Source organism: Aquarana catesbeiana, linkage group LG09 (assembly GCF_042186555.1).
Source record: "Aquarana catesbeiana isolate 2022-GZ linkage group LG09, ASM4218655v1, whole genome shotgun sequence".
Lineage (NCBI taxonomy): Eukaryota > Metazoa > Chordata > Amphibia > Anura > Ranidae > Aquarana > Aquarana catesbeiana.
The window spans coordinates 92,029,370-92,300,682 of record NC_133332.1 but is presented as its reverse complement, the minus strand read 5'-3'; the positions used below and the strand labels follow the sequence as shown (position 1 = coordinate 92,300,682).

At 44.4% G+C, this 271,313-nt stretch overlaps 3 protein-coding genes and 1 long non-coding RNA gene across 11 annotated transcripts; 1 reads left to right on the top strand and 3 right to left on the bottom strand.

Annotated features, from left to right (window-relative positions):
• Positions 1-36,099: 36,099 nt before the first annotated feature.
• LOC141108961 (G patch domain and ankyrin repeat-containing protein 1-like) lies at positions 36,100-68,098 on the bottom strand. Its single transcript, XM_073600920.1, has 3 exons — positions 67,503-68,098; positions 62,522-62,732; positions 36,100-36,156 (listed from the first exon to the last, which is right to left on the bottom strand). The coding sequence occupies exons 1-3, from the start codon at positions 68,096-68,098 to the stop codon at positions 36,100-36,102; spliced, it is 864 nt and encodes a 287-aa protein (XP_073457021.1).
• A 40,180-nt stretch (positions 68,099-108,278) lies between these two features.
• Positions 108,279-183,325, bottom strand: LOC141107921 (uncharacterized). The gene is made up of 4 exons (XR_012235986.1): positions 181,290-183,325; positions 156,760-157,134; positions 154,865-154,984; positions 108,279-109,418 (listed from the first exon to the last, which is right to left on the bottom strand). It is a non-coding gene; the product is annotated as an uncharacterized lncRNA (long non-coding RNA).
• A 5,190-nt stretch (positions 183,326-188,515) lies between these two features.
• Positions 188,516-211,475, bottom strand: GPANK1 (G-patch domain and ankyrin repeats 1). Of its 7 annotated transcripts, XM_073598976.1 has the most exons (4): positions 210,988-211,108; positions 203,619-203,779; positions 195,234-195,832; positions 188,516-189,063 (listed from the first exon to the last, which is right to left on the bottom strand). In XM_073598976.1, the coding sequence occupies exons 3-4, from the start codon at positions 195,827-195,829 to the stop codon at positions 188,604-188,606; spliced, it is 1,056 nt and encodes a 351-aa protein (XP_073455077.1). In that variant the 5' UTR covers positions 195,830-195,832; positions 203,619-203,779; positions 210,988-211,108; the 3' UTR covers positions 188,516-188,603. The 7 variants fall into 7 exon arrangements, with proteins under 7 accessions (XP_073455077.1, XP_073455076.1, XP_073455081.1 ...); XM_073598975.1 differs by lacking the exon at positions 203,619-203,779; XM_073598980.1 differs by lacking the exons at positions 203,619-203,779; positions 210,988-211,108 and adding an exon at positions 210,584-210,607.
• Positions 211,025-239,892, top strand: CSNK2B (casein kinase 2 beta). 2 transcript variants are annotated; one of them, XM_073598983.1, is made up of 7 exons: positions 211,025-211,177; positions 214,714-214,793; positions 221,137-221,239; positions 223,287-223,402; positions 236,266-236,341; positions 237,645-237,834; positions 239,617-239,892. In XM_073598983.1, exons 2-7 carry the CDS (start codon positions 214,722-214,724, stop codon positions 239,705-239,707), a joined length of 648 nt encoding a protein of 215 aa, XP_073455084.1. In that variant the 5' UTR covers positions 211,025-211,177; positions 214,714-214,721; the 3' UTR covers positions 239,708-239,892. The 2 variants fall into 2 exon arrangements, with proteins under 2 accessions (XP_073455084.1, XP_073455083.1); XM_073598982.1 differs by lacking the exon at positions 211,025-211,177 and adding an exon at positions 211,224-211,360.
• Positions 239,893-271,313: the final 31,421 nt, after the last annotated feature.

The following is a 271,313-nucleotide window of genomic DNA, read 5'->3' as shown; positions in this document are numbered from 1 at the left end:
AAGATTCCAATCAATAATACTACACTAAGAAAAGGTATTTGAACTTCCCTGCAACTCTTCTTCTACCTCTTTCCTGCTACATCTTTCAATTACGTTTATTAAAGCATTGGAAAAGATACTCAAGTGTCTGGTGCCTACATTGTCCGGTATTAAAATCAAGGGGACCCTAGACCCGGTTCTGGTGAAATTGAGGTAACGAAGGTGACGGTAACAGCCCGCTTTAAACCAGCAGCTCCACCGAGAGTTATTGCTACATGTGGGGGTGTCGTCCGGGATTGTTAGCCATCAACCTCCCGCAACCCTGAGAAGTATTTCACCGGGAATTTACGTTGGAATAAGTTTCTGGACTTTGTCATTTTTTTTAGGAGAAGAAGGGGTTAAAGTGCAGGACTTTATTTCTGACTGCGTAGGCTGCGGGTGAGAAGTAAAAACCCGGGAGCTACGTAGTGAAATTGAGGTAACGAAGGTGACGTAACAGCCCGCTTTAAACCAGCAGCTCCACCGAGAGTTATTGCTACATATATATCCACTGTATCCAGTTTAGCTAGATCTCACTGCAGACCATTCCTGCTGTACTGTTTCTAATATACTTCAGGCAGTCAGTTGATTCAGTTAGCTGCAGTGTATTTCATATATATATATATATATATATATATATATATATATATACAGTCAGACTGATATATATATATATATATATATATATATATATATATATATATATCCACTGTCCACTGTATCCAGTTTAGCTAGATCTCACTGCAGACCGTTCCTGCTGTACTGTTTCTATTTCTAATATACTTCAGGCAGCCAGTTGAATCAGTTAGCTGCAGTGTATTTCATATATATATATATACAGACTTGTATACATAGTCTAACCAAGCCTATACCTTACTGTAGGCCATTCCTGGAGTATGTGTTCAAACACAGTTTCAGGCAGGTGACTCAGTGACGTGCAGTTCATAAAATATGTATCCACTGCATTGTGGTTCAGCCAAGCCTATACCTGACAGTAGGCCATTCCTGGAGTACGTGTTCAAAGACACTTTCAGGCAGGTGACTCAGTTACGTGCAGTTCATAAAATATATATCCACTGCATTGTAGTCCAGCCAAGCCTCTACCTGACAGTAGGCCATTCCTGGAGTACGTGTTCAAAGACACTTTCAGGCAGGTGACTCAGTGAGCTGCAGTTCATTTAATATATATATATATATATATATATATATATATATATATATATACTGTATATATATATATATACAAGCTTGTATAGTCTAGCCAAGCCTATACCTGACTGTAGGCCATTCCTGGTGTACTGTTTTTAGTAAACTTCAGGCGTTGTTTTGCTAATCTAATTGTACAGTATGTCTGGAAGGCCAGCAAGGAGAAGCAGACGCTCACAGGCCTCTAAAAGTGGGCAAGCAGGCTCTGTGTCTACAGCCAACGGTGCTGGTCGTGGACACGGTGCATCCTCAGCACATGGCCGTGGGGCAGGCTTGTCCTTTTTTTTGGCAGCTGGCCGTGTTGAGCCACAACATGCAGAAGAGTTGGTAGAGTGGATGACCAAGCCGTCCTCATCCTCCTCATCCTCTGTCACCCAGGCTCAGGGTACTTTGTCTGCCAATGCAGCTGCCAAAGCGGTCTCTTCCATCGGCTCAATGTCATCGGTCTTTCCTTCCCTAGGTCCACCATCATGCCCTGAGGAGTCCCCCCAAACTGTTCGACCACAGTGTAGAGTACATGCTGCTGGAGAATGCGCAGCGTTTTGAAGGCTCTGATGATGGTACCCATGTTGAGGATGAAGGCAGTAACGTGAGCCCAGAGAGAGGGGGTGCCCAAGAAGGACAAGAAACTGGCAGTCATGTTCCCCCAGCTGCAGCATACTGCCAGGTTTGCTCCAGTGGCGAGGAGGGAGGGGATGATGAGGTCACTGACTCTACGTGGGTGCCAGATAGAAGAGAAGAGAAGGAGGCACATCTCCAACGAGGCAGGATACCCTCCAGGGGCCAGCTTAAGGGCAGGCAACCGAATGCATCACACCGCAGAGCTCCGCATGCGCAGGGCGCTTCTGAATCTGCGCGTTTTTCCAAAAGTTCTTTGGTGTGGGCCTTTTTTGAGACGTGTGCAGCAGTTGCTGTTTGCAACATATTTCTGAAGCGTATCAAGCATGACCAAAACAGCAGCCGCTTGGGTACCACATGCTTGACCAGACATATGTCGAGCTCCCATGCAGTCCGTTGGCAACAGTACTTAAAAGACCCACACCAAAGAACAAGGCGGGATCTCCAACCCCACTATAACTTCAGTCTTCTCAGAGACCTGTAATGAGAGGAATGAAGGTGTAGAATTAGGTGTCCCAAGCACTTGCGGCAATCTGCTAGCGGTACACCAACATCCGATTGTAGCAGGCAAATTTCCCTAACCCAGTTGCTAAACCGGCGAAAGAAATTTGGTCCCAGCCATTCACATGCTCAGCGGCTGAATGCTAGTTTGGCTAAATTCCTAGCACTCCAACTGCTGCCTTTTCAGCTGGTAGACTTTGCCCCCTTTCAAGAATTTGTGTAATGTGCAGTACCTCAGTGGCAGGTTCCCAAATGCCAATTTTTTTCTCGGAAGGCCATTCCGGCTCTCTACCAGCATGTGGAAGGCAATGTCTTGGCCTCGTTTGACAGGGCAGTCAGCGGTAAGGTGCATATTACCGCTGACTCATGGTCCAGCAGGCATGGACAGGGACGTTACCTTTCTTTCACGGTGCACTGGGTAACCCTGCTGGCAGCTGGGAAGAATGCAGGACAGGGTGCAGTATTGTTGGAGCTTGTTCTGCCACCACGCCTCCAAAATGCTGGTAGTGGTGATTCTGCCACACCTCTCTCCTCCACCCCTCCTCTTCTTCTTCCTCTATGGCCTTTCCTGTGCAGATTTGTCCTGGAACCAGCGGTGCTCTGTAGGTGTTCTAGGGGCTACGCAAGCACACAGGCAAAAAGATGCCATGCGGTGCTTGAGTTGGTCTGCTTAGGGGACAGGAGCTACACTGGGGCAGAGATTCTGGCAGCTCTGCAGGGGCAGGTTCAGAGGTGGTTGACACCACGCCAGCTTCAGCCAGGAATAGTGGTTTGCGACAATGGCACCAACCTCCTCTCCGCCCTCCGACAGGGACACTTCACCCATGTTCCCTGTTTGGCTCACGTCCTTAATTTGGTGGTGCAGCGGTTCTTGGGCAGGGACCCGGGCTTACAGGATCTCCTGAGGCAGGCCAGGAAAGTCTGTGGGCATTTCCGCCGGTCATATAATGCCAGTGCTCGGCTGGCTGACCTCCAAAAGGAATGCAACCTGCCCAAGAACCGCCTCATCTGTGACATGCCCACCAGGTGGAACTCAACGTTGGCAATGATGCAGCAGCTGCACACGCAGCAGAGGGCCATCAATGACTACTTGTGCGAGTATGGCACCAGGACAGGGTCAGGGGAGATTGGCTTTTTTTCACCACGCCATTGGTTAATGATCAAGGATGCATGCACTGTCCTGTCACCATTTGAGGAGGCCACGAGGATGATGAGCAGTGACAGTGCATGCATCCCTCTTGTCTACGTGTTGGAGCACACGCTGCTTGGAATAATGGACAGGGCACTTGAGACAGAACAGAGGGAGGAAGAGGAGGACTTCCTTACCTCTCAAGGCCCCCTTTATCCAGACAGTATTCCTGCAGGCCCGCCTATCACACAGGAAGAGGAGGAGGAGGAGGATTGTGTCAGCATGGAGGTGGAGCCTGGCACTCAGCATCAGCAGCAGTCTGCAAGGGATCATTTTCAGGTCCCAGAAACCCATGGACTTGTACGTGGCTAGCAGGAGGTGGCTCCAGATCAGGTCATCCTTAGTAACCCAGAGGACTCTGGACTGAATGCCTCAGCAAACCTATGCTGCATGGCCTCCCTGATCCTGCAAAGCCTGCGAAAGGTTTCATGGTAACAAGTCCTGGCTGGCAACCCTTTTTGATCCACGTTACAAGGGTAAAGTGGCGGAATTTATCCAGCCGTCACAGAGGGAGCAGAAGATGAAACATCTTCAGGAGGCCTTGCAGAAAGGTTTGTGTAATGCGTTTCCAGAGCCTGGGAGGTTACAATTTCCTGGTCCTCCTGGACAACGTGTTGCTGAGGCTTCGGTCAGTCACAGAAGGAGCGGTGGAGATGGTGGCCATCTGACCGATGCGTTCAGACAATTTTTTAGTCCACAGCCCCAAGGTCTGATCGGTTCCAACAACCATCGCCAGCGTCTGTTGTACATGGTGCAGGAATACCTAGGAGCAAGATCAGACTTGGAGACCTTTCCAACCGAAAATCCACTGGGTAACTGGGTCTTGAGGATGGATTACTGGCCAGAGCTTGCATAGTATGCAATTGAGCTACTGGCCTGTCCTGCATCCAGCGTTCTTTCGGAACGCACATTCAGTGCTGCTGGAGGCTTTGTAACCGATTACAGAGTGTGCCTGTCCACCGACTCGGTTGATTGGCTCACCTTCATAAAAATGAATCAGTCTTGGATCACCAAATACCAAGCACCTGATGCTGATGTAACCGACTAATTTTTTTATGAATGTGAGATCCCTTGAAGACTGCCTATGCTGATGCTGAGTGACTATCCTGTTATGCTGAGTTACTATCCTATTCCTCCTCAATGTTCATGTTGATAGCTTCTAAGAAAATTTTTGGTTGTGGGCACCACCACCAGTGGCTAAGGCCCAATTTTTCTGCCCCTGTATAACAGGGGCATGTAATTACAATTTTTGCTGTAATATTTTGCAGCAGGGCTCGTTCCTGCGCTCAAAAAGAGTATCTGTGAGGTGTTGCAGTGTTGTGGCACCACCACCACTGCCTAAGGTCCAATTTTTCTGCCCCTGTTTAACAGGGGTGTGTAATTACAATTTTTGATCCACTATCTCATAGCAGTGCCTGTTCCTGCGCTCAACAAAAGTATCTGTGAGGATTTACAGTGTTGTGCCACCACCACCACCGCCTAAGGCCCAATTTTTCTGCCCCTGTTTAACAGGGGCATGTAATTACAATTCCTGATATAATATTTCACAGCAGAGCCCATTCCAGCACCCAGCAAGAGTAACTGTGAGGGCTTACAGTGTTCTGTTACCACCAACTAGGGATGAGCTTCAAGTTCGAGTCAAACCCAGGTTCGACTCGAACATCACATCTTCGACCGCTCGTGGAATTTCGAACGTTATGTGCCGTTCGCGCCGAATTTGGCGCGTCACGGCTCATAATTCACTGCGGCATCGCAGTGCATTGCTGGCTGATGATTGGCCAAGCATGCACTATGACCCGCATGCTTGGCCAATCACAGCGCCGTCTGTACAGATGTCAGGGTGGCTTTGGCCAATTATGGCTCAGGGGGTTTAGTACACGCCCCACACTATATAAGGCCGCCTGCATGGCGGCCTTGTGTAGTGTGTTGCGGTGGCGGCGGAGAGATAGACAGGGAGACAGTGTCATTTGATTTAAGTTAGATAGAGTAGGCAGGCAAGTCAGTTAGCTGCACTTACAATGTATTGTGTATATATATCTATATATATATAGATATATATAGATATATATCTATATATATATATATATTTATACACTGTATTCAGTTTAGCTAGATCTGTTCCTGTTATTCTCTTCCTACTGACAGGCAGGCAGGTGTTTTTACAGTATTTACAGCTACCTGAAGAAAATTGCTGGTGTTCTTCTGTTCCTATTAGTACCACAGGCAGGCAGCTACAGTATTTACAGTTAGTGTAATGCGTTCTCTGCACAGTGTGCACCTAAAGCTACCTGAAGAAAATTGGTGGTGTTCTTCTGATCCTATTAGTACCGCAGGCAGCTGCAGTATTTACAGTTAGTGTAGTGCGTCCTCTGCACAGTGTGCACCCAAAGCTACCTGAAGACAATTTCTGTTGTTCTGGTCCTATTAATACCACAGGCAGGCAGCTGCAGTATTTACAGTTAGTGTAGTGCGTCCTCTGCACAGTGTGCACCTAAAGCTACCTGAAGACAATTGCTGTTGTTCTGATCCTATTAATACCATAGGCAGGTGCAGTATTTACAGTTAGTGTACTGCATCCTCTGCACAGTGTGCACCTAAAGCTACCTGAAGAAAATTGGTGGTGTTCTTCTGATCCTATTAGTACCGCAGGCAGCTGCAGTATTTACAGTTAGTGTACTGCGTCCTCTGCACAGTGTGCACCTAAAGCTACCTGAAGACAATTGCTATTGTTCTGATCCTATTAACCACCTCAATACTGGGCACTTTCACCCCCTTCCTTCCCAGACCAATTTTCAGCTTTCAGTGCTCTCTCACTTTGAACGACAATTACTCAGTCATGCTACACTGTACCCAAATGAAATTTTTATCATTTTGTTCACACAAATAGAGCTTTCTTTTGGTGGTATTTATTCACCACTTCATTTTTTATTTTTTGTGATATAAGCGAAAAAAGAGCGAATATTTTGAAAAAAAACCCCCAAATTTTCTACTTTCTCTTTTAAAAGAAACCAAAAAAATTAAATTTTGTCGAAAATTTAGACAAAAATGCATTCTACCACATGTCTTTGGTAAAAAAAATCCTGATAATTGTATGATCATTGGTTTGTGTGAAAGTTATAGAGTCTACAAGCCATGCTACGCATTATTGAAAATGTATCAATCCTAATGCACTGATGGCCTAATGCACTGATCTCATTTCTTGAGGCCCTAAAATGTCAGGACAGTACAATAACCCCCCAAAAGACCCCTTTTTGGAAAGAAGACAGTCTGAGGTATTTAGTAAGAGGCATAGTGAATTTTTTGAAGTTGAAATTTTTTCCCCACAATGCTTTGGAATATTAAGAAATATAGATTTTTTTTTTCTAAACTAAATTGTTATATTTACAAGTTATTTCTCACACACAGTGCAGGCATAATTGCAATTACACCCCAAAATACATTCTGCTATTCGTCCTGAGTATGGTGATACCCCATGTGTGAGACTTTTCCACAGCCTGGCCACATACAGAGGCCCAACATCCATATAGCACCATCAGGCGTTCTAAAGGCATAAATTACACATTTCCTTTTCTGAGTACCTATCACATTTTTGAAGGCCCTGGAGCACCAGGACAATGGAATTACCCACAAAATGACCCCATTTTGGAAAGAAAACAACCCAATGTATATTCTATGAGGCATACTGACTCTTTTGAACATGTCATTTCTTTCCACAAGTTTTTGGAAAATGTGGAAAGAAAATGAAAACCTATTTTTTTCTCACAAAGTTGTCAATTTAGAAGATCTTTCTAACACATAGCATGTACATAGCCAAAATGACACCCCAAAATACATTCTGCTATTCGTCCTGAGGATGGCGATACCCCATGTGTGAGACTTTTCCACAGCCTGGCCACATACAGAGGCCCAACATCCATATAGCACCATCAGGCGTTCTAAAGGCATAATTTACACATTTCATTTCCTGAGTACCTATCACATTTTTGAAGGCCCTGGAGCACCAGGACAATGGAATTACCCACAAAATGACCCCATTTTGGAAAGAAAACAACCCAATGTATATTCTATGAGGCATACTGACTCTTTTGAACATGTCATTTCTTTCCACAAGTTTTTGGAAAATGTGGAAAGAAAATGAAAACCTATTTTTTTCTCACAAAGTTGTCAATTTAGAAGATCTTTCTAACACATAGCATGTACATAGCCAAAATGACACCCCAAAATACATTCTGCTATTCGTCCTGAGGATGGTGATACCCCATGTGTGAGACTTTTCCACAGCCTGGCCACATACAGAGGCCCAACATCCATATAGCACCATCAGGCGTTCTAAAGGCATAAATTACACATTTCATTTCCTGAGTACCTATAACATTTTTGAAGGCCCTGGAGCACCAGGACAATGGAATTACCCACAAAATGACCCCATTTTGGAAAGAAAACAACCCAATGTATATTCTATGAGGCATAATGAGTCTTTTGAACATGTCATTTCTTTCCACAAGTTTTTGAAAAATGTGGAAAGAAAATGAAAACCAATTTTTTTTCTCACAAAGTTGTCAATTTAGAAGATCTTTCTTACACATAGCATGTACATAGCCAAAATGACACCCTAAAATACATTCTGCTACTCGTCCTGAGTATGGCGATACCCCATGTGTGAGACTTTTCCACTACCTGGCCACATACAGAGGCCCAACATGCAAGTAGCACCTCCAGGCTTCTAACACATAGCATGTACACACCAAGAATTACACCCCAAAATACATTCTGCTGAGCAAAAGGTAAAAAAAAAAGCTCACCTGTGGTTTTAGCAGGCAGGAATACAGTTCCAGAGCAGCCAAAGCATTTGTCCAGACAGCCAAAGGAAATGTCCAGGAATTGTCCAGGCAGCAGACAGATATAGAAAAGTATGAACATGGTTCAGTACAGTCCAAGGTTTAGCAGGCAGTTCAGGTAACAGGCATAGGCATGGCCAGTCCAGGTGGCAGGCAAAGGCATGGCAAGGTCATGTGGCAGGCAAATGCATGGCAAGGTCATGTGGTAGGCAAAGGCATGGCCAGTTCAGGTGGCAGCAGGCAGCACTTTGTACATTGGGCCTTGGTCAGGTAAGACCTGAGGACAGGGGTAGAGGCTTCTTCCCACCCAAATCTCTACGAAGCCTCCGAGTCTCCAGACCCTAATCCGAGAAAACTGAAAACCCGGAGAAAAATGTTTTCTCCACTCGGAAAACCTTTTCTGGAGCCCCTCACATATGTGAGACCCCTGTGCTGTACAGTGGCAGGGCAAATGATCAGTTCAGGAGGCAGGCAAAAATCATGGTCATTTAACAGTCCGGGTCAATTCACGTTGAAGGCAGAAAGATGTTTGGCAGAGGCATAGTCGTTAACAGTCCGGATCAATTTACGTTGAAGGCAGAAACATGTTTGGCAGAGGCATAGTCGTTAACAGTCCGGGTCATTCACAGAAATGGCAGATAGTGTACTAATAGTGTAGTGAAGTATGATAGCTCCGATAGCACGTTCCAATACAGAGCCCTGGCTGGGAGGGACATTGGGGACAGTAGTATCGGGTGTCACGGCGAATTCCTCTACTTGCACATACACGACATTTTTTGGGGGGTTTGCGACCTGTTTGGGTAAGAGGTAGGATTTCGGGAAAGTGCCTTTCATGGAGTCTGGCTAACGCATCGGAGCAAATTAGTTGAGGGGCTTGGCCTTGGGGATAGAGAAGGGCTGTGAAAACTTCTTCTTGGAATTTTAGATAGGGTAGGGAACTTTGGGTGCACTTAGAAAAAATGATATAGGAATTAAATAGGGCAAGTTGCATCAAACAAATGGCGACTTTCTTGTACCAAAATAGTGATCTCCTGGTGGCCAAGTAGGGCTGCATCATCTGGTCGTTCATATCCACCCCCCCCATGTATAGGTTGTACTCATGCACACATTTTGGCTTCTGTATGGGGCCTCCTCTTCTCTGAAGTTCCACCAAGGTGTCGTCATGTATTGTTGAAAGGATGTAGACATCTCTTTTTTTATCTCTCCACTTCACCGCTAGTACTTCTTCAGTTCGCATACTGGCCATTTCACCCTGCTTCAATTTCTTGGCGACCAATCTTTGTGGGAAGCCTTTGCGGTTGGTCCGTGCTGTCCCACAGGCCACAGTGTTCTTTAGGTACAAATGGCGGAAAAGTGGGAGACTAGTGTAGAAATTGTCTACGTAAAGATGGTAACCTTTCCCAAGTAATGGTTGGATCAGCTGCCAGACAATTTTGCCACTTGTTCCCATGTAGGTAGGGCATCCAGGGGGGTTTAGCTGTCTGTCTTTTCCCTCATAAATGATAAAATCATATGTGTAACCCATGGCCCTGTCACACACCTTATAAAATGTTCCCCCACGTCTGGCTCTTTTACTGGGGAGGTATTGTTTTATTCCCTGTCTTCCGGTGAAGTGCACCAGGGATTCATCCACACATATGTTTCTATCAGGGGTAAACATCTCCTTGAAGCTGGCGCAAAAAAAATTGATTAGGGGCCGAATTTTGAATAACTTGTCGTAACTGGGATGATTTCGAGGGAGGCATTGGGCATTGTTATTGAAGTGTAAAAATCTCATGATCATCTCATAATGGGTTCTAGGCATAAATGACGAATAGATCGGCATGTGGTGGATAGGTTGGGTAGACCAGTAGGAATGGAGTTCATTTTTTTTTTTGTCAGCCCCATGTTGAGGGTTAGGCCAAGGAAAATTTTAAATTCTTCTACGGTGAGGGGTTTCCAAACAAAAGGACGGGCATATGAGGAACTGGGATTGTTGGCTATATGTTGGCTGGCGTATAGATTACATTGCTCCACAATGTAGGTTAGGAGATCATTGGTAAAAAATAAATGAAAATAATAAAGTGGGGTTACATTTTCCGTCTGCATCTGAGGGCCTGGCTGGGCTGTGAAAAGGGGTATTACAGGTTCTACTGATGTATCGGGCAGCCATGTTGGATACAGTAGAACATCTGGGAGGCTAGTATGGGCACTGCCTCGTTGATGGGATCCGTTACTAGCATCTGGCCTATCTTCTAGGAAGGTTGCAGAACTGCTGGTGGATGCCCGCCTATCCCGGAGTGCCGCGCTGCTGGTGGATGCCTGCTGTTGGATGCCCTGGAGTGCTGCGCTACTGGTGGATGCCTGCATATCATCCTGGAGTGCTGGGCTGCTGGTGGATGCCTGCATATCATCCTGGAGTGCTGCGCTGCTGGTGGATGCCTGCTGGTGGATGCCCTGGAGTGCTGCGCTGCTGGTGAATGCCTCCTCCTGCTCATTTCTCCTGATTCTCCTTGTTAGGATTGTATCTTCCTCTGTTTCCAACTCGGAGCCACTGCTTTCCACTGGCTCATAGTCACTATCCGAGTCTGACGGAGAGAATTCCCCGCTACTCTCGTCCGACATACTCTGGAGTATTTGGAGAGCCTCCTCTGCGCTGTAAGACCTTTTTGTCATGTTGGGGGGCAGATGTGTCAGATGGCAGGTGGCAGATGTGCCAGATGGTGGGCGGCTGTGCCAGATGGTGGGTGGCTAGATGTGCCTGATGTTGGCGGGCAGATGTGCCTGATGGCAGGCAGGCAGATGTGCCTGATGGCAGGCGGGCAGATGTGCCTGATGATGGTGGGCGGCTGATGTGTCAGCTGTTGACGGGCTGATGTGTCAGCTGATGACGGGCTGATGTGTCAGCTGATGACGGGCTGATGTGTCAGCTGATGACAGGCTGAAGTGTTAGCTGTTGACGGTGTCAGATGGCGGGCGACAGATGTGCCTGATGGCGGGCGGCAGATGTGCCTGATGACTGGCGGGCAGATGTGCTTGATGACTGGCGGGCAGATGTGCCTGATGACTGGCGGGCAGATGTGCCTGATGACTGGTGGGCAGATGTGCCTGATGGCAGGCGGGCAGATGTGCCTGATGGCAGGCAGATATGCCTGATGGCAGGCGGGCAGATGTGCCTGATGGCGGGCAGATGTGCCTGATGGCAGGCGGGCAGATGTGCCTGATGATGACGGGCTGATGTGCCGGCTGTTGGCAGACAGATGTGCCCGCTGTTGGCGGACAGATGTGCCAGTTGTTGACGGGCAGATGTTCACTGACAGGTGTTTTCACTGTTTGGGGACACCGTGTTTTGGGGACACTGTGTTTTGGGGACACTAGCTGGGTGATCAGTGGGTAAACAGCAGACAAACAGCTTTATTACTCACTGATCTCCTGGCTGCAGCACAGATCTCTCTTCCTCTCCTCACTGACAGGCTCTGTGTGAGGAGAGGAAGAGATGAGAGCAGTTACTACGCTCTCTATTTACATTACATGACGACTGTGATTGGACACAGTCGTCATGTGATCAGGAGGGCCAATCACAGGGCCCTCCTGTGTTGTGCTGTCTCTGGGGGACACAGGCAGATCGGGATCGCGCCGCTGCGCGGGCACGTGGCGGCGCGATCTCCTGTCATCTGCCACCCCCTCCCTCTTGTTTACTATACGATGGCTGTGATTACACACAGCCATCGTGCGGATCAGGAGGGCAAATCACATTGCCCTCCTGCCGCTCTGAGATGCGGCGTGTCCGAGTGACGCGCGCGCATCGGGATCGCGCGGCTGCGCGGGAGTGCGCCCGCGTGATCCCGCTCCTTCTGAAGGAAGTTCGGGAACGTCCAGTCAGAAGGAGGGAGCTCCAACCCGGCCGTATATGTGCAGTGGCCGGGTGGGAAGTGGTTAATACTACAGGCAGTCAGCTGCAGTATTTACAGTTAGTGTAGTGCATCCTCTGCACAATGTGCACCTAAAGCTACCTGAAGAAAATTGGTGGTGTTCTTCTGATCCTATTAGTATCAAAGGCAGGCAGCTGCAGTATTTACAGTTAGTGTAGTGCCTCCTCTGCACAGTGTGCACCTAAAGCTACCTGAAGACAATTGCTGTTGTTCTGATCCTATTAATACCACAGGCAGGCAGCTGCAGTATTTACAGTTAGTGTAGTGCGTCCTCTGCACAGTGTGCACCTAAAGCTATCTGAAGACAATTGCTGTTGTTCTGATGCTATTAGTACCACAGGCAAGCAGCTGCAGTATTTACAGTTAGTGTAGTGCGTCCTCTGCACAATGTACACCTAAAGCTACCTGAAGAAAATTGGTGGTGTTCTTCTGATCCTATTAATACCACAGGCAGGCAGCTGCAGTATTTACAGTTAGTGTAGTGCGTCCTCTGCACAGTGTGCACCTAAAGCTACCTGAAGACAATTGCTGTTGTTCTGATCCTATTAATACCACAGGCAGGCAGCTGCAGTATTTACAGTTAGTGTACTGTGTCCTCTGCACAGTGTGCATCTAAAGCTACCTGAAGAAAATTGATGGTGTTCTTCTGATCCTATTAGTACCACAGGCAGGCAGCTGCAGTATTGACAGTTAGTGTATTGCGTCTTCTGCACAGTGTGCACTTAAAGCTACCTGAAGACAATTGCTGTTGTTCTGATCCTATTAATACCACAGGCAGGCAGCTACAGTATTTACAGTTAGTGTACTGTGTCCTCTGCACAGTGTGCACCTAAAGCTACCTGAAGAAAATTGGTGGTGTTCTTCTGATCCTATTAGTACCACAGGCAGGCAGCTGCAGTATTTACAGTTAGTGTACTGCGTCCTCTGCACAGTGTGCACCTAAAGCTACCTGAAGACAATTGCTGTTGTTCTGATCCTATTAATACCACAGGCAGGCAGCTACAGTATTTACAGTTAGTGTACTGTGTGCTCTGCACAGTATGCACCTAAAGCTACCTGAAGAAAAGTGGTGGTGTTCTTCTGATCCTATTAGTACCACAGGCAGGCAGCTGCAGTATTTGCAGTTAGTGTACTGCGTCCTCTGCAAAGTGTGCACCTAAAGCTACACCACGTACGACAAAACTATAAAAAGGCAGTTCAAAACCAAGCGCGCCACCCTTTGGGCTCCTTTTGCTAATCTCGTGTTAGTAAAAGTTTGATGAGAGACGATTTGCGCTTTTTCAGACTCGTGGTTTTCAGATCGTTTTTCTGCTGTTCAGTTTGTGCTTGTGGGTTTGTATCTGGTCTTCAGTGCGTGCAGTGAGTTCCCATTGGTTTATTCAGTGTGTTCTTGTCCATTCGTTACTGATTTTCAGGTCGCTCTTCGCAGGCCTTGCTGTTCTTCAGTGCGTTCTATTACTTCGTTCTGACCAGCCGACCGTTTTGAAGCCATGTTGCATGTACATACTCATCGTAAAGTTTGTGCTGTGTGGGGGGCTTGGTTTTGGGGTTCTTACTTTGACATAAGCCCAGTCCATGAACAGGGTGGGGAGGAGTATATGGACCAAGAATTAGTTGCTCCAGCGTGACCAATTCTGTCACATGCCTTTGCTCCGTGAGAATAATCCTGACGATTTCAGGAACGTTCTCCGGATGACGGACCCCGTATTTCACCGTTTGTTGGCTTTGCTGACCCCTTATATCAGCAGGCAGGATACCTGCATGCGGCAAGCCATCACTCCGGAGCAGAGGCTAGTCGCCACGTTGTGGTACTTGGCGACGGGGAGAAGCCTGCAGGACCTCAAGCTCTCGACAGGCATCTCCCCCCAGGCTCTATGATTATCCCGGAGACCTGTTCTGCCATCATCCAGGTCCTGCAAAAGGACTATATTAAGGTAAGATTTATCCTTTAACATCTCATTATATGTATTTAATGTTTGCTAATATATTGTATTTCTTTCATCATCCCCTAATTACCATGATTGTAATATGCTGTGAATATCCCCTTTATCCTCATGCATGCTGGAATTTTTTAATGGTTTTTTTTGTCCTTCATGCATATTTGCCTTCACTTACCTCCCTATTCACTTAACAATGTATTTTGTCAGCTCCATTGTAGTGATTTACATTACATGAGAGACATTTGGAACCCTCACTCCCCCCAACCGCTAAGTCAACCCATAACAATCCTCTATCTGCTGACTTTGCCAAACCCATACACACTATACCTACCTCTTTTGTGGTCAGATTTCTGTATGAATTCCCCAAAGCATGTAGTGCAAGGGCCTGCCTGAATACTTTCAAATGGTACTGTTTAAAGTTTTTGTATCCTATTATTATCTTGATAGGTAATTGCAGAATGTTAAAATTGTGCTCCATTTTGGACAGTGTGTATTTATATTTTTGTATTATGACACTTCTTACCTGTCCAGTGGGCTGCCAATAGTGTAAGTAAGGAGGGGCTGGCCAAAGTAGCACACATTATGTATGCATTCATCTCTCGATGAAGTATAGAGGGCTACCTGTCCAAAACATCTCCCCCCCTAAAATTTTTACAATGGGCCATCAGAGGGGGTGATGAATCTGATAAGTGGACCTTATATTTTTGTCTTTAAATACTCCCTAAAATAAATGTTATACTGATGCTGGCCAAGAATGTTTGTGTCTAATCTGCTTTCAATGTATATGTGCAAAATGACTAATTTTTATTTTCTGGTTTGACTCCACAGTTTCCTTCCACACCACAGGAATGGCAGACTGTGGCCTCCCACTTTGCCCAGCGGTGGGACTTTCCCAACTGCGGAGGGGCAATTGATGGTAAACACGTCCACATAGTCCCACCCCCAACTCGGGGTCATACTATTACAACTACAAGGGGTTCAATAGTATTGTGATGTTGGCGGTGGTGTCGGCTACTTACGAGTTCTTGTATGTGGACGTGGGGAAGAATGGCTGGATGTTGGATGGTGGAGTCATCGCCCAGACCGAGTTCTACAGGCATCTCCAGAATGGCAGCTTGGGCTTGCCACCTCCAGAAGACAATGCGGAAGGACTCCCATTTGTCTTCGTTGCGGATTTAGCTTTTGCGCTGGGGGACCATCTTATGCGGCCATTTCCTATGAGGACCCTCACCCCGGACCAGAGGGTTTTTAATTAGCGGCTGGCCAGAGCCAGAAGAGTGGTGGAGAATACGTTTGGAATAATGGCCAGCCGGTTCCGCCTATTTCTTACACCGATACACATGGCGGAATATAAACTCAATCCCATCATCCTGTGTTGCTGTGTTCTCCACAACTTTTTAAGGAGAAATACTGTCAACTATGCTGCCTCAGTTGGGCCTGAGGCCGGAATTCATATTAATGAACCAACCCTGACGGCGCTTGAAAATGGTCATCCTGGCTCCCCCCCCCAAAGTGCTCGCGAGGTCCGTATAAGATACATGGAATACTTTGCGGGTAGGGGGGCCATCAATATGCCAGACAATGTCTGAGACATTTTTGAAATAAAAATATATTTGAAACTGAAAAAATATTTGCTTTGATTTACTGCTTGGCTTTCTTTTAGCTGTCTCCTTGGTTATCTTTTATTAATGTTATTTTTTTTGGCCTTTTTCTTCAACAGTGCAAATGAAATTTTGTTGACACATGAGGTGACAATCTCTTCTTTGGCTAACTATTATTATTATGTTGTGGGTCTGCTACACGCACACCTTGTTTTTGTTGTTAATGTATGTAATACATTACTGACAAAAATATTAATAATTTTCAGCACCATGACCGAAATTTTGGGAGTCATGAAAATGGCATGATTGTGTAAAATTAGAAAGCACTGTTGGGTGTTATCTACTAAAGGAAACTACAATTTGCACTACAAGTGCACTTAAGACTGCACTGAAACTGCACTTGTAGTGCAAAGTGGAGTTGCCTTTAGTAAATAACCCCCATTGTCACTGACTCTAAAAAATGCTTTTGAGTATTGAAAGAAGAAGCCACACATTGTTGATTATCAATCTTTTTAATCAAAGCACAATCACATGTGCGTTTATAAAAGGGTTTTTGAACAAACCAACATGTTTGTTGTATAACATTTTTTTAGGTCACATTAAGTAGAAATTGCCTTTTATGGTAAAACAGGCATGTTTAAAACCATAGAAAAAAACACAACTCTGGAACTTATAAAAGTTCAACTTTTATAAAGTGAAGGCAATATCAGACATTAGTATGTACAAACTGTGTTTGATATTGCGTTCAGCAGATGGGGTGATGTCACCCCTGTAAAAGCAAAATTTAGAAGATGCACACAAACTGCCTAATGTCAACATGTGCTAGCTGCCATCATGGGGGATCAATGGACGTGTTTTGTGGGTGCAACCCCTTCCTCTCAGCTACTTTATTATCGAGGAAGGGGTTGCACCCACAAAACACGTACATTGATCTCCCGTGATGGCAGATAGCACATGTTGACACACTGTGTATATCTTCTAAATTTGGCTTTTAACATACGTAAAAAATTTTAGTCATAAAAAAACAAAAAACAGAAGACATTTAGGGATTTCTGGGTGTTTTAGATTCTCCCTAAAACATCAATGATGTTCTTCATTTTGTTTTGAACATCAATGATGTTTTGCTTTATGTTTTCTAAATCTCTATTGCACCCCATTATCTCCCCAATGAGGATCTGGGCACTTTCACTGGTGAAATTACATTCCTCTTCCACAACATCCCGATTACCTACAAAAAAAAAAACAAAAAAAAAACCCCATGTATTACAAATATGCAGGCATACAGCTCTTACATGAGCTGTGGTCGCAGACACTCACCTGTTGTGTGTTGTGGAAAATTTTATGATTAATGTATTGTCATAAGAGTCTCCCAGTGTCTGTTCTTTCGCAGCCCACTCTAAAGAGCTGACTGGGGCAGATTGATGCTGCTTGAGACCTGTTAGGTAGTGGAACACTCCCTGGTGTTTGGAGAGAGGTGTTTGCGGAGAGAAGACATGTCCGCCAGCAAAGGGCTCCTGTGCAATGCACAGAACGATCGTCTGGTGGGGGTGTGTTTGCTCTGCAAAGACATTATCGGTTTAGCGGTTGTTTGCTTGTGTCACCCGGTATGCCTGATCAACGTATTTGGGGTGCCATGACGTACACCTGCAGATAATCTCCCATCCATGAGGAACTCTAGTCATCGTCATTTGGTTGTATTTTATTGTGTTGTTAAATCCTTATATGGTCATTCACATCCTGTGTTCATTTCCTGTGAGATCACAAGCTTTGTAAGAGGTGTTTGGCTGTTAGAAGCCCAACCCTCGAGTTTTGGGACTTCCTGTTATGTCAATAAAGAGCCAGGACTCTGCTCGGGGGGGGGGCTTGCTGGCAGAGTGATGCTGGAGCTGAGAAGGTAAGGATGTGTTGTGTCTGTTTGTGTGGAAGGGGCACACACCAGAGGAGGGCTACACCAGAGGATGGCATACGATCAGAAGGTGAGATGCATTTATATCATTAGACAAAAAAGTTATTATTATTAGAAATAGGAGATTTGGCTATGTGCTCTGTGTGCAAATTTCGATAACAGAATGGCGACCCAGGTACTTTATGGAGCAGACAGAGCCCCTCCACATCAGCAAGAAAAGGGGGGAGAATGGATCCCAGTCCAGGACATCTCTTTCCGATGTGTTGGGGAGCCTCTGCTCTGCAAAAGAGCTAATTTTTCGTCTTTTGAGATAATGCTGGAAGTTTGATCGTATGTCTGGTGATTATTTTCAGTCTGCAATGTGTGTGTGACTGATGCTGTGTAACAAGTTTGTAATGCATGTGAGAAATGGATGAATTGTAATTATTACTTGTGTATGGGACAAGTAGATTGCATGAGTTTTCTAGAGTGTTTAATTGTCTCAAGACACAGATGGTTAGTGGACTTTGTTGAAGATGGCTGCTGAATTTTCAAGTGGGCATGCGGCCTGGGGGAGGGGCGGGCAAGCATTTTATAATGGTGAAAGTTGGCTGCTCCCTGTGGATAATAGAAAGGTTTTGTTTTGAGATGAAAAGAACAGGCAAGCATCGCTGTCTGTATTTCTCAATGTCTTGTTCCTGTGAAAGCTGATGTGAACTAAGTTTGAGAAGAGAGGGTATGTTTCAGCCGTGTGATTGTGGGTTATGTGGCTTGGTTGTTTCATTGGATAGCATGTGTTCCTAAGTTGTGCTTTTTCGTAACTCTAATGCCCCGTACACACGGTCGGATTTTCCGACTAAAAATGTGTGATAGGACCTTGTTGTCGAAAATTCCGACCGTGTGTAGGCTCCATCACACATTTTCCATCGGATTTTCCGACACACAAAGTTTGAGAGCAGGCGATAAAATTTTCCGACAACAAAATCCGTTGTCGGAATTTCCGATCGTGTGTACACAAATCCGACGCACAAAGTGCCACGCATGCTCAGAATAAATAAAGAGATTAAAGCTATTGGATACTGCCCCGTTTATAGTCCCGAGGTACATGTTTTACGTCACCGCGTTCAGAATGATCGGATTTTCCGACAACTTTGTGTGACCGTGTGTATGCAAGACAAGTTTGAGCCAACATCCGCCGGAAAAAATCCTAGGATTTTGTTGTCAGAATGTCCGATCAATGTCCGACCGTGTGTACGGGGCATAACACTTTTTTAAATGTTTGTCTAAGTGTTCATTTAGTATCTCAAATGTGTAATTTTGTGGGGAGAAATTTTTTGTTTTGGCAGGAAAATGGTTTTTGTCTGCTATTTCCTTTTGTTGTTGTCTACCATGTGACTACGGTCGGCCATTTTCTATTCCTTTGGGTGTGAACTTTGAAATGTTTATCCATCTTTGTATTGGATTTCAGTTTTGGCGGGAAAATGCGCTATTTTGTTGGGGTCTGGCTTTTGTTGTAGTCACCATGTGGAGCGGCGGACATTTTGAAGACCTGTGGGCCTTCCTACAAGGGAAGCTGCTCCAATTTCCTTTGTGTGTGTGTGTAGCCATGCAGTCTGGGCGGCCACCTTCCCTCTCTTTTTAAGTGAATTATATTTTTGTACTGTTTACATACTTTTCAAGGAAACTATGCCTATATTTCAGTATAGGCCCTAATTGACATAGCCTAAAGTACTTGTCTAGGGACAAGTGTTAATATTGTCTTGTCATTTGTTAATGTCGGCCATTTTTCTATAGTCCGAGTTTTACTCACCATTTTGCCGTGGACCGATTTTCGATTGCTGCAACTTCCTTTTTGTTTCTGCTGATTTTAGTCTCGAGCGAAATATCTCTGGTTTTGTACTGAATTCCATTTCCAGTAGAATCATTTAGGTGTTTATTTAGAAATCTCGATTTTGGCGGGATCAACAACTAAGTTTCAAGTGTTAATGGCGCCATTTTGTTTGTGGCCTGCAGTGGAAGGGAAAAGTCTTTGGTTGAACTCCTTCAGCCGTCTTTTTGCAGGAGTTTCAGTTTTGGCTTTTGTTACACTGTTGTGTTGTATTTCGGTCTCAAAACTTGTGGTTTGACTTCCCAGGGGATATGTGAGTCAAGGTGAATTCCCTCCCATTTGCAATATGGGGGTTTATTCTATCCCTTCCGTGACAAAAGTTTTTTTTAAATTGTTGAAATAAATATGATGTTAGCCATGGATTTTTTTTTTTGGTGTCCTGATAGACAAGGTGATGGGACTATGCCTCCTCTCCCTTTTCCTGTACATTGATATGTAAATAAACCAGTTTGAGGTTTTTTTTTGAGCTGGGCATGCAACAGGAAGTCCTTCTCAGCATTTTATGTATCCACAGGAAGTTGGGGGGGGGGGGGAGCTTGGGGTATCACACAAGCAAATAACATTTGTGCTTGGAAGGACAATGGGAAAATACTGGCGTTTAAAAAGTGTTTTAAATATCTCCCAGCTGTCTTTTTAGTTTTATACTGTAATACAGTTTTGGTAAGAGAGCAAACAGGAGGCATCCAAGTTATTGTTGTAATATCAAGGCACAGAGAGAAGCTGCAGTGTTTTGTAAAAGAAGCAGGCAAAAGTGCTCTGTGTAGATTCGTCTGGCGACACAGTGTACGGTCGTACAGTGCAATGCGCTTGTGTATGCATACACTGTGAGGGGTAGAGACTTAATTCAGGGGTTAATCTGTGGTTGTTGGCGAATCATTTGGCATAGTTAATAGTTTGGTTGTTTAAATAGGGGTACTCTGTAGTTCCGTGCCAAAAAGTGTTGGGACAACAAGCCATAGAGTTGATGCCTCGTTTTAGTGTTTCTAGTTGAGTGACTAATAGTGGTTGTAGTCCATCAATCCACCATGTAAGAAGGCACCGGGCGGTGGTCTCCGAAATGGGTGCAAGGGTTTCCCTGGACGCAGGGGTAAGACGATAAGCCGATTTGAATCGCCATGGGCAATGGCAGTCCGCGCAAGGGAAGGAATGCGAGGCTTCCCACAGTCAAACGGATGCACAAGAGCATGGCGTCTAGTTCTGAGGAAAAGGCCATTAAACCCCAGAAAGATTGACATAGGTGGTCCAAGGATACTATTTTGGGTATCCCTCTGAAGTTGATGTAGCGTGACTGCGGCTTCAGAAAACTGTAATGTTGAGTGAGTTGATGGATGCGTAGCATTAAAAATACACAGGCCTATTTTTGAACTTTGTGTGGCTGGTCCATGCAAAGATTTCGAAATGCTCTCATGCCTTTCAATTTGTATTCTTTTTCCATCGCTAAACGAGTGAAGGCAGCATTCCATGTGGTCATTTTAATTTTTTTTCATTTTCGTTTTTGGGAACTATGAAATATCTCCCCCACATTTGTATCTAAATGTTTGTCTCTTTTCAATGTTTGTATGTAGTAACATGTTTGAACCTACCGCGACAGCCCTCTTGTGTGTCGCGGCTGTTGTATTTTAAGTAAAAACGTGAAAGTAAGACTTACAGAGGGTTTAGTTATTGTCGGTTTTGAGGAATGTCAGTGACAATTTACCAATGTACATGAATGTTGTATTGTTTACCATTCTTTAAAGGATAGAGTAATAACTTTTCTTTATAAGTATCTTTTCAGGTCCAAAGAGTTTCTGGAAGAGTGTGTACAGGTGTATAAGAAGGTAAAAGTATCATAGGCTATTTCACTGTTTTATTCTGCACCATTCTAAACCCTGCATGTCTTCCTCCAGTTTCTAATGAGGAGGGAAGAAAAGGGGGGATGATAGTGGTGAGAATGACACATTTTCAAGCCAACAATACTAACCGCTCTAATTCTAACCAAGTTTGTGCCAAGACTGTCTTTCTTTGATGGAATTTGAATCAGCAAGCAGCAGTCTGGTGAAGTAGGCTACCATCCCAGCAGGGCCGGTCCTAAACGGGGTGCACGGGGTGCAGTGCACCCAGGCGCCAGAGAGGTGGGGGCGCTGAAGCGCCAAAGTGCTCCACTGCTCCCTTCCCTCCTCCTCCTCCCCTTGATTGTGTCCGGCGGCGGAAGAAGAAGAAAGGCGCCGCTGTTTGCTGCTCAAGCCCCTCCTCAGAGAAAGAGAGCAGCTGCCAGCCGGAGATGACATCGGAGGCAGAGCGGCTGGTCTCTGCGTGGAGAGAGACCAGCCAAACAGTGATGTCGCGCGGGGGGGGGGGGAGCGGAGGAGCGGTCCGTGCCTGACACATTCTCCTCTCTGTGTCTCCCGCTCCTGCCTGCTTTGATCTGCTCTGCTCTCCACCTGGGCGGCGCGGCTGGCTGCAGTGCACACTGTCCTCTCCTCTCTGCCGCCCGGGTGTATTTATGTACCCTAATGGAGGGGGGGGGGGCTGTACTGTACTAATGGAGGGGGGCTGTACTAATGGGGGGGGCTGTACTAATGGAGGGGGGCTGTACTAATGGGGGGTCTGTGCTAATAATGGGGGGGCTGTACTAAAAATGGGGGGGTCTGTACTAATAATGGGGGGCTGTACTAATGGGGGGGTCTGTACTAATCCAGAGGGGGTCTGTACTAATGGAGGGGGTCTGTATTAATGGGGGGGTTCTGTACTAATGGAGGGGGGTCTGTACTAATGGGGAGGTTCTGTACTAATGGAGGGGGGTCTGTCCTGGGGGTCTGTACTAATGGAGGGGGGGTCTGTACTAATGGAGAGGGGGTCTGTACTAATGGAGGGGGGTCTGTACTAATGGAGGGGGGTCTGTCCTTGGGGTCTGTACTAATGGAGAGGGGATCTGTATTAATGGGGTCTGTACTAATGGAGAGGGGGTCTGTACTAATGGAGGGGGGGTCTGTACTGGGGGGTCTGTACTAATGGAGAGGGGGTCTGTCCTGGGGGTCTGTACTAATGGAGGGGGGTCTGTACTAATGGAGGGGGGGTCTGTACTAATGGGGGGGGGTCTGTACTAATGGAGGGGGGTCTGTCCTGGGGGGTCTGTACTAATGGGGTCTGTACTAATGGGGGGGTCTGTACTGGGGGGTCTGTATTAATGGAGGGGGGTCTGTCCTGGGGGGTCTGTACTAATGGAGGGGGCTCTGTACTAATGGAGGGGGGTCTGTACTAATGGAGCGGGGGTCTGTCCTGGGGGGTCTGTACTAATGGAGGGGGGTCTGTCCTGGGGGGTCTGTACTAATGGAGGGGGGGGTCTGTACTAATGGGGGGATCTGTACTAATGGAGGGGGGTCTGTCCTGGGGGGTCTGTACTAATGGAGAGGGGGTCTGTACTAATGGGGTCTGTACTAATGGAGGGGGGGTCTGTACTGGGGGGTCTGTACTAATGGAGGGGGGGTCTGTACTAATGGAGGGGGGTCTGTACTAATGGAGAGGGGGTCTGTCCTGGGGGGTCTGTACTAATGGAGGGGGGTCTGTCCTGGGGGGGTCTGTACTAATGGAGAGGGGGTCTGTACTAATGGGGGGGTCTGTACTAATGGGGTCTGTACTAATGGAGGGGGGTCTGTACTACTGGGGGTCTGTACTAATGGAGGGGGGGTCTGTACTAATGGAGAGGGGGTCTGTCCTGGGGGGTCTATACTAATGGAGGGGGGGTCTTTACTAATGGAGGGGGGGTCTGTACTAATGGAGGGGGGGTCTGTACTAATGGGGGGTCTGTCCTGGGAGGTCTGTACTAATGGAGGGGTGGTTTGTCCTGTGGGGTCTGTACTAATGGAGAGGGAGATCTGTCCTGGGGGGGTCTGTACTAATAGAGGGGGGTTACCTGGGGGGGATCACTGGGTAATTTATACTTAGTGTGGGTTCTGCACTGACGGAGGGGGGTCTATATGTAGTGGAGGGGGGTCTGTACTGAGGGACGACTATAGTTGGTGGAAGGGGGGTGACCCTAACCCTAGTGAAGCCAATGCAGCTGCGGGCTCTCCTTTTCCCCCCTCCCTCTCCTTTCCCCCCTCCCTCTCCTTTCCCCCCTCCCTCTCCTTTCCCCCCTCCCTCTCCTCCTGCGTGCTGCTGTACTAGTGAGCGGTGCTTGCCAGCACAGCTGCCCACAATGTTTCTTCCCCCGCCTTCATATCAACCAGGGAGGAAACAGTATAGAAAAAGGAGCAGAGAAGAGGATTGTGGGACATATAGTCCACGAGGACTGGCAGCCCCACTGTAACACAGAAACTGCAGCCCACACAGCAGGCTCAGCTGAATGGGAAAGAGAGAGAGAGACAGGAGCCTGGGAAAGCTTTCAGGGAAGTACACCCAGGACTCCAGAGGGAGAAGACAGTGCTGAGAGAACACCATCAGAGAGAGAACCCTGCTGCCCTGCGCCACCAGAGGGAAAGCCACACAGCCTAGCGCCATCCCTGGCAGAGAAAGGAATGGAGTCATTGCAGGAATACAGATCTGGGTGCTACTCAGCGGAGTCACCATGGGCAATTCAGAGTGAGCTGACTCCTGATCAGAGGAACCGTTGCTGTATCGCTGGGTCAGGTGAGAGGGCCGATCGGCCATTATGTACTAGTGTCCATAGGAACTGCAGTCTCTGACCATCTCCTGTAGTATGTCTGCAGTCTCTGACCATCTCTTGTAGTATGTCTGCAGTCTCTGACCATCTCTTGTAGTATGTCTGCAGTCTCTGACCATCTCTTGTAGTATGTCTGCAGTCTCTGACCATCTCTTGTATTATGTCTGCAGTCTCTGAGCATCTCCTGTACTATGTCTGCAGTCTCTGAGCATCTCCTGTAGTATGTCTGCAGTCTCTGACCATCTCCTGTCCTATGATTGCAGTCTCTGACCGTCTCTTGTATCATAACTACAGTCTCTGACCATCTCCTGTACTAAGTCTGCAGTCTCTGACCATCTCCTGTTCTATGATTGCTTTCTCTGACCATCACCTGTACTATGATTGCAGTCTCTGATCGTCTCCTGTATCATAACTACAGTCTCTGACCATCTCCTGTACTATGTCTGCAGTCTCTGACCATCTCCTGTTCTATGATTGCTTTCTCTGACCATCACCTGTACTATGATTGCAGTCTCTGATCGTCTCTTGTATCATAACTACAGTCTCTGACCATCTCCTGTACTATGTCTGCAGTCTCTGGGCATCTCCTGTACTATGTCTGCAGTCTCTGATCATCTCCTGTACTATGTCTGCAGTCTCTGATCATCTCCTGTTCTATGATTGCTTTCTCTGACCATCACCTGTACTATGATTGCAGTCTCTGATCGTCTCTTGTATCATAACTACAGTCTCTGACCATCTCCTGTACTATGTCTGCAGTCTCTGGGCATCTCCTGTACTATGTCTGCAGTCTCTGATCATCTCCTGTACTATGTCTGCAGTCTCTGATCATCTCCTGTACTATGTCTGCAGTCCCTGATCATCTCCTGTACTATGTCTGCAGTCTCTGGGCATCTCCTGTACTATGTCTGCAGTCTCTGGGCATCTCCTGTACTATGTCTGCAGTCTCTGATCATCTCCTGTACTATGTCTACAGTCTCTGACCATCTCTTGTACTATGCCTGCAGTCTCTGGGCATCTCCTGTACTATGTCTGCAGTCTCTGACCATCTCTTATATCCTGTCTGCAGTCTCTGATCATCTCCTGTATCATGTCTGCAGTCTCTGACCATCTCCTGTATCATGTCTGCAGTCTCTGACCATCTCCTGTATCATGTCTGCAGTCTCTGACCATCTCCTGTATCATGTCTGCAGTCTCTGACCATCTCCTGTATCATGTCTGCAGTCTCTGACCATCTCCTGATCTCCTGTATCATGTCTGCAGTCCCTGACCATCTCCTGTATCATGTCTGCAGTCTCTGACCATCTCCTGTATCATGTCTGCAGTCTCTGACCATCTCCTGTATCATGTCTGCAGTCTCTGACCATCTCCTGTATCATGTCTGCAGTCTCTGATCATCTCCTGTATCATGTCTGGGGGCTTTTTCTAACAGACTCTCTAACAGAAGCCCTCTTTGTGTGCATCAGAGAGACTCCCCTCCAGGTCTCATTAGTGTACGCTCTTCCTTTTTTTTATTGTTAAAAGATCATGGGAGGATCTATTCCTAGGGTAACAAAGACTTCTTAGGGGAGCATCTCTGTGTTTGAGTCGTTGCCATAGAAACATTTATAAAGGGGAGGAGTTCGTAAGATGACCACGCCCATGTGGGGGCGCCAGAAATATTTCTGCACCCAGGCGCCGGTGACCCTAGGATCGGCCCTGCATCCCAGATGCTAAGAACCTTTTTGTCACTGGTTCCAGGTATTACACCCCAGATGGTAAGCCACGCACAGGTTATGCAGTGACCACAGTCCCGATGTCTGGGTTATTGTCATATGAGGTTTGTTTGAAGGTCAACCAAAAACAGAGTTGTACTTTCCTCATTAGCTGTCACCTTCATTCACAGCTGATGGGGTGGGTGCAATCACTGTAACATGAACTTCAAAAGGTCCACCACAGGGTTCATGAGTCCATCCTGGACCCTGACACAATAACCAGTTTACATTCTTTCCAACCAGGTGACTGGGTCATTGTAAAGAAGCTTGAGGGATGAAACCACGCCAGCCACTGCAAGAAGCGGATCAACCACAAAGAGTAGAGGGGTATCTTTGTTTATTTATATTTTTTTGTTTAATAAATTTTAGCAAGGGTAACGATAAAAAGCATCCCAACTAGCTAAGAAAGAGAACAGGACACATGGTCGGGTATTAGTGCCCCAGCGATGACCGGGGTACATGCTATATGTGACGTTCATATTGGTGTGAGGAGTTTTGACAGACTAGTAAAATCCAAACAGACACCTGTCAAAGGAACTTAACAAAACATTTCTAGAGGGTAAAATTAGTTATAATTTTAACAATAGCTCTGGTTCTTGAAAGCTTTGGTATCGGGATAACTAGGTAGCCCACAAGTGTGCTTCAACTGTAGTTTGGTATTAATGCGGATCTACAGCTTATAAGGTAATTCCCCTAAGGCAAGAGGTTCATGTGTGCTGGTGAAACTTGTCCCAGCATCTTATGTCGCGGCCGATCGTGAGGATCTGATGGTGCGAGAGAAGGTAAGAATGGCAGGGACAGCTGGAAGGGAATTGCTTGTACACAGTGGGGGCTTGAGCTTATGAAACGCTTGAACAATTTCTCATCCATTGAGGATGGGATGTCTTCATGTAACTGTTGAGGCTACAAGGAAGTTCCCACAGTCCAAGGGGGTTTCTGGGAATTCATAAGTAAAGATTGTTATATCTGGATCTGGGATAGTAGTGACAAAGTTCAGGCCCATATGGATAAGTTTTAGGTCCCTACAAGGCAAAGCCAGAGCTATAGCTAGTGAAGGTTGGAATCCTTTTAAGGGTTTGGGAATCGTTGGGGTTTTAATTTTTATTTTGCAGCGGATCATAGTGAAGGAAGTAGGGGTATATATACTTATGTTGTTTTTGATTCTATTCCTTCTATATGCCGTGATGAGGTGCTCCTGTTGCCTGATTGGACGCGTGACCAGAGCCTGAGCAGATGACCACATCATCCCTGATGAGATGCCCCGAAGCCCGACCCACGTACAAGACACAGAGGATCCCAGACCGACCGGCGACTACTACAGCTCACCACGTCATCTCCAACAGAGTCTACATGTCAAGCCGTGTTTTACTTTTTATGGACTAAGAAGAAGATCAGGATTAATCGAGGGACACATGGGATCATATGACAAGAGGAGGGACTGTTGTGGAAAATTTTATGATTAATGTATTGTCATAAGAGTCTCCCAGTGTCTGTTCTCTCGCAGCCCGCTCTAAAGAGCTGACTGGGGCAGACTGACACTGGTTGAGACCTGTTAGGTAGTGGAAAACTTCCTGGTGTTTGGAGAGAGGTGTTTGCGGAGAGAAGACATGTCCGCCAGCAAAGGGCCCCTGTGCAATGCACAGAACGATCTTCTGGTGGGGGGTGTATCAGTTTAGCGGCTGTTTGCTCGTGTCACCCTGGTATGCCTGATCAACATAATTTGGGGTGCCATGACGTACACCTGCAGATAATCCCCCATCCATGAGGAACTCTAGTCATCGTCATTTGGTTGTATTTTGTTGTGTTGTTAAATCTTTACATGGTCATTCACATCCTGTGTTCATTTCCTGTGAGGTCACAAGCTTTGTAAGAGGTGTTTGGCTGTTGGAAGCCCAACTCTCGAGTTTTGGGACTTCCTGTTATGTTAATAAAGAGCCAGAACTCTGCTCGGGGGGAGGGGGGTCTTGCTGGCAGAGTGATGCTGGAGCTGTGAACTTAAGGATGTGTTGTGTCTGTTTGTGGGGAAGGGGCACACACCAGAGGAGGGCTACACCAGAGGATGGCCTACGATCAGAAGGTGAGATGCATTTATATTATTAGACGAAATTGTTATTATTAGTAGAAACAGGAGATTTGGCTGTGTGCCTGTGTGCAGCCAAATTTTGATAACATGTGGTGACAATTTCTACAGCATCTCCCTCCTCCTCCTTTGGTTGGGTTTGGGGGATTTCCCCTTCTTCCTGAGGTGGGGGGTCCCTGGTGTCCTCTGATGAGTGGTGTCCTCCGAGTCTTTTCTCCCCTATGTGAACAAAAATAGGTATACTTAGCACACAGATATTTGATGGCAGAAATAGGAATATGAAACATTGCTTGGAAGTGGTGTACAATTGTCTGTTTTGGCAGAGTTCCAAGCTGAAGAATTTTTTTTGTCCTTTGTAAAGCTGGAATACTTACCTGTTTTGTGCAAGCTTCACAGATGGGGACACCCCTATAGTATACATTAGAGCACCTGTGTGGGGCCCCTAAAAAAAGGGTGTTCCGGTGTCCCACACTAGTGCTTCAGCATCCAGATGTGTAAACAGCTGCTGAGTGTCCTCTCCTTACACAGAATCTAGTTACAAACCCATCTAGACAACAAACTTTTTTTAATAGAAGTAGGCCAGAAAAACCGTATTGAACTGCATCTGGCCAAAATATGGTATTTTAGTGGCCGAACGAACAATGTTTCCTACGAATGATTAATGTGCCCATGAACATGAAAGTTGCCATTTTAAACTGTACAACAGTAAAAAAAAGTACATGGAGCAGCACAAACGTAATAAAAAGAAAGGATAGGAACACAGGACAACTACTTAATTTTTTGCAGCACTCTCCTGATCCTTCTATACTGATTGTGCTCCCTTAATTTGAGGTCTGACCACCGTTTCCTGAGTTGATCCTTGGATCGTCGTACCCCAAAATTCCTGTTCAGACTCTTCACAACTTTACCCATGATCTTGGCCTTTCTCACATTTGGGTTTGGGTAAGGTCCATACTTCCCGTCATAGTCGGCCCTCTTCAAGATGTCCACCATCTCCACCATCTCTACAAAGGCCATATTTGAGGCCTTAAATCTCCTCCGGGATCGTGACGTTTCTGGCTCCGGGCTTTCCTCCTCTTCCTCGTTGCTGTTATTATCATGCACCTGCTCTGTCTCTGCCATGTGCTCTTCCCCACTGCGCCGAAAGAGAAGGGGCGGGGAATAGACTAGAAAGAATGTCAGGGGCGGGCGGAGTTTCACACATGCGCAGTGTATATAAAGCGTAACACGCGTGCGTCGTACGTACGATCTGTGAGCGGAGGAAGGAATATCGGAAGCGCCGATCGTGATAACGAAGGTACAAGTTTAACTTGGGCCTATACTGCTTATAGATTGAGGCCTATGTTGGGACAAGATTAGGAAAGTTTAGCCTAAAAGTAGGGTTTGTCTTGTGTTGTGTCTTGCAGAGAAAATTGATAGCTTCAATGATCACAACTTCCTCCCCTTGTTCATAGACAAATACAAATACAGGGAGCTGCCCTGTCTGTGGCAGGTCAAACACCCGCATTATAATCATAAACAAAAGAGGCAGGCAGCGCTGGAGAAACTGCTGGAGTTGGTGAAGCCGGTGGTCCCCACGGCAACCATCCCCTATTTAAAAGCCAAAATTGGTGGCCTGAGGAGCACTTATCTTAGGGAGTGCAAGAAGGTCCAGGATTCCCAGAGATCAGGAGCTGCAGCAGATGACGTTTATGTCCCCAGGCTGTGGTACTATGAGAGACTTTGTTTTCTGTCAGACCAGACTGAAGTCAAGGAATCCCTCTCAACCCTTCCTTCCACTCTTACTTCCACCTATTTTCCACCCTGAGGCTTCCGATGTCCAACCTGGGACTTCCAGCCAGGAAGAAGTGGAGGAGCCCAGCTTGAGCCAGGTATAGCATTGTTCTACATATTTCTTGGCAAAACATAAATAATGTTTTCTAGATGTTGTTATTGATCACTAATTGCTGATTTAATAAAGGCGTTTACATATCAATAGACAGTAGTGGGCAAAAATAATTGGGACAAGAATGAAAAATGCTGGTCTCAGAATGATAGTCTATTCTATTTAATAACATTCAATTTCCAACAGTCATGAGATGAAAATTGTGTGTGATTGATGAAGAAAAAACTAAAACTATGTCCCTTTTTCATACACAGGAAGACCTCAGCCAGGAGGAGGCTGTGGAATGTGGCACACAGGAGGAGGCTGTGGAATGTGGCAGCCAGGAAGAGGCGGGGGTAAGTGGCAGCCAGTAGGAGCCTCACAGAATCGCAGGTTCCTCCCCTCCGCCTTCAAAACAAAAGACCCAGGAAGAGGAGTCAGCACTCAGGCTGATTAAGGAGGCTTCTGCATCCCTCAGAGCCACCCCTACTCGTGAAGAGGCCTTTGCCTCCATGGCTGCCACCAAACTGCAGGACATGCAGGAGGGCCAACGTCTCATGTGTGAGGAAATCATTTATAAAACATTAAATAAGGGGTTGAGGACCCAAATCACACCCAATACCCACCTGTGTGAGTTGCATTATCCTCCTCCTGCCACAACTCCAACACCACAGACACAGCCTGGAAGGAAGAGTGGAAGGAAGACAAGAAAGTGATGGCGTGGGTTCAGTCTGGTCTGACAAATGATGCAGGCTCTTGTATGACCACAGCCTGGGGACATACATGTCATTTGCTGCTGTTCATGATCTCTTGGACTTCTGGACCAGATTGTACTCCCTTAGATAAGGACTCCTCAGGCCACCAGTTTTGCCTGAAAATAGTTGATGTGTGCCCTGGGGGGCAAAGGCTTCGATAATTTCTGCTGTTTATCCAGCGTTGCCTCCCTCTTTATTTGGTTAGGGCCCCTTAATAAAGGTATTTTTTGGAACAAATACTTGCCTATGTGTGTTTTCCTTCAAAAAGGACAGTTTGTTTGTGAGGAGGCAGGTACATTTCAAAAATACAATGTGAAATTAACAAGGGACACCAACACCAACCAATCACCTTGAGATTAAAAAAGACACAATAATGGTGTTGTGGTAACTTGACACACAAAACACACCCAAAACTATTCTGGAGATCACCAAAAAAAAAAAAAAAAAACAGGAGATCTGGATTTAAAAAAATACAACAAATAAAACAAAAAAATATATAAAAAAAAAAAATTTTTTTGGTAGATGTGAAAAAATAAAAATATTATATTCATGAAATCACAAGAAATAATAAAGAAATAAGTTTGTGAGAAGTCTGTGTGAATAGAAGCAGCAAAACAACTTAATTCTTCTAGCATTATAAAGAAGAAGAGAGTGCGCTGCATTCAACAATTTAAAACATTGCAGTGTGACAAAAGTGCTAGATCCATTACGAACGCTAATTTTACCAGACCGAGCAATTCCGTCTCGGAATTTATTCTGAGCATGCGTGGCACTTTGTGCGTCGGAATTGTCCACACACGATCGGAATTTAAGAGAACGGATTTTGTTGTCGGAAAATTTTATAGCCTGCTCTCGAACTTTGTGTGTCGGAAATTCTGATGGAAAAAGTCTGATGGAACCCACACATGGTCAGAATTTCCGACAACAAGCTCCGATCGCACATATTCTGTCGGAAAGTCAGACCGTGTGTACAGGGCATTAGTGTACTGCGTCCTCTGCACAGTGTGCACCTAAAGCTACCTGAAGACAATTGATGTTGTTCTGAACCTATTAATACCACAGGCAGGCAGCTACAGTATTTACAGTTAGTGTACTGTGTCCTCTGCACAGTGTGCACCTAAAGCTACTTGAAGACAATTGCTGGTGTTTTCATACTAATAATACTACAGGCAGGCAGTTGATTCTGCTAGCTGCAGTATCAGTATATATATACATCCCAGCTTTGTGCAGCTACATCTCACTGCAGGCCATTAGTGTAATGTCCTTATCCCTCCACTGGAGGCTCCGACATCTCTCCTGTAATGTCTTTATCCCTCCACTGGAGGCTCCGACATTTCTCCTGTAATGTCTTTATCCCTCCACTGGAGGCTCCGACATTTCTCCTGCAATATTCTTATCTTTCCACTGGGAGCTCTGATATCTCCACAAACTCCGTCGCAAGTTGGAGGCGTCACAACAACATCACCCAAGTATCCCTTTATTCCCATAAACACATTAGAAGCCCAGCACATTCCCAGGGAGGGAGGAGCCAGGTAATGGCCCTGTGCTCAGCGTGAGGATCCTGAGAACCCTCTCCCTGCAGCTGAGATGGATAGGAACTTGATGAGAGGAGGCAGATAGCCTCCCCACCCCGCCCACACTCACCACTCGGTTTTCTGAGCAGAGCTGGAGGTTTGTGCTTGGTTCTGGGATTGCATGCAAGTTTCCCCCCCTCCTGCTGTCTGCTGTCTCCAGACGGGTCGAACGGTCTATTGGAAAGACGGGAGCGCAGCGGCGGTTGTTGTTCGAACATCCCCCCTCCGCTGGTTCAGGAACAGGGGGGAACAGGGGGGACTGGCAGTAGCAAGGGAAGCGGAGGATTCGTCCGAGGTACTTCGGGAGCGGCCGGAGGAGAGCCGGAGAGGTGAGGAGAGCGAGTGGTAGGCTGTGGAAGGCACACAAGCACTCACTCACGGCAGATAAAGAGCAGATAAAGAGCAAGACAGGAGAGTGGATTCTTGGTAGCATACCAGAGATAATAGAAGATGCAGCAGCAGCGCCAGCATCTGTAAACATCAAGAAAACGGCAGCCTGGAGAAAACTTCAGTGGACACACAAGGAAGATAAGTAGATTTCTGTTTGTGAGCTCTCCGTCATTTGTTTGCTGTGAATAGGCAAATAAGAATAACAATAGAATAAAGCAAGGAGGAGGAGAAATAAAAGAAAAAAAGAGTTAGAGTACATAATACACGGAGAGAGGGAGAAGGGACTGGAATCAATGGAAAACAGGCGGCTGGGTTTTCAATTATTTTCACATGCATTTTGTTTTTTTTTGTTTTTTTCTTTTCCCCTTTATCTCTCCCTCCTTGCTTTCTGCTCTCTGTCCACCAGCACAGGGAGATAAGGGGAGAGAGGAGCAATGCTATAGAGCGCTTATGAAAATACTTATGAAATATCTGATGGTCCCGCTGAAATATCTGAGTCACATTGCTGAAATTCATAAACTGTATCACTGAACCTCACTGTAGAAATACCTGAATGTTATCGTTGAACATCTAACATCTAAACGGTACTGCTGAATAGTTGAATTATATTACTGGACACCTGAAATAATTTTCTGAACCTAGCTGAACACCGCTGTACACCTGTACCAGGCTGATGTACATCTGAATTGTTCTATGGAATATAGGAAGTACACTGTTAAAACCTCTGATATCACCGCTAAATACCTGAAGTTCATTGCTGATCACTTGAATTATACCGCGGAGGGCTGGGATAGGAGTGCAGGGTGGAGACACACCTATCAAAGCTGGAATTACCCTTATCTGTGCACTTAGTAATAAATTGAGATTCTGGAGGAGGGAAGGAAAAGGGAGGTGAAGAGTAAAGTGGGTCAAACTCTCGAGTTAATTGTAAAAGTGGGGACCTCTGAATATATACGTATTTCTCCTTCTTTTTGTTTTTGTTTTTGTTTTGTTTTTTTTGTTGTAGTGTGGGGTTGCTGGGGCTTGTTGCCTTCTTGTTGTCTTCTTTCCCGCAATAGAGTGACTCTAGTGGATGAACGGAGAGGGTGAGATTGGAGCACAAAATAAAGGTTAATTAGGTAGGCTGGGAGATCCGGCCACCATTAAGAGACCACATTTAAAAGGCTCACAGGAAAGTGACCTTGAAGAAAATACAAACCTAATTACCGATATGAAGGGGAAAACAACAAGAAGTGCGGGAGTAACACCTAAATCACCCAGAACCAGTCTAGGCCCAAGCCCCGGCCCTATGAACAGGTATATACAGCAAGGTACCGGAGAAGGAGAGAGGCAAGTGGGGTCAAAGGGCAAACAAGCAGATACAAAAGAGAAGGACACTAAGGATAAAAATAGCCAAAATAAAGTATCACCAGAAACCAGCCACCTTTCAGAATCTAGAACGGAGCCAGAAATGGAGGAAGAAAATAGAGGAAAGGAAGAAGGACCACAAGGGCCACAGCTGCCAACAAAACAGGACATGGAAAAAATGTTTGCAGCTCTAGAAAAAACCCTAAAAGCAGAGATGTCAACATTACATAAAGACATGGGACATATGCTAAAGAGAGTAGAAGAAGTAGAGACCAAAGTAGATATGCACCGAAAAATGATAGGGGAACTGGAAGGGGAAATAAAGAAAATAAAAAGGGAACAACAGGAGCAAGCCTATAAAATTGAAGATCAAGAAAATAGAGATAAAAGGAAAAACCTGAGAATACGTGGCCTACCGGAAACAGAACAAACAGAAAATCTAATAGAAAAAATGAACAACTTCTTCAATCAAATCTTAGGAAAAGATGTAACCAACATAATAGGAATAGAAAGCATATACCGTGTAAAAAGATCCCAAAGGTTCTCAACAGAAACACCCAGAGACATAATAGTACGTTTTGAAAGATGGGAAGAAAAGAAACAGATCTGGATAAATTTAAAGAAGAAATCACAAATTGAGTACGCGGGAACGAAATTACAAATATTCCAGGATGTGTCCCAGGAAACGCTGAAAAGACGATGGACACTAAAACCCCTATTAGGAATTCTGCGGGAACAAGAAATTCAATATAATTGGGGATTTCCAGCATGCCTAATAGCGAAGAAAAATGGAAGAAGCGCAAAGCTAAGATTCGTTGAGGAAATACCGGAATTCTGCAATAAACTAGAAATCCCACTTCCATTTCCAGAAACGGAGAAAACTGCAAACAGACAAGAGACAACAACAGTACGAGTAGATCAGCAATGGCAATTAAATCAAAGGAATAGATAACAGGAGTAAAACCTAGTGGAAATAAACAGTAAAATAGCAGAGAAAATAGCACACAACGGTACGAGGGGCTTTAGGGTGGAGGGGGGGGATCGGGGGGGTGGACGGGGGAATAGGGGAAAGGTTTAGAAAAACTCAATAAAGAGAGGAAGGCAGGGAGAGGGAGCTAGGGACTCATGTAGTGGACAGGGGGTCGCCCTATCAGAGCATAGGAGAAGGGGGACTAGGGCGCCCAACTGAGTTCCGCCTCGGATTTAGTAGAGCAGAGGGGGCAGAGGGTGCCCCATAAAACAAATAAAACGCTCTCAGCTCTAGAGAATATGGGATGGGAAAAAAACCCATATCAGAAAAGAGGGTTGGGGTGGGGTGGGGTGGGGTGGGAGTGGGGGGATGTGGGGATAGGTTTGGTTCACATGAATGGTCGTATAGGCGTAATCACCTCGAGAGAGGGAAAAGGAAACCCCACGTGTCGGCTGGGGGCCTCCCCCCTAGGTCCCTTATTTGGACCGGGAGGAGAGGTCATCTGGGGGACGGGTGGGGAAGAAAAAAGGTAAAACAATGGAAAATGTAAATAGTATAAAAATAGCTTCCTATAATGTCTGAGGATTGAATTTCCCAGGGAAAAGAAATATAATACTCCGAGAATTAGAAAAAAACAAAGCGGAAATAATTTTCCTACAGGAAACTCATATAACTCAAAACTCAAATATTAAAATTTATTCAAGAAATATACCAACATGGTATCAAGGAGACTCACCAATAAGAAGGGCCAAAGGTGTAGCCATCGGAATAGGGAAAAATGTAAATTTTTTAATAGATCAAAGAAAAACGGATCCGGAGGGTCGTTATCTTTTCATTGTAGGCTCTATACAGGGGATAAAATACACATTTGCTAATGTTTATTGTCCTAACAAAAACCTTAAAAAATACTTGATAGATATAATAAAAATTTTAATGGAATTTAAACAAGGCAAATTAATATTGGCGGGAGATTTTAACTTTAGCATGGACAATGAAATGGACAGCACCTCCATAGTAAGGGACAGAGAAATAAAACAACAAAAGAAACTAAAAAGAATACTATATGAACAACAACTAACTGATCCCTGGAGAATCCAGCACCCCAGCACAAAGGATTACACATATTACTCAGCAGTACATAACAGCTACTCCAGACTGGACTATATCATGGTCGAACACAGGAACCTGGAGGACATAGAAGAAACAAAAATAGGCATAATAACGGCCTCAGACCATAGCCCAGTAATGCTGAGAATGAAAACGCAGGGAGAAGCCTTTGAAAGGGGCCCATGGAGAATCAACGAAAACTTGCTAGAAGACAGTGAGATCGAAAAAAGCATAACAGAAGAAATTGAAAGATATTTTAAAGAAAATGAAACACCAGAAGTATCGAAAGCAACAATATGGGAGGCCCACAAATCGGTCATAAGGGGCAAATTAATAGCCATAGGTACAAGAAAAAAACAAGAAAGGAAAAAAAACATGCAACAAACAATAGAGGAAATATATGAGCTGGAGCAAAAACACAAAAATCATTTAAACATAAAAACTTTTCGGTTACTATCCCAAAAGAGAGAACAATTAAAAGATTGGATGGAACAAGAAGAAAGGAAGGAATATAACAGAATAGTACAAGAAAAATTCAAATGGGGAAATAAACCAGGAAAATACCTTGCGAAGCTCGTAAAAAAAAAGAAGTCTCTAAATTATATTGAGAAGATTAAAAATGAAAAAGGAGAAGTGGTAAATAAAACAACAGACATTGCGAAATCATTCCAAAAATATTTTAGTTCCCTATATGCAATAAAAGGTCAGGAAAGTCGAAAAGAAGCAAATATAAGAACAAAGAAGAATATCTAAAATAGTGCAAAATTACCGAAAATAAAAAGAGAACAACTAGAAGAACTGGAAAAGAACATAACGCAAGAAGAGATAACACTGGCATTAAAGGAAACACCTGTGGGGAAAAGCCCAGGACCAGATGGGTTCACGGTTAAATATTATAAAATATTTCAAGAACAGCTGATCCCAAAACTATTAGAATATATGAATGCTATAGGGGAAAAAGAAGAAATAAGAAGCGAATCGCTACTAGCCCACATCACAATACTACCAAAAGAAGGAAAAGATAAAACTAACTGTTCAAGCTACAGGCCAATAGCACTATTGAATGTCGATACAAAGCTTTATTCCAAAATCTTAGCCACCAGAGTAAAAAAGTTAATCCCACTATGGATAAATCCGGACCAGACTGGTTTTGTCCCGGGAAGAGAGGGGCGGGACAACAGTCTTAAATCAATATTGTTGTTACATAAGAAGGTGCAGAAAGAGACCCCAGTTCTATTCCTGTCATTGGATGCAGAAAAAGCATTTGACAGGGTAGACTGGGGTTTCATGATGGATACGTTGCGGCACCTGGGACTCGGGATAAAAATGATGAAGTGGATAACAAATCTATATAATGGTCCGACAGCAGTTGTAAAAGTAAATGGTAGACTCTCCGCACGAATAAAGATGCAGAATGGAACACGGCAAGGCTGTCCACTTTCTCCATTACTATACGTACTAGCATTGGAACCACTATTAGCAAGGCTCCGTAACAACCAACAGGTGGAAGGGGCGAGATTAGGAGGGAAAGAACACAAGATCGCAGCATACGCGGACGACATCCTGATGTATGTATCCAACCCAAGAGTTTCACTCCCAAATATACTGAAAGAAATAAAAAAATATGGAGAATTGTCAAACTTCAAAATCAATCCAATAAAAACGGAAATATTAAACATAGGATTAGAGAAAAAGGAAGTCCAGTTTTTACAAAAAGAATTCCCATTTACCTGGGTAAAAGAATTAAACTATCTTGGAATTAAAATAACCCCCAGAGTCGAAAAGATCTACCAGGCAAATTTTATCCCATTGATCAACGAGATCAAAGAAGAAATGAAAAAATTAAGAATACAATCACTTTCATGGATTGGAAGAATAAATATGTGGAAGATGATGATTCTCCCAAAAATAATCTACAGAATCCAGATGTTACCAGTAAAGATTCCCCAGAGTTTTTTTAAAATAACTAAAACAATATTGTTAAAATACATATGGCTAAATAAAAAAACAAGAATCAAATATACGCTGATTACAAGGAAAAAGGAGCAAGGAGGTCTGGCCACTCCGGATATCAGCAGGTACTACAAAGCCATTGTTCTAACACGAATGCTAGAGTGGACGAACGAGAAAAATGAGAAAAAATGGGTCGAAATGGAAAACATAATAAGCGGAACTACACTATGTAAGAATATTTGGATTCCACAAAAATATAGAACACTGGACACAGACACACATGAAATAACAAAAAACGTATTCAAAATTTGGGACACTATACACTTAAAGAACGAATGGAAATACAATTCACCGTTAATTGCACTTACAGGATCAAATTATTTTATCCCCGGGAAGGAAATTTTTGAAGCCCAAGGAATAAGGAACCCACAATTGAAAGATATCACTAGTAATGGTAAAATAAGAACACGATTAGAGCTGGAGGAAAGTAATGGATGGAAGATGAATGAATGGAACTACTGTCAATTAAAGCACTTAGTAAGCACAATACCACATCCGCTTAGAGACGAAACAAAATTAACCACTTTCGAAAAACTATGTAGTAACAAAACATCGTTGAAAAATGGAACATCAAAAATATATGGAATACTGACAGATTTGGATGCACAAGATAGACCAGACCACATAAAACAATGGGAAAAAGAAATGAATATAAAAATAGATAACCAAAAAGTAGAAAAAATAATAGAAATAGGATATAACAATGCCTGGGATATGAGGACTATTGAAATGAATTACAAACTAGTAACAAGATGGTATTTGACTCCTGTAAGATTACACAAATTCCAACAAGAAAAAACACCTCTGTGCTGGAGAAAATGTGGCCAAAAAGCAACGATTACACACCTGTGGTGGGAATGTCCAATAATAACGGAGTACTGGAAGGAAATATTAAACAACATAAAAGAAATAACTAATGAAGAAATAGAACAAAATATATGGACTTGTCTTTTTCATGTCCACAATAAACCCAAGAAACAATATATGAATTCAATAGTCCCTAATCTCCTGAATGCGGCCAAGGCCTTGATACCTAAAAACTGGCTAAAAAGTGGAAAACCAGAGATCAGAAAATGGCTAGAGGAAATAGATTACTACTATAAAATGGACCAGCGGAGGAGTGGAGAGGGAGGGGAGAAAAAGGAGAATAGTAGATGGCAAAGCTGGCAAAAATACAAATCCTCGGATATATATCTGGACAAGATGAGAGAAATAATAGAAGTAACGCCAAGACGATAAATATAACAAAAGAGTGAACCAAACATAGGGGAGGGGAGGGGGAGGGGATAGGAGGGATTGAGGGAAAATAAGGCAATAGTGTGTTTTGTTTTTCTTTTCCTTTTGTTTTTTGTTTTTTTTTTTGTTTTTTTTTGGCTTTGTTTTTTTTTTTCTTTTTTTCTCCTTCTATAAAAAGGAGTTCGGCACGGTTTTTAATGTTATTAAATAAGACCCTCAAAGGGAAAATAAAGACAAAATGGAAATAATCCACAATGATGTGAAAAACAAGAGATAAAAATTTGACACATAAAGTTGATATAAAATTTCTTAAAAAACTTTTCGCTGAAGTGGAAAAAAGGAAAAAGAAAAAAAAAAACAACAACATCACCCAGCTCCTCCTCTTGTCCCTACTTAAACAGCCGACGCCATTTGCTTGACGTTCGTGCTAAGAACCTGATGCTAGGTAAAGATCTCCAACAGAAGACTGCCGTCATCTCTCTCTATTGGGCCGGTCAGAGCCCCCACCATCATTTTGGGCCGGTCAGAGCCCCGACTGTCATCTCTCTTTTGGGCCGGACAGAGCCCCAACTACCATCTCTCTTTTGGGCCGGTCAGAGCCCCGACTATCATCTCACTTTTGGGCCGGATAGAGCCCCGTCTTCCACCTCACTTTTGGGCCGGACAGAACCCCTCCAACTTCCACTTGTTGGGCCGGACAGAGCCCCTTCCTCTCTAGTAGTCAGAGACTCTCCTCTGCCCTACCCACAGTCTACTTACTTTGCCCGAAGAAAACCTTACCTGTTCCTTTCCACATAGGAGACCAGTACATCTCTCAAGAAGCCACTGGGTGACCGCATCTCCAGGAATCCACTCACTGCAAGTATCTTTACGTTTCCTATAAACTTTATCCCTGTGTAGTGCTACTAGGCTTAAGTTGCCTCTGAAGCTCCCCGTCGTGGTTGTGTATTACCACTCTAAATAAAACCGATTGTATTTCCAAACTTATCTGAGTCTTCCTACCTGATAGCTGTTAAGGTTAAAGTTAACTGTTAAGAATATAGTATTCATAGACTTCCGAAGCTGTGATCCACACAATCCAACATAGTTCACTGCCTGAAGCATTACAATTAGTATGTCTGGAAGGCCAACAAGGAGAGGCAGACAGTCACAAGCCAATAAAAGAGGGCAAGCAGGCTCTGTGTCTAGAGGCAACAGTGCTGGTCGTGGAGACGGTGCATCCTCATCAGCACGTGGCCGCGGGACACGCTTGTCTTTTTTTTTGGCAGCTGGCCGTGTTGAGCTGCAACATGCGGAAGACTTGGTAGAGTGGATGACCAAACCATCCTCATCCTCCTTATCCTCTCTCACCCAGGCTCAGGGTACTTTGTCTGGCAGTCTGCCTCTTCCCTCGGCTCAATGGCATCAGTCACTCCTTCCCTAGCCCCGCCATGTCTCCTGAGGAGTCCCCCGAACTGTTTGACCACAGTGCTGGGTACATGCTCCAGGAGGATGCCCAGCGTTTTAAAGGCTCCGATGATGGTACCCAGCTAGAGGAAGGCAGTAACGTGAGCCCAGAGAGGGGGTGCCCAAGAAGGACAGCAATCTGGCAGTCATGTTCCCCCAGCTGCAGCATACTGCCAGCTTTGCTCCAGTGATGAGGAGGGAGGGGATGATGAGGTCACTGACTCCACGTGGGTGCCTGACAGGGAGGAGGAGGCACATCACCAACGAGGCAGGATACCCTCCAGGGGTCAGCTTAAGGGCAGCACACCGACTGCATCACACCGCTGAGCTCCGCATGTGCAGGGCACTGCTGTCTCTGCACGTTATTCCAAAAGTTTTTTGGTGTGGGCCTTTTTTGAGACGAGTGCATCAGATCCCACCGCTGCTATTTGTAACATATGTCTCAAGCTTATCTCGCGTGGCCAAAACATCACCCGCTTGGGCACCACATGCTAGACCAGACATATGTTCGACCTGCCATGCAGTTCATTGGCAAGCGTACCTAAAAGACCCACACCAAAGAACAAAGCGGACCTCTCCTTGCTCCTCATCAGCTGGGATCTCCAACCCCATTATACCTTCAGTCCTCTCTGAAATTCTACTAGTGGTGATTCTGCCACACCTCTCTCCTCCACCCCCTCCTCTTCTTTTTCCTCCATGGCTTCTTCCTGTGCTGATTTGTCCTCTGAACCAGCGGTGCTTCATAGGCATTCAAGGGGCTACGCAAGCACGCAGGCAAAAAGATGCCATGCGGTGCTTGAGCTGGTGTGCTTGTGGGACAGGAGCCACACTGGGGCAGAGATTCTGTCAGCTCTGCAGGGGCAGGTTCAGAGGTGGTTGACACCACGCCAGCTTAAGCTAGGTATGGTGGTTTGTGACAATGGCACCAACCTCCTCTCCGTCCTCCGACAGGGACAACTGACCCATGTGACCTGTTTGGCTCACATTCTTAACTTGGTGCAGCGGTTCTTGGGCAGGTACCCAGGCTTACAGGATGTCCTGAGGCAGAGCCAGGAAAGTCTGTGGGCATTTCCGCCGGTCATATAATGCCAGTGCTCGGCTGGCTGACCTCCAAAAGGAATTTAACCTGCCCAAGAACCGCCTAATCTGTGACATGCCCACCAGGTGGAACTCAACGTTGGCCGTGCTGCAGAAGCTGCACACGCAGCAGAGGGCCATCAATGAGTACCTATGCCACTATGGCACCAGGACAAGGTCAGGGGACCTTGGTTTTTTTCCCCACGCCAGTGGGCTATGATCAGGGATGCATGCACTGTCCTGTCACCATTTGAGGAGGCCATGAGGATGGTGAGCAGTGACAGTGCATGCATCAGTGACACTGTCCCTCTTGTCCACCTGTTGGAGCACACGCTGCATGGAATAATGGACAGGGCATTTGAGGCAGAACAGAGGGAGGAAGAGGAGGACTTCCTTACCTCTCAAGGCCCCCTTTATCCAGACAGTGTTCCTGTGTGCCCGCCGATCACACAGGAAGAGGATGAGGAGGAGGAGGAGGATTGTGTCAGCATGAAGGTGGAGCCTGGCACTCAGCATCAGAAGCAGTCTTCAAGGGATCATTTACAGTCCGAAGAAATCCATGGACTTGTACATGGCTGGGAGGAGGTGGCTGCAGATCATGTCGTCCTTAGTGACCCAGAGGACTCTGGACCGAATGCCTCTGCAAACCTACGCTGCATGGCCTCCCTGATCCTGCAAAGCCTGCAAAAGGACCCTCGGATTCGTGGTGTCAAGGAGAGGGATCAGTACTGGCTGGCAACCCTTCTTGATCCACGTTACAAGGGTAAGGTGGCGGAATTTATCCAGCCATCGCAGAGGGAGCAGAAGATGAAACATCTTCGGGAGGCCTTGCAGAAAGGTTTGTGCAATGCGTTTCCAGAGCCTGGGAGGTTACAATTTCCTGGTCCTCCTGGACAATGTGTTGCTGAGGCTTCGGTCAGTCATAGAAGGAGCGGTGGAGAAGGTGGCCATCTGACTGATGCGTTCAGACAATTTTTTAGTCCGCAGCCCCGAGGTCTGATCGGTTCCAGCAACCATCGCCAGCGTCTGATTCACATGGTGCAGGATTACCTAGGGGCAAGCTCAGACTTGGACACCTTTCCCACCGAAAATCCTCTGGGTTACTGGGTCTTGAGGATGGATCGCTGGAGGCTTTGTAACCGATCATAGGGTGCGCCTGTCCACCGAATCAGTCGATCGGCTGACCTTCATAAAAACAAATTAGTCTTGGATCACCAGCTACCAAGCACCTGATGCTGATGTAACCGATTGATTTTTTTTTTTAATGTGAGATCCCTTCAAGACTGCCTATGCTGATGCTGAGTGACTATCCTGTTATGCTGAGTGACAATCTTCTTCCTCCTCAATTTTTATGCTGATAGCTTGTAACAACATTTTTGGTTCTGGGCACCGCCACCAATGGCCAAGGCCCAATTGTTCTGCCCCTGTTCAACAGGGGTGTGTAATTACAATTTTTGATGCAATACTTTGCAGCAGGGCTCTTTCCTGTACTCCAACTATAGTATCTGTGAGGGATTGCAGTGTTGTGGCACCAGCACCAGTGCCCAAGGCCCAATTTTTCAGCCTCTGTTTAACAGAGGCGTATAATTACAATTTTTGATGCAATACTTTGCAGCAGGGCTCATTCCTGCACTCCAACTATAGCATCTGTGAGGGGTTGCAGTGTTGTGGCAATTTTTCTGCCCCTGTTTAACAGGGGCGTGTAATTGAAATTTTTGATGCAATACTTTGCAGCAGGGCTCATTCCTGCGCTCCAACTATAGCAATTGTGAGGGGTTGCACTGTTGTGGTACCAGTGCCTAAGGCCCAATTTTTCTGCCCCTGTTTAACAGGGACATGTTATTACAATTCTTGATCTAATATTTCACAGCAGGGCCCATTCCTGCGCCCACCAAGAGTAACTGTGAGGACTTACAGTGTTGTGGCAACACCACCACCACCAAAGGCCCAATTTTTTTGCCCCTGTTCAACAGGGACATGTTATTACAATTCTTGATATAATATTTCACTGCAGGGCCCGTTCCAGCGCACACCAAGAGTAACTGTGAGGACTTACAGTGCTGTGGCAAAACCAACACCTAAGGCCCCAATTTCTGCAGAGTATATATATATATATATATATATATATATATATATATATATTCTCTCCTATAGGAGTTCATATGGGAAAAATGCTCTTCACTGATGCTTTATCACCAATTCTTGTTTCACTAAAAACCCCAAATTTTCAAAAACATTTGTCATTGGGACAGAAAGTGAGGTGAAATCTTCTGAAGAGTTGCACAGACAGCAAAACAAATGTTACAGGGGTGATAACCCATCTCTGTTTTCCAAAAAGCTTAAAAATAGATTTTTTGGCTGGTGCTACACTTTAAAAATGTACCAGTTCAAAATTACAAACAGATTCTACTTAACAACCCTACAGTCCCTGTCTTGTTTGCACCGCCTGTATACTGCTGTTCAGAGTATATAGGGCCTAGGGGCCCCACGCCTTTCCTTTTTTTAATTTGGGTGCAGGGTTCCCCTTAATATCCATACAAGACCCAAAGGGCCTGGTAATGGACTGGGGGGGGGGGGGGTAGCCATGCCGTTTGTCTCACTGATTTTCATCCATATTGCCAGGACCCGACATTACATTAAAGCCGCAAGCAGTTTTAAATGACTTTTATTCCTTTAAAAATGTCATTTTGTGCAGGGACTGTTCTAAGCACGGGAAACACGCGCCACTTTACAGGCATACTATAGACACCCCCCAGGTATGATATTTAAAGGAATATTTCACTTTTATTTTTTCACTTTAAGCTTTATTAAAATCACTGCTCCCGAAAAAATGGACGTTTTTGCATTGATACATGTCCCCTGGGGCAGGACCCGGGTCCCCAAACCCTTTTTAGGACAATACCATGCAAATTAGCCTTTAAAATGAGCACTTTTGATTTTGAGCGTTCGAGTCCCATAGACTTTAATAGGGTTCTAAAGTTCACGCAAATTTTCGGTCCGTTCGCAGGTTCTGGTGTGAACCGAACTGGGGGGTGTTCGGCTCATCCCTACCACCAACACCTAAGGCCCATTTTTCCGCAGAGTGTATAGGGCAGGCCGTATAGTATATACAGGCGATCCCCTATTTTCAAAAATCTGACTTACAAACGACTCAGACAACAGGAAGTGAGAGGAAATCTACCCCTAGGAAGGGAAATTGTCTCCTGTAAGAGTTAATATGGGAAAAAGGTGTCTCCTCCACTGATTTATCACCAATCCTTGTTTCCCTTAAAAACCCAAAATTTTCAAAATCCAATTGTCATTGGGACAGAAAGTGAGGTGAAATCTTCTGAACAGGGGCACAGACAGCAAAACAAATGTTACAGGGGTGATAACCCTTCCCTATGTTTTCCAAAAAGCTTTAAAATGGATTTTTTGGCTGGAGCTACACTTACAAAATGTACCTGTTCCAAATTACAAACAGATTCTACATAAGAACAAACATACAGTCCCTGTCTTGTTTTTACCGCCTGTATACTGCTGTTCAGATTATATAGGGCCTGGAGGCTCAACGCCTTTTCTTTTTTTAATTTGGGTGCGGGGTTCCCCTTAATATCCATACAAGACCCAAAGGGCCTGGTAATGGGCTGGGGGGGGGGTACCCATGCCGTATCTCTCAATGATTTTCATCCATATTGCCGGGACCCGAAATTACATTAAAGCCGCAAGCAGTTTTAAATGACTTTTATTCCTTTAGAAATGTCATTTTGTGCAGGGACTGTTCTAAGCACGGGAAACACACGCCACTTTACAGGCATACTATAGACACCCCCCAGGTACGATATTTAAAGGAATATTTCACTTATTTTTTCATTTTAAGCATTATTTAAATCACTGCTCTCGAAAAACGTCCGTTTTTAAAACTTTTTTTTCCATTGATACATATCCCCTGGGGCGGGACCTGGGTCCCCAAACCCTTTTTAGGACAATAACTTACATATTAGCCTTTAAAATTCTTACTTTTGATTTCTCACGCTCGAATCCCATAGCCTTTAATCGTGTTCGAATGTTCGCGCAAACTTTCGGTCCGTTCGCATGTTCTGGATGCGAACCGAACCAGGGGGTGTTCGGTCCATCCCTACTCTGCGCAAACAACTAAATATGCTGGAATACATATTGATCTGTACATGGGTATTGTTTTTCTGCGTTTAACCATTTTGCTGCCATCTATGTAAGGCTTAAGTCGGCAGCAGTGGGGAGATTTACACACACTCCCTGCTACTACAGAGCCAGTAGTGCATGTAATTCTAACAATCTGACCAATTGCTTCACAGGTGACAGCAATTGGGTGGCTGTAAAGTCGTCCGATTGCTTGTATGGGCAGAAACAAGTGAGTGACCCTCCTGCCATGTTTCTTGGCTCCATTGTCATACTTGCGGGCCCAGGACCCCCATGGTGGGTGCACCGGTTAGATGGGAGGAAGACCAGCGAACATCTGTTCACTGATCCCCCCCAATAGCTAGAATAAAAATGGAGGAGACATGTATTACATCACAACTGTGACTTTCCCTGGCCCCTGTGCCTGGGTAAGAAGCTAATGGAGCACTATCTGCACTCCATTAGCATCAGTGGAAGGTAAGTTAGATATCAGGAGCCTGATGTCTCATTAAAGAGAACCAAACCTCTTTGTGTCTACGGAACGCATATATGCGGCCTCTTGTCGGGTGGCACTTAATGCAGAGAACCCAGGACCCACATGTTGGGTGCACTGGATAGAAGGGGGGGAGAGCAGAAAACATCTGTTCACTGATCCCCACCCCCCATTAGCTAGAATGAACATGGAAGAGACATGTATTACATCACTTCCAGGTTCAACTGTCACTTTCCTTGGCTGCTGTGGCTGGGTAAGAAGCTAATGGAGCATTATCTGCGCTCCATTAGCTTCAGTGGAAGGCAAATTAGATATCAGGGGTCTGATAGACCCCTGATTTCTCATTAAAGAGAACCTATCATAGCAAAAAGCTAGAACATAGGGGACTTTTGGCCCCTGCGTGATAAAAAAAAAGTGAAAAAAAATTTGTTACGCCTAAGCACTTAAAGTGTTTGTAACCCTAAAAAAATAAATAAATAAGATCCTGTTCCTTTAAGGCATATATAACAGCACAGTGCTTGTGCTGTGCAATTCTTTTCTTCTTAACTTGTAATAAACCTGGTTGATGCTGCCAGTTCCTGTGTCCCCCTGCCTCTGCTGACCACGATAATCATGGCTGCTGAGCCCTGATTACCGTGGTCAGTTTATGTGCCTCCGGCAACTCTTGTCTCTCTTCTGATAGTCTCTCCCCCCTCCCTCCCTGTCAGCAAGAGATCGCTTTCCTCCCCGCTTCTCCCGCCTCTTATACAGCTGCATAATGCAGCACATATCAATGTATGCCATGCAAATATGTCTTTACATTCTGGCCTTAACACCCACCAGCAGAGAGGCCGCATATATGCGTACCGTTGGTGCGAAGAGTTTAAAATGTTTGTAAAGTCACTATGTGACTTTACATGAATGTCATGCAGATATGCTGCCATTAACAAAAGTGTGTTTGTTAGAAATGAAAAGGCTAAATACCGTTCCCTTTTTTTTTTTTTTTTCTTTTTATAAATTCTTTTCACAATAATAGTAATACAGTAGTACATATAAGTACATCAACACCTACATCTTCTATTTTACAACTAATATCTTCTTGAATATCGCCAATTAATATCACATATATCGAGAGATTATATTGCCTTTAGGCAAAAACTCATCATTTATTCGTGCCTCCTTATTGTTCTAGTACAAACCCGTAATAATTTCTACTCTTATTACATTTTCCTTAACCAGGGATAGCCCTGGTTATCCTCCGTAGCAGAGACAGACCAAGATACTAAAAAAGAGAAAAAAAAGAAGAAAGGAAAGAAGAAGAGAGAAAAAAAAAAATATTATGCCCCTTCATACCTCCCCCCCTCCCGTTAGAAACTTTATTTAGGGATTATGCTCCCTGTACATAATATAGCTAGTCCAGACTTCCCGATACTTGTCTTCTTGATCTCTCAACATCATGGTAAGATTTTCCATTTGTTGGATCTCTGTTATTCTACCAAACCATTGTAATTTAGTTGGAGCTACCATACTTTTCCAGAGTGCCGGGATACACGCGTTTGCATCTGTAAGCAGATGCCTTAAAAGGGAGTTTTTATATTTTTCAATAGATAACGGGATATCGTGCAGCAAAATAGCTTCTGGATTTTCTCCAAGAGACACATCTGTAATTTCTTTAACTATTTCAGAGACCACCGCCAGCATAGATTGGATATTTGTTGAAATATCCGATTCAATACTTCCGGGGTTCTATACCACCTAAGCAAAATTTTATACCCCTCCTTCTTGGTATCTGGTTGCCATTGTGCGAAAACATAAGGATCTTATTTTTCTGTGTCTCAGAGAAAGTAACCCCCAGGTCCCTCTCCCATGCTTGTATGAAGACCAGTTCTTGTGGGGCTTTTAGCTCAGTCAACAATGCGTACATAGATGAGAGTGAATGTCTCATTAGTTCACCCTTTAGGCATATCTGTTCAAACCTAGATGGTGTACGTACCACCGGCACTCATTGTATAATTGATCGAGGGAAGGCAATAAGCTGTATTCGCCTAAATGGGTCAAGGTCATCCGAGAACCCTCGTTCAATCTCCCCATTAGTCATAACATGGTTGTCAATTGAGAAATGTATGATCCTACTAATTCCTCGTTGCCTTAATTCCTTGAAACCCTGGTCTATAAGGCCTGGCTCAAAAATACCCAGGATTGGTATCATGGGACTTGGATGTGTAGACATCTTAGTTTTCTTAAATATCTTTTTGATGGATTGGAGCGTGGCATCCACAGTGGGGTGTCTCCTCACCACCTGTGGTATCTCTACATCCAAGAGCCATACTATTCCTTCTAAGGGTATATTGATCGTTGCTTGTTCCATGTGTATCCATGGCTTTTCCCTTCGCAGTAAACACCAATCCACTACTAGATGTGATGCTTCATAATAGCCCACCGGCAGGGCTGCTGATAGAAATCATGGGGCCCCGTACAGCCTACCTGACGGGGCCCCCTTCAGCTCCACCCCTGGTCCCGCCCCTGGTCCCTCCTTCAGCCCCCACCCCTGGCCCCTCCCCAGACCCCGCCTTGAAACAAAGTGCAGGTTTGTCTACAAGTGATAGGCATGTGTGGCACTGTCTGCAGCACATTACGGCATTGTCGGCATGGGTGACACTGTCTGCAGCACATTAGGGCATTGGCAGGACTGTCTGCAGCACATTAGGGCATTGGTAGCACTGTCTGCAGCACATTACGGCATTGGCGGCACGGGTGGCACTGTCTGCAGCACATTAGGGCATTAGCAGCACTGTCTGCAGCACATTACGGCATTGGCGGCATGGGTGGCACTGTCTGTAGCACATTCTGGCTTGGGTGGCACTGTCTCTGCAGGCAGCACATGCGTTATGGGCCCTAATGCATGTGCTACCTGCAGACAGTGCCACCCATGCTGCCAATGTCGTAATGTGCTGCAGACAGTGCCACCCATGACGCTAATGCCATAATGCATGTGCTACCTGCTGAGAGCGCCACCTATGCCGCCAATGCCATATTGTGCTGCAGACAGTGCCACCCATGCTGCCAATGGCATAATGCCATTGGCAGCATGGGTGGCACTGTCTCTGCAGGCAGCACATACGTTATGGCATTAGCGTCATGGGTGGCACTGTCTGCAGCAGAATATGGCATTGGGGGCATGGGTGACATTGTCTGCAGCAGAATCTGACATTGGCGGCATGGGTGACACTGTCTGCAGCAGAATATGGCATTGGCGGCATGGGTGACACTGTCTGCAGCAGAATATGGCATTGGCGGCATGGGTGACACTCTCTGCAGCAGAATATGGCATTGGCGGCATGGGTGGCACTGTCTGCAGGCAGCACATGTGTTATGGGCTGCATGGTGGTTCTGTTGGACGGACTCTGATCGGCCATGGCTGGAGGATTTTTTTTTTTTTTTTGCATTAATTATTACTTTGTTCAGCTTGCCCAGGCCCCCCTGCTGGTCGGGTCCGGTACAACAGGGCCAGTTGTACTGGCATATCAGCGGCCCTGCCCCCCGGATCTGGAAATCCCACTCCTCCTCTCTCCTTTGGTAAGTTCAGAATATCTCTACGTATTCTCTCTGTTTTGCCCGCCCATATAAAACTCGCAAATCTTGATCTCAAGTCCCTCAGAAACCCCGAGGGGAGCTTTATAGGTGGTGTCTGGAACAGGTATAGCAATCTCGGCATTACATTCATTTTAATGATATTAATTCTACTAAACCACGTGAAGACCTCTTTATCCCACCTCTTAAAATCTAGTTTAAGCTGTCATACCAGTGGGGCAAAATTAAGTTTGAACACTCTATTAAGCTTGTTCGGTATTTTTTTTAGTCCCTAAATAGCATATGTGGGAGTCTGTCCATCTAAAAGCAAAATGATCAGAAAGCTAATGTTGCAGCGCAGTATTCATTTCTACACCCATCGCTTTCAACTTACTATAGTTTACCTTGAAATTGGATATCCCCCCATATATGCGTAACTCTGATAACAAGGATGGTAAAGATACAACTGGAGAGGTTATAAAGAATAGCAGATCATCCGCATACGCGGCCAGTTTATGTTTTTCTCCTTTTATTAAGATGCCCCTAATGTCTGGGATGGCCCATATTGTTCTTGAAAAGGGTTCTAGTGTGAGAATAAATATGATAGGCGAGAGTGGACATCGCTGCCGCGTTCCGTTACTTATAGAGAATGGTTCAGACATTATATCATTTATTTTCACCCTTGCTTTTGGGCAAGAATACAAACTTGTAATCCAGTTCTGCATCCCACTTCTCAATCCTATATGCTGTAACATGGCTCTCAGGAATGTCCAGTCTACCCTATCAAATGCTTTTTCTGCATCCGCGGACACAGGGCTTTTTTTCTCAGACAATAGGTAAAGGAACTCCCCCTTTCCGAGTTATCCCTTTTCTCCACCCCTACCCACCTCCCAGTACCGTCCCTTTTAGACAATATAGAACCAAGTATCATTTTGAGGTGCTAAGTAATTTGCATGGAATTTGGTTATGATATAAAGAAAAGCAGTAAAATAGATCCACTGCAGCCAGCAACAATAGATCCCCCTAACAACAATGGACCAACCACAATAAAATTTCCCCGCCAGCAACAATAGACTCCTGACAGCATCAACAGATCTCCGCACAGCCAGCATTAATAGTCTGTCTGGGTGCCATCAACAATAGACCGCTCCCCTAACAGTAGATCTCTTTCAGCAACAACTGATCCCCCCAGCAACAATAGGTCCCCCACCAGCAACAATAGACCGCCCCAGCAACAATAGACCCCCCTTGCAAAAATAGATCCCCAGCAGTGATCATTAATACGCTGCAGCATACCCCAGCACCCCTTGCCATTACATACAGTCAGTCCAAGAGGTGCCGGAACTGCGTTCCCTCACGTTCCCGCTGAAAAAAAGCCCTGCGTGGACATAATACCGTTTCTGACACCGCAGCTGTGCGGTCACGTGATCCCCCTGTGCTGGCCGGCCTCGATCTATTGAGAGAAGCAGGAGGGACCGAGATTCCCATGTGAAGTCAGCTAGCAGAGGGGAATCTCGGTCCCTCCTGATTCTCTCCATCGATCGAGGATTTTCACGGCCAATCATGGCAGTCACATGATCAGAAACCTGGTCAGCCTCCTGGGATCAGAAACCTCTTAAAGGGCCAAGAGGCACCGGCGTTAATTGGCTAAACACCCCCCTAACAAAAACAGGAACTTAATCCCTTCCTGCCACCGCCTCCTAGCCCTTTAAGAGCTTCTAAACGCTGGGAAGTGGGCATTCTGATCATGTGAACACTGGATTGTGATCAGAAAGCTCCCGATCGCAAGTATGCATCGGGAGCTTTCCAGTCCCCACCAGTGACTGTGCTTGGAGTGCCTGCTCTACATAGGGCCACATATAGATGTAGCCTCTCAGCTTTAAAGCCCACCCTCCGAGAGGTGGGAAGAGGTTAAACACACATCAGGAGAGCCTACATACATAAATGTTCATTACACTACACATTATATTTTGCTGAGTGAGAGTAATAATCATAGGACCATGATTTATGGCTAATTCTAAATTAATGACCTGTAAAGGCTTTTTTAGTGTCACCTATGGAAAATTTTGGGTACCAAAATTTGTCATCCTTTTAGAGGTGCGTGCAATTTTAAGGCTTTGGGTATTTACTTGACACACCTCATCTTTTATATTTTACCAAAAAATTGGGTGTTATATTATTCTGTTTGGCTGCCCTAAAATTAAATTGTGTATTTTTTACAGAAAATTTGCACTTCATAAACTGAAATTAAAATTTGAAACTACCAATTTTATTCAAAAAAATCCAGGAAATATATGTTTGTGGGTTTTAACTAATCTTCAGGCCTAAAATGATTTTTTGAACATGTGTGCAAAAGCGGCTCCGGCAGCAAAAATGTTAAATTCCCATTGCATTAAAGCAGTAGTGTAGATGATAGTTCAGAGGTTGCTGGGTGTGGCTTTTTTTTGGACAAAACACATCCTATTGGGGGGTGAACTGCAGGCAAAGCAGGTCGATCGTAGCTGTGTCTTGTCAAGCAATACATTTTGCCAACATATGAATTTGAGCAGTGCTGCATTTAATTGGAAAAGACTGCATTTGACAAGAACGGCCTTCTACATGAGACTTACTTTGGTCTTGTAATTTATTATTATATTAAGGTGCATTCTAGATGGCGGTAAACCAAACAAGGTGGGTGTCGAAGTGAAAGGGGTCATTATATCATAATCAATAGTAACAAATTCATGGGCATTTTAATTTCTGAAATAGAAGCTGAGTATGTGTAATAAATAAAATTGCTCATAAAGAGCATTGTGGTGTGCTGGAAATCCTGCTTCATTACCAGCCTTTACACACATTTTCTGCACTGCATGACCAGACAGGTGACACTCATAGGGGGTTATTTTCGAAAGGCAAATCCACTTTGCACTACAAGTGCACTTGGAAGTGCAGTCACTGTAGATCTGAGGGGAAGATCTGAAATGAGGGGAAGCTCTGCTGATTTTATCATCCAATCATGTGCAAGCTACAATGCTGTTTTTTATTTTCCTTGCATGTCCTCTCAGATCTACAGTGACTTGCAGTGCACTTGTAGTGCAAAGTGGATTTGCCTTTCGCAAATAACCCCCATAGTGTGTCAAATCAAGTCATCTATCTGATTCAAAAAATCAGCTTCCTATGTCATCTTGCTGCTTACAACCTCCTCATTGGCCAAAGAATCTGCATCAGTTCCTCTGTCCTGTAAGCCAGGAGCTGACCCAGGAAGTAATAATAAACTGGGGAGTAGTAGAGTGATCACCTTGATTAGCAGATGTATGTATCACAAGAATGGATGGCCAAAAATCACGTCAGAAAAAACACTAATAGTGTATTTAGCCGTTTGACCAGAATTCTATTATTAGAAATGTGTTTTTGTGATGGTTTGTTAAAGCCAAACTGAACTTTTAGGTTAAACCGGAAGTAAACCCATCCATAAAACAGTTTAATTTACGGCACGTGCCGGAAATGTTGTTTTGGATTCAGAACAAAAGTTCTGATATTATTATATCTACCCCCGATCAGATTGTTGAATATAAAAGCATGCATGCTTCAAGTAAGCTTACACTGAGACAGACACGAGTTTAGTGGAAAAGTTACTTCTGTTTAATATCTCCGCTTAAGATTTTTATACATATTCGCTAAAGTTCTGAGATCGATAGACTGGTGCATACAAACCACAAATGTATAAAAATACATATAGTGCAAATATGTGACCAAGTTTTGGCTTTTAGCTGATGCACATTTGAAGAAGTAAATTTTATTCTTGCAATTCTTCTGCAGCATCGCTTGCAGCATCTCTTGCTTTTAATCCATCAGTGTTATGTTATATTCTGAATGTATTTTCGGAAGCAGGCGCAAACTTTTTTGGTAACTCTTGCAGTCAGTCCAGTTCCTAAGCAAACTTTGAGCTTTGCAGAATATCTGAAAATGTCTTAAGGCTTATTAAGCGTAGAAGCTGAGTACATATATGTTAGGTATATAAAGCAGGTATTGGAATAGACAGTTCACCATGATCACATCACAATGTAACACTCCCATTGGCTGTGCTCTCAACCAAACTGTCAAACCATCCAATGGCTGGTGTCATAACTGATCACACGTGCAGCATCATGGCAGTTGTAGATTAAACAGAGACAAAGACGGCAGCTTCCGTCCATGTGTGTAAAGTTTAAAGCCTCATACGCACAATTGGATTTTCCGCAGACAAAACTGCAGACTTTTGTTTGAAAGGCATTGGCCCCAAACTTGTCTTGCATACAAACGGCAAGGAATTGTCGGCCAACAAACACTAACGTAGTGACGTACTACGTGGTTTTTCAGCTCTTTAGCGCCACCTAATTTCGTGTTAGTAGAAGTTTGGTGAGTTTTGATTTGTGCTTTTCATTTTGCGCTTTTCATTTTGTTTCTGAACGGCCGTTCGTCAACCAGCCATGTTGCGGAATTGGAGGAGATAACATGTTATTTATTATTGGCCGTGGAGTTATTGCTTTGACCCAAGTCCAGTCCAGAAACAGGAGGAGGTGGATTTCTTGGACCAAAAATTGGTTGCTTTATTAATCGTGACCAATTATGTCATACGCCTTTGCTGCGGGAGCTCCAGGAGAATAATCCAGATTTTTGGAATTATCTCCGGATGATGGACCCCTGCTTTCACTAACTCTTGACATTGTTGACCCCCTATATTAAGAAGCAGGACACATGCATGAGGCTTTTATTTTATTTTTTGGTTGAATGACTTGATTTGGTATATTGTTTTGGATGCATAGAATGCACTTTTTGGTTAAGTTCTATTGGCAGATAGCATGTCTAATTTTATTTGTTTTCTTTTTTTAATGCACAATAAAAAAATTGTGGAGAATAATACTTGGCTATGTGTTTTACTTCAAATGACATTTTCGGAGTAGGCAGTTACATTTTAAAAATACAATGTCAAATTAACAAGGAACACCAACATAGTTGTAACTTTGATCTAAAGAACTATGGGATAATGATGTTGTGGTAACTTGCACCAAAAAAATAAAAAAATAAATAACAAGCATAATAATATTATTCTTGATATCACTAGAAAAAAAAAGCCTTTCAAAATTCGTTTGCCATAGCTCCATCAGTATCACCAGCAAAGCAGCTTCATTATTATCTCATTAAATAAAGAAGAAGAGAATATGCGCTACATTTCGAGATTTCATAATTTGCCACGTCATGAATGTTAATTATCCATTACGAACGCTAGTTTACAAGACCGACCACTTCCAGCTCATCCTTGCTTCCCAGCATGTGTGTTTGTACTTTGGACTTTTGTCTGATGCACTTGTGTACACACGCTCGGAAAATCTGACAAATCTGCAGACATTTGTCCGTGGAAAATCCGACAACAGTTGTCCGATGGAGCGTACAGAAGGCCAGATTTTCCGCCAACAGCCTGACATCACACAATTCCCGTCTGAAAATCCGATCGTGTGTACTAGGCTTTAGGCCTCATGCACAGAGGATGTTTAAAAAAGGCCAGCGCTGCTGCCAGGAAAAAGCAGCATTAAAAACACGTTATAAAAGAATAAATCCGCGCTTAGGACAGTATAAGAGCTGCTGCCTATCTCTAATTAGTACCCCTAAGGGTCTAATTGCATAGTAGATAAGTAAGATGAGAACAAAAACGGCGCTGCCCTCTATATTATTATTAAGTAACAGGTAAAAATGTCACAAAATCCACACTGAATCCAGATGACTCCGATGCATAAAAGCTCCACCAATATCAAAACATAATACGGTCTAAACCAGAATGGACCATATATTTGGAGATAACCAAAATTTCAAAAACACCAGTACTTTAGAAACTGCTGAATAAAATGTGCCCCCCCAGCGGGATAAAAGTGTCATCCAGAGTGGAATATATAATAACTGAGTGAAAGAATATATAATACCTGAGTGAAAAAATTAAGGTGGACAGTGCAAAAAAAGGACAGTGTAAAAAAAGAAACAAATTAAGAATTTTAACCCCAAAGTTCAAAAGTATTGGGACAAAATGGCGCCAAAGAAAAACTATTAGATATTGAAAGAATATGTGTGCTTATTATTATCAATGTGATGTCTGTGTTGCCCCTTCCATATTTATATGCAAAAAATAGAGTAGGGTTGTGTTTGACCCCAATGTTAAAAAATATTGGGACAATATGGCGCTTATGAAACGTAAGGTGTGAGATGTCCTTCTGTGTGAATCGTGAGATGTCCTTCTGGGTGATAAACTAAATAATAATTCAATTAAACCACTCCCTATGCTTAAATTACAGTGAATAAAAGAATATATACAATTGATTCCAATTTCTTTTGTTTGAGATAAGTGATATAGTTAATTTCTAAAAAGTTTATATATATAATCCATGCAGAAAATAGTGTTGTTAACCAGGTGGGGAGAACAGAGTTCAACTGAAAATGCTGTTTATTTCACCCAAGAGGGTACACCGCAGTGACTTCTGTGCGATTTTTCATAAGGTGACTTGAAGTGCTCGCCCCCCAGTGCTGCCCCACTCACCAGAGATAATCACCCCTGCAGGGGTACCAAGCGATAAAGTGGGTGCCTCAGGGCGGATGATGTTCACTTCAAAAATGCTTCCATTCCTCTGCTCTGTGTGATCCTTACGGCTATTCCAGGTAAAATGTGTTAGCGAAGGACGTCCTGTGTTTTCCACTCTTCTCAGAGTGACGGGAAGTTTCTTGTGAGGAGCAGAGGAGCCGCGGAGCCAGCGTGTGTGAGCAGGCAGCCCCTTGTGTTTCTCTTTTCTCTGGATCTCTGGAGTGTTTAACAGATTAAGGTGGTACATTGCTGGAGTAGCATGGTCATGTCAGAGCACACATTTTACCTGGAATAGCCGTAAGGATCGCACAGAGCAGAGGAATGGAAGCATTTTTGAAGTGAACATCATCCGCCCTGAGGCACCCACTTTGTCGCTTGGTACCCCTGCAGGGGTGATTATCTCTGGTGAGTGGGGCAGCACTGGGGGGTGAGCACTTCAAGTCACCCTATGAAAAATCGCACAGAAGTCACTGCGGTGTACCCTCTTGGGTGAAATAAACAGCATTTTCAGTTGAACTCTGTTCTCCCCACCTGGTTAACAACACTATTTTCTGCATGGATTATATATATAAACTTTTTAGAAATTAACTATATCACTTGTCTCAAACAAAAGAAATTGGAATCAATTGTATATATTCTTTTATTCACTGTAATTTAAGCATAGGGAGTGGTTTAATTGAATTATTATTTAGTTTATCACCCAGAAGGACATCTCACGATTCACACAGAAGGACATCTCACACCTTACGTTTCATAAGCGCCATATTGTCCCAATATTTTTGAACATTGGGGTCAAACACAACCCTACTCTATTTTTTGCATATAAATATGGAAGGGGCAACACAGACATCACATTGATAATAATAAGCACACATATTCTTTCAATATCTAATAGTTTTTCTTTGGCGCCATTTTGTCCCAATACTTTTGAACTTTGGGGTTAAAATTCTTAATTTGTTTCTTTTTTTACACTGTCCTTTTTTCGCACTGTCCACCTTAATTTTTTCACTCAGGTATTATATATTCTTTCACTCAGTTATTATATATTCCACTCTGGATGACACTTTTATCCCGCTGGGGGGGCACATTTTATTCAGCAGTTTCTAAAGTACTGGTGTTTTTGAAATTTTGGTTATCTCCAAATATATGGTCCATTCTGGTTTAGACCGTATTATTTTTTGATATTGGTGGAGCTTTTATGCATCGGAGTCATCTGGATTCAGTGTGGATTTTGTGACATTTTTACCTGTTACTTAATAATAATATAGAGGGCAGCGCCGTTTTTGTTCTCATCTTACTTATCTATTAAAAACACGTTGTTAGCTGTGTTTTTAAAAAGCATTTATGGGTTTTTTTGGCTTTTTTTCAATAAAAACACTCCCTATAATGTAAAGCGTTTAGCAGCATTTTTTGTCGTTTTTCATTTTTACAGCTCAACAGCCTCTGCTCCTGGTATCACAGCACAGGCTGTTGTTTTTTTTCTACTGCCCCTAAACTCTTATGCCTCCACAGGCCTCTGAAAATTTATGTGTACATGGACACATTGGCTAACATGGAGGGGCATTTAGAGGCAGTTAAAAAAACATCAGATGCCCCTAACAGCAGCTGTAAAAACGTCTTGTGTGCATGAGCCCTTGCAGTGCATTTTCTTTAGAAAGCAGCCACAGCCTGAGCATAAAATCCTGTTCCCTGCCAGTATGCTGTAAAGAAGGACCCTTACTCGCTATGTGAAAGCAGTGGTCTCTCTGCAGAGTTTTGCTCTGTATGAGCCAAAGCTAGAACTCTCCAAAAACAGGCAGAAAAAGCTTTGCTATAGCAGAACTATAGGACCCCTGCAGAGAGATCACTATTTCCACAGGACGAACAAGAACCCTTCTCTACAGCAGTGTTAATTATCCTTTCTTTAACCAAGGCTGAAAAGTCTGCAAAATCTTAAGGCACCCTATTCTCAAATGTAAAAACTAAACTAATTGTTTTACAATGTTTAGTGCAGCAAGATCCACACATGTAGGACACCCAAACGTCGGAGAAGATTTATTCTTCTAAAGCTAATACACCTTTGCACACTGGTACTGGCCGGTATTCCAGCATTTACCTTTTCCCCCAATTTCTCTCCCTCACTTAGCTGTGAACCCAGTGCTGACGGAGAGTGACAGGGGTGCGACAAACAAGGATGCTATGCAGGTGCCCGACGCCCTCTTTATCAACCAATGACTTCAATGGTTGTTAGGACGCTGGCGACTAGAAGGTTGTTATGGTGCACAATGAAAACCTGTGGCTATGTGTAATTAAAAGGCAGGCTTCATCCACCTACTAGCTTGTACACAATTTTTAGGCATATTACCAAAGCAACCCTGAAAAAACCTGGGCACCCTGGCTTGAAAAAGGCTGCACTACAGTATGCTGACAGGTTACAGGCTTTATTTCATAAGCTGTGGCTGCTTTCTAAAGCAAACCAACTGTAATGCCGCATACACACGGGCGGACTTTTTGACGGACTAGGTCTGGCGGACTTTTCGACGTACTTTCCGACGGACTTTCCAAATGAACGGACTTGCCTACACACGATCAACCAAAGTCCAATGGATTGTACATGCTGACATACGACCGGACTAAAACAAGGAAGTTCATAGCCAGTAGCCAATAGCTGCCCTAGCGTCGGTTTTTGTCTGTCGAACTAGCATACAGTCGAGCTGACTTTTCGACCGGACTCGAGTCCATCGGAAAGATTTGAAACATGTTTCATTTCTAGGTCCGTCGAACTTTTGGGAAAAAAAAGTCCACTGGAGCCCACACACGATCGAATTGTCCGACGGACTCTGGTCCACCGGACCAAGTCTGCCGTAAAGTCTGCTTGTGTGTACGCGGCATAGGACTTTGATCTTTTGAAGCACCTGGAATTTATTTAGCTGATTGAAACTGAAAGGTTAATTGGGCTTTCAGTATCTTCTTTAGAAAGGCACAATTCAGAGCATTTGTATAAACATCAAAACCCAATGTTTTCTAACAGTCTTACATTTTTCTTAAGTTTTTTCCTAGAAAACTTTTGGCAGAGGGTCTTGTGCCTCTCCATCAGTGACAAATATCTGTTCTTCTAACAGAACCAGACAGTTATTTTTTATTAGTTGACCTGTGATTGCTGGTCCTGCCCTCGGTAGTTGCCTCTTGAAGTGACACATTCCTCTAAAAGGGCGTACACACGGTCGGACTTTGTTCGGACATTCCGACAACAAAATCCTAGGATTTTTTCCGACGGATGTTGGCTCAAACTTGTCTTGCATACACACGGTCACACAAAGTTGTCAGAAAATCCGATCGTTCTGAACGCGGTGACATAAAACAACGTCGGGACTATAAACGGGGCAGTGGCCAATAGCTTTGATCTCTTTATTTATTCTGAGCATGCGTGGCACTTTGTCTGTCGGATTTGTGTACACACGATCGGAATTTCCGACAACGGATTTTGTTGTCGGAAAATTTTATCTCCTGCTCTCCAACTTTGTGTGTCGGAAAATCCGATGGAAAATGTGTGATGGAGCCCACACACGGTAGGAATTTCCGACAACACGCTCCGATCGGACATTGTCCATCGGAAAATCCGACCGTGTGTGCGGGGCATAAAAGTCTAAACCCTTTTATTCTGCTTTTTTTGTGGTAACTTTTTGCCTTATTTGTATTATACATTTTCTTCATACATGACCACTTTTGTTGCCTGAAAGAAGGTTCTTTTATTGTGCTAAATGATCCTATTGTCACCAAAAATAAAGAATATGTTAAAAACAACCACAATATTATAATTCGATGTTCATATATGTCCTCAAATTCCTTTCCGAGGCTTTAGATTTGGCTTCCTTCCTTCTTTTTTTCTTTTTTGCTGACCGTAGCCACCCTTTCTGTCCTCACATGTTTAGTCTGTGACCCAGCAACAGCTAGCATGTCGTTAGCAGCAAAATGGGTGACCTTGGGCTTCTGGTCACTGTGAAAGCCAAGACCTTTTTGGTCTCTCTTGAGAACTGTCTGAACAGGAAATTTCCTGCCTGACCCTTCAGGTCCCAGCAGTGGCGGAACTACCGGGGTCGCAACAGTCGCACTTGTGAGGGGGCCCGACATTCCGCCACTGTGGGGGGCCCCAGCAGGGTTGCTCTTCACAGGGCCTTGAGCGGAGAGCGTGTCTCTCATCTAACAGCAGTGCAGAGACACCGGCATTGACAGTTTGTTGTATTTTCCTCTCCGTGCGTCCTCTCTTGCACAGGATGACAGAGGACACACAGCTGATCTGCTCCCCCTTCTCCCCCCTCCCCTCTCCTCTGTACTCCGCGGGAAATGTGAGCTCCTTAGCTTCACACTTGACTGCCCGCGGAGCACACAGGAGAGGGGAGGGGGGAGAAGGGGGAGCAGATCAGCTGTGTGTCCTCTGTCATCCTGTGCGAGAGAGGATGCACGGAGAGGGAAATAAAACAAACTATCGATGCCGGTGTCTCTGTGCTGCTGTTAGATGAGAGACACGCTCTCCGCTCAGAGCCGTGCTGTCCTGAGAAGACAGAGTCCTCTGATGGGCACTGATAGACACCGATGGACACTGATAGAGGACTCTGATGGGCACTGATAGACACTGATGGACACTGATAGAGGACACTGATGGGCACTGATAGGGGACTATGATGGGCACTGATAGAGGGCACTGATGGGCACTGATGGACACTGATAGAGGACTCTGATGGACACTGATAGAGGACTCTGATGGACACTGATGGACACGGATAGAGGACTCTGATGGGCACTGATAAGATTTACTGATGAGCACTGAAGGGGAGGCACTGATAGGGGACACCGATGGGAGGCACTGATAGGGGACACCGATGGGAGGCACTGATAGGATTTACTGATGGGCACTGAAGGGAGGCACTGATAGGGGTTACTGAGAAGGCACTAGGGGGCACTTATAGGGGGCACTGATGGGAGGCACTGGTGGGCACTGATAGGAGGCACTGATGGGGGGCACTGAGAAGGCACTAGGGGGCACTGATAGGGGGCACCAATGGGAGGGACTGATAGGATTTACTGATGAGCACTGATAGGGGGCACCGATGGGAGGCACCAATGGGATTTACTGATGAGCACTGAAGGGAGGCACTGATAGGGGGCACTGAGAAGGCACTAGGGGGCACTGATAGGGGACACTGATAGGGGGCACTAAGAAGGCACTGATAGGGGCACTGATAGGGGCACTGATAGGAGGCACTGATGAGCACTGAAGGGGGGCACTGGTAGGGGGCACTGATAGGCTACACTGATAGGAGGCATTGATGAGCACTGATAGGCAGAACTCATAGGCTGCACGGATGGGCACTGAGGAACACTGATAGGCAGAACTAAGGCAGTATTGATGGGCACTGATGGGCAGTATTGAAGAGTACCGATAGGTGGCATGGATAGACGCTGCAATAATGAGCACTGATAGGTGGTGCTGATAGGCAGATGTGATGGGCACTAATATGCAGCATTAATGAGCACTGATAGGTAACACTTGTAGGCGGCATTGATGGACACTGATAGGCAGCATTGATGGGCACTGATACATGGCACTGATGATTGGGGCACTGATTATCAGTGTAAACAATTTACTGACATTCTTGACAGTTAATGGCAGTCCTTTCCTAACACAGACACAGCATGGGAGGAAAGGGCTGCGGATAACTGGCAAGTCTGTTTACATGTGATCAGCTGACATCACATGGTAAAGGGCCACTGTGATTGCGCTGGATGCACGTCCCAGGGGGCATGCGGGAAGCACGGTTTTGGGAGGATGTCCACGGACACCCTCCAAAAATTGGAAGCCTGGAGCTTGGATAGAAGGGGGGGCCCATCATTGTTTCTTGCACCGGGGCCCTGAAGGTTCTAGTTACGCCTCTGGGTCCCAGGCCTGACTCCCGGTCCCAGCCTTCCTTAAGCATCATCTTAAAGCCCATATTGTGCTCTGGGATAGCATAATATGTAGATGGAATTTTCTTTTTCTTGTTGAAGAGATGTACGGTAGATCGTTCATGTGTGTCTATGCTGTCTTCCTGATAATACGTCTTGCAAACATCGCAGTATTTTCTTTCTAGCAGCTGGGTTCTGCAAAATAAAAATTGGCATGTCAACAGTACAGTTACTGCTAAAAAAGTTGTGCTTTCCATTTATCAATGCTTACATTTTCATAGTGGTTAAACAAAGTAGAATTTGATTACATTTTATTCAAACTTTTTTGAAGTAAGTCTGTAGAGTATGCACCACTTGCATCACCTGCAGTGTTGCTATAACCTCTCCCCCCTTTAAACACAGCCAGGATCCCAGGAAGATACAGTGCATGGAGCGACTTTCTGAAAGTCTGTGGTTGCATAGGCCACAACCCTGCTACCCCCCCCACCCCCCCCCCCCCTGCCCAGTTTAGGCATTAATTCCCTCAGGCATTGCACACTACATAATGAGTTGGTAGAGCCTATCCTCCCATATCTCAGAAGTCAGGGTTGCTTAGTGGAAGGAGCTTGGGAAATGCTAAGGTATATATTGCACCTGGTCACAAACCTTAATGAAGAACCCCAGGACAAAAATAGTTGTTTAAATATTTGCTTTGTTACAAGTAGTTAAAGCGTTTGTTACCCCAACATTTCATATTCCTGATATGTGTCTGCTGTACCATGCACTTGTATAAGAAATTCTCCTGTTCTCTTTGTATTGATTCCTTTGTGTGAAATCCCTGGTGTTCCTGCCAGTCCCTCTGCTTTTCTATTAAAAACTGACCACACTAAGCAGGAAAGCACATTGTGGTTAGTTCTCTAGCTATGCTGGGAACTCAGATTACTCTCCTCTAATGATCAGACTTGTCCTGACACGACTCTCCTGCACAGTCATTTACTGGGAAGCTCAGTGTGCTGCTGCTTCCCCTCCCACCAGCTGAAAACGGAGGGAAGGTGACTAGTTTTAAAAAATGAAAAAGGGGTATTTAATTTTTTTTAAATCTATACACAAATGTTGTGCCTTCCATTTCTATTTCAAACTGAGTGGGTTGTTTTACAAGGTGATGCTTTACAACCACTTTAAATCTCAGGAGGTGTATGGCACTCCTCTTCCCTTGTCCATTCAAAGAGCACCTTGAATTCTGTGAATAGGTTCACACAAAGTATACAATACAAAGTGTTCTGTGAATGAACGAGGGAAATAAGCTATACTATACGGCATCAGTGAAATTGTACATTGTAAAGAACAGGCAGCAATCTAGAAGGAGGCATATACCTCCTGCGTTTTACCTATTTGCAACCTAGCAAATAAAAAAATCTGGAGTTCTTCTTTAATTTACTTTTAACGTGACCCAGTCAGTGGGAGGAAAAAAGGTTCTAACAGCAATACACTGTATAAGGTGGTGGGTTATACTTACCTCTCCAGCACATGGTGAGGGAACTCTTTGCTCTGTCGAAGGGCTCCGTGCACTGCTACTATTGGACACTTCCACATTCGTAGGATAGCATGTCCCTTGCTGTGTTCTTTGGTTTCTCCCTAAAACCTCTACAGCAAACATTATCACACTGATTATGTTACCTCCACCATCTCAAGGTGCCCACTGCCTAGGTGTATTCTCTGTAACTTAGGCCTCATGCACACGAGACGCCGGTGCAAACTCTGCTGAACACATGTTTTTAAAAGCTGAAACCGGCATTAAGAAACGCCCGTTTTGCCGCGTTTGCATGCCGTGTTTAGCCGTGTTTTACCGCGTTTGCATCTAGAAGCGTCTGCAGAGCAGAGAATGACATTTTGTGACCCAACTTTGGGGCCCCATATCTCGGGGCTAATTGGTGCTAGGAACCCCAAATTTGGATATGTTATAGTGTTAGTTCCACTGTGTTAGCACACAAATTTGGGGTTCCTGGCACCAGGTGGCCCAAAGATATGGAGCCCCAAAGTCGGGTTGTAAAATGTTTCTTTAAAAACACTTATAAACGCAAACGCGTTTAGCCGTGTTTAGCGTCTGAAACATGGAAAACTTTTTCATCGGAACCCATTTTTTTGCTTCTGGAAAAACGAGGTTAAACGCAACTGCCTAAAAACGCCAAAAAACGAGACTGTGTACATGGACACATAGGATAACATTGAATGGGTTCGGGGGCAGTTGAAAAAAAGTGTCCAACTGCCTCTGAACGTGCGTTTAACAGCATCTCGTGTGCATGAGGCCTTAGAATAGCAAAAACTTGGGCTTCCCAAGTGACACAGTTGTAATGGCCTTGCCGTACTACAGCTTCTATTAATAAAAAAGTGATCTATGGATGGATGGGAAGGAGCTATCAATAATCCACCCATCCCCCATTCTTAAAACCTGTTTCATTTATAGAAGCTGTAGCATGGCTTTCAACTTAAAGAAACGGAATTAGCACAAAGGACACATCTTACTGGCTGTAAGTTTTGTCCCTTGTGCTGATTTTTTCGTTTTTCGTTTTAGCTACCCTTAGGCATTAACACTGCAGGTGAACAGAATGGTAGCATTGGTAGGGGAACAAATGGTAGGTATGTAAGGATTAATGTGGAGCAGGGTTGGGGCGTGCATGTAACCTGATTTGCCCATGGTAAAAAGTGGGCACAAACACTGCTCTCCACACCACTGTCCTTTGAAGTTTGCTGAGAAACAGTCACTACAGGGAGAGTTATCTTCTGGTCCCCCACTGCTCATCAATGTCACTGCAGGGGGAGCTTTGTAGCCAAATTACCTGCCAAGGTCACTTTAACTCAGTTCATTAAGACCCCTAAAATATAATTGTCTATGATAATCTGCCTCCAAAAATATAAAATATGTATATATTAGTTGCGGTTTGCACATGGTTTACCGGGCTTATGGCTGGAGATATCAGCCATAACCCCAGTACCGTTTCTTTCTGCAGGCGGCTGGCTTTCTCATAAAACTGGTCCGAGCGGTCTACAAGCCCCTGGAACAGTATGCAAAGGGGCAGGAGGACGCCCCCCCCCCCCCCTCCTGCCACTCGCTGGTGTTTCTCGGGCTTACTGTTCCCGTCGGTTTGCCCAAACAATGATCCGACGGTGCGGCCGGCTGCTCCCATAAGCGACCAAAGAGTTAACACTCCTTTTTTCGACTCTATGGCCTTGGAGGACCGGAGCAACATCATGACGTCACTTTCGGTCCAGGTTGGAAGAATTTTTTTTTTACCTTTTTTTAAAGCGAAAGATCAAAAATATATTTTTTTGATATTTTGCTTTTAGAGGTAAAGAAGAGATTTGGGGTCTTTTTGACCCCAGATCTCTTCATAAAGAAGACCAGTCATCCTTACTTCTATTACAAGGGATGTTTACATTCCTTGTAAAAGAAATAAAAGCGATCAAAAAAAAAAAAAAGTAAACGGACAATATAAAAATAATCAACTATAAATTTTGTAAATAAACAATGAAATAACCAAAGTGCGTACCGTACATTAAAGTGCAATCAAATGAAATGAAATAAGCTGTCTGCAGCAGGATCTTCCAGTGTTCACAATCCACTCATAAGTACATACATTCATAAAGTGATTCCGCGCTACAGCAATAATGTGCAAAAAGTGCCCCCCCCCCCCCCCCCACCCCCCGGCTGCGGGAACGAGATTATATGAGGACGCGGAGGTGGAGTATACATTAAGTTATATACTTAGTGGAACGGAGGACCCCCCTGGTGGTGGATGTTAAAATTGCGGAATAGATTCCTGTATATTATCTATGCTGACATTTCAAGATAGCAAGGTTTTACACTTAATAGAACGGAGGACCCCCTGGTGGTGGAAGTTGGAGTAACGGAATAGATCCCTGTTTATTACCTTATGCTGACAAGATATGAAGGTGAGGGTTCTGTGAGCTCATTTATGGGATTATAAACTTCTCGCCTGTTTACTGTGCTATTGATCTAAACACATTTTTGTAAAAACTTTTTCTGGACAATTACTGAAAAATGTTAAATTAAGAGACCATCATCATATTGAATCTAATGCCCCTAGATTGATATACCAACTTATGGACTAATCACTTTTGCACTTTTATTATTCCAATTCATTGGGCACCATTCACACAGTGTCTATTTACTTTATTTATTGAGCACTTTTTGCACATTATTGCTGTAGCGCGGAATCACTTTATGATTGTACAATTTTAAAGAGTGACATGTTGGGTGTCTATTTACTCAGCATAACATCATCTTTCATATTATACAAAAAAAATTGGGGTATCTATTGTGATTTATTTTTTTTTATTAATTAAAGTGTATTTTTTTCCTGCCATTTTATTCCCTAGGGTCTCTGCTAAAAATATATATATAATGTTTGGGAGTTATAAGTAATCTTCTAGCAAAAAATACTGATTTAAAGTGATACTAAAGTCTAGTTTGTTTGTTTTTTTTAAATATCAAACATGTTATACTTACCTGCTCTGTGCAGTGCCTTTGCACAGAGCAGCCCAGATCCTCCTCTTCTCGGGTCCCTCTCTGGCACTCCTGGACCCTCCCTCCTGTTGAGTGCCCCCACAGTAAGCAGCTTGCTATGGGGGGACCCGAGTCGAGCTGCAGATCATGTGTCCATTCAGAAACAGAACTGTGGTCTGACCCCGCCCCTCTATCTTCTGATTGGCTGACTTTGATTGACAGCAGCAGGAGCCAATGACGCCACTGCTGTGTCTCAGCCAATCAGGAGGGAGAGTCCCGGACAGCCGAGGCACTCGTGCACATCATTGGAGGGAGATCAGTCCCAGGTAAGTATTAGTGGGGCAGCTACACACAGAAGTTTTTTATCTTAATGCATAGAATGCATTAAGATAAAAAACTTCTGCCTTTACAACCACTTTAAACTTGTAAACAAAAAGTGCCAGATAATATAATCTCCTCACCTTGGTTGTGATTCCTCCGGCTGACCCTTCAAAGAATCCTGCAATAGCTTGACAACCTCCTGGTGCCCTCCTTCTTCTGCTAACGTTAGAGCATCTTTGCCTCGAGTTTCACAAACGCCAACCCAGGCTGCTCCTCTTTTCAACAAGTAACTCACAGCATCTTTTTTACCTGCAAATGCCGCACACATCACCGGTGTCCAATAGTATCTATCTTGGAAATTGATGTCACAATGTTCTTTTTCCACCAGCTGTCTCAAACCTTTCATTTCTCCGTTTTGTGAACATCTGAGCAGCTGGTGGCCCACTCTCTGGTTTGTTGTTTCCCGGACCAATGTATTTGGTCCACTCTCTGAAGACCCTACACGTGGCTCTTCATGTGATGGAGATCTGTGAACTCTGCACTTTCGAGATGGTTTTCTTGAAGCTGACGACTCTCTGTCAGTACCTATAAGACTTTCATAGAAGCTTCTTGCCTCTTCCCCTGTAGTGGCAACCTCATATGATTTGAAGGGTTTCTTGGTAGTATGCTCTCCATTTTCCCACCAATCAGATTTTTCACAGGTCTTGGTGAATGAGATTAGCCTTGGAAAATTCATACTCTAAGATAGGAAAAAGAGTTGAAGAAAAGAGTCAAGTTTTCACGCAACAATAGCTAAAAAAAGCAATTTTGGATTTTTGATGGGTGTCCTAGGTGTAGATGGTGCTGGACTAGGTTTCATTTACATGAACAATACTGTAAGCGAAGAACTTTTAGTGCTGAAACTTAATTTTTGGCTCAGAATAGTGGGTCACTTTTCATCTTTGTCTCCCCTCAACTGTTCACAAACTTTTCACAACCACAAAGGCTTTCTGTGAATGAACCCATGGAGATTGTGGCATTCATCCGCCCCACCTCTCCCCTTGTCTATACACAGAATGCCTTGTGTTCTGTGAAAAGAATGCAAGATGTATTGTGAATAGGTGAGGGGAGAGGACAGTGGAGAGTGAATAACCTGCTATCCTACACTGTATGAAATCTGGAGCTGAAGACATAAAGACATGGATGAGCGAGTTTGGGGTGGAGGAACTTGACTGGCCTGCACAGAGTCCTGACCTCAACCCGATAGAACACCTTTGGGATGAATTAGAGTGGAGACTGCGAGCCAGACCTTTTCGTCCAACATCAGCGCCTGACCTCACAAATGTGCTTCTGGAAGAATGGTCAAGCATCTCCATAGATACACTCCTAAACCTTGTGGACAGCCTTCCCAGAAGAGTTGAAGCTGTTATAGCTGCAAAGGATGGGCCAACTCAATATTGAACCCTACGGATATGACACCATTAAACTTCATGTGCGTGTAAAGGCAGGTGTCCCAATACTTTTGACAATATAGTGCATGTGAAATTAGCCAACCTTCTCCAAGAAAGGTGTGCATATGGTATTAGTTTCTATTCGCATTCAACAAGCATTTAAATTAGAAAATTTAGAAAGATGTGAACTCCTGATCAGAACACTTTTGTTCTGGTCTGTGCCTCGTGAAGTATGATGCCATAGGATCAGCATGACAGCCAAACAACTGTAATTTTCAGAACATAGCAACTCCTATATTTTCCAAGTACAGGCCTCTAAGAAAGGTACAGGAAAATCGCACAGCAGGGCACAGTAGCAGAAGTTCTTATACATTGGCACTTTGAAGATGCAAATCTGTGGCTTATAGGGCCAGAAGAAATGTCATTAACAGCTCATGCTATTCTGAATGGATCTCTTCCTCATAGTAAACTTGTTCCCTGGTAAAAGATCCAATACAATTTTGGCACGTAGTGAAGTGATATAAAAAAAAGGCATATTTTTTTATTCTCTCGTAGTATAAGCTGAAATACCTGCCTAAGCTCAGGTGACATTTTTTTAAAATGTTTTACACTGCTTTTTTCCACTTCTTAGGATTTCGTTGAAGTTGCTCTTGAAAAAAAAATAGGTAATTGCAGCTGCCATACATTTTGCCATGACAAGTTCTTTTTACAGTGCCTGTGATTCGGGTTAGTATATACGCTCTTCTTTTAGGCTATGTTCACACTAACCTGCCTGGTAAAATGCAGAGCTTTCTTTATTGTACATCATGGGACACAGAGCCTTAAGTAATTACTTAATGGGTTATAAGCCACCTTCAGGTGTTGGCACTGGTAAACCCAATCAAAGGAAGTTTACTCCCTATATAACCCCTCCTCCTTCCAGGAGCACATCAGTTTTTTCGCCAGTGTCTAAGGTGTTGGTCACGAGTAAAGAAGTGCTCTGAGGAGCTTCAGGAGGGATCCGTGCTGGATTTAAATTCCTCCATAAAAAGAAGCCAAATCCATCCAAAGTGCCACTGAGGCCTAAGATGTATGGTACCTGGGACCTTGTATCCAAAGCACGAGGTTTTGCCTGTAACGCCTCTCTTTGTAGGGCTGGACCCCAGGAACCCAGGGCTTAGGTCTTGCTACATTACCTAAAGCTTCCTGATGGGGTGCTTGTACATGGCCCAAGGCAGTTGGAACCCCATTTTAGGGACCCAGTCCTTGAAGGTTGGATTTTCTGTTAATTCAGCAAAATCCTGCGGCGAGGATAAGGTAAGGGAAGAAACTTGGGTGTTAAAAATATGTTTGTATTCCTGCCATTAAAGGAAAAAATGTTGTCATGCCTTAAAATCTCCACTAGATGGAGTCTATGCACATACCTTACTCACTGATTAGCTCAGTCTGTGTCTGGCTGCACAGCGTGTGTAAGGGAGATTTGCAAGGTAAAAAAGAAATCTGCAAAAAATGTCTTTTTCTCAACAGCGCTGCACCCCCCTCTTACATTACCCCCCCCCCCCCCGCCATGGGGGATGCGGAGGTCCCGCTATTTTACCTCTAAAACTTTGTTACTGTGGCTGTATTTTTTACATATCTGTGCCTCACTGCAGGAGTCCCTGCCTCCCCTCACCCCCCTTTGTGTTGGGTCTGGAAAAATGCCATGTTCAGGCAGGGAAACATTTTTTTTTTTTTTTCTTTTTTTTTTTTTTTTTAATTAAAAAGGGGGGCCTAAACTCAGGTGTCGTGAACGTCCACAAGGACGCACGCCAGGCTAAAAGCAGATAAATACAGCTGTGTCAGTCTTTCCTCTGCTGATGGAGGAGGAAACAAGCTGCCTGTACACAGGGACACATGAGCTGTGGGACACGTATGGGTTGTAAAAACTGGCATTCCTGATTCAGGGAGGACACTCTTTTTCCAGCACTAGGCTAAACTTTATAGCGGCTTTTAAAGTCATGACTATTTTCAGCGATTTAGTGCAAATTGTATAGCGCCTCTGTTTTTGTATTTAGGACTATGCCTGCCAAAAAAGACACCACAAAAGCCAAAAAAGTAAAGGTTTCACCCCCAGGCATTGGGATCTCGAGCTGTATTTCCACGCTGTCATCCTCGCCTGAATTACCAGTTATGGCAACTCAGGGTGAACCACTGGAACAAATTGGTGCAGCTGCCTCTCACATCTCAGCACCTGTATACGTGATTGAAGATGCGCTTTCCTCCTCCCTCCAGGGTCTGGAAGAAAGATAGCGCTTTAATTGCATACTCCATTCAAATTCCCCCACTTCAGCTTTGCAAGGGGAACAGTAGGCACACGATGAGGTGTTACCCTCAATCAATCAGGAAGAAAAGCAAACCGATGACTCCTCTGCAGAAGAAACAACGGTAGATTAACTTTTTTCAGCTTCTCAATCTGAGAAATTGCTGATACAATCTCTTACAGAAATGGTTTGTTCCACTTTCATGCTTATTTTTGCTCAATGGGATCACCCGGATAAGCATTTTCTCCCTCCTAAGAGGTTTTCAATTCTCTATTCTCTGGAGGAGAAATTCTCCAAAAAATGTAAAGTACCAGCAATTGACGCTTTGATTTCCAATGTGAATTAGAGCTGCACGATTCTGGCCAAAATGAGAATCACGATTTTTTTTTGCTTAGAATAAAAAGATCACGATTTTCTCACGATTCTCGCGATGTAAAATCTTTCACATTATACAAAAAAAAAATGGGCTAACTTTACTGGTTAGATTTTTTTTATTTTTTAATTCATTAAAGTAATTTAAAAAAAATTGCATTTGAAAGATCGCTGCGCAAATACAGTGTGACATAAAATATTTCAACCACGACCATTTTATTCTTTAGGGTGTCTACTAAAAAAATATATATGTTTGGGGGTTCCAAGTAATTTTCTAGCAAAATAAAAATGATTTTAACTTGAAACCAACAAATGTCAGAAAAGTTTAGTGTTTAAGTGGTTAAAGTTTTTTTCACTTACACAGGAAGTATATTCCATTGACAGATTGTTACAATGTTTATACTTAAAGAGGCGGTCCAGTCAAAAAAAAAAAATTAAAAGTCAGCACCTACAAATACTGCAGCTGCTGACATTTAATTGGACACTTACCTGTCCCAGGGTCCAGCGATGCGGGGGATCAAAGCCCCGCTTGTCTCCCCCTCCATTCAGCGGCACCGGCATTGCAACTGTGGGTGCCGGGCTGTGGCTTCACAGCCTGGCACCCACTGCGCATGCGCTAGCGGCGCCGCGCGCCATGATTGGCCGCTCAGTCACCTGGGACCTGTAATGGGTCCCAGATGATTGACAGGAGGGAGCAGAGCTGAGCCCTTCCTGTGCCGAGGGGGAAGTGATGTCACCAGCCCAGGCACTGGAAGAGGCAGACTATGAGGGACCCCCTAGCAACAGGCATTTAGAGGTAAGTAAAAAAAAAAATATCCAAATGTTGTTTGTTTTTTTTTGTTTTTTTTGTTTTTTTTTTAGGATTTTTAATGTAGTTTTTTTTTGGGTGGAACTCCACTTTAAGTTCAACTGATAATGAATGTTTTGTTTCTTGGCAGACTGCCCGGTTTTTCTCTTCCTTCCTTTCTTTTGAGGGCTGTGAGCAGAGAGAATTCTGTGCAAAGAAAGAATTGTGAAACACTTTAGTCAAGATCGCGATAACGATTCTTGACGGTTAATCACGATAACCATTCTTGACGATTAATTGTGCAGCTCTAATGTGAATAATAACTTAACTTGTCCTGTAGACAATCCACAGATGCTTAAGGATCTAACAGATAAGAAGTTGGAATCCCTGCTAAAATCTACCTTTTCCATAGCAGGTGCTATCACTCAGCCCGCAGTCACCGCGATAGGAGTCTGCCAATCCCTAAAGGACCAATTTAAACAGGCCCTTAGAGAGCTTCCTACACAACAAGCTTGGGTTTTGGCTGAACTACCTAAAGCATTATGTTTTGCCATAGATACCATTAAAGATTCTATTCACCAGGCATCCCGCCTTACGCTTATGCTTGTACATATGCGTAGAATCCTGTGGTTGAAAAATTGATCAGCTGAAACACCATGTAAAAACCTCCTAACTGGGTTCCCCTTTCATAGGGAGCGACTATTTGGAGAAAACTTGGATAAATATATCAAGACAGTTTCTAGTGGGAAAAGTACTCTTTTACTAGTCAAAAGAAATTATAAATGCCCTTCATTTAAACGGGCTCTTTCTCCTGCACCAGGGGCTTCTCTAGGCAGTGGCGACGGCCTCCGCCGTCAGACTCTAGAGGAAAACCTCAGGGTCAGACCCAGGCTCAAAAGAAGACCTGGGGTAGGAAACCTGCAAAACAGAATCCTAAAGCCTCATCATGAAGAGGCAACCCCCCTCACCAAGGTGGGGGGAAGACTTCTGCAATTTTCAGAAGTCTGGAAAAAGGAAATTCAGGACACATGGGTCATCTCCACGGTAATGCTGGGGTACAAGCTGGAATTTCAGGACTTTCCACTGTCTCGTTTCCTGAGATCAATCGTTCCCAAAGAGCCAGAGAAGAAACAATCTCTGTTTCAGGCTCTAGACTGATAAATATCTCAAGGGATGATCATACAGACCCCCAAAAAAGAGCAAGGTCTGGGGTTTTATTCAAATCTTTTCATGGTACCAAAACCAAATGGAGACGTCAGACCCATTCTACATCTAAGAAAGCTAAATCAATTCCTGAAGATCTGCTCCTTTTGCATGGAGACAATCAGGTCGGTAGTTTCTATCCTAGGAAGAGAACTTCTGGTGTCAATCGACATCAGGGATGCATATCTGCATGTCCCTATATTTCCTACTCATCAAAAGTTTCTGCGGTTTGAGTTAGAACAGCAGCATTTCCAGTTTGTAGCCCTGCCCTTCGGGCTAGCCACAGCACCCCGGGTGTTCACCAAAGTGCTGGCCCCACCTCTAGCCAGGTTAAGGGCACAGGTCATAACAGTCGTAGCATACCTAGATGATCTACGCACTACAACCAACTATCTGAAAAGTTTTGGTTGGACTCTCAATCTAGAGAAATCTTCCTTAATACCGCTAAAAAGGCTGGAGTACTTGGGTCTGATCATAGACACAGCCCAGGAAAGGGTGTTCTTGCCTCAAGCAAAGATCAACTCCATAAGAGAGCTGGTGCGGAGGGTCAAGTCAAATGGCAATCCCTCCATTCGCCTCTGCATGAGGTTGCTAGAAACCATGGTGGCTTCATTCAAAGCAGTTCCCTATGTCCAGTTCCATTCAAGACTGTTGCAAAACAGTATCCTGTCTGCTTGGAACAAAACAATACAATCTTTAGACTTGCCAATGCGGCTGTCCTCAAGAGTAGCCCAAAGCCTCACTTGGTGGTTATTAACCCAGAATCCACTGAAAGGAAAAACCTTCAGACCAGTCTCTCATCTGGAAAGTGGTAACGACGGATGTCAGCCATTCAGGCTGGGGAGCAGTACTAGAAAAGACAACTGTCCAAGGACAGTGGTCAAGAACCAAAACAATCTTGCCCATCAATATCCTAGAGATTCGGGCAGTACGTCTGGCTCTAAAGGCCTGGACTTTTAGGTTACAGGATTGTCCTGTCAGGATTCAATCCGACAATGCCACAGCTGTGGCCTGTATCAATCACCAAGGGGGCACGAAAGGCTCTCGGCACAGAGAGAGGGCAAACTTGGGCAGAAAGGAATATTCCATGCCTTTCTGCAATCTTCATTCCGGGAGTAGAGAATTGGCAGGCAGACTACTTAAAGCGGAGTTCCAGGCTTTTTATGTTTATTAAAAGTCAGTCAGCAGCTACAAAAAGTGTATTTGCTGACTTTTAATAAACAGACACTTACCTGTTCCACGGTCCAGCGATGCGGCCGAACGGAGCGACGCTCCTCTTCCCCTCCTCTCCGCCAGGGCCTCCATTGCCACTCTGGGCACCTGGCTGTGACAGCTTTCAGCTTCACAGCTGGGAATGCACGGCACATGCGTGAGTCACGCTGCGCTCCCGGAGTGGACAGGCGATCTCCTGGGACCTGTCACGTGTCCCAGGAGATCACCTAGATGAAGGGGCCGCCTAAGGCGAAAGGAGGAGTCGCCTTGGCGGTCCCTGAGTGGAAGGAGGAAGTGGGACAGGAAGTCCCCCTCCTTACGAAGCCCCCACTCCCCCCAAAAAAAAATTACACGCCAAATATGGCATGTAAGGCGGCGAGGAGTGCTTAAAGCGGAAGTTCCATTTTTGGGTGGAACTCCGCTTTAAGTCGCCAGCAGTTATTCCCAGGGGAGCGGTCTCTTCACCCCGACATGTTTGGATGTTTGCCAAAGATGGAGGGCTCCGGACGTGGATATTCTAGCATCCAGGTTCAACACGAAGTAGGTCAACTTTGTGGCCAGAATAAGGGATCCATTCGTATGCGGAATAGATGCGTTGGTGACCCCATGGGATCAGTTCTCACTGATCAATGCATCCCCCCCCCCCCCCCCCCCCCCTATTCAGTTGCTGCCTCGACTTCTTTGCAGGATCAAGCTACAAAGAAAGCCGATAATTCTGGTGGCACCAGCATGGCCCAGAAGGTCATGGTACGCAGAAATCGTAAAGATGGCAGTGGAAGGCCCATGGTCCCTCCCACTATGGCCAGATCTGCTCTTTCAGAGCCTTTTCACACTGGCGCGATGTGGGCGCCAGCGGTAAAACAGCACTATCTTTAACGCTGCTTTACCGGCGTTTTATTGGTGGTATTCGGCCGGTAGCGGGGCGGTTTTAAACCCCCCTGCTAACGGCTGAGAAAGGGTTAAAACCACCGCAAAGCGCTGCTGCTGTATAGCAGCACTGCCCCATTGATTTCAATGGGCAGGAGCGGTGAAGGAGCGGTATACACACCGCTCCAAAGATGCTGCTAGCAGGACTTTTTTTTAGCGTCCTGCCAGCGCACCGCTCCAGTGTGAGGAGCAGCTCTTTCAGGGTGCTTTGCTCCTCTCCTTACGCTGTGACAGCACGTGAGGAAAGGAATGCCGATAACAAGTAAGTGTGTTTACATTGTGATCCGCTGCGATTGAACACAGCTGATCACATGGTTAAGGGCCACTGTGATTGGCCCGTTACCCCGGTCTATGATCAGCTGTGTCTGAAGACCCCAGCGGGCAGCATGGTTCTGTGTGGACGTCTATAGACGCCCTCCCACAACTGGACGACCGCGCTGTAGCCATATTTTGGCTATAATGTGGTCAGGAAGAGCTTAATTACAGACAAATTTTTTTCAGTTTTGGAATGGAGGGTTAAAATTCTGTCTGAACTCATTGGGGAGGTTTTACCTCACTGTCCCTGTGATATGCATACAAGAGATGGGGGTGTGGTTGTCACTGTAACAGGAATGCACAGATGGCAGAGATTATCAGAAGTTGTAAACCTTTCACCCACTACGTAATTTATTTTTCTCTGTATCCCCGTTGATGGGAAGTTACTCTAGTAGGGATGTAGATGGTAAATCAGGATCTAACCCTTCCCTGATGTATCCAAAACAAAAGACAAAGCTTTGTCTAGAGTTGGAGGGTACAAGCCTAATGCTGGGGGAACCCTGGCTCCTATATTTCAAGGACCCAAGATTTTTCACTGCTCCTTTAAGGCGACATGGGTGCATTTGCCCTTGCAGAGTAAACAGGCTACGTATTTTTGCTGCCCAGGATGTCCAAGTGCTGCATACAGCTACCTATAGAAATGAATGGGTGAAGGCGGCTCACCCATTCATGACTATTGGCAGCTGTCTGCAGCTCCGGGGCACCAGAAACATGTAGCCTTATTTACTAACTCCATGCAAGTTTATGGATCATGAACGCCTGCCTGAAAACATGATCCTGAGGAAGCTGTCATGAGAAAATTGTGTCGGCTGCCATTGCTCCTTCTGAAAATGCTAGTTGCCTGGCTGTCTTCAGCGTTTCTTGAGTCACAATGGTTGATCCTCTAGGTTCACCTCTTCAGCAGCAAAGCATCCCTGGAAATCACATAAAATTGATATATAGCAAACTGCAGGTTTTTCACACCCTGTCTACAAACAAATGTAAAAACTTTTAATAAACGTGCTGTCTATAAAAATAGCCCATGTGTTGCATGAATCGGCCTACAGAGCTTCCCTGTGGGTTAGCACATTGCCTTCCTGTCGCTGCTACCGATAAACCGCACACCCTGCGTCCAGAAATACGCCACTTCCTGTTCTAGTTGCCAGTGCTCACCCTTTGCAAAAATATACCTCTCCCCTTCGTATAGGAAACAAGTTACAGAGGGACGGAGGATGCCACAAGGGGAGGGGGGAGAGGAGGACAAGACATTGCAGTCATGTGACTATCATGTGACCAGCCTACACCCAAACTGAATGGCAGGCCTGTCCCCTTCCTGGCAGGAAGCTCAGCTGGCTGGGTTGGTTAATCATTTTCTATGCTGGAGCCCTCATAGTCTTGGATGTTCTTTATTTTGTGCCAATCGTACGCTCTGTAACTTTATGTTTTTGTAACCCATGCTCAAAGATTACATGATGTGGTTTTTTTTTTTTTTTTTTTTTTTTTGTTTTCATGATAGCTGGGGCTTGTTTTGATTTTGGATGTGTGTGTATGAACATTTTTATTTTATAGGCTTTAATTTGAAACAAAGAATAAAAATAAACATCCGTAGGTTCAGACTCTTAACGTGTTGGGGAATGCATGCAAAATAGAGCACTTTCCTGACTCCCGACAGAGAAACGTCCTGCACTTTAGCAGACAGCACCATTAAGTGCAGGCAAAGCATTTTTATTTCTTAAAGTGATTGTAAAGTCTCGTTAAGTATAAAATGTTTGTTTTTTTTTTTTTTTTTTTTTTATCTCCTCTGTTGCAGTGGTTTTGCACAGAGCAGCCCAGATCCTCCTCTTCTCAGGTCCCTCTTCGCTGCTCCTGGCCCCTCCCTCCTATCGAATGATCGAATGCCCCCACAGCCAGCAGCTTCCTATGGGGGCCCTGGAACCGAATGCATACTTACCAACTGTCCCGGATTTCCCGGGACATTCCCGGGATTTAGACTCTTTTCCCAATTTTATTGTTTCCCAGAAAATGTCCCGAGAAATTTGTTTTTTCATGAATTTTCGCCGCCTACCGCCGCTATTTTTAAGAAGACCAGGAACACGGCTGGGGGGCTAGACGGAGCTCCTGCGTCGCCGCCCACCCTCTGCCTCGCCCCGCCCCGCCGCCGGTCTGTTATGGAAGGGGCGGGGGTTCTATTGTAACCATGCGCCCGGCAGAGGGAGACACTATTTTGTATACCCCCTCCAACTAGGACCTACGAGGACACCTGAGGTAAGGGGGGGGCACCGCTGGGGACATCTGATGTAAGGGGGACACTGCTGGGGACATCTAATGTAAGGGGGGGCTCCTCTAGGGACATCTGATGTAACGGGGACTCTGCTGGGGGCACCTGATGCGAGGACGGACTCTGCTGGGGGCACCTGATGCGAGGACGGACTCTGCTGGGGGCACCTGATGCGAGGACGGACGGCTGGTGGCAGGCGACGTGGCAGGTGAAACGCTCAGGGATCCCACTGATTCAGCATTATGGTGAGTTGAATGATTTCATTTTATATTACATAATAGAAATAATAGAAATATTGCACTTCAATCGTCCTGACACCATACCAACCACGGTGCCGGGATGTTTGAAGTGCTAACACCAGGTGTTTGGAGTATCTTTATCTGCCGATTGTTAAACTTTCTAGAATACACATATTTCCATTGTTGTGTAGGATCTGGGGCTGCTGTCCCTCCATCCCTCTCCATCCCTCATTCACCTCAGACTCTAACCACACCCCCTTTGAGCCACACCAATTTAAGACACGCACACTATTTCACATAAACCACGCCCATTTTTATGTCCCCAAAATGCATACCCCGCCCCCTAATTATAACAAGACTCCGCCTACAGCCAAAAAAGTGTCCCTAAAATTTTTTTCATACAATGTTGGCAACTATGCGAATCACAGATCTGTGTCCATTCAACCCGGCCCCACTCCCTCTCCCCCCGATTGGCTGGCTGACTGACTTTGACAGTCACGGGAGCCAATGGCACCACTGCTGTGTCTCAGCCAATCAGGAGGAGTGTCCTGGACGGCTTAGACATCCGTGGACATTGCTGGAGAGAGATAGGGCTCAGGTAAGTAATTAGGGGGTGCTGGGGTGGCTGCTACACACAAGTGGTTTTTTTTTTTTTTTTTTTTTTTTTTTTTGTTTTTTTTTTTTTTTTTTTGTTTACCATTATATCCCATTGCAGAGATTTCCCTTCACTTCCTGTCCTAGAAGTCACAACAGGAAGTGAGAGAATATCTCTGAAGTGAGGGATTCCCTGGTTGTCGCCAGGGTTACAAGAACTAGTGTCTCCATTGGATAAAATCCTCCCTATTCCTGCTCTGGTGACAACTAAAAATTTGGTAATTTCTTTTACTTTGTGATAGCGGTAAACAGGACAAATAGAGAGGGTGAATCTCCCTAATGGGGACCCAGACAGCAATAAAAGCCTGACAGGGATTCTAATCCCTTTCCACTCCATCCAAATCTAAAAAAAAAAAAAAAAAACTTTGGGCCTGTTCACACTATAATGCAGTGTGGGAGAGACACAATCCTGGGCGGCTTCCTGCACCACATTCCAATTACAGTGCCCTTGCAATCTGCTGCAGGAGTCTGTTCAAGTTAACGACACCCCAAACGCAGGTCACAAATGCATTGCATTTGCTGCACCAGATTGCATGGTGCAGAAGTACCATGCAATGCCATTGCCGCACGTTTAAAAAGCAGTGCAGCACGTGCGGTGTGATTTTGGCCCATTTAAAATTAATGCAGCTGAAATCGCACTGCACAGAACTGCATGTGAACCGCACAGGAACCGCTATTGCGATTAACGTGCAGTGCCTAGTATAAACGAGCCCTTACGTTTAGTTATACCTTAAAAAGGAACTGCACCACAAACCAAAAATGCTAGTTAATTTTTAATATTCAAAGCAAACTACCCCATCCAGCCACGTCTCCATGTTTTATTTTGTTGAGAAATCACTTTGAACCCCCCCCCCCCCCTAGCATTTCTGTCTGTGGCCATCTTGAGTAAGGGCAGACGATTCATGTACATTTACTTCCTGGAATCCATCTGCTCTTAGTTCAGGTATACAAGCAGGAGACTGTATTTGGCTGAAAAAACCCTCCTCCCCTCCTGAAGACTCCTGGGATGTATGACATCATTTGCCTAGGCATGAAAACCAGGAAGTAACTGAAGAAATGTTAAAAAAAGTGAAGTTCCACTTTAAATATAGGGAATGTTTTCATGTACAGCTTTACTGTTTTAAAAGAAAAATGGTGCGTTTTTGGTTCAAAAGACTTCAACGGAGAAACTGCAGAAAAGCATGTACAGGGGGTCCCCGGGTTACAAACAAGTTAGGAACTGTAGGTTTGTTCTTAAGTTGAATCTGTTTGTAAGTCGGAACAGGTACATTTTTTAAGTGTAGCTCCAGCCAAAAAAAATTTTAAGCTTTTTGGATAGCATAGGGAAGGGTTATCACCCTGTAACATTTGTTTTGCTGTTTGTGCCCCTGTTCAGAAGATTTCACTTCACTTTTTGTCCCAATGACAATTGGATTTTGAAAATTTTGGGTTGTTGTGGTAACAAACCTTGCTAATAAAGCATCAGTGGAGGTACCTTTTCCCCATAATAGCTTTTACAAGAGTGAATTCTTATGGGGTAGATTTCCTCTCACTTCCTGTTGTCTCCCTCCGTTTGTAAGTAGGAGTCGTTTGTAAGTCGGATGTTTGTAACTAGGGGACCCCCTGTAGTGAGTTTTTGCCAAGATTTCCCTTTTTTAATTCACCCAACAACAAATTGGCTAAAAAAAAAAAAGCATAAAAAAAATGCAAAACACACAAAAAAAATAGGATTTTTACATCATACTTACCTGTAAAATCCTTTTCTTTGAGTACATCATGGGACACAGAATCAGGCTAATATTCATTACCTGCTGGGTTATACTTCATCTCCAGGTGAATGGACACTGGTAGACCAAAGGTCTTTAGACAGGAAGTGATCCCCTATATAACCCCTCCCATATAGGAAGCACTTCAGTTTTGTAGCGAGCAATGAATCCTAAAAAAAAAAAAAAAAGGGGAGGGATCTCTGTGTCCCAAGATGTACTCAAAAAAAAAGGATTTTACAGGTAAGTATGAAGTAAAAATCCTATTTTCTTTTTCATACATCATGGAACACAGTCAGGCTAATATTCATTATCATTACCTGCTGGGACGTCCCAGAGCAATAGCCTTGAGGGGAGGGAGACACCCTGCCAAACAATAACCATCAGAACTTATACGGCAGCCCGCAGTACACTGCGGCTGAAAGCCGAATCCTCGGCTGCCCGAACATCCACTTGATAAAATTTTGTGAACGTATACACTGAAGACCAGATAGCAGCCCTACAAATCTGAGCCACAGATACCTGATGGCGAAAAGCCCAGGAGGTTCCTACACCCCTGATAGAATGAGCTCTTACCCTAAAGGGAGGAGCTTTATGTTTCAGACCGTAGGCCTGAATGACCAATTGACAGACCCAATTGGCAATGGAAGCTTTGGAAGCTGCTTGCCATTTCTTGGGTCCTTTTGGTAAAATGGAAAAAAAAAGAGAGTCTGATCCTCGGATCTCCGCAGATCCAGACAAATAAACCTTGACTGCCCAGACAACGTCCAAAGAATGCAGTCGTCTCTCTTCCGCCGAATGAGGCTGAGAGAAAAAAGAAGGCAAAATAATATCCTTATTTAAATGAAAAGCCGACACCACTTTTGGCAAAAAGGATGGAACAGGTCGTAACTTGACTCTGTCATGGTGAAGGATCAAGTATGGTTCCCTGCATGAAAGGGCCACCAACTCTGACACCCTTCTAGCCGAGGTGATAGCCATCAGGAAGGCTAGCTTGCGTGACAGCAAGTCTAAGGAATTTACTTAATTGGTTCAAATGGTTGTTTCTGTAACACAGACAGTACCAAGTCCCAAGGACACATAGGTGACCTAATGGGGGGGAAGAAAACGAGTTGCCCCTTGCATAAAGGTTTGGATCAGTAAATGGGAGGCTAAAGGCCTTTGGAAGAATACTGATAGGGCCGAAACTTGACCTCTGATTGTACTCAAAGCCAGATTGATTTCCACAGCTGACTGCAGAAAAGAGAGAATTCTCCCAATCACATATTTCCGAGGATGTCATTTTCTGGCTTCACACAAAGCAATATAAGTCTTCCAGACCTTATGATAAATCTTCCTAGTCATGTCTACACTAGTGAATGCTAGAAAGACTACCACTGGTCCCGAGATGCCACGGTCCTTTAACACTATGGCTTCAATAGCCATGCCGTCAAATTTAGAGACTGTAAATTGGGGTGGAATATAGGACCTTGAGACAGTAGATTGGGGCGTCGTGGAAGCGTCCATGGCCGTCTATTGTCAGTCTCACAATCTCCGGGAACCAGGGCCTTCTGGGCCAGGCTGGTGCCACCAGAATGACTGGAATCCCCTCTCTCTGAATCCTGCGCAACAAATGTGGAAGGAGAGGGATTGGAGGGAAAGCATAAACCAGGGAGTACTGGCTCCATGGAACTATCAGAGCATCTGCTCCAATTGCCAGAAGATCTCTTGTTAGAGACACAAACTGCTGTAGTTTGTTGTTGAACCTGGATGCGAGTAGGTCGACCTCTGGCCATCGCCAATGTTGGCAAATTTCCTGGAACACCTCTGGGTGTAGGGACCATTCCCCCCAGGCAGATCTGCTGGTGGCTGAGATAATCTGCCTTCCAGTTCTCTACTCCCCAGGATATGAACTGCCGATATTATTGGCACATGTCCCTCTGCCCAGGCTAGTATGTAGTTCACCTCTTTCAGAGATAAACGACTCCTAGTACCGCCTTGTTGGTTTATATAGGCCACTGCAGTGACATTGTCGGACTGAGCCCTGATGGGGCAGTCCTGCAGCTCCACCGTCCAGGATCGTAGGGCCAGACGTACTGGCCGTAATTTTAGGACGTTGATGGGCAGGGTCTGCTCTGTCCCTGACCATTTCCCCTGGGCTGTGAGCCCATCTAGGGTCACTCCCCAGCCTGAGAGACTGGCATCTGTAGTCAGTACTCTCCAGGTTAACGGGAGAAAGGATTTTGCAACCACCAGTTTAGGCTTAAGCATGCCTGAGGAGATGAGCACATTGGATAATCCAGGGCTTTTCTTCCTCTGTTCCAAGCCAACAAGATGTCTTGTTGTAAAGGCCTGGAATGGGCATAGGGCACTGCCTGGAAGGAGGATGCCATCCTCTCTAGAAGACTCATACAGAGCCGAATGGAGGGTTGTCTGGTGCCCTTTATCTGACACTTGATCCTTCAGGGCACAGATCCTTATGAGTGGCAAAAATACTCTTGCTTGGACCATGTTTAGAATCAGACCTAAATATTTTAGACTTTGAGCTGGTCTCAAGGCTGACTTTTTGGTATTTATGATCCAGCCTAAGCTTTTCAAGAACCTCACTGTGTATATTATGCTCTGTTCTAGAGCCTGTACTGAGTGATCTCTGAGCAGGAGGTCGTCCAGATACCCGAGCACCAGGATCCCTTGGGCCCTTAAAAGACCCAGTACTGGTGCTTGGACCCTTGTGAACACCCGTTAAGCTGTATGCAAATGGGAAAATCCGGACAGCCGCACTCCAGGAAATTATAATCCAAACTTCTTTATTTTAAAATCAGGAACATGTCATACAGTACATCAAAGGCAGAGTGTACAGACAGGCAGCTTACGCGTTTCGCACTATATCAAGTGCTTACTCATAGCTGGTCAAGCCTGTTAAGCTGTAGCAAGCCCAAAGGGTAGAGCCACAAACTGAAAATGACATTCCTCTACTGCAAAACGTAGGAACCTCTGATGAGGCTGAAAGATAGGTATGTGTAAGTACGCGTCCTTTATAGCGATGGAGGCTAAAAAGTCTCCCCTCTGGAGTGAGGTTACTACTGAGCAGACAGACTCCATCCGAAAGGATTGTATCAATAGATATTTGTTCAGGGACCTTAGGTCCAAAATGGGCCTGGTGTCCTCGTTTGGTTTCTGAACCATAAACAGGTTTGAGTAAAACCCTGTGCCCCTTTTGGATACCGAAACCTCTACAATCACTCCTTGATGCACTAGATGTAGTGCCTGAAGCAATAAGTTTCTTTTTGGAGGATCCGAGGGAACGCTGGATCTCAGAAACCTCTGAGGGGGCACCCCCATAACTCCAGCTTGCAACTGCTAGATATAATTGAGGTGACCCACTCATCCTGAATTGTTGTTTTCCAAATGTCCCTAAAGTGCAGCAGCCTCCCCCCCCCACCCGATAGAGTGGGGGCGGCCCCTCAAAATGAGGGCTTGGTGCTGGGTTCAGAAGAATTTTGGACCCAGGGCTTTTTCTGGCCCTGGCCTTGCGGCCTGCCCCTGGCCCTAGCGCCTTGTTGGAGGCGAAACTGCCCTGACACTGAGACATTTGAGGAAGCAGTCCCTGGGTTTTTAAACAAGGGAAGTTTGGTGCTTTTCTTCACAGGAAGTATAGAACTCTTTTGGATATATTTGTCCAAGTGATCACCGAATAAAGGTTCCCCATGAAACGGGAAAACACCCAATAACTTTACAAGGAAGCTCAGCTTACCAGTTCTTAAGCCATAAAAGTCTGTGCATATGTACAGACAAGAGCCAGACGAAAAACCTGTTGTATTGAATCCTTTAAAGCATCAACAGCAAAACACAGCGCTCAAGGAATATCTGTCTTACTTTCAGGCAGATCATCTTCCTGGTTAGGCCTAGCCGAACGTTTGACTTGATCCTTTACGGACTGGCAAATACCAATTACTGCAACAGCTGGCTGAATGGCTGAACTGGCCAAAGTAAAGGAAGCCTTTAATAATAACTCAGATTTCTTGTCAACAGGGTCTTTCAAGCCCTATGCGTTATCTACTGGACAAGTTCTTGTTTAAGGAAGAGACTGCTACATCTACGGCTGGCATGCTCCATTTTTTTTACAAACTTTTCTTCCATGGGATCTAAAAGGTTTTCCCTTTTTAGGAGGCAAAAAAGTCCTGTCAGGATGTTCCCAATCAGCATACAGTGTCTGTTCCAACAGGGGGTGTAGTGGGAAAGTCTGTGTGACCTAAAAAGGTCTCAGAGATCCCAAAGAGGACCAGTGGGGCTCAGTCACCTCTGCAAGAGGCAACTTTAAAAGCAGAATGAACCATTTCAGTCAGAGTCAGGATCAAAAACCTCTGCGACTGAGAGGCAGACATCGAGTGGCTATCTTCTTGTCCAGATTGCTCGGAAGCAGACTCATCTGCCGGGCACTCCACCGAATCCTGAGCTTAAAGCTCTTCCCCATCCTCAACACATTCCTGCTCCAAAAGAGGAGACTCCAGGGAGATGGATCTGTCACGCTTCCTGCCACCCTGCAGGATGGAGGCAATCATGCCAGTAATCCTGTGTTCTAACCTGGCTAGGGCTGAGGACAGTTCATCCCTAGTGATAAAGGGTGAAGCAGCAGCGTTGACTGTAGGCACAATAACAGATAGGAGCAGTGGCTCGGATTGCCCAGGAGCCTCTGGTCTTTCAGGGGATACAACACTGGTGATACAACTAGGTTCATCAGGAACTACTGATGACGTAGATGTGCCCTTCCCTGTGGTGTTAGTCCCACTCCTCTTTTTGGAAGACATTCAATGCCACAAACAAAGAGTACTTGGGTGTAGTTAAAACACCTCAAATGGGAGACCCTTTTAATAGGGCTCACCAAGCCCCTATGCAACAATCCTGCTAAGCACCTTTAGCCTGCCAAGCAACACCTGTTGACTCACGTGACCCGGGTAAGGAGAAATGAACCACTGCGAATGTCTGTTCAGAGCCTGTTCTGTGTCCCACAGCTGCCTCCTGAAAGCACCACATGCTTGGCATACACAGCTTAAATAAGCTGGGTGTGCACCGGAATGTTCTATGCGTTTGTGTGCACGCACGCATATGCGCAGTCCCGACGAGTGGGCGTGACTGTATTTGCGTATGGCGCAAATCTTCGTGCACCCATATAAAGGCTAAGGCGCATGTGCGGCGAATCAGTGTACGTCATGGCCGCCAAACAAGCATCAACTGCTAAGCCCAGTGGCGCTCTTGTGAACGCACGTGCGCCATGGCGAACCAAGGGACTAGAGACCTGGAGCTCAGAGAGCTCAAAACAAACCGTACCATTCACCTTGCAGACACTGATAAAAAAAAAAAAAAAAAAAAAAACACTGAAGTGCTTCTTGTATGGGAGGGGTTATATAGGGGATCACTTGCTATCTAGAGACCTTTGGTCTACCAGTGTCCATTCACCAGGAGATGAAGTATAACCCAGCAGGTAATGAATATTAGCCTGACTCTGTGTCCCATGATGTACGAAAAAGAAAATGCATCAAAAATGCGCTGCAGAAACAGATCAAAAGCATGTGAGGTTAGTTCAGCGATCTCCCCTGCTGAGCTGTTGTGTTCCAACAGGGTGACGGCCCCCTACCAGAACAGTCCAATCAGCGCTCTCCGCCATCGTCTGCTGGTTTTCCAGCCTGCACGTCTGACAGAAACCAGCCGCACGGACCTACTTACACACGGGCCGAATATCGGACGTTTTTTTTTAACTGCCCGTTGTCTCCCAACATTCAGGCAGTTTACACCTTTGTGATGCAGTAATATGTGTCTGTGTGATGTGGTGCTATTCATTGTGACACACCTCAGTGTGCTTACATTGCAGCACAACAACTTAGTAATAATTAGTACATCACACCAACATAAATGCTGCATGCATGATTTGTGGTCTGTTGTGGTGCATTGGGAAGCCCACTCTAATGAATGAGGTGCCCAGCACAAATTAAGGCTCGCTTACACTTGCTGTTGAGGGGATTGAGCCACAATATTACCATTCCCCAACCAGCAGCCACGACAAAAATGAAACCCCCAGTCAAGTTCAGCGGGTGGTACATTCAAGTGGTTAGAGTAGTGCTGTAACCACCTGCAGTGCATGTGGTTGTGGTTCAGTGGTGCAGGCTTTTAGGGGTTAAAACAGGTGGTAAAAAGACAACATAATTATTATACAGGATTTATATAGTGCCAACAGTTTGTGCAGCACAATGTAAAGGGAGACACTACACCAACCATACAATTCAAAACAAGAGGGTTAGAGGAGCTGTGCTCCTGTGAGCTTACAATCTAAGAGGGAGGGGCTGGTGAAACAAAAGTTAGGGACTGTGAGGGATATTCAAGGATTGACCAAGTCAAAAAATTAACAGACTTTGTGGGCACATAATGAGAAAGAGAGAGAGAAAAAAAATCTGTAAAAAAGTATAAATTTTATTACAACATAGTTAAAAAACATATAAACAAAATATAAACAACACCCTGTATGGACACAGTTACCCAATAATGCTGTTATAGAGGACTGGACCTATGGTACAAAGATTAATTTAATACTGTATCAAGGTAAGAGAAAAAATTCTGATACAGTAATGCCTCCAAGAACTTGCTCGTCGACGTCTTATAATATTAGCTTCCTCAGGACATATACTGGGTAGGTGCTGGTATATTTAAAAACAATAGAGATGTAGTATATATCTATAGAAGAAGTATGAATTATGATTTGTACAACATTTCTCCAGGAGGAGTACCATTGCTGTCTGATTGGCCAAGCATGCACTATGACCCGCATGCTTTGGCCAATCACAGCACCATCAGCAAAGAGAGCCATAATTGGCCAAAGGCAGGGTGCCTTTGGGCAATCATGGCTTAGGGGGTTAAGTCCACGCCACACGCTATATAAAGCTGCCTGCACGTCGGCCCTGTGTAGTGTGTTGCTGGCATCGACCGAGAGAGTGAGTGTCATTTCATTCAGATTGAGCAGGCAGGCGATTCAGTAAGCTGCAGTGTATTGTGTGTGTATATATGTGTGTGTGTATGTGTGTGTGTGTGTGTATGTATATATATATATATATATATATATATATATATATATATATATATATATATATATATATATATATATATATATATATAGTGGGGACGGAAAAGTATTCAGACCCTCTTACATTTTTCACTTTGTTATATTGCAGCCATTTGCTAAAATCATTTAAGTTCATTTTTTTTTCCCCCTCATTAATGTACACACAGCACCCCATATTGACAGAAAAACACAGAATTGTTGACATTTTTGCAGATTTATTAAAAAAGAAAAACTGAAATATCACATGGTCCTAAGTATTAAGACCCTTTGCTCAGTATTTAGTAGAAGTACCCTTTTGATCCAATACAGCCATAAGTCTTTTTGCGAAAGATGCAACAAGTTTTTCATACCTGGATTTGGGGATCCTCTGCCATTCCTCGTTGCAGATCCTCTCCAGTTCTGTCAGGTTGGATGGTAAACGTTGGTGGACAGACATTTTTAGGTTTCTCCAGAGATGCTCAATTGGTTTAAGTCAGAGCTCTGGCTGGGCCATTCAAGAACAGTCACGGAGTTGTTGTGAAGCAACTCCTTCGTTATTTTAGCTGTGTGCTTAGGGTCAGTGTCTTGTTGGAAGGTAAACCTTCGGCCCAGGCTAAGGTCCTGAGCACTCTGGAGAAGGTTTTCGTCCAGGATATCCCTGTACTTGGCCGCATTCATCTTTCCCTCGATTGCAACCAGTCGTCCTGTCCCTGCAGCTGAAAAACACCCTCACAGCATGATGCTGCCACCACCATGCTTCACTGTTGGGACTGTATTGGACAGGTGATGAGCAGTGCCTGGTTTTCTCCACACATAGCGCTTAGAATTAAGGCCAAAAAGTTCTATCTTGGTCTCATCAGACCAGAGAATCTTATTTCTCACCATCTTGGAGTCCTTCAGGTGTTTTTTTAGCAAACTCTATGCGAGCTTTCATGTGTCTTGCACTGGGGAGAGGCTTCCGTCGGGCCACTCTGCCATAAATCCCTGACTGGTGGAGGGCTGCAGTGATGGTTGACTTTCTACAACTTTCTCTCATCTCCCGACTGCATCTCTGGAGCTCAGCCACAGTGATCTATGGGTTCTTTTTTACCTCTCTCACGAAGGCTCTTTTCCCCCCGATAGCTCAGTTTGGCCAGACGGCCAGCTCTAGGAAGGGTTCTGGTCATCCCAAACGTCTTCCATTAAAGGATTGTGGAGGCCACTATGCTCTTAGGAACCTTAAGTGCAGCAGAATTTTTTTGTAACCATGGCCAGATCTGTGCCTTACCACAATTCTGTCTCTGAGCTCTTCAGGCAGTTCCTTTGACCTCATGATTCTCATTTGCTCTGACATGCACTGTGAGCTGTAAGGTCTTGTATAGACAGGTGTGTGGCTTTCCTAATCAAGTCCAGTCAGTATAATCAAACACAGCTGGACTCAAATGAAGGTGTAGAACCATCTCAAGGATGATCAGAAGAAATGGTCAGCACCTGAGTTAAATATATGAGTGTCACAGCAAAGGGTTTGAATACTTAGGACCATGTGATATTTCAGTTTTTCTTTTTTAATAAATCTGCAAAAAATGTCAACATTTCTGAGTTCTGTCAATATGGGGTGCTGAATGTACATTAATGAGGAAAAAAAATGAACTTAAATAATTTTAGCAAATGGCTGCAATATAGCAAAGAGTGAAAAATTTAAGGGGGTCTGAATATTTTCCGTCCCCACTGTGTATATATACACTGTATCCAGTTTAGCTAGATCTGACTGCAGTCTGTTCCTGGTGTACTGTTTCTAATATACTTGCAGGCAGACAGGTGATTCAGTTAGCTGCAGTGCATAAAAAATATATATACAGTCTGCTACATATTTATCCACTGCATTCTAGTCTAGCCAAGCCTATATCTGACTGTAGGCCATTCCTGGTGTACGTTTTAAAATATACTTTCAGGCAGTTGATTCAGTGATCTGCAGTGCATTAAATATATATACAGTCTCCTACATATATGTATATCCACTACATTCTAGTCTAGCTAAGCCTATATCTGACTGCAGGCCATTCCTGGTGTACTTTTTCTAGTAAACTTCAGGCGGTGTTTTGCTAATAAAATTTTACAGCATGTCTGGAAGGCCACCAAGGTGAGGCAGACGCTCACAGGCCACTAAAAGAGGGCAAGCAGGCTCTGTGTCTACAGCCAACAGTCCTGGTCGTGGACACGGTGCATCCTCAGCACGTGGCTGTGGGGCACACTTGTCCTTTTTTTCGGCAGCTGGATCCGCAACATGCAGAAGAGTTGGTAGAGTGGATAACTAAGCCGTCCTCATCCTCCTCATCCTCCTCATCCTCTGTCACCCAGGCTCGGAGTAGTTTGCCTGCCAATGCAGCTGCCAAAGCGGCCTATTCCATCAGCTCAATGTCATCAGTCACTCCTTTCCTAGCCCCACCATCATGCACGGAGGAATCCCCCAAACTGTTCGACCACAGTGTCGGGTACATGCTGCAGGAGGATGCGCAGCGTTTTGAAGGCTCCAATGATGGTACCCAGGTTGAGGAAGGCAGTAAAGTGAGCCCAGAGAGAGGGGATGCCCAAGAAAGACAAGAAACTGGCAGTCATGTTCCCCCAGCTGCAGCATACTGCCTGGTTTGCTCCAGTGACAAGGAGGGAGGGGATGATGAGGTCACTGACTCTACGTGGGTGCCTAATAGAAGAGAGAAGGAGGAGGCACATCTCCAACGAGGCAGGATGCCCTCCAGGGACCAGCTTAAGGGCAGCCACCCGACTGCATCACACCGCAGAGCTCCGCATGTGCAGGGCGCTGCTGACTCCCCGCGTATTTTGAAAAGTTCTTTGGTGTGGGCCTTTTTTTGATACGTGTGCAACAGATCGCACTGTTGCTGTTTGCAACATATGTCTGAAGTGTATCAAGCGTGGCCAAAACAGCAGCCGCTTGGGCACCACATGCTTGACCAGACATATGTCGACCTCCCATGCAGTTCGTTGGCAACAGTACTTAAAAGACCCACACCAGCGAACAAGGCGGACCTCTCCTTGCTCCTCATCAGCTGGGATCTCCAACTGCACTATACCTTCAGTCCTCCCAGAAACCTGCACGGAGAGGAATGAAGGTGTAGAATTAGGTGTGCCAAGTGCTTGCGGGCAATCTGCTATCGCTACACCAACATCCGATTGTAGCAGGCAAATTTCCCTACCCCAGTTGCTAAACCGTCAAAAGAAATTCGGTCCCAGCCATCCACATGCTCAGCAGCTGAATACTAGCTTGGATGAATTGCTAGCACTCCAACTGCTGCCTTTTCAGCTGGTAGACTCTGCCCCCTTTCGTGAATTTGTGGAATGTGCGGTACCTCAGTGGCAGGTTCCCAAACGCCATTTCTTTTCACGGAAGGCCGGCATGTGGAAGGCAATGTCTTGGCCTAGTTGGACAGGGCGGTCAGCGGTAAGGTGCATATTACCGCTGACTCATGGTCCAGCAGGCATGGACAGGGACGTTGCCTTTCTTTCACGACGCACTGGGTAACTCTGCTGGCAGCTGGGAAGGATGCAGGACAGGGTGCAGTATTGTTGGAGCTTGTTCCGCCACCATGCCTCCAGAATGCTAGTAGTGGTGATTCTGCCACACCTCTCTCCTCCACCCCCTTCTCTTCTTCTTCCTCTATGGCCTCTTCCTCTGCAGATTTGTCCTCGGAACCAGCGGTGCTCCGTAGGCATTCAAGGGGCTACGGAAGCACTCAGGCAAAAAGATGCCATGCGGTGCTTGAGTTGGTCTGCTTAGGGGACAGGAGCCACACTGGGGCAGAGATTCTGTCAGCTCTGCAGGGGCAGACTTCGGCTTTGTGGAATAATAGACATGGCACTTGAGGCAGAACAGAGGAAGGAAGAGGAGAACTTCCTTACCTCTCAAGGCCCCCTTTACCCACACAGTATTCCTGCGGGCCTGCTGATCACACAGGAAGAGGAGGAGGAGGGTGTCAGCATGGAGGTGGAGCCTAGCACTCAGCATCAGCAGCAGTTTTCAAGGGATCGTTTTCAGTCCCCAGAAACCCATGTACTTATACGTGGCTGGGAGGAGGTGGCTGTGGATCATGTCATCCTTAGTGACCCAGAGGACTCCGGATTAAATGCCTCAGCAAACCTTTGCTGCATGGTCTCCCTGATCCTGCAGAGCCTGCGAAAGGACCCTCGGATTTGTGGTATCAAGGAGAGGGATCATTACTGGCTGGCAACCCTTCTTTATCCACGTTACAAGGGTAAGGTTGCAGGACTTATCCAGCCTTCGCAGAGGGAGCAGAGGATGAAACCTCTTCGGGAGGCCTTGCATATAGGTTTGCGCAATGCGTTTCCGGAGCCTGGGAGGTTACAATTTCCTGGTCCTCCTGGACAACGTCGGTCAGTCACAGAAGGAGCAGTGGAGAAGGTGGCCATCTGACCGATGCATTCAGATAATTCTTTAGTCCGTAGCCCCAAGGTCTGATCAGTTCCAGCAACCATCACCAGCATCTGATTTACATGATGCAGAAATACCTAGGGGCAATTACAGACTTGGAGACCTTTTCAACCGCAAAAACAACTGGGTCTTGAGAATCGATCACTGGCCAGAGCTTACACAATATGCAATTGAGCTACTGGCCTGTCCTGCATCCAGTGTTCTTTCTGAACTCACATTCAGTGCTGCTGGAGGCTTTGTAACCGATCACAGAGTGCGCCTGTCCACAGACTCAGTTGATCGGCTCACCTTCATAAAAATGAATCAGTCTTGGGTCACCAGCTACCGAGCACCTGATGCTGATGTAACCGATTAATTTTTCTATGAATGTGAGATCCCTTGAAGACTGCCTATGCTGAGTGACTATCCTGTTATGCTGAGTGACTATCCTATTCCTCCTCAATGTTCATGTTGATAGCTTCTAAGAACATTTTTGTTTCAGGGCCCCACCACCAGTGCCTAAGGCCCAATTTTCCTGCCCCTGTTTAAAAGGGGCATGTAATTACAATATTTGCTCTAATATTTCACAGCAGGGCTCGTTCCTGCGCTCAACAACAGAATCAGTGAGGGGTTACAGTATTGTGTCACCACCACCACACCACCACCAAAGGCCCAATTTTTTTTCTGCCCCTGTTCAACAGGGGCATGTAATTACAATTCTTGATATAATATTTCACAGCAGGGCCCATTCCAGCACCCACCAAGAGTAACTGTGAGAGCTTACAGTGTTCTGGTACCACCAACACCTAAGGCCCAATTTTCTGTAGAGTATATAGTACAGGACAGGCGGTCCTCTACTTTCAAACATCCAACTTACAAAAGACTCCTACTTCAGACTGCGCATGCACAGATTAGAATCACAGACTTTTTTTTTTTTTTCCCAATGTGTTTTACTGACAGCCATTTGTGAGTTGTGGTTGGCCAGGCTGGCAAGGGAGCCAGAAGTACTCGCTGCTTGCTTCCCCGCAAAAATCGCAGGCGCAGGTAGTGCGGGTAGCAGGACCAGAATTGGTGATGACAGAATTTGTGATGCCAGGCTACTGCTGAGCAAGACCGGTACTCTTAGGCTCGGTTCACATTGCAGCGATGTGGGAACCCTGCAAATCCAGTATGGGTTCATGCATCGCATACAACTCGCAGGCAGTTCACACTGCCCTTTGCGAACTGCTGGGGGTGTCAATACAATGTTAATGACACCTCCAGTAAAGTTTGCATATCGTAGTGCGAACTGTGAATTCGGACAGGAATCGGATCACATGGGTGTGCACACCCATGTGATCCGATTCTGGTGCGGATCAAAAAATGGGTCCTGTGTGAGTTTGGTCCGAATGCGATTTTAGCCATACTATCTATATGGCTAAATTTGCATTACACAGACATCACATGAGAGTTGCACAGCAGTGCGGTGTAAATCACATGTGATGTCTGACATCGCAGCAGTGTGAACTGGCCCTTAATGTGCCCCCTCTTCTACTGTGGTGTTTGAGGGAGCTCAGGGAGATTCACAGCAACCAGGCATGCAGAGAAAACAGGGACGGGAGGTGTGCAGTCTGTGAGGCTGAAAAGGACCATTGCAGTGACCTCTGTTATCAAGCCTAAGTAGAGGAGGGGGAGAGCACGGGGGAGGATCAGAGAGGCACCGTGCAGTGGTTAACATCAGAGATAGTAGCTGGCTGGAGTGGACTTCACCTCCCATTATCAAGCACAGGGAGAGGAGGGGGGAGCGCGTGGGAAGGATCAGAGGCATCTGTTTTGCGGCTGCAGGGCTAGAGTTTTGTCAGGGACAGGCTGGATCCGTGTGATAGCAAGTGTACTCACTGGCACGGCTCTTCTACTTGCTGTTATGCCCAAAGTTAGTGCGGGAGGGAGAGCCAGTGTGCAGCTGCAGATCAGACCAGCAGAGCTCTCTCTGTGTTCACTCTGGATGTTTTGCAACACAGGCAGGGGCGGGCTCAAGCACTCAGAGAAAACCATGCCAAAATGTATCTCACAGCAAGAAAACCACAAAACCTCCAGCAGGTTTAAAAAAATAATACAGATCCCCCCAGCACAGTAGCGGCACTTACCTTGCTGAATGCTGACTGTGTTGTCCTCTCCCGCGATGTCTTCTTCCAGAAGCGATGGAGAGGTCCGCTCTTCATACTTCCTGTTGTCTCTGTCCCGGGCGCAATGGGAAAGAGAAAACAGGAAGTGACATCAAATCTCAGATGTCAATCAAACCGCCCGACCATAGTAATAGCGCCAGGCGGAAGCTACTCAGCGCTCCGGAAACGCCCTAAGGCGGGATAAACACCCGCAAATGAAGCGCTGCGTCTGCAATCTCGTGATTGTATTGACGTGGTGCTTCCCATAGTGCACTGTGTCTGGCGCTCGAACACAGTGCACTATGTTAAAGGACATTACATTACAACCGCAAGCAGTTTTAAATGACTTTTTTATTCCTTTAGAAATGTCATTTTGTACAGGGACTGTTCTAAACACGGGAAACACGCGCCACTTTACAGGCATACTATAGTCACCCCCCAGGTATGATATTTAAAGGAATATTTCACTTTTATTTTTTCACTTTAAGCATTATTAAAATCACTGCTCTTTTTTTGCATTGGTACATGTCCCCTGGGGCAGGACCCGGGTCCCCAAACACTTTTAAGGACAATAACTTGCATATTAGACTTTAAAATTCGCACTTTTGATTTTTCACGTTCGGGTTCCATAGACTTTAACGGTGTTTGAATGTTCGCGCAAACTTTCGGTCCGTTCGCATGTTCTGCCGCGAACCGAACCGGGGGTGTTCGGCTCATCCCTACTCACTACCTCTGCTGAAAGTTTATTCCAAGCGTCAGGGCCGAAATTAGGGGGGCAGGGAGGTAATTTGCCCTGAGCACCACAGTGGGAGGGGCACCACTGCAACCTCCACTCCCTGACATGTTGAGTCTCCGCCATTTGACAGGTTCCTGATGTCTCTGCTCCCGCTACACTCTTCCCCGACAATCTCTCCCCTCCGATGCAGTCCAGCTCATCTATTCTCCTTTCTTTGGTCTCTTCTTTCTCTCCTCCCCCTCCACACCTGTTCTTTGATTTCCTCTCCTCCGCCACTAACAGTTCCACCGATGCGACTCCTTTCTCTGAAGTCAGATCTGCAGCCCTATTTTCTGGCTCTCTTTCACGCAAGCAGCAACTCAGGTCCTGACACAGACCTGTGCTTTCCGCGGCTCTCTTGGCGGCTTTAATGGAGCTTCTCCGGGTGTCGCTGGTGTACTGTAAGAGAGGGGTGCAGATGACATAGCTAGCACAGGACACCCACAGCATCCCCACCCCCGCTGGTGGTCTATCTCTCACCCCAGGCAGCTTTCTCTAGGCTCCTGCTCAGCTCTGTTTTGTCTTATGACAGATCACCATGCGGAGGAGCCAGGGATCAGCAAAAAGACATACCTTGCCCAACAAACCTTTAGTTATATCACTTACAAATAGATTAAATAGAACAGGACCTAGTACAGAGCTTTGTGGTACACCACTAGTAATTGCTCTCTGTTCTGAGAGAACCCCATTTACAACCATTCTCTGGTATCTATCCTTTAGCCAACTGCATATCCACTGAACCATCCAAGGGTTAAGTCCTACCATGTACAACTTTTGTACCATTATGTGGAACTGTATCAAATACCTTGCTGAAATCAAGAAATGCTATGTCCACAGCACCACCCTGGTCCAAAAGATTCGTAATATAGTCAAAATCGGGTTAGTCTGACATGATCTGCCCTCAGTAAAGCCATGCTGCTTTGGGTCCAGTGTATTTTTAAGTGATCAATGATCCTTCTTTTCAGGAGTGATTCCATTAACCTCCCTGGCGGTAACCCCAAGTGTGGCTCGAGGTGGATTTTCAGTACCAAAAGCGTTAACCCCGAGCCACACTCGGGATCGCATCGTAGGATCTAGGCAAAGTTACTTGCCTTGTCTTCAGGATCCTGCGATGTCCTTCCGCTGTGTCTGCGAGCTGTCCTGTCCCCCCCTGTCGGATCAATCACAGTGCCGAGCTCCGTTCCCTGCGAGCTTTGCGATAGACGGAGAACGGCACCAAATTCAAAAAGTAAAAAACACAATACATATACAGTACACTGTAATCTTACAGATTACATTATGGTATCAATTTATTTCACATCCCTTTTGTCCCTAGTGGTTTGTCCAGTGCTCTGCATGCAGTTTTATATTATAAATACTGTTCTTTCTGCCTGGAAACTGGAGATTGTCCATAGCAACCAAAAAGTGTCCCTTTACATCAAAAGTGGTTTTAGACCAGCTAAAAAACAGCGATAATAAATTAGAATCACTTGCAGAATTGAGTGATAGTGATTCGTGGGGAAATCTGTCATCAAACACTGAAAGTAATGACAGCAACAATTCTGCAACTGAGCAAATTTCAGTGAATTTGATTACATTATTGAATAATTTTTATTATTATTATATTTTGTTATAATTATTTATCGTTATTGATTATTTTATCATTTATGATTTTGTGTTTCAAACTTTATCATACTTGGGATGTCTACTAGACTCTTGTTTGGACAGATTTAAGTGAGTTATTCCTAAGAATTACAGGCCTACAATATAAAACGCCAAATTTCCTTGCAAAATAATTGTACCGCTTTCAGCATCAAATATCTGACATAATCATACCACCAGGGAGGTTAACTTGACTACAACTGATGTTAAACTTGCTGGCCTGTAATTGCCAGCATCTACTTTGTGGATAGGTACAATATTAGCTATCCGTCAGTCATGGGGGAACTTCTCCTGTTAGACGAACTATACCTCGAAGTTCTCTTAGAACTCTGGGATGAATATCATCAGGGCCCACTGCTTTATTAAGCTTTAACTGAGCCAGTTCCTCTGCTACCAGGCTGATCTCCTTTACAAAAATACAAAAAAATCAAGAAAAAACAGGTCCTGCTTTTCGGTTGAACTTTTTTATTTATTTTTTTAGTTCATGCTTTTATTAATTATTATTCTATTTTGGTTTTAAAATGCATTCACTTCAATTTTTTTTGAAGTTTGCAGCATTACATTTTTTTAAAAGCAGATTGAGGGACTTGTAATTTGTCTGGATACCACACCCCAAACTAGTCACTATAACAGAATGAAACAAAATTACTATCAGGACTTTTAAGGTACCACTTTCTATATATAAAGACACAATAGGGTTTTCACTTTAGCTTAATGAATGTGGTGAAATTTCACTTTGCAAAGAATACTTAACTGTGTGTAGGGAAGATAAAAATATATATATATATATTTGTGCTTACGCAGGCCATAAACGGTGCAAATTTGCATAATTTCCCCATTAACATCATCCATCATGTGCAAGAAAAAATTTTTTTTTTTTTTTTTTTTTTCAACCTTTTCCCTTAGCTTAGTGAATTCAGTGAAAATTCGCTTTGCAAAAGTACCCAATCGCTTGCATAGAAATTAAAGATAAGGGAGTGTTTTTGCTTGCATTGTTAAGGAAATGATTAAGAGCTCCAATCGAGCCCAAGGTTATCTGCTGCTGTCTCTAATTGGAAAGTGTGGCTATGCATGCATATAAAAGTAAACACTCTGAGACACGCTCAGCACCTGATTTATTCAAGGCGGTGCTAATGTTTTATACACAAAAATACGTCATTGCTATGTTAGTCTAATAGGTACATCTCATTGTTTAAGATAGAAAAGAAGATGGAGAATCTTCATAACGAGGTTTGGCTGTCCTTGGTTTTATCTTCAGTTCCGCATTCTTCTGATGTGTGGGATGTAGGGGGTACCCGCCATTTTGAGAAAATATAGGAACAGAGCAAACCTGTATACTTATAATGAGTAAGGAGAAAAATATGTATACACATAAGAAAATAGACATTTTCAGATTATTATTATCTACATCACATTCCTTCACAGTCCCCCCTAAAATGTCTATTTTCTCTTTTCTGTCCCTAATACTAAAGGTCCTACTTTCGCCTGGCCCTTCTCCTCAGCAACTCTTTTAGGCTGTATATAGAATTGGGCAGCAACTGTTCACTTCCCTCCTCGATACAGCTGGAGAGGTGCAGTCAGGTGCTATCTATCCCTCTAACCCTATAGGATTGTGAGATTATGGACAGGGAGTGACTGTAGAGGAGTGAAGGGTTTGTCATCTTCCATCATAAGGGGGTCCTCTTCTTCTTGGTGGAGAAATGTAGGTGTGCTATTGTCTACAGCCTTGCTCATTAACTTTTTACGAAAGGTAGAATACAGCATACAATCAGGGCTAAAAGAACCAGGATTATTAATACCGTTACCCGTATCTGGGCGAGCACCTTCTGCCACCCACTCATCCAGCTAAAGTATTGATCCCATGGGTCTGTGATACCTGAGTTCTTCAACTCCAATGACAGATCTTCTAATTTCTTTATAGCTAGAGTAACCTTACCATTTGGGCCAGTATTATCAGGAATGTATGTACAACAGGTTCCTGTTTTTTCCTATGATTTTACAAAACACCTCCTTTCCCAGCTAGCACCATGTTTAAGGCCATCCGGTCCTGGAATGTCATGTAGGAAGTGGGGGATAACTGGTCAGCAATTCCCTGGAGGGCATCTTTAGTGTAATTTACAAATCTCTGTTGGTTATAATATGTGTAGTGTCAGGTCACCTAGAGGCTGGGTGACAGATGCACACCGTTGGGATCAGGAGTGCACCGCAAGGTAGTGGACCCTATGGCTGACTGCTGTGGATTGAACCCTGGGAGGTTCAGGAAGCAGGTCTACTGGATCACTGACACAGATCCCACTGGGAGCTAGAGCATAGATTCCCCAGGGCGCGGAGTCTAAGAGCCAGCGGGTGTTCACCAGAGCCTTTAATGGTAAGGATGGACTGCGCTGCAGTCTGGCTCCAGGTCGCGGCCCCCAGGGTCTCACAGCCCACGCTCACGGTAGACTACAGGAGAAGAGGAAGGAGGCAGCAGGCTGGAACAACAAGGAAAGTAAGGGACAAGCCAAGGTCGGTAACAGGAATCAGTTGTAGGAAACACAGCAGGTACACACAGAGGCTAACACACAATGGTTGATCAGCACTGCTGGCTTGCAGTGCACAGGTTAATATAGGGTTCCCTGATAGGGCCTAGGGTGGGGCCATGCTTAGAGGAGAGGTTACAAAAGCAGTCCGGTGAGGGTCAACTGGTCTCTAGAGATGAACACATGGAGACAGGTATGCTGATCGACAAACTCTATTGCATAACCATGACATGTAGTTAATCCAATCTACATTCTTGTTGACAGTTGTTATGGGGATCAAAGACTCAAAACCAGCTTTTACCTGGTGCCTGGCTTTAAACTCATCAGGGACCCCCCTTGGAACCCCTATGACATCTATGTATACATGAGGGTCAAAGCTTCCGGAGAGAGCTACTCGCTTCCTCCTCTGACTGTGTGCTGGGTCAGTGTATGTATCAGGGGTCTCTTCGGTTAGGAGATGGGGCTTTCTATTTTCATCTTTTTTGTCTAATGCACTCTGTGGTCGCCCAAACGGACAAGGTACTATGTCACAGTAATCTAAAGTAAAGGTGGTCACATGCGTACCTGAAGAGTTATACCAAAACGTAATTATGTTATCATTTTTGTGATGGCCACCTCCTGGGCCCCTCCCCCCTAGATCAAACAGAAAAAAGGATATGCAGCACCCGAAAACACGCTCTCCTGCAGTGATAAGCGTGCATTCAGGTGTTCTTCCTGGCCAACTTGACTGAGGTGGCTGTGGTCAGCAAAACTTGGAATGGACCATCATAACTTGGCTCAAGGATCTCCAGACAGTAGTTGGTGTGTTCCTGTATCTAATTCAGGATCTGGAATGGAAGAAAACATCTGGACATGCATTCAGGTTAATTCTTGTGATAAAGTGGTTACATAATTATTCAACACATCAGACTGCAACTGTAATCAAGTCTGGGAGCTGAACCAAACAAAATTTCATTAGTGGATAGGGCATGTTTCCCCCGGGGGTGTGTCTGACAATGAACAGGACAATGGGCTAACTGTCTGGCCAACTCATGTTAGTCTCTTGGGCTATCTTTAATATTCTGTTTTTAGTGTCCCATTCATCCTTTCTACCTTCCCGCTACTTTGAGGGTGGTATGGGGTGTGTAGTGCCAACTGAACCCCCAGTGCTGCCCAAATCTCTTTAGTAAGGGTTGCTGTTAAGGCTGGGCCCTGATCTCTCAATATCACCTCTGGGACCCCAAATCTACATACTATCTCACTTAGTAGTTTCTTAGCTGTGGTCCTGGCAGTCGTGACCACTTCCACTAGGGTGTTTTCGAATCTGACACTTCTTGGCACTTGAGAATGATCAATTTGCATCCTCTGGAATGGGGTATAGGGCTTTTGCCAGGTGCTTCTTCTGTGTGTTTTTTTTTTTTTTTTTTTTTTGTGCATCCTGGGGTACATTTGGTGCAGACAATGCATGATCTGCAGAAGTTGTCGGTCACTGGAGTAACTCTTGGTGCAACACTTGTTGATAAGACAGTTCATAAAAGTCTTTGTCAAGTGGGCAGCTCCATGTGCCCATTGCACCACAGCTGGGTACATACTCCTGGGTAGAAAAAGCTTCTTGTTGCACTCGAATAGTCCATTTCTGAGAGTTGCTCCTCTCCGTTTCCAGCTTTCCTTCTTATCCGGACTTGCTGTTTCCTGTAGTTCTTTTAGATAAACTCTGTCCACTGGGAGAGTCTGTAAGGTAAGCACAGGGTTGTCTTCTTCTACCACCCTGCTGTCCGCTTCCCGTGGACCACCAGCTGTCTGGCAGCTGAATTGGCTAGATGATTGCCTCAAGCTTCCTTTGAGTTCATTTTGTCGTGTGCTTTACTCAGAATAGTCACTTGGGTTGGGAGAAGCAAGGCATCAATCAAGTTTTCACAGGTGTTCCTGTAGCCGTCAGGAATCCTCTGTCCTAGATAACACCATAATCATGGGCAATGCTGAAAGCATATTTTGAGTCCATGTGAATGTTGGCTCTTTTTCCCTCTGCCCATTTACATGCTGTAGTAAGTGCTTACAGCTCTGCCTCCTGTGCAGACATCACCGGTGGTAAGGCTTCAGCTTGTAGAACAGTGTTTTCAGTGGTGACCGCGTGTCCTGTGCGGTATTTGCCACGTTCTCCAGCAAACATAAATTGTTAGGTCTGAATTCTGAATCCTGCAGGGGTATTTCACTCACAGGGGGAAGATGTGTGGTTTCCAACCGTATTAGTTCGATGCAGTCATGGGGTGACAAGTCAAGACTCTACTCCTCCTCCTCCTTTCCCCCCTCGAGGTGGAAGAAGGGTGGTAGGGTTCAGTGTTTGACAACTTAATAGAGTAATGTTGTCCAGTAGGAGGGAACACAGGAGTCTCAAGTGTCTGGTAGTTGACAAGTGTTTCGGCTGGATCTTGGTTGAATATGGCAACAACTTCATGGGGAGCAAGCAGAACGAGGCAGTGTCCGAGGACCAAGTTCAAAGTTTTGTCAAGCAAGGTTTGTGTAGCAAAGCCAGCTCGCAGACACAATAGGCCTCCTCTTGCTACCGCATCCAGCCGACAGGAATAATATCCTATGGGGCGTAGGCTGATGCCGTGTGATTGGGTGAGTACACCTGCAGCATGTCCCAGATGTTTGGATACAAAGAGCTTGAGCGTTTTGTCGTAGGCTGGGAGCCCTAGCGCCGGAGGTGGCGCACGTAAGGGCTTCAAACTTTAGATATTTCTTCAGGAGACATCTGGAAGGGGTCTGATTGCAGAGCATCAGTAGGAAGGCTTCTGGAATCCATGCTCCGCACTAGGAAATTAGTCCAAGGAAGGCATGAAGGGATTTCTGGCCTTGTGGCAGTGGGATATCAGAGATTACTTGCACCATGTCTTCAGTGGGGTGTCTTGTCCCATGGGACAAACAGTGTCCAAGGAAAATGACAGGTGTTGAGCACCACTGCAATTTGGGCTTTGAGGCTTTGCACCCCTGGCTGGCAAGATAGCACAACGGGCTTTCTGAGGTGACTTCAACAGGGGGTAAGTCAGCTGCACAAAGGAGAAGGTCATCAACATGTTGGAAGAGAATCACTTCCGGGTGTTCCTCTTGTCATGTGTCAAGGATGGTAGCCATAGCTTTTGCAAACTGGCTTGGAAAGTTCTGTGCCCCTTGCGGCACAACTGTTTAGGTATGTTGCCGTTTCTTTCCATGGATGAATGCAAAAAGGTACCACCAGGAGGGGTGAGGGTGGACACTGAAGAAAGCGTTTGTAAGGTCCACCTCTGTGAGGTACTTTGCAGTCAAAGGCATCCACCGCAGGTACCTGGTTCTCCTTTAGGTTCTCCTTTAGGGGTTCTCTTCTTGGGGTTATTGTGGTTTCCGGGGCAATGATGCGCCCTCTTTTAGCTTGACTGAAACTGGTGGCACCTTTAAGTGACCGTTGTCTTCCGGTCCTGAGGACCATAGGCACACAGGGATTCTGTCAAGTACTTCCTGCAGTATTGAACTTGAAGTTTTTGCTTCATGAAGTGTCATCAGGAGAGGCAAAAAACACAAAGCAGATGAGTCTTAGGGGAGTATGTAACTTCATCCCCCCCTTCAGGCGTGTCCTGATTGAGGCCTGTAGTCTGGACAACACATCAGCTCCTAGTAGATTCAAGGGACATGTAGAGGACACCACAAATCTGGCAAGCAAATCAGGAAATGTCCCCCTTGGGGTGGCTCAACAAATGGACTGGAGCGGGGCACCCCATCCACTCCCACGCAGGAAACGTGTGTGTCTCTTTTCATAGTGGGAGAAACTCAGATCATCAAAGGCCTGTACGAGTCTAGCATGATACTTCTTTAGACTCCCCTTTATCTTGGGTAATATCTTGGATTGTGGTGGTCTGATCCGTCAACTTCTCCTTTGCCCAGTCGTGGAGTTGTGCACAGAACTCCACGCCTGAGGTGTAGGAAGTGGCACTTGTCAGGCAGGCATCCATTGAAGGCCGTCTGCATGACTGGCCATAAGACATGTCCTGCTTTGATTTGGCATAGGCTGATCAAGTCTCTCCAGGCAGCTGAGTAAGTTTCTTGTATCTGCACTATCCTGCGGTAGAAGGGCATTGGCTGCTTCTCTGGGTCAGGCAGACTTGTCACTAAGGTCGCTGCTTGTGATGGGGTAAAAGCAACATACATCACTGGTGCCCCTTCTGGTAACCGAGACCGTTGTTGTTGCGGGGGCTGGGAAGGGACGCTGTTCCTTATGGTTGCCAGCATGTGTTTGAGATCCTCTTTGAACTGTGAGTCCGGAACTGGATTGGGGGTTAAATCAGCGGGTGGTCTTGCTGCCTGTTGTTGGTCTTCCCACTCAGATGCTTCTTCATCATTAACATATCCGGCCTGGGAATGTGATGCTCCCGTATTGGGGAAGACAGGAGGTGTGTTGTATGAACCATCCTGGTTTAAAACAGGGAGGGCTGGGTACAGGCTGTTTAAGCTTACTGGGTGTACCAAGATGGCCGCCGGCAGGAAGTGCACTGGGCTGGGTAGAAAGTGAAGGCATGGGTGCACTAAGATGGCCGCCGGGCTGAGTTGTCAGTGGGTTGTGCTTGGGTGGTGAGAAAGGAGTGGTTGTTAGACGGAGGGCAGTGCTGTCCCTCCCCTCCTTTTGTTTCAAATTCCAACATAGCACGGTAATTTCACATACTGTATCATCAACTCTGTGATACACATACATAATACAATCGCCATCTTTCTTAACTTCCTTTATCCAATTTTCTTTATCACACAGGATTTTTCTCCCTGTTTCTTTCGCAACATAACTTTCGCCACTTCGTTCAACTTTGTTAACTATTTCAACATCTTCTCTCCTCTTCACAATATCACATTCTTCACAATATCACATTCTTTTCTCTCTCTGTTTCTTGGCTAACAGCTTGAGAGGAGAATACGTACAACTAATGGGTTATTTTCTTCTCACTGCTCCTTATCAACAAATTCCTTGGGTGGGGGCACATAAGGCTGCGCTCCTAGCTGCTACTGTCTGCTATAACCCTGTAATGTACGGTTAATCTCAGAACAAGAACAAACACATCAGGGGTAATGGGGAGCAGCGGCCCACGACCCAACAGATCCCCCGGGCAGCCCCCCCCTCCGACCTTAACCAGTCCCCACCCCAACCCCTCTCGTGTATAGCAAACCGTAAAGCACAAATACACTCAAGACAGGACATTACACCTGCCACTCTTCGAACTGCAAAATTTCAGCAGGCTAAGATAACCACAAGGGCAGACCACCCTGCAAAAATTAACCCATTTATAGACGTCTGTTACACCTCTCCCTCCAGAGGCCGACAGCTCGTCTGGGGGTGAGACTTCTGTAACACTTTTAGACCCTCAAAGGTTCGACAAACCTTGAGTAACCCATCTATAACCGTTTGCTACAAGGTAAAACCTCATCCCAGAGGGCGACAGCTCGTCTGGCGATGAGAACACACATACACTCATGTAGCACTTTTAGACTACTGAGTTTCGCAGCCCAAAGAATGGCGGACAGTGAACAAATACAGACAGCAGAAACCCATCGGCAGGTTCGTTAAAACAGCCTCAGGCGAGGAAATACCTGCCTCTAAGACAGTCTCAGCATACCGTCAGATTCCAGCGGTCAACCGAAAGATAAGAAAGTCATACAGTGGTAAGAATATAAAAAGACTTACCGTACTACTGTTAGGGCTGCGCAAACCCCCTCTTATCAATCAATTAACGCTCAAATCCTTATCGCGGTATGACTTCGACTGTAGCCTGAAGCTCCCGGGTTTTGGCACCAGCTGTTAAGGAAATGATTAAGAGCTCCAATCGAGCCCAAGGTTATCTGCTGCTGTCTCTAATTGGAAAGTGTGGCTATGCATGCATATAAAAGTAAACACTCTGAGACACGCTCAGCACCGTTACTTTTTACACTTCTGATTTATTCAAGGCGGTGCTAATATTTTATACACAAAAATACGTCATTGCTATGTTAGTCTAATAGGTACATCTCATTGGTTAAGATAGAAAAGAAGATGGAGAATCTTCATAACGAGGTTTGGCTGTCCTTGGTTTTATCTTCAGTTCCGCGTTCTTCTGATGTGTGGGATGTAGGGGGTACCCGCCATTTTGAGAAAATATAGGAACAGAGCAAACCTGTATACTTATATAATGAGTAAGGAGAAAAATATGTATACACATAAGAAAATAGACATTTTCAGATTATTATCATTATCTACATCACATTCCTTCACAGCATGTGATTGGATGATAGAAGTCAGCAGAGCTTCACTTTATTCACGAAGCAAAAATGCTGTTTCTTTTTTAATTTCTCCTGCATGCAATTGGGTGTTCTTTGCAAGCTTTGCTTTCACTAAACTTGCAAAGTGAAAAATCCCTTGCAAATGTACCTTTAGTAAATGCACCCTACTGCATCTTTTTATATACTGTAGAAAGTGTTACCTTAAAGGTCCTAATAATAATATTGTTTTATTCTGTCATATTGACATTCAAAGAGACTGTATGTTGTATAGCAATGTAAGACACTATTCAGCGACTTCAAAATAAAGTTTTCTTTAAAGTAATTTTGAATTTCAAAAATGCATCAGACTATTTATTATTTACAGTAGGTAATATATGACAAACGCAATCAGCATTGAGCAAAAACTATTTTTAAGCATTTAATAAAACTTAAAATACAACATATTTGGTAAGCATTTTTACAGGATTATAAACTAGAAAAGCTTTAACGTTCAACTGCAGGCATTTTTATGTTTTTTATAGAACTGGTAAAGGCTAGAACCCCTGTTAGGTTTGTTCTCTGTGTCCTCCATTAAGATTTCCCTTTACTGCCTGTTGATTTCATGGGTATCAGACAGAAAAAGAGGGAATAGTAAATGAAGAAGAACAAGAAGAGAAGACCAATCCCTTCTATGGGAACAAAGATACCATTTAAAAGCTGATAAAAGTTTTAACCCATATTCAAAATTTAAAAGTTTTAGCTGGAGTTGAATTTTGACTCAGGGTTCTATGAACTCAGGGATAACAGTAATGGCTGCTTTTTTGAAATGTATTTTTTTTTTTTTTTAAAGAGGTCAACTTAATTTTTACCAAATTTTAATTAAGTAAATACAAATATTGAATAGTATTATGCAGTATTTCATATTTACCAGACAAAACCAAAAACACTAAAAAATACATCATGCATAAATAAAGAAAAGAAACTACACATTTATTTTAATACAAAAGTTAGTTATACTTTATATTTTTTTGGTGGAAAGGTTTATAGGCATCATTTTATCAAAAAGTCTGAAATGAGAGCTATTTTTATTGTCTTTAGCTTCTCAATAGATTAAAAAACATCACTGAAAATGACAGACAATAGAAATTTTAACTTGATTGGGTGCTAAGGGTTCATTGAGAGTTCCTTTTTCAGACAATTCTACTTTTGTGTGCTGCTTCCATACTTTATAGATTACGTTTAGCTAAAAATAAAAATCAGTTAATTTACAATAACTTACAATCAGCATGATGTGTCCCTCATTCTTTTAGGACATTGGTTCTCAACTCCTGTCCTCAGGACAGGTGATATAATTTGCTGCTCAGTGATTGCAGTATTCTAGTCTGCATCTCCCCAAGGTAATACTTAAAAGCTGGCCTGTTAGTGGGTCCTGAGGACAGAAGTTGAGATTGAACCACTGTTTTAGGAGAAATCTTCCTCCATCCTACTGCCCCCACCCATACAACTAAAGAGCTATCCGGATCTCTCATAAAGAGAACCCGACTATGCCCGCTCTTTCAAGCCAGGTCTGCCATTAATAGAAGCCGAATTACAGGTTTTTGAATGGCAAAGGATCTAAGAATGGAAGGGAGTTATCAATCATCCATCCACCTCAATATCCTGTTTCATTCATAGAGGCTTTAGTATGGTTGGGTGGGGGAGATGGTGGGTAGGACGAAGAAAGATTTCTCCTAAAAGGAGTAGAATCAGCACATGGGACCCATCCCATTGACTGTACGTTATGTCCCTTTTACAGATTTTTGTTAAACTTAAAGTGGTTGTGACCCCACTTGGTGATTTTCAGGCAATCCCCTGTCTTCCATAATGCTTCAATGCCCTCATGGGAGCTGAAGGACACTGCTGATCACAGATTGAGGTAAAGAGCCAGTTAGAGTCTCTTTACCACGTGATCAGCTGTGTCCAATCACAGCTGATCATGGATGTAAATAGAAGCCGAGCGGCACTCTTTTTCCCATGCTGACAGCATGAGGATCAGAGAAGAGCGCCGATAACGGCTTCTCTAAAAGGGACATGTACACTGATTATCAGTGTAGTCCAAACAGTGCTGCCAATGTGTACCCACCAGTGCTGCCAATCTGTGCCCATCACTGCCTCCTCATCAGTGTCACCTATAAGTGCTGCCCATCAGTGCTGTCTATTAGTGCTGCCTATCACTGTTGACGTCACCATGCTGTCTTACTAGGACGGGAGTTTACTCGTCTATACAAAGTTTAATGTCGAGTTAGATGTTATCCACTCTGAATACTATAGTAAATATATGATGCACAATTTCCTTCTGTTCTAAGATGACATAGGAGCATTCTGTATTTTATGTTTGGATTCTGTTTGTTTTTATTTGTACGTCTGTCTGTATGTTCAAAAAAATACAATAAAAATATCTTTAAAAAAGGACGGGAGTTTGTTGTGAGCTAGGGTACGTGTTGACGTCACCACGCTGTCTTACTAGGAGGATGGGAGTTTGCTGCTTGCTGGAATGATTCGTGGTTTCATTCCTCCAGATGAAGCCACGCGTGAGGTGGTAAAACTAGTAGAGGTGGAGCCTGGCGGTGGAACCTTGTCGCAAATGAGCGAGACCTTCTGATGTATCATTTATACTTTTAATGTTTTAAATAAACATGAGTTGTATACTAGCTGGGGTGGAGAGGTTCATTTTTAATCCCTTGGATACTGCACTATTGTAGGCACTTTCTTTTTTTCCATGTACTATTGAAATTATCGGCAGCTAATGTGGATTACATTGGATCCAAGTTGGAAGTAGCACAGTGGAAGGAACCTTTATCAGATTTGTACCATTATCTGTGTCTTGAGAGTCCAATAGAGGTCACCAAGGACCAGCCAGGATTTCCTGAAGGGATTGTTGCACGTAGTGCAAGGCGTGCTTGACCCTCTTAGGATCTTGTAAGGAGGTGAGCGAGTATTGCATGTGGTGGCGGGAGCACTATGCATATAGAGGCTGTGTGAAGTAAAGAAGTACTTCACATCTCTCTGCATGTTAACAGAGGAAATCATCACTTTAATATTGGACTTTTGTCTTTGCACAATTTTGCACATTAATTTTGTAATTTTGTGAATTTGTTAACTATTGATGCAGCGCTGTCTCATTCATATTTTATTTACTGTTTTTCTGTGGGAGCACAGTGACAGCAGCAGCATTTTTAGTTTTTTTTTTGAATATAAGTGTATTTCATTGCATAATAGTGCACAACTACCTCACTTTTAATCATCAATGCTCATCAGTATTGCCTCATCAGTGCACATCAGTGAAGGAGAAAAATGACATGTTTCCAAAATTTTATAACAAACTATGAAAGTTTTTGTATTTTTTTTTTTTTTTCAAAATTTTCAGCAAAATTTAGCAAAAGAATAAAACTCCATTGATGATTAAAATACCACCAAAAGAAAGCTCTATTTGTGTGGAAAAAAATGATAAAAACGTTGTTTGGGTACAGTGTTGCATGTCCAAGCAATTGTCATTCAAAGTGTGACAGTGCTGAAAGTTGGCCTGGTCAGGAAGGGGGTAAAAGTGCTCAGTAGGCAAGTGGTTAAATAGTGTAACATGTATGAGATACAAATCAATACTACACTAATTTAAGGCACCTTGTTTATTTCATAAATGTTTTTTGTCACAAAAATATCTTGGATTTATTTACTAGCGCAGCTTGACAGGAGCATAGGTAACTTTCTCCTCTGACCGTCTACCCTTCACACGCTTTGATTGTTTCGATTGACAGATCTCTAATGAAGTTTTGCTTCACACACCGACTCCTCTTCAAAGACCTATAATTTCAGGCAACCACAATAACAAATTATTAATAGTTGAATCTGAGTTCTATAAACATCAAAATCTTATAAAATGCATGTGTTGTCTCATAATATAACCAGCCTCTTGCTACATGGTTAAGACTATACAAACAATTTGGCATGCCTTTCATCAGGTGATTTAAACTATTTATTTTCTTTGATAACTGGGTATCCTAGATAAAGCGCCCTTCCAACAAAAGACACCCCCACCGCGCCAATGACTCTAAATACCTAATCCAAAAAATTTGTGCTAACCAGTGTTAAATTGTGAGCTCGACATAAACGTGAAAATATAAATATTAAAAGTGATGAAAAAAGCTGCCCCTTAAAAAATGTATAACATGTGTACCAGATATTTAATCCTAAATGCCAACAATTGCCCAAATATCACCTAAAGGCACATAGGATAAACATGGGGCGCTAAAAATATATAATGTGTAACCAAAAACTGTGTTAGCACAATAGTGGTGAAACCCTCTTATTGTGTTTTATATGACTCGTGATGAACAAGTAGTGCTATAAATCTCAGAGTAGCATATAAAATAAATGAATATGTGTGACATACAAGTGAAACACTAAGTGCAATCACTACACTCCATGCTGTGACATATCAAAACATCACATAACAGTCCATATAAAATAAATCCATCCAGAAGGAACTGCTTGTGACAACATCTAGTGTAATATCAGATGCATACACTCAGGTGTCTTCGTGTGTCTTCCACCTCACCCCTGTGTTCAGTGAATCGCACCCTCCAGAAATGCACTCACAGATTTAAAATGCCAGCACTTTCATGCAAGGCAATACACGCTTGTTATACCACACTAAGGGGTAAATGGATCAATTGGTGTCCAGGAGGAAAGTTGTTAAATAGATCCACATGAAAAAAATAATAAAGTGCTCCAATAGTGTGAACCAGTAAACAACATTTATTAAAACCACTGCAATCTTCAACTGATGCACTCACATTATACCAAAGATAAAACAGCAGAAATCAAGTGTGGATCACATCAATCTTCAAGCAAGTGTGGATAATACAACAAAACAACTGTTGGTCACGGCGGACCCGAGGTGTACTTTCACTGGGCTGCAATCTCACTCCTCCCTTCGGCTGTCCTCCGCTCCTCCGTGCACTCAAACTTCCTGCCTCCTGTGTAGCTAACCGCGCTGTGTGTCACGTCTCACAGCCACGCCCCCGACATGTTTCGTCATAGGTAGACTTAATCATGGGATTGGCTGTGTATGCTGTCATTCACCCCTTATATTTGCTCTTAATTGACGCCCATTCAGCCGCGCATTGCGCATGCACACACCTCGCGTCCCCGTTCTGCTGATTCTACATGAGATATCACATTGAACCAACTGACAAGCGGGATCGAGCACATACAGAGACATTATGCAAAAATCACATTAATTTAATCACTTTATCTATAACTGTCAATCGTTGTATTAAATATTGGATCCGTTATGATGAACTGGAAAAGGCATCCTATACAGATTCCCCCACTGGTCAATAGTGGTAACTGCACGCATCATCACATCCAGCCTTATTACATACTGGCTGATGTTCAAACAGCAAGCGTCCACCTAGTGACCAGTGTCCATATTGCAGACTGTATAACTTACATAAATATATTCATGGTGAGAACCTCTCTTATTTTAATATATCATTCCCTTCGGGTATAAATTTAAAATCCAAAAATTTAAAATATATGTTGTATATTAAAAATTAATTTATTATAAAAATTAATCTATTATAAAACCTAAACACTCTATATTGTTGACAATCTATACATAATTCATAAAGACTGTCTCACAAATAAATCATCCCGCTCAAAACATGTCCTTACGGATTGATTTACTGTGCAGTGTATGAGGGGGGGTTTTGTCTATCTTAGTGATGATTACCTCACTCCCCGTCTCTTTAAAGCACATTCTAATTACACCTGTGCATATATACCCCTTCTAGATTACCATGTAGATGGAGTGAACAGGGCCGGTGACTGATGAAAATATAAATTCACCAACTTTCCCTCACTCTCACCCAAATGGGGTTATCATCTTAAATGGTTATAATATTAATTCATAAAAACAGTTACCTCCTATGTTGAAACCCTCAACAGAACACTAAAAAGGACACAAATCTAAAACCGAGGTAGTCTCTTATTAGAAATCATTGATAAAACAATTTAGATCTAGTTCTATATTTAACCCCTTAGGGGCCAGGCACTTCAAAAGATAGATCCATCTAGTTTCCCTTCGGGATAGGTCCCTAACTCTATTAGACCCCCTCCAAGAGGGGTGGACTACATCTATCCCACAAAACTGTAATAGGGAGGGGTCCTTTTGATGTTTTTCTTTAAAATGCAGGGAGACACTATGGAACCTATACCCATTTTTTATGTTGGCCATATGCTCTGAGATCCTGATCCTCAAGAGTCTCTTAGTTCTCCCTACATATAATAGGCCGCACGGGCACCACATTAAATACACGACATGTGTGGAGTTACATGTGCTGAATTCCTTGATTTCAAAGGATTCTCCCTCCCTATTGGTTACACTTGTGACTCCTCTATGATTCACTCTTGTTGTCCGGCAACAAATGCACCTCCTGCAACAGTAAAAGCCTTTAAAATCAAACACATTCCGCCTTGGTGGGTCTAATATTTTCTTCACTACATGGTCCCCGAAGTTTGGAGCCCTCCTGTATATGAACCTCGGTTGATTCGGTAGTACCTCACCTAAGTGTCTATCCTTACACAGAATGTGCCAGTGTTTTTTAAAAATATTCTCGATCTCTCTATACTGGCAGTGAAACCCTGAAATGAATCCGAATTGATGTCGAGTATCCTCTGACTTAGATGAGGGCTTCTTTAGGCAATGTTCCCTGGGTACTGAAGCCACCTCCTGGGTGATCCTGCTCAGTTCCTCCACTTCATACCCCTTTTGTACAAATTTATTTTTAAGGACCTCTGCCTGCTCATAATAGTCATCTAATTTTGTACAATTACGACGAACACGTAACATCTGTCCTTTAGGGATGTTTTTTATCCATGCCGGGTGGTGGCCGCTTCTTATTGATAAACTATTCCGATCAGTTGGCTTGAAAAACACTTTTGTTCTTAATGCATCTCCCTCTCTTATAATCGTAACATCAAGAAAATTGACCGAGGTACTGCTAATTTGATATTCCAATTTGATGTTATTAGAATTATTGTTAAGTTCTTGTATAAATTCAATCGCTGATTGCTCTGTACCTTCCCAAATAAATAAGAGATCATCAATGAATCTTCGGTAAAATAATAACTGAGGCCTTCTCTGGCTAAATACCTTTCTGTCTTCCCACGCCAACCTGTTGGGAATAGAACTCACCGTCACACCAAAAATAATTATGGGACATGCAAAAATCTAGTACATGTCCCAAAAATCTTTTCTGTACAGCAGGAATGTCATCTCTTTTACTCAACTCCCAATTAAGGGCCAGAGACGCATCCTCATGTTGGATAATGGTATAGAGGGAGGCTACATCAGCCGTTACCATGTATATCATTGATGAAGTGTCCAATTTAACGTCGTTTAGTAAAGTCAATAAATCTCCTGTGTCCTTTAACCACTTGACCACTGGGCACTTAAACCCCCTTCCTAACCAGACCAATTTTCAGCTTTTGGTGCTCTCACATTTTGAATGACAATTACTCAGTCATGCAACACTGTACCCATATGAAATTTTTGTCCTTTTTTTCACACAAATAGAGCTTTATTTTGGTGGTATTTAATCACCACTGGGTTCTTTATTTTTTGCGCTATAAAAGAAAAAAGACCGAAAATTCTGTAAAAAAAATAAATTTTTCTTCATTTCTGTTATAAAATTTTGCAAATTAGTAATTTTTCTTCATATATTTTGGCCAAAATTTATACCGCTACATATCTTTGGTAAAAATAACCCAAATCGGTGGATATTATTTGGTCTTTGTGAAAGTTATAGCGTCCACAAGCTATGGTGCGAATATCTGAAAACTGATCACACCTGAAGTACTGACGGCCTATCTAATTTCTTGAGACCCTAACACGCCAGAAAAGTACAAATACCCCCCAAATGACCCCTTTTTGGAAAGAAGACATTCCAAGGTATTTAGAAAGATGCATGGTGAGTTTTTTGAAGTTGTCATTTTTTCCCACAATTCTTTGCAAATCCAGTTTTTTTTTTTTTTTTTTTTTTTTTTTTTTTACTTTTTTTTTTTTTCACAAAATTGTCATATTAGCAGGTTATTTCTTACACTCCACATATGCATACCACAAATTACACCCCAAAACACATTCTGCTATTACTCCCGAGTACGACGATACCACATGTGTGAGACTTTTACACAACGTGGCCACATACAGAGGCCCAACATGCAGGGGAGCACCTTCAGGCATTCTGGAGTGCCCAGGCCAATTCTGACATTTCTCTCCTACATGTAAAAATCATCATTTATTAGCTAGAAAATTACATAGAACCCCAAAACATTATATATGTTTTTTTTTAGCAAAGACCCTAGAGAATACAATGGCGGTCGTTGCAACTTTTTATCTCACACGGTATTTGCGCAGCAATTTTTTTAACGCTTTTTTTTGGAAAAAAAAACTGTTTTGTGCTTTACAAAAACCAAAACAGTAAATTTAGCCCAATGTTTTTGCATAATGTGAAAGATGAAGTTACGCCGAGTAAATAGATACCCAACATGTCACCTTTAAAAATTGCACGCGCTTGTGGAATGGCGCCAAACTTTGCTACTCAAAAATCCCCATAGGCGACGCTTTAAAATTTTTTACTGGTTGCATGTTTTGAGTTACAGAGGAGGTCTAGGGCCAAAATTTTTGCGCTCGCTCTACCGATCGCAGTGATACCTCACATGTGTGGTTTGAACACCGTTTTCATATGTGGGCGGGACTTATATATGCGTTCGCTTCTGCATGCAAGCACACAGGGACAGGGGTGCTTTAAAATTTTTTTTTTTTTTTTTTTTTTATTGTTCATTTTACTTTATTTATTTTTGTTTGATGCTTTTTTACAAAAAAAAAAATTTTGACCACTTTTATTCCTATTACAAGGAATGTAAACATCCCTTGTAATTGGAATATGGCATGACAGGTCCTCTTTACAATGAGATATGGGGTCAATAAGACCCCACATCTCACCTCTAGGCTGGGAAGCCTGAAATAAAAAAAAAAAAAAAAAAAAAAAACGATCCTGGCTTCGATCGTAGCGGTGAGTCGGTAGAAGCAGCGGAGTGCGGCGGGAGGGGGGACATCCCCTCTCGCCTCCCGTAAGAACGATCAAGCAGTGGAACAGCCGCTATGATCGTTCTTATGGTGTAGGGAATCGCCGGCTGAAAAAGCTGATATCTGAATGATGCCTGTAGCTGCAGGCTTTATTCAGATATCCCCGCACAAAGTCAAGGACGTTGTATGACAGTCGGCGGGCGGGAAGTGGTTAAAACGTATTTTTTTTTTTTTTTTTTTTTTTAACACAAAGTTGTCCATTTATACAATATTTCTAACACATAGCATGTACATACCAAAAATGACACCCCAAAATAGATTCTCCTGCTCCTCCTGAGTACGGCGATACCACATGTGTGAGACTTCCACAGCCTGGCCACATACAGAGGCCGAGTACAGCCGAGCGTGGCTCAGCATGGCAGGGTATGGCTGGGTATGGCGGGGTATTGCAGAGTATGGCGGGGTATTGCAGAGTATGGCGGGGTATTGCAGAGTATGGCGGGGTATTGCAGAGTATGGCGGGGTATTGCAGAGTATGGCGGGGTATTGCAGAGTATGGCGGGGTATTGCAGAGTATGGCGGGGTATTGCAGAGTATGGCGGGGTATTGCAGAGTATGGCGGGGTATTGCAGAGTATGGCGGGGTATTGCAGAGTATGGCGGGGTATTGCAGAGTATGGCGGGGTATTGCAGAGTATGGCGGGGTATTGCAGAGTATGGCGGGGTATTGCAGAGTATGGCGGGGTATTGCAGAGTATGGCGGGGTATTGCAGAGTATGGCGGGGTATTGCAGAGTATGGCGGGGTATTGCAGAGTATGGCGGGGTATTGCAGAGTATGGCGGGGTATTGCAGAGTATGGCGGGGTATTGCAGAGTATGGCGGGGTATTGCAGAGTATGGCGGGGTATTGCAGAGTATGGCGGGGTATTGCAGAGTATGGCGGGGTATTGCAGAGTATGGCGGGGTATTGCGGGGTATTGCAGAGTATTGCAGAGTAGTGGGGATGGCTGAGCATGGATGGATGGATGGTTGGATGTCTCTGTGCAGCGCTGTGGGCACTACACAACCAGCCCACAGCGCTGCAGCCATCCATCCATCTCCCTCTCCTCCACAGTGTACCGATCGGTACACAGGAGGGGAGGAGAGGAACCAGCGTCATCAGACGCCGCCGGTCTGTTTACATGTGATCGCGCCGTCATTTGACGGCGCGATCACATGGTAAATGGCCGCGATCAGCGGCCATTTACCGGGATCCGTGATGCGCCGGGTCCTGAGGACCCGGCGGTCACGGATGTGTTCGGGTGCGCGCCCCAGGGGGCGCGCGAGAGGGGAATATGACGTCCTCCCAGAGTTAAGCAACTGCCCTGCAGCCGTCATTCGGCTATGGGCCGGTTGTTAAGTGGTTAAATATGCCTTGGTGGCCTTGACACTCGGTTGGAGAAACTTATCTAAGAATTCCCCCAATCTGGCTGTTACAGAACCGATCCCATTCACAATCGGCCTCGGTGGTGGGCATTGAATGTTCTTGTGTACTTTAGGTAAGGTGTAGATCACTGGGATTCTACAAGAACTGGGGATCAGATATCTTTTCTCTCTAGAATTTATTGCATCTAATCTGTATCCCCAATCCACTAAAGCTGACAGTTGAGTTTTGTATATCTCCGTGGGATTAGATGATAATTTGTTATAAGTGGATCTATCACCCACCAACTTCAACAACTGATCCAGATAGAACATTTTATCCAATAGAACCACACCCCCCCCCCCCCCCCCCCTTATCAGCGGGTCGTATTATTAGATCTTTCTTTTTCTCTAAAGAAATGATCCCTTCCCTGATGTAGTGGGGGTTGACACCCTTACGTGAGGGGAATTTATCAATGTAATTTAATACCAAGCTTTTAAATACTTCTATGAAATGATTGCCTGGATTCTGGGGGTTAAAGATAGACTTATTTTTTAATCCTGAATCTATCCTATTCAATGGCACCTTGGCTTTAACTGAGGCTTCCACCGGATGACTTAGGAAATGTTTCTTAATATTCATAGTTCTAATGAATTTGTGTGTGTCTATATAGACATCGAACTTATTCATTTCCTTTTTTTGGGGCACATTTTAAGCCCAAATTCAAAATGTTGAGCTCTTTGTGGTTAAGCTCAACACTGCTAAGGTTATATATCCCTATGTTTCTACATCCCTCGGTCTTTTCCTTGGGTTTCCTGGATCTTCCCGCCCTACATCCCCTTCTTCTCCTCTGGGGGGCATGTTGTAATCGTGGGGGGGGTGCTTGTCTCCCTCCCCCTCTCTGGTAAGGGACCCTGGGATTTCTCCTCGGTGTTCCCTCTCCCCTCCCTCGTTGCCCTAAAAAAGGACTATAACCTGAACGTTCTTCCCTTTCTAATGGGGAGAACCTGTTGTAAAGAGGGACATTACTATAACCGTCATGATAGTGTTGTGGTGGGGGATAGTGTTGCCAATGTGTCCATATCCCTGCGGGGTATATCCCCTATATCCTCTAGGGGATGCATACTCATTATGCTGTCCCCGTGGGTATCCCCCTCTCCCTCGTGAAGGTGGTCTATCGGATTGGTGATATCCCCCTCCTCCCCTCCCTCGTGAAGGGGGTCTCGGGGACTGGTAATAGTCCCTTCTGTACTGGCCATCCTCCACACTACGCCCCCTCTCACTCGATCTGGGGTTCATAGCAGCATACCCTCCTTTTACCTTAATTCCCCACCTTTTTCTTATTCTCACCTTTTGGTGGGGGATTACTGGTACCCTCTGCCGCAATGATGTTGGCAGCTGGGTCTACAGTATTGGTATCTAATGATGCTTGCCATGCATAGATTTTATTAGTTTTAAAATCATTTGCATCTCGGTTAAATTTTTTTACCTTCTTTTTTTGCGTCTCTCGATCAATTTTCTCTAATTTTTTCTTTATATTATTATTAAACTCATTCATTTCGTGTCCTTAATGGGTTCTAATTTTTCTTGTAAATTTCTGATTTTTTTTCATTCAACATACTCAATTTAATTTGTTTCTTTTTCAGGACTAGTCCCTGTAAATCCCTACCTGCTTTATTAAAAAATTCAAGCCACTCATTCATGAATGACTGATCATTAAGACCATCTTGGGGAGGCACCTCCCATCTTAAACTTCTAAAAATGAGGTTCTCTCTACGATAGTGTGAGACAGTCTTTATGAATTATGTATAGATTGTCAACAATATACAGTGTTTAGGTTTTATAGATTTAGGTTTTATAATAGATTAATTTTTATAATAAATTAATTTTTAATATACAACATATATTTTAAATTTTTGGATTTTAAATTTATACCCAAAGGGAATGATATATTAAAATAAGAGAGGTTCTCACCATGAATATATTTATGTAAGTTATACAGTCTGCAATATGGACACTGGTCACTAGGTGGATGCTTGCTGTTTGAACATCAGCCAGTATGTAATAAGGCTGGATGTGATGATGTGTGCAGTTACCACTATTGACCAGTGGGGGAATCTGTATAGGATGCCTTTTCCAGTTCATCATAATGGATCCAATATTTAATACAACGATTGACAGTTATAGATAAAGTGATTAAATTAATGTGATTTTTGCATAATGTCTCTGTATGTGCTCGATCCCGCTTGTCAGTTGGTTCAATGCGATATCTCATGTAGAATCAGCAGAACGGGGACGCGAGGTGTGCGCATGCGCAATGCGCGGCCGATTGGGCGTCAATTAAGAGCAAATATAAGGGGTGAATGACAGCATACACAGCCAATCCCATGATTAAGTCTACCTATGACGAAACATGTCGGGGGCGTGGCTGTGAGACGTGACACACAGCGCGGTTACCTACACAGGAGGCAGGAAGTTTGAGTGCACGGAGGAGCGGAGGACAGCCGAAGGGAGGGGTGAGATTGCAGCCCAGTGAAAGTACACCTCGGGTCCGCCGTGACCAACAGTTGTTTTGTTGTATTATCCACACTTGCTTGAAGATTGATGTGATCCACACTTGATTTCTGCTGTTTTATCTTTGGTATAATGTGAGTGCATCAGTTGAAGATTGCAGTGGTTTTAATAAATGTTTACTGGTTCACACTATTGGAGCACTTTATTATTTTTTTCATGTGGATCTATTTAACAACTTTCCTCCTGGACACCGATTGATCCATTTACCCCTGAGTGTGGTATAACAAGCGTGTATTGCCTTGCATGAAAGTGCTGGCATTTTAAATCGGTGAGTGCATTTCTGGAGGGTGTGATTCACTGAACACAGGGGTGAGGTGGAAGACACACGAAGACACCTGAGTGTATGCATCTGATATTACACTAGATGTTGTCACAAGCAGTTCCTTCTGGATGGATTTATTTTATATGGACTGTTATGTGATGTTTTGATATGTCACAGCATGGAGTGTAGTGATTGCACTTAGTGTTTCACTTGTATGTCACACATATTCATTTATTTTATATGCTACTCTGAGATTTATAGCACTACTTGTTCATCACAAGTCATATAAACACAATAAGAGGATTTCACCACTATTGTGCTAACACAGTTTTTGGTTACACATTATATATTTTTAGCGCCCCATGTTTATCCTATGTGCCTTTAGGTGATATTTGGGCAATTGTTGGCATTTAGGATTAAATATCTGGTGCGCATATTTATTTTCTTTAAATCCAAATTTTTTTTTTTAGTACAGTATTGAAATGAGCATTGGGTAATGACATCAATGCTGACAAAGACATGCACCTATGTTGCACATATTTAGTCAAAGGAATAAATAAGACAAGGTCTCTGCAATATAGCAGATTGATAGAGGAAGGATGTATTACATAGACAACTGGCAAGTTATTAAACTGCTGAAGACAAATGAAATGAGAGACCTAATCACAGACTGTTTGCAGGAATAAGTGCAAAATTTATCAAAGCCCATAAAATTAGCTATAATAGGTTGAGAAACTTTAAAAACCTAAAACCAAAATTGTTGTGTGCTGTCTCATAGGGATATATTGGATATGGCAGTGGTGGGTGTTCTTGTACTATTGCACTGAATAACACTTACAGCAGGGCTGTCTTTTCGCATGGGCACACTGGGCAGTTACCCGGAGCCCCACTTGCCTGGGGGGCCCCACCTGCCCACCGTCCCCAAAAAGCCCTGGGTCTCGTATTTCTCATTAGCCCTAATGTAAACATCCAGTGGTTGGTGGGCAAGCTGGGGGCGTGAGGCCGCAGTGAGTGGAGCTGTCAAATCTAAGCACTAATGTCGGGGATGGGCGGGGGCCCCACCCATCCCCGACATCAGTGCTTAGATTTGATAGCTCCAGGGGCGTACCAAGCGGGGGGGAGGCGGTCCGCCCCGGGTGCCGCACATTGGGGGGGTGTCAGTGGCCGGGTGGCATTTCTATGGGGGTGCGCTCTGCACCCAGGTCAGATGACACTGTCTGACAGAATCCCGAGGCCATCCCTGGCTCTGGCTGCTCTGTTTAGTATTTTTTTTTTTTTTTGTCAGCTGGAACACCCCCAGCGCCGTGGCCAAAATAATATTGTCTGCTTACTGTTTTCCCCTGCTGGTTCCACCCACCACTGCTGAGCAGCCGAGCTGAATGTGACATCATTCAGTGCGGGGGAGGCTGCCGCCACACACTGTGTCAGGTATCCTCAAACTACGGCCCTCCAGCTGTTGCAGAACTACACTTCCCATGAGGCATTGTAAAACTCTGACATTCACAGACATGACTAGGCATGATGGGAATTGAAGTTCCTGAACAACTGGAGGTCTGTAGTTTGAGGACCCCTGCACTGTGTCCACACAGTCTTCCGGAGTCCGGACCTCCCCAGCTGAAGCTGAGAGCCCGAGGTGAGCTGGTGATAGGGGGTGTGTGTGGGTTGTGAGAAGAGACTGGTGTGTTTGAGTCTGCCCTGTCACCCTGACTGTGCTGGTCTGACAGAGGGGGGGGGGGGGGGGGTAATTGGTGTGTCCACCACCACCCAGGTATAGGAAGCTGACCTGATAAGGGGGGTTGCAGAATCCAGATATGTGCTATATACAGGTTGCAGAATCCACACATATGCTATGTAAGGTTGCCACCTCATCCCTTTAAATCTGAACACATATTGATTACACAGGTTCTGTGGCTCATTAAGGTGATAATTAAACTCACTTGGTGCCTTATCTGCATTAAATTGGCCGCAGAACCTGTGTAATTCATATTCGGATTTAAAGAGATGAGGTGGCAACCCTAGTGCTATGTACAGGTTGCAGAATCCACACATGTGCTATATACAGGTTGCAGAATCCAGGCGTGTGCTATGTACAGGTTGCAGAATCCAGGCGTGTGCTATGTACAGGTTGCAGAATCCAGGCGTGTGCTATGTACAGGTTGCAGAATCCAGGCATGTGCTATGTACAGGTTGCAGAATCCAGGCGTGTGCTATGTACAGGTTGCAGAATCCAGGCATGTGCTATGGACAGGTTGCAGAATCCAGGCGTGTGCTATGCACAGGTTGCAGAATCCAGACGTGCTATATACAGGTTGCAGAATCCAGTTGTTACTTGTTACAGGGCGGCCACCGAACACAAACCCAGCCAGCTCCATGATGCACAGCAGGAGATGCCCGCTGTGTGTGTTACCAGGCGATGGTAAGTCTGTATAAATTGGCACAGTGATGCTGCATTCATGGGCACAGTGATGCTGCATTCATGGGCACAGTGAGACTGCATTCATGGGCACAGTGAGACTGCATTCATGGGCACAGTGAGACTGCATTCATGGGCACAGTGAGGCTGCAATGGTGGGTACAGTGAGGCTGCATTCACGGGCACAGTGAGGCTGCATTCACGGGCACAGTGAGGCTGCAATGGTGGGCACAGTGAGGCTGCATTCATGGTCACAGTGAGGCTGCATTCATGGTCACAGTGAGGCTGCATTTGATGGTCACAGTGAGGCTGCATTTGATGGTCACAGTGAGGCTGCATTTGATGGTCACAGTGAGGCTGCATTCACGGGCACAGCAAAGCTGCATTTGAAAGGCAATCGTGCATGATTGTGTAGACAGGGCCCCAGTGCACTGTATTGCCCGGGGGCCTATAATGCTCTTAAGATGGCACTGACTTACAGTATGTAATGATATATAGACCACCATTCAGTGCAGTAATACTCTGAGCTCAGGCTGTGCGCTGATGCCCCTCAGAGGTGGGTCGATTTTAGCCTGGGTTCAGTGATATTGGCTTTCATTCAGTCCTGAAGGCTATTGATATCTAATGGTGGAAATAATGTATATGGGAGACAGCTCTGGATTGAAGGTGACCTAACTAGTGATCTGCTGGTCCTTCACTATCCAGTCATAGATTGGAAGCAAGTCCTTGACCAAGTTGCATTGCTCTCTCTGCAATAGAGAAGGGCAGTCGGAACCCTAAGTGTTGTATCTGGTTTTAGCTGGAGTTGGGCTTTTTAACATGTGTTTTGGCTGAGCAAAACAATTTCTAACATCCAGATTAATATACAAAACTGAATTTGGGCAATTAAATAATCCAATGTACTTGTAGTGATTGTAAAGGCTCATTTTTTTTTCTTTAAAAATAACAAACGTGTTGTACATACCTCCTCTGTGCAGTTGGTTTTGCACAGAGCAGCCTGGATCCTCTTCTTGGGCTCCTCTTTGCTGTTCCTGGCTCCTCCTCCTATCGAGTGACCATTAGCCAGCAGTCTGCTACAGGGGACACCCGAGCCGAGGCAGAGCTCCGTGTATCCATTCAGACACAGAGCCCCGACCTGGCCCCACCCCCTCTCTCCCCCGATTTGGCTGACTGATTTTGGTTGACAGCCGTGGGAGTCAATGGCACCGCTGCTGTGTCTTAGCCAATCAGGAGGAGTCTCTGGGACAGCTAAGACATTTGTGGACATCGCTGGAGAGAGAAGGGGCTCAGGTAAGTAATTAGGGGGTGCTGGGGACACTGCTACACACAGAAAGTTTTTTATCTTAATGCATGTGATGTCAGAGGGGGGTCACCCCTTTACTTTACCGGGTGGCCCCGCCCTTGCCTATATAACAGCTGTCAAAGCAAAAAGACAGCAGTCGGTTGGGAAGCCTCCCATGGAGGCAGAGTCTTTCCTTTTTTTATTTCTTTTTACGGGACCGTCGGACACCGTGGTTGACGAGGATGCTTTATTTAAAAAAAAAAAAAAAAAGAATTGTCAAACTGTCTGCTGTCGTTTTTTTACTTTTTTACACTTTTTTTGGGTGAATGGGTAGGGGTACAATGTACCCGATACCCATTCACATGGGGGATCTTGGGGCCCCAGATTCCAATAAGCTCCCCCACCCGCAGACTCCCACAACTACCGGGCAAGGGTTGTGGGGATGAGACCCTTGTCCCCATCAACACGGGGACAAGGTGCTTTGGGGGGACCCCAAAGCACCCTCCCCATGTTAAGGGCAAGTGGCCTGGTATGGTTTAGGAGGCACTCCCTCACCCCCCCTTTTCCTGCGGGCTGTCAGGTTGCATGCTTGAATAAGGGTCTGGCATGGATTTTGGGGGGGGGGGGACCCCCACGCCCTTTTTCTTTCAATTTGGGTGTAGAGTTCCCCTTAATATCCATACCAGACCCGAAGGGCCTGGTATGGACTGGGGGGAACCCACGCCGTTTTTTTCGATGATATTTTATGTATATTGCTGGGATCCGGCAATACAATACAGCCGCAAGCAATTTTAAATGACATTTTTTCCTTTAGTAATGTAATTTTGCTGCGGTAATGTTATAAACATGGGAAAGATGTGCTACTTTACAGGCAGACTAAGGGGACCCCCAGGCATGATATTTAAAGGAATATTTAATTTTTATTGTTTCACTTTTTCATTATTAAAATCACTGCTACTGAAAAAAACGGCTAAACTTTGTTTTGCTTTGATACATGTCCCCTAGGGCAGGATCCGGGTCCCCATACACTTTATGGCAATAACTTGCATATAAGCCTTTAAAATGAACACTTTTTTGATTTTTCACGTTTGTGTCCCATAGACTTTAACGGTGTTCACACAAATTTTTTGTCTGTTCGCATGTTCTGTTGCGAACCGAACTGGGGGGGGGGGTCGGCTCATCCTTATAATTTACCTTTGGAGGTCAACTAAAGGTAAAAAAAGAGTTCACTTTATGGTAATGATTAGATCATTATTCCTATTAGACATGTGCAATTTGTTTAGTTAACTTGTTTAGTTAATTAGTTTAACGAATTTTGACAAATTTGTTAATCCTGAAATTTTCAGATTACCAAATTTTCGGAAATTGGAAAATTCTGAATTTTGGAAATTGGAAATTGGAAAATCCAAAAATAAGAATGAATCTTAACATTCAAAAGAATGAAAATCTGAAAATTCTAAAATCTGAAATAATAACTAACTAATAATAAATATTAAATTATAGGTATTGGAATTTCCTTTCAAATTTGGCTGTTAGTGAACGTAACGAGTATGAAGTTACAAATTATCTGAAAAACCGAATGCCGTATCTAAACGAATGGAATGTAACAATCTAATAATAAATAACAATAATAATAAAACCTTTTTATTTATTAATGTGTTCCGTTCCATTTGTTTAGATGTGGCATTCGTTATTTTGGATAATTCGTAACTTCAAATAAATTTGTTACTTTCGCAAACAGCCAAATTTGAAAGGAAATTCCAATACCTATAATTTAATAGTTATTATTGGTTATTTCGAATTTTACTGATTTTTCTTTTTTTTTTTTTTTTAATTTCTGAATTTTCGAATTTTGAAAATTCGAATAAAGCAAAATGAATGAAACAAATTTTTTGTCAGTGCACATGTCTAATTTCTATTGGCTATTGTTCATAAAGTTTAAACTTTATATGTACAGTAGATGTAGTAAATATACAAAAGCTTCAGAAGTAGAAACCTACCTGGTAATAGTATAGTATAATAGTAGGTACAGTGAATGTCTTCTAAACCTGCATAGTTTAGAAGATTATTCACACGGCAGGCAGCCGGTGATGTCACTGGCACATGCACTCTGAAGGGACTGCATACTCGTGCCGTCCCTTCAGAGCCCGATGCCGCGGTCTGTGTCTCCCGCACGCATGCGAGTGAGTACCATCATTGCGGCGCAGCCAATCAGATGGTCAGAGGACGCGAACCTGGAAGGAAGACCAGGTGAGGATGGAAGCACCTTCTGCGGCAGAGGAAGTGATGTCATCTCTCCTCGAGCCAGTCTTTTCGTTCCGGTGCCGAGGAGAGAAGACATCAAGTAAGTCTGCACCAACACTACACTTTCAGTAGAACACACTAGGCACACTTTTCACCCCCATCACCCCCTGATCACCCCCCGTACCCCCTGTCACACTGACACCAATAGCAGTTTTTTTTTTTTTTTGCATTGGTGTCAGTTTGTGACAGTTATAAGTGGTAGGGCCAGTTAGGGTTAGCCCCCTTTAGGTCTAGGGTACCCCCCTAACCCCCCTAATAAAGTTTTAACCCCTTTATCACCCCCCGTCGCCAGTGTCACTAAGCGATCGTTTTTCTGATCGCTGTATTAGTGACACAGGTGACACTAGTTAGGGAGGTAAGTATATAGGTTCGCCGTCAGCGTTTTATAGCGACAGGGACCCCCATATACTACCTAATAAAGGTTTTAACCCCCTGATTGCCCCCTAGTTAACCCTTTCACCAGTGATCACCGTATAACTGTTACGGGTGACACTGGCTAGTTAGTTTGTTTTTTTATAGTTTATCATAGCTTCAGGGCACCCGCCGTTTATTACCTTATAAAGGTTTAACCCCCTAATTGTCCGGCGGTGATATAAGTTAAGTTTTTAGGGTCAGATAAGGTCTGTGTCGCCCCAGGCAGCGTTAGGTTAGCAATAATTGCACAAAGATCTTGTGAGCCACAAATGGATTGATGCCTATGAATTGAATTCAAATACTTCAATCAGCTGCACACACTAACCACGTTTCATATCGTGTATGTGCCAAAATCAAAATAAATAATTGTGTATGCGCTAGAAAAAAATATATAATAAACAACGTGATATAAAATATAGATAACATCAAAAAAATATCGTAGCGTAAAATCTATAAATCACGTTAAATATTCAATATTAAATGTCGTGAGCAATAATCAGTGCCATTCATTTATGAAAATAAGTGAATAAATATATATAAATATAACAACATGCAACATGCAAAACGTGAAAAAATCCAAGTGATGATTAAAAAATATTAGAGTGTCCAACAATTCAATAAAAATTAATCAATAAAATATGATATATAAAGTGCAAAAATTAGTGTCCAAAAAAATATATATAGGCATTCCTCATGTTCTTCCTATATGGTGTGCAAATAACGGCATGCTTTGGTGCCCTCCAGTGACCCCCAATTGCTCATGCGCTCACCTCTGAGCGTGTGACACAGTGATTAAACAGTGTCTATACACGCAGTAGAGCCACTCCTGGGCTCATATAGGATCTGTTGGGAATGATCTGCACCTTTCTCAGATAACCATCAAAGGTAACATATGTAGGAAAGAAAGAAACTCCATAGCGTGATACCGTCAGATTTATTAAACAATATAAAACCACTTCCCTCCAGGAGGGTACTCACAAGGTATGGGTGCGTCAGTGCACCATCCTATCCATAGTGTAATACACAGGGATACAGGAACAAACATATGGCGTGCGGTGCGGTGTGTAATCCTCTGCTTGTCTGTGTAGCTCCGTCCTGCCCCTCCCCTACGCGTCTTCGGCACAGGGATCACGTGCCTTCATCTGGGGGATCCCCCAGATGAAGGCACGTGATCCCAGATCCCCCAGATGAAGGCACGTGATCCCTCAGATCCCCCAGATGAAGGCACGTGATCCCTGTGCCGAAGACGCGTAGGGTGCTCCTTAGTGCTATAGTATCTGAACGGATCGATAGCTGATCCGATCAGATCTATACTAGGGTCCCCAGCAGTTTAGGGTTCCCAAAAAAGCAGTGTTAGCGGGATCAGCCCAGATACCTGCTAGCACCTGTGTTTTGCCCCTCGGCCCAGCCCACCCAAGTGCAGTATCGATCGATCACTGACACTTACAAAACACTAAGCACACATAACTGCAGCGTTAGAGTCAGGCCTGATCCCTGCGATCGCTAACAGTTTTTTGGTAGCGTTTTGATACAGTCACTGACAGTCAGGAGCTTTTTTGCCTGTGAGTCTCACTAGTGTACCCCTAAATTTAGAGCCCAAAATGGCAAATCGAAGGTACACTAGTGAAGAGGCCTACACGTTTCTGAGCATGACAGATAGTGAAGAGGAAGTCACTCATCTGTCAGATTCAGGCTCAGAATACGATCCTGTAGACGACAGCGGCTCCATGACAGATAGCTCTGACGACGGAGTTGTGGTCCCTGCCAAGGTCAGGCGTACCAGACCCCAATCTTCTTCTTCTGTCCTTGAAGTGCAAGAACCGCAGGTCCCTCGTATGGAGCAGAGAAGTACTAGCGCCGCTATTCCTTCTGGTGAACTGGCAAGCACCAGCGGCCTAGTACACCCTGGTCGTATATCCAGCACTGCAGTAACACTTGGTGACGTGGTGAGTCCCATAAGTGCAGTTCAAGCTGGCGAGGTGGCAAGCACAAGTAGTGTCCCGCTGCCACCAAGAAGAAGACAAGCACAGGCCCGTCGTGCCCATAGTGCCCTTTCTGCTGCATTCGCCAATCCAAATTGGGAACCCACCACTTCTGCAGCACCCGTACTTCCCCCATTCACTGGCCAACCCAGTATTCAGGTGGAAACAGTTGATTTTACATCACTGGAATTTTATTCGCTGTTTTTCACCGAAGATCTCTATAGATCTATTGTGGACCAAAGCAATTTGTACGCTGGTCAACACATCGCCACTATTCCCCAGTCCTCCCTTGCCAGAGATTGGAAACCAATTACGGTTTCCGAATTTAAGATCTTTCTGGGCCTTTCCCTCAACGTGGGCATAAATAAAAAGAGTGAGTTGCGGTCATATTGGTCCACTGACCCAATTTACCATATGCCCGTGTTCTCTGCCTCCATGGCCAGGGCACGATACGAGCAGATTTTGCGGTTCATGCACTTCAACAACAATGAACTCTGTCGTCCTCGTGGAGACCCTGAATACGATCCGCTCTACAAAATTCGGCCCCTCGTAAACCACTTCAACCAACGTTTTGCAGACTTGTTTACTCCCCATCAAGTTGTCTGCGTTGATGAGTCCCTGATTAAGTTTTCTGGCCGCTTGTCATTCAAACAGTACCTTCCCAGCAAGCGTGCCAGATACGGGGTCAAGATGTATAAACTCTGTGACAGGGCCACAGGCTATACATGTAGTTTATGGTTTACGAGGGCAAAGATAGTCATGTAGAGCCAACAAACTGCCCTGACTACATAGGAAGTGATGGCAAGATAGTGTGGGACTTGGTGTCACCCTTATTCGGAAAGGGGTACCACTTGTACGTGGACAATTATTACACGAGCGTGCCACTTTTTAGTCACCTTTTTGATCATCAGATTGGAGCATGTGGCACCGTGCGACCTAATCGCCGGGGCTTTCCCCAGCGGCTTGTAGATTCCCGTCTTAGGCTTGGGGAGAGAGCCTACTTGAAGTGTAATAACTTGCTCGCTATGAAGTGGAGGGACAATAAGAATGTTTTCGTTCTTACCTCCCTTCATGCAGACACGACGGTCCAAATTCCTACGGCGACTGGTGTTGTGGAGAAACCCCTCTATGTCCACGAATATAACCAAAATATGGGAGGGGTGGACCTCAACGACCAGTTGTTGGCGCCGTACCTAGTTGCCCATAAGGTCAGACGCTGGTACAAAAAAGTGTCTATTTATTTCAATTGGCTTTGCTGAACGCTTATGTGCTATACAGAGCTTCAGGACGGACTGGATCCTTCCTTAAATTTCAGGAAGAGATCGTCAGAGCCCTTCTGTTTCCAGACGGTGCTCCACCTCACCTTTCCCAACCAAATGAAGTAAGCCGGCTGCATGAGAGGCATTTTCTTTATGTCCTCCCGAGTACCCCTACCCAAGGAGCCCCCCATAAAAGATGCTGTGTCTGCAGCAAGCGCGGATTTAGGCGTGACACCCGGTATTATTGTCCCTTCTGTCCTGACAATCCTGGTCTTTGCATTGGTGAATGTTTTGAACGCTACCATACACTAGTTGAGTATTAGCGTAGGGTACAGCACTGCACAGACTAGGACACACTTTCACAGGGTCTCCCAAGATGCCATCGCATTTTGAGAGACCCAAACCTGGTACCAGTTACAAAAGTTAAAGTTACAAAAAAAAGTGTGGGAAAAAAAAAAACACAAAACAAAAAAAAGTAAAAAAAAAAAAAAAAAAAACACAAAAAAAAAATAAAATAATAAAAACCAAAAATAGTTGTCGTTTTTATTGTTCTCTTTATTCTCTCTATTGTTCTGTTTGAATGACTAGCAGCCAGAAAATTTAATCAGGGACTCATCAACGCAGACAACTTGATGGGGAGTAAACAAGTCTGCAAAACGTTGGTTGAAGTGGTTTACGAGGGGCCGAATTTTGTAGAGCCGATTGTATGCAGGGTCTCCACGAGGACGACAGAGTTCATTGTCGTTGAAGTGCATGAACCGCAAAATCTGCTCGTATCGTGCCCTGGCCATGGAAGCAGAGAACAAGGGGAATGGTAAATTGGGTCAGTGGACCAATATGACCGCAACTTACTCTTTTTATTCAAGCCCATGAGGAGGGAAAGGCCCAGAAAGATCTTAAATTCGGAGACCGTAATTGGTCTCCAATCTCTGGCAAGGGAGGACTGGGGAATAGTGGCGATGTGTTGACCAGCGTACAAATTGCTTTGGTCCACAATAGACCTATAGAGATCTTCGGTGAAAAACAGTGAATAAAAATCCAGTGAATTCCGGGTTGGCCAGTGAAAGGGGGAAGTACGGGTGCTGCAGAAGTGGTGGATTCCCAATTCAGATTGGCGAATGCAGCAGGAAGGGCACTATGGGCACGACGGGCCTGTCTTTGTCTTCTTGGTGGCAGCGGGACACTACTAGTGCTTGCCACCTCACCAGCTTGAACTGCACTTAAGGGACTTGCCACGTCACCACGTGATACTGCAGTGCTGAATGTACGACCAGGGTGTACTAGGCCGCTGGTGCTTGCCAGTTCACCAGAAGGAATAGCGGCGCTAGTACTTCTCTGCTCCATACGAGAGCCCTTCGGTTCTTGCACTTCAAGGACAGAAGAAGAAGTTTGGGGTCTGGTACGCCTGACTTTAGCAGGGACCACAACTCCGTCGTCAGAGCTATCTGTCATGGAGCCGCTGTCGTCTACAGGATCGTATTCTGAGCCTGAACTTGACAGATGAGTGACTTCCTCTTCACTATCTGTCATGCTCAGAAACGTGTAGGCCTCTTCACTAGTGTACCTTCGATTTGCCATTTTGGGCTCTAAATTTAGGGGTACAGTAGTGAGACTCACAGGCAAAAAAGCTCCTGACTGTCAGCGACTGTATCAAAACGCTACCAAAAAACTGTTAGCAATCGCAGGGATCAGGCCTGACTCTGCGAACGCTGCAGTTATGTGTGCTTAGTGTTTTGTAAGTGTCAGTTATCGATCGATACTGCACTTGGGTGAGCTGGGCAGGGCTGGGCCGAGGGGCAAAACGCAGGTGCTAGCAGGTATCTGGGCTGATCCCGCTAACACTGTTTATGGGAACCCTAAACTGCTGGGGAGTATAGATCTGATCGGATCAGATATCGATCCGCTCAGATACTATAGCACTAAGGGAGGTGTATGCTGCGTGCGTGGGTTTTAGCGGTACTGGCGCTAACCTGACGCTGCCTGGGGCGACGCAGACCTTATCTGACCGTAAAAACGTAATTTATATCACCGCCGGGCAATTAGGGGGTTAATCCTTTATAAGGTAATAAACGGCGGGTGCCCTAAAACTATAATAAACTATAATAAACTACAAAAAACAAACTAGCTAACCAGCGTCACCCGTAACACTTATACGGTGATCGCTGGTGAAAGGGTTAACTAGGGGGCAATCAGGGGGTTAAAACCTTTAGCAGGTAGTATATGGGGGTCCCTGTCGCTATAAAACACTGACAGCGAACCTATATACTTGCCTCCCTAACTAGCGTCACCTGTGTCACTAATACAGCGATCAGAAAAACGATTGCTTAGCGACACTGGTGATGGGGGGTGATCATGGGGTTAACCTTTGTTAGGGGGGTACCCTGGACCTAAGGGGGGGTACCCTAGACCTAAAGGGGGCTAACCTAACTGCCCTAACACTTATAACTGTCACAAACTGACACCAATGCAAAAAAAAAAAAAACTGCTATTGGTGTCAGTGTGACAGGGGGTACAGGGGGGTGATCGGGGGGTGATGGGGGGTGACAAGTGTGCCTGGCGTGTTCTACTGGAAGTGTAGTGTTGTGCAGACTTACTTGATGTCTTCTCTCCTCGGCGCCGGATCGAAAAGACCGGCTCAAGGAGGGATGACATCACTTCCTCTCCCTCTGTTTACATTACAGAGGGAAAGGAAGTGTTTTCATTCGCCGGGAGCGATCGGGAGGGGGTGGCCAACAATGGATGGCCTCCCCCTGACCTCTCATCGCCCGGGAAGAAATGGCGACCGCCTCGGGCACCGTGCCATTTTGCCGACGTATATCGGCGTGAGGCGGTCGTCAAGTGGTGAAAGCATGTCACGTTTGGTATCCATGTACTCGGCCTAAGATCATCTTTTTTATTTCATCAAACATTTGGGCAATATAGTGTGTTTTAGTGCATTTTTTTTTTGTTTTTTTTTTTTTTCTTTTTTCCACATCAGTAAACAGAAAAGCCTGGAGCAGCCGAACGAAATGAGGTATGTGCAAGGCGCACATGACGGAGGTAACAGGGTTAATGAATTAGAGGGTGGAGACATGGTGCCGAGGGGGAGGATAACACAGGGAGGGACTGATAAATAGGAGGCCTGCCCTGGGAGGTACAAGCAGAAAGTTGTGGAAAGTTTTGAGGCAGCATGGCAGAGATAGAGCGGATCATGGCCCAGCTGAGGGATGAAGCGGCGGTGCGGGGCACAGCTTGGCTCCAGGCAGCGGTCGGTGCAGCACTGGCAGGTGAGGAGCGGTTATCGATGGAACGTGGGAGAACCGGCAACAGAGCGCGCCGCTCTAGGCCGCCGGAGCGTTTCTCCCCAGAGCATCCAGGGACAGCACAGCGGCAGCGGGGTAGTCCCGGTGCGGGGCTCCCGGCGGGCCCACCGTCGAAACGAGCGGCTGGGGGAGAAGGAAGCAGCGGTTATGCGACCGCATTGGACCGGACAGCGGGGCGGGAAGAGGACGGAGCGGAGCTGAGGCCTAGGAGGAGAGGATCGGAAAGGTACGCAAGCCCCGCCCCCAGGAACATGGCGGGCGGCCTAGCAGGAACGCAGGCCAGGACCAGAGGGAGAGTGCCCGGGACACCTGCATCTGCAGCAGGGGACCAGAAGAGAGGAGAGAGAGGCCGATCGGGCATGGTGGACAGGAGAGCGGAGGCCGGCAGGACTGTGGTTTCCAACACCGGTCCTGGGAAGGCTGTCCGGAAGTCGGGCGGAACGGTTCCTGCGCAGAGGAGGGGAAACATGGAGGTCGCTGCGGCAGCTATGGTCGGCAGGCCTAGCGGGCCCTCATCTGAGGAGGAAGAGGACATCCCTGGCGTGGTGGAGGAAGGATCCGGATCGGAAGAGGAGGCGCCCCCCCCTTCCAGGAGAGCAGCAGCAGCAGCGGGCGGAAGGTCGGCTGATGGGATCGTACCTGTGCAGCCCGGTGAGTCTTGTACATCAGGACATACTACAGTTAGTGCTGACATGGCAGGGATGGGGGTTACAGTCGGGGGGTCATGTGCTAGTACAGTAAGCGTTGGGCCTGCTGGGGGGGTTTCTGGTTTATTGGGGTTTTTGGCGGGCATTAAGGAGTTGGTACAGAAGTTTGAGGCGGCGGAACGGCAGGCTCCGGTACCGGCGGCGGCATGGGTCCCGACTACGGGGAGTGCAGATGTAACAGTAGCTTTGCCAGCGGTGGCGGCACCACCTGCGGTGCTGGAGGCAGTGGTGAGCGGGGATAAGCAGGGGACGGACAATGCTGTGGCGGCTAAGGAAGTCGCGGGTAGGCAGGATATAACTAGATTGGGGGACGCAGCTCGTTGTGAGGTATATGTGTGTTTTGAGGGGCCATTGGGAGCTCACCTGAAGCAGGAGGTTCGAGAGAAGCTGTGGAAGGGTGAGTACATAGAAATTTTTTCATTGTTGCCCCTAGAGAAATTTAACTTGGACAGGGTGAAACCCGATAGCTCCAAAAAAGATGACGAGGAAAAGAGGAGATATCGTTTAATACCTAGGACATTTACGAATTGGTTGCAGGCATTTGCTATCATGGCAAGTGTGATCGGGGAAAAGCAACCGGAACACTGTTCAGCGTTATTTTGTTATCAAGATGCGATAGGGGAAGCGTACAGAGTCTACGGGGGCACAGCTTGGCTCCGGTACGATGAACAGTTCAGGCAGAGGAGAGCGGTGCGTCCGGAGCTTCGTTGGGACCACAAGGACATCAGCCTGTGGATGCGCCTGATGACATCGGTGAGGGCTCCTAACCAGTTTTTTCAGGGGGGAGCCGGTGGACCTTCAGCCCAGGGACATTCGGCAGGAAATAGAAAAGGGAGTTGCTGGCAGTACAACACAGGGGCCTGCAAATTTGGGGCCACGTGCAAGTACAAACACGAGTGTACAGGCTGCGGGGGAACGCACCCAGCGTCAAGATGCTTTAAGCAAAGTAAGGGTCGAACAGTTGACGCTGGAAACAAGAGGGAGGACTCCGGTGAAAGTGGAAAGGATGCGGCCGTTTCTAGGTAGGTATCCGGATAGAAGAGCGGCAGTCCTGTTGGAGGAAGGTTTTTCGTTAGGTTTTAGGATCCCATGTACGTTAGCGGTTGTTCCTCCTGTGCCAAAAAATTTACGTTCTGCATTGCAACATCCGGAGGTGGTTTCAGAGAAACTGAAGAAGGAGGTTGCAATGGGTAGAATGGGCGGCCCCTTCGCCGAAGCACCTCTGGCAGATTTGGTTGTATCTCCATTGGGAGTTGTGCCGAAGAAGGAACCCAACAAATTTAGGCTAATTCACCACTTATCGTTCCCTAAGGGTGGGTCGGTGAATGACGCTATTGGCCAGGAGGAGTGCTCAGTGACGTACACGTCATTTGATGCGGCAGTAGGATGGGTACGGCATTACGGCAAGGGGGCTTTGATGGCAAAGGCAGATGTGGAATCGGCATTTCGACTACTGCCGGTTCACCCGGAAAGTTTCCGGCTGCTGGGCTGCCATTGGAATGAAGAATTCTACGTAGACATGTGCTTGCCAATGGGCTGCTCTGTGTCATGTGCATTATTTGAGAAATTTAGCTCATTCGTGGAATGGGTGGTGAGGGACGTGTCAGGGGTGAATTCAGTCATTCACTACTTGGACGATTTCCTTTGTATCGGCCCGGCTGCATCCAGAATTTGCGCGGTGCTCATGGCGACGTTGGCACATATTACTGACAGATTCGGCATTCCATTGGCGGCGGACAAGACGGAGGGACCATGCACGGTCATCAAATTTCTGGGCATAATTTTGGATTCGGAGGCAATGGAATGCAGGCTGCCGGACGACAAGCTGGAGGATCTAAAAAAAGAGGTTGCAGGTTTAATAGGTTTGCACAAAGTTCAGTTGCGGGTGTTACAGTCTGTGTTGGGAAAACTTAATTTTGCGTGCCGGATACTACCAATGGGGAGAGTGTTTAGCCGCAGGCTTGCGGCTAGCACAAGTGGCATACAATCACCAAGGCATTTCGTTAGGATCAAAAAAACGCACAGGGAAGATTTAAGGGTATGGCATACCTTTTTGGAGTCATTTAATGGCAGGGCAATGTGGATGTCGGGCCCAGTCAGCAATTTTGACTTGGAGCTCTTTACTGATGCGGCGGGTGCCTCTGGTTTTGGTGCGTTTTTTCAGGGGCAGTGGAGTGCTGGTCCTTGGCCACAATCTTGGGTAGCAGGAGGGTTCACGAAGAACTTAGTGCTGCTGGAACTGTTTCCAGTGGTGCTGGCGGTGGAATTATGGGGAGCATCTTTCAAGGATCGGAAGGTGCGTTTCCATGGTGATAACTTAGGGGTAGTGCAGGTGATTAATAGGATCACGGCGTCCTCTCCGCCAGTGATCAGGTTGCTACAGCATCTAGTGTTAAGATGTTTACAATTGAATATTTTTATTCATGCTGTTCACTTACCGGGGGTGGAAAATGTGATAGCTGACGCGTTGTCTCGATTCCAGTGGGACAGGTTCCGAGAGTTGGCGCCGGAAGCGGAGCAACGCGGGGTGCCTTGTCCCGAGTGGATGTGGGACATAGCGTTAGAATCGCCGCAGGATGGATTGAGCGGTCGGTAAGTGGGGGCACCTGGTCGGCATACCAAAAGGTATGGAAGGAGTGGTTGGCTTTTGTGGCAGGGATTGGGGAGGAACCGATCGGGCAGGCAGTGAATTTGTTATTGCTATATTTCATTATTAGGAAAATGGAGGAAGGTAGGTCGGCATCTGTGATTAGCGCGAACTTAGCAGGGTTGGCTTTCCTGTTCAAGTTACAGGGACAGCCGGACGTAACAAAAGACTTTCGAGTGAGACAAGCGCTAAAGGGCTACAGGAGGTCGGTGGTGAAGCGGGACTCCAGGAGACCGGTTACTTTCGAAATTTTGGGGGGTGTTGTTGATCAATTAAAGGTGGTGTGTTCATCAGAGTACGAAGTTTTGTTGTTTAAAGTGGCTTTCGTGTTAGCGTTCTTTGGGGCATTTAGGATAGGGGAACTGGTTAGTCCTTCAAAAAAGGTAGAAGGGGGTTTGGGTTGCCAGGATGTAAAGTTGGTTGAGGAGATTTTGCAGGTGTTTTTCAAGAGGTCAAAAACGGATCAGGTTGGAAAAGGTAAGATGGTCCAAGTTTTTCCGGTTCATGGTTCCTCTTTGTGTCCGGTGGCCACGGTCAGGGAATTTTTAGCGGTACGTCCAGATTTCAAAGGTTCCTTGTTAGTGCATCGGGATGGGAGTTGGTTATCCAGGTTTCAGTTTGCAGTAGTTTTTCGAAGATGTTTGAAGGGGGTAGGCTTGGAAGAAAAGAAATTTTCTTCACATTCGTTCAGGATTGGGGCTGCTACAGAGGCATCCAAGCATGGTCTCGACGTGGAGTCGGTAAAACGTATTGGGAGGTGGGAATCCAACAGGTTCCAATCTTATGTACGTCCTCATTTGGTGGTAGGAATATAAAAAAAAAAAAAAAAAAGAAGGTAAGGAAGAGGAAGAGAAATATTGCAGCAAGTTTTACGGCGTTACTGTTTCAGTTATAGATGTTAGTGGGTTTTCATCACTAAATTGTTAGTGGTTAGTTTTTATTGTCTTCTTCTAATTTCAGGTTCGGTGGCAAGATTGGTCTGGATTATGGGCCATTCTTATGTGTGTTGGGGGGCAAGAAGGGGAGATGCTCGACATGGGGGCAGGCAGTTGGGGTTTAACAGGAGAGAAGTATGCATAAAATGGTTGGGGATACCGGGCATGTTATGGGGTCGATTAGTACCAGAAGTGCAGCGCCACGCCCAGCGAGACAGACCACCAGACATCTTGGTAGTTCATGCGGGGGGTAATGACCTTGGTTTGCGTACAATGGTGGATATCACGCGGGACATAAAATGTGATGTGCGGCGATTAATGGCGGAATTCCCCCATACTATTATAGTGTGGTCAGATATGGTGGCTCGCAGTTCGTGGAGAATGGCCAGGTCGGTGGCAGGCGTTAACAGGGCCAGGAGAAAGATTAACCGGGAAGTGAGCAAATTTGTAGTTAATAATGGGGGTTTGGCCATAAGGCATATGGAGTTGGAATTTGAGACCTGGAGGTACTTGAGGGCTGACGGCGTCCACCTCAATGAGGTGGGAATTGATTTATGGAACTTGGGATTGCAGGACGGGATCCAGCGAGCTTTTCGGGTTTGGGAGGGCACCCGCGAGTAAGGCTTTACTCTTAGGGTGCTGTGGCGGGCGTTGGTCTGCGCAAGGGAAGGAAGATGGCAAGTAAGAGTGGGACCTGACGTTGTATGGGTCCAGATGCTGGTTCCCGGCTAACGGAGGTTAGCCGGGAAGTGATATGGGGGCACTGCGGTCACTGGCAGTCTCTGAGCCAGTTTGTCGGCTTGAGGCCTAATTTTTGATATTTGAGATGGACTGCAGTGCCATAAATTTTTGGTGATGGCCATCGGTTTGAGTGTCAAGGTTTTATTGCCCAGACCAACGCTCTCTTTTTTCCGTAAGTTATTGTTTTGGTTATTGATGGATAATTTTTCCATAAGTTATTTTTGAAAAAGTATTTTTATATAAATAAAGTTGGCTGCTACGGCCTTTTATACCCCAACGAATGGTGTGGTCTTAATTATAAGGGGTTTAAGATCAAAGGGGGGTATAGAGATGGTTAGAGTAACATCTGGTATCCAACTGTCAAGTGTTTGGAGGGCTAAATCAGTTTGATGTTCATTAACTGTCGCCTTCTCGTATTCACATCATAGTGGATTATACTTTTTCTCATTGCTTTTTATATCGTCATAATGACCAACGGATTCCAATACGCCTCTTTACCAACAAGTCCTCTGTCCCTTCCATCCCGTAAGCCCCACCAACTAGGACTCGATAACCAAAGGGACCCATCCTTTTCCAACTCAGTTTAGAGAAAGAGGGGACCAGTAAGAAAAAGGACAAAAACACCAACAAAAAATACAAGAAGAGAGGTTTGTAAAAATGAACTTGTGGGCTCCCCGTGCCCATCTTCTACTGACCCAGCCTGTATTGTGTACCAAATTACCTATGCCCTAATACCCCGATTTCCCCCCCCCCCCACCTACTCCCTATATGTTTATCCTATGCCCTACTAAGCTATATATTTAACTAAAAATGTTCATATCCAGAAACACTTTATTATAGCATCCTTTGCCTGCAAGGATACCAGTTGCCTATATACCTATATTAAGCCCATCCCTCAGTCTATTCCGTGTCTATGCCGATCCCACTATTAATGACTCTTCACTTTCTCTATCCACATCTTCCACATGCTTTCAAATTCCTGAAGATTGCCCCTTTTTATGTACACCATTCTTTCCCTACCCAAGGTTTCATTCATTGTAGAGATCCAGTCTTTCACAGTGGGGGGCTCCTTTACCTGCCATCTAAGTGCTATCAACTTTCTAGCCTGAAACAGGGCCCGCGTGACAGCTAAGGTAGTACTCAACCTTTCTCCCATCACTCTTCTATGCCCCAGAATACAAGCCAAGGGCTCGTTTGCCACTGTCGTACCGAAAATATTTCCCAAGTTCCCAGTCACCTCCTCCCAGTATCTAAACAACTTGGGACACCTCCACACCATGTGAATGAGATCTCCCGTCCTTCGACACCTGGGGCAGTTGTCATTGGGCCTTCTCCCAAATTTAAAAAGTCTTTTAGGAGTATAATAGGCTCTGTTTAACAGCATTAAGTGTGAGAGTCTCTGTGAAGGGGTCACAGAAACCTGCGCTCCCAACTCCAAAATTCTCGCCCATTGTTCCTGGGTCATTCCTCCCACCTCCTCTTCCCATTTAGCCTTTACCCCAAGGAGTATTTCCCTGCTATTAACCGATTTGCTTAATTGGTCATAAATTCTTGAAATTACCCCTCTAGTGGGGGTTATTTGAATTATGCACTGAAATAGAGGCATCTCTTCCCATCTCGGAGTCTGGGCTTTAAATTGTGCTTTAAGGGCATGTTCCAACCGGACATATAGGAAGAAAGACCCCCGGGGAAGCTTAAACTCCCTAACCAGTTCTGAAAATTTCTTTAACCCAGAGTCATTATATAATTGACTTAGCTTACTGAGACCAAGCTTCTCCCACTCTCTAAATATGCCTATCTTAAGAACTTCCTGCAAATTACGGTTGTTCCAAATAGGAGAGTAGGCTGTTAAGGCTCCATACCCCATCTTTTTCTTAACTGTTTTCCAAAGTTTGATTATCAATTTAATTGTTGGAAATTTATCATGGAACGCGTCCGCCTCTAGGGCTTCAATAATTGTATTATGTGTGGAGCTCAACAACAGTAACTTGCCATTAGGGGTGCCTCCTTTCGGTATCCCACAGCCCAATAATTGCTGCAACTGAGTTGAGTAAAAATAACTCTCGGGATGTGGGAGGGCAAAGCCCCCCTCCTGGGTAGGGAGCTGGAGCACTCCAAGACGGATCCTGGCTTGTTTCCCCTTCCAAATCAATTCCCTAAAGAGACTGTCAATTTTTTTAAACCACTTCTTACCTATCCAGACAGGGGAATTATGCAAGACGTATAGCAGTTGTGGCATCCATATCATTTTTATTAAGCTACATCTTCCTGCAACTGATAGAGGCAGGCGTCTCCAAATTCCTATTTTTCGTTTAAATTTTTTTAATAGAGGGACAAGGTTTTTACTGATATATAGAACAGGGTCCTTCGTCAGGACAATCCCTAGGTACTTCAGAGCTTCCACTGTTACCACCTGAGGCATACCAGGTTTAGTGCATTAAAATTTAAAAAAGTGTGTTTTTTCCCAAAAAATGCGTTTGAAAAATCGCTGCGCAAATACTGTGTGAAAAAAAAAAAAAATCTGTAGGGCATTTGCTTTAAAAAAATATATAATATTTGGGGGTTCAAAGTAATTTTCTTGCAAAAAAAATAATTTTTTCATGTAAACAAAGTGTCAGAAAAGGCTTTGTCTGCCAGGACAGTTCAACCCCCCCCCCCCCCAAATGACCCCATTTTGGAAAGTAGACACCCCAAGCTATTTGCTAAGAGGCATGTCGAGTCCATGGTATATTTTATATTGTGACACAAGTTGCGGGAAAAAGACATTATTTTTTTTTTTTTTTTTTGCACAAAGTTGTCACTAAATGATATATTGCTCAAACATGCCATGGGAATATGTGAAATTACACCCCAAAATACATTCTGTTGCTTCTCCTGAGTACGAAGATACCACATGTGTGAGACTTTTCAGGAGCCTAGCCGTGTACGGGACCCCGAAAACCAAGCACCGCCTTCAGGCTTTCTAAGAGCGTAAATTTTTGGTTTCACTCTTCACTGCCTATCAGTTTCGGAGACCATGGAATGCCCTGGTGGCACAACACCCCCCCCAAATGTCCCTATTTTGGAAAGTAGACACCCCAAGCTATTCTCTGAGAGGTATAGTGAGTATTTTGCATTTTGAAAAAAGAAAAAAAAAATTTTTTTCTTGTCTTTCTTTTTCAAAAACAAATGAGAGCTGCATAATACTCACCATGAGTCTCAACAAATAGCTTGGGGTGTCCACTTTCCAAAATGGGGTCATTTGGGGGGGGTTGTGCTATCTTGGCATTTTATGGCCTTCGAAACTGTGATAGGTAGTGAGGAGTGAATCAAAAATTTACGCCCTTAGAAATCCTGAAGGCAGTGATTGGTTTTCAGGGCCCCGTATGAAGTTAGGCTCCCAAAAAGTCCCACACATGTGGTATCCCCGTACTCAGGAGAAGCAGCAGAATGTATTTTGGGGTGTAATTCCACATCTGCCCATGGCATGTTTGAGCAATATATCATTTAGTGACAACTTTGTGCAAAAAAAAAATAAATTGGTCACATTCCCGCAACTTGTGTCAAAATATAAAATATTCGATGGGCTCAACATGCATCTCAGCAATTTCCTTGGGGTGTCTACTTTCCAAAATGGGGTCGTTTGGGGGGGTTTTGTGCCATCTGGGCATTTTATGGCCTTCAAAACTGTGATAGGTAGTAAGGAGTGAAATCAAAACTTTACGCCCTTAGAAATCCTGAAGGCGGTGCTTGGTTTTTGGGGCCCCGTACGTGGCTAGGCTCCCAAAAAGTCCCACACATGTGGTATTCCCGTACTCAGGAGAATCAGCAGAATGTATTTTGGGGTGCAATTCCACATATGCCCATGGCCTGTGTAAGCAATATATCATTTAGTGACAACTTTGTGCAAAAAAAAAGTTTGTCATTTTCCTGCAACTTGTGGCAAAATATAAAATATTCCATGGACTCGACATGCCTCTCAGCAAATAGCTTGGGGCGTCTATTTTCCATAATGGGGTCATTTGGGGGGGTTTTGTGCCATCTTGGCATTTTATGGCCTTCAAAACTGTGATAAGTAGTGAGGAGTGAAATCAAAAATGTACGCCCTTAGGAAACCTGAAGGCGGTGCTTGGTGCATGTTGAGTCCATGGTATATTTTATATTGTGACACAAGTTGCGGGAAAAAGACATTATTTTTTTTTTTTTTTTTTTGCACAAAGTTGTCACTAAATGATATATTGCTCAAACATGCCATGGGAATATGTGAAATTACACCCCAAAATACATTCTGTTGCTTCTCCTGAGTACGAAGATACCACATGTGTGAGACTTTTCAGGAGCCTAGCCGTGTACGGGACCCCGAAAACCAAGCACCGCCTTCAGGCTTTCTAAGAGCGTAAATTTTTGGTTTCACTCTTCACTGCCTATCAGTTTCGGAGACCATGGAATGCCCTGGTGGCACAACACCCCCCCCCAAATGTCCCTATTTTGGAAAGTAGACACCCCAAGCTATTCTCTGAGAGGTATAGTGAGTATTTTGCATTTTGAAAAAAGAAAAAAAAAATTTTTTTTCTTGTCTTTCTTTTTCAAAAACAAATGAGAGCTGCATAATACTCACCATGAGTCTCAACAAATAGCTTGGGGTGTCCACTTTCCAAAATGGGGTCATTTGGGGGGGTTGTGCTATCTTGGCATTTTATGGCCTTCGAAACTGTGATAGGTAGTGAGGAGTGAATCAAAAATTTACGCCCTTAGAAATCCTGAAGGCAGTGATTGGTTTTCAGGGCCCCGTATGAAGTTAGGCTCCCAAAAAGTCCCACACATGTGGTATCCCCGTACTCAGGAGAAGCAGCAGAATGTATTTTGGGGTGTAATTCCACATCTGCCCATGGCATGTTTGAGCAATATATCATTTAGTGACAACTTTGTGCAAAAAAAAAATAAATTGGTCACATTCCCGCAACTTGTGTCAAAATATAAAATATTCGATGGGCTCAACATGCATCTCAGCAATTTCCTTGGGGTGTCTACTTTCCAAAATGGGGTCGTTTGGGGGGGTTTTGTGCCATCTGGGCATTTTATGGCCTTCAAAACTGTGATAGGTAGTAAGGAGTGAAATCAAAACTTTACGCCCTTAGAAATCCTGAAGGCGGTGCTTGGTTTTTGGGGCCCCGTACGTGGCTAGGCTCCCAAAAAGTCCCACACATGTGGTATTCCCGTACTCAGGAGAATCAGCAGAATGTATTTTGGGGTGCAATTCCACATATGCCCATGGCCTGTGTAAGCAATATATCATTTAGTGACAACTTTGTGCAAAAAAAAAGTTTGTCATTTTCCTGCAACTTGTGGCAAAATATAAAATATTCCATGGACTCGACATGCCTCTCAGCAAATAGCTTGGGGCGTCTATTTTCCATAATGGGGTCATTTGGGGGGGTTTTGTGCCATCTTGGCATTTTATGGCCTTCAAAACTGTGATAAGTAGTGAGGAGTGAAATCAAAAATGTACGCCCTTAGGAAACCTGAAGGCGGTGCTTGGTTTTCGGGGCCCCGTACGCGGCTAGGCTCTCAAAAAGTCCCACACATGTGGTATCCCCATACTCAGGAGAAGCAGCTAAATGTATTTTGGGGTGCAATTCCACATATGCCCATGGCCTGTGTGAGCAATATATCATTTAGTGACAACTTTTTGTAAATTTTTTTTTTTTTTGTCATTATTCAATCACTTGGGACAAAAAAAAAAAAAAAAATATTCAATGGTTTCAACATGCATCTCAGCAATTTCCTTGGGGTGTCTACTTTCCAAAATGGGGTCATTTGAGGGGGTTTGTACTGCCCTGCCATTTTAGCACCTCAAGAAATGAGATAGGCAGTCATAAACTAAAAGCTGTGTAAATTCCAGAAAATGTACCCTAGTTTGTAGATGCTATAACTTTTGCCCAAACCAATAAATATACGCTTATTGACATTTTTTTTGCCAAAGACATGTGGCCGAATACATTTTGGCCTAAATGTATGACTAAAATTGAGTTTATTGTTTTTTTTTATAACAAAAAGTAGAAAATATCATTTCCTGTCGCATCATGGCAGCATACACGTTGGGTTGTGACTCCGCCTCCACAACCTGATAGGACCACATAGCTATAAATTAGAGAGTAGGCACCTGCCCCAGTATTCTCTTATTTTTCCTCACCTGTCAGGACGCACGGATCAGCACCCCCTTACCGCTTCGCCCCAGCCAGGTTCTAGCCTCTCCTGGGTGGAAGTCCTTCTTGTACAGCCTCTAAACGAGCTAAATGGAAGGAGCCCCACTCTGGTGGTCTCAGGGGCACTCATCTCATCTTAAACTGTTGCCAGAAGACAAGCCTTAAACAGGCTTCAAGTGCAAACAGCCCGCAAAAGCCTTAAACAGGCTTGCTGGAGGATTGGCCAGGGAACCATCTTTATGGCCTCAAGAAAGTAAGCTTTAAACAGGCTTCATTGTGTGCAGCGGTCTCCACGTTCCCCCCCCCCTCTCCCCCTCTCCCTTTCCGGCATACCTGGGGTGTCCTGCTGGGCTCTGTGGTCCATGCAGTGCTGTGGGGGACCGCTGAGCGTTCTCGGCGTCCTCGCGCATGCGCAGTACAGCTCTCTGGGCGCTGCTAAGCTGTTTTCCAGTCTCCAAGATGGCGCCGGGCGCCTCGCGGCGCTACTGCGCATGCGCGGGCGTCCGACGCTAATGGCGGCAGATTTAAAAACCACAGCATTGCTGTGGAGGCTGCTGATGGTTGCTGCACGCTACAGAAGCCTGCCCCGCGATCCACAGCAAGAGGAAACGCTCTACAAAGGTGGGTCTTACCCCCCCCCCCAACCCCCCCCCCCCCCACCGTCCAGGCTGGGTCAGCTTCTACATTGCTGCTTATCTTTTCCTTGCAGGTTTCCAACCTATTCACCATGGAGACCGCTGCCCCAGCAGATCACCGCCAGCCGACTAGGTAAGGGGGGGGAAAGTGGGTAAGTAAGAAGATTGAAAAAGAGAGCACTTCTAACGCTACCTAAATTGGTCAGCCCTACCAGGTCCTCAGGAACGTCTGCCTCAAGACATAGAGAATCCTCACGCAGGAGAAGTCGCTCTAGACACAGACGAAGCCGCTCCTACCATAGGAGGAGTCGCTCAAGAGGAAGTCGCAGAAGAAGCCGCTCCAGATCACGTTCTCGGCATGGTCGATCCCGCCACAGAAGGTCGTCCTCACGTAGGCACCGCTCCCCTGCACGCCATGCCCGTCCCGCTGGAAACGCATGCTGGATCTGTGGTGCGGCGGCTCTTCCGGATAAATTGGTCTGTCAGAGATGCCTAGAAGAGGCCACGAGAGAGAGAGCCTCAGAAGTCGGGGACTCAGCCCCTCAGGCCTCAATACCGGATGTGGATCTTTCCACCATTACCTCTCCAGCCCGGGCCAGCACATCAAAGGAGCAAGACTCCCTATCTGATAATGAAGGCCTGGAGGTGTCGGCAGGATTCGACTTTGGCCTCATAGAACCGTTTGTTAAATCGGTCAAGGAGGCAATAGGATGGGAGGAACCCCAGGAAGTCCAGCCAAAGCAGAGAAAATATTTTCCGCAGCTTAAAAAGGAGCCTGAAACCTTTCCGTTTATCGATGAGCTGGAGGATTTAATCAAAGAGTGGCAGAGGCCAGAGAAAAAATCTAGTCTGAACAACAGACTCCAGAAGCTGTACCCACTCAAGGAGCCTAAAGTGAACCCTCTGGTATCCCCTCCGGTAGTGGACGCATCCTTAATGCGCCTTGCCAGGCATGTTACCCTCCCGCTAGAGGATGCGGTTACGTTTAGAGACGTTCTTGACCGGAAGATCGACACGGATCTCAAGCGGGCTTACCTTTCGGCCGGAGGTGCATGCAGGCCTGCGATAGCACTCGCGGCAGTAGGAAGGGCCATCTCGAGTTGGTCTTCAAACACGGAAAAGCTGGTATTAGAGGGGGCAGACCAAGAGAAAATTGTGAAGGCATTACAAGAGTTAAGCCTGGCTGGTGATTTCGTGGCTGAGGCCTCAGTTGACACTATCAGGTCTGCTTCAAAGTCTATGTTGGCCTCAGTGATGGCCAGAAGAGCTTTGTGGCTGAAGCCCTGGACGGCGGATCTGGCATCCAAGTCCAACTGGTGCCGTATTCCGTTTGACGGTGAGCACCTTTTCGGGACAAAATTAGATACGGCCATCTCCAAGGTAACTGGTGGAAAATCCGGGCTCATTCCCTCAGATAGGAGGCCCAAACAGAGACCCCCTCCTTTTAAGCGGAATCTCCCAGAAAGGTATAGAGACGCGAAAGCGTACAGACCAGGGAAGGAGTATAGAAGGAACTGGAAGAACCCTCAAACTTCCTTTATGAAATTCCAAAAACCTAAGACCTCCGCTCCCAGTGACCAGAAGCCTTTTTGAAGGTGCGCCCGTCCGGCCAGCAGTAGTGGGAGCAAGGCTTTTCAGTTTCAGGCTGGTTTGGACGGAAACCATACACGATACCTGGACCCTGGCCACCGTCAGTTTCGGCCACAGATGGGCCTTCAAAAATCGACCCCCAAGAGATCATTTCTACCCAACCCGTATTCCTCCTCCCGGAGAGAAAAGGTTATCCCTTCTAACCTATATCCTAGAGCTGCTTCAAAAGCAAGCGATAACAGAGGTTCCGCCAACACAACGAGGCAGAGGATTCTATTCTCCACTATTCCTCGTCAAGAAGAAGTCGGGACTTTCGGCCGGTTCTAGACCTGAAGAAACTCAACAGGTCCATCAAAGTGGAGTCGTTCAGGATGGAAAGCCTGCAGTCTATCCTCCAGGCCATAAACTTGGGAGACTGGATGCTCTCCATAGATCTCCAGGATGCCTACCTACACATTCCAATTCACGTGGCATTCCAAAAGTTCCTGCGGTTCTCGGTGGGCCAGGAACACTTTCAATTTCGAAGCCTCCCTTTCGGGATCTCTACGGCACCCAGAACATTTACAAAGGTTCTGCTGCCAGTAATAGCCTTTTTGAGGGAGAAGGGTCTAAGGGTCCACCATTACCTGGACGACATTCTTCTCCTCTCAAACAGCCAGGAATCACTCGTGCAACATCGCGAGACCTTAGTTTCCACCCTAACGAGTCTGGGTTGGATAATCAACTGGCAGAAGAGCAACATTCAGCCTACCCAAAGGATGGTCTTCCTGGGAGCCGAGCTGGACACCCGGGCCAACACGGTAGAACTACCGAAGGAGAAGTTGTCCCTACTAGTTCAGAAGGTGAAAGATGTGGTTCCAGCATCATACTTACTTGCCAGAGCATACCTCAGCCTGCTGGGGTCCTTATCAGCAACCATTCCAATGGTCGGGTGGGCGCAATGGAATACCAGACCTCTGCAAGCCTCCTTCCTGTGCCAGTGGGACGGATGGTCCATGTCCCAACCGATTCGCATCTCGGAAGAAGCCAGACTATCTCTACGGTGGTGGATCCACCCCGGCAACCTCAGCAGATGCAAACAGATAGTCACTCTCCATCAGGAGGTAGTGACTTCGGACGCCAGTCTGGAGGGATGGGGGGCACACTACCTACATTATGCAGCTCAGGGCCGCTGGCACTTCAGAACCAGAGATGTTGTGTCAAACGTCCTAGAGATGAAGGCAGCCTTCCAAGCCCTCTTGGCATTCAGCTCTCTTCTGAGAGGGAAACAGGTCCTGATCCAAATGGACAACCGAGTGGCTGTGGCCTACATCAACAGGCAGGGGGGTACCAAGAGCATCTCCATGATGCGGGAAGTTGGTCCGGTGATACAGTGGGCTCAACTGAATCTGCAGGACCTGAAGGCGACGTATATTCCGGGAATTCAGAACGAACTGGCGGACTCTCTCAGCAGAACATTTGTTTCCAACAACGAGTGGTGTCTAAGCCCGCAGGCCTTCGCCCTCATATGCCAGACATGGGGTCATCCAGACATAGACCTCGCAGCAACACCAGAGAACAGGAAATGTCGAAGGTTTCTGTCGAGGAACCCCTTCCCCTCAGCGGAGGGAACGGATTGTCTCCAGCATACCTGGAACTTTCGCCTAGGTTATATTTTTCCACCAACGCCACTGATTGCCAAGTTCCTTCTGAGGCTCAAACACTCAGCAGCTCTAGTACTGGCTGTAATTCCCTTCTGGCCACGGAGGCCTTGGTTCACCACCCTCCTGCAACTGAGCACAGCGGATCCAATTCCTCTTCCGGTGACAACGGATCTACTAACCCAGGGCCAGCTGTTGCATCCGAATCCAGAGAGATTGCACCTAGCGGCCTGGAGACTGAAAGGTCTAGGTTCCTAGATCAGGGCTGTTTGCAGAAGGTAGTCGAAACCCTGCTTTTAGCCAGGAAATCTTCCACGAATTACACCTACGAGAGAGTCTGGGGGAAGTTCTCTTCCTTTGCTCAGGAACAAGGTTGGGATCCGTCTTCCCCATCAGCAATACAAGTGCTTGAATTTCTACAGTCAGGCCTAGACAAAGGCCTTAGATCTAGCACCCTGAAGGTCCAAGTCTCTGCCATCTCTGCTCTGACAGGGGTTAGATGGGCACTCAACCCTCTTGTAGTTCAGTTCCAGAAAGCATGCCTGAAGCTAAGGCCTCCCAGAAAGCCTTCATTTCCAACATGGGACCTATCAACTGTCCTGCAAATTCTATCCGGAGAACCATTCTCCCCTCTTGAAGATACCTCCCTCTGGGACCTGACTCTAAAAGTCTCATTCCTAATTGCCATCACTTCAGCGAAGAGGGTCTCGGAAATGCAAGCCTTACTTATCAAGGAACCATACCTGATGGTTTATCCGGACAGGCTAACCCTAAAACCTTCAGACAAATTTATCCCAAAGGTCTCTTCTGCATTTCACTTTAACCAGGAAATTGACCTCCCGGCTTTGAACACAGATCAGGGCGTTCCTCATCCCCTGGATGTTAGGGGCAACGTTCTGCATTACCTCTCGGTGACCAAGTCGTTCAGGAGATGCGAGAACCTTTTAGTCATCCCACATGGGTTCAGGAAGGGCCAGGCAGCCTCTGCCCGTACCATCGCCTCATGGCTCGTGAAAACTATCAAAAAGACCTACTCCTTAAGCACCTTGCAAATCCCGGAAGACCTTAGAGCGCATTCCACCAGGGCAATGGCTACTTCATGGGCAGCTTACTGTAAAGTTTCGGCGGAAACCATTTGTAGAGCGGCCACTTGGTCTTCAAGAAACACCTTCATTTCCCATTACAAAATAGACGCTGCACGCTTAGCAGCAGTGGAATTTGGGAGGGCCGTCATACAGGCCAATTCTTCTGTTCCTTGTCAATAAATTTGATTTTTTTTTTTTTTGCACTCCCACCCAGTTTGGCGAGTTACTCCCCAACGTGTATGCTGCCATGATGCGACAGGAAAACGGAAAATTGTATACTCACCTTTCCGTAATTTTCCTTTCCTGTCGCATCTTCATGGCAGCATACAATCACCCACCCTCTGAGGTGACATGTGTATATATTTACGGAGAATACTGGGGCAGGTGCCTACTCTCTAATTTATAGCTATGTGGTCCTATCAGGTTGTGGAGGCGGAGTCACAACCCAACGTGTATGCTGCCATGAAAATGCGACAGGAAAGGAAAATTACGGAAAGGTGAGTATACAATTTTTTCCGTTTTTTTTTTTCAAAATTTTCTGTCTTTTTCCGTTTATAGCGCAAAAGATAAAAACGGCAGAGGTGATCAAATACCATCAAAAGAAAGCTCTATTTGTGGGAAGAAAAGGACGCAAATTTTGTTTGGGTACAGCATTGCATGACCAAGCAATTAGCAGTTAAAGCGACGCAGTGCCAAATTGTAAAAAGTGCTCTGGTCAGGAAGGGGGTAAATCCTTCCGGGGCTGAAGTGGTTAACCTATCCAACAAATTATCCCCCCCCCCCCCTCCCCAAATAGAGGCCATTCAGAAGCTTGAGGGGCCAAAGACAGGAGATTGTTCTGGGAAAACAGTCAGATGATGTTCTGTTTCCATCTATTCATTTACAAATTTTGCAGTTCTGTATTTGCAAAACAGACCATTTGAAGTCTGTTCTTTAACCACGTGCCGACCGTATAACTTACACATACGGCGGCGAGGCAGCTTTGCTGCGCAGGATCACGTACCTAGTACGTAATTTTGCACTTTTGTGTCTGTGGTGCGCATGTGCGCCGCAGCTGGCCCGCTTCCACTGTGATTATACATGTCCACAGGCACCTGCCGATCATTTAGCACAGAGGCAGAACGGCGATCTGCTTATGTAAACAAGGCAGATTGCTGTTCTGTCAGTAGAGAAGGCATGGATCCTGTGCTCCTGCAAAGCAGGAACATGGACCCATGCCTTCTCACACAGTACACAAACCCTTTGATCGCCCCTGATGTTAACCCGTCCCAGCCAGTGTTCAGTACAGTGACAGTGCATATTTTTAGCACTGATCACTGTATTAGTGTTACTGATCCCCAAAAAGTGTCAGTTATGGTCCGATTTATGTGCCACGATATCACAGTCCGGCTATAAGTTGCTAATGGCCGCCATTACTAGTAAAAAAATTAAAAAATAAAAAATGTAATAAATATATCCCATAGTTTGTAGATGCTATAACAGGGGTGTCCAAACTTTTTTCAAAGAGGGCCAGATTTGATGAAGTGAACATGCGTGAGGGCCGACCATTTTGCTTGACATTCTTTGAACCATTCGGTCTAAGTGTGTTCATTCGGGCAATAATACACTGCCCAACAAGAATTCTCTTGCCTTTGTGGCTGTGTGTGGTGAAGAGATGAACTTGGGCGTATTATTTGGATATATTTATTGGCGTATAACACGCACCTTCACTTTAAGAGCGAAGTTTCAGGAAAAAAAAAATGTAATTTTAAATAAAGAACTGTGAAGCAAAATAAGGGTCAGTGCCCATCTGCAGCCTCACAAGTGCCCATCTGCAGACCCACCATTGCTAGGAATGCAGCACCCACCATTGCTAGGAATGCAGCCATGGGCGTGTGCAGACATTTTTTCAGGGGGGGGGCATCATTTTAAGGTCACCCATGCTCCGCCCTTTTTGTCAACATCATAGAGGGGAGGGGCTTGAGTGGGCAGTGCCGCGCCAGCTGGATGTACATCTCTCTATCTCGCCCCAGTTGGTCATCATTTTAGAATTTAAATTATTGCACACAACAATGCCCACCCCACTAACACTACACTGCCCACCCCACTACACTACACTGCCCACCCCACTAACACTACACTGCCCACCCCACTAACACTACAACAATGCCCACCCCACTAACACTACAACAATGCCCACCCCACTAACACTACAATGCCCACCGCACCACACTGCCCACCCCACTAACATTACACTGCCCACCCCACTAACATTACACTGCCCACCCCACTAACATTACACTGCCCACCCCACTAACACTACAACAATGCCCACCCCACTAACACTACAACAATGCCCACCCCACTAACACTACAACAATGCCCACCCCACTAACACTACAACAATGCCCACCCCACTAACACTACAATGCCCACCGCACTACACTGCCCACCGCACTACACTACAATGCCCACCCCACTAACACTACAACAATGCCCACCCCACTAACACTACACTGCCCACCCCACTAACACTGTCAGGCATGCTGCAAGTTTGCTCGCTGGCTGAAATGAATGCATGGATGTAGGCAGCATGACTCTCCCTAACTGCTCGCTGGCTGGCGGCTGCTCCGTCCCTTCTCTGAGACGACTCGCCTGCTTTTTTATTGATCAGTCTGCCACATTGCCGATTGCCAGATGACGTCCCAGTTCCAGATCCGGATCTGGCGCGGTCAGATGGAGAGGAGGAGGAGACGATGGTGGCGGCACAAATAAGGAGGCGGAATGGGACTCCAGGAACAGCCTTCGCACATGCACCGCCCAGGCCTTCCGCAGCATATGACCCCATTCGCTGGGGAAAGGTGTGAGCGGGGCCAGCGTCAGCATCAGCTTTTCTTGAGGGACCCGTAGCTTTAGTGCCCTCCCTCTCCTGGTACCTTAAGGCTTTCCTTCTTTCCACATTTCCTCCCTCATGCTGGCACCGGCTCTGCACCCACCCAGGATCAGCCTGGCCCCTGAGTGTCCATGTGCGGACACCTTGCTCCAGGGGGGGGCACTAGCCCCCCCTTGCCTCTACCTGCGGACGCCCATGAATGCAGCACCCACCATTGCTAGGAATGCAGCACCCACCATTGCTAGGAATGCAGCACCCACCATTGCCAGGAATGCACCCACCATTGCCAGGAATGCACCCACCATTGCCAGGAATGCACTCACTATTGCCAGGAATGCACTCACCATTGCCAGGAATGCAGCATCATTGCCAGGAATACACTCACGAGTGCCCAAGATTACCTATAGGAAAATCTCCTGTTTACACGGTGGCCTCTTTAATAGAAAGTCCCGCCTCCTTTGATGGACAGGACAGTCGTCCAATAGCAGCGCCGGAGATGGGACTTCCTATTACAGAAACTGCCCGTAAACAGGAAATTCTCCTGTGTGTGTATACGGTGCTCGTCCCACCTCCTCCCTGTCCCCTCCAAGGCATATGCATCTTTTGTGGCCCCGGCGCTGGGAGATCATCAGGGGCCACAAAAGATATATATGTCCAAATAACCAGGCAGGCCGTTAAAAACCGGAACGCGGGCCGGACTTTGGACATGCCTGTGCTATAACCTTTCGGCAAACCAATCAATATACACTTATTGGGATTTTTTTTTACCAAAAATTTGTAGCAGAATACATATTGGCCTAAACTGATGAAGACATTTTTTTATTGGATATGTTTTAGAGCAGAAAGTAGAAAAATATGTAATTTTTTTTTTTCAAAATTGTCTTATTTTTTTTGTTTAAAGTGCAAAAAAAAAAAAAAAAATGCGGAGGTGTTCAAATACCACCAAAAGAAAGCTCTATTTGTGAGAAAAAAAGGACATTTTATTTGGCTACAGCATTGCACGACCGCACAATTGTCAGTTACAATAACACAGTGCTGTATCGCAAAAAATTGACCTGGTCATGAAGAAGAGTAAATCGTCCGGAGGTCAAGTGAATAAATATGCAAATGTAAACAAAAGTATAGCTACCCTTTAAGGCCCTCCTATAGGTTTAACCACTTAACAACCGGCCCATAGCCGAATGACGGCTGCAGGGCGGTTGCTTAACTCCGGGAGGACGTACTATGACGTCCTCCCGGAATTCCCCGCAATACCCCCACAATGCTCTGCAATACCCCCACAATGCTCTGCAATACCCCCACAATGCTCTGCAATACCCCCACAATGCTCTGCAATACCACCACAATGCTCTGCAATACCACCACAATGCTCTGCAATACCCCCACAATACCCCGCCATACCCCGCCATACCCCGCCATACCCCGCCATACCCCGCCATACTCCGCCATACTCCGCCATACCCCGCCATACTCCACAATACCCCGCCATACTCCGCAATACCCCGCCATACTCCGCAATACCCCGCCATACCCTGCCATGCTGAGCCATGCTCGGCTGTACTCGGCCTCTGTATGTGGCCAGGCTGTGGAAGTCTCACACATGTGGTATCGCCGTACTCAGGAGGAGCAGGAGAATCTATTTTGGGGTGTCATTTTTGGAATGTACATGTTATGTGTTAGAAATATTGTATAAATGGACAACTTTGTGTTAAAAAAAAAAATGCGTTTTAACCACTTCCCGCCCGCCGGCCGTCATACAACGTCCTTGACTTTGTGTGGGGATATCTGAATGATGGTTGCAGCTACAGGCATCATTCAGATATCAGCTTTTTCAGCCGGCGATTCCCTACACCATAAGAATGATCATAGCGGCTGTTCCACTGCTTGATCGTTCTTACGGGAGGCGAGAGGGGATGTCCCCCCCCCCTCCCGCGCTTCTACCGACTCACAGCTACGATCGAAGCCAGGATCGTTTTTTTTTTTTTTTTTTTTTATTTCAGGCTTCCCAGCCTAGAGGGGAGATGTGGGGTCTTATTGACCCCATATCTCACTGTAAAGAGGACCTGTCATGCCATATTCCTATTACAAGGATGTTTACAAGGATGTAATAGGAATAAAAGTGGTCAAAATTTTTTTTTTTTTTGGAAAAAAGCATCAAACTAAAATAAATAAAGTAAAATTAACAATAAAAAAAAAAAAAAAAAAAATTTAAAGCGCCCCTGTCCCTGTGTGCTCGCATGCAGAAGCGAACGCATATGTAAGTCCCGCCCACATATGAAAACGGTGTTCAAACCACACATGTGAGGTATCGCTGCGATCGGTAGAGTGAGAGCAATAATTGTGGCCCTAAACCTCCTCTGTAACTCAAAACATGTAACCAGTAAAAAATTTTAAAGCATCGCCTATGGGGATTTTTGAGTAGCAAAGTTTGGCGCCATTCCACAAGCGCATGCAATTTTGAAGGGTGACATGTTGGGTATCTATTTACTCGGGGTAACTTCATCTTTCACATTATGCAAAAACATTGGGCTAACTTTTGTAAAGCACAAAACAGTTTTTTTTTCCAAAAAAAAGCGTTAAAATTTGCTGCGCAAATACCATGTGAGATAAAAAGTTGCAACGACCGCCATTGTATTCTCTAGGGTCTTTGCTAAAAAAAAATATATAATGTTTTGGGGTTCTATGTAATTTTCTAGCTAATAAATGATGATTTTTACATGTAGGAGAGAAATGTCAGAATTGGCCTGGGTGCTCCAGAACGCCTGAAGGTGCTCCCCTGCATGTTGGGCCTCTGTATGTGGCCACGCTGTGTAAAAGTCTCACACATGTGGTATCGCCGTACTCGGGAGTAATAGCAGAATGTGTTTTGGGGTGTAATTTGTGGTATGCATATGCAGTCTGTGAGAAATACCCTGCTAATATGACAATTTTGTGGAAAAAAAAAAAGTAAAAAAAAAAACCTTGATTTTGCAAAGAATTGTGGGAAAAAATGACAACTTCAAAAAACTCACCATGCATCTTTCTAAATACCTTGGAATGTCTTATTTCCAAAAAGGGGTCATTTGGGGGGTATTTGTACTTTTCTGGCATGTTAGGGTCTCAAGAAATGAGATAGGCCGTCAGTACTTCAGGTGTGATCAATTTTCAGATATTCGCACCATAGCTTTTGGACTTTCAAAAAGACCAAATAATATCCACCGATTTGGGTTATTTTTACCAAAGATATGTAGCGGTATAAATTTTGGCCAAAATATATGAAGAAAAATTACTAATTTGCAAAATATTATAACAGAAATGAAAAAAAATGTATTTTTTTACAGATTTTTCGGTCTTTTTTCTTTTACGGCGCAAAAAATAAAGAACCCAGTGGTGATTAAATACCACCAAAAGAAAGCTCTATTTGTGTGAAAAAAAGGACAAAAAATTCATATAGATACAGTGTTGCATGACTGAGTAATTGTCATTCAAAATGTGAGAGCACCAAAAGCTGAAAATTGGTCTGGTTAGGAAGGGGGTTTAAGTGCCCAGTTGTCAAGTGGTTAAAGAATAACCCCCACAAAGCCCTAACTAAAAGCAGTACATGAATAAATGGAACTTGTTTTTTTACAGTTAGCTCTATGTCACACACCTCTAGATTGAGAGCTCAGAAAACATGTCTCTCTCTCTCTCACTCCAATACTGCACACATTCAGTCCTAGCTCATCATTTCAATAAGAGTAGTTTGCCTTGAAGAAATCTATAATTATAGGTAGAGCTGGAAGCACACAACATACATGGTGAGAAGGACCTCGGTATCTGAAGTCTTAGTGGATGGCCTGGAGGTAAGTGTACGTCAGTATGTTACACTTTCCTCCTGCAGTGCTTTTACATTTTGCTCAGTTCCTCATTATTTACAAAAATCAAAAAAGAGTTACAGAATAACTTACCTTTGTGTCAAAATTTTCCGACAACAAGCAGTACCAGTATAATACACGCCATAACCCCTATCACAGCATACAGGACATATTGCCTATTTCCATTAATTTTAGTTTTAATTGTATTTGTATCTAAGAGAAAAGAGGGAAAGGGGAAACAATAAGAACATAATAACACGCTCTCTGCCATTTCCTTTTTACAAAAACACAAAAGGAAACTTGGAGACAGAAGCCAGTTCAACATCAGTGAATAGTATTGCATCTCATTTTGAAATGCCTTAAAGAGTAATTGCAAGAGTCGTGATAAATCACTAAACAGGAGGAACAAGTGGCTCCCTATTGTGTAAACCAAAAAAGTAACATGTAGTATGTAAATGTACATGAGGACAGCCATATTTGCTGATTACATCAGGACTCTGTGCAGGCCAGTCAAGTTCCTCCACCCCAAACTCGCTCATCCATGTCTCTATGGACCTTGCTTTGTGCACTGTTTTGCAGTGATGTTGGAACAGGAAGGGACCGTCCCCAAACTATTCCCACAAAGTTGGGAGCATTAAATTGTCCAAAATGTCTTGGTAAGCTGACGCTTACGGGTTCCCTTCACTGGAACTAAGGGGCCAAGCCCAACCCCTGAAAAACAACCCCACATCATAATCCCCCCCCCCCTCCACCAAATGATTTGGACCAGTGCACAAAGTAAAGTCCATAAAGACATGGATGAGCGAGTTTGGCCTGCACAGAGTCCTGACCTCAACCTGATATAACACCTTTGGGATGAATTTGAGCGGCGACTGCGATTCAGGCCTTCTCATCCAATATCAATGCCTGACCTCACAAAAGTGCTTCTGGAAGAATGGTCAAACATTCCCATAGACACACTCCTAAACCTTGTGGACAGCCTTCCCAGAAGACTTGAAGCTGTTATAGCTGAAAAGGGTGGGCCAACTCAATATTGAACCCTACGGACTAAGACTGGGGTGCCATTATAGTTCATGTGCATGTAAGGCAGGCGTTGCATTGCTTTTAGCAATATAGTGTATAAATGCCCCATATTCAAACACAGAGGCTTAAGTGGCAGGTACACACAGTACCAGCTGTGTAGTCTAAACAAGTTGGGTGCTAATTATGTAATTAGGTCCAATCACCATGTCCATAGATTTCATATGGAAATAAGTATTATTTTATTTGATGTTTATTTGATGTTGATGCCTGACACCAAAAAAGTCCAATTGAATTATATATTGTATATCTTTGGTGTCATAAGGGATGTAGTGTCAATGATCTTCCACCAATCCTCTTTGTACAGAGCTGCACAATGGCTGTATAACTTGCTAATTCTCATTTCATTGTAGATCTACCAGAGGGGGTCTATTTGACTGAAGCAAAACAAAGTCTTCCAAACAGGGCCTATTGGACTGAAACAAAAAAAAAAGAAAAGATTATCTGCTGTCACCAATGACCTGAAACATCCACAATACTCCTGAGTATGTGATTTAGGCTGCCTAGGTCACACCGATAGAGAGCTTGTAATCCAGCAAGACTAGGAACTCTCCATAGAATTAAATGAAGTTTGTGGTGGACATGTGAGGGAGAATGAAGATTCATGAGTGCAAATTTCAAAGAGGATGAGCAGCACAGAGCACACAGTGTAAAATCTTGGTGGTATGAATACATGCAAGTATAAAACTTGTGAATGGGCATAAGAGTCGATATAGTATAGCTGTACTTTGTCTAGGACTGTCTCAAGGTAAGTAAATTGTAGTAAACATAAAGGTGGCTAAAATGTTAGGCAACAGTAATGGTTAGAGAGGTAGACAAGAAAGACTTCATAGCAAAACGATAGGAAACTATAAAGGTGGGTTATATGTGTCGGTAACAGCTACTGTATGTTACTAGAAACAAAATACCTGCTTTGTATGTTCTTGGTATGACCTCCAATCTGGTTCCAGATCCATTTCCCTTATGCCCACGAACAGTCTGTACATGACAGCAGTATATTCCGGAGTCAATCTCCATCACATTGACAATGGTAAGTATAGAATTTCTCTTACAGAACGATGTTCCTGAGTCAGTTGTTATATAGGTAAATTCTACATCAGAATTATTGATTCTGCCATTGTAACATGTTTGATCAGAAAGAGACACACTGTGATTACAGCCTCGAGTTCATTTTACAGTAAAAGAGGGTGATTCATAGACAAAGGAGCAAGTGATGTTCACTGACTGCCCAGCTTCAACTTTCATGATCTCCTGTTGTGTGATGTTTAGAAATGTCTTGGCATCTATTGCAAGGCAAAGTGAAAAATGAACTATGGGTTAAAGAAATTTGCACACAGTTATATCACATTTTACTACCAAATTAAAGCAGAGTTCCACACATGTTTCAGTTTATTAAAAGCCAGCAGCTACAAAAAGTGTAGCTGCTGACTTTTAATAAACACACACTCACCTGTCCCAGAATCCAGCGATACGGCCGCCAAGCTTCACAGCCGGGTGAGCACTGCACATGCGCAAGTTGCGCTGTCCTGAATGGTCAAGCAATCTTTTGGGACCTGTGACGTGTCCCAGAAGATTGCAGGGAGGGGAGAGGAGGAGTCTCCTAGGCAGCGTGGGAAGAAATGGGAGCTGGATACCTATCAAAACTAGGTACCCACTCCCCCCCCCCCCCCCCCCCCCCCCAAAAAAAAGGACATGCCAAATGTGGAATGTCAGGGGGTTAGGACTCCTTAAAGTGGAAGTTCCACTTTTGGGTGGATCTCCGCTTTAAACTGTATTATATTATCCTTGTCCAATATATGCATCTAATGATCACAATCTCTTACCTGTAAATCTGGACACTAAGTATATATTGCAAATATACTGTATGTGGTCTTTGTAGTGTGTCAAAAAAGAATATTGTATTCATATTATATGATTGTTTTATGTTATGTGATTAATAAATCTGGAAATACTTTTTCACATTCATGTGTTGACCTTGTGTCCTTGGTTGCCATCTCAGAGAGTTCTTAGATCTTTTTCTGTTGTGATTATTTATAAAGCAGTTAATCTAACATTTACCAAACACTCACTGCAGGTGAATCTTCCTGGTACATGTACTTGAAATGACAGTGATTGATTCACCACCGTTGAATGCTTCACAAAAGTCACATTACAGAGTTTATAAATATGGCCCATGTGTGTCTTTTTATTATTTGTAAAAGACATTTATGTAAATACATTTTCTCTCATTTTACACCAGTATTAAAGGGTCTGTCCAGACAAAACTGACAATGAAGCCTTGAGATGTATAGTGTAAACATACCCTTCCAGCTTATTACTTCATTACTTTTTTTTTTTAGCCATTGCAGTACTACTCCAGTACACCATGTTGCCTTTTTGTTATTCTAGTAATCAATTGATTTTGGAAAGATAAAATTGTGATACAGGAAAACTCCCCTTGCTGCCTTTATTATACAGAATCCCTGATGTAAAAGTACAAGCACTGAGACATTTTTTACATCCACCAATCAAATTTTCAGTAGATCTCCCTCCAAGAACAAAAAACAACCATAAAGTTAAATAGTCAATTGAGCCTGGGTTCACACATATGCGATTTCAGGCATCGCATGTGATACGCACCATATTGCTGTGCAGATCACAAGCGATGTCTGTGCAATGCGAGTTCAGCCATACAGTTGTATGGCTGAACTCGCATTGGATTTTTGGATTTGCACAAAAATAGTGCAGGAACAGTACTGGAATCGGATTGCATGGGTGTTCACACCCATGGGATCCAATTTCTGTCTGAATTCACGGTTCACACTGCGATCTGCCAACCGATCTGGAGGTGTCATTAACTTTGTATTGACACCCATAGTGGTTCGCAGAGAGCAGTGCGAACTTCCCGCGGGAGAGATGAGATGCGGGAACCTCGTTGGTTTCCGCATCTCATATGTGTGAACCGGGGCTAAAAGATAAAAACGCTCTGTTAATCCTGTTGTCTTTGTTGTTTATGAACTGTTTTCTCTTGATGCCTTACTGGCTGGCCATACATTAAGCAAATTTCTCTCCTTCAACTATATTAGCAAAGAAAATCGCTCAATTTCCCCATCAATACATTCAGTGTTGATGGGGGAATCCCTCACGCTGCGCTATTGCATGCTAACAGGGAAAGGTTTTATGTCAGAATACAATGATTACTGTCGCCGGCTATAGCTGGCAGCAGTAATCACACGAACGGAAAACCCACAGGCTGGTTGTACTGAAGTCGATCGATCAGTTCCTGATGAACCGGACAAATTTTGATCCGTCTATGGCCGACTTTAGCCATTGTGAGGGCTTATTGGTTGTGTATTTCTCTTATTGAAGCACTAATAAATTTATTGAACAAGAATAGATAAAATAACAAAAACAGTTTTTGCTGCTTTTGCATCTGTTCAGCTTTAAACTTGCCTTGGAAGTTTGGTTGCGATCTGTTAAAATGTTGATTATAAATGGTCATCCACAAAGCTGAGGGAGAAAGAAATGACACTGCTTTGGCTTCAGGAAGTACACTGCTACTGCCCTCCTACTGACCCTGTGAGGTGGTCTGCATGCTGTGGATGCAGTGGGTTACCGAGAACTGAAATTAAGGTAATTCGAGTGAGTATTGCAGACATCCCAACCTGCAAAAACGAATTTCCAGGAGGCGGCAAGCTCATTTCAGGGAGGTCACGCTCCGTGCCAACAACCCCCCCCCCATTCGTAATAAAATACTATAACAAAAAAATTCTTTAAAGATAATTAATAATAAAATGCCATAATAAAATAATACTTTAAAAGATAATGTTGTGTCACACTCACCCTCACTGTGCCCATTTGCAACCTCATCAGTGCCAACAATGCAGCCTCACTGTGCCCATCTGCAGCCTAGTCAGTGCCCATCTGCAGCCTCGTCAGTGCCCGTCAATGCAGCCTCACTGTGCCCATCAATGCAGCCTCACTATGCCCATCAATGCAGCCTCACTGAGCCATTAATGCAGCCTCACTGTGCCCATCTGCAGCCTCACTGTGCCCATCTGTATCCTCATCAGTGCCCATCTGCAGCCTCACTGTGCCCATCTGCAGCCTCACTGTGCCCATCTGTATCCTCATCAGTGCCCATCTGCAGCCTCCCCAGTACCTTGATTACACACATCGGGTGTCTCCCGCTGTGTCATGCAGCTGCAGTCTTAACTGTTCGGCGGCTTTTGTAACAAAGCCCCGCCTCCTCATCCATGATAGACGGTCAACTGAACACTGATACAATGCTGGGTAATTGAATCAGCGTTCCGTCTATCATGGATGAGGAGGCGGGGCTTTGTTACAGTGGATGGCCGCTGAACAGTTAAGACTGCAGCTGCATGACACAGCAGGAAACACCCGCTGTTTGTGATTACTCCAGGCTGAGTGGTAGTGCAGGCTCAGCCAGGAGATCGCGCCACACTTGCGGGTGTCCGTGAGCCCGCCGTCAAATGCGGCAGTATCCCGCGAGTCGCAGGAGACTTGAGATGTCTGGTATTGTGAACTTAATGCAACCTGAAATTGCTTTGCTAAAGTCTTACTGACATCTAAAAGGTTATTATCCCTAGTAACCTTTTACCAAAGGACACAAATATTTATTTTAAAAACATGTATTAATTATATAATTAAAGGTGAACTCCAGGGAAACAGCGAAATACACAGATGAAGTACATATGTGTGTGTCTGTTCAGTTTAGCGGTGTACAATGTAGAGGCTTGGCAGGAAGTAACTAAATAAGGACCTTAAAGTGGTATTAAAGCTTTGTTTTTTAATTTTTTAAATAACAAACATGTTATATCTACCTGTTCTGTGCTCAGTGGTTTTGCACAGAGCAAGTGGCACAAAAGGTCGTAATTGTGCGGAATGAGCTGATGGAAGTGATAAAAGATAAGCTGCCTGAAGGCAGCTAGAGTAGGAGATAGCCGGACAGGTTGAGGTAGAGAGTTCCAGAGGATGGGAGAGGCTCTGGAGAAATCCTGGAGATGAGCATTGGAGGAGGAGACAAGGGAGCTTGAGAGTAGGAGGTCTTGAGAGGATTAGAGAGGACGGTTTGGGTGATATTTGGAGACAAGATTGGTGATGTAGCTCTGGGCAGTTGTTAATAGCTTTGTATGTTGTGGTTAGTATTTTGAATTTAATTCGCTGGGCGATCGGGAGCCAGTGTAGGAATTGGCGGAGAGGGGTAGCAGACACTGAGCAGTTGGTAAGGTGGATAAGTCTGGCAGTAGCATTCATGATAGACTGAAGAGGGGATAGCCTATGGAGAGGTAGGCCTATGAGAAGGGCGTTGCAATAGTCAAGGTGATAGATAACAAGGGAGTGAATGAGGAGTTTGGTGGTTTCATTCGTTAAAAAGGGGCGAATTTTAGAGATGTTACGGAGGTGAAGTCTACAAGCTTTTGACTATTGGATTTGGGGCTGAAAGGACAGGTCAGAGTCTAGGATTACACCTAGTACCCTGGCATGAGGGGAGAGATTGATGGTTGCATTATTGATTTTTGATGGAAAAGTCATGGGAGGGGGGCACGGACGGGGAGAAATATTACCAGCTCGGTTTTAGAGAGATTTCGTTTAAGGAATTGTTGTGACATCCACCCTGATATGTCAGTTAGTTAGTTCTTTTCGTTTACATTTCAGCAGTCAGTGAGGAAGCCATCGGTCATCGGTTGTTAAGGATGCAGCAGCCAGCTTCCCAGCCTGCTCCTTAACAACTACCTATTCTTTACACAGAATTTGAATCGGTCGATAAGTTTTTGACCGATCCGAATTCAAATCGTTACGAAAATGTGGAATTCATTTGAAAATACCGAAATAAATGAAATTATATGAATCAAAACGAAAAAAATTCCGAAACGAGCCAACAAAACAAAATTAGTAACATTACAAATCTATCTGAAACTGAACACATTTTCCCATTCTGCACATGTCTAGTAATATTAAATATAGATCTGCATTTTATTTTTTTTAAATACCAAACATGTTATACTTACCAGCTCTGTGCAATGGTTTTGCACAGAGCAGCCCTGATACTCCTTTTCTTGGGTCCCCCCACTGGCACTCCTGGCCCCTCCGACCTGCCGAGTGCCCCCATAGCAATCAGCTTACTATGGGGGCACTCATGTGAGCTCACTCCCAAGCCTGCTCGGTGTGTCCATAAGATGCACAGAGTGTGGCTTGGCCCCTCCCCCTGCTCCCTCCTTATTGGCTGTGATTAACAGTAGCATGAGCCAATGGCTCCCACTGCTGAGCCAGTGAGGAAGGGTGGAGATGAGAGAGCTGCTGCTCTCGTGCACATCATTGGATCGAGATTAGGCTCAGGTAAATATTTAGGGAGGACTGGGGGTAGGCTACTTTCAGAAGGTTTTTTACCTTAATGCATAGAATGCATTAGGGTAAAAAACTTTCTGCCTGTGGAACACTTTAATTTGAGCCTTGTATATCTGCCTAGAGTTTAGTTTTAAATGCCAAGTAGAAACTATCACATAACATCTCTAAATGTAATTTCAACAGCAATACAAATAAATAAGGAATACTTTTTATGTCAACTATGCTGTAAACCTGAAAAACGCATTGTTATATAGGTTTATTCTGTATTATCTCCTCAGCTTGACAGATTTTTTTTAAACCACCTGTAATTTGTAGAATTTAGTATCGAATGAAGGCTTTGGGACACCATTCTTCCTAATATTCCCTACCAGATTTCCATCACTATAGTCTCTAGGCCGGCCTTTCACAATCTTTTGAGCATAGGGGAACCTTTTAAATACCTTTCCAGGCTCAGGGAACCCCTGCTAATATTTACTATATGTACAACTCACTGTACATTAGTTTTATGGTTACTGGAAAGAATGATTCTTATGTTTTGTGGTCATTGGGAATAATCCCCCTTACAGATAGATAAAAAGATAATTGTTGTCAGTGGTTACTTATCTGAGAGGCAGAAAGTACTCATTGCTCAAGGAACACCTAGGAACCCTTGGAGGAACCATAGTGTTCCTTGGAACCCTTGTTGAGAAAGGCTACTATAGGCACACAATCTTGGGAGGCCAAAACAGCACGCCTCTGTTGGGATCATAAACCCAGAAGGTTTAAAAATGATGTGTGACCTATAGCTCTACAGGGAAAAGCCACCCTTTCACCTTTGGTGTCTATAGGCACAGGTCTACTATCTAATGGCATATTCAGCTAAGCTGTTTATAGTATCATATCTGAGAAGCGAAATAGTCTACCTAAAGGCCAGCTATTATTTCCCCATAAACTATACAAATACATTTAGAATAGCTTGTCTTACTCTTTATTTTTTAACCTCCCTGGCGGTATTCCTGAGTCTGGCTCGGGGGTGGAATTTCAGAACCAAAAGCAGTAACCCTGAGCAAGATTCGGGATCACATCGCAGGATCCAGGAAGAGCTTACTTACCTTGTCCCCTGGATCCTGCAATGTCTCCCCGCAGTGTGAGTGGCTCGTCCTCCGCTCGATTCATCACGGAGCCGAGCTCCGTTCCCTGCGAGCTTTGCGACGCACGGGGACGGAGAACGGCGCCAAATTCAAAAAGTGAAACACACACAATACATGCAGTATACTGTAATCTTACAGATTAGATTACTGTATGAAATTATTTCACATCCCTTTTGTCCCTAGTGGTCTGTCCAGTGGCCTGCATGCAATTTTATATTATAAAAACTGTTCTTTCTGCCTGGAAACTGGAGATTGTCCATAGCAACCAAAACAGTCCCTTTACATCAAAAGGGGTTTTAGAACAGCTAGAAAACAGCGATAATAAATTAGAATCACTTGCAGAATTGAGAGATAGTGATTTGTGGGGAGATCTGTCATCAAACACTGAAAAGTAATGACAGCGACAATTCTGCAACTGAGCAAATTTCAGTGTTTTTGATTTGATTACGTTATTGAATAATTTTTACTATTATTATATAATTATTTGATATAATTATTTATAGTTATTTATTATATTATAATTTATGATTTCGTGTTTCAAACTTTATCATACCCGAGATGTCAACTAGGCTCTGGTTTGGACAGATTTAAGTGAGTTATTCCTAAGAATTACAGGCCTACAATATAAAACACCAAATTTCCATGCAAAATAATTGTACCGCTTTCAGCATCAAAAATATGAAATAATCATACCGCCAGGGAGGTTAATGCTTCCCCAGGCCCAGCACAAAACTCCTATGCAGGCAAGAGTGTGCAGATAAAGGCCATTGCGCAGTGGACTCTCTACAGTGGTCTGATATGCCCCCATTGCCTTGTCACCAATACAAAGTTCACACTTCCTGCTGAATGCAGTGCTGTAGCCCTGACTCAGCAGGTGGTTTACCAGACCAATATAGAGTCTGCTGCTCTACAGAGCACAGAATGAGGTGGTCTTTAGTTGCATGCGCTTGCTGGTCATAGGTGTTTTGTACTGGGGTTGGGGAAACATTAAAATAATAATAATAAAAAAAAGACAGTTGACTTTTACCTTTTGTATATACTGTAACTGGACTTCGTTTATAAACTGTAGATTTGTGGGGATGTTACAACTGAGTGAAAAAATAATTTCTGGCTTTTGGTTGCTCATTCTGTGCACCTCAAATTTTCTGCTTTTACGCTTTAGGGAACATGGCCTTCTGATCTCATAATCTATTCATGTCACAGCAATGGTTTCTGAGCCGAGGATTACGCGTTCTCTGAGGTCCTTTACAAAGACCAAGTGAATAACCGCAGGCAGTGCGATGGTGCTTATCATGTTTATAGATCTTTTGCTATGTACGACCACATCTAACTAACATAGGCTAAAAGATGACCTAGATATATCGGATACTCATTTTTTTTTTTGGTGGCTCCATACTTTAGCATAATAAAACCGCTTTCTGATGTACGAGACCTGGCTGTGTTCTCTCTGACTAACTGAGTAACCAAAAAACTGATAGAGCTGAAACCATGTTTAGATAAAGCCAGTTTAAGGCTGAACTTCAGCCAAACAGCTATACACGCCACTGAAATATATGATGTATAATAAAGCTACTTTAATCATCTCAGCTCTGGAGAGTTTTACCCCCTTTCTGACCAGGTAATTTTTTTGCAATACTGCACCGCGTTGTTTTAACTGACATTTGCATGGTCACTGTACACAAATAAAATTGATGTCCTTTTTTTTCCCACAAAATAGAGATTTCTTTTGGTGGTATTTGATCACCTCTGCGGTTTTTACTTTTTTGCGCTATAAACAAAAAAAAGACTGATTATTTTGAAAAAAAACAAAACAATATTTTTTACTTTCTGCTCTAAAACACATCCAATAAAAAAAAAATAAAAAAATCAAATTTCTTCATCAATTTAGGCCAATATGTATTCTACTACAGGTTTTTGGTAAAAAAAAATCCCAATATGTGTATATTAATTAGTTTGCGCAAAAGTTATAGCTCTACAAACTATGGGATAGACTTATGGACTTTTAAATTTTTTTTAATTGTTTTTAGTAGTAATGGCAGTGATCGGTGATTTTTAGCGGGACAGCGACATTTCGGCAAACAAATCTGACACTAAGGGGTTGATTTACTAAAGGCAAATTGACTGTGCACTTTGCAAAGTGCAGTTGAACTGTGCAAGAGCAGTTGTTCCAGAGCTTAGTAAACGAGCAGAAGCTTTGCCTACTTCCATCATCCAACCATTTGCAAGCAAAAATGCTGTTTTTTTTTTTTTAATTCTCCTTGCATGTGATTGGGTATTCTTTTGCAAAGTGAAGCTTTACCTCATTTACTAAGTTCTGGGGCAATTGCACTTGCAGGGTGCAACTGCACTTTGAAAAGTGTACAGTCTATTTTCCTTTAGTATATCAATCCCTATGTGACACTTTTTTGTGACCAGTGACACCAGTACAGTGATAAGTGCTAAGAAAAATGCACTGTCACTGTATAAATGACACTGGCAGGGAAGGTGTTAACATCAGGGGCGATCAAAATGTTAAGTGTGCTCTTTAACTGTGAGGGGGAATCCTGTGACTGGAGGAAAACTGAGATCCCTGTTCTGGTTAGCAGAAACTCAAGATCTCAATTTTCCTGCCTTACAGAACGGCGGTCTGCCTTGTTTACATAGGCAGGTCGCTGTTCTGCCTCTTCTGTGAACAATGAGTCCCGGCGGCCATCACTGCCGCTGGACCCGCTAATTGGCTCCCGCTGTGTCCAATCACAGCAGGAGAGGGGCACGTGCGCCCCAGAGCAGATGAGAGGAATCATGTACAGGTACAAGATTTCACTCTTGGGAGCTGCCCTGCCGCAGTATATGTACGTGGGGTGGTCCTTAAGCGGTTAATTGCCAAAAGATTTGTATTGCTGTCCATCCAGTTCTGAGATTTACACAGTTCTGTCACACAGTACAACCCTGTCTTGCAAGAGAGAAAACCTATTTCTTTCTGCTGCAGTTAAGCAACACTTATAGGTCTTGTCTCCTCCCCAGCCTGCGAATGGACCGTGGAAGGCAATGCAGCATGTAGCGCAAGTGGTTAAGGCAGTTTTCCCTGACGGCTGAGATACGACTATGCCAACATGTTACCACTCCTTCCAACAGGTTGTTAAGCCAGGACTATTTTCTTTATCAGGCAGTTAAGGGAGGTCAGAAACCAAGTCACTTAACACAGGGCTCACTTCTATACAGCTGGCAGCTCCAGGCACCTGCCTCCAGTGTTCCATTACAACACAGAGGCCCTTGAGTTGGCAAGGTGGGGGGGGGATCCCTTACATTCTAATTTAGCAAGGGCGGGGTGAGCGGACCCACTGGAGTCCAGGACAGACAGGAAGATAAACTTCTAAATAAATAATAATGTGTGCTAGTGCCTTATAATGTCATGCCTCCATCTCCTTTATACAAAGAAATAAAAACATCTTCCATGGGACTTGAAATGAGGTACAACTTTTGCATAAAAAGATTTATTGAGGAATAGATGGAAATCTTTTTTACATAGGAACATTTTTAAAACAGCAGGCTGATTTGTAAACACTACCATGTATCGGCATACAGTCAACATAGTATTCATATAATGATACATATACAAATTCCACTCTTCAAAATTTTTAACAAAACATAATGATGGGCACATCCTTTAGCTAAACGCATTTCGTAACAATAATTTTACTTTTTCAGGTGAAGATGCCTATTGTAAAATCTGCAAACCAAAGAACAGCTTTGTAGAGTAGGTTCAAAAATTCCCTTTAAAACAGATGGAAGGGTGGAGATGTTGTGATATTTATATATATATATAGATGTCCATTAATAGAACAAGTGTACATATTCGCCAGCACACCATGGATCAACACTTCCATCCAAAGTTTTATGTTATTGAGAGATCACATCACAGAAATAAGTGCAACGTTTCGCAGCCATGCAGGGCCACAAACTGTTGCACTTATTTCTGTGATGTGATCTCTCAATAAAATAAACCTTTGGATGGAAGTGTTGATCCATGGTGTGCTGGCGAATATGTACACTTGCTTGATGTTTCCAGGACCCAACTTGTAATCGCTACAGCACCCACCAAATGGGCAAATGGGCGTACAGGTAAGTCCCATTGAATTTCCCACCGTGCCATTGCGTGCGCGCCGGACGGGTACTCCGTGAGTCGGGTCGCGGGTCCCGCGGATTCGATCACCGCGGGGATACCTGCGATCGCCTCACGGAGAGGACGAATGGGGAGATGCTGATGTAAACAGCATCTCCCCATTCTCCCTAGTGACAGTGTCACTGATCTCTGCTCCCTGTCATCGGGAGCAGAGATCAGTGATGTGTCACAGCTAGCCCATCCCCCCTACAGTTAAAAAACATTCCCTAGTACTGACTTAATCCCTCCCCGCCCACTAGTGGTTAACCCCTTCACTGCCAGTGTTATTTACACAGGAATCAGTGCATTTTTATAGCACTGATCGCTGTATAAATGACAATGGTCCCAAAAATGTGTCAAAAATGTCCGACGTGTCCGCCATAACGTCACAGTCACAATAAAAACGCTGATCGCCGCCATTACTAGTAAAAAAAAATGATTAATAAAAATGCCATAAAACTATCCCCTATTTTGTAAACGCTATAACTTTTGCGCAAACCAATCAATAAACGCTTATTGCGATTTTTTTTTTTTACCAAAAATATGTAGAAGAATACGTATCGGCCTAAACTGAGGAAAAAAATGTTTTTTTAATTATATTTTGGGGATATTTATTATAGCAAAAAGTAAAAAATATTGCGTTTTTTTTCAAAATTGTTGCTATTTTTTTGTTTATAGCGCAAAATATAAAAACCGCAGAGGTGATCAAATACCACCAAAAGAAAGCTCTATTTGTGGGGAAAAAAAGGACTTCAATTTTGTTTGGGAGCCACGTCGCACGTTCGCGCAATTGTCAGTTAAAGCGACGCAGTGCTGAATCGCAAAAAACGCTGTGGTCAGGAAGGTGGTAAATTCTTCCGGGGCTGAAGTGGTTAATAGAACAATACTCACAAATCAGCTACAGTATATAGCAATCTAAGATAATACCTCCAAATGGAAACCACCGCCAGGTGTCTGGCTTGGGAATTGTAGGGGGAATACATGGCACCCCAATGGGAAAACTGAGGAGCAGTTCCTGAAATGATATGCATGGGATTGGAAAGCCTATTATCCATTAAGAGCAGGTGAAGGAGCCTACTAAACATAGATAAAGTGACCTGTGTGCAGAAAGTGGAACTCAAAGGAAAAAAGAGACAGCGAGTGCCAGAATGTGTTTCTAGTGAATGTGGTGTCCATGTGCATCAGCAAGGAGGCAGATAAACTTCTCTTTCATGTAGAACTCTCCTCCCACGGTACACTGATATCTTGAGGAGCTGCACACTCCAACAAGGCTTCAAACAAGAAGCCCCGGCATGCTCCACAACGGTTCCAAGAGGAGATGTCTGTAATGGTTTTTGCTGAGTTCAATACAGGCGGTCCCCTACTTACAAACACCTGACTTACAAACGACTCCTACCTACAAACTTACAAATCTACCCCTAGGAAGGGAAATTCTCTCCTGTAGGAGTTATTATGGTAAAAAGGTGTCTCCACTGATGCTTTATCACCAATCCTTGTTTCCCTAATAATCCAAAATTTTCAAAATCCAATTGTCATTGGGACAGAATGTGAGGTGAAATCTTCTGAACAGGGGCACAGACAGCAAAACAAATGTTACAGGGGTGATAACCCTTCCCTATGCTATCCAAAAAACTTAAAAATAGATTTTTTTGGCTGGAGATACTTTTAAAAAATTTACCTGTTCCAACTTACAAACAGATTCAACTTAAGAACAAGCCTACAGTCCCTATCTTGTTTGTAACCCGCCTGTTTGCAGAATAATGCCTCAATTGAAATGTTTAGGTCATCCTTTTTATAGGGACCACCTTTTCACTTCCTTGCCATGACATAAGAACTTCCATGAACTTGCAGAGAGAGCACTCCACAATAATGCTCTCTATGGGGCGCGCTTACCACATGCAGCCTTTTCAGTAGGATGCTCCTACTTACGGAGAATGACTTCTACATCGTTTTCCCCCTTAGTGCCTGATAAAGAGATTACATGTTGTAAATAATAGGGAGGAGTGGTAAATAGTGGTCTTGTGTTTCAAATAAAATGTTTACCTTGAAAGTATAATAAAGAGAGAATAAATTTGAATCTTGGACTTCTGGAAAATGGTTGACACATTGGAAGGGTTCTGTCTCAATGTCTGGCTTCCTTCGTCCTTTCAGTCCGAAGGAGTGCACCTCTGTCCTTTTTTTCCTGGGAACATACAAACTGTGCTCGGTGCACCCAGCATCCAGAGGACTGACTGACCTATACAGTCTGCACAGGAGAGCAAGTGATGTCAACGAAATGAGGAGACGATGGAAGAGAGCCCAGAAAGACAAGCCTATGCAGTGGAGGAGTTGCTGGGTGTCAGGTTACTTTTATGCTTACTGGTAAGTTGCAGTGTCTGGGGTATTGGGGTTCAGTGTCAGGAGTGCTGGGAGGCAGGAAGGTTTAGAGTCAGGGATGAAGTAATAGGGATGCTATTTCATTGTCATGCATTGGCAGCCCATTCTTGACAAAATGGTTGCCAAATGCAACATATGTTAACTTGTATGGTCTAATGCAGGGATCTCCAAACTACGGCCCTCCAGCTGTTGTGGTACTACACATCCCATGAGGCATTGTAAAACTCTGACATTCACAGACATAACTGGGCATGATGGGAATTGTAGTTCCTGAACAACTGGAGGGCCATAGTTTGGAGACCCCTGGTCTAGTGCACAGCAATAAAGTGGGGGGCCTTACTATTATTATCTACTCTGCTGTCCATGTGATGTGTGGAATATGAGTACTTAGAAGGGGGCTTCCCAAATTGGCAGGCAGTATGTGCTTTCCATGTGTTTTAGGGAATTTCCAGCTTATAAAATGTATTCTGCTATATTATATGCTTGATATCTGAGCAAATATGTTTTACAGCAGCTCAGAGTTTAATAATTTGATCGCTTTTATTTTCACATGAATCATCATGCAGTATATTGAAAAACACATACTGTACATAATTGCCTATGATTAAAACATTCAAACTGCATTTTTTGAACATTTCCTCACTATTTTCCCCCTCCCATTCTACTGATCTACCTCACCCTCCCTCTGTATACTCACACAGTTCTGCCTCATTGTTTACCTATGGGCGATGTGGTTTCTACTTTCTGCTATATGTAAGTGTTTATTAGAACCCCATAGATTTATATCTAGGTTTGTCTCCTGGTCATATAGAAGTTTATGGGGTTCTACTGTGCATACACATACCTCCCAACTGTCCCAGATTTGCCGGGACCATCCCGGGATTTGATGTCAGTCCCGGTGATTCAAGGCTGAGTCCCAGAGTGGAGCCCGGTGACTTGTCATTATGACAGACAGCTGGCGGAGAGATGTTGGCTGCAATACAGAGACTGGATCGCGGTGTGTGGTATCGCACACAAGCTTTGGGGCAGAGGCAAGCAGTGCCCATGAAACCCACTGCATATGATCGGACTGAAGCTGCCTCCTCCTCCCCGATTCTGATGTTTTCCTTTTCCACAGACAGGAGGAAGAGCCAACAAGGAGGAACAACATTCTACATGCACCACGCAGATTGGAGGCCTGCAGTGGGTTACTTGCAGGGGAGGGGGGACACTGTGACTGGGAAGGGGGGGATGGAGGGGGACAGGTAACAAGGGTTTAAGAGGATTTGTTATAGAGGGGCCCATTGGGAGGAGAGAGAACTTGTGCTGGAGGAGGGATTGGATTTGAAATCCCCCCACCTCACCTTCTAGCACAAATCCTCACCCCTATCTGACTCCCCAGCACAAGTCTACTCCCCTCCCAAAGTTACCCTTGGTATATATCTGATCTCTCAGAACAATTCTGCACCCTTCCCAAAGTGCCCCCTGTATGCATATGACCCCCCAGCATAAGTCCTCTCCCTTCCCAAATTGCCCCCAAGAAAATATCCACCCCCCACCCCACCTTCTAGCACAAGTCTGCCTCCCACCCCACCTTCTAGCACCCGCCATTTTGTATCTGACTCCCCCAGCACAAGTCCACTCCCCTCCTTAAGCACCCCCTCAGTACGTATCAGACCCCCCCAGCACAATTCTGCACCCCTCCCAAAGTGCACCCCCAGTATGTATCTGACCCCCCAGCACAAGACTTCTCTCTTCCCAAAGTGCCCCCCCCAAGCACATATCTGCCCCCCCACCCTATCTTCTAGCACAAGTCCTCTCCCCTCCCAAAGCACCACCCACCAGTACGTATCTGACCCCCCAGCATGTCTGCTCCCATCCCAAAGCGCCCCCCCGTACGTATCTGACCCTCCAGTACAATTCCAAACTCCTCCAAAAGCACCTCCCCAGTATGTATTTGACCCCCCCAGCACAAGTTTACTCCCCTAGCAAAGTGCCCCTCCAAGCACATATCCACCCACCACACCTTCTAGCACAAGTCCTCTCCCCTCCCAAAGCACCCCTCCAGTACATATCTGACTCCCCCAGGACAAGTACACTCCTCACCCACAGTGCTCCCCCAAGCACATATCTGCCCCCCACCTTCTAGTACATGTTTTCTCCCCTCCCAAAAAAGTGGGACCTGAATACAGCATTTAGTGACAGTGCTGCTAATCTTCTCCAGTCTCCAGCAGGCGCCTACCAACAGTTAGTCCCTGGTATGCAAAGTCTCTTATCATTAATAACTTGTGTCTTTCATAAGTAGATCATGGGACATGTTGGAGCCACAAATAAGATATTAGTGATGGGAGACATCATGTGCTGGGAGCTGATTGATGGCATCTACAAATATTGCTGCAGCTTAGAGGAGATCAGAAGCACTGTCACCAGGGATTTTTTTCAGGGGGAACTTGGTGGAACTCAGTTCCACCACCTCTGGCTCAGACCCTTGGGGGGGGTCTGCTCACCACAATCACTTGTAAACACAGAAGTCCGGTTTCTGTGTTTACAAGTGACAGCTCTGCACTCTGTGTGTAACCCCCCTGAACTCTGCACTCTGTATGTAATGTAATCCTGGTATTTAATGCCCCTTTAAGACCCTCCTACTATTCATGAAATTTGACTGACCACACCCACTATTTGATGTTATTTGGAGGGTGTGTGTTGGTGGAGGGGTTTTGGGGAGTCGTGGTTGAGTTCCAGCACCTATTGTTTGAGAAAAAAAGCCCTGACTGTCACTATAAAAAAACAAAAACAAAAAATACTTCTCTTTTAAATATTAAACAGAGCTGGCTTGAAGTGTAAAACATAAATTAGCAGTCTACCAACTTTTCTCCAACGGTGGGCACCAATATGCTGAAGCACTTATTTAAACACATAAAGAGGACAGTAAATTCAGGACTGAAGGCACAGCTTCGCTGGAGGGTATCTGCTAATATAGTGTCCAAAGTCTACATCCTGTATATAGGCAGTGGATGGGCATTGGGGCACAGCAGATGTACGCTACAGTACCTGCCCAATAAGTGTCCTTAAAGTGTCTGGTATCTCACACTCCAGCTTTCCACACAATTTTATATTTTTCTCAGTTTCTGTTTATGTTAAGACTTTCTGAATCCCTGATCTGGAAGTGCTGAATTCATGCTGACTTTTTTTGCTGCATGCTTGTTCCAGGTCAGAAAATATTGAATACAGAGAGAGCCTTAGAACCAGCATGTTTAGAATGAGAACAGCAATAGCAGCCCCCTTACTTCCTTGAACACTGGTTTCCTTTAAAAGGGGAAAACCAACAACAAACAAAAGAATAAAATATAGTGGTAAATGTTTACCACAAACTTAATGCATTTAAAAAAAATAAAACTATAAATAGAACATGGTTTTAACACTGATATGAAGACTGCATGGAACTCATCTCAGTTTTACGCACACCCACATTATATATATATACAGTGGGGACGGAAAGTATTCAGTCCCCCTTAAATTTTTCACTCTTTGTTATATTGCAGCCATTTGCTAAAATCATTTAAGTTCATTTTTTTCCTCATTAATGTACCCACAGCACTCCATATTGACAGAAAAACACAGAATTGTTGACATTTTTTCAGATTTATTAAAAAAGAAAAACTAAAATATCACATGGTCCTAAGTATTCAGACCCTTTGCTCAGTATTTAGTAGAAGCACCCTTTTGATCTAATACAGCCATGAATCTTTTTGGGAAAGATGCAACAAGTTTTTCACACCTGGATTTGGGGATCCTCTGCCATTCCTCCTTGCAGATCCTCTCCAGTTCCATCAGGTTGGATGGTAAACGTTGGTGGACAGCCATTTTTAGGTCTCTCTAGAGATGCTCAATTGGGTTTAAGTCAGGGCTCTGGCTGGGCCATTCAAGAACATTCACGGAGTTGTGAGTTGTGAAGCCACTCCTTCGTTATTTTAGCTGTGTGCTTAGGGTCATTGTCTTGTTGGAAGGTAAACCTTCGGCCCAGTCTATAGTCTTGAGCACTCTGGAGAAGGTTTTCGTCCAGGATATCCCTGTACTTGGCCGCATTCATATTTCCGTCGATTGCAACCAGTCGTCCTGTCCCTGCAGCTGAAAAACACCCTCACAGCATGATGCTGCCACCACCATGCTTCACTATTGGGACTGTATTGGACAGGTGATGAGCAGTGCCTGGTTTTCTCCACACATACCGCTTAGAATTAAGGCCAAAAAGTTCTATCTTGGTCTCATCAGACCAGAGAATCTTATTTCTCATCATCTTGGAGCCCTTCAGGTGTTTTTTAGCAAACTCCATGCGGGCTTTCATGTGTCTTGCACTAAGGAGAGGCTTCCGTCGGGCCACTCTGCCATAAAGCCTCGACTGGTGGAGGGCTGCAGTGATGGTTGACTTTCTACAACTACACCCATCTCCCGACTGCATCTCTGGAGCTCAGCCACAGTGATCTTTGGGTTCTTCTTTACCTCTCTCACCAAGGCACTTCTCCCCTGATAGCTCAGTTTGGCCAGACGGCCAGCTCTAGGAAGGGTTCTGGTCATCCCAAACGTCTTCCATTTAAGGATTATGGAGGCCACTGTGCTCTTAGGAACCTTAAGTGCAGCAGTAATTTTTTTGTAACCTTGGCCAGATCTGTGCCTTGCCACAATTCTGTCTCTGAGCTTTTCAGGCAGTTCCTTTGACCTCATGATTCTCATTTGCTCTGACATGCACTGTGAGCTGTAAGGTCTTATATAGACAGGTGTGTGGCTATCCTAATCAAGTCCAATCAGTATAATCAAACACAGCTGGACTCAAATGAAGGTGTAGAACCATCTCATGGATGATCAGAAGAAATGGACAGCACCCGAGTTAAATATATGAGTGTCACAGCAAAGGTTCTGAATACTTAGGACCACGTGATATTTCAGTTTTTCTCTTTTTAATAAATCTGCAAAAATGTCAACAATTCTGTGTTTTTCTGTCAATATGGGGTGCTGTGTGTACATTAACGAGGAAAAAAATGAACTTAAATTATTTTAGCAAATGGCTGCAATATGACAAAGAGTGAAAAATTTAAGGGGGTCTGAATACTTTATGTCCCCACTGTATATATATATATATATATATATATATATATATATATATGTGTGTGTGTGTTTATACACACATATACACACAAATGGTCAGCCTTGAAAATGCATGGGCAACAAAATGTCAATGGTGACAGTATGTGGACAACAAATGGGCAATCATTATAATGAAAAGAGCAGAGACAATAAAAAAAGAAAACAAAAAAGAAAGAAAGAAAATAACAAAAACATATTTCTGTGTGCATACTGTATGATTGGATGATTGAAGTCCACAGAGCTTCATCTTATTCACTAAGCGAAGTTAAAATTTCCTTGCAAAGTGAACAGCCTATTTACTGTTTTTTGTTTTTTTTTACTGGTGGGCTACAGACAGCGAAAGAGGCGATTGGAGGTGGTAAGAAAGTACCTGCGGGGGACATAGCACAGCTTAGTGTATTTAGGTAGCTAGGGAGGGAGGCTGGCACTTTTTTATAGAAATTCTGCATGTGTGCTTTGAATGCAAACAGCTGTATGCAATATTTTGTACTTTCTTTTTTTGCACCTTTGACACGCAAGGAGGAGTGTGGGGGTATCAAGTAACTGGGCCTGCCTTTAACTACACTGGTATGAGCGGGTATTAATGAAGGCATGATTGTGAAAACTGTGTGGGAAATGCACGGGTCAATATTTAAAGGATAGGTTCACCTTTAGCAACATATTACATGTTACATCCATATTTAGGGTGTAACATGGTGCTATGCAGCTGCGGCAAATAGAATTGCCGTTCTCAATGGAGCCTCCTGTGCAAAAAATAATAAATGCATATTTTTCTACCTGCAATAACTTGTGCATTTATGTTTTTTATTTTTTTTTACATTCTTTATTTAAGAAAGTGTTACATCACAAAAAGAGCGCAGAGACATGTTGTACAGATCATATTCATCAGGAAGAACATGTTGCATATCGTATGGATATTACAGATTATGAAAGCGACTGATAAGAAAAAAAATAATAGTAAAATATATATATATATATATATATATATATATATATATATACAGTCTTATGCCCCGTACACACGGTCGGATTTTCCAACGGAAAATGTGTGATAGGACCTTGTTGTCGGAAATTCCGACCGTGTGTAGGCTTCATCACACATTTTCCATCGGAATTTCCGACCCACAAAGTTTGAGGGCAGGATATAAAATTTTCCGACAACAAAATCCGTTGTCGGAAATTCCGATCGTGTGTACACAAATCCGACGGACAAAGTGCCACGCATGCTCAGAATAAATAAAGGGATGAAAGCTATTGGCCACTGCCCCGTTTATAGTCCCGATGTACGTGTTTTACGTCACCGCGTTCAGAACGATCGGATTTTCCGACAACTTTGTGTGACCGTGTGTATGCAAGACAAGTTTGAGCCAACATCCATCGGCAAAAATCCTAGGATTTTGTTGTCGGAATGTCCGAACAAAGTCCGACCGTGTGTACGGGGCATTAGATGTGAAGTTATACATTTCAAAAAAGTAGCTGAATGCATGTTCTTAGTGTTGCAATGTCACCTAAGGTTTTAGTCAAAAAAACTAAAGGAAATATAAATGGAGGGACATTACAGGAGAAATAGGTTATAGGGTAAAGGGAAAGGAGGGGTCTTTAACCACCTCAATACAGTACACTTACACCCCCTTCCTGCCCAGACCATTTTTCAGCTTTCAGCTCTTTCACAGTTTGAATGACAATTACTCAGTCATGCAAAAAGGATGAAACTTGCGTCCTTTTTTCACTCAAATAGAGCTTTGTTTTGGTGGTATTTAATCACTAGTGGATTTTTTATTTGTTGTGCTATAAGTAAAAAAGACCGTAAATTTTGTGAAAAAAATGCCTTTTTCTTTGTTTCTGTCATAAAATTTTGCTAATTAGTAATTTTTCTTCATAAATTTTGGCCAAAATTTATACTGCTACATATCTTTGGTAAAAATAACCCAAATTAGTGTATATTATTTGGTCTTTGTGAAAGTTATAGAGTCTACAAACTATGGTGCCAATCACAGAAAATTGATCACATCTGATCAGGCCTTCAGTACATCAGGTGAATCTCATTTCTTGAGACACTAACAAATCAGGAAAGTACAAACACCCCCCCCCCCAAATGACCCCTTTTTAGAAAGTAGACATTCCAAGGTATTAAGTAAATAGCATGGTGAGTTTTTTTAAGTTGTAATTTTTTCCCACAATTCTTTGCAAAATGAAGTTTTTTTTTTTACAAAATTGTCAAATTATTAGGTTATTTCTTACACACAGCATATGCATACAACAAATTACACCCCAAAATACATTCTGCTACTCTTCCTGAGTATGGCGATACCACATGTGTGAGACTTTTACACAGCCTGGCCACATACAAAGGCCCAACATTGAAGTAGCACCTTCAGGTGTTCTACGAGCATAAATGACACATCTCATTTCTCAGCCACCTATTACACTTTTGAAGGCCCTGGAGCACCAGGACAATGAAATTGCCCACAAAGGACCCGATTTTGGAAAGCAAACACCCCAACGTATGATCTATGAGGCATAGTGAGTCTTTTGAACAGTTCATTTTTTTCCAGAAGTTTTTGGAAAATGTGGGAAAAAAATGAAAACGCATTTTTTTTTACACAAAGTTGTCAATTTATAAGATATTTCTAACACATAGCATGAATATAACAAAAATTACACCCCAAAATACATTTGGCTACTCTTCCTGAGTATGGCAATGCCACATGTGTGAGACTTTTACACAGCCTGGCCACATACAGAGGCCCAACATTGAAGTAGTACCTTCAGGCGTTCTAGGAGCATAAATTACACATCTCATTTCATTCCTACCTATCACACTTTTGAAGGTCCTTGAGCACCAGGACAGTGGAATTACCCACAAAATGACCCCATTTTGGAAAGCAAACACCCCAACGTATATTCTATGAGGCATGGGCTGCATATAGGTACTCGGGTACTCTGATGGGCTACAGATAGGTACTCGGGTACTCTGATGGGCTGAAAACAGGTACTCGGATAACTTGATGAGCTGCAGACAGGTACTCGGGTAACTGGATGAGCTGCAGACAGGGACTCGGGTACACTGATGGGCTGGTGACAGGTACTCGGTTACTCTGATGGGCTGGTGACGGGTACTCAGTTATTCTGATGGGCTGGTGACAGGCACTCGGGTACTCTGATGGCCTGGTGACAGGTACTCGGGTACTCTGATGGCCTGGTGATAGGTACTCGGGTACTCTGATGGGCTACAGATAGGTACTCGGGTACTCTGATGGGCTGGTGACTGGTATTTGGGTACTCTGAAGGGTGGTGACAGGTACTTTAGGTACTCGGTATTCATATGGACTGTACTCAGGTACTCAGATGAACTGTAACAGGTACTCAGGTACTTGGGTACTCAGATGAACTTCGACAGGTACTCGGGTACTCAGATGGACTGTGACAGGTACACGCCGCCACCGAAGGAACAGGGATGCGCACACACGATCATGCGCATTCCCTGTTTAAATGGAGGGCCGTCATATGACGCCCTCCCAGAACGAGAGCCGTGCCGCCTGGTCGTCATATGACAACCGGCGGGCGGCAAGCGGTTAATGGGAGTATGGTCTGCAAATCAGGGGGGCATCTACTCGGTGGTGGTGTATTTATTATTTTTTAGCAAAAGAGGACTTAGCTGTTTTTTAAATGATCTGCCATCATAAAAATCATACTAAAAAAACATCACTGTATTGGGTATAGTAGATACATTGATGTCTATGTATCATTTGGAAGGTTTCTCTCGATTTCTTGTCTAATATACACATCTGGAATGCAAAAGTGCAAAATCTGGTGCAGCTGTGCATGGTAGCCAGTTTCTAACTTCAGCATGTTCAATTAAACTTTGACAATAAAACCTGGATTCTTTGCACAGCTGCACCAGATTTTTCACTCCCCGTTTTTTGTAAATCAACTCCACAGTGTCTCTTTAGTTTGGAAAATTTACAGTTCTTACTCGAACCTGAGCACACATTGGAAGGTTTTTTTTTTTTTAAACTCTTCCCTACTCTATCTAGAAGGAAAAAAAGTTTTGGCTTTAATTTTGTTTTAGATTTTAAGCTCCCACAAGCAAGGCTCTCCTGTCTTGTCTTGCATTGTATTGTAACTATACTGTGACCCTTTATTTTGTAAAGCCCTGCACCAACTGTTAGTGCTATATATATATCCTGAAAAAAATAATAATAATCATACAAAATACACTTTAAACATAGAAATGACAGAAAGGGACATCCATGTACATGTTATGTCAAGATAAATGGAAACTTTTCGTGTGCTATTTTTCTTAATCTATTCTGGTCATCCTATCATATATACAATCTCATGCATAATAATAATTAGATAATCATTTGTCTTGTCTTATGAAACTTACCTAAAAATGTATATTTTATCTTTTTTAGGTTTTAGGCAATAACATGGTATATAACAATTAAAAATGAAATAAAATATATCCCCAACACATTTGTGACCATTCTGGGCAACTGGGTTGCTAGTTTCACTGTAATTAAACATAAGTATAAGTGGTATATTAAAAGAAAATGATAAATTATAATTATAGTAATGTGAGAAGAGATAGATAGACGGTGGACGGTGGGGGGGGCTCTTTTATAATTTCTCCCATTACTACATTTTTCTACACAATGTACAATTCTGTATTTTATGTACTCGTATAATACGCACCACCCCTGTTACATCTAATACTATGTACAGTGGATGAGCGATAGGAGCAATATAGAAAAAATAAACAACAACATACACAAACACATTTTACACACCAAAGCAAATCCTTAGTGTTAGTATTTAAGCTGCAATTTGTAAATGGAGGTATTTTTTCTTAGCTCATAATAATATTTTTTATATTCACACAGAAACAAGAATTCACTATGTGTAAGTGACTCCTTTGAAGAGAACATTGCTTTTTTACGGTATATGTAAGTAAATTAAAAAAGTCATATGAAATATAAAATATTTAGTAGCAGTGAAAGAAGTGATAAATTACAGTTTTGGTTATTTAATTTCAGTATTACCTAAACACTGATATCTAACATTTTGCGGAAAAAAGCATGCACACCTACAATTTATGTTCTGACCTTTTTTTAAAAATCTAAACTTAACCATGTCTGTACAAAAATAAAATGTAGCAAATTGTTCTGAAAGTCATAACAGTAGTATTTAAATGTGGGTTATACCAGGGTATATATAAGTTCAATTCTCTAGTGAAAAGACATTGGGATTTTGGGCTAATTTCCATTTGATAACTTCGGTACAGCACATTAATAGCTGTGCATTTAAAAGATGTTCAGAATTCAAAACTGAGATATCCAGTACAATAAAAATGTCACTGATATTTGACAAACATAAGCAGAAGGATCAAAAGTCAAAGTGTTTACTTAATATATTTATCTTTTTCCCCCAAAGGACACATTTTTAAAATTATTTAAAAAATCTCAGCTTATCCTAGGGAAAAGAAAAATTCAAATGCAGGCACCTATTTTCTTTCTAGTTCCTAAATAACTTCTCTGAATCAGTAACAATTATAGGGTTTATAAAAAAAACATGTTTGATAGTCATGTTAACACAACCACACTTAAAAATGATTCAGTCTCACGTGTATTGTTTAGATTTTTTTTTCTGAATTCTATTTTTAGATTCAGTATTGTTATCATTTAGTTAAAAATTATTTACTAAAAATGTATAGTGTTGTATGTTATTATCATTGCCAGAATTAACCCATTGGTTAAGTTTAATAAACAAAGTTTTTTAGACAATTTCATGACACAGATCTAGCACAGCACCTATCTGGAGCTTTATTTTTTTAAAGGCTTCTAAAACAAAGAGGTTAATTCGTATGAGAGAATGTGGACTTAGAAAATTCGATTTTTACTTATCTTAGTTACATTATTTTCACTTTGAGTACCCAATCATATGCAGGGGAATTTGAACAATACAGAATCTTACCTTGCACATGATTAGAGAATTGAAGTGAACAGAGATTAATTTAAATTTTTAAGCTAGATGAACTTTCTCTACTCCATCAGTAAATCAGAAACATTTGTTTAGAATGAGTATATATACTCAGTAAAGAGCATTGAGTAATAAAATGTGTTTGTTATAAAATAAAACTAGCTTGGACTAGAAATTAAATACACCTGAAATATCTAATATTTAGGCAAACAAAAAAATAAAATAAAGTAACACATATAATGAAATAATTCAGTGACATTTAGAAAAACTATGGCAATCTAGCCTACAATTTTAAAGTAAAATATTCTTAAAATGAATAATTCCCTCATTATTGGCCTACCAGTTGGTGGAACTGCATGAAGAAGTATTAGAAATAAAGAGGCTTTGCAGATCATCATTGTCTTGGGCAGAGAGGAGAAGGCAAAATGATTTAATTGATGGTAGATTTCTGCCTCTTAGAGCTATTATCTTAGCACCACCCCTTCTACCTTAGTCCATTGCGCTTGAAAAACCACATTTTCCATGAAGTTTTTCAAGTGAGTAGGGTAAGCCATCAAACCTTGCCACTAGGCTCACCACTAGATCTATTACTCTAGAACATATAGCACATTCCTTTGCAGCAAAGATGAATAGCAACTTCCAATAATACACTCAATTTTTTTTTTTTTTTAGCCTCTTACACAAAGGAAAGTGGCAAAAGATGGTACATATATAGGAAATAGCAAGGCAGATGCTAAAAACAGTTCAAACCACAATTCAGTATAAGAACAGACAAAATTGCTTTAGGTTTTAACAACAATATTTTAATAGAGACCTAAAACTCTTTTGCTGCAACTTGGTCTGAATTCCACAATAATTTCTGATTTAATATTTTTTATAAATAATAAAAATATTTTTTAGCGTTAGACAAGAGAAAATATTTTAGTTTTCTGTGCAACTTAAAGGCCACTTTGGTGAATTTTACCAAAGAAGACAAAAGTGGGCTTATTTACTTAGATCAACTTTTAACTTCAAAAAACATTGTGTGAATGTTCCTTAAATTTTTTTTAGAACATGACATGATAATTGAAGTGAATATTCAAACATTTGTTTGACTGAAGGTTCTCAACATCTTTAGTAAATCGACCTCATGGTATTTATTTTATTCCCATTTCTATGCTTACTGTTAAAATGATACTCTGTGCAAACAAATAAATATGCTGAAATACATATTGACCTGTACATGGGTATTGTTTTTCTGCGTTTAACCATTTTGCTGCCATCTATGTAAGGCTTAAGTCGGCAGCAGTGGGGAGATATACACACTCCCTGCTATTACAGAGCCAGTAGTGCATGTAATTCTAACAAGCTGACCAATGGCTTCACAGGTGACAGCAATTGGGTGGCTGTAAAGTCGTCCAATTGCTTGCATGGGCAGACACAAGTGAGTGACCCTCCTGCCATGTTTTTTGGCTCCATTGTCCCACTTGCGGGCCCAGGACCCCCATGGTGGGTGCACCGGATAGATGGGAGGAAGACCAGCGAACATCTGTTCGCTGATCCCCCCCAATAGCTAGAATAAAAATGGAGATGACATGTATTACATCACAACTGTTACTTTCCCTGGCTCCTGTGCCCAGGTAAGAAGCTAATGAGCACTATCTGCACTCCATTAGCATCAGCGGAAGGCAAGTTAGATATCAGGAGCCTGATGTCTCATTAAAAAGAACCAAACCTCTTTGTGTCGACGGAACGCATATATGCGGCCTCTTGTCGGGTGGTACTTAACGCAGAGAACTCAGGACCCACATGGTGGGTGCACTGGATAGAAGGGGGGGAGGCCAGAAAACATCTGTTCACTGATCCCCCCCTAGCTAGAATGAACATGGAAGAGACATGTATTACATCACTTCCAGGTTCAACTGTCACTTTCCTTGGCTGCTGTGGCTGGGTAAGAAGCTAATGGAGTATTATCTGCGCTCCATTAGCTTCAGTGGCAAGTTATATATCAAGTTATATATCAGGGATCTGATAGACCCCTGATTTCTCATTAAAGAGAACCTATCATAGCAAAATGCTAGAACATAGGGGACTTTTGGCCCCTGCGTGATAAAAAAAAGTGAAAAAAAATTGTTACGCCTAAGCACTTAAAGTGTTTGTAACCCTAAAAAAAAAAAAAAAAAAGATCCTGTTCCTTTAAGGCATGAAAAACAGCACAATGCTTGTGCTGTGCAATTCTTCTCTTCTTAACTTGTAATAAACCTGGTTGATCCTGCCAGTTCCTGTGTCCCCCTGCCTCTGCTGACCACGATAATCATGGCTGCTGAGCCCTGATTACCGTGGTCAGTTTATGTGCCTCCGGCAGCTCTCGTCTCTCCTCTGACAGTCTTTCCCCCTCCCTCCCTGTCCGCATGAGATCGCTTTCCTCCCAGCCCCTCCCGCCTCTTATTCAGCTGCATAATGCAGCACATATCAATGTATGCCATGCAGATATGCTGCCATTAACGTGTTTGTTTAAATTGAAAAGGCGAAATACTGTCTCTGACAGCGCTCACATGATCGAAAAGCTCCCTAATGCAAGTAGAGATCAGATGCTTTCTGTTAGCCATCACTCTGTTTTCATTCTGGCCTTAACACCCACCGGCAGAGAGGCCGCATATATGCGTACTGCTGGTGCGAAGAGGTTAAAGTGTTTGTAAAGTCACCATGTGACTTTACATGAATGCCATGCAGATATGCTCCCATTAACAAAAGTGTAAGTGTTTGTTAGAAATGAAAAGGCTAAATACAGTTTCTGACACCGCAGCTGTGCGGTCACGTGTTTCCCCTGTACTGGCCGGCCTCGATCTATGGAGAGAAGCAGGAGGGACAGAGATTCCCATGTGAAGTCAGCCAGCCAGCAGAGGGGAATCTCGGTCCCTCCTGATTCTCTCCATAGATCGAGGCTTTTTGATCATGTGACCGCTGTAACAGCCAATCACGGCAGTCACATGATCAGAAACCTGCTCCGCCTCCTGAGATCAGAAACCTCTTAAAGAGCCAAGAGGCGCTGACGTTAATTGGCTAAACCCCCCCCCCTAACAAAAACAAGAACTTAATCCCTTTCTGCCACCGCCTCCCAGCCCCTCAAGAGCTTCTAAATGCCGGGAAGGGGGAATTCTGATCATGTGACCTCTGTGTTGCAAGTATCGCAAGTATGCAAAGGGAGCTTTCCAGTCCCCACCGGTGACTGTGCTTGGAGTGCGCACTCTCAGTTTACATAGGGCCGCATATATATGTAGCCTCTCAGCTTTAAAGCCCACCCTCCGAGAGGAGGGAAGAGGTTAACACACACATCAGGACAGCCTACATACATAAATGTTGATTGCACTACACATTATATATTGCTGTGTGAGAGTAATACTCATAGGACCATTATTCATGGCTAATTCTAAATTGATGGCCTGTAAAGGCTTTTTAAGTGTCACCTATGGAAAATTTTGGGTACTAAAATTTGTCATCCTTTTAGAGGTGCGTGCAATTTTAAGGCTTTGGGTATTTACTTGACACACCTCGTCTTTTATATTTTACCAAAAAAATGGGTGTTATATTATTCTGTTTGGGTGCCCTAAAATTAAATTGTGCATTTTTTACAGAAAATTTGCACTTCATAAACTGAAATTAAAATTTGAAACTACCAATTTTATTCTAAAAAAAATCCTGGAAATATATGTTTGTGGGTTTTAACTAATCTTCAGGCCTAAAATGATTTTTTGAACATGTGTGCAAAAGCGGCTCCGGCAGCAAAAATTTTAAAACACCAGTCAGGAGATTCCCATTGCATCAAAGCAGTAGTGTACAGGGGGTCCCCTACTTACAAACATCCGACTTACAAACGACTCCTACTTACAAACGGAGGGAGACAACAGGAAGTGAGAGGAAATCTACCCCTAGGAAGGGGAATTCACTCTTGTAAGAGTTAATATGGGAAAAAGGTGTCTCCACTGATGCTTTATCACCTATCCTTATTTCCCTAATAACCCCAAATTTTCAAAATCCAATTGTCATTGGGACAGAAAGTGAGGTGAAATCTTCTGAACAGGGGCACAGACAGCAAAACAAATGTTACAGGGGTGATAACCCTTCCCTATGCTATCTACAAAACTTAAAAATAGATTTTTTGGCTGGAGCTACACTTAAAAAATTTACCTGTTCCGACTTACAAACAGATTCAACTTAAGAACAAACCTAAAGTCCCTATCTTGTTTGTAACCCAGGGACCCCATGTAGATGATAGTTCAGAGGTTGCTGGGTGTGGCTTTTTTTGGACAAAACACATCCTATTGAGGGGTGGACTGCAGGCAAAGCAGGTCGATCGTAGCTATGTCTTATCAAGCAATACATTGTGCCAACATATGCATTTGAGCAGTGCTGCATTTAATTGGAAAAGACTGAGTTTGACAAGAACGACCTTCTACTTGAGACTTATGGGGCGTACACACGGTCGGACTATTCGACCGCACCGGTCTGGCGGACGCCGACAGACCAAATCCAGTGAACAATCAGATCATGTGTGGGCTTCACCGGACCTCGAGCGGACTTTTCCAGTCGCAAATCTGACGGACTTTAGATTTGGAACATGCTTCAAATCTTTACGTCGTAACTCCACCGGACCCAGAAATCCGCTCGTCTGTATGCTAGTCCGATGGACAAAAACCGACGCTAGGGCAGCTATTGGCTACTGGCTATCAACTTCCTTATTTTAGTCCGGTGTACGTCATCACGTACAAATCCGTTTTACTTTGGTGTGATCGTGTGTAGGCAAGTCTGGTCGTTAGAAAGTCCGTCGAAAGTCCGCCAAAAGTCAGTTGAAAGTCTGTCGAACAGGCTGTCGGACTTTTGTAGCTGAAAAGTCCGACCGTGTGTAGACGGCATTACTTTGGTCTTGTGATTTATTATTATAAATATTTAGGTGCATTCTAGATGGAAGTAAACCAAACAAGGTGGGTGTCGAAGTGAAAGGGGTCATTATATCATAATCAATAGTTACAAACTCATGGGCATTTTCATTTCTGAAATAGAAGCTGAGTATGTGTAATAAATAAAATTGCTCATAAAAGAGCATTGTGGTGTGCTGGAAATCCTGCTTCATTACCTTCATTTCCTTTACACACATTTTCTGCACTGCATGACCAGACAGTGACACACATTGGGGGTTATTTACGAAAGGCAAATCCACTTTGCACTCCAAGTGCACTTGGAAGTGCAGTCTCTGTAGATCTGAGGGGAATATCTAAAATGAGGGGAAGCTCTAATGATTTTATCATCCAATCATGTGCTAGCTAAAATGCTGTTTTTTATTTTCCTTGCATGTCCCCCTCAGATCTACAGCGACTGCACTTGAAAGTGCAAATTGCATTTGCCTTTCATAAATAACCCCCATAGTTCTTAACTAATCAAGTCATCTATCTGATTCAGAAAATCAGCTTCCTATGTAATCTTGCTGCTTACAACCTCCTCATTGGCCAGTGAATCTGCATCAGCTACTCTGTCCTGTGAGCCAGAAGCTGACCCAGGAAGCTGTAATAATAAACTGGGGAGTAGTATCACCTTGATTAGCAGTTGTATGTATCACAAGAATGGATGGCCAAAAATCACGTGTCAGGAAAAACACTAAACATGTATTTACCTGTTTGCCCAGAATTCTATTATTAGAAATATTCTCTGTGTTTTTGTGATGGTTTGTTAAAGCCAAACTGAACCTTTAGGTTAAACCAGAAGTAAACTCATCCATAAAACAGTTTCATTTACGGCACGTGCCGGAAATGTAACACTCCCATTGGTTGTGCTCGCAACCAAACCATCCAATGGCTGGTGTCATAACTGATCACATGTGCAGCATCATGGCAGTTGTAGATTAAATAGAGGCAAAGATGGCAGCTTCCATTCGTGTGTAAAGGCCTCATGCACAGAGGATGTTTAAAAAAGGCCAGCGCTGCTGCCAGGAAAAAGCAGCATTAAAAACGCGTTGTTAGCTGTGTTTTTGAATAGCATTTATGGAGGTTTTTTGGTGATTTTTCAGTAAAAACACTCCCTATAATGTAAAAATGCCTAAAAATGGCAAACGCAGCTAAACGCTTGTTACAGCGTTTAGCAGCATTTTTTGTCGTTTTTCATTTTTACAGCTCAACAGCCTCTGCTCCTGGCCTGTGCTCGACAGCACAGGCTGTCATTTCTACTGCCCCATAACGCTTATGCCTCCAAAGGCCTCTGAAAATTTGTGTGCATGGACACATTGGCTAACATGGAGGGGCGTTTAGAGGCAGTTAAAAAACCATCAGACTCCCCTAAAAGCAGCTGTAAAAACGTTGTGTGTGCATGAGCACTTACAGTGCATTTTCTTTAGAAAGCAGCCACAGCCTGAGCAGAAAATCCTGTTCCCTGCCAGTATGCTGTAAAGAAAGACCCTTACTCTCTATGTGGAAGCAGTGGTCTCTCTGCAGAGTTTTGCTCTGTCTGAGCCAAAGGTAAAACTCTCCAAAAACAGGCAGCAAGAGCTTTGCTATAGCAGAACTATAGGACCCCTGCAGAGAGATCACTATTTCCACAGGAAGAACAAGGACCCTTCTCTACAGGAGTGTTAATTATCCTTTTTTTAACCAAGGCTGAAAATTCAGCAAAATTTTAAGGCACCCTATTCTAAAATGTAAAAAACTAAACTAATTGTTTTACATAATGCAGAAAGATCCACACATGTAGGACACCCAAACATTGGAGAAGATTTATTCTTCCAAAGCAAATACACCTTTGCACACTGGTACTGGCCAGTATTCCAGCATTTAACTTTTCCCTCAATTTCTCTCCCTCACTTAGCTGTGAACCCAGTGCTGACGGAGAGGGACAGGGGTGCGACAAACAAGGATGCTATGCAGGCGCCCGACGCCCTCTTTATCAACCAATGACTTCAATGGTTGTTAGGACGCTGGCGACTAGAAGGTTGTTATGGTGCACAATGAAAACCTGTGGCTATGTGTAATTAAAAGGCAGGCTTCATCCACCTACTAGCTTGTACACAATTTTTAGGCATATTACCAAAGCACCCCTGAAGAAACCTGGGCACCCTGGCTTGAAAAAGGCTGCACTACAGTATGCTGATAGGTTACAGGCTTTATTGCATAAGCTGTGGCTGCTTTCGAAAGCAAACCAACTGTAAGACTTTGATCTTTTGAAGCACCTGGAATTTATTTAGCTGATTGAAACTGAAAGGTTAATTGGGCTTTCAGTATCTTCTTTAGAAAGGCACAATTCAGAGCATTTGTATAAACATCAAAACCCAATGTTTTCTACCAGTCTTACATTTTTCTTAAGTTTTTTCCTAGAAAACTAATGGCAGAGGGTCTTGTGCCTCTCCATCAGTGACATATATCTGTTCTTCTAGCAGAACCGGACAGCTATTTTTTATTAGTTGACCTGTGATTGGTGGGTCTGCCCTCGGTAGTTGCCTCTTGAAGTGACACATTCCTCCAAGTCTAAACCCTTTTATTCTGCTTTTTTTTGTGGTGACTTTTTGCCTTATTTGTATTACACAATTTCTTCAATCATGACCACTTTTGTTGCCTGAAATAAGGTTCTTTTATTGTGCTAAATGATCCTATTGTCGCCAAAAATAAAGAATATGTTAAAAAAACCCACAATATTAAAAATCGATGTTCATATATGTCCTCAAATTTCTTTCCCAGGCTTTAGATTTGGCTTCCTTCCTTCTTTCTTCGTTTTTGCTGACCGTAGCCACCCTTTCTGTCCTCACATGTTTAGTTTGTGACCCAGCAACAGCTAACATGTCGTTAGCAGCAAAATGGGTGACTTTGGGCTTCTGGTCACTGTGAAAGCCAAGACCTTTTTGGTCTCTCTTGAGAACTGTCTGAACAGGAAATTTCCTGCCTGACCCTTCAGGTCCCAGGCCTGACTCCCGGTCCCAGCCTTCCTTAAGCATCATCTTAAAGCCCACGTTGTGCTCTGGGATAGCATAATATGTAGATGGAATTTTCTTTTTCTTGTTGAAGAGATGTACGGTAGATCTTTCATGTGTGTCTATGCTGTCTTCCTGATAATACGTCTTGCAAACATCGCAGTATTTTCTTTCTAGCGGCTGGGTTCTGCAAAAAAAAAATTGGCATGTCAACTGTACAGTTACTGCTAAAAAAGTTGTGCTTTCCATTTATCAATGCTTACATTTTCATAGCGGTTAAACAAAGTAGAATTCAATTACATTTTATTCAAACTTTTTTCGTTTCAATGTTTTCACGTCAATATAACAATAACAAAACATGTAGACATTATATCAGTTGCAGAGTACCTGATGTTTGTTTATACGAGTAAGAACACTGGGTACCTCTTTCTTGGCACTCAGATAATACCGGTCAAACTCCGTTTGAAACCCAAGGATATAAAATAGAGGAAAAAGAATAAAGAAAAGAAAAGGGGGGGGGGGGAGACCCCAAGCTCTGGTCCCTGCCACTCAAAGGCTCCTCAGCTCGGAGCCGTACAGGGATCTCCAGTCAGGTATCTGATCCACGGGCCCCAGACTTTTTCGAAGACCACTAATTTGTCATTCAAGACTGCCGAGAGCCTTTCATTTATCATGAGCCAGGAGAGCTTGTGCTTAAGTTGGTCAAATGGGATGGCAGCTGACCTCCAGTTTCTGGCTATAGTGATTCTGGCAGAGATAAATATGAAAGTGATAAGCCTTCTCTGTTTTTTTGGGGCCGCATCACTTTTAAGCCTCAGCAGGGCATGTTTGGGGGATTTAGTAAGGTTGACTTGGGTAAGAATAAAGTTGTAAACCCTTATCCAGAATCTTCGCACCTTGGGGCATTGCCACCATATGTGGTACATCGTTCCATATTGCCCACAACTTCTAAAGCACTTTGGAGAAGCTCCTGGGACATATGTAGCCAACCTGGTCGGCACCATGTACCATCTTAAAAGGACCTTATAGTTTGCCTCTATGATAGAGGTATTGATGAGTGAGTTAGAAGCTGCTTGGGCAATTGAGTGCAATTCCTCTAATTCAAGGTTTTCTTGGAGGTCTTGCTCCCACTTGACCATGTAAGCTTGTTTAGTATGTGTTAAGATAGTATACAATTCAGAAATATGACCTTTCATTTTATCATATTTATGACATAAGTATTCCATGGGCGACATGGTCGTCAGATCACTCTTGCGAGATAAAGTGTTTAGGTAATGTTTCAATTGGACAAACCGGTAGTGTTCTGAGTCTGGCATCTGGTATTTGTCTATTAGGGTCTGTTTAATGAACATACCATTATGATCACAGACTGTCAGTCTGCAATGCGCATGAGACTTTTATTGGTCCACCAATTGAAGTCATGAGGAGTGGGGTGAATTCTTTGTTTTGTAGCAAAGGAGCTAATGGGCTATGCAGGGATTTGAATGAATGAGGTTTAGATAGTCTATCCCAAATACTAACCGATAGGGAGGGGCATAAAATAGTAGGTCGGTCCCGAGCCGGTATCCATATGGTATGGGATATTGATTTGGATGGGCATGATTGTGATTCTATGTGCATCCATAGTGTTATTCAAACTTTTTTGAAGTAAGGCTTTAGAGTATGCACCACCTGCAGTGTTGCTATAACATCCCCCCCCCCCTTTAAACACAGCCAGGATCCCAGGAAGATACAGTGCATGGAGCGACTTTCTGAAAGTCTGTGGTTGCATGGGCCACAACCCTGCTACCATCCCCCCCCCCCCCACAGGGACAGTGCCCAGTTTAGGCATTAATTCCCTCAGACATTGTGCACTACATAGCGAGTTGGTAGAGCCTATCCTCCCATATCTCAGAAGTCAGGGTTGCTTAGTGGAAGGGGCTTGGGAAATGCTAAAGGTATATATTGCACCTGGTCACAAACCTTAATGAAGAACTAAAAGACAAAAATAGTTGTTTAAATATTTGCTTGGCTACAAGTAGTTAAAGCGTTTGTTACCCTAACATTTCATATTCCTGATATGTGTCTGCTGTACCATGCACTTGTATAAGAAATTCTCCTGTTCTCTTTGTATTGATTCCTTTGTGTGAAATCCCTGGTGTTCCTGCCAGTCCCTCTGCTTTTCTATTAAAAATTGACCACACTAAGCAGGAAAGCACATTGTGGTTAGTTCTCTAGCTATGCTGGGAACTCAGATTACTCTTCTCCAATGATCAGACTTGTCCTGACATGCCTCTCCTGCACAGTCATTTACTGAGAAGCTCAGTGTGCTGCTGCTTCCCCTCCCACCAGCTGAGAACGGAGGGAAGGTGATCAGTTATAAAAAAGTGAAAAAAGGGGTATTTTTTTTTTTTTAAATCTATACACAAATGTTTTGTCTTCCATTTCTATTTCAAACTGAGTGGGTTGTTTTACAAGGTGATCCTTTACAACCACTTTAACTCTCAGGAGGTGTATGCCACTCCTCTTCCCTTGTCCATTCAAAGATCACCTTGTATTCTGTGAATAGGTTCACACAATACAAAGTGTTCTGTGAATGGACAAGGGAAAAAATAGGTAAACAACAAGACAACTGCTGTGTGCTGTGTATGAGAGATGCAAGTCTCCTGCTGGAGCGCCAGAAGTATCTCATTAGCCATGAGTGCTCAACCCTGTGGCCCTCAAGCTGTTGCAGAACTACAAATCTCATGAGCAATTGCAAGAGTCAGCGTGTGCACGGAGAGGGCGGGCGGAGTCAGCGTGTGCACGGAGAGGGCGGGCGAAGTCCGCGTGTGCATGGAGAGGGCGGGCGGAGTCCGTGTGTGCACGGAGAGGGCGGGGAAGTCCACGTGTGGACGGAGTCAGCGTGTGGACAGCGAGGGCGGGCAGAGTTAGCCTGTGTAATGATATACATTGCAAGGGGGCGTGTGTGAAGGGGGCATGTCTTCTGCTGCCCTGTACCTCGCTGAGACAGAGATTGAAGCTGAGTTTACTTTAACTTTCCTATCTCCTCGGGAGATCCAGGTACAAAACTACAGACAGATAAGGGAGAGAGAGACACAAGAGAGAGAGACACGAGAGAGAGAGAGAGAGAGAGAGAGAGAGAGATCAGAGAGAGACATAACAGAGAGAGCCGTCGGCGGCTGAACATCCCGACGCCCATATTGGTACACCCTGCACTCAGCTGTAGTAAGCCAGCAGCAGACATCTTGTTACACCCAGCCCATATAGTTCGAGCTGGGTGTAACAAGATGTCTGCTGCTGCTTAATGCAGCAGGGTGTACCAAGATGGGCGTCACAGGACAGCATTTCAAAAATAAATCCTTTCCTCATGTCATTTATTGCTGCATTTCAGTGCCAGCCACTTGTCGGTGCCACCTATCAGTGCCATCTATCAGTGCCCATAAGTGCCACCTATCAGTGCCATCTATCAGTGCCCATAAGTGCCACCTATCAGTGCCAGCCACCTGTCAGTGCCCATAAGTGCCATCTATCAGTGCCACTTATCAGTCCCCATCAGTCAGTGCTAGCCATCAGTCAGTGCCACCTATCAGTGCCCATCAGTCAAACTGCCACATGACATTAAAAAAAAGTATCGGTAATCGGTATCGGCGAGTACTTAAAAAAAAGTATCGGTACTTGTACTCGGTCTTAAAAAAGTGGTATCGGGACAACCCTACTTTTAACGTGAACCAGTCAGTGGGAGGAAAAAAGGTTCTAACAGCAATACACTGTATAAGGTGGTGGGTTATACTTACCTCTCCAGCACATGATGAGGGAACTCTTTGCTCTGTTGAAGGGCTCCGTGCACTGCTACTATTGGACACTTCCACATTCGTAGGATAGCATGTCCCTTGCTGTGTGCTTTGGTTTTTCCCTAAAACCCCTACAGCAAACATTATCACCCTGATTATGTTACGTCCACCATCTCAAGGTGCCCACTGCCTAGGTGTATTCTCTGTACCTTAGAATAGCAAAAACTTGGGTTTCCCGAGTGACACAGCTGTAATGGCCTTGCCGTACTACAGCTTCTAATAATGAAATGTGATCTATGGATGGATGGGAAGGAGCTATCAATAATCTGCCCATCCCCCATTCTTAAAACCTGTTTAATTTATAAAAGCTGTAGCGTGGCTTTCAACTAAAAGAAATGGAATCAGCACAAGGGACACATCCTACTGGCTGTAAGTTTTGGCCCTTGTGCTGATTTTTTCCTTTTTATTTTTAGCTATGCTTAGGCATTAACACTGCAGGTGAACAGAATGGTAGGGGAACAAAGGGTAGGTATGTAAGGGCAAATGTGGAGTTGGGGCGTGCATGTAACCTGATTTTCCCATGGTAAAAAGTGGGCACAAACACTGCTCTCCACACCACTGTCCTCTGAAGTTTGCTGAGAAACAGTCACTATAGGGAGAGTTGATCTCCTGGTCCCCCACTGCTCATCAATGTCACTGCAGGGGGAGCTTTGTAGCAAAATTACCTGACAAGGTCACTTTAACTCAGTTCATTAAGACCTCTAAAATATAATTGTCTATGATAATCTGCCTCCAAAAATATAAAATATAACCACTTGCCGACTGCAATATGTATATATTAGTTGCGGTTTGCACATGGTTTACCGGGCTTATGGCTGGAGATATCAGCCATAACCCCAGTACTGTTTCTTTCTGCAAACGGCTGGCTTTCTCATGAAGCCGGTCCGAGCGGTTTACAAGCCCCTGGAATGGTTTGCAAAGTGGCGGGAGGACGTCCCCCCCCCCTCCTGTCACTCGCTGGTGTTTCTCGGGCTTACTGTTCCCATCGGTTTGCCCGAGAAACGATCCGACAGTGCGGCCGGCTGCTCCCATAGACGATCAAAGAGTTAACACTCCTTTTTTTTCGACTCTATGGCCTTGGAGAACCGGAGCAACATCATGACGTCACTTTTGGTCCAGGTTAGAAGAATTTTTTTTTCCTTTTTTTAAAGCGAAAGATCAAAAATGTATTTTTTTGATATTTTGCTTTTAAAGGTAAAGAAGAGATTTGGGGTCTTTTTGACCCCAGATCTCTTCATAAAGAGGACCAGTCATCCTTATTTCTATTACAAGGGATGTTTACATTCCTTGTAACAGAAATAAAAGCGATCATAAAAAAAGAAAAAAAAATGTAAACGGACAGTATAAAAATAAAATAAATAATATTTTTTTTTCTTTAAAGGGCCCCCATCCCTCCATGCACTTGCCCAGAAGCAAACACATACATAAGTTGCGCACGCATATGTAAACGGTATTCGAACCACACATGTGAGGTATTGCCACAAACGTTACAGCGAGAGCAATAATTCTAGCAGTAGACCTCCTCTGTAACTCTACGCAAGGCGTTTAAAGCGTCGCCTATGGAGATTTTTAAGTACCGTAGCTTGTCGCCATTCCACGAGTGTACGCAATTTTAAAGCGTGACATGTTGGGTGTCTATTTACTTGGCATAACATCATCTTTTATATTATACAAAACAATTGGGGTAACTATTGTGATTTGTTTTTTTAAATTAATTAAAGTGTATTTTTTTCCCGCCATTTTATTCCTTAGGGCAGTGATGGCGAACCTTGGCACCCCAGATGTTTTGGAACTACATTTCCCATGATGCTCATGCACTCTGCAGTGTAGTTGAGCATCATGGGAAATGTAGTTACAAAATATCTGGGGTGCCAAGGTTCGCCATCACTGCCCTAGGGTCTCTGCTAAATATATATATATATATATATATATATATATATATATAAAATGTTTGGGAGTTATAAGTAATCTTCTAGCAAAAAATACTGATTTAAAGTGATACTAAAGTCTAGTTTTTTTTTCTTTAAAAATATCAAACATGTTATATTTACCTGCTCTATGCAGTGCCTTTGCACAGAGCAGCCCAGATCCTCCTCTTCTTGGGTCCCTCTCTGGCGCTCCTGGACCCTCCCTCCTGTCGAGTGCCCCTACAGCAAGCAGCTTGCTACGGGGGGGGACCCGAGTCGAGCTGCAGCTCCGTGTGTCCATTCAGTCACGGAACTGTGGTTTGGCCCCACCCCTCTATCCTCTGATTGGCTAACTTTGATTGACAGCAGCGGGAGCCAATGGCGCCACTGCTGTGTCTCAGCCAATCAGGAGGGAGAGTCTCGGACAACCGAGCACATCATTGGAGGGAGATCAGTCTCAGGTAAGTATTAGGGGGGCTGCTACACACAGGTTTTTATCTTAATGCATAGAATGCATTAAGATAAAAAAACCTTCTGCCTTTACAACTCCTTTAAACTTGTAAACAAAAAGCGTCAGAAAAAGCCTGGTCGGCAAGTGGATAATATAATCTCCTCACCTTGGTTGTGATTCCTCCGGCTGACCCTTCAAAGAATCCTGCAGAAGCTTGACAACCTCCTGGTGCCCTCCTTCTTCTGCTAAAGTTAGAGCATCTTTGCCTTGAGTTTCACAAACGCCAACCCAGGCTGCTCCTCTTTTCAACAAGTAACTCACGGCGTCTTTTTTACCTGCAAATGCCGCACACATCACCGGTGTCCAATAGTATCTATCTCGGAAATTGATGTCACAATGTTCTTTTTCCACCAGCTGTCTCAAACCTTTCATGTCTCCGTTTTGTGAACATCTGAGCAGCTGGTGGCCCACTCTCTGGTTTGTTGTTTCCCGGACCAATGTATTTGGTCCACTCTCTGAAGACCCTACACGTGGCTCTTCATGTGATGGAGATCTGTGAACTCTGCGCTTCCGAGATGGTTTTCTTGAAGCTGACGACTCTCTGTCAGTACCTATAAGACTCTCATAGAAGCTTCTTGCCTCTTCCCCTGTAGTGGCAACCTCATATGATTTGAAGATTTTCTTGGTAGTATGCTCTCCATTTTCCCACCAATCAGATTTTTCACAGGCTTTGGTGAATGAGATTAGCCTTGGAAAATTCATCCTCTAAGATAGGAAAAAGAGTTGAAGAAAAGAGTCAAGTTTTCGCACAATAGCTAAAAAAAGCAATTTTGGATTTTTGATGGGTGTCCTAGGTGTAGATGGTGCTGGACTAGGTTTCATTCACATGAACAATACTGTAAGCGAAGAACTTTTAGTGCTGAAACTTAATTTTTGGCTCTGAATAGTGGGTCACTTGCTTTCCATCTTTGTCTCCCCTCAACTGTTTACAAACTTTTCACAACCACAAAGGCTTTCTGTGAATGAACCCGTGGAGATTGTGGCATTCACCCGCCCCACCTCTCCCCTTGTCCATACACAGAATGCCTTGTGTTCCGCGAAAAGAATGCAAAATGTATTGTGAATAGGTGAGGGGAGAGGAAAGTGGAGAGTGAATAACCTGCTTTCCTACACTGTATGAAATCTGGAGCTGAAGACATAAAGACATGGATGAGCAAGTTTGGGGTGGAGGAACTTGACTGGCCTGTACAGATTCCTAACCTCAACCTGATAGAACACCTTTGGGATGAATTAGAGTGGAGACTGTGAGCCAGGCCTTCTCATCCAATATCAGTTCCTGACCTCACAAATGTGCTTTTGGAAGAATGGTCAAACATTCCCATAGACACACTCCTAAACCTTGTGGACCGCCTTTCCAGAAGAGTTGAAGCTGTTATAGCTGCAAAGGGTGGGCCAACTCAATATGGAACCCTACGGACTAAGACTGGGATACCATTAAAGTTCATGTGCGTGTAAAGCAGGGATATGCAATTAGCGGACCTCCAACTGTTGCAAAACTACAAGTCCCATCATGCCTCTGCCTGTCATGCTTGTGGCTGTCGGAGTCTTGAAGTCCTACAAAAGCTGGAGGTCTGCTAATTGCATATCTCTGGTGTAAAGGCAGATTTCCTAATACTTTTGACAATATAGTGTATGTGAAATTAGCCAACCTTCTCCAAGAAAGGTGTGCATATGGTATTAGTTTCTATTCGCATGCAAGAAGCATTTAAATTAGAAATTTAGAAAGATGTGAACCCCTGATCAGAACACTTTTGTTCTGGTCTGTGCCTCATGAGGTATGATGCCATAGGACCAGCATGACAAAGAAGGGATCATAGGGGCAGCTCTGGACCCTGCACCTTAAATCAGACATTCACCCTCATTTTCAGCATTCCCCAATTTTAATTTTGGTAAATGCCTTTTTTCATCTTGCCATCCCTGTGCTTTCATATTTCTTGCCAAGATAAGATTGACATTGGCTGTACTGGGTGTGCATGTGTGAGATTTGCGGCACTTGCATCTACACATGAGCACCCAAAACTCTAGTGGGATCATTTGGCTGCCATCCTATTGGCATGGTAAGCAGCACCTATCCTGTGGTGCTTACTTTGCTGATACTATGGCAATACTTAAACTAAATGATTTGCTGCTAAAGCACTGGGTGTGCATGCACAGATTTCGCACTGCCAGGATATGGAGGAGACAAGGGACTCAGAAAGTTCATTAGAATGCAAGAGAAGGTAAGCATGAAGTGTAAGTATGTATTTTACAACTGACATTTTTTTTTAAATGTTTTACACTGCTTTTTTCCCCACTTTTTAGGATTTCGGTGAATTTGCTCTTGAAAAAAAAAAATAGGTAATTGCAGCTGTCATACATTTGCCATGACAAGTTCTTTTTATTATTTACCACACAGTGACTGATTTGGGTTAGTATATTTGGTCTTCTTTTAGGCTATACTCACACTAACCTGCCTGGTAAAATGCAGAGTTTTACTGTGTCGGATGCGGTAATGGGTCGTGTAATGTGCTCTTCAGCGTATCACGCTGCTTACTTGTTTTTTTTCCCTTTTTAGCCCTGGTTCACATTGATTCGATTTGGCATGTGATTTGACATGTCAAATTGCATTTCAAATCAGCGGCAATTGCAGCATTCGAAATTGGTGCAACGCCGCACCGATTCCCAAAAGTAGTTTCTGTACTACTTTTGGAGATTTCCATTGACATCTGTGCAGAAACCCGCACAGATGTCTCTGAAGTCAGGACTGACATGCGGGAAAGAAATTTCATTCGTGCAGTCAGTGTTAACCAGAGCTTAGGCTGGGTTCACACTATTGCGAATTGGATGTAGCTTTCTCCGCATCCAATTCGCATTGCAGGAGATTGTGACTGGCTCTCTATGGAGCTGGTTCACACATCTCTGGAGTGGCTCCGGTGTGAATTGCACAGGAGTCCTGTGGGTCTTCTAGTCCATTTCAGGTCTGAATTCAGCCAAAAATTCGGGCTGAAATCTGACCTGAACCAGTGAATGAAGACGCACCGGACCCCTTGCTGTGAGCCGCTCTGTGCTCTAGTGCAGTGTTTCTCAACCTTTTTTCAGTCAAGGCACCCTTTAAAAATGATGGACAGTCACAAGGCACCCCATTCTAAAATGTAAAAACTATTATAATAGTTTTATATAATGCAGCAACATTCACATGTAGGACAGCCAACATTAGAGGCAATTTATTCTTCCAAAGCAAATACACTTTTGCAAACTGGTACTGACTTGTATTGCAATGTTTCTTTTCTCCCTCAGTTTTTCTCCATCACTCACCTAATGTGACCCCAACGCTGATGGAAAAGGGCAGGAGAGGGGGATACAAGGATGCTGTGCAGGTGTTCTATCGAATAGTGCCCTCCGTCGAAAAGTGTCTGTGCATGCACAGTATGGAAGGGCACTCCCGATCAGCTGGCGTGACATCACCATAGTGCATGCGCACATCGTAGGAGGCATTTTTCGATGAGAGATACCATTTCACGGGAACAACTGAAAGCTATGCAAACGGCGGAGGGAGACCGTAGTTGTCCGATTGTGCCTCGCTGTTGCAGGGCAGGTTTAAAGTGTGCTCAAGGTCGGGTTTTGTCTGTGTTGCAGGGTGGGTTTGGTGTGTTGAACGGCAGGTTTTGCCTGTGTCTAAGGGCGGGTTGCAACACAGACAAAACCCGCCCTTCAACACAGCCACAACCCGCCCTGCAATAGCGAGGCACAATCTGACAACTACGGTCTCCCTTCGCTGTTTGCATAGCTTTCAATTGTGCCCGTAAAAAGGTATCTCCCGTTGAAAATTGCTTCCTGCGATGTGCACATACACCATGGTCATGCCAGCTGATCAGGAAATGCTCTTCCATACTGCGCATGCGTGGGCAATTTTCGACAGAGGGAACTATTCGATAGAACACAGGCAACTGATATCCTCCATATCAACTGATGATGCCATTCGTAGTTAGGACACTGGCAGCTAGAAGGTTGTAATGGTGCACAATGAAAACCTGTGGCTTTCTGTAATTAAAAGGCAGGCTTCATCCACATGTAGGCATTTTGCCAAGGCACCCCTAAATGAACCTCAAGGCACCCCAGGGTGCCTGGGCACCCTGGTTGAAAAAGGGTGCTCTAGTGTGAACCCAGCCTTAACCTTATTTGAAATGTCACATAGGGGGAGATTTACTAAAACTGGAGAGTGCAAAATCTGGTGCAGCTGTCCATGGTAGCCAATCAGCTTCTAACTTCAGCTTGTTCAATTAAGCTTTGGCACAAAAACCTGGAAGCTGATTGGTTTCTATGCAGAGCTGCACCAGATTTTGCACAGCACTGCAGTACATTACGCTGCAGTACATTGTGGAAGAATACAGACATGCTGCATTTTTCCCGCACTGCACCTCACACTAGCATTGTGGTGTGAACAAGGCACATAAAAATGATACGTGCCTTAGCAGCAACCTGCATTTATCCAGTGTGGAAAAAACGCACGTCATTGCAGACAATGTGAACAAGCCCTTACAAATACAGCTTGCCTGAGGAAGTGTCCTAAAGCAGCAGGTTTACTTCAATTACAGAAGGTACAAGGGTATGTTAGCTACAGAAGGGAGGTCTATGGACTGAGGATAGTAAAATGTAACCACTTTCCTACAGGGCACTTTCACCCCCTTCCTGCCCAGGCCAATTTTCAGCTTTCAGTGCTGTCACACTTTTAATGGCAATTGCGTTACTGTACCCATATGAAATTTTTATCATTTTTTTTTTAAACAGATAGAGTTTTCTTTTGGTGGTGTTTAACCACTTGCCGCCCGCCCTATTACAGAATGACGGCGGCAAAGTGGTTTGATATTCCTGATCGGACGTCATATGACGTGATCAGGAATATCGAGCCGCTGCGCGCCCCCGGGGGCGCGCATCGCGGCGATCGTTGTTGCGGGATGTCAGTCTGACACCCTGCAACACCGATCTAGGTAAAGAGTCTCCGACGGAGACTCTTTACCAAGTGATCAGCCGTGTCCAATCACGGCTGATCACGATGTAAATAGAAAGAGCCGGTTATCGGCTTTTCCTCACTCGCGTCTGACAGACGCAAGTAGAGGAGAGCTGATCGGCTGCTCTCCTGACAGGGGAGGTCTGTGCTGATTGTTTATCAGCACAGCCCCCCCTCGGATCCTACCCAGGACCACCAGGGAAGCCGCCCAGGACCACCAGGGAAGTGATCCACACTGGACCACCAGGTATGCCCCTAGACCACCAGGGAAATGCCACTGTGTGCCCAGGCAGCTGCCAGTCAGTACCCACTTCAATGCCTACCACTGCCAGTGCCACCAGGGATGCCCATCAGTGCCTCATATCAGTGCCGCGTATCAGTGCCCATCAGTGCCACGTATCAGTGCCCAGCAGTGCCGCCTATCAGCGCCACCCTATCAGTGCCCAGCAGTGCCGCCTTTCATTGCCCATCAGTGTCGCCTATCAGTGCCCATCAGTGCTGCATATGAGTGCCACCCATCAGTGCCGCCTACCAGTGCCCATCAGTGCCGCATATCAGTACCCGATCATTGGTGCCACCTCATCGGTGCAGCCATATCAGTGCCTGTCAGTGCCGCCTTATCAGTGCCCATCAGTGAAAGAGAAAACTTACTTATTTTCAATTTTTTTTTAACAGAAACAAAAGCAAAACTTTTATTTTTTTCAAAATTTTCTGTCTTTTTTTATTTGTTTAGCAAAAAATAAAAAAAAAAAGAGGTGATCAAATACCACCAAAAGAAAGCTCTATTTGTGGGAACAAAATGATAAAAATTTTGTTTGGGCACAGTATAGCATGACCGCGCAATTGTCATTCAAACTGCGATAGCGCTAAAAGCTGAAGATTGGTCTGGGCAGGAAGGTGTCTAAGTGCCCTGTATTGAAGTGGTTAATCACCACTGGGTTTTTTATTTTTTGCTAAACAAATGAAAAAAAGACAGAAATTTTTTAAAACTGAGCACTGATGAGGCTTCACAGATAATCAGGACACTGATGACTAATGCCCTGATTATCAGTGTAAATGTCCCCGTCACGCTTGCCAGTTACCATCTCTCCTCTCCTTATGCTGTGACAGCGAATGAGGAAAGGAATGCCGATAAGTAAGTGTGTTTACATTGTGATCCGCTGTGATTGGACACAGCTGATCACATGGTTAAGGGCCGCTGCCATTGGCCCATTACCCTGATCTGTGATCAGCTTGTCTGAAGGCATCAGCGGGCGGCATGGTTCTGTGTGGACGTCTATAGACGCCCTCCCACAACTGGACGACCGCACTGTAGCCATATTTTGGCTATAGTGTGGTCGAGAAGAGGTTAATTACAGACAGCATTTTTCTTTCAGTTTTGGAGTGGAGGGTTTAAAATTCTGTCTGAACTCATTGGGGACCTCACTGTCCCTGTGATACGCATACAAGAGATGGGGGGGGGGGGGGGGGGGGGGTGTCACTGTAACAGGAATGCACAGATGGCAAAGAGATTATCAGAGGTTGTAAACCTTTCACCCACTACGTCATTTGTTTTTCTCTGTATCCCCGTTGATGGGAAGTTAGTCTAGTAGGGATGTAGATGGTAAATCAGGATCTAACCCTTCCCTGATTTATCCAAAACAGAAGACAAAGCTTTGTCTAGAGTTGGAGGGTACAGGCCTAATAATGGGGGAACCCTGGCTCCTATATTTCAAGGACCCCCAGATATATCAAGATTTTTCACTGCTCCTTTAAAACCACTTAAGGACCGAGCCTCTTTTTGAGATTTGTTGTTTACAAGTTAAAAAACTGTTTTTTTTTTGCTAGAAAATTACTTAGAACCCCAAAACATTATACATTTTTTTTTTCTTATGCCACATACACGCGGTTGGACTTTTCGTCTACAAAAGTCCGACGGATGCCGACGGACTAAAGCCGTCTGACAATCCGCTCGTGTGTGGGCTTCCCCGGACTTTCAGCGGACTTTTCCAGCCGCAAATCTGACGGACTTTAGATTTGAAACATGCTTCAAATCTTTACGTCGTAACTCCACCGGACCCAGAAATCCGCTCGTCTGTATGCTAGTCCGACGGACAAAAACCCACGCTAGGGCAGCTATTAGCTACTGGCTATCAACTTCCTTATTTTAGTCCGGTGTACGTCATCACGTACGAATCCGTCGGACTTTCGTGTGATCGTATGTAGGCAAGTCTGTTCGTTAGAAAATTTGCCGCAAGTCCGACAAAAGTCTGTCGGACGGGCTGTCGGACTTTTGTAGCCGAAAAGTCCGACCGTGTGTACGCGGTATAATACCCTAGAGAATAAAATGGCAGTTGTTGCAATACTTTCTGGCACACCGTATTTGCGCAGCAGTCTTACGAGCGCACTTTTTTTATGTGGAAAAAATACCCTTTTCTTTAATTAAAAAAAAGGGCAACAGTAAAGTTAGCCCAATTTTTTTTAAATTGTGAAAGATAATGTTACGCCAAGTAAATTGATACCCAACATGTCACGCTTCAAAATTGCGCCCGCTCGTGGAATGGCGACAAACCTTTACCCTTAAAAATCTCCATATGCGACGTTTTAAAAATTCTACAGGTTGCATGTTTTAAGTTACAGAGGAGGTCTAGGGCTAGAATTATTGCTCTCGCTCTAATGATCGCGGAGGTTTCACATGTGTGGTTTGGACAACGTTTTCATTTGTGGGCGCTACTCACGTATGCGTTCGCTTCTGTACGCGAGCGGGACGGGGCGCGTTCAAAAATTATTTTATTTATTTATTTATTTAACCTTTTATTTTTACACTGTTTAAAAAAAAAAAATTGTGTCACTTTTATTCCTATTACAAGGAATGTAAATATCCCTTGTAATAGAAAAAAAGCATGAAAGGACCTCTTATATATGAAATCTGGAGTCACAAAGACCTCATATCACATATTTACACTAAAATGCAATAAAAAAAAAAAAGTCATTTAAAAAAATGATTTTAAAAAATGGCCCTTTAAGAGCTATGGGCGGAAGTGACATTTTGACGTCGCTTTTGCCCTGAAATGTCATGGAGATGGGTGGGGGCCATCTTCCCCTCACTCATCTCCATGCCCAGCCACACAGAGGACGGATCGCCTCCGCCGACCGTAAGCGGCAGAGGGCGCCCCTCTCCTGCTGCCTATAAAAGTGATCTCGCAGTGAATCCGCCGCAGAGACCACTTTTATCTTGTAGCCGACCACCGGCCAAACACGAGGATACCGGGGTTATGGCAGCCATAGTGAAGGGGACTATATGCAGATACTAGTGCAAAGCAGTGCATGCGCGCAGACATAAAGACCCAAACACAGGTGGTGTGCATTCATTACGTTACGTATGTGCGCTACTTTACACCAATAGCTGCGCACAGCTGCCTTCACCCATTCTGACTATTGGCAGCTGTCTGCAGCCCCAGGGCACCAAAAACATGCAGCGTTATTTACTAATTCCATGCAAGTTTATGGATCATGAACGCCTGCCTGAAAACACGATCCTTTAAGGAGAAGCTGTCATGAGAAAATTGTGTCGGCTGCCATCGCTCCTTCTGAAAATGCTAGCTGCCTGGCTCTCTTCAGCTTTAGGAATTCTTGAGTCACAATGGTTGATCCTCTAGGTTCACCTCTTCAGCAGCAAAGCATCCCTGGAAATCACATAAAATAGATATATAGCAAGCTGCAGGTTTTTCACACCCTGTCTACATACAAACATAAAAACCTTTAATAAATGTGCTGTCTATAAAAATATCCCATGTGTTGTATGAATCAGCCTACAGAGCCTCCCTGTGGGTTAGCACATTGCTTTGCTGTCGCAGCTACCGATAAACCGCAGAACCCGCGTCCAGAAATACGCCACTTCCTGTTCTAGTTACCAGCGCTCACCCTTCGCAGAAATGTACCTCTCACCTTCGTATAGGAAACAAGTTACAGAGGGACGGAGGATGCCACAAGGGGAGGGGGGAGAGGAGGACATGACATCGCAGTCATGTGACTATCATGTGACCAGCCTACAGCCAAACTGAATGGCTGGCTTGTCCCATTCCTGGCAGGAAGTTCAGCTGGCTGGGTTGGTTAACCATTGCTGTGCTGGAGCCCTCGTAGTCTTGGATGTTCTTAATTTTGTGCCAATCGTACGCTCTGTTACTTTATGTTTTTGTAACCCATGCTCATAGATCACACGTGGTTTTTTGTGTTTTTTTTTTTTAAGGCTAGATGGGGCTCGTTTTGATTTTGGATGTGTGTATGAACATTTTTATATCATAGGTTTTAATTCAAAAGAAAGAATAAAAACAAACATCCATAGGTTCAGAACCTTACGTGTTGGGAATGCATGCAAAATAGGGCACTTTCCTGACTCCCGACAGAGAAACGCGCTGCACTTCAGCAGACAGCGCCATTAAGTGTTAAATTAGAATTGCAGGCAAGACATTTTTATTCCTTAAAGTGATTGTAAAGTCTCGTTAAAAAAAAAAATAACAAACATGTTATACTTACCTGCTCTGTTGCAGTGGTTTTGCACAGAGGAGCCCGGATCCTCCTCTTCTCGGGTCCCTCTTCGCTGCTCCTGGCCCCTCCCTCCTATCGAGTGCCCCCACAGCCAGCAGCTTCCTATGGGGGCACTGGAACCGAATCACAGCTCTGTGTGTCCATTCAAACACAGAGTCCCAACCCGGCCCCACCCCCTCTTCCCCCTGATTGATGACTGACTTTGATTGACAGCCGTGAGAGCCAATGGCACCACTGCTGTGTCTCAGCCAATTGGGAGGAGTGTCCTGGACGGCTTAGACATTCGTGGACATCGCTGGAGAGAGATGGGGCTCAGGTAAGAAATTAGGGGGTGCTGGGGTGGCTGCTACACACAAGTTTCTTTTTATCTCAATGCATATAATGCATTAAGATAAAAAACCTTCTGCCTTTACAATTCCTTTAAAAACCCCTGTCAGTTTTTTTTTTTTTTTTTTACCATTATATCCCATTGCAGAGATTTCCCTTCACTTCCTATCCTAGAACTCACAACAGGAAGTGAGAGAATATCTGTCTGAAGTGAGGGATTCTCTGGTTGTCTCTAGGGTTACAAGAACTAGTGTCTCCATTGGATAAAATCCTCCCTATTCCTGCTTTGGTGACAACCAAAAATTTGGTAATTTATTTTACTTTGTGATAGCGGTAAACAGGACAAATAGAGAGGGTGAGTCTCTCTAACGGGGACCCAGACAACAATAAAAGCCTGACAGGGGTTCTAATCCCTTTCCACTCCATCCAAATCTAAAAAAAAAACAAAAACTTTAGGGCCTGTTCACACTATAATGCAGTGCAGGAGGGACACAATCCTGGGGGACTTCCTGCACTGCATTGCAATTACAGTGCCCTTGCAATCTGCTGCAGGAGTCTGTTCAAGTTATCGACACCCCAAACGCAGGTCACAAATGCATTGCGTTTGCTGCACCGGATAGCATGGTGCAGAAGTACCATGCGATGCCATTGTCGCACGTCCAAAAAGCAGTGCAGCACGTGCGGTGTGATTTCAGCCTTTTTAAAATGAATGCGACTGAAATCACACTGCGCAGAACTGCATGTGAACCACACAGGAACCGCTATTGCGATTAACATGCAGCGACCAGTGTAAACGAGCCCTTACATTTAGTTATATTTTAAAAAGGAACTACACCTCATCTGAGCACCACAAACCAAAAATGCTAGTTGATCAATTTTTAATATTCAAAGCAAACTCCCCCATCCAGCCACGTCTCCATGCTTTATTTTGTTGAGAAATCACTTTGAAACAACCCCTCCCTCCCTTGGCATTTCTGGCTGTGGCCATCTTGACTAAGGGCAGACGATTCATGTACATTTACTTCCTGGAATCCATCTGCACTTAGCTCAGGCATACAGGCAGGAGGATGTATTTGGCTGAAAAAAAACCTCCTCCCCTCCTGAAGACTCCTAGGATGTATGACATCATTTGCCTAGGCATGAAAACCAGGAAGTAACTGAAGAAATGTAAAAAAGTGAAGTTCCACTTTAAATATAGGGAATGTTTTCATGTACAGCTTTACTGTTTTATAAGCAAAATGGTGCGTTTTTGGTTCAAAAGACTTCAAGGGAGAAACTGCAGAAAAGCATATAGTGCGTTTTTACCAAGATTTGCTTTTTTTTAATCCACCCAACCACAAATTGGCCACAAAAAAAAAAAAAAAAGCATAAAAAATGCATCAAAAATGCGCTGCAGAAGCAGATCAAAAGCATGCGAGGTTAGTTCAGCGATCTCCCCCGCTGAGCTGTTGTGTTCTGACAGGTGACGGCCCCCCCCCGCCAGAACACTCCAATCAGCGCTCTCCGCCATCATCTGCTGGTTTTCCAGCATGCACGTCTGACAGAAGCCGGCCGGACAAACCGACATACACACGGACCGATATCGGCCATTTTTTTTTAACTGCCTGTTGTCTCCCAACATTCGGCCAGTTTACACCTTTGTGATCCAGTAATGTGTGTCTGTGTGATGTGGTGCTATTCATTGTGACACACCTCAGTGTGCTTACATTGCAGCACAACAACTTAGTAATAATTAGTACATCACACCAACATAAATGCTGCATGCATGATTTGTGGTTTGTTGTGGTGCATTGGGAAGCCCACTCTAATGAATGAGGTGCCCAGCACAAATTAAGGCTCGCTTATACTTGCTGTTGGGAGGTTGAGCCACGTTTTTACCATTCCCCAACCAGCAGCCACGACAAAAATGAAACCCCCAGTCGTGTTCAGCGGGTGGTACATTCAAGTGATTAGAGTTGCGCCGTAACCACCTGAAGTCCATGTGGTTGCGGTTCAGTGGCGCAGGCTTTTAGGGGTTAAAACAAGTGATAAAAAGGCAACATAATTATTATACAGGATTTATATAGCGCCAACAATTTGCGCAGCGCTTTACAATGTAAAGGGAGACACTACACCAACCGTACAATTCAAAACAAGAGAGTTAGAGCTTACAATCTAAGAGGGAGGAGCTGGTGTAACAAAAGGTAGGGACTGTGAGGGATGAACTGATGAGGGGAGTAGAAGATTTGGCTGTAAGCTGGAGGCAGGATAGGCTTCCCTGAGGAGATGAGTTTTTAGGGATCGCCTAAAAGTGGACAGAGTAGGAGATACATGGACATATTGGGGTAGTAAGTTCCAGAGGATGGGAGAGGCTCTGGAGAAGTCCTGGAGATGAGCATGGGAGGAGACAAGGGAGCAGAAGATCTTGAAGGGAGCAGAAGGTCTTGAAGGGAGCAGAAGGTCTTGGGAGGAGCAGAGAGGACAGTTTGGGTGATATTTGGTGATGTAGTTCGGGGCAGAATTGTAAATGGCTTTGTATGTTATTGTTAGTGTTTTGAATTTTATTGGCCAATGGGAAGCCAGTGGAGGGATTGGCAGAGAGGAGTGGTGGACACTGAACAGTTGGTAAGGTGGACGAGTCTGGCAGCGGCATTCATGATAGACTGAAGAGGGGATAGCTTGTGGAGAGGTAGATCAATGAGGAGGGAGTTACAATAATGAAGGCGAGAGATAACAAGGGAGTGAATAAGTTGCTTAGTGGTGTCAACGGTTAGGCAGAGGCGTAATTTGGAGATTTTTTGGATGGTGAAGTCTGGACGATTTGGACAGTGATTGGATTTGGGGCTGAAAGGACAGGTCAGACTCTAGGATTACACCTAGTACCCTGGCATGAGATGAGGGACTGGTGGTTGTATTATTGATCTTGATGGAGGAAAAATCATGAGCTCGGTTTTAGAAAGATTGAGTTTGAGGAAGTGGTGTGACATCCATGTTGATATGTCAGTAAGTTAGTAATGCGAGAGGAGACTGAAGGAGGTGAGGAGTAGAGAGATGGATTTGTGTGTTGTCAGCATATAGGTGATACTAGAAGCCATGGGAGTTTATTAACTGACCAAGGGAGGAGGTGTAAATGGAGAGGAGAATGGGTCCGAGGACAGGAACTTGAGGTACCCCTACAGAAAGAGGAAGTAGAGAGGAGGAATAGAGTTAGGCTCCTTTCACACTGCCGCGACTTGAAAGTCCCACGACTTGTCATGCGACTTTGTAGTGCAAGTGTGAAAGGGGCCTTATAGGTCACACTGAAGGAGCACTGTGATAGGTAGGAGGAGAGCCAGGAGAGAGCAGAGACTTGAAGGCCAAGAGAGTGGAGTTTTCTAAGGAGGAGGGGATCAAAGGCTGCAGAGAGATTGAGTAGTATGAGTATGGAGTAGTGGCCATTGGTTTTAGCAGTTAGTATGTGAAAGAGGGGTTTTGCCTCATCTAAATGACTAAACTGCCCGGACGTCCCATCAAGAAACAGATAGTAGAAAAAGATTCTCTAAAAAATGGGACTTTAAATGGACGTCAGGCAGTAATGAGTATAAAAATTACAAAAATTATTGTGCACTACATACATTACAACATGAAAAACATATAACCAATGATAAAAACATATGTATGGGAGGTAATTATGGAAACCAGCTGGAGGAAAGAAGGAGGCTCGCAAATGGATGTCGGTGTTGGTTTTAGCAGTTAGAAGGTCATTAGAGAGTTTCAGTGGAGTGTAGTGAGCAAAAGCCAGACTATAAGGGGTCAAGAAGGTTGTTGTCAGTGAGGTAGGTTGTAGACTAATGCCCTGTACACACGGTCGGACATTGATCGGACATTCCGACAACAAAATCCTAGGATTTTTTCTGACGGATGTTGGCTCAAACTTGTCTTGCATACACACGGTCGCACAAAGTTGTCGGAAAATCCGATCGTTCTGAACGCGGTGACGTAAAACACGTACGTCGGGACTATAAACGGGGCAGTGGCCAATAGCTTTCATCTCTTTATTTATTCTGAGCATGCGTGGCACTTTGTGCGTCGGATTTGTGTACACACGATCGGAAAATTTAATCAATCGGATTTTGTTGTCGGAAAATTTTATATCCTGCTCTCAAACTTTGTGTGTCCGGCGGAAAAAGTCAGATGGAGCCCACACACGATTGGAATTTCCGACAACACAATCCGATCGCACTTTTTCCGACGGAAAATCCGACCGTGTGTACAGGGCATAAGCGTTCTAAAAGTTTTGATGCAAACAGAAGCAAGGAAATGGGTCTTAAGTTGTTCAGGCTGGTGGAATCCAGTGAGGGCTTTTTAGGTATGGGGGTGATCAGGGCATGTTTTGGAGGGGAGGGGAAGGTGCCAGTAGAGAGGGAGAGATTGAAGATGTGAGCGAGGGAGCATAAGATAGAAGAAGAGGGTGACCGTAGTAGATGTGAGGGAACAGGATTCAAGGGACAGTTGGTAAGGCGGGCTTCTGAGAAAACCTTAAGAGCGCTCTTATGCCTCCTTATTGCCTGTCAAATACCCTCTGAAGCGTACTTAACCATGGATCGCCCTTCAAAGGGCTAATGCTAGTGTAAACAAGCCCTTAAAGTGGAGTTCCACCCCAAAAAAAAAAAATTTCATTAATGTGAATGAAATAAATTAAAAAAAAAACATTTGGAGAATTTTTTTTTTTTTTACTTACCTTTTTATGCCTGTTGCTATGTGGTCCCACGAAATCTGCCTCCTTCAGCGCCTGGGCTCCTGACGTCACTCCCCTCTGCACCTCTGCTCACTACTGCTCCTGGGAGATGTGTGTCATCACTTCCCAGGAGTAAGAATGAGCTCCGGCGTGTTCGCAAGCTGCACGTGCGGAGCCCGCCAGGAAGTCGGCAATGCACAGCACTAATCACAGGCAGTGAGACATTTCTGATCTCTGCAGCCGTACATCGGGACAATGTCTCACTGCCTGTGATTAGCGCTGTGCAGTGCCGAGTTCCTGGTGAACACGCCGGAGCTCATCCTTACCCAGGAGTCAGTGGGCTGCGCCGAGGGCTAGGTTGCCATAACAACGGGGCAGGCACTTCTGACGATGCCACCCATTGTTATGGCAATCTGTACACTTTACAGCGCATGCGCGAGAACGGGGCGCACCTTAACCAGGAAGATAGTGCTTGTGGGCTTCACATGCCCGCAAGCAAAATGGGAACGGCCAGGACACAATTATATAACTTAATTTTTTATATTACAGCGGACATCGGGGGACAAAATCTTCTAAACAAGTGAGTGTTATATGTCAATGTTCTGACCTTTAGAAGTGTTTAAAAAAAAAATTAGAACATGTCGTTGGAACTCCGCTTTAAGGTGCTAACCAAAGCACAGGCATCTCTCTACAGTGGGTCAGGCTGGTGGGAATGAGACTCACATCTATCCAAATGGAGTCAGGTTGGCCAGGAAAATTTAGGACAGCGCCATTTTTATAGATTATTACACAGAGATCTGAAAAAGTAAATGTCCTGCATGGCACCTGGGTGTTAAAGAGACCAGGTTGGGTTATAAAGAGGTTCCTGTAATTGAAGAGGTATTATATTTATATCTCCATCACCCCCAATGTCACCTACCTCTTCTGGGAGCGTTGGATGTCTGTCTCCCCCCTGGCCCCTGCACGTTGTGGTTGCTTCCTCTGACCCCTATGTCACCGCTGAGCCCTCCAGAGATAGAGAGGTCAGAGGTTGGAACCATTCATAACTTGGGGGGGTGGCAGATACCCAACACTCCCAGAGGTATCCAATGCTGAGAAATACATGGAGGCTGCAGAAATTAAATAGATCTGCTGCCATATTCTACTGCCGATTATATACACACGTACAGTATATATTACAATGTGTGTTTTTCTACAATTATAGGCAGCTATGTCGGCGAAAGTCGTAGGCTAAGGTCAGAGCAGTGGTGAGTTTTAGTGAAAGCTCTGTCTTTATCATCACCAAATCACAGCACACGAGCCGCCATTGTAATCTACAGTTACCTGTTCCGGGATCTGCCGAGGATCTCTTCATATACACTCTGAGATGAGCGAGAACTACCATTCCCAGCATTCCAAGCGGGTGCCTCCCGACCCCGCCTCTTCCGGGTCGCGCTTGCGCAGTGAGAGGGGACCGGGCCTAGTGTGTGGCGGCGGGTGAGAACCGGGAAGATCCGCCGTGAGGAGAGAACAGGTGTGAGCGCAGCCAGAGCCGCCCTATCCGGGGACACCGAGCCCCAACCCCGCCACCGATCCTTCCTACCTACCGCCCCACTGACCACACTCTGTATTCCAGGTCTACGCTCACTGACCACACTCCTCACCCTCCGTGTTATGCTCACCCATACCACCCCTCTGACCACATTCCTTATCGCAGGTCTGTGCTCATCCGATACACACCCAATACACCCAACTAGTATTCTCACCCCAGATCTAGGCTCATTCCCACCACCCCACTGACCACTCTCCAGCTCCATACCCCCCCCACACTCAACACCTCAGGGCTCTGGTCAGCACCCCATTCCTCTACATACTGCCTGCTTCTCCACTCCTACATTCACCCCTCAGCTCCCCGGTGTTGGCGACAGGCGCTGTATCCTCCCCCCGGTGTTGGTGCCAGGCGCCGTTTCCTCTCCCCCGGTGTTGGCGCCAAGCGCCGTATCCTCCCCCCCCCCGTTGGCGCCAGGGGCCGCTTCCTCTCCCCTCCTCCCCGGTGTTGGCGCCAGGAGCCTCCCCCCCCCCCGGTGTTGGCGCCAGGAGCCGTTTCCTCTCCCCCCCCGGTGTTGGCGCCAGGAGCCGTTTCCTCTCTCCCCCTCCCCCGGTGTTGGCGCCAGGAGCCGTTTCCTCTCCCCCCCCCCGGTGTTGGCACCAGGAGCCGTTTCCTCTCCCCCCCTCCCCCGGTGTTGGCGCCAGGAGCCGTTTCCTCTCCCCCCCTCCCCCGGTGTTGGCGCCAGGAGCCGTTTCCTCTCCCCCCTCCCCCGGTGTTGGCGCCAGGAGCCGTTTCCTCTCCCCCCTCCCCCGGTGTTGGCGCCAGGAGCCGTTTCCTCTGCCCCCTCCCCCGGTGTTGGCGCCAGGAGCCGTTTCCTCTCCCCCCCTCCCCCGGTGTTGGCGCCAGGAGCCGTTTCCTCTCCCCCCCTCCCCCGGTGTTGGCGCCAGGAGCGTTTCCTCTCCCCCCCTCCCCCGGTGTTGGCGCCAGGAGCCGTTTCCTCTCCCCCCTCCCCCGGTGTTGGCGCCAGGAGCCGTTTCCTCTCCCCCCCTCCCCCGGTGTTGGCGCCAGGAGCCGTTTCCTCTCTCCCCTCCCCCGGTGTTGGCGCCAGGAGCCGTTTCCTCTCCCCCCCACCCCCCGGTGTTGGCGCCAGGAGCCGTTTCCTCTCCCCCCCACCCCCCGGTGTTGGCGCCAGGAGCCGTTTCCTCTCCCCCCCACCCCCCGGTGTTGGCGCCAGGAGCCGTTTCCTCTCCCCCCCCACCCCCCGGTGTTGGCGCCAGGAGCCGTTTCCTCTCTCCCCCCCCCCCCTCGGTGTTGGCGCCAGGAGCCGTTTCCTCTCCCGTCACTCCAGTGTTGACGCCAGGAGCTGTTTCCTCTCTCCCCCCCCCGGTGTTGGTTCCAGGAGGCGCTTCCTCACCCCCCGGTGTTGGGGCCATGCACTGCTCTTCTCACCACTTCTGGTTCCCCTCCTCTAGTCATCCGCAGAGCCCCCTGCACAGTTCTCTGTTTGCTGTGTTGTCATCCTCTCACTCTTCTCTCTGCACAGCTTTCCTTCTCCCTCCAGTCATTCTGGTACCCTTCTGTCGTTCCACATTACATCTTTTCATTTCTTTTCCCTTCATTTCCCCTCCTGCCTACCCTTTCACCCGTCCTCCCCTGTGGCTCTGGTCTTCTCCTTCATGTGAATTTCCCATTTGTCTTTTACCTGCTGTGAATACGGCACATTCTCCCCATAAACCCCCCACCGTTCCTCCTGTTTCCCAGATGCCATCTCTCTTAATGGTCTTTCCTCTGAACATATCCTTTTGCCTCCAATCTGAATGTTCCCAGTACCTTGTCTCTGTCTTGTCAGGTTCCCTTTGATCCCTCCCTACTGCACTACCTGTCTAACTTCCTTTTCTTGTCTTGCCCAACCTAAGGCTGCTTCCCCACTGGAGCGGGCGGGCGTTGACGGTAATACGCCGCTATTTTTAGCGTCGTTTTTGCGGAGGCTTTCGGCCGCTAGCGGGGCACATTTAATCCCTGCTAGCGGCCAGAATAGGGTTAAAACGACCCGCAAAGTGCCGCTGCAGCGGCGCTTTGCCGGCGGTTCACTGCGCTGCCCTTTCATTTCAATGTATACACCGCTCCTTCACTGCTCCAAAGATGCTGCATGCAGGAGTTTTTTTTTTAACGTCCTGCCAGCACATCGCCTCAGTGTGAAAGCACTCGGGCTTTCATACTGAGACTGCAGGGGAACCATTTTTCAGGTGCTATTTTTAGCCCAAAAGCGCTTGAAAAACGCCTCAGTGTGAAAGGGGTCTAACAGTCTTTAAAGGGTTAGTTCATCTTTACCAAAAAATTGTTTATGCAGATAAGGGGTGCCTGTAGATAAAAAAAAAAAAAAAATGTGCAGCTCTGACTAAAGATGAATAATACCCTTGCTATAGGTGTAGGCCATTTACATACCTCCCGAAGCCAGACTGGAATACTATCAGGACGTTGCTAAGTGAGGCCTAGTAATTATTATTCACCTCCACCATCATGGGAGTGAGTGCTTTCTCTGATTCAAACCCCTCACATGCGCTTTCTTTTCCCTGATGTAGTAGCTCTGAGCTCAGAGTCTGAAAGCTCACTCTTGTAATGATGGAGGTGTCCCATAATGACTAGGCCTCACTTAGCAACGTCCTAGAAGCATTCCAGTCAGGCTTCAAAAGGTATGTAAATGGCCTACATCTATACCAAGGGCATTATTCAACTTTAGTCAGAGCTGCACATTTTTTTTTTTTTTTTTATATCTACAGACACCCCTTATCTGCATAGGCAGTTTTTTGGTAAAGGTGAGCTAACAATTTAAAGCGGAGTTCCACCCAAAAATGTAACTTCCACTTTGAGGGAGGTGACCCCCTGACATGTCACATTTGGCATGTCATTTTTTTGGGGGGAGGGGGGGTTGGAGCCGGTACCCTCTTTCCAGAGGGTCCCAGCTCCCACTTCCTCCCAGCGCACCGCGGCACCGGAAGGGAGATCACCTCTCCCCCTCCCTCTCGGCAATCATCTGGGACATGTCACAGGTCCCAGATGCTTGCCCGGCCAGTCACAGCGTGGCTCGTGCATGCGCAGTGGGTGCCTGGGTGTGAAGACACAGCCGGGCGCCCGCACTTACAATTCTGGCGACGCAGAGAGGAGGGGGAGACGAGCGGGGCTTCTCTCCCCCGCATCGCTGGACCCAGGGACAGGTAAATGTCCGATTTATTAAAAGTCAGCAGCTGCAGTATTTGTAGCTGCTGACTATTAATTTTTTTTTTCAGCAGAACTCCGCTTTAAAGAAAAGTCAGGAAGACAGCGCAGCAGTGAGGGATTGGAGGGAACCCGCCAGACAGAGACACAAAGTACAGGGAACATTCAGAATGGGGGCATTATTCAACTTTAGTCAGAGCTGCCCAGTTGTGTATTTTTTTTTTTTTTTTTTTGCAGATGCCCCTTAATTGTCTTGTCAGCTTTTTGGTAAAAGTAAACTAACTTTAATGTTTGTCGATTGACAGCCTTCAAGATGAGTAGTTCAGAAGAGGTGTCCTGGATCAGCTGGTTCTGTGGATTAAGAGGCAACGAATTCTTTTGCGAGGTGAGCAATCCTAGATTTCTATCCAATAAAGATGCTTAACCGCTTCAGCCCCGGAAGATTTTACGCCCTTTATGACCAGAGCACTTTTTACAATTTGGCACTGCGTCGCTTTAACTGATAATTGCGCGGTCGTTCGCTGTACCCAAATGGAATTTGCGTCCTTTTTTCCCCACAAATAGAGCTTTCTTTTGGTGGTATTTGATCACCTCTACGGTTTTTATTTTTTTGCGCTAGAAATTTTTACTTTTTTTCCTATAATATCCCCAAAAGTTTAAAAAAAAAAAAAATAATTTCATCATCAGTTTAGGCCAATATATATTATTCTACATATTTTTGGTCAAAAAATCGCAATAAGCATATATTGATTGGTTTGCGCAAAAGTTATACCGTCTGCAAAATTTGGGAAAGATTTATGGCATTTTTAAAAGTTGTTTTACTAGTAATGGTGGTGATCTGCGATTTTTGGCAGTATTGCGACGTACAGATCGGAGACTTTTGACACTTTTTTGGGACCATTGGCATTTATACAGCGATCAGTGCTATAAAAATGCACTGATTACTGTGTAAATGTCCCTGGCAGGGAAGGGGTTAACACTAGAAGGCGATCAAGGGGTTAAATGTGTCTTCCCTCAGCATGTTCTAACTGTGTGGAGTGACTAGGAGAGGAGCCATATCGTTTTTCCTACTTAGTAGGAACAAAGGATATGGCTCCTCTGCTAGCACAGGGTTTTGTGTGTTTACACACACAAATCCACATGCTGGTGCACACGATCGCGCTCATTGGGTTGGGTTCGGCCTAGCTCTGAAGCGGCGGCCATCTTGGTACACCCGGCGGCGGCTGCTGACTCGTTAGGAAGTGACGTTTCGTCGCCGCCATCTTGCTACACCCCACACTCCTGCACAGTACTGTAATGAGAGAGTGAGAAGGGGGCAAGCAGACATCTTGTTACACCCACTGGTGACCCACCCACTCTCTGTCATTGGGTAGAGACCAGTAAGTAGCGGTGCAACGCATCAAAAAACTCATGGATCGGATTGATCCTCGGATCAGATTCACGGATCGGATCAGCAAAAAAAAACACAAATCTTGTTACACCCACCGAAGTTTTACATTTAACAGTTATTTTCAACACAAAACGGAGCTTATATGCATAAATACAGTATTTGTAGATCGGACAGACTGTTTAGATTGTTAAATTTTAAAAGCAGCAGCAAACCTGCTGACCTTGCATGGTTGCTAATGTGGCAGAACACCTCTGATTTTCACATTTAATGCTAAAAGGGACAAAGGGACACGATCTCCAATGCAAAAGTTTTTTTTTTTTTTTTTTTACTGAAAAATCTTCAAGACATATTATGTGGCAGGTACTGTACAGTTACCAGCATACCATGCTCTTCATCAGGCTGTGTGCAACAAACTGAAACAAACATCCTACCTATATACCAACACCACAAGGTGTGGCCACACAGGTGTATCCCATATCACCCCTCCTAATCTAAATTGACCCTCTCTGTGCTGTATATACACCAATCTCTGTAGACTAACACAGACATTTCACATTAATCATTTTTACTACTCTTTACCTCCCTAAACTTACTAATACCCACAAAGACAAAAAACGACGCATATATTTACATAGTTGCACAAATTCATCAAATGCAGACTTGCTTTTAAAAGTGCATCTTTTCATGACTCGTCTTCAAAGAACATTACATTTCTCTCTTCCGGGATCTCTCTGTTCAACCTAGAAAAGAGCATAGAATCAATCCTCATATCCATCATAATAAGAACAAGTATAGATCATAGTCCCTGTTCATCCCATCAGGATGCAGGGACTGTAATCTGTTCATCCACCATAACTCTCATTGTTTCAGCTTTAAAATCCTGTCACCCCCTCTCTTATCTCTATACACTTCTTCCAGAACCATAAATCGCAGATCTGAATCTTTATGTCCCTGCTCTAAAAAATGCTTCGATACTGGTAATCCAGGTTGTGTATTCTTAATGGTGTTGGGCAATCCTGTCTTTAATTTTTTGTGTAGTTTCTCCCACATAAATCAACTTGCAAGGACACATTAAAATGTAGATTGCATGTGTGAAAGCCTTTCACCATACATTTCTGACCACTGCTGGGATGTACAGTTTACATACCCTGGCAGAATTTATGATTTCTTGGCTATTTTTCAGAGAATATGAATGATAACACAAAACCTTTTCTTTCACTCATGGTTAGTGTTTGGCTGAAGCCATTTATTATCAATCAACTGTGACTTTACTCTTTTTATATCATAATCACAACAGAAACTACTCAAATGACTCTGATCAAAAGTTTACATACCCTGGTGATTTTGGGCTGATAACATGCACACAAGTTGACACAAAGGGGTTTAAATGGCTATTAAAGGTAACCATCCTCACCTGTGATCTGTTTGCTTGTAATTAGTGTGTGTGTATAAAAGATCAATGAGTTTCTGGACTCCTGACAGACCCTTGCATCCTTCATCCAGTGCTGCACTGACATTTCTGGATTCTGAGTAATGGGGAAAGCAAAAGATATGTCAAAGGATCTGCGGGAAAAGGTAGTTCAATTGTATAAAACAGAAAAGGGATATAAAAAGATATCCAAGGAATTGAGAATGCCAATCTGCAGTGTTCAAACTCTAATCAAGAAATGGAAAATAAGGGGTTCTGTTGAAACCAAACCACAGTCAGGTAGACCATTTAGAATTTCAGCCACAGCTGCCAGGAAAATTGTTCCGGATGCAAAGAAAATCCCACAAATAACTTCAGGTGAAATACAGGACTCTCTGAAAACATGTGGTGTGGCTGTTTTAAGATGCACAATAGGGAGGCACTTGAAGAAAGATGGGCTACATGGTCGAGTCGCCAGAAGAAAGCCATTACTATGCAAATGCCACAAAGTATCCCACTTACAATACGCCAAACAGCACAGAGACAAGCCTCAAACCTTCTGGCACAAAGTCATTTGGAGTGATAAGACCAAAATTTAGCTTTTTGGCCACAACCATAAATGCTTCATTTGGAGAGGAGTCAACAAGGCCTATGATAAAAGGTACACCATTCCTACTGTGAAACACTGAGATGGATCGCTGATGTTTTGGGGATGTGTGAGCTACAAAGGCACAGGAAATTTGGTCAAAATTGATGGCAAGATGTATGCAGTATGTTATCAAAAAATACTGGAGGAACATTTGCATTCATCCGCCAGGAAGCTGTGCATGGGACGTGCTTAGATATTCCAACATGGCAATGATCCAAAACACAAGGCCAAGTCGATCTGTCATTGGCTACAGCAGAATAAAGTGCAGGTTCTGGAGTGGCCATCTCAGTCTCCTGACCTCAATATCATTGAGCCACTCTGGGGAGATCTCAAACTTGCAGTTCATGCAAGACAGCCCAAGAATTTACAGGAACTGGAGGCTTTTTGCCAAGAGGAATGGGAAAGCTTTACCATCTGAGAAGATAAAGAGCCTCATCCACAAATACCACAAAAGACTTCAAGCTGTCATTGATGTTAAAGGTGGCAATACACGGTATTAAGAACTGGGTATGTAAACTTTTGATCAGGGTCATTTGGGTAGTTTCTGTTGCCATTATATAAACAAGTTCTGGCTCTCTACCTAACGATCGGTGTGTGTGCTGTGCATCCGCCAATCGGCTTCCCCTGTGAGCGAGCTGTTGGTGGGGCGCATGCACGCCCCCTACCCAGAAGTTCTGATAGGAGGGAAGGGATGGATTTTGTGTCCCTACAAAGCAGGGAATACATTTTATCTCTTCCCCTAGTAAAAGCATCTAACTCAGTATAGTAAAACACAGGCTAGGCACACAGTTAACCCTTTGATCGCCCCTGATGTTGACCCCTTCCCAGTCAGTGTCATTAGTACAGTGATAGTGCATATTTTAGTACTGATCACTGTAGTGTCACTGGTCCCAAAAATTGTCCATGTCTACCGCAATACTGCAGTCCCGCTATAAGCCGCTGATCACTGACATTACTAGTTAAAAAATAAAAATATCCCATAGTTTGTAGATGCTATAACTTTTGCACAAAACAATGAATATACGCTTATTGGGATTCTTATTTTATTTTTTCACACCCAGAACAAAATGGAGTTGTGCTGGGTGGCGCTCAGTCATTCATAGGCAGCTTTGTTTTCACTGAATTGAGGCGGAGAGGAAGGCAGATCACATCACAATCTCTGACTCGGCCAATACAAAACTGCCTATGAATGGCTGAGCACCACTCAGCACAACACCCTTTTGTTCCAGTTGTGAGATGAGAAGTTCTCGTCCCACTGCCAGAACACAAGGCTTTATACTATATATAGCTTGAGCTTATACAGCATGCCTAGTGGGCAAACTTGTTCGTTTGTTTGGGCCAGCTTGCTAAACCAAACTTTTTTTTTTTTTTTGCTTTGGATGCAGTACGAAAAGGGAACCCCCACCTCATGGCTTTTATTGCTGTCTGCCCTCACTAAGCAGATTCACTCTGTGGTGGCCATTGTTACCAATACAGAAATTATTGGGGAAAATGCAACATTTTGAGTTGTCATCAGCACGGGAATTCAGGATAAATTTCTCAAGAGGGACACTTGTTCTGGCAACACCTATGGAGGGGTTTCCTCTCACTTCTGTTTGTGTTGACAGAATTTTAAATGAAATCTACCCAATGGGATAACCTGACAGGGATTTTACACACATACACGGTCTCTTTTTGTTTGTTTTTTTGCCGCAAGAGTGCGCAAATTCTCAGATCTGTTGTCTCTTGGGGAGATGAGACATGGATATTCCATGAGTCTCATGTCACACTTACCTTTGCAAGTAACAAGGAAGAGACAGGTGCAAAGAAGGGAAAAAAAATGTTTTGTTTAAATATTGGGGAGGATTTGAATGTTTGTTTTTTTCCTTTTAAATATCCCCTTCACTATCCAAAATGGAGAATAAAAAGGTTTTGGCTTTTGATATACTTTAACTGCTTGCCGCCCGCCGACTGTCAAATGACGGCTGGGCGGTGCAGCTCTCGCTCTGGAACGACGTCCTATGACGGTGTCCCAGAATGGAAGCTTTTGCGCGCCCGTGCCGTGTTGCTAGGACACAAGCTCTTTAATCATGTGATCTGCTGTGTCCAATCACAGCCGATCACATGTAAACACGGAGATGCCGGTAATCGGTCCTCCTCGCCTTACACTGACTGTGTGTGTGTGTGTGTGTGGCGAGGAGAGCCAATCAGCGGCATCTCCACGCAGGGGGACATCTAGGGATGTGCAGCATATCAGTGCCTCCTCATCAGTGCCCATAAGTGCCACCTCATGAGTGCCCACTAGTTCAGCCTTTCAGTGCCGCCTCATCAGTGCACATCAGTGAAGGCGAAAAATTACTTAGTTACAAAATTTACTGTCGGGAAAAAAAGTAAAAAAAGTTTTTTTTTTTTTTTCACAATTTTTTTTTTTTTTTTTTTGTAAAAAAAATAAAAAACCCAGCAGTGATTAAATACCACCAAAAGAAAGCTCTATTTGTGTGAAGAAAATTATAAAAAAATTTGTTTGGGTACAGTGTAGCCCGACCGCGCAATTGTGATTCAAAGTGTGACAGCGCTGAAAAAATGACCTGGGCAGGAAGTGAGGTGTAAGTGTCTGGTAGGCAAGTGGTTAAAGAGCATCTGAAGCTGAAACATTTTGAGGGGAAGATGAGAACCCCTTTCAGGGTTTTTTTTTTTGCGGTCTGTGCCTCCACTGTAAGGAGACATCCGCTCTATTTGACCTGTTGACCATTGGCACTGGGACAGATTGTGATGATAAATCCAAAATCTTACAGTTGTCACCGGAGCCAGACGAAGGAGGAAATGCTTTGCTGGGTACACTGGTTTTAGTGACGGCTCTCTGAGGGCATTTCCTCTCATGTTTGAAAGATTACCCATCACTTTGTCTTCACAACAGGAAGTGAAGGGAAATCTCCCCAGTGGGACACAGACAAAATAGAACTTTACAGAGTTTTACCCATTCCTTACACTATCCAAAAATGAAAACCATGTTTTGATTTTAGATACACTTCTGTGTTTTCCAACCACTGCTTTTACATCTCAGTCCCTTTTTGTTCTAAGGCATAGCCCTATCTCTGAAGGCCAGGCTGGAAATCGCTCCCTATACGATGTCTGAGGCCGTCTTCATGATGCTAGGCCCTGAGTGCAATCCAGGCTTTGTAGACTGAGCAGATAGCCCATGATTAGTATTTCCCACTTCTAGTTCTGCACATGACTTAAGGAGTTGCCATAGAACACTTGTGAACTCTACTTGTATAACTTTTGTCTTTTTGTTTTTATAGGTAGATGAAGATTACATTCAAGATAAATTCAACTTGACTGGACTGAATGAACAGGTTCCACATTATAGACAGGCACTAGATATGATTTTGGATCTGGAGCCAGGTCAGTGTGCATGTTTATACAAGAACTTGGATATAAAAACTGTTCTTTGTGACCTTGCAATGTGTTAATTATGTAGAAGCAGATGCTATGAAAAAGCAATATAAATGGGTACAAATATTCTGTTGTGCCTAGAGGAGAAAAACGGCTGTCTACCAAAAGCTTCAGGTCTCTTATGATTTGCTATGTAGTAGTGTCGGTGCTCCCCTCCACACAATTCAAAAGCAAGCAGTCTTTTTATGCTTGTTTTTACCCATGAGTCACACGTTTTTTTTTTTTACAGTTGGAAAAATGTGTGAATCTTGGGGGTGTATGTATAAATGTTTTATACAGGTCTCACGCTGTCATTGTTCAACTCTGCAGCTTGCCTCATTTATATTTCCATATTGCACAGAATGCTTTCCATGCAGGATCCTGAATCCCAGATCTCACATGCAATGATGACATATCATTTAATACATTTTTGCAGCTTTCCACATTCCTGTATCGCACAGAAAAAAATCCATAGTCTGCTTCAAACCATTGTCTTCTGTTACTTTTGCAGATTAATCAAAAATCAACACAGTACCTTTGTGCAGCTATTCCTATCCTCACATCTTACCAGTGCAGAAAATAAGTCCACACTGCTCTTGTTGGTTTGTAATTTGTAAGGCAAGGTGACTGTGTGTTTGCTAAGGGAATCCCCCGACCCCCCCCCCCCCCCCCCTCCATATACTAGAGCTGCACGATTCTGGCTAATGAGAATCACAATTTTTTTGCTTACAAGATAGATCACGATTCTCGCGGCGTAACATCATCTTTCACATTAAAACAAAAAAAAATTGGGCTAACTTTATTGTTTCGTTTTTTTGTTTGTTTTTTTTTTTTATTCATTGAAGTGTATTTTTTGCCAAAAAATTGCGTTTGAAAGACTGCTGGGCAAATGCAGTGTGACATAAAATATTACAGCAATTGACGTTTTATTCCCTAGGGTCTCTGCTAAAATATATATAATGTTTGGGGGTTCCAAGTAATTTTCTAGCAAAAAATATTGATTTTAACTTAAGTGGCAGAAAAAGATTTAGACTTTAAGTGGTTAAACTTCCTGCATTTACAGGTTGTTAAAAACTTGGCAGACTGCCTGCATTTTTTCTTTACACACAGAAGTTTATCTCTTTGATCTAAGAAGGAAGAGTTGGTTAAGATGTTTCATGTTAAAAACTTGGCAGACTGCCCAGATGTTTTCTTTTGACAGCTGAGTGAGCAGATAAGTCTCCACTTTTTATATGAAAGAATTGGCAAACTCTGCAATAGGCAAACTCCGCAATAGAGATCGTCAGGGGGGTTGAATCGAGATCACAACTTTTTTAACGAATAATTGTGCAGCTCTACCATATACTCTCCTTGCCTGCATCCCCTCAGTTTCTTGCTATTCTGCACCTGGGTCTGAGATCGGCTGTGTTCATGGCTTGTGAGTTCTAAAACCACTCCCCTGGTCATGTGAAAATACTTGGTCACAGTGATTGTCTGCTAGGCCCGAGCAGTGTCACAGGAGCAGGTCACATGCTTTCCCCAGGTAAGTTCCAGGTACCCTCACTAGGCTGCGGTGGAAAAAGGGAGCTGTGCAGCTGAGCACTGCTAAGGTTAGTTTGTGGGAGAGAGGGGCTTTTTCTAGAGACCTTGTCTACCTTGCCTTACGTGCAGGGTTACTGTCTCTCTAAGTGGGCTTCTTTGAAGCTTGTTTAATACCAATACTGTTGTGTAAAATCTTTTGGGTTATTTACTAAATCTGTTACATTTACGCTTTCTTTTGTAGACTTGTCAGGCCTGTATTGATGAAGCTGTTGGTGCCCCAGTCCAGTCATTGGTTTTATCTTCTATGACATACCTGAACTTGTAATTGCTGAACCACAGGCTGCATTTATAATGCTTGTTTTATATACCAAAGTCTGCCCAGCCAATGTTATAATAGTTGTTACTATCCAATGTTAATCCTATATAGTTTGTCAGGTTGAAAAAGACATGTCCTATGAACCAAAAATGTATTTTGTTCTTGTATTGTCCTTTTCAGATGAGGAACTAGAGGATAATCCGAATCAGAGTGATCTAATCGAACAAGCTGCAGAAATGCTTTATGGGCTGATCCATGCTCGCTATATACTGACTAACCGCGGCATTGCCCAAATGGTAAGAAATTTGTACATGTGGAAATATATTTATTTTTGTTAGGTAGAAAGTGAAACTTTAACACCAAAATGAATCGAGGCAGACCTCCACAGATGCAATCCTTAACTTCTTTTTGCTCACCACTAGTCTATTCAGCTGTTGCGAGTGAAAGGAAAGTCCTGTGTGAGCTATACTTTGTCGTAGCTTACACGGTGCTATGGACTTTCCATGTGACATTGATGATTGCCACAGTACTGTCACATGAGGCTTGGACTCTACTAATCACAAGAGCTGGTTAAAATGTATATAATAGAAGGCCCTGATTTTTTTTTTTTTTTTTTTTTCTCTACTAGCTCATTATACCTTTTTTGTCTTGCAGGGTTTTTTTTTTCCCCCTGAGGTTTACAACCTCTAATAATAAAAGTCAGCAGCTACAGTATTATCTGCTGACATTTTTTTCTGAAGGAGCTTGGAGCTCCTCTTTAACTGGTCTCTTTTCTATTAACAATACCAAGCTTTCTCATATGCACATTGAACCGCTCCAGAGGTGAAATTTTGAGGGGAATCCCGGAGTTCAGCTTTAACACGTTTTTTCATAGTTTTTCTAGAGGGTACGAGTGTATGTCTAGGCAAAAAAAAAATATTCAGTATGTGTACACTTCATGCACTTTTTCTCTGTCTTATCTCTGTGTGACATCTAATGCACTAAAATCACAAGCTGTGTTGTCAGCGTTACTGGACTACAGAACACCTCTCTTTATGTTGTGGAAATGGAAAGGGAGGCGTTTAGTAGTCCAGTTGTGGTGAACTAGCTGGGGCTGACAACACTCCTTGAAAATATAGTGCAGTAGAGGCAGTACTCTCAGGTCACTACAAGAAGTTAGGGGCTTGTTCGATTTCTGAAAGGATCAGCAAGTAATTTTTTGTACCTGCAGTGTTTTCAAAAAGCAAATGTGCATATATTACAGTAATGTACTGAGGGTTTGTTTTTTGTTTTTTTTCACCTAGATATTCCGCTTAAAGCGGAGATCTGCCCACTGCTGCAAAAATTAAAAGCCAGCATCTGCATACTGCAGCTGCTTATTTTTAATAATCGGACACTTGCCTGTCCTGGAGTCCAGGCTGATGTTTCCATCAGCTGTCGGGTGCATGCCGCCTCCATTGCGAGTAAGGGAACCTGGCAGTGAAGCGTTACGACTTCACACCGGGAATCCTACTGCACATGCGCGAGGCTCCGCTCCTCTCTCCTACTGGCCCGGCGGACGAGGAAGGAGGAGGGAGCCCGGGCGGTGACGTTAATACCGGCTGAGGCTCCCGGAAGTGGGAACAGGATACCTGTGAAAGACAGGTATCCTCCCCCCCCAACCCCCCCCCCCCCCCCCCCCCCCCGAAAGGTGCCTAATGTGGCACCGAAGGGGGGGAGGAGTACAACTAGCGGAAGTTCCACTTTTGGGTGGAACTCCGCTTTAAGGGAAGTGTTATTCCTCAACTCAGGGTCTGTTGTAGTGACCATATACCAGGACCAAAGGCTCCCTCTATCACAACCTCAGAAACATGAGAGCTCACCCTGTTCTTTCTGCTAACATCATCACACCCTCCTTGCAGAGTTTGCAGGTTTTTAGATCATGGCTGGGAATACTCCATCTACAAAGACCAATAACCCAGTCCTACTGAATGATTTACTTCAGTCAATAGTTTCCCATCAAGCACCTGTTCTGTTCCTTCTATAGTAATGGCCGCTTGCTTGATGATGTGTTGAAATGCTATGTAGGAAGGTTTTTTTTGGGAACGTCTCCCATACATTTTTTAGATCGTAGAATTTCTGTACTGTTTGTATGCAAAAAAAAAATGCATGCGTCTTAATAGGCAGTACACAAAATAATTCTGATACAATAAGTCATGACAACTGTTTAAGACTGGGTTCTCATTTGTGTAGTATGGTAATGTTTGTCAACATGCACTGTGTTAAAGCAGTGCATTTATTTTTATTTTCAGTAGGTTATTTGAGTATACAAAAAAAAGAAGAGAACAACATTGCATTTTGTATGTGTTTAAGTACAATAGAGAAGTAAAGAGTCTTTACTAGACGACATGTGTTGAATGCCTGATAGAAAAAATCTGAAATAAGACCAGGAGTTTAGAGGAGGAGACAACCTCCATCGCCCGATACCCCAAATGGGATTTAACTGTGTCGTCATTACATGCTAACTAGTGGTTAATGGAAAACTGTATAACTTGACAAACCAGCAAAGGCCCCAAGGCCTGTAGTAGGCATTGAACCGGATGGTACAAATATAAACTGTCTCAGAAGCATCCATGCAACGAATCCACTGAGACAGAAAGTAAAACTGTAGCATAAGGTAGAACTATGTATAGATGGGTGGCACCCCAAAATTTTTAGGGTGGGAAAGAGGTCCAGAACAACAGCCCCATCCTGTAGGATTCGGCATAGTCCCCTGGGGGGAAAAAAAATCTACCACAGAGATATATCGTGGGTAAGCTTTTGAAGCCCTTTAACAAGGCTCCGGGCTTACCAGAGCAAATAGGTGCCCTATAAAATTAGAAATTACCGGGGAAACAACCAATGAGTCTTTATAAGAATAACCCTAGGTCATTTCACTAGGGGACCTAGTGAAAAAGGGATAAAGTGGAAAGGTAGAAAGGAAGAAGAGAGGAGCAACAAAGAGTTGACAAAGTGCCCGATCCTATACATCCCCCTGTTGAGCCACCAGTTAAAGGCCCTTATATCCATACCCGGGGGGAATAGAGGATTGCGGAAAAGATGAGATAGTGGGTGCCAAGTGGAGATCAGGTGTGCGTTGTTAAGGCAATGCCATATCACTAGGGAGTGGGAGTGTGTGGTAGTCATAATGGCAGGTCTGACTTTATGAGGGCACCAGAGCAGGTAGTCTAAAGTGTTGGGAGTTATCGCTTGTCTTTCTATGTGAACCCAGTCTGGGTATGCCGATTCGGAGTAAATGTTAGAGTTGGGTCGGTTGTGCTGCTTGGTAGTACCAAAGAAGGTTTGGGAGCCCCCCCTCCCCCTTTGTCCCTAGGTCGATAAAGGGTCTCCCTGGCAACTCTATGCCCTTTTGTGCCCCAAAAAAATTTTACAATTTTCGATTGAAATTTTCGTAAGTGATCTTTCGATATTCGAATGGGAAGTGACCGGAAGAGTTAGAGGATGCTCTGTAAAACAGTCATTTTCACCGAATTAACCCTGCCCAACCAGGAGAGATTCATTTTGTTCCAATGTGTGAGGTCTTCCTCCAATTTACGGTATGTTGGGGGAAAGTTGGCCGCATATAGTCGGTCCACTGAGGCTGCCATATTGACCCCCAAATAGGGAATGACCGTATCGCTCCATATGAATTGAAATTTGTCCTATAATCGTGATACTAAATGATCAGGGAGATTTATATTCAACACCCTTGATTTTCTGTAGTTCACTTTAAGGCCTGAGATTGTGCCAAAGTTGTCCAGCAATTTGCAGATGTTGGGGAGCGAGGTTAGTGGTGAGGTTATAAAGAGCAGAATGTCATCTGCAAAAAGTGCACGTTTGTGGCCCACACCTGACCACATGTATATCCGGGTGATTCCTAATAGCTATAGCAAGTGTTTTGATAACGATAGCAAAAATTAGTGGAGGTAAAGGGCATCCCTGCCTAGTCCCCCTGAAGATCGGGAAGGAGTCTGAGTGGTATCCCTGTAGTCTTATTTTATCTTCACGGTTGGAGTAGAGGGACCCGATCACATTCATAAAGGAGTGGCCAAAGCCCCATTGGTGTAGGATTGTGACCAGAAGACAGAATCAAATGCCTTCTGGAGGTCCAGGGAGAGTAGGAAACCTGTTTGGGGGGGGGGGGGGGAGCTGCCATCCCAACCGGACCTCAGGAGGGAAATAATGTCAATTGCTCTTCTGATTTGATCAGAACCCTGTCTTCCTGGAATAAAGCTGACCTGGTCCTTATGGACATAAAGGTTAATAAGAGGAGATACGGTCTGCTAGGATCTTGTTTAAGATTTTAAGATAATTATATATCACTGATATGGGGCTGTAGTTGGCAACTAAGCTAGGGTCTTTACCCGGCTTGGGGATCACTGAGATGAAGGCAGAGTTTAAGGTCTTATCCAATTGAGATCCTTTACGAAGCTCATTAAAAAAGTGGGCCAAGTGGGGGGAAAGGGTGGGGGCAAAGTGTTTTTTAGTAGGGAGTCGAGAAGCCATCCGGCCCAGCAGCCGATTGATTTTTTTTTAATGACCTGTAAGACTTCTTCTGCAGGTATCGGTGCTTCTAATCTGTCCCTGTGGTGATCCTTGAGCTTGGGGAGTGTAAGTGAGTTCAGAAAGGATGCCAATGAGTCATCGGGGCAGATTTTCCCTCACTATACAATTTCCTATCGAAGTCATGGAAAGCTTCCATAATTTTTTGGGGGTTTTGAGAGAGAGTTTCACTTCCTAGTTTGATTTTGGGTAAGGCGTGTGACCTCATTTTAGGGGTCAATCTGGCTGCCAATAGAGATCCTGGTTTATCCCTCTGGCGGTAGTGGCGGGCCCCACTCCAGTGTAAGCTTTTTTCCACAATAGCAGTAAGGGCTAAGTTTAGGGCTGTACGTGCGTTATCCAGTCGTGCAATTGGTACTAATGTAGGGTTACTTTTGTGCCTTTTTGTTAAGTAAATTCTTTTTCTAACTGCTCTATGTCCTTCTGTCTAGCCTTGTGTAGCCTCAACGCCATTTGGGTAAGTTTATCCCCTAATGGTGGCCTTATGAGCTGCCCATAACGAAATCGGGGAGACATTTGTCACATCATTTAATAAGAAGTATTCCGTAATACTCTCTTCTATTTTGCATGCATGGACCAGATTACTAAAGATTGAGGAATTCAGTATCCAATTACCTCTCCTTTTTGGTCCTGTCGGTTTCCCCAATATCAGGAAGAGTAGAGTCTTTTATGTAGGATCTAGTCACTAATGGGATATCCGTTGCCGAAAGGAAGAAGTGGTCAATTCTTGCAAATTAATTATGGGGGGGTAGAGAAGTAAGTATAATCCCTCAACGTCTGGTTGACCTCTCTCCAGATGTCAACTAATCCCTGATGGAAGATCTGTCTAACTACCTTAAGGCTCTGTCTGGTGGGCTGTAAGAGGTCCCTACCTAAGGGGCGGGTTTTGTCTAGCCCTGCATCAAAGGCAACATTGGAGGTCCCCCCCCCCCATAAATTACAGTGCCGTCCGTCAATTGGTTTAGGGTGCGAAATAGGGAAGAATTGCGACTGACCCTTGTTTGGGGCATAGTTAGGAGACCAGGGAGTAGAGTTGACCGTCAATGAGGCCCTTGACAAGTAAGAATCTACCTTCCGGATCCTTGAATTCAGAAGTGAGAGAGAAATTACAAGAACTGGAAAAAATAAATATTGTCACCCCTTTAGTTTTGGTTTCCGCGTTAGGGAGTCGGAATTTGGGGTAAATATATGAGGGGGAGTAGGAATAAGGAAGATGTGTCTCCTGTAAAAATAGTATATCAATTTTCTGGGTATGGTAATACTGAGAAAATTTCTGGCGTTTAACTGGTAGATTCATCCCTTGAACATTGTGTGAGGCAATGCGTAAGGAAGGGTTTGGTGTGAAAGTATCGACCATGGAACAACCTGGTATGGAATGCCAGTGAATACCAGTCACTTACCCCCAACCTGGTGCGAGTTCCGGGGAGGAATATAAGGAGCCCATTCACTTTGTTGTTAGGAGTCCAGGATGGAAGCGAGGTCACCCAGGTCACTAGGAGGAAGAGAAAGTTAGTACAGTAGAAAAGATCCAGAAGGAAGGGATAAAAGAACAAAAGACAACACAAAGGGCAAAGGCGCGATAAATCCGCCATACCCTTAAATATAAGAACGTTTCCCTTCTAGCCAGAAGGGAAATCCTGACCAGGAGAGGTGATAAGTCCGTGTCTCTGAGGGCAGGAGGAGGTGCAATAGTACTGCTCCGGCCGCAGCACTCCTTTGTGAGAAACTAGGAAAATTGCTGAAACTTTGGCAACATCGCCAACACCTGTAAAAAAAAATACAATCGCGTGATGCCGCTGATTGTTAGGAGCGTTGAAGGGGACCGAGCTCCGTGACTATGCGTCCATCTTCCGGAGTTCCGCACATGCGCCTCCACATTTATTTTTAACTGACTGCTGACACACCTGATCACAGCAAAAACTGTACCTGACCTTTAGTGGCGTGCTGCAGCACAGTTGTATTGTAAAAATGAATGGCACCCCAGCATGGCGACACAATAGGGGGAACTGCTGCTTACTTGTTTCTGTGGTCAAATCAGTGGAAGATCACTTCTGATCATGTTCCTTCACCATTCCCTTGTGGGCTAAGACTGGGTGACTGTTGCAAGACAGGAGCTCCTCTGGCCCACTGTCTAACTTGCCTGTACTGGATATGTGTTTCCTTATACCGCACAGCTACAACACCCACTGTCTGGGTTTTCTGTGCTGTGGGATGCCTTTTATTTTCTTCTAAAGCCTTATGCTGTATGAAAAAAAAACTGTATGATTTTCCATAATGCAGATACCAGTGTACAAAAAACTCCAGTCCCAAAAAAATGTATGTAGTGTTGTGTTTTTTTTTTTTCTTTAATAGCACGGCAGTTTTTGGTTCAAAAATTGTAACCACCTTTGGAAAGGTTGCTAATATTCAGACTTTCTGATTATCCAAACCAGAAACTTGGATGATTTGTTGTCTGAGCCAGTCCGGCTTTAAAGTGATACTAAACACACACTGTTTGCTGTTTAATTTACATTTGTCCCTTCTATTTCTGTATGTGGATGATTGCACTGTAATTATCTTTTGGGCAAGAAGCTATCGGCAAAACAGGTTGATGTTTCCCTCGTGTCATGGATTGTAGACTACCTGACAGGAAGACCACAGTATGTGCATTTGCAAGACTTTGTGTCAGGGTGATCAGCAATTTTGGGGTTCCACAGGGGACAGTTCTCTCTCCCTTCCTTTCTTTTTACTGTCTACACCACTAATTTCAGCTACCAGACAGTCTTGCCATCTTCAGAAGTTTTCTGATGACTTTGTGGTAGTGGGATGTATCAGGGATGGGGAAGAGACTGAGTATAGGACTGTGGTGGAGAACTTTGTTACATGGTGTGAGGTTAATCATCTATCTAAATGTGACAAAGACGAGCTGGTTGTGGATTTCAGAAAGAGGAAGCTACCAGTGACCCCAATCTTTATCCATGGATGTGGAGGTAGTAGAGAGTTACAAGTATCTGGGGGTACATATAGATAATAAGCTGGACTGGAGCAAGAACACTGAGGTGCCCTATAGGAAGTGCCAGAGCCGTCTCTACTTTTTGAGGAGACTGAGGTCCTTTAACATCTGCCAGATGATGCTGAAGGTGTTTTGAGTCTGTGGTGGCCAGAGCTCTCCTGTATGCAGTGGCATGCTGGGAAAGCGGGCTTGGGGTGTCCGACACCAACAGACTCAACAAACTGATTCGCTAGGCCAGTGATGTTGGATTGGAATTCGGAGTCTTTTACAACAGTGTTGGAGAGGAGAACGTTGTTCAAGTTACGTTCTATCTTAGACAACTCCTCTTAGACAATTGTCCATACAAATATATATATTTGAAATCTAATCTTTAGTATTTTTTGGCAATAACATGGTTTGTGCGGGTTTCAGACAATCACAGGCTGTGTCACGTCCCTCCAGCCTGTGTTTTACAATATTATAGGGGGTGAAGCCTCCATCAATTTACATGTAATATCCTGCCCTCATTGTGTTTAGCTGGTTAGTGGGCATGGAGAAGGGAGAGAGGGAATGGATTGTCATTTACCACTGTGTATATGCCCACATGTGTGGCTCTATAGTTACGTGGGCTGCTCAGATGTGATGGGGAGGAAATGGTTAGGGGTAGAAATACATGGAAAATGGAGTTTGTGCACTAGCTGCTAACATTGCTCTACAAAATCCCCAACTGCAGTGGGCACATGGACAGGAGGGGGAGACAAGAACAGCAGGATCAACCAGGTTTCTTGCAGAATACAGAAAATTAATCTCATAGTGACTGAGTAAGTATGAACAGCATAGAATACACCATTTGTTGATAGTTTTTAATGACACTTTAGTCTCGGTTCACATATATGCGTTGCAGGAACCAGCACAATTCCTGTGCGGGTTCCCGCATCACATATGATTCGCAGACAGTTCACACTGCCCTCCGAGAACCACTGCGGGTATCAGTAGAAAGTTAATGACACCCCCAGATTCGTTCGCAGATCACAGTGCAAACTGTGAAATGGTGCAGGGCTCAGATCGCATAGGTGTGAACACCCATACAGTCCGATTCCAGTACAGACCAAAAAAAGGGCCCTGCACCATTTTGGTGAGAATCCAATGCGATTTCAGACAGTTTGTATGGCTGAATTCGCATTGCACAGACCTTGCATGTGATATTAATGCAGTGTGAATCACATGTGCACAAGTGTGAACCCATCTTTGAGGTCAGAAGAAAGGATGGTGAGTCTGAGTCCACCACCGACCACCTTTTACATCTGTGACACTCTCAGGACAAGGAATAGCCTATAAAAACCTTTTCATTTTATTTCTTCTATTTGTGTGGTTATTAAAGCTCTGGGTCCTCATGAATGAAAATTACAACAGGGTTGTGTTGTCTGTTGTCAGAGAACCTGTTCCACATCAGTGCTAGCCTGTAATTACCGTTCAAACCCTGTTTGACAATTACTTGTTCAAGCAACACTGTTCCCAATTAAAATTTATTTTATCATTGCTTGAGACAGAGCTTTCTTTTGGTGGAATTTTAAAGAGTAAGTAAAGCCTTCCTTTTTTTTTGGTACCTACAGTTAAGCCTATAATAAGGTTTACCTGTAGGTACTGGAAATATCTCCTGAACTTGTACCGTTTAGGAGAAATTTACTATATACACCGACGTCATCTGCGCATGCGCTCTGAAGAAAGGGCCACTGGTGCTCTTTTTTCTGGACCCTGTGCTGTAACAGGCGGCTCCCACTTGCATGCATTTTGAGTAACCTCCCCTCGGCTCTGGCCTATCACAGCGTCCGCGAACCCAGAAGGAACTCCAGGGAAAATGTCAGCTGTCTGTATGCATATTAGCTCATTATGCCTTTTTGTCTTGCAGGTGATTCACAGAGGGGGTGCAGGAGTTAATGGACAGGTCACATACAGTGGGCGGATAGGGATGAAAGGGTTAATGTACAAATGCACAGGTTAGGGGAGGTGAAGAGGTTAATATGCAGGTTAGTACAGTGACAGCATAGAGCTTAGACTTACAGGATAGGAGTGAAAAGGTCAAACAATCCTGTAACCCTGAATAGATGCTGCTGCTGATCTATTCATTATTAGTTTCTCCTTTATCCATTTTAAGAAGGTGTAGGCTTACCAATGTAAAAATATTTACATGAGTTTACATTTTGTGATTGGTCAGTAGAGCGATCAAACAATACAGAGCCGAGGAATGGTTCAGTCATTAACAGGTACAGCTACCACCCAAGGATGATTTCTGCAGTGCTGTTAATAAACTGTACTGCAGAAATGAGTGTCTACAACTATGCAGTTGTTTAACCGCTTCAGATCCGGGCCATTGCCAAATGACGGCAACAGTGCGGATCTAAATTGCTGGGACTACGTCTATTGACGTCATCCCGTGCACGAGCGGCCTGCGTGCCCCCTGCAGGGCGGGCGCAGCGCGCTCGGTGATCAGCGAGTCTGAGACTCACCTGATCACAGATCAGAGTAAGGGGTTGGTCCCGACCCCTTACCACATGATCAGCTGTCAGCCAATGACAGCTGATCATGTGATGTAAACAGAGCCGGTAATCGGCTATTTTTCCTCCTCGCGCTGACAGCGTGAGGAGGAAAAAAAAAACCCGATCACCGGCGGCCGTGATCGGGACATCAGTCCCGATCACGGCGATCTTCTTCTGACACAAAGCAATAGGCAGCAGTGCTGCCTACCAGTGCCCACCAGCGTCACCCATCAGTGCCATCAATCAGCGCCACCCATCAGTACCCACATCAGTGCCACCCATCAGCACCCACATCAGTGCAACCTACCAGTGCCCATCAGTGTCACCTACCAGTGCCCATCAGTACTGCCCATCAGTGCCGCCCATCAGTGGTACCTATCAGTGCCCATCCATGCCGCCTTATCCGTGCCCATCAGTACCACCTTAACCGTGCCTATCAGTGCCGCCTTATCTGTCCCCATCAGTGCCGCCTTATCTGTCCCCATCAGTGCCGCCTTATCTGTCCCCATCAGTGCCGCCTTATCTGTCCCCATCAGTGCCGCCTTATCTGTCCCCATCAGTGCCGCCTTATCTGTCCCCATCAGTGCCGCCTTAACTGTGCCTATCAGTGCCGCCTTAACTGTGCCTATCAGTGCCCACCAGTGCCGCCGCCTCAGCGCATATCAATGAAGGAGAAAAATTACCTGTTTGCAAAATTTTATAACAAACTATTAAACTTTATTTTTTTTTTTTTTCAAAAATTTCCATCTTTTTTTGTTTGTTTAGCAAAAAATAAAAACCCCAGCTGTGATTAAATACCACCAAAAGTAAGCTCTATTTGTGGGAAAAAAATGATAAAAATTTCATTTGGGTACAGTGTTGTATGACCGCGCAATTGTCATTCAAAGTGTGACAGCGCTGAAAGCTCAAAATTGGTCTGGGCAGGAGGGGGGTTTAAGTGCCCAGTAAGCAAGTGGTTAAAGATGTACGGCAGTACATACGTGGTTAAAGATCCCGACCATTTCTGGCTTATTATTTGTGTGAAGTGCTGATGTGCCTTTTCTGCAGTAACTGGAGCTCTGGGTTTCCAAAGATAATGGTCAACTCTGCCACAACAAGCTAATGTCTTGTGACCAGTACTCCAGTGTCACATGAACAGCATCTTAAAGGAGAAGCAGGGTGGATAAAAATCGATGATTTAAAAAAAAAAAAATCAGATTTTTATTTTAAATCAGATTTTTTTTTTTCTCAAATTGTATTTTAATAAAATGATTTTGAAGTAAAAATCTATCTATCTATCTTATACACATAGAGGGAGCCAAGATAAATTTGACGCTATCTGGAAAAGCTGGGTAGAGGCCTGGGACAATGAAAATGAAAGATGAATCAATATGGGAGAGGGACAATGTTGGGTCTGGGTAGAGGATGGGAAGACAGGGGGGGGGGGGGCTTTTGGGGTCGCGGGGGGGGGAGATACAGCAGGGGGAGGAAATCTATTTTTGTTGTCGTTGGGTTTTGCCCCCTTCTTTTTTTTTTTCTTTTCTTTTTTTTTTTGGGGCGGGTGAATGTTAGAAGTAAGATTATGTATCTGGAATAAAATGTATGGAGAAATGTATAACTTGTACTGCTATGAAAAGAATAAAAAAAGTACTGAAAAAAAAAAAAAAAAAAAAAAAATCTATCTAAAGATAGCTTTCTATTTAAGATGCATTAATAATTTAGTTTATTCAGCATGAATTGGAGCTTAGTTATGTAGCATGAGGCTGTATATTCTGTAATAGTTACATTTTTAGTAAACTCATTCAATGAATCCAAGCTCTGCAAGCTGAGATAACATTCACTGGCAGTGTTATTGTTTTAATTAAATAAAATAATTTGAGTCATTCTCCAACTATGTGTGATTCACCTATTAACCTAAAATCGGTTCTGATATCGCTGTTTTACTAACCTGACAGCTTATTATTCTAAATCAGAAACCTTCATTTTGTTTGCAAATATTAAAGATTCTAACTACCAGCAAGAATAAGTCCTTACATTTAAAGAGCACCTGTCATTTCAGATCCATCATAGCAGCGCCTGTTAGCGGGCATCCACTCCCCTGCTGCCGCCACATCCCTCACCTTGTCGTGTCACTGCCGCATCACCAGTCAATCCCATTAATGTGACTGTCGGTGAGTCAACAGCGGGTCAGAGGAGGAGCCGCTAAGGGACACAGATGACAGTTGCTCTTTAAAAATTATGATTTAAATCAAGTTGATTTAAATTGATCCTTTTTAGTAGTGATTTAAATCAAATCCACCCTGAGGAGAAGTACAGCTAAAACTCGTTTGGCTGTACTTCTCCTGTGGATCACAGAAGTGCAGTTCTGCACTCCTATGACCCGTTTTCAGCAGACAGCGGGCTGAAGTCCGCTGTCTGACGTCACAGAGCCAGTCCAGATCGCAACACTGGAGTCTGTATCCGCCCACACGCCTGGCCTGGCACCTGGTTCAGCCTCTCAGCGAGCTGCTGAGAGCCTGAGCGGGGCAGAGAGCGGCGACTGAAAGTCAGCCGCCGCTCTCTGCTTGGGAAGCTGTGAGAACTGAACGATCGGCGAAGTTAGATCGCTCGGTTCTTAGTGTTTGAGCTGTCGGGGGACCGATCCTGCAGCCACCTAGGTAAGTATAAATCTGCAAAAACCCCTTACTTCTCTTTAAAGAAAATTGAGGGACTGGTTACTGAGGCAAAAGTAATTCCTATAATGCTTCTTTTACAGTCTTTTGCATGCTAAAGGTCTGAGTTTGGAGAATATTTGCCCTCGCTTATTTCTGGTGACGAGAAAACACCCGGAAGTTGGTGGGTCTTCCATTGACTATTGTCAGCAGGACCGAAGTCCCCCCACTGGAAGTTTTCCCATCCTCTCTTCTTCTGATGGAAACTGATGATGGAGTTTTACCTCACGTTGGGTCCTGGTGATAATTGTTAGCTGTACAGAAGTTAGGGGTGAATTTCCACAATGGAGACTCAGACAGAAGCTTTTGCAATGTATCCAAAAATTTTATAAATGGCCAGAGATTGGAATTCCACTTTAATGGCTGTAATGTCTTACATGTTTTGTATTCTGTTCCTGCAGTTGGAGAAGTATCAGCAGGGAGACTTTGGCTATTGTCCCCGTGTTTACTGTGAGAACCAGCCCATGCTGCCAATCGGTGAGTGCACTTCTTCTCCAATTCTCCTTCCTGTTCTCAAATGTTCACCTCTTTGCTGCACAGGTTGTATATAAAAGTGAACCTCTCCCCTCAATGTCATTCCTTTCATGTCAATAGTAAATTAATATTCAATAACAATGAAGCACTCCTTCATAAAACAAATTACCAAATGTTGCATATACACAACAATGCACATAAATTATGTAATCAACATATATCATGTGCAGTAAATTAAATAAAAAAACATGAAAACAGTCCCATATATCATTCAGTTTGGTTGTAAGTGACCAGAAAAAAGACCACCACAGTTCATGTGTCTCTAATAAACCGAAATCTTCCACCATAGGCTGCCATCAAAGAATATCACCCACGTGCCCAATTGGGTTTCTCCTAAGGTTGCCACCTCATCCCTTTAAACCTGAACACATATTAATTACACAGGTTCTGTGGCTAATTAATGTGGTAATTAAACTTGGTGCTTTATCTGCATTAAATTAGCCTCAGAACCTGTGTAATTCATGTGTATACAGTTTAAAGGGATAAGGCGGCAACCCTAGTTTCTCCCCACATGATGCGGTGGACCCCTTTAAAATAAATAAGGTGGTCAGAAGCAATTTTAATCACATAGATCAGCAGCACACAGGTCACGTCTCAATATTGCGCAGCTCTTGCACAACAAAAGATCAGAGATATATGCAAAGCCAATCCAATAGTGAAGTATTGCCAGTGAATTTTTAATAAAAAATAAAAATAAAAAGGAGTAACACCCACAAATACGCAGAGACACATACAAGTGCCTTCGTACAGCATGCATATACATAGTGTAGCTCTGTCAGTTCAACAAAATGGCACCTGGCCCCTCCCAGCATGATGTCATCACACAGATCCCGCCTAAGGTAATTTTTTTATGGAGGAGCGCTTCACTGTTATTGGGTATACATTTATTAAGACTAGTATGGTGATTGCACTGTGGAGTGATTGCTGTTCTTTGACATTTTTTGCATTCCATTTATTTTTTATGGGAGTGTTGTAGCATGGGTTTTTTTGCACTAAAAAGTAGATTAATATTGCTGATTTGAGTGGCTTTTCTAGTTTTAGACCATTTTATGCTGATATAGGTGGATTCTCTGAAAGTTCTTGATGATAAATGTTTGTGTAATTCATGTAATATCTATTTACAGCTTTATTAAGGTAATTTTTTACAGTACGTAGTGGTAGTGTTTGGTTCTTTTTCCATTTGTTTGAAAACGTGATTGTAGATGAACTCCCGATAACCACCCTCTGCTCACTTCTTGTACCTCAGGTCTTTCCGACATTCCCGGTGAAGCTATGGTAAAGCTGTATTGCCCCAAATGTATGGACGTTTACACCCCAAAGTCCTCCCGCCATCATCACACAGATGGAGCATATTTTGGCACTGGATTCCCCCATATGCTGTTTATGGTTCACCCAGAGTATCGACCCAAGAGACCTGCCAATCAGTTTGTTCCTAGGTAAGTTGTTGAATGCTATGAGGAATGTGCTAGATCTTGTGTGACAGTGTGGGTGAGATCTGTAAATAAGATGAAAATGTCTACAAAATTCAAATGAAACTTCCCTGTATCGATTGTATTAGTGAAACTGCAAAGATGCATACAGCATTGCTGGTCATCATCACTCTAGAATGGAATGACTGGTTTATAAATGGAGAGCTACAAGACTTTTAGACTCTCTGTTCTTAAAAGCTCATGTATTTTTAATTGCAAAGTAATAACTCACTGTAATTTCACGAGTACAGCTTAGTGCAGTATGTGCAAGGACGTTTCAAGCTGACATAGGCAAAAGCTTCCTTTTTTGTGACATTCTAAACCTGTATGCTTGGTAAAACACTGCATACATTTGGGCAGCATTGGAAAAAGATTTTGGATTTGTACATTGCATGCTTTGGTAAAGTGACTATCGCTTCCCAAAGAAAAGCCATAAAGTAACACTGCAATAGAAGACCATGAATACGTGCTCCTCTGGTGGGCGGCGAGTCTGAAGTTTGCTGTACCCTAGGAACCTCAGCAGTCGGCAGGGGGTGCAGGTATTCAACATTCCCAGGACTTGAATGCTAAAGCATGTGTATTTGGTCTTATTTAAAAAAAAAAATATATATATATATATATATATATATATATATATATATATATATATATATATATATATATATATATATATATATATATATAATGTATGTGTGAAATCAAGTCTCTTCAAATACATTTATCTTTTCTACTTGAATGATGAATTTGTGCCACAGTATGGGTTTGGCTTTTTAATCCTGTGAGATGTTAGCACGCAGGCACGAGCAGCCCGGCACTACATCTTTACTGGGTAGACTGTAGACCATGCTAGAGGCCTCCTTTTGCTGTCAGAGGAGGCAAGTAGGGACCTGTAGGGGGGATAACTCAGCTTGGTGTATAGGGGTTTAGGAAGGGGGACAGAGTTTTTTTTTTAATGCATGATGAACACTTTTAAGTACTCCGTTAAGAATCATGATTATGGGTCCAATTTTTCCATTGCAGCACTGCTAATCGGGGCACTGATGGGGCGGCAGCCCTGCTAATCGGGGCACTGATGGGGCGGCAGCCCTGCTAATCGGGGCACTGATGGGGCGGCAGCCCTGCTAATCGGGGCACTGATGGGGCGGCAGCACTGCTAATCGGGGCACTGATGATCCATGCCCTAATTATCCGTGTAAACAATGTACTGACAGGCTGGCCGGTTAACAGCTCTCCTTTGCTCTCGGACACAGTGTGGGAGGAAAGGGCTGCCAAAAACTGTCCAATCTGTTTACATGTGATCAGCTATGATTTGACACAGCTGATCACATGGTAAAGAGCCGCTGTGATTGTCCCTATACCCTGATCAGTGATCAGCTGTGTCCCAAGGACACAGCGGTCACAGAGTGCGCCCGATACGTGCCGCAGGAGGCGTGGAGGACATCTGTGGACAACTGTGCTATAGCTGTTTTGGCTATAGCATAGTCGGGAAGTGGTTAAATTCATTTTGGGTAGCGTTGCATGACACAGTAATTGTCAGTCAAGCCATCACCCCTCTGAAAAATGGTCTGGAAAGGCAGGGGGGTGTGACATGCTGATATTCTGGTGTTTTCATCAATGCTGTTACATTGAACTATTGGTGGTGCTGGGGTGTAAATGGTGTAAAGACAAAAAACCTAAAGTGAATGATTGTAGTCGCTCCTATACAGGCTTTTCTGTTTGTATAACTTTTTTTTTTATGCCTTATTTTAGGTTATATGGCTTCAAAATCCACCCTATGGCATACCAGCTTCAGCTTCAGGCAGCCAGTAACTTCAAAAGTCCTGTGAAGACCATGCGTTGAGACACACTTAATAATACGGTTTCAAGATGAGGCCTGGTGTGACCCCCTAAGTCTCATCGTAGTGCACCAGTCAAGGAGCTACGTCTTTTTCAGTGTATGGTTTCCCACCCCTGTTTTGATTTTAGTCCTGTTAAAAGTGTTCATATTACCCAAAGATGTGGGGGAATAAACTTCTATAGGATGGACCTTTTTGTTGTCTTTGTGTGTCAGATGGATGTCATCATTTGGTAAGGCTGATGTCACAATAGGCTGACTTTTTCAGCACTTTACCTAATAAAAAAAACACATCTTTGCCTGCTCTCTGCTGAACTACATCAGCTCACCTGACTATGACCAGGGATTGCTTTTGCTAAGTATACGAAGAATAAAGTACATTCCAAAAACACTATTCTTTTAACGACTTAGGCCCCGGACCATTTGGCTGCCCACAGACCAGAGCACTTTTTGCGATTCAGCACTGCGTTGCTTTAACTGACAATTGCGCAATCGTGCGAAGTGGCTCCCAAACAAAATTGATATCCTTTTTTCCTCCACAAATAGAGCTTTCTTTTGGTGGTATTTGATCATCTTTGCGGTTTTTATTTTTTGCGCTATAAACAAAAAAAAGCGTCAATTTTGAAAAATAACACAATAATTTTTTACTTTTTGCTATAATAAATATCCCCAAAAAATATATTAAAAAAACATTTTTTTTCCTCGGTTTAGGCCGATATGTATTCTACATATTTTTGGTAAAAAAAATCGCAATAAGCATTTTTTGATTGGTTTGCGGAAAAGTTATAGCGTCTACAAAATAGGGGATAGTTTTATGGCATTTTTATTATTAATATTTTTTTTTTTTACTAGTAATGGCGGCGATCAGTGATTTCTTATCGTGACAGATTGGACACTTTTGGCTCGATTTTGGGACCATTCACATTTATACAGCAATCGGTGCAATTAAAAATACATTGATTACTGTGTAAATGTGACTGGCAGTGAAGAAGGGTTAACCACTAGGTGGCGCTGTAGGGGTTAAGTGTGTCCTAGGGAGTGATTCTAACTGTGGGGGGGAGGGGCTACGTGTGGCACGACACTGAATAACCCCTCCCGATTACAGGGAGCTGTGATCAGTGTCCTGTCACTAGGCAGAACGGGGAAATGCTTTTTTACATCAGCATTTCTCCATTCTTCCTCTCCAAGAGACGATCGCGGGGGGACCCGCGATCACAGTTGCGGCGCACGCCCGCAATCTGCTTCTTAAAGGGCAACATACTGGTACGTTAATCTGCCTGTAACCTGCTCTTCTGCCAACGTATATCGGCGTGAGCCGGTCGGCAAGCAGTTAACTATTGGATTACTGATGGGGAGGGTGATCTCTATTAAAAGTTAACGTCCACCAAAACTTTAATTAAATTTTTTGCATGAGCATTGGTGTGCCGAATTGCACGCTAGCATCTCATTCCTTGCAGAGACCCCAGCTGAAATCTCCTTCTACCAAATATCTCCAGTGCTAAAAAAAAAAAATGCTATAACAATTCCAACCTAAATGAGACTGTCATCCTCTCCTAATCATTTTTCATTATTTCAGAATAAACTTGGTACAAGGAAGTCTGGATGTAAGTGGCTGACACCCTTATTATGCCTTTGAAGGTTTCTGTTGGAATATGTCAAAGATATAAGTATAGGTTGGGTTACTCAACTCGTCGCTACTTATCCAAACATGATCGTTTTTTGGTGCAGTGGCCCCTTAAAGTGACCCTATCACTAACTGTAAAAACATGCTCTAGACATATATGTATGTGTGTGTATGTATGTGTGGTGTGTGTGTATGTATGTGTATATACACACACCACACCACATCACATCACATCACAAGTATTAATGGCAGAAAGACTTGAGGGGAATCCCCCTACTAAATGTGTAGGACTTTAACCACTTCAGCCCCGTAAGGTTTACTTTCCCTCATGACCAGGCCATTTTTTGCGATACGGCACTGTGTTACTTTAACTGACAATTGTTTGATCGTGCGACGCTATACACAAATAACATTTTTATGTCCTATTTTTTTTTTTTCCCCACAAATAAAGCTTTCTTTTGGTGGTATTTGATTACCTCTGTGGTTATTTTTTGCGCTATAAACAAAAAAAGACCGACCATTTTGAAAAAAAACAATTTTTTAGTTTCTGCTATGAAACCTATCCAATAAAAAAAAAATCGAATTTCTTCATCAGTTTAGGCCAATATGTATTCTGCTACATATTTTTGTTAAAAAAAAAACAAAAAAACTCCAATAAGCGTGTATTGATTAGTTAAAGTTAGTGTCTACAAACTTTGGGATATTTTTATGGAGTTTTATTTGATTTTTTTACTAGTTATGTTGGTGATCAGCGATTTTGCAGCAGATAAATCTGATGCCTAACTGACACTTTTTGGGACCAGTGACACTAATACAGTGATCGGTGCTAAATAATAACACTGTAACTGTACTAATGACACTGGCAGGGAAGGGGTTAACATCAGGGGCGTTCAAAGGTTTAAGTGTGCCCCTAGGGAGTGCTTTCTAACTTGGGAAAGGGGGGGGGGTATGCTGTGACTGGAGGAGCACAGAGATCCGTGTTTTTGCTTAGCAGGAACACATCTCAATCTTCCTCCCTCACAGACCCGCCGTTCTGCCTTTCCTGTGAGCGGTGGCCACGGTACCCGCTGATTGGCTCCTGCTGTGTCAAATCACAGCAGAAGCAGTTTGCCCCAGACCCACTGCACGACATCACGTACCTGTACATGATTTCATGCGGGAGGGGCCACCCTGCCGCAGTATATTTGCGTGGGGTGGGTGGTCCTTAAGTGGTTAATGGCTGTGAAGTTGTCAGTGAGGTAACACATCAGTCAACTATTAAGTAGAAAGTAAAAAAAAAAAAACAGCTTTATTATACAATGCAGCTATTAGGTCCAGTTGACCATGCAAGTTTTATATTTAAACATTACAGTGATGAGAATACAACAATCAGGTTAAGCAGCTTAACAGAGTTGATATTTATAGTTCAAGATATTCTGTTCCAATTCGTTTCGCAGAATAAATTTGCATCCTTAGGGAACTCCAATATATTTCTGGAAAATCTTCATTCCAAAGATGTTGGGTATTTACACAATTAAAAAATACATACATGATCCCATTATAAATCGGAACAAACGTGCTCTCACCATCAGTATATGCAATTAGTTATATTTTTTTACTGCAGTTCAAACGGACTGGAACGTGGCTTGCCTTGTCGGTTCAACCACTTCAGCCCTGGAAGATTTGGCTGCTAAATGATCAGGCCATTTTTTGCGATTTGGCACTGCGTCGCTTTAACAGACAATTGCACAGTCCTGCGACGCTGTACCCAAACAAAATTGACGTCCTTTTTTCTTCCCCACAAATAGAGCTTTCTTTTGGTATTTGATCACCTTTGCGGTTTTTATTTTTTGCGCTATAAACAAGAGCGACAATTTAAAGAAAAAAAAAAAAACTGTCTTTTACTTTTTGCTATTATATCCCACATTTTTGATCAAAAAAAATAAGTTTTTGCTCAGTATAGGCCGATATGTATCCCACATATTTTTGCTAAAAAAAAATCGCAATAAGCGTATATTGATTGGTTTGTGCAAAAGTTATAGCATCTACAAAATGGGGGATAGATTTATGGCATTTTTAATATTATTATTTTTTTTTTTTTTTACTAGTAAAGGTGGCGATCTGTGATTTGCGATTTTTATCGGGACTGCGACATTATGGCGGACACATCGGACACTTTTGACACATTTTTGAAACCATTGACAATTATATAGCGATCAGCACTATATAAGTGCACTGATTACTGTGTAAGTGTCACTGGCAGGGAAGGGGTTAACTGTTATCTGACTGTGTGTTCTAACTGTGGGGGGAGGGGACTGTCTAGGGGGAGGAGAGAGATCGGTGTTCATACATAGTATGAACACACAATTTATCTCCCCTTCCCTGAAAGAACCGGGATCTGTGTGTTTACACACACAGATCCCGGTTCTCGCCCTGTCACGAGCAATTGGCTCCGTGTACACCCGTTGCGCGCCCCTAGTGGCCAAAAGGCTAAGCGACGTAACATAACGTTGTTTCGCCCAGCCGTGCCATTCTGGTCGGCAAGAGGCTAAACTACAGCGAATAAATAGGACTTCCTGGTGTAAGTGGATTTCAAGGATGCCTACCTGCACATCCCTATTTGATTTATGTATTTATTTTTATATCCCGTGGCTTCTATGATTTGTCATGGAGCATCATTGCTAATAGCTTGTATAGCGTTGCCATTCAGTTTTTCTACTGCTCTAGGGTGTTTGTTCTAGTTCTGAGGACCTTAGGTCTCCCCATAGTGTAATACCTGGGCAACCCTCTTCTTCAAGAGCAATTAGATCAGACCTTGACGTCCAATATCCATCGGAGAGTGCAAGTTTTGGAAGGGTTGATACTGAAATTCCAGAAGTCAGCCTTGGTCCAAATGCAACATCTGGAATACTCGGGCCTAGTCCTGGACGCAGCTCAGTTAAAGGTGTTTCAGGAAAAGTACCTTCTCCATTCTCAGGGGTAGTTGTTAAGGCCTCTGGAAAGTTCTTCAATTTGCTTCTGCATGAGGGTACTGGGGAAGATGGTTGTCACCTTTTTAATGCGTTTCTGTATGCCCAGTTCCACTCCAGAGAGTTGAAACGCAAATATTTTTGTCAGCTTTGGGCAAAAGCCAGCAATCCTTGGACCTGCCCATGCATCTGAATCCCTGGAGTGGTTGATTTCATCCCAGGTGCTGGATGCGTGAAAGTTGTTCCTTTAGCAGGTATTTTCGCAGGTTCCGACGACTGTCAGCCTGGGGGGGTGTTCTAGAACACCTTTTGATTCAGGGAAATTGGAGGAGCAAAAATTGCTAATGAACGTGCTGGAAATTTGGGTGATTTAGCTGACATTGGTCAGTCTGCCTCACCCAGTTTGAGTGCAGTTGGACAATAGCGATGGCATAGATCAGTCACCAGGGAGGGACTAGAAGTTACGCCACTGAAGAGGAGGCAAGCATGATCTTGTCCTGGGCAGAACTGCATGTTCCTTTTCTCTCTGCCATGTACATTACAGGCATGTAAAATTGTCAGATGGATTTCTTTTGTGGTCAGTGGCTCAATTTGTGTGAGTGAGCCCTTCACCTGGACGGTGTTCAAAGATCTTAACCAGAGGTGGGAGACACCGGATGTGGATCTTCTGGTTTCTAGATTCAAGCTGGACATTATTTTCCTTCCACTTCACAATCATGTGACACTTTGTGCTGGTCTATCATATAAAATACATTTACGTTTGTGGTTGTAACGTGGCAAAATGTGGAAAATTTCAAGGGGTATGAATACCTTTTTAAGGCACTGTAGAGCCTTTTGTGTTCCTTCATCGGGGTAAGAATGTGCACATGCCTCTGCACTCCTTCTTTTTTTTTTTTTTGCCTATGGTGGTATGTTCCTCCTACCTGAACCAGGATGTTGTGTTGTTGCCATCATTTTGTGCTAATCCAAAACACCCCAAGGAAAGGGTTCTTCGCTCCTTGAATGAGGTCCATGCTGTGTGGTTAAACTTGAAGTCTATATGGTTCATTTTGACAGTCTGATTCTTTGGGGTTGATTTACTAAAACTGGAGAGTACAAAATCAGGTGCTGCTCTGTATGGTAGTCGATCAGCTTCTAACTTCAGCTTTTTTAATTAAGCTTTGACAATAAAACCTGGAAGCCTAGGGGGGTATGGGGCAGCACAATATCTTGGGCCAGCCCTACAAGTATCTCTGCCCTCTTTTTGTGTTCCCCATTGTTAAACTAAGACTGTGCTGTGCTGGGAGGGGTTATGCCTGGGTGGAAATACCTGACAAGTTTTGTATGGGTATGAAGAAACCTTGTATCCTGTGATATAATCCAAGAAGAGGATTTTACAGGTAAACCAAAAATCCTAATTTTTACATGTATGGCCACTTAAAATGGCTGAAAATTTGCTTACCAGGTCGGTGTAAATGAAGGTAGCAGCAGGGAGAAAATCTCAGTCACTAGAGACTAGGGATGGTGCTGGGCATGCTATGCCTATGAAGGAGTGGTCAACCTCCCACTTGCAGGTGGTACCCATGAATAAATGTTCTGTCACTATGCAAAGCACTTTACACATTAAACTTGTATAAATATTAAGTATAACTCTAAATGCAAGTTTTCAGTACACAGCATTGGTCCCCACAACCCCTTTGTACATCAGCTGCTTAAAAAAAAAAAATGCAATAGAAAAGAACTGCATATGCTGACTAAATGAGTCCCTTTAAAGCAAAGCTGGCGACTTAGGCTCCATTCACACTAGCGCGTTTTTTGATGCATTTTGCATTTTGCAGAAATGCATGGGAATTTTTTAACATGGGTTCCTATGGAACATGTTCACATCAATGCTTTTTTGTATCTCTGCGTTTTTGGAAAGGGTCGGGGACTTTTTTTCATGCAAAAAGCAGCGTTTTGCATGTAATGGATTTCAATGGACAAGCATCAAAAACGCAAGTGCACCGTTTTTTGCAGCGTTTTTGGTGCGTTTTTGGTGCGTTTTTGCCGTTTTTTTATTTTATTTTTTTTTTTTTGTAATTTTTTTTTTTTTGTAATTTTTTTTTAAGACTGTAAAAAAAAATGAAAAAAAAAAAAAAAAAAAAAACGCAAAAACGCGGCAAAAACGCCGCAAAAACGCGACAAAAACGCTGCTCAAAAACGTGGCAAGCATGAAAAAAAACCCTCCAAAAACGCTCAAAAGCAACATGCATAGGTGTGAATCGAGCCTTAGAGGATTTCTGGGGGTTTGTCTGGGACCAGCACTGTGCAACAGAAATGCACCTGAGAGACAGTCACCTGGCCAAAGATCCTGAAAAAAACAGAAATTGTAACTATATTTTATGTGTACATAGGTTGTACAGTTTCCATTTTATATGTGTAGGCAAATATCCCTGCAAGACAGTGTTTTACTTTTTTTCAGTAAGTTGCTTTGCATTTTGACATGATACTGGTTATCCTGGAGTTCTAACACTAGGTGGCAGCTTTATAAAAAAAAAAATGAAAATTGAAAGGTATACACGATGGGAAATTACTTTTTTTTTTTTTCTTTTTAACTGTGCTGAGAAAGTATGGAGGCTGCTATTCCTGACTTGTAAAAATACCAGTCCCTTGCTCCATTATTTTTTTTTTTTTGTAATTCCTTTATTGAAACAAAAAGGGTTAAATGTTATGTATAGCAAGGTCAAATATCAATTCCCCCGGCTACGCACTCTGTAGTATACATGGCGAGGCGAAGCTGTGTGATGAAATTTCGGCGTGCTATGCCGGGGAGGCTTCCAGACAGTTACCTTAATAACCCAGTACACGTAATATAGTAACCAGGGCCATACAAAAAGATACACACTCACAGCTGTTCGGGAGGCTTGCCTCCCGTGTACCAGCTGGGCCCAGCTATGGGACATAACAACATGGGTGATGCAAACCAGGATATTCACATTATCTGACTAAACCAGCCCATGACTGGGTACAAGTTAGGAAAGGAAGAACAAGGGGAAAGGAGGAGGGGGGTGGGGACAGGACTCCCCAATGGGGGGAGAGAGGGAAGGAGGTAGATAGGTGGAAGGATAGAGGGGTGGGAGAGAAAGGAAAGTGGTGCCCCCCAACTAGGAAGCAAATCGAGCCCTAAGGATTAGCCAGGCTGTGCAACTTCCTGGAAGTATGCGTCAGTGTAGATGTATTGTTGCCATGGTCTCCAGGTCTCTTGAAAGGTCTCCTCCCTACAGTACAGGGTGGCAGTGAGATCCTCCATGTTTCTTAGTTCATTCACCTTGGAAAACTACAGGGATTTTGCCGGCGGAATCTCCGATCTCCAACACAGGGGGATGCATGCCACGTTTAAAAGCTGGACGGTAAGGGGGGCTTTGTATTTCTTGATGGGTCTCTTTGAGAGGTGCAGTAAGCAAGCCCTGGGGTCCCCCTCCAGTGTATCATTAGTCAGGTGCTTGATCGTGCGTGTCACCTCCAGCCAAAAGGGTCTGATTTTGGGGCAATCCCAGAAGATGTGCAGCATCGTTCCCTCCTCCTTGCAACATCACCAGCATAGACTGGGTACTTGCGGGAAGAAGCGGTGCAGAGTAGTAGGCACTCTGTAGCATGGGGTCATGATCTTATAGCAGGTCTCTTGGACTCTGGTTGCTATGGAAGACTTCTGGGTGAAATGGAGGATCTTCTCCCTCTGTGAGTCAGTAAATCAGACCCCTAGATCCGCTTCCCACTTAGAGGGGAACGGGGGGGGGGGGTTAAACCCTTCTGCTGGTAGAGTCAAGGAGGAGTAGATTAGAGATAGACAGTGACGGACCGGCTCTCTGCGGTGGCATATTCGTTCTAGTTTTGTGAGATACCCAGAGTCCGCGAGCACTGGCGTAAGAAGTTGCACAGCTGTAGACCGCTCCATAAGTCCAGTGGGGGGTCTGTAGCAGACACCCCTGCTTCTGCTGAGAGTTGACCGTCTGGCCCCAGAAAGTCATGAAGGCGAAGCCGCCCACGCAAAGTCAGACGCCTAAAAATAGGATTCAGACGGCCGGGCAGAAAGTCCAAATTACCCAAGACTGGCACCATAGGGGAGGGTATTGGGTACACTGAGGAGTGTCAGAAGGCATCTCTGGTCACCTGTAATATGCTGCCTAAGGTAGGATGGTTGGTGAGGTCCCTCGGCAAAGGGGTGGTGATCCATGGCCAGCTCTTGGCCATTTCATCGGAGTCCTCCAATTCCATAGCCACCCACTGTTTTGCCTCTGCATGGCAATGTCAGTCGACCGCTCTGGTAAGATGCGCCGCCCTATAGTAGGCTTTCATGTCAAGGAGACCAACCCCGCCCCTATGCTTTGCAAGGTGAAGAAGTTGCAGTCTGAGACGTGGTCTATGGTGTGACCAGACAGAGTTGCGAAACTTGCTTAAAAATGTTGGGGGGAGGCGAATTAGGAAGTGCTTGTAACAGGTACAATACCTTAGGCAAGATGGTCATCTTGATGGTATTGCACCGTCCAAACCATGTTAAAGTAAGAGAATGCCAGTGGAGGAGGTCCATTTTATGACGAAGGAATAGTGGGGTAAAGTTCGCCTGATACAGGTCAGAGGGGCCGGGAGTAATGTCAACTCCTAGATAAGGAATAGTGTTGGTCGCCCAACGTAGATGGTACTCCGAGCGCAGGCGTCGGACAATGTCTTTGCCCACTGTGATGTTGAGAAGGGAGGATTTGGATAGATTGATTTGAAATAGAGAGAGGGCCCCGTACTCCTGTAGGAAGTGAAGTAGGTTCGGCAGTGAGGCGAGTCTGTTAGAATGAAGATTAGGTGGCCACATTGTGGGACCCAGAGGATTTTTGATAACCAATAATGCCCCAGTTCGCCCTTATTCTGCATAGGAGAGGCTCCAGTGAGAGTATGAAGATCAGCAGAGACAGGGGGCAGCCCTGTCGCGTGCCGTTGCGAATGTTAAAGTAGCTGGACTTCGTCTCATTGACTTTGACCGCAGCTGTGGGGTGGGATTAAAGAGATAGGATCCAACTTAGCATAGACGATCGGAGTCCGATGTGTTCCAGGGTGGCCCATATAAAGGAACAATCAACATGGTCGAAAGCCTTCTCCGCGTCGGTGGACAGCATTAGAAGGGGTTGCCCTGATGTTTTGGCTAACTACGTGTACTAACCCAGTACACGTAATATAGTAACCAGGGCCATACAAAAAGATACACACTCACAGCTGTTCGGGAGGCTTGCCTCCCGTGTACCAGCTGGGCCCAGCTATGGGACATAACAACATGGGTGATGCAAACCAGGATATTCACATTATCTGACTAAACCAGCCCATGACTGGGTACAAGTTAGGAAAGGAAGAACAAGGGGAAAGGAGGAGGGGGGTGGGGACAGGACTCCCCAATGGGGGGAGAGAGGGAAGGAGGTAGATAGGTGGAAGGATAGAGGGGTGGGAGAGAAAGGAAAGTGGTGCCCCCCAACTAGGAAGCAAATCGAGCCCTAAGGATTAGCCAGGCTGTGCAACTTCCTGGAAGTATGCGTCAGTGTAGATGTATTGTTGCCATGGTCTCCAGGTCTCTTGAAAGGTCTCCTCCCTACAGTACAGGGTGGCAGTGAGATCCTCCATGTTTCTTAGTTCATTCACCTTGGAAAACTACAGGGATTTTGCCGGCGGAATCTCCGATCTCCAACACAGGGGGATGCATGCCACGTTTAAAAGCTGGACGGTAAGGGGGGCTTTGTATTTCTTGATGGGTCTCTTTGAGAGGTGCAGTAAGCAAGCCCTGGGGTCCCCCTCCAGTGTATCATTAGTCAGGTGCTTGATCGTGCGTGTCACCTCCAGCCAAAAGGGTCTGATTTTGGGGCAATCCCAGAAGATGTGCAGCATCGTTCCCTCCTCCTTGCAACATCACCAGCATAGACTGGGTACTTGCGGGAAGAAGCGGTGCAGAGTAGTAGGCACTCTGTAGCATGGGGTCATGATCTTATAGCAGGTCTCTTGGACTCTGGTTGCTATGGAAGACTTCTGGGTGAAATGGAGGATCTTCTCCCTCTGTGAGTCAGTAAATCAGACCCCTAGATCCGCTTCCCACTTAGAGGGGAACGGGGGGGGGGGGTTAAACCCTTCTGCTGGTAGAGTCAAGGAGGAGTAGATTAGAGATAGACAGTGACGGACCGGCTCTCTGCGGTGGCATATTCGTTCTAGTTTTGTGAGATACCCAGAGTCCGCGAGCACTGGCGTAAGAAGTTGCACAGCTGTAGACCGCTCCATAAGTCCAGTGGGGGGTCTGTAGCAGACACCCCTGCTTCTGCTGAGAGTTGACCGTCTGGCCCCAGAAAGTCATGAAGGCGAAGCCGCCCACGCAAAGTCAGACGCCTAAAAATAGGATTCAGACGGCCGGGCAGAAAGTCCAAATTACCCAAGACTGGCACCATAGGGGAGGGTATTGGGTACACTGAGGAGTGTCAGAAGGCATCTCTGGTCACCTGTAATATGCTGCCTAAGGTAGGATGGTTGGTGAGGTCCCTCGGCAAAGGGGTGGTGATCCATGGCCAGCTCTTGGCCATTTCATCAGAGTCCTCCAATTCCATAGCCACCCACTGTTTTGCCTCTGCATGGCAATGTCAGTCGACCGCTCTGGTAAGATGCGCCGCCCTATAGTAGGCTTTCATGTCAAGGAGACCAACCCCGCCCCTATGCTTTGCAAGGTGAAGAAGTTGCAGTCTGAGACGTGGTCTATGGTGTGACCAGACAGAGTTGCGAAACTTGCTTAAAAATGTTGGGGGGAGGCGAATTAGGAAGTGCTTGTAACAGGTACAATACCTTAGGCAAGATGGTCATCTTGATGGTATTGCACCGTCCAAACCATGTTAAAGTAAGAGAATGCCAGTGGAGGAGGTCCATTTTATGACGAAGGAATAGTGGGGTAAAGTTCGCCTGATACAGGTCAGAGGGGCCGGGAGTAATGTCAACTCCTAGATAAGGAATAGTGTTGGTCGCCCAACGTAGATGGTACTCCGAGCGCAGGCGTCGGACAATGTCTTTGCCCACTGTGATGTTGAGAAGGGAGGATTTGGATAGATTGATTTGAAATAGAGAGAGGGCCCCGTACTCCTGTAGGAAGTGAAGTAGGTTCGGCAGTGAGGCGAGTCTGTTAGAATGAAGATTAGGTGGCCACATTGTGGGACCCAGAGGATTTTTGATAACCAATAATGCCCCAGTTCGCCCTTATTCTGCATAGGAGAGGCTCCAGTGAGAGTATGAAGATCAGCAGAGACAGGGGGCAGCCCTGTCGCGTGCCGTTGCGAATGTTAAAGTAGCTGGACTTCGTCTCATTGACTTTGACCGCAGCTGTGGGGTGGGATTAAAGAGATAGGATCCAACTTAGCATAGACGATCGGAGTCCGATGTGTTCCAGGGTGGCCCATATAAAGGAACAATCAACATGGTCGAAAGCCTTCTCCGCGTCGGTGGACAGCATTAGAAGGGGTTGCCCTGATGTTTTGGCTAACTACGTGTACTAACCCAGTACACGTAATATAGTAACCAGGGCCATACAAAAAGATACACACTCACAGCTGTTCGGGAGGCTTGCCTCCCGTGTACCAGCTGGGCCCAGCTATGGGACATAACAACATGGGTGATGCAAACCAGGATATTCACATTATCTGACTAAACCAGCCCATGACTGGGTACAAGTTAGGAAAGGAAGAACAAGGGGAAAGGAGGAGGGGGGTGGGGACAGGACTCCCCAATGGGGGGAGAGAGGGAAGGAGGTAGATAGGTGGAAGGATAGAGGGGTGGGAGAGAAAGGAAAGTGGTGCCCCCCAACTAGGAAGCAAATCGAGCCCTAAGGATTAGCCAGGCTGTGCAACTTCCTGGAAGTATGCGTCAGTGTAGATGTATTGTTGCCATGGTCTCCAGGTCTCTTGAAAGGTCTCCTCCCTACAGTACAGGGTGGCAGTGAGATCCTCCATGTTTCTTAGTTCATTCACCTTGGAAAACTACAGGGATTTTGCCGGCGGAATCTCCGATCTCCAACACAGGGGGATGCATGCCACGTTTAAAAGCTGGACGGTAAGGGGGGCTTTGTATTTCTTGATGGGTCTCTTTGAGAGGTGCAGTAAGCAAGCCCTGGGGTCCCCCTCCAGTGTATCATTAGTCAGGTGCTTGATCGTGCGTGTCACCTCCAGCCAAAAGGGTCTGATTTTGGGGCAATCCCAGAAGATGTGCAGCATCGTTCCCTCCTCCTTGCAACATCACCAGCATAGACTGGGTACTTGCGGGAAGAAGCGGTGCAGAGTAGTAGGCACTCTGTAGCATGGGGTCATGATCTTATAGCAGGTCTCTTGGACTCTGGTTGCTATGGAAGACTTCTGGGTGAAATGGAGGATCTTCTCCCTCTGTGAGTCAGTAAATCAGACCCCTAGATCCGCTTCCCACTTAGAGGGGAACGGGGGGGGGGGGTTAAACCCTTCTGCTGGTAGAGTCAAGGAGGAGTAGATTAGAGATAGACAGTGACGGACCGGCTCTCTGCGGTGGCATATTCGTTCTAGTTTTGTGAGATACCCAGAGTCCGCGAGCACTGGCGTAAGAAGTTGCACAGCTGTAGACCGCTCCATAAGTCCAGTGGGGGGTCTGTAGCAGACACCCCTGCTTCTGCTGAGAGTTGACCGTCTGGCCCCAGAAAGTCATGAAGGCGAAGCCGCCCACGCAAAGTCAGACGCCTAAAAATAGGATTCAGACGGCCGGGCAGAAAGTCCAAATTACCCAAGACTGGCACCATAGGGGAGGGTATTGGGTACACTGAGGAGTGTCAGAAGGCATCTCTGGTCACCTGTAATATGCTGCCTAAGGTAGGATGGTTGGTGAGGTCCCTCGGCAAAGGGGTGGTGATCCATGGCCAGCTCTTGGCCATTTCATCAGAGTCCTCCAATTCCATAGCCACCCACTGTTTTGCCTCTGCATGGCAATGTCAGTCGACCGCTCTGGTAAGATGCGCCGCCCTATAGTAGGCTTTCATGTCAAGGAGACCAACCCCGCCCCTATGCTTTGCAAGGTGAAGAAGTTGCAGTCTGAGACGTGGTCTATGGTGTGACCAGACAGAGTTGCGAAACTTGCTTAAAAATGTTGGGGGGAGGCGAATTAGGAAGTGCTTGTAACAGGTACAATACCTTAGGCAAGATGGTCATCTTGATGGTATTGCACCGTCCAAACCATGTTAAAGTAAGAGAATGCCAGTGGAGGAGGTCCATTTTATGACGAAGGAATAGTGGGGTAAAGTTCGCCTGATACAGGTCAGAGGGGCCGGGAGTAATGTCAACTCCTAGATAAGGAATAGTGTTGGTCGCCCAACGTAGATGGTACTCCGAGCGCAGGCGTCGGACAATGTCTTTGCCCACTGTGATGTTGAGAAGGGAGGATTTGGATAGATTGATTTGAAATAGAGAGAGGGCCCCGTACTCCTGTAGGAAGTGAAGTAGGTTCGGCAGTGAGGCGAGTCTGTTAGAACGAAGATTAGGTGGCCACATTGTGGGACCCAGAGGATTTTTGATAACCAATAATGCCCCAGTTCGCCCTTATTCTGCATAGGAGAGGCTCCAGTGAGAGTATGAAGATCAGCAGAGACAGGGGGCAGCCCTGTCGCGTGCCGTTGCGAATGTTAAAGTAGCTGGACTTCGTCTCATTGACTTTGACCGCAGCTGTGGGGTGGGATTAAAGAGATAGGATCCAACTTAGCATAGACGATCGGAGTCCGATGTGTTCCAGGGTGGCCCATATAAAGGAACAATCAACATGGTCGAAAGCCTTCTCCGCGTCGGTGGACAGCATTAGAAGGGGTTGCCCTGATGTTTTGGCTGCATGGATTAGGTTCACCACCCTGATGGTGTTGTCGCGGGACTCCCATTGCGGCACGAAACCCGCTTGGTCCCTATTGATTAGGCTAGGTATAGGCAAGAGTAGCCTATTAGCCAGTATCTTAGTAAACAATTTTAGGTCGGTGTTCAAGAGAGCTATCGGGCGATAGCTTCCCACACCGCAGTGGGTCTTTCCACTCCTTCAGAATAAGGGATATTTAGGCTCTCAGAGTGTCTATTGGGAAAAAATTGCCTTCTGTGATCGAGTTGAGGGCAGATAACAGAGGTCGAGATAGTGTCTCAAAGAAGACTTTGTAGTATGTTGGAGTGAAGCCATCGGGGCCGGGGGCCTTCCTTGGTTTCGAGTTTGCCATCGCCACTCCCAGCTTCGCTGTTGTAATAGGCTCTCCCAGCTCCTCCTGGACCGCAGGGGGAGTGTAGGCATGCCAGACGCGGCTAGATATGACCATGGGTGAATCCCCCAGCAGAGTTAGGGTCATCAGGAGGTGGCCTGTCTAGATTGTAGAGGCCTTCATAGAATGACCGAAATTCTGCCGCCATATCATAGGATGTAGTCACTTTTTGGCCAGAAGATGTCAAAATGTGGGAAATGTAGGCCTTGCTCTATTTTTGATCCAGGGCTACAGCACTTTCTGTGTCACTGACTTGCAGATCAGGAGTACCAACTCTACTCTGATGTGTGGCCGCCATATTTGTTCTACATCAATGTCTGAAAGTATCTGCCAGACTGCACAGCCAGTAGAGTGACAATGCTCTGTTTTTTTTGTTTACAAACGTCCGAGTCTTCTGCCGGGCTCCTCCGCTATCTTCTGCTCTTTTGCCGCTCTTTTGATAGCGGTGGCCCGGACTTCTGCCTTCTTCCCTTCTTCCGATGTTGACACGACGCTCTCTCTGGCTGGAATGCTCTCTGAGTGCTCCGATTTAACTTATATAGGCGGTGACCACGCCCCCTTATGCCGTCACAGTCCCTGGGCATGCTCGGACTGTGACGGCATAAGGGGGCGTGGTCAACATCACTCGGTGACCACCTGTTGAGGGCATGTGGCCTGGTACGTTTCAGGAGGGGGGGCGCTCGCTCATCCCCACCCCCTTTCCTGACCGGCCGGGCTGCGTGCTCGTATCGGGGTCTGGTATGGATTCTGGGGGGGACCCCACACCGTTTTTTCGGCGTAGGGGGTCCCCCTTAAAATCCATACCAGACCTAAGGGCCTGGTATACCCAGCGACGGGGCTAGCAAGGTGTCAATTTTGCCAATAAAAGCGGCGAGATTGACTTCCTTTTCTAGTCCCGTCGTACCTGAGTCACGTTCAAAATGAACAGACTTGTCCGTGTGTGGGCAAGTCCGTTCATTCTGAAAGTCAGCCGTAACTCCGGGCGAAAGTCCTTCGAGAAGAACGGCGGACCTAGTCTGCCGGAAGTCTGGTCGTGTGTAGGCAAGTCCGTCCATTCAGAAAGTCCGGCGGTAGTCTGCCGGAAGTCCGGCGGGAAGAACGTCGGACCTAGTTTCACAGAAAGTCCGGTTGTGTATACGCGGCATAAGAAGTAAAACCAGAGATTAGGCAGACCCAAGCCGCCAGAGGATTGGGATTTATATAGAATGTGTCTGGAGAATCTGGGTTGTCTGTTCTGCCAGATAAATCTATTGATATCCTGTTGTAGTTTATCAATGAAAGTTATAGGGATCATGATAGGGAGGGATCTGAAAAGGTATAATGCCGCGTACACACGGTCGGACTTTTCAGCTACAAAAGTCCGACAGCCTGTCCGACAGACTTTCGACGGACTTTTGGCGGACTTTCGACGGACTTTCTAACGGCCGGACTTGCCTACACACGATCACACCAAAGTCCGACGGATTCGTACGTGATGACGTACAACCGGACTAAAATAAGGAAGTTCATAGCCAGTAGCCAATAGCTGCCCTAGCGTCAGTTTTTGTCTGTCTGACTAGCATATTTCTGGGTCCGGCGGAGTTATGATGTAAAGATTTGAAACATGTACCAAATCTAAAGCCTGTCAGATTTGCGACGGGAAAAGTCAGCTGAAGGTCCGGTGAAGCCTACACACGATCGGATTGTCTGCCGGATTTGGACCGTCGGACCAGCCTGGTCGAAAAGTCCGACCGTGTGTACGCGGCATAAGAGTTTTGGTAGTAAGGTCTTTTTGACTGCCATGACTCTCCCTAGAAATGATATATAATATGGACTCCAATTTTTAAGGAGACTCCGGAGTCTGGACACACATGCTGGATAATTAACCACAAAAATGGACGAGAATTGAGGGGTGATGTAGATGCCAAGGTACGGGATTTTGTCACTAGACCATTGGAAAGGGAAGGATCTGGGCAGAGGATAAATTAATGGGAAGTGCTGTGGATTTTGATATATTTACAGTAAGTCCGGAGATGGACGCAAATCTATTCAAAACAGTGAATAGGTTGGGAAGGGAGATTTGAGGTTGGGTCAAAAAAGCATGATATCGTCTGCATACATACAGAGTTTAAAATGGGAAGATTCCAAGGGATATCCAGATATGTGTGGGTGTTGTTTAATGGCGATTGCTAGTGCTAGGGCAAATAATAAAGGAGATAGGGGGCATCTCTGACGGGTGCCCCTGCCCAGTATGAAATAGTCAGAATTGCATCCTGGTAATTTAACTCTTGTTTTAGGATGGCTATATAGGGCCTGAACACCCCTTAAAAATTCATCCCTAAAGCCCACCTGTTTTAGGACTGAAAACAAATAAGGCCAAAGCACATTATCAAAGGCCTTATTGATGTCAAGGCTCAAGAGGAGGGTTTGTTTTCGGTGTAGAGTAGCGTCTTGAAGCACATTCAGGGATAGACTAATGTTGTCCGTGATAAGTCTATTGGGTATAAATCCCGATTGGTCGGGAGAGGTCAGAGTCTCAATAATGTTGGCTAGTCTATCTGCCAGGGTGCGACTAAAAATTTTAAGGTCATTAATGACCGATATGGGTCTGTAGTTCTGCGGGAGTGAGTGGTCCTTAAGGGGTTTGGGTAACAAGGACATGTTAGCTAAGGTCATTTCATTTGGGAAGTGGTCTCCTTTAAGTATGTTATTGAACATAGAGGTCATTCGTGGGATCAAGACCGAGGCATAGTGTTTGTAATAACTGGCTGTGAATCCATCAGGACCTGGGATGACTGAGCATTTCAGGGATTTAATTACAGTAAGTAGCTCTTCTTCTGTAAAGGGTGCATTACGGGATTCAACTTGAGAGGAAGTTAAAGAAGGTGGAGGAAGGGAGGATAGCCAGTCATGTGAGGTTTGGGAGGGGTAGGAGGGTGGGTGGGAAAGTAGGTTGGAGTAGAAATTTTCAAAAATAGTCAGGACTTCTTTAGGGTGTGTGACTATATGACCGGAGGCATTACGGAGCTTATATAGATGAGGGGGGTGTATAGTTTACGGGCGAACATAGAGGATGCCGAGTTGCTATGGAGAAGGAATTTGGCTTTGGACCAACTGAGGGCTTTTTCTGTTTTTGTGGATAAGAGGGTATCCAACTCCAGCCTTTTCTGGGCTACTAATCGAGCGTGTGAGTGTTGGATTCCCTATTTGTTTTTTATGTAATTTTTCTAGTTCTAAGGTCAACGTTAGGATTTGTTGCTAGCATTTTTTCTTTCTATACTAATGAGATGGCCCCTTAACACCACCTTGTGAGCCACCCATAGAGTGCTAGGGGATATTTCTGTTGTAGCATTTAGGGTAAAGTACTCCTGAATGGCAGATAAAATTTCTTGTTGTGTGATAGTGTCTGCCAGCAGGGAGTCATTCAAGCGCCATGAGTAAGGGGTGTCAGACAGGCCAATGAGGGTAGTAGTTAGAGTCACTATATTATGGTCTGACCATGGGCATACATGGATAGTAGAGCTGGTTGGCTAGGATGGGGGTGCAGAATATGTAATCTAACCGAACGAAAGAGTTGTGGGGGTGAGAGTAAAAGGTGTAGGCTCTAGCTCCGGTATTATGTGAGCGCCATGCATCTGCTAATTGGAAGGATTGTAGTGATTCAGACATTGATTTGGAAAAAGCTGTAGAGTAGGAAGCAGTGCTTCTGTCTAGCTGGGGATGGGCCAAAAGGTTAAAATCGCCTACTACATACATATATGTCGAGGAATAACGATGCAGAATGTGGAAGAAGGAGGTGAAAAAAGAGGCCTGTGCTAAATTAGGTGTATATACATTTGCTATAGTTATCTCCGGTCCAGCTATGGACCCTTTGATTATGAGGAATCTGCTATCTGGGTCCTTGTAGATATGTTGGACCTCTAAGGGGAATGAGTTATGTAAAAATATAGCAACCCCTCTACATTTAGATTTGTACCTGGTAAAGAAGGCTTGCTTGTACGATCTATGAAAAAAGGTAGGATGACTATGTTCAGCAAAATGGGTTTCCTGTATCAAAACAATCTGCGCACCCAATTTTTTATAGGTGGTAAAGGCCTTTTTACGTTTGTGGGGAGAATTAAAGAGCCACGCACGTTATGTGATAGACATGTAATCACCATTTGTGAAATGAGATCCAAGCAGGCTCACCTGAAAGGAATGGAGGTGACTTCAGTGTATCGCTAGAATTCTCCAACACAAGGAAAACGCCAGAGGAGATATACCTTATCGAATACAACATGGATAAACCATTACAAAGTATGCTGTGGTTGATGTGCTTTGATAACTGAAAAATCAAAAACTGGAATTGAAAATGCACAATCAAACAGAAAAGAAAGCCAGCCTAATGATTCGGAGCTGGTATAACATGGGATCAGGTTGCAAATAGCAAAAACTTGAAACAGAGACATGAACCATGTAAGGGGCAAAAACGCCCCTAACTCCAGAGGTCACATCCAGACTTCGAGAAGAATTCCAGATATGAGTGGAGTGGGGTGGCATGGCAACGGCATCAGCCGAACTAGCCTACAGCGGTTAAACAGTTTACATAAAGTGTGCATGTCACGACATTAAATCATAAGAGATGGAAAGCAAACGATTGCAGTCTGTGTCCATGTCAGGGGCCCAAAGGCCAGTTACTGTTGTAGAAATGAAGGCCGTCTCTGGGTACCCATCAGCACAGGTTCGGTAGAGAGTTGTGTCCACCTAAATGACAGAAAGAGAAAAAAAAGTAAGAAAAACAACAAAATACGCTCAGACAGGAGTCAATCAGATCTCATGAGGTGACCTTGGGAAATGTATAAGCGCCTCAGGATCATTTGTAGCTAGCCAGGTTCATCAGAGGTGGGTATCTTCCTGAGTTTGAAACGGTCGCACAGTTATCAGATCCGGATAAAGTATATGGCGGACTGATAGAATGAAGTTGTGCAGGTAAGTTACCAAAAACAGCCAGTAGGTGGAGCTCTAATCAAAGAGATCAGCAGACAATGTTCAGCAGGCACAGAGTGTGGTAATGGATTCAGCTTGATCCAGCACAATCAGCAGGGGTTGTGACCAATGTCATGTCTGACTTGTCTCCTATCTCGTCTTGGGCAAGGTGTACGCCAAATAAGTGTTGTTCTAGAGGTGGAAGGTTGGCGAGGGAGGGATTCAGCATCCAAAAGACCCAGCTTCACTAAAACTTCTTGTCCTTCCAAAAGCGTGGTTGCAGTGTATGTGGTCCCCCATTATGGGAAACCGAAAGTTTAAAAGGGAAACCCCATCTGTAACGGATATGTGCTTTAGCTAACACCATGGTTACCTCCTTCATCTTACGGCGTCTATCCAGGGTTGCTGGAGAGATGTCCGGATAAATTTGTACAGGGGTGCCGTCCAGGGTAATAGAATGTGAATTGCGAGCAGCCCTAAGGATCCCCTCCTTGATAAGGAAGTCTTTTAGGCAGAGAACAATATCTCTAGGGGGCTTGTCAAGGGGTGGTTTTGGGGGCAAATTGGGTGAATTCGATCACAAGTAAATGACTCAGGTTCATGGTCCGGAAGCAGGGAATGGAACAGCTTATGCATGGCAGGGATCAAGTCTGTGTTAGTTTCAGGGATTCCCCTGATCCTGAGATTGTTTCTGCGATTCTGATTGTCGAGATCTTCGACTTGCGATTGTAATTGTGTGACCGTCGCAGTAAGGGATTCAAACTCCCTGGAGAGATCATTATGGGCAATACTGAGTTCGTCATGTTTCGTTTCTAAACGAGCAGTGCGGGTTCCCAAAGATGCTATCTCTTGTGTCAGGGTGTTTGTGCTTTTATGAAGCTCAGTCTGAAATTTGGCTGCAATTTTGCTGTATATAGATTCCAGACTCCTGTCTAAGTCCTCTTTTGTGAGGGGGGTAGAGTACTCACTGTCATGTAGTGGTGCTGAGGCATCCTGTGTGAGCTGTGGAGAAGGAGAGGCAGGGCTGCCGGTGCCATCTTGTGACATGCCGAATTGTTCCTATGACTGCAGTAGGTAGTTTGTTAGAGACCTCTGCACGGTCCCCCCCTTCTTCTGCTTCTTTGGCGGCATGCACAGTGTGGTCCTGGGGGTGTTAGGAGTGGTTGTGGTGGGTTATGTAGCTGGATGGCCCCAGGGAGCAGGCTAGTTGGTGTGAGTAGAATGGAGCTACTCAGTCATGCAGCCGGTACAGTGGAAGTCGCGCATGCGCCCCTCTACAACGCTCTGTTTTTGACAGTGAGATACTCTGGGTACCTAAACAAAAGTGTAGATTTGATTTGGCAATGCTATGGCACTTCCTGGTGTTATCAAAGCTTTCCTGCTCCCTCTGCTGCCTCCCATGCATTTCTTTTGGGCCGTCATTTTGTTGGCCTGCCTCACTGCTCAAAAGGAATGTGCTTGAGGCAGGATTGAACTGGTACATTTGGACATTACCAGGCAGTGTCAGCTTGACCTAATCTGAACTTTATATGAGCTTGTTGGTCACCCAATTTCTAATCTGCAGACATTGTTATTGGTTTGTCCCTTCCCCTTTGTCTCTGCTCATTTAGCCAAAAAAGCATTTGTGAGGTCAAGTACTAATGTTCAATAAGAAGATCTGACTCACAATTGGCGTTCCAATTCATCTTAATGGTTCTTAATACTGTTGAGGTCAGAACTCTATCTTTCTTGAGGTCCTCCTCACCAAAACATGTGTATATGGATCTGGCTTCATATATCGGGGCACAGTCATGCTGAAACAGAAAACGATCAAACTAATTGTACCAGTCAGTATGCACTCGCCGGGTCATGTAACGGCACATCGTGATCTGCTCTTCAGCTCATTGGTGCCTATGTAGTAGCCGCACTGGATCCATTCTCCCTCTACCATGGGTAATCACCTTACTTCTGCCTCAGCACCTCTTGCACATTCTGTACAAGATCAGTACTGTCAGGTGCATCTCCTGCCCAGGGGCCTAATTCTGGTTATATGATGCCAGTATCCTGGGCTTGTATAGGGATCGCAGTTTTCCAGAACAGGTTGCCTATGCAATGAAAAACAATCAGCTGCCTCCGTGTTCCTCCTGTCTTCTAGTTCATGCCGGTGAAGGATTATGTTCTTAAGTTATTTGCAGTGTTTTTAGTCTAAAAAGGAGTTCCCTCCTGATGCAGCTGCTATTCTGATGGAGAGATAGTCACCCCAAAACATGTAAAAAAATTTCAGGAAGTTCGGCAGGTCCACAACACTAAAGCCAGCTTTTTGCAAGAACCTTAGTGACTGATTGTTTCTCTTTCATACTGAACTCAAACTGGATATAGAGGGTATCATTTCTATCTTGGGACACCTTAGCCACTGTGATATATGGAGAGACTATGTGTAATAGGCCTGTTTTATTGTGAATATATACAGTAAGTGCGTTGCTTTTATATTATTTAACCTTTAAATTATCTTCTGCACAATCTGGTATTTTGGCTTTATGTCTTTTTGGAACAGTTATATTCCATGCCTGGAATTCTTATTTAAGGTTTGTCCTTATATTATATAGTTTTAGCAAATCAAAAGAAGATTGTAAGGAGATTGCACAATCTGATTGTATGGCCAACTTAGCAGATACTGTACATCTAAAAATATATATATATATTTGCAAAAATTACACATACCCTTAAAAGTGCACTCCAGTAAATTATGAAAATGTTGCATTTAAACAGAATTGGTGGATGGAGCTTACCTGCTGAGTAGCTAAATCCCAGGCTGCCCTGCTCACTGATGCTCTGTACGCACATCATAGATCTTTAGAATCCATGTATTTTGTAAGGTATTTGCATTCATTTTCAGTATTTCCGACATGGACTAGTCACAAATTTGCATTCAAACAAAACAGTGCATGGTCTCTAGCATGTAGTTTATTTCCAACACTCAAATACACTTTTATCTATTTTTGATGTATTTTCAATGCATTTCTTTAGATTTTTTGCTAGATACTAGTTTTATACTCTGACCGGGAACAAGTCTAGATGCATCTGAAAAAGTAAAAGAAAATAGATGTTCATGCATGGGCTATTACAAAAAAAAAATGGAAGTCAAAACAACCCCAATGTGACTATGTTTTTAATAAGATCAGTTACAATACAAATAAATCTCATTGTCCTAAATATTCCAAAGACAGTCTGGGCACACCTGAAATTTTTCAGTAACCATGTTCACATGACTTTGTGACATGGACAGACCCCACATTCGCTATATGGCCCAAAGTTTGATGACACCTGCCCATTACACCTACTATATGATCAAAAGTATGTGGACAACCCTCCAAATAATTGAATTCAGATGTTCAAGAGAGTTATGTTAATGGAACAGCATAAAAAGACATTTTAGATGATTGTACTCCTCTAATCTTATAGCAAGAGTTTGGGGAAGGCCCTTTTGTATTCCAGCATGACTGTGCTCCTGTGTACCAAGCCAGCTTCATAAAAGCCATGGTTTGTCAAGTCTGGTGGGGAAAAACTTGAGTGCAGAGACCTGACTTCAACACTACTGAACAGCTTTGGAATGAACTAGAATGACACGTGCAAGTCTTCTCCATCAACCTCAGTACCTGACCTCACAAATGCTCTTTTGGCAGAATGAGCACAAATTCCAACAGACACCCTCCTAAGTCCTGTGAAAATCCTTCCCAGAGGAGCGGAGGCTCTTAAAGTCTTAAAGTGCATGAAAACTCTATATTAATGTCATTGGTTTTGAAATGGGATGGCCAACAGGTGTGATGGTTGGGTGTGCAAAAACTTTTGGCTATTGTAAAGTTTGGGGTTTTATAGCTCAAGTGTAGCCCTCGCTAGCGAGTACAGTCCGTGCAAAATATTTTCATTTAAGGGCTTGTTGACCCTCTTTTATTTAAAGGTAAGTTCATGCAATGTTCCAGAAAATATAATCCATAGGTTTCCCACACAGGGGGTTTTCACCTTTAACACAAAAATTAAATATTCAGCATCCTGGCTCACTTTTAGTAAAGAAATGGTTATTCAGCCTCCTGGCTTACATCTACAGCAGTGCCGCTCAGGCCTTCCACTTCAGGCCCTCGTCTGTCTCCTACAGACCATTTCCTTGCCAACACTGTCCATATAGATAGCAGCCCCTTTGCTTCTCTATTTCTCAGTCTTGGGTTTCTGTCTTTCCCAGCACAGACATGCACCCCTCTGACTTTTTCCTTGCACACCTGGACTCCTTGGGAGGGTGGAGCCCAGAACACATCCCACCCGGTTCTCTAAGAAATCTCCAGGCTCCAGGTGCCAAAGTGGATTTTTCCTCCCAATTAAGCAAACCCCCTGGAGCCCCTCAACCTGACTGGTTGAGAATTCTGGGTTAACATCACCCTGGTGGGGCATTGCTCTGCCACACTATAAAGTGTATTAAGTAAGGGAAGCAGATCAACATCAATGTACTAAAAGAAATATGTGGCGCTAACTAAAGTGTATAAGTATTAAACGAAATATCACAAAATAAATGTGACTCGAATATGTAACTAGTGACAATTCTTCAGTGTGACATCAGAGAGGCTACCAGGATAATAGGTAAACCAAATAATGTGAAATTAAGGTCAATAGATCCAATAAAACTCATATTGTGCATAAAAGTGCAATATAAAGGAATAACCCCATCGTGTAGTAATCCAACACAGATTTATTAAAACACAACGTAGTAACTTACATTATTGCATTTTTTCCATTTTTTTTCACTTTTTTTCCCAGTTTTTTAATGTAATGTTGTGTTTTAATAAAACTGTGTTGGATTACTACATGATGGGGTTATTCCTTTATATTGCATGCCCCCACCTTACCTGTCAAGCCTGAAGCCTTCCATCAGAGACCCGCCAGTACTGTGACGATCGGAGGAGATCGATCGATTGTTGGATCGCCTCTGCTTCCAGACTGCAGGCTTGTTTTGACCCGTAGGGGTCTTTAATAGAGGTGAGAGGCTGGGGGAAACGTGTGGCGCACCACGGATTGTTGATGTTTGGAGGAATTTGAAACCGAATTTCTGCACATGCACTTTTGTTTTTCTTGCATGAACTGTTATATGAAGATTTGTGTTTTTTTCTGACTACGTTGGAACTCTATTGCACTTTGTTGGATTATGTACTTTAATTTATTTATATAATTACTGGCTTTTTTTCACTTTTTTGCACTTTATGCGATTTTTTAATTTATGCAACTTTTTTCACCTTATGCGATTTTTTTCACTTTATGTGACTTTCTTCACTTTTATGTATTTTATGAGTTTTATTGGATCCACTGACTGTATATTTACACTTTTGGATTTATTCATGCGATTTATTTTCATCTTATGCAACTTTTTTCACCTTATGCGATTTTTGTCATTTTATGTGATTTTCTTCACTTTTATGCACTTTATGAGTTTTATTGGATCCAGACTATATATTTACACTTTTGGATTTATTTATGAGATTTTTTTCATCTTATGCGACTTTTTTCAACTTATGCGATTTTTTTTCTATTTATGTGATTTTTTTTTTTCACTTTTATGCACTATTTGAGTTTTATTGGATCTATTGACCTTAATTTCACATTATTTGGTTTACCTATTATCCTGGTAGCCTCTCTGATGTCACACTGAAGAATTGTCACTAGTTACATATTCCAGTCACGTTTATTTTGTGATATTTAGTTTAATATTTATACACTTTAGTTAGGGCACATATTTATTTTAGTATACTGTCTTTTTTGTGTGGGAACACTTTTATATGTTTGGCGGCTTCCCTCATCCTTAATTTTATATTTTTTTCTCTTTGGTTTTGCGCACTTGTTTCCCTCCTCCTTTTCAGATCAACATCAATACAGTGGACTTACTGTATGTCAATGGCATCAGTTTGACATCAGGTTGAGACATTTCTGAAATCATTCAGAATTCATTAACAGACGCATTTGACCTTCTGTTTCAATAGTTGTTATTGATTGTTTTAGTAAAACAGTAAAAAACAGTTGGTAGAGTAGCGAACAATCCTCGCTTGCTCCAATTGTGACAGATAAACCGGTAAACATAGGTAGAGCTTAGTACAGTTCAACGAAGACCCGACTCGCAGGTTGGGTCTGCTATGTGGCCCCCCAACACAATTTAACTAAAATATAAGGCAGGACAGTAACCATTACTGATATATTGGTAAAACACTTGAATTACATGAGCTCTGCGATGCAGGTCCTCTACCAGCCACCCAGTGTGTTGTGTATAAGCGAGACAACGTGGTCTCTAATATGCATCCTTGCTAAGGTAAAACACAGACAAGGTAATCCGGGTGGCATAATTGCATAGTAGGTAAATTCTTTCAGCAATCATTTATTATAACTGTCCCCTATAGGGGACCCTATTCCCAACAAATATACCCGGGGGTGTCTGGGTTAACCAAGGAGATGGGAAGCGAGAAAATTAAAAAAAAAAAAACATGATACCAAAGGTAAGCATTGTGTAAAGTAGTTGAAGAAAGGAAGGAAAGAGAGAAGATAGAGGGGTGAGTCCATCCGGGAATCCACGCTCGGTTGACCAGGAATACAGCTTTAGGAGTTTGGTATCTGTAGGTATGTAGGCCAGGGGGACCATATTTTCTTGAAAAGGGGTTGTTTGACGCGCAGTAAGCTCACTATTTTTTTGTTCAACATGATCCACGTTAGTTTACGTTTCATTAAAGCTATGTCTATAGTAGGACTATACCAAGCCGACACAATGGCAATTTAAGCCGTCCAGAGAATATAAAGTATATTAACGTCTGAGTGTGCATAGGGTTATTTTCCACCGGTTTATTCAGTAGGCATAGTTGCCAACATTGTAAAAAAAAAAAGTGGGACACTTTTGTGGCTGTAGGCGGAGCTGTCCAATAATTAGGGGACGGGGCATTCGTCAGTAGGCGTGTCCTAGCAAAAATAGACAAGTGCGAAAAATGGGCGTGGTTTACGCGAAATAGTGGGCGTGGCTTAAATGGGCGTGGCTCAAGAGGGTGCGGTTAGAGTCTGAGATGAATGAGGGAGAGAGGGGGAGAGGGGGAGAGGGGGAGAGGGATTAGAGGGGGAGAGGGAAATGGCGGAGCCCCCCCTCATATCAGGTGTCCCCGGCGGAGCTCCCCCTCACATTAGGTGTCCCCAGTGGAGCCCCCCTCACATCAGGTGTCCCCAGTGCCCCCCCCCTCACATCAGGTGTCCCCAGTGCCCCCCCTCACATCAGGTGTCCCCAGTGCCCCCCCCACTCACATCAGGTGTCCCCAGTGCCCCCCCCCTCACATCAGGTGTCCCACAGCGGTGCGCGCGCCCCCCCCACCTCAGAGGTGTCCTAGAAGTGTGTCCGCAGCATGGCTAGAACCCCCGCCCCTTTCCATATCAGACTGACAGTGGGGCGGGGGGGTAGGCGGGCCGAGGCCGAGCGGGGCGAGGCGGAGCGGGCCGAGGCGGGGCGGGGGATGGGCGGCGACGCAGAAGCTCCGTCTCGCCTCCCCCCCAGCCGTCTTCCTGAACTTCAATAAAATGGCAGCCGGCGGAGACAATGTCTCCGCCGGCCGCCGACCTCTAGCGGCGGCGGCGGCGGCGGTTTCGAAAATCGGGAACCGGATTTTTCGGGACATTTCCCGGGACACCACAAATTCGGGAATGGAGTCCAAGTCCCGGGAATGTCCCGGGAAATCCGGGACAGTTGGCAACTATGAGTAGGGCGACACTAGCATCTTTAACAATATTAACCATTATGACCTAGAATATGAATGAGTGGACCCTCATGCGCATTTGACCTTCTGACCTGTTTTTAACCTGCTTCAAGAAGAGTTGCATTTCTATAAACATTTATAGGAATGCAAAACCCATTTGAAGTGAACAAAAGTCCACTGGCAATGGCCCAAAAAGTAAAGATTTGCTATTATACAGGGAAAAATTAGGGTCTAAGCAGCAACCTAAACTTTTTACTTTTTGTCTTGAATTACTTCTGAAAAACAAAAGTGCACTTTTGGTGCCATGTTACTCCAGCTCTGTAACCTCATAGCTGTATATTTTGTGGTGTGAAATCATAGTATAAAGCATTGCTGACTGAGTCTGAGGAAATTTCATGTGAGGTTTGGTGCTGATTGTGCTGCTCACTGTTCTTGCTGGTAAGGAAGCTGTATCTGAGGACTTGCAGTGCAAAGATGTCCCTGTTACTACTTCATCCATTTCTACTTCATCCATCTGCTTCTTGAATATTACCCCACCAGTAATTAGATCAGCAATCATCAGGGAGGGTGAATGTTGATCTAATTACTGGTTAAAGTGACATTAGGAATTAAAGTCCTGCTCCTCTACCCAGAGGGATGCCTCAACCGAGACACACTGTGCAGAACAAGGCACAGTATGCAGTGATGGGGAAAAGATTAGTGGTATGCTGGTGACAGCTTTTGCAGCACAAGGTTTTTTTTTTTTAATACAGCAATGTCCAGGGTGGTGGGTGGTTTTCATTCCAGTATAGATCTGCTTACAGTTTGCTTCATCACATTTTATCCATACTTTCACTGGGAATGTCTCCAGAGGGTCCGCACATAATAGAAAAATGTTGGAATGCCAAAACCAAACACGCCCTTTATGATAAGTATGTGTGTTAATGGTAAATACAAGGAATTTATTCAACACTGTACAGACCTTAGATTTGTCATCTGGATTATATTCTAGGATGTTTTCATGTTATAGGATGGTACAAGCTTTTAGTGTTATACCTTTCTCATGTCATCCAGCATTTTCAAAGGTTTTCCTGTGACAGGTATTTTGTTGGTGGTGGGAGGTATTATAAAGCTGTCCATGCACTGATTGAAATTCAGCCATGCCAGCAGGAAGCTCCTCTGTGCATGGGCGCCCAGGCTCAACACAAGATGATTCTGTTGATGGGGCATATTGGAAAATGTCCATCGTTCAGTGGTTGCAGCCAATAAGTGGGTGCTGCTGCCAGAATACAATGATACAATGTCTCAGTGTGGGGGGATTCCTCCATCCACCTCATCTGTGTAGACAGAGAAATCAGTGGAGTAGAACCAGTTAGTGGCCCAATACGGTATTTTCTGTTTTAAATCAATGAAAAACATTCATCCAGCACAGGAAATATCCTAATAGCGTTTGTTTTTTTGCCACATTTGCACAGAATGAATGTAAATGAACTTTCACGGCAATAACAAAATAATAACATAAATTATATGATAAAAAGCAATAATGAAAGCATTTTGCAAAGGATGTACAAAAAAGAACATTATTCTCACTTTCTGAAAGGCAATATTATTGCTCAGTGCATCCTCAAGGTGGTGCTTGTTCGGTGGCAGTTTGTTATTGATTGTGATAGTAGAATTCCAGGTTTTCTATAAATTTAAATAGTTATTATAGGCTAAGCTGGGCCAAACAAATTATTTTCTTGCCAGAACGGTCTGGTTTCTGGGGCTGCTGTATTATTCTGTAGTAGCTTGTGCTACTTTCAGTAGCAGTGCTGTGTTCCAGAAGCAATATGAGACGCTTCCTCTCTGCTGCTAGGTATCTATCAAGTCTCTCTTAACGCATCATCGCCGTTCAGGAGAAGCCTTGCATTTTTATTGATAAATACAAGGCGTCCTTTGATTGGCCAACATGGCGATCAGGATGTCATCCGAGGTGTAGCACCCTCTAAGGTTGCTAAGTAATAGGAAAATTTCATTTTTGGCTGGGTGGTAGTCAACCCAGCTTGATTTGTACACTTGAGTATTTGGTTTCTCCCTAAGCTCAGTGGAATTGTGATCTCTCACTGTTGCCAGTAGGTGTCACTGGCGCAACTAGCTATAGTTTGAGGTTTCCCTGCCAGGCTGAGTTATGAATATTAATATTTCCCTCATCCATCCCAGTAGGAGGTTCAGGCCACTGGGGCATGATGGGGGAGAGTATAGATATTATGGAAGGCTGTGTACCAGCTCTCTCACTTCAGGCTGAGGCATGAGTTCCTGCTGGACTGTTATGTTGCCAGGCCAAGGAGCCTCATTGGGGCCTAGAATATCCTGTGGAGCACAATTCTACACGCCTAGCCTAGGAGATTCACCAGCTGGGAAAAGCTTCCATCTCTGAAGGCTGTTCTGCTGGTTCAAATGCTGTTCACCAGGATCCTGGCTGTGGCAGAGCCTAGGTGCCCTACCTGCGAATACAGAATCACCTCTGAGACCTCACCTTTGAGGATCCAGTCTACTATCACTTCTCTATAAGGCATCTGGAAGCTAAGTCTGGGTGGCTATCCCTTGGCCTTGTGATTAAAAGACTGTTTGCTGACCCAGATGATATTTGGTACTGCAAGGAAATAAGAGTCATTGTAGTTTTATGGGGTACAGATCGGACAAAGACCCCTAAACTGGCCTTTCTCTTCCAGTCTTAGTGGTCAAGGAGTGCTATTTTCAGGACAGTGAAGTTAGTGTCCTCTTCATTAAAACCTGTACTTATCGGAGTATCCCATGCCCTACACCCCTCCTCTGTTACAAGTTTATTCAGCATAAAAACATGAAAAGACATCCCCTAGACATATTTCTATGTCAGTGTGCCTGAAATAATGCTCTGTGTGTGCTAGCAGTCTCTGCATTAGTGAGGGAGAACTCTGCTCACCATCATTATCTGTGCTGAAAGTGTACCGTGACTGTGCCTTTGACCATCATTAGCCAGCAGCCCCCTAGGGATAGTGCTACAGAGGTAAAGGAGGCTGATTAACCATGTTAAATGTCCTAAGAGTTCCATACATCTGATGTACAGTATATAATATCTAGTTTCTCTCAACAGGTAATTTCATGGTGAACAATAATATTTTGGTTACTGGACTGTAACATGTGATCATAGGAAAAAATCGATACACTTGAGATCATGGGAGGGTCTACTGCAGTATCCTATGCACTTTTAACCCTCCTACTCCACACCCTCTCAGACCCTTTGATTGGTCATGTTATTTCTGAGAACACCCTCAAATACCACTTGGGAGCTCTCAATTTTCCATTGATACTACGCATAAACAACAGGAACCATTCTGAGGGCCAGTGACTCTATCAGATGAAACTTATGCTGAAGTGATTAGACTTTACCAAAACCGAAGACCAGGCAATACCTTGCTAAGTACTTTTCATCTTTATTCCCTTTTTTTTTACTGTTGTCATTAGTGTGATGTTGTGGATCTGTCCTAAATGTCAGGACAGTTACAGTAGCCTGTTCAACAGAATCACTGTCTGTCTGCTAGCCCTTTGTTTGATTTTGTTTGACTTAATTGTTGTACTGACAGATGGAAAATGTCTGCACAGGGTGAGGTTAACATGCCATCGTCACAGTGACTATACAGGAATTGAAGTGAAATCTTTCCACTGCAGACACAGATGATAATATAATCAATACAGGGGCTATATTCCACAACTTTCTCTATAACCACTTGCCGACCAGCGGCCTTAGTTTTACTGCGGCAGAATGGCCCGCGATCGCTCGTGACAGAGCGAGAACTGGGATCAGCGTGTGTAATCACACAATTCCCGGTTCTTTCAGGGGAGCAGAGACAGATCGTGTGTTCATACTAAGTATGAACACCGATCTGTTATTTCCTCCAGTCAGTCCCATTCCCCCTACAGTTAGAACACACATAGGGAACACAGTTAACCCCTTGATCGCCCCCTAGTGTTAACCCCTTCCCTGCCAGTGACATTTATACAGTAATCAGTGCATTTTTATAGCACTGATCGCTGTATAATTATCAATGGTCCCAAAAATGTGTCAAAAATGTCCGATCTGTCTGCCGCAATATCG

Bases quoted from the DNA above. Each gene is read 5' to 3' on its own strand.
- CSNK2B (XM_073598982.1), top strand. From the start codon at position 211,318: ATGCTCACCCATACCACCCCTCTGACCACATTCCTTATCGCAG. The intron at 211,361-214,713 runs GTCTGTGCTCAT...GTCGATTGACAG, and splicing joins GACCACATTCCTTATCGCAG to CCTTCAAGATGAGTAGTTCA. The intron at 236,342-237,644 runs GTGAGTGCACTT...CTTGTACCTCAG, and splicing joins CCAGCCCATGCTGCCAATCG to GTCTTTCCGACATTCCCGGT.
- GPANK1 (XM_073598976.1), bottom strand. From the start codon at position 195,829: ATGAATTTTCCAAGGCTAATCTCATTCACCAAAGCCTGTGAAAAATCT. The intron at 189,064-195,233 runs GTGAGGAGATTA...TTTTTTTTGCAG, and splicing joins CCGGAGGAATCACAACCAAG to AACCCAGCCGCTAGAAAGAA.
- LOC141108961 (XM_073600920.1), bottom strand. From the start codon at position 68,098: ATGAATTTTCCAAGGCTAATCTCATTCACCAAGACCTGTGAAAAATCT. The intron at 62,733-67,502 runs GTGAGGAGATTA...TTTATTTTGCAG, and splicing joins CCGGAGGAATCACAACCAAG to AACCCAGCTGCTAGAAAGAA. The intron at 36,157-62,521 runs GTAACTAGAACC...TATGTCCTCCAG, and splicing joins CAGGCCTGGGACCCAGAGGC to GTTCCTGTGTTCGACCATGA.